The sequence below is a fragment of the Ochlerotatus camptorhynchus genome, unplaced genomic scaffold, assembly GCF_037179485.1.
Source record: "Ochlerotatus camptorhynchus isolate MF236.1 unplaced genomic scaffold, CSIRO-AGI_Acam_v1.1 ptg000490l, whole genome shotgun sequence".
In the NCBI taxonomy this organism is placed as follows: domain Eukaryota; kingdom Metazoa; phylum Arthropoda; class Insecta; order Diptera; family Culicidae; genus Ochlerotatus; species Ochlerotatus camptorhynchus.
The window spans coordinates 2,501-228,371 of NW_027040975.1; the positions used below are offsets into that span (position 1 = coordinate 2,501).

At 39.1% G+C, this 225,871-nt stretch overlaps 1 long non-coding RNA gene across 1 annotated transcript; it reads right to left on the minus strand.

The window, feature by feature from the left end:
• Positions 1-38,777: 38,777 nt before the first annotated feature.
• On the minus strand, positions 38,778-173,191 carry LOC135712513 (uncharacterized). Its single transcript, XR_010518647.1, has 4 exons — positions 173,174-173,191; positions 118,960-119,033; positions 89,942-90,070; positions 38,778-38,927 (listed from the first exon to the last, which is right to left on the minus strand). It is a non-coding gene; the product is annotated as an uncharacterized LOC135712513 (long non-coding RNA).
• Positions 173,192-225,871: the final 52,680 nt, after the last annotated feature.

Sequence of the window (225,871 nt, forward strand, 5' to 3'; positions counted from 1 at the left end):
AAACAAAGCCAAAACAGTGAACACGTTACTCATTTGATGGCTTCAACACAACCAACCACTCTTGCTGAATAACATAAACCTCAAAAGTGTTTTTTCAGCCACTAATTAACCTGTACTCAGCTAATAAACTGTGTTAGCGCTACTTTGGAAGCATTTTTACAGTCAACTAGGTTTATTTTTTGACGTGTGCAGTTTCACAGCTTTTACTCTGCTCCTTTACAAAGCTGAAGTAACTAGTCGAGAAAAGTGATTCATGTGCACTATTATAAAGCCTCTACCCAGCGATTTTGTTAAAGAATGGCATGTATATTTTTTTTACGTCTGTTCAAAGTGTTAGCGTAACGAAGTTGGAATATCAAGGTTCGTCAATGCGGTCGTCTTCAGTACGAGTGCAGGTTCCAGTACGGTGTAAAATAATTTGGTGGTGTTGCTTATAACTAATTTCGATTAATTTGATTTCACAGTAAAATAAATATGATATTACTCAAACAAAAAAAAAAAAAAAAAAAACGTGAACAATATTTAACCTGGCGTCAAGAGAAAGCTGTGTAGTGATTATTGGATAACCGGGAAAAGGTTGAATAAGCACCTTTCAAGTTCACCCACAACTAAACAGCAAGATAACAGCTGTATAGAAGCGTAAATAGAGATGCAATAAGAGCTTGTCCCAGCTGTCACAACAGCCATAAGTAGCTGACTAAGTTAGCCAGATTTGCTTGTAAAGTGGTTGAGTTAAGGTTTCCTCATATCGTATAACATTTGAATGCAGCTTGAGGCTGCATAAATGAAATGAGTAAAGCGTTTACGCTGCGAAATTTTTTAGTTGGGTGAATAGTTCTCCAATTTAAGTTCAGAACAGGAAAAGCATGACAGTTACCATTGCCGGCCACGCCCATCTTCTCCGTTGCGGGGAAATGAAAGATATTGTTGATGTAACATCTACTTAACGGCCATCGACTCACCGACGCCCCCGTAGATGTTACGGACTTGGATAGTTGGGTAGGATACGGGTCAGGATTCTCTTGAGCAGGTGATGCGACCATAGTAATTGTTTTGTTTTGGAGGAGCATGAGAATAAACCCACTCCGTAAGCAAAAGCGGAAGCCGCCAAGCTAGCCAAGCTCCTCACTGTAATTTCCTATCCTGTTTAAAATCAAATGAACACAAACAAAAAGGAAGTGTCTCACCCGAATGATCCAAGCCATGCGTGATAAAAAACATTTAAAAGAATATGCACTTTAAGGGGCACTTGGCCAGTTCTGAGGACTACTCCAACGACGTTTGATAGCCGTGAACATAATGCGCACTCGTGACGATTGGGAATATTGTAGGAAGTGATGCAATGTTTTGCTAATTAATTCTGTTCTGTGTAGTTCTGTTCATAGGTTTTGGGGGAGAAACACCATTTCATGAGACGTTTCTGATGAACTGATTTTTTTTAAATTCATTAATGAACTTTTACAGCTACACCTACCCACTGAAAGTATTAACAACAATATTATCAGTTATGTCAGACAAACTGGCTGCTATCACCGCATAAAATGAACTTTACCTAATGACTATAATTCTTTGTACGTTTCTAGTAATCATCACTGGTGTAAGTGTGTTATAAAGTGCTGCAGTATGTTTTTTTTTGTAAATTAATTTATTTGTACAGGCTCAAGCGAAGTCACAAAATGTTATTGCAGTTCAAAAGAGGGTGCTTGTCCAGTAGGTTCTGAAGGATAGAGTGATTAACCTTCTGTTAAAACATACTAATGCATTTGCCTCTCATCATTGCCACTCACTGGGTAACAGTAACAGTGATGTTTATTCCAAAAATGAATAATAATCGAAAGCAAAGATATTTTTTTTATAAAAATTAGACTTAATCAGTATCTTTTAGAAATATTATTTACCTTCATAAGGCACACGGCCGCCGAATTTGACTTATATTTGAGTTCCGTTCGTAAAAATGCAGGTCACTTAAAGACTGACTAAAATGTTCTTCGGTTTTCCAGGAAATACGCTTTGAATATGAGAAAAAATCGAGAGATGTTTCACTCAGTCAATTAGTATACTCGTGGACTGAGTAATATGGGGGGCCTCCCTTAGCTCAGTTGGTAAAGGCGCAGCTACAAAGCAAGACCATGCTGGAGGTGGCTGGGTTCAATTCCCGGTCCGGTCTAGGAATTTTTCGGGTTGGAAAATTTCTCGACTTCCCTGGGCATAGACGTATGATTGGACTTGCCACACAATTATACCAATGCAAAAATGTACAGGCATCGAAAGCTCTCAATTAATAACTGTGGAAGTGCATCTAGAACACTAAGTTGAGAGCACGCAATAAGCTAATATGCGATACGCAATAAGCTTGAAATGCGAAGAAGAAGAAGAAGGACTGAGTAATATTTTCGTCGATTTTCTTCATATTCGAGCAGATTTATAAGGAAACGTGAGGAACATATTACTCAGTCATGAGTGACCTACATTTTTGCGATTATGAGTGAAAATCCACTCAATTTTGATTTGATCTCATCGGTCGTGCATTAGAATCCCGATTAGGCTCTTCGGACTATTACTTCTAGAGCAACATTTTAAAAGATCCAGCAAACTTACTCTACCAGATGCTGATGTTGGTTTGCCTGAATGAGTCTTAACCCGCGAGAAATCGACGTTTAAATCCACTGTCTCTTTCTTCCTCATCAGCTCTTACGCGAGAAGTGAAAGTAACTTCAACAACGTGCAAACGTATCAATGATAAGGAGTAAAAAAGATGCGCGATTTCACATGCCCGACCTTTGTAGATCGAGGGTCATCTTCAACTGGCCGAAGTTGCTTCCATTTATAGGCCCAATTGGAGTACAGTACACCGACATTAGATCCTCGAATCTGGATAGTTTTCATGCTAAAATAGGGAGTTTTTCAGTTTTCGGTTGTGCTTAATTAAAATCCAATGCTCTGTTTAATTTTTTTATAATTCTAGTTGATTTCATCTTGATCGAGCTAACAGCTAACAGAACAAAAATTAGGACTAAAGTAAATGAAAAATTATCAAAATTTTAACTTATTTTGATATCAGTGAATTGCGATATTAATATTTTTTTTTTGATTACAACTTCAGCTATCACAATGTTATTCTCACATGCATGGTGAGAAAACAAAATTAACATGCATCAAATTTTGAATTCATCATTAAATAATATCATAATGATATCAAATTTTGTTATCACTTAAAATTAGTAATTTATCAAAATATGTCATGTACAACCCGATATCAAAATTTGAATTCAAATTGATGTTGAGAACAATATTTCATACCATTTCGTTATTATTTTTGTTTTCCTTGATTTGTTTTCCGTCGATCTTGTATTCCGTGCTGAGCACCAATGCTACTGACGCCAGGGAGGCAGCTCCCACACTTAGACCCTACCTTTCGACCCATGAACTCATGAACCGGGGACCAACGGCCTTACTTCCCTTCCGAAGGAAGGCGTGATCAGAGATGTTATGCCTCAGACTGGGATTGAACTCAGGCCTGCTGGGGTGAGAGGCAATCACGCCTACCACTACACCTCCGGCGCCGCTGTCGTTATTATTTTGATTTTAAACTTTGTCCGTGATGTCTTCAAGTTATAAGTCGCGGGAAAATTTAAAACAAAATCCAGGATTTGAAAAAAAAAACATCCGATATTACGGACATGGTTAACAAATTCACGGCTTAAGGACATTTAATTTTTTTTTTCGAATTGCTAAGATTCTCGATCCTGAAAAAACAGAAAATGAATAAAGTTTCCAAACAACATTAAGATTTCGAGTAAGCAATCAAAGCTTCAGGATTCTGGAAATCATTGAAAAAATAAACAAACAAAACTTAACACCTGGAGACTACAAACTGTTTCAAACCTTCAAAGAATGTAAATTAAAATTTCAGTTGAAGGAAATTCAAAATTTCGGAAAAGGAAATATTTTCAAGGTTGTGATAAATGTTCAAAATGCAAATGTTTTAAATTAATATTAGGCAATAAATGTTTGCAGCACTTAGGTCTTTAAATAATCTTGAAGATTTTCAAATTAAAGTAAGTTGTTTTTTTTTTCGAAAAAAAAGATTCTACGTTTGAAGCGTTTCCAGGATTCCAGATGAAAACAAAATTGATAATGAACCGATATCGATTTTCTTAAAAACCTAAAATTGAAAAAAAATAAAGTAAAGTTCAATTTTAGCACATCCTGAGATTGAAAAAAAAAAATATCAGAGGAATCAAGCTCTTCATGAGTCTGGAAAATCTTGACTATTTAACTTGAATAACTTACAACATTGTTTTTGAAACCTTAAATTTGGTTGAGATGTACAATTTTATTCGATTTTAGATATTCAATAATCATCACTCTAAATAAACTGGACATTTGCTTGAAAAATTATAGTTTTGAATTTTCTAAAAGAATTAAATATAAGATCTTCATTCCTTTATTAAACGTCGATCTCTGTTCCGAAATCTAGTGCTAATCACCGACGGACACCGATTGCCATCCATTGACGGCAATCAAATGTGCAGGAAGGCAGCTTCCATACCTGCGTAGGATATCGCACCCATTTTCAACACACATGGGCTTTACTTCCTTTCCGAAGGAAGACGTGACCATTGATTTTTTTTGCCTCAGAAAAATCCCTCTCATTGATAGGATTGAACCTAGACTCATTGGGGTGAGAAAACAGTCACGCATACCATTACACTGTGTTATATTTATTGTATTCGGATTTCAGAGACAGCATATTACAGAGAAACAGTAAGAACAAGCGGTGGTATCTATCGATTGTTTAGGTTGATATAATCTACTTGGGATCAAGGCGGTAAATGTCGCTTGTACGAACATGTTTATATCATCTAAAATCCAAATATGAGGTTGATGTATTGCAATAAATTCTAATTCTTGGTGGCTACCTTGGTAGTAACTGTAATAATGACCCATTAAATCGCAAAAATAATTATTTTCAGACATATAAGTTGACCTGAGATTTGAGTAACTTGTCTCTAAACTTTTAATGGCAATGAGCTTTGCAATCCGATTAATCGCATTTTAGTGAACAAGAAACAATTCTTGCCCAACCCCAAGTGGAAACAAAGCGTACTCTTTGCAATAGAAGCACCGATTTTCACATACAAACTTACACACACGCACTGCAAATTTATCGTTTTTCACTTCTGCTCGAACAAAACCATTTAGAGAGAAATGGTGTAAAACACACCAGCGGCCAATATGATCAATATCAAATTTTAATTGATCTTTCATCCAGAACCGCTAGATGAGCTGCCGATCCATCATTTTGGGAAATTTTCATAAAAAAATGCTCCTTTAAAAAGAACTTTAAAAGAGGTCAATAGTCATATTACCACCCTGGCGCGTATTACACCAAGTTCTCCATCCAACCAACCGTCTGCAAAACTGGGTGAAAATGTGCACATGAGACAAAATAATGAACAAGCACGAACGAGCAAGAAGAAAAAGCAGAAGAATGATCATAAAAGAACAAAAGCAGCGACGAAACGGAAAAATTAACCCGTGGGAACAATTATGAGACCGCTTGTGAGCACTAGTTTCTCGAACGCGGAAAACCGTACCGTACAGTTAAATCCAACTGCCACCCAAACGATGCGAGTCCCCCCCCCCCCTAGGCGGCAACAAACTGTTACGGGGTTTCATTTTGCAGCATAATTAAAACCAATTTTAAATAAATTACTCACCATGCGTGCCCTCGCCCACAATAAAAGGCCAAATCAACTGTATACGAGCACCGACTAGCGACATCCATGCCTGAGTGGCGATTAAATTTGGATCTGATCTCCAACTTTGCTACAAAAACAATGACACTATACAACGACAACAGTTGCAGCAAAGTACCATCCACAAACAGGAAAAACATTATGCGGACAATAGTTTTACGGCCAGTAACTCAAAATTGACACGAAGTCGACTTCAAATTGCAAAAAGATGGGGTAATTCAGTGTTTGAGTAAAATTTTGCTCGAGCTAGGAAAATCATATCAGGAAAATTAAATATGTATCAGGAAAATTAAAGAAATCAGGAATATCAAGAAAATTAAAGAAAATTTGACTCATGTTATACTCGTACAGGCTGCTGAATAACATTTTCTTCGAATTTAATGATATTCGAACCTATTTTTGAGGATAATTTTACTCATACACTGAGTAACCGCACTTTTTCCAATTTTGAATCCAATTCGTCTTAATTTTGAGTTGCTCTCATCGGTCGGTACTTTCATGATTTGCAAGCACAGATAAATGCCGTAGTTTGCAGATGAAGTTCTAGTCGGAATTCTTTTTACATGATTCCTTGATACCTGGTTTTTGAAGTAATGAAGATACCATTCGCTGTCAGTATTCTTACTACCAAGAATCAGGTAGATGCATCTCAGAATATAATGAAATTTCACCCATAGTTTATATGAACGAAAAAAAGAATCTAAATCTTGATTTTTTGAAGTATTTATATCCAAATGAAAAACAAATGTACCACCCTATCGAATCATTCAACAATGTATTCTAGTGATGAATGCACCTAACGTATCAGTGTTACTCTTATTTCATTTAATGGAGTATTTTCAGGTGCATCCAGTGGAATCTTATGATTTGTACGTCTATTTTGAAGTTTTAAGGCTGTGATGGAAAATTTTCAAATAAAACTGCTATTGGACCAAACTTAATCTGGCAGACAGGAATCCATTTTGACAAACACTTTCTGGGAAATCGGAAGATCAACAACAGAGGGATTTTTGCACAATACAAGTAATCTTCGATATAACATACATTTTAATTTTAAGAATGTATGTTATATCGAATTGTATCTTTTATCGAAGCATGATTTTTAAATTAAGAAACAAAGTTTCATTTTGATAATATTGTTAACCTAGAAGTGCAAAACAGCCTTTCTAAAGAGTTTTCCTATTTTTCTTGTACAAAAGGAAACTCCGTCCGAGATAAGCTGCAGTACAGTCTCCTGTAGAACCAATAGCTTCATTTTTTGCAATTCACAATACAATTATTACTAATCATTTGTTGCGTGAATTAATTAATGAATCCGTTACAAGCAACGCGAAATTGAGATATGAATGAAATGTTCTGTAAGTGGTGATTAGAGGTAATGTGAAAAAAAAAATCAATAGAGACTTCTTTAGCAATTGTTGGAGGAGCAAGGAGAAAAAATTTGAACATAACAATGAATCATACAAGATGTACACATTTTTCTTAGATGTAATTCACCAGGCGTTTGAAATAACAAATGCATTTTAGGACCATTCAAATTTATTAATTCTTTTCTTGCACAAAATTAAGGGGCACAGTATCACCAGCGTGTTAGGCCAGACATATACCTGTCTTGTTACCTGATAGAGAGCTGGTGTCCTTCTAGACCGTAGACCCGATGATGAAACCCAGAGCCTATGGATGTCTGGTTAGATCGTAGGTGTAGCAGATGATTCCAGAGTTATTTGATGTCTGTTCTGCTATGTCAGTGACGAAACAGTTTCTCGATGTGGGGTTTACAATGTATTTTGGTGAAATGGTCAAAGGACATAAACAGTTTGCAGGCAGTGGAATTGGCAGATTTGCACCCCCAGTGAGAATGGATCTCTTTGAAGGGGGTACGCTGAATTCATTGAACGTATATAGTTCTGAAGCTTGCTTCTTATTAAACGCGTCACAGTATCTTTGAACTTTTTAAAATTTCTTTCTGATTTTATCGTAGCTGGAAAAGTGTTGTCCTGAAGTAATGAAATTGGGTTGTTAACTGAATGCTTAAATAAAACAGCAACAAAAGGTTATCTTCCATTTAATTCCACTTATTAATTTTGGTATCCATGACAGACACGTATTTCGACTACAATGTGCAGTCTTCATCAGTGTCATTCCCACTAAAGAACTTATCAAAATCTAACCTCCTTAAGTACTCATCCCCTAGGTATAAAAGTCAAGGTCACAGGTATAAAAATGAAACTACAATGAGTTGAATCGGAACTTACCTAACTAATAAAAACCAAAGATTTAAGTAAACTAAAGAAGAAAAATCTATTCAACTCTCTAATAAGGAAAACCTCAAAATTCCGCTAACAACCCAATTTCATTACTTCATTATAATGGCTACCATGTCTTTCTTTAGAAAGCAAACTTTACATTGACGTAGCTAGGAAGCTTATCTAGTGGGGGCCTGTTGCATTTTTTATTTTGCCAAACTACGGTTAAATAAAAACTCGCGAAGATGCTATTCAATCAAATTTGTTTTTCGGTACATTTGTTTTACCAATAATATGACATTAAGGCTTGCTATTATTTTAATGGTAAAACAATAAATTTGATTATATTTATTTCCTAACAACGATTGGAACCTTGATTGGGGCAGCCTTAAAAGCTTACTGATTTTGAACAAGCAATAATCGATTGTTCATGCTTTTTGTAATGACATCACATCACATAAATTTATTCCATATCTTTCCCATCTCACTTAATTTTACGATTGCACTTCTGGAAAGACACCTAAGACATCAACAAATATTCTCGAACATCTAGAAAGTTCCTTGGAATTGAACGAAGTTCCCATAACCTCCAAGAAGTTCATTCCTTACCAATCAGGCTAAGGCCTTGTTGTCCTCTGTTGTCCGAAGATGTCGTCTACACTCTACTCGATCCATGGCCACAGTTCGCCAGCCTCGTAGTCTACCTAGCCCGCAGCGTGCCTCTTCTTCTTGTTCCTGTTGGGTCACTTTTAAGAACCACTTTCACTGGGTCGTCGTGCGGCATTCTTACGACGTGTCCAGCCCACCGTAGTCGCCCAATTTTTGCAATGTGGACGATGGATGGTTCTCCCAGCAGCTGGTACAATTCGTGGTTCATTCGCCTCCTCCGCGTTCTGTCATCCATCTGCACTCCACCGTAAATGGTACGCAACACCTTCTGTTCGAAAACACCAAGGACGCGTTGGTCCTCCACGAGCATAGTCCAGGTCTCGTGGTCGTAGAGGACGACCGGACTAATCAGTGTCTTGGAAATAGTCAACTTCGTGCAGCGGTGAATTTTATTCGACCGGAGCGTCCTCCGGAGTCCAAAGTAGGTACGATTCCCCGCCATAATGCGTCTTTGAATTTCTCTGCTAGTATCATTTTCGGCGGTCACCAGTGAGCCCAAATACACGAACTCATTGAACACCTCGATTTCGTCACCGTCAATCTGAACTCGGGGTGGGAGGCTAACATTGTCTTCTCTAGAACCTCTTCCTTTCATGTATTTTGTCTTTGATGCGTTGATGGCAAGTCTAATCCACCTACCTAAAGCCTTCAGTTCCGTGCCATAATGTCAATGTCATCGGCGAAGTCAAAAATCTGGATGGACTTCCTGAAGATCGTGCCAGTCGTGTCTATCCCAGCTCTTCTGATCACACTTCTAACGCCATGTTGAATAGCAGACACGAAAGTCCATCACCTTGCCGTAACGCCCTTCGAGATTCAAAGGGCCTTGAGAGTGTCCCCGATACTCGAATAACGCACATCACTCGATCCATCATCGCCTTGACCAATCGCGTCAGTTTATCCGGAAATCCATACTCGTGCATAATCTGCCATAGCTGATCTCGATCTATTGTGTCGTATGCGGATTTGAAATCGATGAACAAATGATGTGTGGGCAAGTTGTATTCACGGCATTCCTGCAGAACCTGCCGAATCACGAATATGAACCCATGAATCCCGCCTGGTATTTCCCCACGTACTCTCTTGCAAATGGTGACAGGCGGCGGCATATAAATTGGGAGAGTACCTTTTAGTGATCGCGCGGTAGTTGCAGCAATCCAACTTGTCGCCCTTTTTGTAGATTGAGCATACGACAAGAAATTCATGGAGCTTGTTGAAGTAAGATCTCGTTCTGAAGATCTATGATGTTCCCATAATTTATACTATGTTTTCTCGATGTCTACGATGCTACCTGAACTTTTTAGAAGTCCTCGAAGTTTTACGAAGTTAAAGAAAAATCCCTGGACTCATGGCCAATTTGTAGAGCCTGAAGACGTTTTATTTTACCATCGATCAAATATCGATATAATATAGTTTCACAAAATGGTTTCTTCTAGTCCAGAATGTAGGAAAACTAGTCAACATAAAGGGCTTTAAAAAAATCGTTGTTTGTGGTCCAATTTTATTAATCGCTGTTAAATAGTAATTTTTATGATTCTAAACTTAGAACAAACTCCTTTTGAACTATGAGTTTGCTCAATGGAGATTTACGTAAATCCGGAAATTTTACAGATTTTTGTCAGCCAGATACAAATTAAAAAGATTCTTTTTGCGATGAAAATATAGATTTAACTTTTTTCAAATTGTTCACTGCTACCGAGTAACCAGACGATCATGTGACACTGACTATCGACAGCCGAGTTAACATTGGGAATGTATTCAATCAAAGGTAGAAACACTTTCTATGTAAGGCTTGCTATGTAAGGGGCACCAGATGAATTCCTTCCGCAAATGGAAGAACGAAGAACGAAAGCTGAACGAAGCAAAGTGCGACCAAAACGAAGATCGGAGAATTCCTGTACCTGAAGCATCAGGAGTTTTTTAAAACATTACTTGAGTTCATGTAGTGCTCTCGGAGCCCCAGCAATTTAGAGAGTTTCTTGAATTTCGGAAGTTTCAAAGAGTTTTCAGATAATTTAGAAACCCAGGAGCTACTGGAATTCAGAGCGATTGTACAGTTTCGGAAACTCAACCACTTTCGAAGGTTCTAGGAGTGCAGAGAATCTCAGGAGTTCTTTCAAAAGTTTAAGGAATCCTTAGTTTTCTTCATAGTTTCAATAGTTCGTGGATTTCCATGAATCATTTCTGTTCTCGATGTTTAGAGTAGCGGCATTAGATTTAATGTTTTTTTTTCTATTAGAGACACAAGTAGCGGCATTGTTCAAAGTTCACATTTTTATTTATCTGAAAGTTCATACAGCTCAGAGAGCTTTTGGAGTATTTGATTTTAAATATTGACAAATCAGGAGGATTGAAAATTTAAATGACTTTACTTGAAATGTACGTTGAACTTATTATATCTTAATGTGAATTTATTGTGGCGAGGAATAAATAATGATCGAAATAATTGTATGTTCCCAACAGACCAAAAATCCTTCCGTTACAGACATTTTGATTGTAAAAGTTTAGAAATCTATGGCTCTAAATATAATTGAAACATTTCCTCATACTCCAGTTAAAGAAAAAAAAAGCAAAAGTTCCTTGACAACAGAACGCACATTCAAACGAAGAACCCCTCTTCGCTTTGCCATTGAGCAGCTCTTGCGTGCCGAACAAAAAAAAAAGTTCACCCTTGTCCTTGTCACCGATCCGTTTAAGAACCTACCCACGCCTAGTCACAAATGCTACTGAACTTCTTAAACTGCTGTGCTGAGTAGGTAGGTATCGATCAAACAAAATACCTCTCCAATCGACCTCTCTTCCCATCGGCGAGAAAAGTTCACCTTAACCTTAAACTTGTGCCACTTTTGACATTTCATTTCCAATGGAACGAAACTGAATCCATCTGCCATCATTAACATTGGCCGATTGTCGCCGGTGTCGACGGTTTCGGCCCGATGATGGCTCGAATTAATATTCCCAGAAGCCATCTTTCGGTCTCGTAATGACATTTTGGGCCATTTTTCGCATTTCTCGCGTTCATAAGCGCAATTTATCAGGCACACGACACAAGCCTTCCTCCTCGCTTCACACGTCCCGTGAGTGGAGGAATGCTTTCATTTATCACGCTATTAAAAGCATGTTTCGGGTGGGTGGCTTGTCAGGCATAGATAAAGGTGGAAACAGGTGGCTGCTGCTGTGGAGTAGGAGGAGGAGGAGGAGGGTGTGTCAGTCGGTTCGTCCCTTGTGCGATGATGAAAGTGTGAATTTGCTCCTGGTTTCATTCTGGTTGGGGGGAAATTGAAACCCCCTAGCATAAAAGCTATCACGGCCTGTTTAATGACTTGGCTATTTGTGGTGGAGAAAGGGGTGAGCGGGAGTGCTACATTGCTGATAATGAAGTAAATGTTGCTCGAATTAGGTCGAGGGCTCGTCTCAGATCTGGGAACGACGTGCAAATGGTCCGGTTTGGACCCGGCTGTTAATTAGTGAATTTGACCGAATGCAAAAACGGGTTCTAGTAATTTGGTTTAATTTATGCAGAGGCATGTATTTTGCGCAGTGTGTTGTTATGTGTAGTATTCTTGAGCAGAGCAGAATAAATCGAATTGATGTATTGACATAAACGTAAAGGAAAATGTGTGTCCATGCCGAAATGGATGAATCAGTAATCAATGCTGGCTGTGCAGTTTTGACAAATTTACACAATTTACACACCACCGGGCAGTGGTGGTAAACGTGACTGCTATCTCATCCCAGTCAGTGGGTCTGGGTTAAATCCCTGCCGAGGTCGTTGGGATTTAAATCAGCTGCGAAATCTTTGGATGGGAAGTTAAGCTGATAGTTCCGGCCCATGTCTTGAAGGGGTTTGATAGGATCTCTAGGGCCCAGCCCAACAATCATTGGGCGTTGAATAAATGCTTATTCAGGCAAAAACATGCTTCTTCAGTTAAAAATAGCGTATTCAGCTGTTGATCAACTCAAATTGTTTGTTGAGAGGATTTAAGCTGCCGGTGATTATCACTACGAGTGGAACAGATCGTGGGAAAATAAACAAAATTACACATTGTATTGCGCATTTTGCACCAACGTAGGCTAATACCCTCTAAATAATCCCTAAGATTTATTTCGCTCCGGCTAGCAAAATTAAAAATTGACCATTTTGAATGTAATATGGCACTAAATTTTTCTATAAAATATCATATTAAGTGCAGTGTTCACTCGGCTGTCGACAAAAGCAGGCCACTTTCGATGTGTGCTACGCGATCTTCTGTTTTCTCGGCAGCAACCATTGTGTGGTCCTCCTCATTGTTCTTCATCAGCAGTTCTTTCGGTCGATGCGTCGTCGACTTTGGAAAGCAACCGTTTCGTGATGATTGTGTGAGTGCTGACCACGTTTTGCGTCACAGAGTCACTCCTCACTAACATTGTGGTAGCTGTTGGCATATTCCGAGTCAAATCACAACCACCTTGTCAAAAAATGCCAAAGAACAGGCCCCATCTGCTGCTGTAGTCAAACAGAAGAGGAAAATGAGGAGAAATATTGAAACATGAAATCAAACCTTTTTGATTTTGTGTCAATATGCTCATCAATATATTCGTCGTCAATATTTGCATCAATATGATTGTCAATACTATTGAGTATTGACAATATTTATGCTCGTGTGGTGCTTGCTTTAGGGTGGATCAAAATTTCGGTTTTGCACCACCAAGCTCAATCTTTTCTATATCAGGTTTTGTTAATTCTCTCAACATTTGAGATCATTTGGGTGCGAACTTTGAAGCTAATATGAGAATTAAGATAGAAAAAGTAAACTTTTTGTTCTAAACGCGTCCAGCAGACAATGAAGTGGGCCGGACTTCATGTCTTCAAGGTAAAGAAGGTGCCTAACCGAATCGATAAGCAATACGGTGACCAAATCCCGCGCCAGTAAGCTGTACCACGAGTGGTTGGTGCAGTCGAAATGCATCGTAATGGACGACGAGACGTACATTAAAGTGGACGCCAAGCAGATTCCTGGCCTGAAGTTTTTCGTCAGCAAGTCCAGCCTGGATGTTCTGAAGAAGTTCCGGAAGAAAAAGGTTGCAAATTTGTCGCAAGAAGTACTTAGTGTGGCAGGCGATCAGTGGGTGCGGCAAATTCAGCAAGCCATACACAGCGACCGGCCTTAACAACGGCCAAATATATAAAGAGGAATGCCTCCAGGAGCGTCCCACAAAGGTCACACTCTGTTTTGGTCGGATCTGGCATCGTACCAGAAACGCGAAACCCGTGATATAGTGGAACGAAGCCAACGATGTTGTTTTTGTGCCGAAGGAGAAAAATCCGCCAAACTCGCCAGAACTTCAATCAATAGAAAAATTCTGGGCGATTATGAAGGGCAAGCTCCGGAAAATAGGGAAGATCTTCAAAAACGACAAGAATTTGAAGAAAGAGTGGATGAAAGTGTGTAAGAAAGATGGGGCAAGTGTTGCACATGATTTGATGGGTAGCGTTAAATCAACTTATTTTTGGGTGCATTTTTTTTGTGACCAATTATATGACATTGAGGCTGACTTTTAATTTACTGGTGAAACAATAAATTTTATTATATATATATATATATTTCAAAACAACGATTGGGACCTTGATTGGGACCTATTTTCCATCGATCTTGCTTTCCGTACTGAGAACCAATGCTACGGAGGCAGCTTCCACACCTGAGCCCTACCAATGACCCATCAACTTATGAACTGGGACCAATGGCTTTACTTCTCTTCCAAAGGAGGGCGTGATCAGAGATTTTATGCCTCAGAAAACACAGGCCCATTGGATTGAGTGACAGTCACGATTACCACTACACCAGCTTGAGCATTCGTCCGATTTTCTTTAAAAGATCTTTTGACTTCCTCTGGACGTTTCTGCAAACATTCTCCTTAGATGTTTCTTATGAATCTTCTGGAAAATATCTTATATTTTTCACCCAAAATGACTTATTCTTATTTGTTCCAAGATATTGGAACAAATAAGCGGGAGTTGGGAAAAGTGATTTTTGAAAACATTCCTGGGAAAAGTTTCCTGGAATGTCCCGGGTATTCATTTGCAAACACATAGTTAGTTTTCTACACAGACGAGAGCAAATTTTTGTACTATTATCCAGTGCTGAGATTTGTCATTGTCATTGACATAATTTTGCGCGATATTGACAAAATTGTTCACCACATAGTCACTGACAGACTTGATCCTCAAAAAAAAAAAAAAAAAACTTTAGTCAAAATCTCATTAATTTTTTTTTTGTCAATGACAAAGATTCACAATAAACAATAAAATGTAATTTCGTTTATTCTATGTCACATTATTATTATTATTCAAGCAGTTCAGGACGTAGATGCTTGTTCACATTAACAGCTCCATGTAATTGTGTTGCTCAAGTCATTTAATTTCGTTACAAATTTAGCTGCATTGTCGAGATTTTGCAGCACTGATATTATCTTCCAATTCTTCAAATTCATCGTACAATCCTCTTTGAACTCTTAATAATTCTGATTAGGGGCTGTTCATAAACTACGTAGACAGCTTAGGGACGGGGGGGGGGACTGGAAATCATCTACGGCCTATAAACATTTAATTTTTTTGTATGGACAATTGTCTACGCAGAGGGGGGGGGGGGGTTTCAAGAATAAAAAAAAACTGTCAACTTAGTTAATGACAGTCCCTTATATGTCGCTTAAATGTCGCTCCTTAATTATGAATAAAAACTACAAGGGACAGCCCTATAGGATTGTACGCAGTGGTGACGTAGGACTACGTGGTCTTATATAATAAATCTTGTTTTTTAATTGCAGCAGGAGCTTGTGTTTTGTATAGGAATAGGAATTTGAGCAGGGTTATCTTTGTTTCTTTAGTATAACGCGCCTGACATAGATGGCCCACAGCGACTCACGAAGAGCTACTGATTCCGATCAATAGCGGTGCGGCTTCTTCCTCCTTCTGTGGATGCTCATGTGGGCTGCAGCTCGCTACTTGTGGGGAGCCTTTTGTTGTGTACTGGAAATGGATGTGATTGAATAAACACCGGTTTGTGAGACCGGATGGAATTCAACTTTGAAATCTGTGTTAGGGAAATCGCTTTTCGCAGGCAATCGGTGATAATTTTAATTATCATAGCAACAGTTGCACATTCGTGCAATTTTCAATAGTGACATTTTGAAAAATTAATTTGAATAGATTCGTAAGAAAAAGTCAAATATATATTATATTAACAATATGATCCACTCTTTCGCTTAGCTGGCGAACCGAATTTTTAGCGATAAAAGCACCTCTGTGGCCAAAAAGGCTACCAATGTATTTTTTTATCGTCACGAGGGGAAAACCAAATGAAAATTTGTTTAATATTTCAAATGAATGTATTTCAGCATTTTATTTTATTTGATGACAACAGTGACATGTCAGACAAGTTTTAAAGTAATATACATAATGTAATTAATGAAAATAATTTGACTCTTACTTTTGTAATAAATGCTATATTTGCACCCCTCGATTGTAATTGAATGATTGTTGCTGACCTTTTACAACGCTAGATGGTGCGTGAAGCAATATTTTGCGGGTCGCCATTGCAACATTTGGAAAAGGCATGAATGGATCATATTGTTAATATGATATATTTGAAAAAATCCTATCGATTGGCGTATTGAGAATTGAAATCCAGCATCTCTGGATCAAAATCAGACCACTTCCTGCGGCAACCGACTTTGGTTTTTTGGAAATTGCACCCCAAAAATACTCTTACAAATTTATGGTGGTCCTGAACAAGACCGTTTTGTCGTGATGGTTGAGTAATGCTGAGCTATTAGGGTGTTAAACACAGATGAGCCTGGTGAGCTGTATGTTGTTTGAAATGAGGGTGACGCGCTTGGCATAGATGGCGACTCACGAAGAGCTACTGAATCCGATCAATAGCGTTGTGGCTACTTCCTCCTTCTATGGATGCCCATGTGGTCTGCAGATCGCTGCTTGCAGGCAACCTTTCGTTGTGTACTGGAGAACAATGTTCAACGCCACGCACCGAAAGCACTGCTGCTGCTGATGATGATGATGACGACGACCGCACCCGGTGATTGGAATCCGATCAGCGGTTGAGGCCAACCATGATAGCTAGCTGCTTGTGGGGAGCCTTTTGTTGTGTACTGGAAAACACCACCACTCACCACGCGAAGATTGAATAAACACCGTTTGGTGAAACTGGATGAAATTCAACTTTGAAATCTTTGTTAGTTTATTATTATTATTTTTTATTAACGACACTTTACCATCATCGTGGCATTCGTGTCGGGAATCTGTGTTAGGGAAATCGCTTTTCGCAGGCAATCGGTGATAATTTTAACTATCATAGCAACAGTTGCGCATTCGAGCCATTTTCAATAGTGACATTTTGAAAAAATGATAAAGCCTTAAATATAACAGATGCGTACGAATATTTCTGATATGGTGATAAAATTATTGAAATTGGTGCAGGGGCAGGTGAGTTATCAACGTTTAAAATCTTTCATAATTTTGTTACATGTTCCATTTTTGGTTTTTTACAAAATGTACCCCCATATAGAAATCACTGACGTAGTCCTACCATAGAGGTAACTCTAAGACTAGAAGGTCCCGAAATAACGTGCTCAACTTTTTGGCTCAGCTCTGGTACTATCTTCGGTCCCAAGCTAATCGATTCACCCCTCGAAACATAGGAAAAACCAATCACCCCTCATATTATCTGTCAAACTTTCATAGAGAATCAAAACAAACATTGCGGAGTACTAGAATTTCGACTAGAATGGGATACGTTAATCGTTTGCTTGGGACCAATAGGCTAGTCAAGTAGTGAGTCAATTTAAAATCGTTAGTTTCGTATTGATTGTTGGTCCTACGTCAATACACAATTAAAATCTGCAAATCCCTTAGAGTTGACTTGGCATTCCCTTGATATTTTACTCAAAGTCAAAATTCTCAATGAAATCTCTGGAAAGTTCACTGAAAGTTCTGCTCAACATGATTTCCAAAAATTTGACGATGGAATTCACGAAATTTTCGGTAGGATTTTCTTGGAATGCTCTTCCAAGTTGATTGATTGAATGATTTATCTTTATTAGGGAGGCTTTCAGCCTGGGGCTGGTTCGCCTCCAGCGCTCTTCCAAGTTGTCTTATAACTCTACTTGGAATTTCCTTGAAACTCTCCTGAGAACTGGTTAAGAATTTCCTTTGAACTACACTGGAGTCGCTTTTTACGCGGTTTTTTTTACACGGTTTTTTTTACGCGGTTTTTTTACGCGGATTTCGGAATTTACACGGTTTTTTTTACGCGGATTTCGGACATTACGCAGTTTTTTTTAGGCGGATTTTGTTTTTTTACGCGGTTTTCAGAATTAACGCGGTATATCGTTATACACTAGAGTCCCTTTTTACGCGGTTTTTTTTACATGGTCTTTTTTTACGCGGTTTTTTTACGCTGATTTCGGAATTTACGCAGTTTTTTTTACGCGGATTTCGGAATTTACGCGTTTTTTTTTTACGCGGGACATATCACCCGCGTAAAAAGCGACTCCAGTGTATTCTTTTAGAATGCTTCTTAGAAATGTGTTGGAAATCTACTGAAAATTTCGTTCTTCACCAGAATTTCCTTAGAGCTTTCGGTACAGTTTGATTATTTTAGATTTCTGCATTGTATCCATTTATCTGGACTATATATTTGCTAAAGAATTCTCCCGACAAGAGCTTAAAAGTAGCGGCGCTGGATGTGTAGAGGTAAGACTGATTGCCTCTCATCCCAAAGGGCCTGGGTTTAATACCAGCCGGTGCCTCAGGGATTTTCTGAGGCATAAAATCTCTGATCACGGAAGGGAAGTAAAGACAGTTCATGAGCTACTGGGTCGATATGTACACACTACTAAAAAGTCATGTAAATTTCAGTTCCCTGAAACCGACACATGTAAGCGGGCCTTTTGACATAAGAATCAGTTGAAAGAAACGTAAAAATCATAGGTTCTCTTCGTCAACTAGTTGATGTTTCGGTTTGAGAACACTTAATTTTACATGAAATATTTGTTTACGTTCTATGATTTACGTCCATTATGGATTACGTCTCGTGTAAAAGTAGGTATTTCTAAGTGTGTAGGGTCCATGTGTGAGAGCTGCTTCTCTGGCGTCGGAAGCATTGGAACTCAGCACGAAAAAAAATCAATGGAAAAAGGTTCTTAATGGGAAGTTCAACGCTCCGAAAAAAATAATTACGTTTTGATTTTTCCAAACATATTGGAAAAAGGAATCAAAAATCTAAAAAATCACATTTTTCCTAATTTTTGAAGGAAAATTACGTGCAAAAACGTTTTTATGAGTCACTAGCTGAGTGTGCCCGGTCTTGCTCGAGATTCAATATTAGCTTGAGTTTATGCGCCGATTTAAAAAAAAGCATGCTATATTGTACGTAGCCCCCCCCCCCCCTATTATCTAAGGAGCTAACCCCTATGATTATCTCCTTATACCTCCACACTCGCCCCCACATGCCTAATTTGGTTCCATTTGCTTGATTAGTTCTCGAGTTATGCAGAAATTTCTGTTTCATTTGTATGGGATCCCCCCCCCCCTTATAGAAGGGGGAGGGGTCTCGAACCATCATAAGAACCTTCCACGGCTCCAAAAACCCCTGTAAACAAATTTTCACGCCAATCGGTTCAGTAGTTTCCGAGTCTATAAGGGTCAGACAGACAGACAGACAGAGACAGACAGACAGACAGAAATTCATTTTTATATATATAGAATAGATTATGGCATACAGTTGGACTCAAAAAACCACATAACATCATTTTTTCGGTTTTGCTGAGAGTCCAATATTTTTGATGAGATTAAAAAAATATTTTTTCATGTAAATTTTCTAAAGAGTCTAAGGAAGAATCTGATTTGCTTGGATTTTTGATAATTTTTCCAATATTTTTTTTTAAATATAAAAACGCATCGAATTTTTTTTTGGCCGGTAAACTTCCTCTTAAAGTTCTTCTTAAAATTTGTCTGAAAATCTAATCACAATCAACATTTTCTTCAAAATATTGAAATGGCCAAGATTCAGTACCGATCCAAACCTCAGTATCTTGAACATTTACTTGCATCCTAAAATCTTAATGATTTCAATTAATTCAGTATTCCAGTTTCAAAACACAATAGAATACAAATTATTTCAGTATTCCAATTTTAAAATACAATCCCTCACTTTCCATATTTTCATCTTATGAACCCTTCAGTTCGAATGCTTTCGGTAGGTGATATTCGATTAATTTTTATTCTGTTACTTTGCAACTGCCCATAACCATTTTGATATGTTAAAGGAAGGTGGTGTGGTGTTCATGGTTATTTGAATAAAAAGTCTGTGATGTGTTCTTCGGAAGGTTTTTTTTTATTTTTAATTTAATTTTGTTATTTTTTCGATAGCTAAATTTTCGAACAAATTTTATTTCTCCTGCACAGCGGCTAGAAAAACATTTTGTTAAGGTTAATTCGAAAACATTCTTTATAGAAAAACTAGCCTGTACGATACAGTCAATTGTAAAGACTGCCATTACATTTATTGTAAGAAACGAATACAGAGGATGAATGACGTCCACTCTTACAATTGACGTTCATACTTCACAATATCAGCTTCAATTGACAAAATCGATGCGACGAAGAGACTGCTAGCTTTCTTTCTCTATTCAAGTCGAGCAGTTTCGCATCATTCTCTCGGTGTCTTCAAACCAATTTTCAATTGTAAGTCTTTCTTTCTCCCGCTCTTCACTCGTGTTTGTTTCAAGCTTCGTTAAACCAGAAAATTAATCATATCGTCCATTTTCCACAGAGATGGCGCTGTTCCGCTGGCAGGAAGTGATACAAATCCCCATATAGAATTTGAGACAAGTGGGAATAATTCATTTTCGGTGCATATTCAGGTAAAAAAAAGTGAACGACAACCTAAAGAAATTAATCAGGGACTTTGTAGTTCAGTTTTTTTCCCGGAAATTATTGTTAAACAAGCTACAATTAAAAAAAAAAAATGATTTTTCCCCATACAGTATTACCTGATTTACTACCAGCTCCCAGAGAGCCAAAAAATTCAAATTTGAGAGAGAAATTTTTTTCTCATGACCTCAACCTCTCAATATCCCATGTATTTTGATGACACTCGATTTGTGATTTCCCTTTCACAGATTACCAAATAGAGTACCTGACACTACAAAACATGTCTGGTACCTCTATATATGCATTTGCTTTAACATTTGAAGTCCCTCCTTTTTAACATATTCTGCGCAAAAGATACTTGATGCCCCGTCCCATGCATAAAATTCGGCGGGAAATTCTGTGAGGGGTGAGCTATTTTGTGTGCAGAATGTGTAAAAAATAAGAGACTTCAAATCTTAATCTAAATGCATATATAGAGGTACTAGAAATGTTTTGCACTGCACTGTCCTCTGTGAAAAACTAACGGAAAACAAATTATGTGTAGTTTCTGATTGATGTCATCGCACTAGTGACATCTGATGGACAATGAATGCAGAAGCTTGACAAAATGATTAATTGAAAGATCAATCGACTTTGATCTGCTCGTCTTTCATGAAGCACATCAACCGATGTTTCATAACGAGCATGACAAAAAATGATAAGCTTATCTTTCATCTACATATTTATCTATAAATAAGTTACGAAAACGGGACAAAACGCATATTAAACAAATTGAAAGAGCGGTTACAGAGCGTCGGTGATAGGAATTGAAAGCCAAATTGAGGCTTTGTTTCAACTCGAAAATTGACGTTACTTTCATTAAAAGGGTGAGCAAAGCAACGACGAGAAAATCTACAAACAGCCTTTCGTTCTAAGCGTACTTCTTTTTCATTTTCGTTTCGCGTTGGTGAGCTAGCTAGGCGTTACAGAAATTATGCGTTAAACACGTTTCATGAATGAAAACTGAATATTCGTGCAAGCGCATCTACCCTTAACATTAGGTAGCTACCGTACCTACCCATAGATGTCACCAATTGCCATTCTCGTTTCAATATTTACTTTAATCACACAACGTAAAAATCGGGTCAATCCGTGCGCGATCACTAAACTCGAGTTTTTTTAGAACTTCGAAAATGTAGAGACTTGCAGCTAAATTCTCGACATAAATTTCATCGAAGAGTAAGGAATTTCTACATATTAGGTATGTGTAGAAATTTCTTTCTCTTTGATTCAATTTATGTCCGATATTTAGAAAAAAAGATATGCTTAGGCAATTTCTTATATTTCTGATAGTCGTAGAGTTTAACACATTTTCAAATTGGTAAAGTTACCAACACATTTGAAAATTCGAAAATCTTGAATTGTTACTGAATTTTTTCCATTTTAATACCCTGGTTGAGAAACTTGCAAGTAGATCCCATTTAAAAAATAATGCAAAAGAGTTGAAATATACATTAACGTACAGGTTTAACTCCTTATTTTAAGTTTTATAATTTTTTGAAATATCTTTTTATTTATTTAATGTTGTGTGACAAAATTAAAAGAACTCATAAGTTCAAGCCTCATATTTCTCTGAATTTGGTTGTAGTTGGACACATCCTGTCAAATTTGTTGTATTGTTTCTGACAATAATATCACTACCAGACCAGTGTCAGACGACTTAAATTGAATCCACACTCAAAACCAATAAAAGAATTTCACTTTCTGTGCACGAATCATAATGCGTGCAGCATATTTACCATTTTTTCGCATGTGTACTTCATTATTCCTTTCATAGTGCCGCTTTATCATTGTAACAACAAGCGCCATCGAAGCTTGTAATTACTCTCCATTTCGTACACTTATCACTTCACTTGCGATTCCAGTCAGTTAGTCAGTCGGTCGGTGGCAGTGGTGTTCACGTGTGCAATTATTTAATTCAATTTAACTGCAGAGGGCCATCATGGATTGGCAACTCTGTTAAAGCGCTGGCCGCCTCATCAGCATTGTAAAGAAGTGCGCTCCTAGCCGAAAGGGAAACTCCATCCAACATCGCTGATCGCCGGAAAGCTACTCCACAATCCACCATGCCATGCAGTCCGTTCATTCATTATGGATGCAAACGCTCGGCTTGGCCTGGTAGAGCATGCTAATCGACGACAGCGCCGACCGAGAGCCCAGGCATTCAAGTGTGTAATCGTTTAATTTTCGATTCAACTTCAATTACAGTAATCGATTCCGAATGTGTGAATAAACGGAATAAACGGGGTGTTTCGGGCGGTGTGAATATATGGATTTCACTACGCCTATCTCTTTCGCTTCGGCACTCGTCAACAGAACAGAAGCTTGGGCTGTTGCTTATTCCTCGCATGTAATAATGGACTGCACATTCACTGGTGAGTGATGCACCGAAGTGCATTTTACTCGTCATCATGGAAGACAAGCACCACCCTGACAGCATTGCGAGTACGTTAGACGGACAGGTTTTAGATCGGTATATCCAACCTGCTGGCTTTTGGCTTTTGAATTCGCCTATCATCAAGCTCGTATCAGTTACAACTTGGTTCAATTAACAGCCATCGCTGCGTGCCGTTGATTCCGATTTCACAAACATTTCTGTGTACGACGGGGAGTTCATTGGAGTTCAACGTTGCCTTACAAAGTAGATTGTAACAAAGTCTACAATTTCTATGCTGATGGAAATGCAGTGCCGGAAAGCTACATGGCCAGTTTGAAAATCCTTTCAGTTCCGTATTGCAATTTCAGGAATGCTTGAGACCACATGCTTCTTGGTTTGTTCCGTTCACTGCTGCAACATATTTCACTTGCCAGCTTATGTCAGTTTTACGCTAGCTAATCGAGTAGTGATCTTTAGAAAACTCATCGATACTTTTGAGCTGATTTTTATATGTACGCCCTCTCCACTCCAAACCAATGCGCCCAAACATTTGTATGGCAGCAATTCTGAAAAAATCTCTTTTAGCTGTATCCAGGGTTGCTTCTACTCACTTGCCATAAAAATTGATTTTCTGAATTATGAAACCATTAGACATTTTAATGATAATTAGAACTATTAAGTTACTAGAAGAGGTTGTAAAGTATGTGTTTGACACATCAAACCTGTCAATATTGCATTCAGAGCGTCACAATCAGCGATTTTACGATTCGTGAGCGCTCACTCTGAGTGAACGGCCACGAATCATAAAATCGTTGATTGTGACGCTCTAAAAACGAAAATGACTGGTATTATGAGTCAAGCACATAATTTACAAACTCTGCTTGTATTTTAAAAGTACAACACAAAATTATAACATCTAATGATTACCTAATTCTGAAAAACTATTTTTAAAGCAAGTGAGTGAAGTATATCATAACAACGCTAACGCTAAAGAAGCTTTCTAAATTCCCCAAGAAGTATTTGGGTTGGCAGGCAACATGTTGTTGCGGCCGGAAATCCAAAAGTTTCATCTCTATCGACACTATCAACGAGAACGAATGTTTGCAAATGCGGTTGCTACCATTCATCAGAAGCCACGACACTCCAGCTCTGTTTTAGCCTGATTTGGCCGGAAATCCGTCCTGGAATGGTACAATGCACAAGAGGTCAAATACGTGCTAAAAACAGCCAATCTGCCAAACTGTCCAGAACTTCGGCCAATAGAAAGGTACTGGTCTCTGGTTAAGCAGAAGCTATTCAAAACAAAGAGGAAAGCATATGGCATCAATGACTTCAAGAGGTGATGGAGGCACACCGCCACTAAGGTATCTGAGGATACTGTACGGGGAACCTGATGGCGGGTATCCCACTGAAAGTTCGAGAATTTTACCGACAAAAGATTTTTATTCTTGCTATCGATATAAGTCTTCTTTACTGAAATAATTGTATTATGTATGTTACGTGCAAGCCCCTCGTATGCAAGTGAGCCACTGGGATAACCAACGTCTCGCAGATGACCGCGGTGACGTTTAGATGACAGCCATGTCATGTCATGAAGATGTAGCGATGACAGACTAAAACTTTACATTTCGTGCAGAGTGAATGATATTCCACGATTAGTTCTTCGTGAGATTTTTTCTATATTTATATTACATATTACAGTATTTATACCTAAGTCTACTTATAAAAATAATATTTGTTCGCTTAAAATTAAGCGGAGACTAAAATATAAGTGGATTTAAATTAAAACTATTGTTCTTAAAACTAACCTAAAAAAAAATTGCAGCTTGAGCAACAACTACTACAAACACAAAAAAAGAGTTTTGCTACAAGACTCCGAACTAAAGCGAACAAAAACTCAAGATTTTATCTTGAAATGACCCGGAGAACGCGTGCCCAAACGAAAACCAAACAAATGGCAGCTGCTGCGGCTAACCAGCAGAGCCATGGCGTCGTTCAGGGTAATTATACCATTCCGGCGTCTAACAATGCACGAGAGGCGACAATGACTGATATTGCTCGCGGAGAGAAGACAGTTGCGGAGACTAGACGTGTGACGTCAGCGGTCGATGTCGATAATGGAGAAGCAAAAGAGTGTCCTGGATGTGATCGCACAAACAACGCCGAACGTTATAGGGTGCAGTGCAAAAAGTGTACCAAATGGTATCACCTCACTTGTGCTGAAATGAGCAGCGAGACTATGCTCACAGATTTGTTTACGTGTGTTACATGCATCACACGTAATCCTGCACCACCACCGACCTCTGTCACTGGACGATCAAGTACTTCGAGTACACGGAGAGCTAGATTGGCCCGTGAATTGGAATTGCTGGAGGAAGAGAAAAGGATGCAGGAAGAAGCTCCACGGGAACAGCTAGAACGAGATAGGCTGATTAACGAAAGGGCTGCAAAAGAGAGGATCGAACGGGATAGGCACTATCTTGCCAAAAAGCGCGATTTGCTCATCCAGCAAGAGGAGGAAGACGATATAGCGAGTCTTAGGAGTCATTGTTCGAACCAATCATCGGCGAAACGAGTGGAAGATTGGGTCATCGAACAGGTGAAATCAACCAGCCATACTGGTACAGGCGTCGTTGTAGAGACGTCCAAGCCAGTCGAACCAAATGTCCATACGCCATTAAATTCAGTCGAAGCTCCAGACAAGCAACGAACTTCCACTCCTATCCAATGCGAAATGCTAGGATCTTTCCCTGTGGAGAACGAGCCTGTTAACTTCAACGATATTGACCTTACAACCAGCTGTTGGAGGAGATGTAATTTCGTTGGTTGACCTTCATTCGTTGCAGATCATCCTAAACGAGCCAAAGCCTGTCGTGTCACACACTGGGACAGTACCAAAACTGGCGAAAAGAGCAGTGGTACCATACGACCAGTGGCAAAGCGAAACGGGCAATCGTCGGAAAACGAACGAGGTAGAATTGCGGCATAAGCAGGACATCGAAATGCGAAGGAAGCGGGAGCTGGAACTCGTACAACAAATTAAGCGTTTGCAGCTACAGAAGGATGCGGATGTGGAACACCTCCGCAGGAAGGAAGCAGATACGAGAAAGCAGTTGCAGCAAATTACTGAAAGGCAGACCGCCATGGAAGTGAAACAACAGCAGGAATGGAAGCGACGTGATGCAGAGCTAGACCGTCTACGAGCTGCAGAACAACAGCTGAAGAACCAACTTGAATAGTTGAGCCAGCATCAGCCACCCCCAGTGCGACCCGACCCTCACGCATACCCACGTTCGCACCAGGAGCAACTGGATCATTCAGCGCCGGATGAGCTCCCAGGGATAAGGGATGGCAGGTTTGTTAACAGTCCCTATCCGGTAAGTGATGCACCACCTATTCCTAGTGTAATAAATATAGACCCTCAACCAAACTACCTCAATTATGGCTACCACCCCTCAATATCTCCAACTCCAATCGGGGGCCGCTCATCATACTCTGTACCAATCTATTCATCGATAATACCCCCACCTATTCCTCCACGCGTGTATCAAATGTATTTAATTATTATATTTAATTTATTTAATATTAAATACAATTTAATTGATTGTATTATGTGTAGATTTTTTTCCTGACTTAGTGTCCGAAATTTAACGTGGACAGGCTTTAAATGAACCGAGTGAACAATCAACAAAAGTTAGACAAATTGCACGAATTTTGACCGAACAACTTCGCTTCAATGCGAAAGTAAGTTCATTTGACTATAAAAGACGAAATTAATATGACTCGCAAAAACAAAGTATTTTAAGTATAATATTGTTGGTTGAATGAACGAAACGCAAAAACAAATGTACCTACTAATCGTGGTACTACGTCCAGCAGCGTTTCGTTCCCCCAAAGATTTTTTTTCCACCGCAAAAAGAAAGGCGTGACGAGAAAAAGACAATTTATAAAGCGGCACCGGTGGTGTAGAGGTAAGCGTGTTTACCTCTCACCCCAGCAAACCTGGGTTCAATCCCAGTCGGCACCGCCTGGATGTTCTGAGGCATAATATCTCTGATTACGCCTTCCTTCCTTCCCGGTTCATGAGTTTATGGGTCGATAGGTACGGTCCAGGTGTGGGAGCTGCCTCCCTGACGTCGCACAGTGGGGCAGCGAAGCCATTCGTGTGGTCAAAACCTCTAGCGCCGTTGGTTTGCTTTCTACAGCAATACAATGTTCTACAAAGTTGCTCAATACTAAAAGCGCCATCTTTTGAATGTTTCATATTAGTTCATTTTTACGCCACATAGGTCGCATAGGACATAGGTGTTTCTAATCGTTTGTAATCTATTCAGATCAATAACATCTTATCATGTTTTACACACAAAGCAAAATTTCAACAAATTTGAAAGAATTTACCATACACACTTGGTAATAACTAATTTTACACGAGACGGAATCAATCTTTGACATAAAGTATGAAAAGTAAACTCAAATTTCATGTAAAATTAAGGTCTCCGAGAATGAAAAGTTCGATACTCGACGAAAACTACGTTTGACTGACTTGAATTTCGCGTCTGTTATGATTCAATTTTATGTCAAATTTGACGCCCGTATATGTCAGTCTCAGAGCATCTAAAATTACATCATTTTTTCTAAGTGTGTATGCAATATTCAAATAATGTTATATGAAAATGCCTGCAGTTGCCTGTTGAACAGTGGTCGTTACTTTACCCAACAAGGTCTACACTAATCACTGTAAAAAAATTGGCTGCTACTTTTTGCTATATTTAGAGTAATTGACATTTTTATACATCACTTTTTTGAGACATTTATGTTAATAACTTTATAATAAGGCATGATATATAAAGTAATGGGTATTTATTGGATGAGTCAAACCTTTTTGTTAATTATCAGGGAATAAAACTTATACATTTGACGTATATAGGTGAAAAAAAGGAAAAACACGCAATTTTAGAGGTTAGTTTTTCTAATTGCCCAATATCTCGCTTAATGTGAGTCATAGAGTTTCGATGTCTTGGACAACATTTCTCAACACATCAAATTACACAACTTGCTGTAAAAACCATTCGGCTAGGATGCTCCGTTCAAAAGATAGACTCGAGCGCCACCTATGTGGCGTAAAAATGAACTAATATGAAACATTCAAAAGATGGCGCTTTTAGTATTGAGCAACTTTGTAGAACATTGTATTGCTGTAGAAAGCAAATCAACGGCGCTAGAGGTTTTGGCCACACTAATGGCTTCGCTGCCCCACTGTGCGTCGGTAGCATTGGTGCTCAGCATGGAAAACAAGATCGACGGAAAACAAATCAAGGAAAAAAAATTACAATTTGAAGGTGCAAAGTATTACCCAGTAGTACTGATTATTTCGCTCATCGGTATTGCTGATTTGTTGTAGTGATAATATTGATATTCGGAAATAAGTTCTGGCAACTCTGTTTAAAATTTTTAGCATAAATTATACGAGTTAGTTTGTCTAAAACTAACAAACATTATGACTCTCATTACCGATGTAACTTTACGGTGAAGTGACAACTTATCACTCACGTCGAAAGGAACCCCATTTGATTTACACGGCAATCCTTTCACCGTGAGTGACAACTGGTCACTTCATTTCGTTTTCACCGTGAAGTGACACTAGTAATAAGGGCCTATACTTATTTTCCGTCTAAAAAGCTTGCCCGCTACCGCCAAGCGTCGCTACTGTTCGTGGAAGTAGGAAGAACTACACGAGGTCGACTTCTTTTATTTGCTATAGGTCTTAATTTGATACCCATTTTGGATGACTAGTTGTCATTATGCATCTAAAAATATAGATTTTTGAGAATTGAATATAAAATTCTGGGAAAAAATTGAGCATCCAGCAGGCTATCACAATATAACAAACCCCAAGGAGTGTAAACAATATAAAATGGTAGAGTTCCACTCAATTTCAATTCATTAGGAATATTTGTTCAGCTATGATTTTTTTTTTCACAAATATCCTCGGGATACCTCTAAATCAGATTGTGCAAGTAGCAATCCTTGGCTATCATTTGGAGGTTGAGCCACCAGATTTTCAGACAAAGTGTTATTATGGACCACCCTTATGTAGACCAATATTGGACGCTTATTTATTTAAAAAAAAAAAAAACAATCAAATCGGTTTTTGGGGCTCGTTACTCATGGAGTGGCGATAAGTAACCACCATGACAGGCTTGATCTAAAAGAATGCAATTGTTATTCAGAAAAAGAAAGGTTATTGAGATACAAGTGAGATTTTGAAGTAGTATATATTATGGACTCTTATGTCAATTCCGTAACACCTGATATAATTTGTTGTTGTTGCTAAAAATAAAATTTTCGCAAGTACGGTCGGAAGTACACTACCAATCATACGTTTAAGGACACCCCCAAAAAACCATGCAAATATGTTTTGTTCAATGATCTCTCATTTTACGTTCAATTTTCGACCTCCAAAGGTTATTTGAGTGGTATGAATGGTATAGCATAAGTGTTCTACTACTACTTTTATTTCAAAATTTGGCCAATCCAATTCTGAGAAAATCAGTCACGATTCTTCAGAGTAAATTTTGATAATTATATTGAACAATTTGCCTACGAGGAAAGTTCCATTCAATACCTTTCAAATGATCTAAAGAGAACGAAAATTGGACGTAACATGACAGAGATATGAACATAACAAATTTGTCATGTTTTTGACGTAGGACTACGTCTGTGATTTCTATATGTGGGTACACTTTGTGAAAACCTAAAATGGAATAATTAACAAAATTATGAAAGATTTTGAACGTTAATAACTTAGCTGCCCCTGAACCAATTTCAAAAGTTTCATCACTAATCGATCAAAAATATTTCTACGCATCTGTTAAATTTAAGACTTTATCATATTTTCAAAATATCTCTACTGAAAATTGCACGGATGTGCAACTGTTGCTATAATAGTTAGAAAATATCACCGATTGCCTGCGAAAAGCGATTGACCTAACACAGATTTCAAAGTTGAATTTCATCCGATATCACCAACCGGTGTTTATTCAATCACCGCGTGGTGAGTGGTGGTGTTTTCCACTACACAACGAAAGGCTGCCTGCAAGCAGCGAGCTACAGCCCACGTGAGCATCCATAGAAGGAGGAAGAAGCTACACCGCTATTGATCGGAATCAGTAGCTCTTTGTGAGTCGCTGTGGGCCATCTATGTCAAGCACGTCATACTAAAGAGTATAAACATAGAGAACCCCGCTAAAATTCCTATTCCTACACAAATCACAAGCTGCAGTTATAAAATAATATTTATTATATAAGACCACGTAGCCCTACGTCACCATTGCGTACAACCCCATGGGGCTGTCCCTTGTAGTTTTTTGGGGGTGTCCTTAAACTTATGATCGGGAGTGTAAAATTCAGTGCAGGACCAATATCTTATATCAATGGACATGACTGACAGCACGCAGCACAATCAAACTCAACGCTTCCAGTTACCTAATTCTAAGATATTTCCTTTCGCAAGTTTTTCCCATACACCTTTTAGGCCTGTAAGCCAACATAATAATACAAGACCCATTAGTCAGGTATGCTACCCGACTAATTTCTCGCCCCTTTTGTTAGCCACGAATACCTCATTTCACTTTTTGTCACCTCAACTTTCCGTGACTTTCTGCAATGAGCGCGTCGTCGGTCGTCCAAATATGGTTTCTCTTGAGACCCCTCCGTTCATTCCCATAGAGTTCGACCAACGACGAAGCACGCACTTCGGCCAAGTTTTATCTTTATTAGCTATCTGTGTTAATGAGCCGACGGCTGTGAGCATTGAGCGCAGTCAGTCACTCTTCTTCGTACATCAAACCCCTATTTCCATCTTGACGAACTACCATCACCTTTCCTCACGGCACCTCCCCCACCGTCATCAAAAGAGAGTTTTATTTAATTTATTTATAATTAAACTTTTCCTCTTGATGTAGCGTTCTCGTTTTCTTCGTTGCGACTGGTTTGAATTCAACCTGACTTCTGATAGAGATGCATTCGTCGCATTTGACACGCACAGGCGACGGAACAATGCAACTCAGTCACACCAGCGCAGTCAGTGGTTTTATAGGCCTAGTTTTCACCACAGACTGACGAGGCGAGAGCGAAAACTGTGACATTGAACGTGGTTAGGGTTTCTTCTTTCTCGCCTGGAGAGGCATTGGGGTTTTCGGGTTCTGCACACAAACAGGTGGCACAGGTGGTTGACCGGAAAGTGTGCGAACATGATTGGATTATTGAGATCGCTTCGAGATGTTCCAGTAGAGTACGACAAATGTTTACGAATCGACGTTTCTCAATCTACTGGTTGCGATTAACAGGCTGTCTTCATATAAATCAAACCTCCCAACGGAATCCTTCCTGAAATGCTTTTGAAGTGGGATGTTGTTGCTTTAAAATCATTTAGGAGTTGAGGAAATTTCTGCTTTGAAGCTTGTGCTTGGCGTTTTTAAGGCAGCTTGATTATTTCGATTTGCGTATGAGGGCTATTTTTGGTTGTTTTAGGACTATTTTGATTTGCGTAGTATTGACAATATAGAAATTATTTCCTAGATTTGCAAGCTGTTTTGGCATTTGAAGATTTTTTTTATGTGTGGTACAACGGAACAAGTTGAAACGGTTATTTTTTAAGTTGATCTCTGAAAAATAATGGAATATCATAGACTTCTCTGACGTTTGTGAAATGCACAAGTATTAGTGCAGAACTTGGTGTAAATTATAAGTATCAGTGCAAGAAAACTTTAGAATTCACTCAAAGGTCTGATTCTGGTATAGGTTCTGATCCCGTGTTGCGTATCCGTATCGTAGGCATTATCCGGATCAACTGCTCTCGCGGTCCGTGCTTCGTGCTTTCCACGTCTGATTGTTCAGATCTCGTACTGCGTGCCATACTCCGTTTCATTCGTGTCCGTTTCAAGTGCTCTGTGTGCTCCGTCCTATTTAGAAGTTGTATGGTTTGGTTCCAGGGATAATTTGGATTTCTGGTTCAGATCCCGTGCTGTATACCGCACTCCGTGTCCGTTCTGAAATAAGATCCCGTGTCCCATGTCGTTCGTTAGGCCAATCAACTGCTCTCTGTTATCCGTGATTTCTTTGCAGTCAGGTATGTGCTTGAACGGAAAACTTTCTTAGTCCGGTAAAGGAAAGCATTTTTCCTCCATAATTGTGGGCAGGGCTGCAAAATCTCCATAATACACGGTGATATTGACAATTCTGCTTTGGTCACTCATTTGAGCTAGTCATCGTCAAGGCATATCATATCAATTGTCAGTGAAGAAATTGTTAGTGATGAACATGTGTAGATTTTTATATTAACTAAATTTTTAACGAAATTAAATGACTTGAGCCACACAATTACATGGAGCCATTCATGTAAACAATCATCTACGTTCTTAACTGATTGGATAACAATAATGTGACACAGAATGCACGAAATTAAACTATTTGTTACCAGATGAATCTTTGTCATTGAAAATAAAATTAATGAGATTTTGACAAAGGTTTTTGTGAGGATCAAGTCTGTGAATGATAATGAAAAATCTCAGCACTGAACGCTGCAATAACTGCTTACTACACTGACCGCGTGACTAATATCGGGTCTTGTGCATTTTGCAATGAACTGAAGGTCTCCTATCCCGAGCAGGAGAAAATATCTTATGGGTACCAAATTCCGGTATGAAAATAGCATAACTGACAACTTACATATGGTATTGCTACTTCAAGCAAATTCGAGGAATACAGCATAATAATAACAAAACAAAAATCACATCGTATCAAAAATGGATCAGCCAACATCTCCATGATGAAATGCGATTGATCAATAATAGACGTTCGTAAGTTTAGTCCGCAAATTATTTATATCGTCCGGCCATTTTCCACAGAGATGGCGCTGTTCTGCTGGTAGGAAGTGATAACAATCCCTATATATAAATTGAGAGAAGTGGAAATAATTCACTTTCGCTGCATATTCAAGTTAAAAACGTGAACGACAACCAAAATAAATTAGTCAGGGACTTTGCCGTACAGTTTTTTTTTCCGGAAGCTACAATTAAATAAATATGATTTTTCCCCAAACTGCTTTACTACCAGTTCCCAGAGAGCCAAAAAATTGAAATTTCAGAGAGAAAATTTGCTCTCACGACCTCAATCTCTCACCAAGCCATGTATTTGGATGACACTTGATTTGTAATTTCCCTTCCATAGATTACAAAATAGAGTACCTGACACTACAAAACATGTCTGGTACCTCTATATATGCATTTAAATTAACATTCGAAGTCCCTCCTTTTTTCCATTTTCTAACCCGCCGCATACATAAAAATCGGCGGGTAATTCTATGAGGGGTTAGCTATTTTGTGTGCAGAATGTGTAAAAAGGGAGGGACTTCGGATCTTAATCTAAATGCATATATATAGAGGTACCAGACATGTTTTGCACTGCACCGTCATCTGTGAACAATTAACGTAAAACAGATTATGAGAAGTTTTTGATAGATGTCACCGTAAACAACAGCAGTGACATCTGATGGAACATGAATGCAGAAGCTTCACAAAATGATTAATTGAATGAACATAGCGGCTTAATCATCTTGGTTGTTGTTTTGTTAATTTGCACGCACTTATTAGTGACTTTGAGGCTCGACTCTTCTTTTTCGCTGTTTCGAACGGTTAACCCGAGAAGGAAAAAATAACTTATTAATACCAAATTCAGGTATGAAAATAGCATAACTGGCAACCTAAATATGATATTAACGGGTGTTCAATAAAAAATGAGAATGATTTCAGTGCCGTCCAGCGCTCTTGTGAGAGCATCGCGACTAAGTTGCGTCGTACGGCTGACCAAAGCCTCTTCTCCAATATTCATTGACGTTTTTATTTTGAAGAAAAAACATTATATTAGTACATTTATTACATTTATTATATATTAATAAAAATACTGAATTCGTTGAAATTTTTTTCTACTAGCTATATAACTGAAAAAAACCTCATTTTTTATTGAACACCCGTTAGTGAGACTGACATAAGAGGTAAAATACAAAAAAATAATACCTCAAAAATATTCTACGAATAACGCACTAATAAATAACAACAACAACAAATGGATAATATACGCTTTTTTAGATGCCTGAATACCATAGTTTGTTATTTTGAAGGTCATCTTATACCAATTCAATAACTCTTTTAGGCGTTATTGTCTTAAAACTGAAAGATCAAATTTTGTTATTTTGGTATTCATTTGATCAATCCTTTAAATTGGTCGAACCTCTTAACGGAATCCCTTTATGAAGAGCTTTGAGTGGGTTGGTTATTTCCTATAAATTCCGATATAATTGCTTATCTTAAGACGCGTATCTGGCAAAAGATAAGCAACTATAACGTAATTTAAAGATAATAAACCAACCCTCTCAAAGCTCTTCATTCATTTGATATTTTACAAAATATTTCGATAGCTGAATAATATCAAAACAAGGTTTTATACCACAAGCATACCAAAGTCTGGTATAAGATATTTATTTGTTATCGTTTCGCTATCGGTTCCTGCTCGGGCATCGATTTGTTGCGTAATGGACGACAGGAGAATAAGCAATTGGTGGAAGCTAACGATTTTAAATTGGCTCACACTGGACTAGCTTATCGGTCCTAAGCACATCGATGAACGTACCCCATTCTAGTCGAAATTCTAGTACTACTAGTATATTTGTTTTGATTTGCTATGAAAGTTTGACAGATGAACATCCGAAAGGTCTTAGTACAAAAAGGTAGCTATAATTTGGTATTCAACGAATCAGTGTTGATGAAAAACGATATGCAGCTATGAAGTCCATGAAAACCTCACGGGGAATCGATTCCGAGCGGAATGCATCTCGCCTGAAAACTATAACGCCCGTTATAGCAGAAATGACAAATATATGATTTTTTTCGAAAATAAACAATTGATTCAAACTAATTCTGCTTTTTCTCCTTTCGTTTTTATAGAATTGAGCTTGGTTTTTCTCAGCCTGGAAATATGAATTGCATAAGGTAAAAAAGGTGCATGCATCAGATGGGACACCGTTACCTTTATTTTAAAATATTGGACAGAACGTGTTTGGTATTTTTTCTGTAATCATCAGAACAAACTGTGAATTTTTATGAAATCACTTGCATAAATATACGAAATCAACTAAAATATGCCAAACATTCATTTGTCTTCAGAAGAATCGTCCAAATCAATTCCACACTTTCAAAAATTCCAGAACGGCCATATCGAGACAATATGTAGTGTGCATTATGACAGGAACAGCAAGGAATGAGATTAAAATAACATGGCTATCAAAGCATGCTCGGGGAGACTGTTCTGCCTTTATTTTCATTGCCCAGCGGCAAAATATAGGCTACTAGCCCAAATTTTTTTTTAACGTTCTGAATACAATTTTAAGTTCTTACCCTTATGAAAATACATTATGCTACTCCTTTTATTGGTACAATTGAGTAACGCTTGTTTAAAGCTATAATAGTATTCAATACAATCACAAATATTTTGAGGTCTTCTTCTCGTTCTTCTTGAAATCGGGTAAGGAACAAGACTTGGAAAATGAATTCCGTGATTGATCTGTGGAGAAGTTCAGGTTGGTGGGAGCATGACATCCCAGAATAACTGGGCTAAGCTGCTGAATATTAAGCGAGGGAATGATAGTTTTATGTACCCTACTTTGAGAAGTTTCATCATCAGTTTCCTGATTATACCACCTTCTTCAGCTAGCGTTGAGCACATTTTTCCCGTTCTGAATGCAAATAATGCTGGATTTAGACTAGGCAAGGTCAAATTATCATCGCAGTGGAATTAAATTGGCTTGAGAAGTTGAGCCTGGTTCAACTTTTTTCAATTCAAGTTAGTTGATCAAGTCAGTTGAATGGCATGGTTTACACTTCCAATTCGCGTTCAAGTCAGTTGAATTCAACTGACTTGCCCTGTCTAAACCCAGCTTAAGACAAAACTGAGGAATAGGCTAAATACTTAAACGATGGATTCAATTTTGAAGGCTAAGGCATATGTTGCAGTACATGGCGGTTTTCAGGGCGTAAATCTGACAAATGAGCAGAAAAGTAAGTTTTCATCTTCGATGCACAAGCAACATTAAGCGAACACACTTAGATTATTTTTCGAAATCTGTGAAATTTTACCGAAATCTCAACAGCTGAACGTTCGGTGATTTTTCACAGATTTTCTGTAATTTTTCACCAAATATCTGTGAAAAATTACAGGACATCTGTGAAAAATTACAGGAAATCTGTGAAAAATCACCGAACTGTTTACCAAACGTTCAGCTGTTGAGATTTCGGTCAAATTTCACAGATTTCGGTAAAATAATCTAAGTGTGAAAGTTGATTGATTATTCGAAGGTTTGCCTTATTTTAAAATGAAAGTTTGTTAATAATTTTTACATTTGCTTTGATTCTATAATAAGGCTTTGGTTCAGTTTCTAAATATTTACTTAAATTTGACAGATGAGAAATTTTTAAATAATTCTGCTTTTGAGATTTTTACGACTGGTTGTATTGGTGCTGTATGTGAGAGCGTATTAGTGAAGATCCGAGTAAATACATAACAAATCGCAGTCAAACGCATTTTGACAGATCTGATTTCATAGATTTTTTAGGTTTGCTAGAGGAATATAATAAACAACTTTACAACTTTACGCTTGTGTGCGCGCTAAACGTCACTAATCTCCATGAAAGCATGTTCATTTCTGACAGACAAAAACTTAAATTTGACAAGCACTGAATTGAAAACCATTCGATCAACAACAGAGGACTTTTCGAACATCTTAACTTAGTTTTGAAACTAGTTTTGAAATGTCTTTTCTAAGTGAGATTAGTGACATTTAACGCACGCACACTAACGGGGGTCTATCACCGTGTAAAGTTGTTTATTATTTTCCTCGGGTTAACTTCAAAATGTATGTAATTCGATATGTCAAAATTAGTTTGACAGCTATTTGTTATGTATTTCCCTCGGATTTTCACTACAGTTCCGATTCAAATTTCGGACGATTCAAATTTCGGACACTTTCATTTTTAATTAAATATTACATCCAGTTAGAAACAAAGTAATAATGTTAAATGATCGTGGAGGGCACTAGTCAAAAAAATTTAAAATTTACAAGACATGTGGATCATATTCGACCGAGATAATCAACTTTTAAAAGTGTCCGAAATTCGAGTTTAAGTGTCCGAAATTTGAATCGGCACGGTACCACAGTTTCACACAGCGCACCAATACAACCAGTCGTGAAAATCTCTATTGGATCACAGTATGCAAAGCTTGGCTAAGTAATAATCGCACTGTCATTAAGAGCAAGTTCGTGTAAATTTAAACAAAAAAAAAATCAAATAGTTTGCTTTCAAGATATTTTGTTAACTGCAACCGAAACTACAATAGACTACTCTAAAAGTGCGAAAACTGTGATAAAAGTTCGCGATGAACTTGAACCGTCTTATGGCGGTAAGCACCAACTGATATTATCCCCGTTTTAAATCCCGATAACGAATGTTGGGTTGATTTGGTATCGACGATGCTATTAACCTATTCAATCTTAAACAAACATTTGGCAGATTTTCCAAACAGGGACGGTGTTAAAAATAAATCCGAGCTTAAGCTTACCGCCATTAATGTATTTGTTGCAAAACGCTCTAACACGATGTGATGCAAAAGCGCACTTTTATGACCCCTACCGCACTTACAACACCTCTTTGTTCATTTTGGAGCGAAATACGCAATATTAAAACTATACAGATATTGATGTTGATTATTCGAAGATGAAAACAAGATGAAAAGATTTTTGTAAGAAAAAATACCGATTTGATTTTGGAAATCCTGCTCATCGGTCGTGTATAGTCCATTTGATCAGCCTTGCGGATATCAATCGATGTTAGAAACGACGTCGATTTCTGTCTATTTTGTCAGCCAAAAATCTAGAACCAGAGGCTATAAATATCCGTCTGAAGCGTGTTTGAATACCATTGTACATATTTACATAAATTGATCATTTCTTCACCGCCATTCACATTGTTTACGGATTTGACTTTTGTTTAAAGGAACACAGGAAAAAAAAAGTCACAACATACTGTAAACATTACCTATACCAGTAGTCGCCTGAAGCCAAATGTGCGTCTCCCGACATTCAAGATTTGTTTGTACCTCGACCCAACTGTAAGGTAATCCATCCCGTCAAATGTCGATGGATCAATGCTCCCCTTCTGCTGGGCATTATTGTTTGCAAAATCAGCCATAACAAGTCGGAATGGTTTCCCGTCCCCGGTGCCATTCTCACCGTTGCTGCTGCTGCTGCTGTCAGTCGCAATGATGCTCGAAAAAACGAATGCAAGTGTGAAAAGCCATCATCGCGAGCGCAGTTCGATTTGAATAAACAATGCCGCTCCGGAGCGAGTTGCTGGCTGGCTACTGATACTGTCTGCAGTAGCTGTTTAGTATGGCGTTGTTGTGGCAGAGTGCAGTGTCAGCGGTCGATAATGAAATGCAAATAAGAGGGTTTTTTTTTCTTCAAGAAGACGTTCCGACGAACGGTCTTCGTCGGGGATGCTAATTTCTTGTGCTCGGTTTGTTGTTTTTCGCGCTGAATTGGCGTTGTTTAATGGTTTTGTTATTGTTGTGTGTGTGTATTGATCAAACGAGCTGAGGGGGGCATTGACGATTGGGATTGGAAATATAGGGGGTTCGTCGGGATTACTGCGCAAATATGTATTTGAATACCGTTGCGAATCTTAAGGCTTCTTAATAGTAACAATTATATTTAATCATGCAAATTTTTAAGTTACGAACAACAGCTTACCTTTCTATTGGATTGGTCACAACTTCACTGTGGGAAATTGGAGTGGCTGAAATGAGAAAATGGGAAAGAAAAACCAAATGTTACTGTCCGTTATGGTAAGTTTTTGTTGTTGCGGGATTTTCAGAAACTCCGTAAATACATCATAAAGCAAGAAACCCGAGAAACCTTAAGATACTCATGAGTTTCTTTATGGTGTGAAACGTTATTACTAGACTTGCCGAAGCTCCAATAATTTTAAGCATTACTATCTACAATAGCTTCCGAAACCCTTCACAGGGTTCCAGAAGTCAGATCATGATGTTTTGATAACATCGAAGATTCTGTATGCCCGCACGAATCTTGAGATTCTGAATTTCTCTAGGTTTAGGATACTTCGGATCTGTATAGACATTCTTAAGCTACAAAAGTTTGCAAAGCGAACTTCAGTTATCAGAGATTTCTAAACATTATCACACATTCTCTGTGCTACTGGAGTTTTCTGGATCTTGCAAATGTGACCCTTTGGTTCCGAGATTAGTTCGAAAACTCTAGTATTTGTGATATTAGAATTAAATTTGATTTTTGATCTGAAACTAGTCTTCGGGGCCCCGGTAAAGTCCTAAGGATAATACAGAGAAACCTTCACAGGAATATAAAATTAATGGTTCATGAATATCTCGTTTTAAAAATACGTAAAATCTAGGGTATAAAATGTTTTTCGTTAACCGGAAGTCGAATCCAAAAGGTTTCGAACTCAACACGTAGTCCCCATTCTGAGGATACGCATTCAGGGATAGATCGCTCTTTTGTGGCTTTTCCATTAGTTTTTATAATAGAATGCTAACGTAAAATCCAGTTGGGCTTTAAGTTCACACATCGTAAAATAAAGAGTTTAATGCTATTAAACACCCTATAAAAATTCAAAATTTCCGCACCGTAGAGCCACATTCTGTGTTTTCATTGAAGGTGCACTTGAAAACGCTCCTGTACCTGCAGTGCAAAAACAGAATGTGGCTCTGCGGTGCGAGACTATTTAGTGCTCATGTTTAATTTCAAGAAAAACTTGGCAAAATGCGTTTACTCAGTTGAAACTGTAAGACTAAGGAATCGTTGGAAAACATTTAGTGACGTGTTTGGGAACAAAATTCAGCGAAATTACCTATGAATTTTGGTTGCCAAAAACATGCAATGGGTTCCAAAGTTGACATTTACCCTATCTATTCTAAGATCAGTCTGCATCATGACCTTTGCCGTGCCGATCTGTTTGCTTTTTGCTGAAGGAAGTATTACTACTAACCCAAAGCTACAACAACTATAAACAGCACTCCTCAGCTCAATATTACCTACAAATTTTCTACCTTGTTCGAATCTTAACCCTTTTCGATACATGTTTAGACCCTACCCGAGAAGGAGGTGGATATCTATTAGAAAAAATCTTCATCGATCCTTCAGATTCCTATAGTAATCTGCAGGGAAGTCGATTTGGAGAAACGTTCTACTGGCACCTAAACGCAAAAGAAAATGGCAATCTCTAGACTCCCCTTCTGGAGACATTTATTGAGCAATGATCCATCATCCAGGCAAAATTTCACATACCTTTCACGGCTTGATGTCAAGAAAAAAGGTGATAACCACTTCCGATTTCCATGCTCTTCGCATGAAACTTTTGAACTTCGCTAGTTTCAGATTTCCACTTCAAATTGACCGTCGGGATGAATGTCGTGTATTAGATGGAACCTTAGACGAATTTAAACGTCTTCTCCAGTAACTTACTGAGTAGCAACACAAATTTTTCACTTACGGCACCAAAACTGAATGTCTGTTAAAGGTTGTCTTGAAACATCTTCCTAGTGGTGAATATCTGGATCAGATCAAAGATGAATTGACAAAATTATTTGGGGTTGAGCCAGTCCAAATAATCAAAATGAAAAGGTAATCTCGTACTGGCGATTTGCACAACGGAGTTTCTAGTTATTTTTATTTAGTTTAATTCAATTCTAATGAACTACACGAGCTTCCCTAGCAGCACACTTGTCACTGTCGATGGAAGTGTGCTGCTTGGGTTAAGGCTTTAGCCTAATGCCTTGGTGGTGATTCCTCTCACGGAAAGGACGACTTAGAAATTTAAATGTTCAAATTGTGGTGAAAACCACAAATCCAATTTTTGGAATTGTAAGACTTACAAAGCGATCCTACAATTTCGTTCTAAGCAACAGGTAGGAAACGCTCCACCCTTCCAATGAGATACTAATTTTTCTGCTCTTAACAACGGTCAGTGAAGAAACTTTCGATTATTTTGAGTTAGGTAGCATTATTGCTCCTTGAATGGAATTTGTACAGAAATCATTAATCGACATGATTACGGATATGCTAACTCTATGTTTTATTTTTTCCCTTGATTTGTTTTCCGTCGATCTTGTTTTCCGTGCTGTAGATGAGCACCAATGCTACCGACGCAAGGGAGGCAGCTCCCACACCTGGACCTTACCACCTATCGACCCATCAACTAATGAACCGGGAATCAACGGCTTTACATCCCGAAGGAAGGCGTGATCAGAGATGTTATGCCTTAGAACATCCCGGCGGCACCGATTCGGATTGTACCCAGGCCTGCTGGGATGAGAGGTAATCACGCTTACCACTACACCATCGGCGCCGCTAACTCTATGTTTGATGCTTTTCAAAGTGGAGTATAATTTGCTAATAACATAGTCATGACTTAGCGGTGCCGGTGGTGTAGCGGTAACCGTGATTACCTCTCACCCCAGCAGGCCTGGGTTCAATCCCAGTCGGCGCCGCCGGGATGTTCTGAGGTATAACATCTCTGATCACGCCTTCCTTCGGAAGGGAAGTAAAGCCGGTCCCCGGTTCATGAGTTGATGGGTCGATAGGTAGGGTCCAGGTGTGGGAGCTGCCTTCCTGGCGTCGGTAGCATTGGTGCTCAGCACGGAAAACAAGATCGACAGAAAACAAATCAAGGAAAAAAAAATAGTCATGACTTTTGAATTCAGTAAATGCATTTTAAATCACTAAATGCTTTGAATTGGAATTCTCAATCTCTTGAAGATTATAAAGATGAGCTATTAGTATTGTTGAGAGTTCATAACGTGCATATCGCTGTTATAACTTTAACGTTTCTTAAACCTGACCATAAGGTTACAAGGGACGCAAATGATTTCCTTTATCAAAATGATCGTCTTAATGGAGCCGGTGGTGGCATAAACACATGTAGGGGAAAGTTATGTCGGCCTAAGTGTCCCTGATTTGGGCCCATACAGAAATTCAGCAATCGACTAAATTTTCAATAGCGACCAAAAATATCCATAAGTACCGTCCCAATGACGCGTTCATCTAGATATAATTGATAAATAGCAGATTTTTAGCGATGGTTCCAATTTTAGATCCATAGGCCAACATTAGAGCCATTTCCCCTACGTATCAAACATCAAATTCTTTTTTTTTATTTGAAACCAAAGTTTCTGAAACTTTGGGACTTTCTGTCGAAACAATATTTGGACAACTTACGTTTATAGCTGCCTATTTTCCATTCCAATGCGTAGGCCAGTAAAAGAGTTTTCTCAAGAGTGACCTTCAGAAATTTACGTATCATAGACCTATTCAGTATTGATGATTTTAATGCAAAACACGTCAACTTTGTAGCCAATTGGTTACCCATACTGACTTCGGTTCTGATCACCTTCCCGTAACTTTTGAAATATTCCAATAAATAGTTTCATATCCCAACAGCTCACTTTCAATTACCATAGAGCTGATTCGAAGCAATATCGATCATTTATGGAATATAGCATTGATCCAAACATACCTTTGCAAACCAAAGATGAAATTAATTATGCTCTTGAATCTCTAGCTACTTCAATATTTGAAGCAAGAGCTGCCTCAGTACCAAAATGCGAGGTTAAATTCGATTCAATTATAATAGATGACTATCTTCAGCTCTTGATTCGTCTGAAAAATTTCCGTAGGAGGCAATATCAAGGAACACGTGATCCTGCCATGAAAATTATCTGGTGGGATTTGCAAAAACAAATTAAAGAGCAATTCTCTGCCCTGAGGAACATAACTTTTGAAAATAATGTTTCGAAATCCGACCCGTGTTCTAAACCCTTTTGGAAAGTCCCAGCTCTAGCGCTTAAAGAAGGTATTAAAATTGTGAACAATCAAAATACACTTGCTTCCTTGAAATGTGCCACATATATAGTACACCCAATACAGTCAATAGACGAACAGACGTAGACAATTTGAACATAGCTTACGCAGGGATCTTACACTCACTAAAAGCCAAATCCATCAACGTCTAACAGCAATGTAATGTCAATGATGCCCACCTGAATCCTGCTCAACTATAAAAAAGCTCAACTGTAATACCTGCTCCCACCATTTCACCAAAACCACCATAACCCTCGAACACACAACCGCTAACATTAACCCGCCACAAAGTACAAACAATCAACAACAAAATTCAATATAACTTTGAATAATCCAACTAAAAACCCCTATGTACAAAAACTTACCAACAAACAAACAGACGTTAGACTTCAAACAATATCTAGAAAAAACAACAAATCCAACAATTGTGAGCAGGGGTTGAAACTGTTGACGTTTTTTACGACACTCGCTTCGTTGTCGTGCCCGACAGTCTATTTTTATTCGTAGGTACTCTCATGCTCTACCGTCGTCTCTCTTACACAACACAAACGGTAGAACAACATTCGAGCAAAAAGAAAATTTTCAAATAACTATCATATGACATGTGTGATTACGTTATAATTCCTCAATTTGATGTAAATTAAACCATTTCTGATCAGAAATGTTATTACTAGGACATCGTTGCTTGCTATTTTCAGAATTCACACAAGCATAAGATCAGCAGCTCTTATTATGAGAAAACCCCACTCTAAACTATAGCTCTAGCATCAATTAAGTATTTCCAAGTATCTGATAAGTTTTCTTAAGTATTTTTAAGTATGTTTAAGTATTTTATGATTTGGATTTCTTAAATCGTAGTCACTAATGTAATTGTTTGATGTTGTATATTCCGTTACGTTTAATCACGTACTATAAATGCTAGTTTCAATTTGTTTTAAAATTAAGGAAGCAGTGTAATCATGTGTATGAGTAAGTATTTGAATTCTACTTATGAAACAGTACATCAAAAACCAGTTTTCTTTCAGCAAACCAGTCAATTATTTATGATTTCAAACTGGCTGTTCAGTAAGGTAGCAAACGTTTGAGTTCTATAACTTAGATGGAGGCTAATGGTGCCGGTGTCGTTCAGACTCGCAACCAGATTCCAAACTAGCCTTCCTAACCAACCAGTCTGAACCGCAATCTGCATGAGAATGAAATTCTTGACTTTATGCAGGTCAAGGATGCTAGGATATTCCCCAGAGAACAATAGCAATACAATTAAGTATAACTGCTAGCAAATCATTGGGTTGGTTGACTAGAAATTGAAGTGATTGCAATTGCCACTGGTGGTCGTATCGTGCTGCGTTTTTTACATCTGTAAAGATGAGTTACGACGGACTGGTGTCTAAGTTGAGTGAGTATCCTAATATTAACCGAAGGCTTTATGTGAAATCAACATGAATTTCTCATTTTTTGGCTTCGAAACCAATAAGGATAACAAGGAAAAAATTAATTTACTCTGAAATGTAAATTAATTTCAAATCATTGTTATACCAAATACAACGATTTAGTTCAAAACCGTAACTTATTTGTTTCCATTTCGTGTAAAAAAAATCCTAAGATAAAAAATATGAATTTATTTCAGACCATTCTTCAAACATATTCCAAAATATCCTCCAAAATATCCCTATATTTATGTTTTAATACGTAACAACCGATTCTGATGAATGATAAAATCAATTAGAGAGCGGTTCCGAGATTAACACCAAGCAAATATGTTGGTATGATCATGTTAAACCTTAATAATAATAAGCCTAAAGCATTGAAGGTTCCAAATCCGAGCAAATGTGATTAACTTCTACAATAAACTCATTCGGTGGCAATCTAGGAGATGTGGCTTTCCGGATGTTATACGTACTGATGGTGCGGAAAGCTTTCAAAACTTTTTATTCAGCTTCAATCAGCTATCAGCAGATCCTATTGGACGAAACATATTTTTTATGGAGAGATGGTTTTGGGATAAAAAAAGTAAGAGGTTGTATCCAAGACACAACCATAGATTTAGTGTAGAATTACGTGCTCCGTATCAATATTCGGCGACTGTGTTAGGGAAAACACTTTTTTCCCTTCACGGAAACGCCTCTATTTCTGATGACAAAACTACGCATTTTCGTGCACAAAACGCAAGGATTTTTTGGTTTATTCAATAGATAAAAAAAAAAGCGAAAATTGATTGGAAGAATTTCTTGCTAATATTTTCCAAATTTTCAAAGAGCTTTGGCTGGCAGCAAGGTGAGCAAACTGAACGTTGACAATTAACTCTTAAACAACAATAATTTATGGTGGTCCTGAAAAGAACCGTTTTGTCGTGATGGTTGAGTAATGTTGAGCTGTATTCAACACGAATAAGGCTGGCGAGCTGTATGTTGTTTGGAACGAGGGTGACGTGAGTTACCTTTTACGAGCGGTAGGTTCTTTTTTAAAAAATCTACCACTAGGTTTCGTCGTCAAACTAAGACTAATTTATTCATAATATATTTATACCGTACTGCTTACTAATGCGCCGATCGGTGGTGCCATATCAGCACCTGGTTTCCATCGTTGCTATCCGCATCCATATCGCTGAGCTAGCTGTTGCCGGGCTCGCCTAGTTCCACTGATGTAAGCTTTCCATACGTCGTGAACTTGGTGCATGTTGTCAAAAGATCCAAGTGGCTACGTCGCTAACTAGCACTTGGCATAGATGGCCCACAGCGGCTTCCTCCTTATTCGGTGAATGGACGCTCATGTGGGCAGCCTATCGTTGTGTACTGGAGAACAATGTTCAACGCTACGCGCCGAAAGCACTGATGATGCTGCTACTGATGACGACCGACCGAACACGATTAAAACCAGTGATTAAATAAGCACCGTTTGGTGAGATCGGATAGAATTCTATTTTGAAATATGTGTTAGGGACAGCGCTTTTTGCTGCAAATCGGTGATAATTTTGATCACCATTGCAACAGCTGAATATTAGTATAATTTTGAATAGTGGCCTATTGAAAATTTATAAAGTACTTATTTTAGTAGATTTGTAGAAAAATTTCGAATCGATTGGCTTTTTTAGAATTAAAATCCATCCAATATCGACAGAGCTATAAGTGGTCAAAACATAACCACTTTTTGTAACGTGGTAGATTTTGGTATTTTGGAATGGCACCCCCAATATGTTGCCAAAAGACGCAATCGTACGTCAAAATTTGTTTTGAGGATTTGCTTCCACACCTTGTTCCACACGCAGTTTCTTGCATAGTAACTTTCCAAATAGTTCTGGTCCCCTCCTCGATTTTAACATTTAAAAATAATAGTTGATTTTTCTAAATACGCATACACCAAATCCCAGATGACACCGGGTAAATAATCGGAAGAAATTTGTCTAGCAACGGTGGTAACAAACTAGCGCCAAATATTTCCTAAATATTTTTAAGTGTTTTCAGGTATCTCAGATATCAGTAAGAGCTTTCTGAGTAAAATGCGATTAATACAAAGTTTAGAGTGGGATGCCCCTAGAAAAACACTACAATATATGCATTCGTGACGGTCTTCGGCAACAGTGTCGTATGACAGAGACTGTCATATGACATTTAAGTTTGATACTGTAATTTGATAGCTTGTTTTGCAAGTGTCGGAAGCAAAGGCAGTCGATTATCACAGAAAATATTTCGACAACGGTGACCACTTACAAGACTGATTGTGAGTACAGAAATTTATAAAATGTGAAACAATTAATTCTTAAAATAAAATTCCCCCCCAGTTCCCCCTGAAGAAGGTTTAAAGCAGAGCTGGAAGGTATTGACAAATTATAAAAAAAAAATGTTTCTGATGAGTGATTGCCAGATTGTTAAGCCGAACCTGATTATTTTAAGATCTATAACTAAAAAGTTTTATAATATTAAAGCTCCAGGTGAATTTCTGTATCCTCATCAAGAAGCATGTACAATGTCTATCTTGGTAACACTGTTTAACAAATGTTTCCATTTGGCTTACCTTCCTGATAAATGGAAAAAAAATGCTAAATTTGGTGCTGATACTTCGAATATGTTTGCTTTCTTCAATAAGTCAACTTTTTGAAATGGTTATTTTGATTACAAGGATGCTTCACATCAATACTAACTTTATTTATGATGATGCAGATTGGAATCGATCCATAACAGCAATTTATAAAATAACGAACATTTTGGATGGCTCGAGTGACACTTGCCTTTGATAAAAAACACGTTTATGAGGATTCATATTTCTAAAAAAAAATCACCTATCAATGAAACAGTCATCGGTCGTCATTGAAAAGCAATTCAACTATGTTCTGTCAATCTCATTGAAACTTTTGTTGGCTCTGTTGTCTTATGAATTTTAGCTATAACGGCCTCTTTTATGATTTTTTTCTCTCAATATATGGAATCTACAAGATAGTTTGAACGAAGTTTCTATAAAAGTATAAGGGTCATTATGCCGTAGATTACACATTTTTAAATCATATGGGTGGAAAGTTTGTAGAACAAATACTTTAAAATTCTTCACTTTTTAAGATATCTTTGTGCATGAAACTAAGTCAAAATTCAATAAAATCACTTTGAATAGTCAACCTTTGGTCACAAAATTAGTAGATACACATTGAGCTTTGCTATGAAAGTTGTGACAGCAGTTTTCGTTGTTTCAGTCTCGAGATACAAATATTATAAGCCGTAAATTACCTTAACAACATAAAATTAACTTGAAGCACCTCTAAATCATCTCCGATTTTGCTGAAAATTTGCACAGAGGTTCAAATTAACATGACGAGCAGTAATCACGGTTGACTCGGTGCATCCCGAACATTTCTGTTAAAATTAACAGGTCTAATGCAGGTATAGAAAACTTGTTTAAAATACTGAATCGCTAAGGCAGAAACGATGTAAACACAAATCATAACAACTAAGACAGGTAAGTTACTGTAGCACAGAGATGCCAGATTCACAGAAATGTCTTGGGTCATTCGTGACTTGTCCGGAGGTGGGATTTGTACTCGTGACCTTGGAGTGAGAGGTATGGATGCTAACCACTACGCCAGGGTCACCCCCAATTTTAAAATTTATTTGATTACACTGTTTTACATGTTTAATCAAATTACACGTGCGATGCATTTTGCAACACGCATTAGAAATTAGCGTGTTTTCAAATCCACCACACGAACAAGCTGTCATTGTAATAGAAGGTCATAGTTATAGACCTGTCAATGTGCTGTCATGTTGTATCCAAAACGAAACATTTTCCATACGTTTTGACGGTTTGTTTGGTTACGTTGACTCACGTTGGCCAGTCTATAACTTGACTGTCTATAGTCTGTCACTGAAAAAGTGAATGAAACGGACAGTTTATTTCCATTCTATTCCATCTTTTTATTCGAGAAACACCCATCCCCCGTATGCAGTTTTAGTGCTGAATCGCTGTTTTGCACCTGAATAAGTTTCGTGGAAAAAATCGAGAAAAATCAAAAGGAACCCGAGAGGAAGCCCCATAACAAACTGTTTTAAAATGATCAGGTTAGCGATAAGTTATGTTTGTTTCATTTCTGAGTCTCAGTATAATATTTGTGTAGGCACTGCCAAATCGTTCCGATGCTTCATCCAAAACCGCTGGTCAGAATCAATCATCCAAGTCGACCCACCGCTCCTTCCTCGATTTCACCCGTTACGCACTTTGTCTCTTCCATAAATAAATTTCAATTTGGTTTAATGGAAAATCAATATAAATACTTGCACTAATCATTATGTTGAGTTCGATGTGATTTGAGGTACCGCACGATGCATTTCAGCGCATGTAAGAATCTATCCACTTCCCGGGGGTACCCGGTACATCTGAAAGAAGCCATTGTGGGTCTGAATATGTCCACCATAGTATCTTATCTTATAGTAAAATTCAAATGTGAGTTGAGGTGTCACATGATGAGTTTTTGATACATCAATCTTTTGCGAATTCCCCAGTGGAATCTGGAATTCACATTTTTGTTCATATCTTCGGATACATAATTCCGATTGGGGAAAAAATCAATAACAATCAATAGTGATTTAAAGCACATTTTCTGGAACTTGTTCCACTCAAATTTGTCCAGCCATCCACACACTAAAAAAATCTGAATTTTACTGGTGATGTAAACATCCATGCATGCAAACATTCATGCATGTAAACTTCCAGCTAGCAGCTTGCAAGAAATGTTGCAAACAAAGGTGGAAAGTTGCATACAATATATGGAATATTGCATGACATGTATCATAAATTTACACGATTTATAATGTAAATTTGTATGATTTATGACGCTCCATTTATGTGCATCATAGTAACGGAAATTTACATTACTTTTTTTTAGCTGTGCATGCTACACTCATACGAACTTACATACATACAGTATGCAAAAAAAGTTTATCCACCCCCTACCAATGTACATTTTTTCGTTTTTCTGGTGAAAATCAGTTTAATTTTATGATTCTTCCTCCATGATTTATCAATTTATGTTTATTTATCACATTGCCATTGAAAATGCGGCGTTTATATCTTTTCTTGAGATTTCATGTGATAAATTATGAAAATGGCAAAGAATTACGCAAAAAAAGTTTATCCACCCCCAAACGGATACTATGACTTAAGTGTGTTTTACAGAGTTTTAGTGTGTATTCTGCAACTTTATCGCATGAAAACATTGTGTCTATCTGTTATTTAGTGCTCTTGAAGTTTTCGTACTCAAAATTTCAGTTTTGTGTTCAAAATTGGAAGTTATTTGTTTCAAAATGCCCAAAAAAGACCAAATTTCGATCAGTATCCGAAATTTGATTATTGAACATCACAAAACTGGCAAAAGCTACCATGATATTGCCGATATTGTCCAGCTTCACAAAGATACGGTTGCTAGAATTGTGCAGATGTACAAAAAGCGTGGTTCTATCTCACCAGCTAAGCGATCGGGGCGTCCTTCAAAGACAACTGACCGAATTGACAGAGCTATCGTGAAGAAGGCGGAGCTGGACCAGGGACTATCAGCTCCGAAAATTGCGAAACAGATAGAAAGCGATTTTTCCATTCAACTGACATCACAATCCGTACAAAATCGTCTTCATAAGAAAAGTCTTAAGGGCAAAGTAGCTCTTAAGAAGCCATGGTTGTCCGCAAAAAAAAATTAAAAAAGATTGAAGTGGGCCCAGGACATACAGAAACATTTTCCAATCCCGACGAGATAGTCTTTTGGTACATGTCATTCGTATCTCCGGGTCTTGGAACGAAATTATGTTTTACAAGTGATATCATAGCTTTTCGGTACAGTGGTGTATGACCCAAGTCACAATTTGGTTTCATGAGGGTTCTGAAGACCATCATTTAGACTTGTAGAATGCTTTAAAACCTTGATAAAACTTGCGATGTTACTTGGGGAGAATGGCAAAAAGGTTGGTACCAGCATATTATATATTTAATGACTTTGAGAAATGTCCAGAAAAAAACTATTTACCAAATTTATGGTGGCCCTGAAAAGGAACGTTTTGTCGTAATGGTCTTGTAATGCTGAGCTACTATTAGGGTGTTCAATACAGATAAAGCTGGCAAGCTGTATGTTGTTTGGAACGAGGGCGATGCACTTGAAATAGATGGCCCACTGTGGCGCACGACGCGCAACTGAATCCGATCAGTTTCGGTGCGGCTTCGTCCTCTCTCTTCGTAGAATCGAAGGCTGAATCGAGAGCATGCAGCTAGCTGCATGCCGGCAGGCTTTCATTATGTACTGGAGAACGCCAAGCGCCGTAAGCACTGCTGCTGCTGCTGATGACAACCGAACACCACCACTCACCACACGCAGTGATTGAATAAACAACGTTTGGCAAGACCGGAGTGAAATCAATTTTTAAATCTGTGTTAGGAAAAGCGCTTTTCGCAGGCAATCGGTGATAATTTAAATAATGATAGCAACAGTTGCACATTCGTGTAATTTTCAATAGTGACCTTTTGACAATTGATAAAGTGTTCATTTTAACAGATTTGTAGATGACTTTCCAATCGATTGGCTTGTTTAGAATTAAAATCCATCCGATATGGACAGAGTTATAACTGTTTAAAATCTTTCATAATTTTGTTACATGTTCCATTTTGGGTTTTCACGATAGAGATCACAGACGTAGTCCTACGTCAAAATTGCTGGATGTTTTCTGCGTCGAATGCAATATTTCCCAGTATGTATTGGTTTATTTCGCCATTTATAAACTTTTCGTTGCATGCCTCCCATGCCTGAAATAACAAAAATCTGAAAGAGAGGAAACAGCTTTGCTATCGATCACGCAAACATCATCGAGATCCAGTCATGAAATGTCACTGCAAACTAGGCCGAACATTAGAAATGGGGCTATCATCCTTTTGAAAACAACTTTTTTCGTGCAGGCCCAGGCTTGCCCTCGCAAACCAACAACACGGTGTAGGGGAGAAAAAAAAGAAGACAAAGAAAACAAACCATTCGTCATTGAGCTGGCTTCTCTCTCTAGGATTAAAATGATGTTTATTCGAAAAGTCGGCTATGGCGTATTCGGCCCCAACTTAGATACCAGCAGAGGCCTTCCTAAGCCTACATCGATCTTCTCGGCTGAGGCAGTTTTTCCTAGAAGGCCATCATTACCGATTCGGCCAGTGTGCTGAAGGCCCTTGAGAGTCCGAAGAACCGACACCCGTTGATGTAAGCAATCAGAATGGCTTCGAACAGTAACACCGTATATGTGTGGGTTCCCAGCCACTGCAATATCAGTGGAAACAAGGCTGCGGACAAGCTGGCAGCGATCGGCAGATCGAAAACACCAGTGGAACCGGAAATCCCTGCAGCAGATTTAAAAATCTGGATCAAAACGATCATCGCTTCGGCATGGGACAAGGAATGGGCTAATACCCGAGACCCTTTCTTATGCAAAATAAAAGGAGATACGAAATGCTGGTCCGACACCAAAAACTGGAAGGACCAGAGAGTACTGTCCAGATCACGCTGCGGCTACACCAGATTCTCACACGATCTCGGATCCCGTGATGGATTCCACAAATAATGTATGGAGTGCTCAACCAAAATGTCAGTTGAGCATCTCAAAATAAATTGCCCTGCACATCAAAACCTCCGAGACCAATGCGGTATCGGTATCAGCATCAGAGACGCATAATCCAATGACCCAGACAGGGAAAGATCACTTCTCGACTTCCTTAAAGACACAGGCTTTTATCAATATACGTAGAACCCTGCAACGAACAATGACACGAAAACGGACGAACGACGGCACTTGGACAACACTAGCTCTCTAAATGACATGTCAAATGGAAGAACAACGATGACAACCCCACAGGCTACGGACATAGACTATCTCTCTCTCGGAAATTAACCACAACTTCGTTCACCTTCCTTACTGTTAAAACAATCGACACAGAACTCTAAGATACTTAAACTCTGTAACAAACACTATGTAATTTATTTATTTGCTCTCTCCGGGACCCCCTCAGGAGCCCCAGTCCTGCAAAGAGACGAACCAGCTACAGGCTGAAAGTCTCTATAATAAAGCAAAAAAAATGTTTATTCAACCCAGCGTTACATGAAAAATTTAACAATACTATGTATAAAATAATTTAAAATTGATTTAAAACGTTAATAATCGATTGTGAGTTGATATTTTTCAATTTTTAGACTTAAAAAAAAGTTACGTTATAACGAGGTGGAAGTTACGTTATATCGAGTTACGTTATATCGAGGTTGCCAATTCATATTTAAAAGCATGGAGAGTACATGTCTGATAATCATATCGTTCGCGGTTCCAGTGCAACCTTTTTTTTTTAAAAAATTCCACATTATTTATTTCACTCATTAATACACTCCACATTTTTCGGACTCCGTTTTTGCATCGGACCGCAGCTCATATTCAGTGCGTGCTTCTTCACCAACATCCTGCGATGATGAATCCCTAATTGTTGTAAGCAAATCTTACATCCCCCGGTTGGGTGCACTAAAATATGTGAAAACAAGTTGTATAGTTAAGAATCGAAGCAGTCTCTATAAGAAAGAAATGGTCTAGACACCTCCAATAGAACATTTAAATACTAGCATCATATGAAAGAAAAGGATCTAAGTTTTCATTTCGGGGATTTTTCAGCGACACAAACTTTTTTGAAAACAATCTATTCTACCCGACACAAGTCAAGCTATTTTTTTTATTACGAAACTGAAAACGAAAATTTTGAAAATCCAGCCATGAATGCAGCATGGAAATAACGATTATTCGATTCTCAGCCGCCATCACTTCAACTATGAGATTATAAATCCGTTGTTGTGGTTGCTTTTTAATATTCATTTCATCAAGATCGAAAAGAATGCCCGTTATACCGTTACAGCATAAAATTTGAGTAGAGTGATCAATCTGAAATCATCCGTAAACTCGATTCCCCAAGCCCACAACGCTCAAACCATAACAACTGAAACCACAATTCATTGCCACCGGTTGCCTGTGGTGCATCTGATCACGGGCGCAGCACATAAAAATTAGATTACAACCGTAGCAACAAGCACTTATAAATAAAACACAACCATTACAAACAGCTGCAGCAGTTGCAGCATGTTCTAGGTACCAAGTCCCACGATAATCGCATTCCGACGAGTCCGCTTTCTCCCGAAAATGCACCCATCGCATCGGAGTGGGGCAGAAAAGTGGGAGGGGAAAAAGATCAAGATACCTAATGAGATTTGATTCGTTTCCTCCCGGAGCTCGGTTTAGCGTTTTGTTTTTTTTTCTTCTCAGAAATCATTGTCCATCACACAAACCAACAACCAAGCCCTAGTCCAGAATCGGATTTAACGACCAACAACAGGTTGCTGTAAGGGTTGTAAGAGGTAATGCTGTTTTTACACGCGGTGCTGCTGTCCGGACCGTGTAAAAGCGAATGTTTTACGATTTCATTATTAATTCATTTATAGCCCCGATTTGTGTGTTGTGCTTTGAAGGCCCATGATGGCACTCGCTCCGGTGATGGGGAGCGTGCTCGTTGCTGTAAGTGGCCGTTTTTGGTTGGGAATATGACCTGCTCTAAAGGAGGCTCGGTTTGAACGAGGAGTATAAAGGTGTCATGATTTTTGTTATACATTGGAATACGATTCATTAACAATAATAGCGGAAATTATTTTTAATGAAAACGAGATGTTTTGATTCTTATAAATCAGGAAAATTAAATTCATAATCAGAAATACATTATGCATATTTGTAAACATTTCTCATTTCTGACACTCACAGCTCTGACACTTCCACGAATCATAAAACATGCAAAGCAAAGCCGGATGAAAGTACCAACATGAAGCGAACCAGAATAAAGCCAGCTGCAGCATGAAACTTGAAGATGAATGGCGAATGCAGCGAGGCATAAGCCAGAAATGTGGCACTGTATGCTTTTCATTACACGGAAGAACGCGAAAGGAGCCAACGATGAAGTGTTCCATGTGTCCGTCAACAAGTTTGCCGAGATGGAGCGAGGTCAATGATTTCACATGTCCTGGATGCTGAACAAAAAAAAAAAAGGATGCCTCTTTGCTTGGTATTTGCATCCTGTTCTTTGAAATCTTAAAATAGCTCCTTCACTTCACTTGGTTTTGAATATTTCTTTCTAAAACTATTCTTACCCATAATATTTGCCGGATACATTGGATGGGTACTATTTATATACTTTGACTATATGTTTAGTATTACTTCTGCGTGAAGTCAAAGATTTACATAGTTTGAAGATGCTAATTTCAAATAACAGACTTAAGTGGTAATTTTTATACGATAGATGAGGAGGAGATGAAAGTATAGAATTGATAGTTTCATTTAGAGTACGGCAGTGTGAAAATTGCATACCGTGGTAGGGGAAACAATAGCTGCAATTTCCAAACCTACGACTGATGCCTTCCTTTAAATAACAACTGAAGTGCGGTAAAAATCGGTAGAACTGTTTCAAACACATCGTTGGTACTTGAGCGGTCGGCGTTCATCTCTTTTTGCCAGTAGTGGCGCCAAAACGAAAAACTGCACCCAAGTCCTGCTAGCCGGTTTATTTTGAATTTCCCGTCACTACCGCAAAACTGGAGTGGTCAACACACGATACCGAACATCGTGACAATTGTGCCAATGCTGTAGCTTAAAACTAAAACGGAATTTAGTTAATTCTTTAAAAAAAGGCACAATACATGTGACCGAAACGTCAGATGAAAACTTAAAGCCCCGTTTTAGAGCATCAAAAGACTGAAAGCCACATAACCTCCAACATAGTTCGTAACAGTCGATCCCGCCAAGAAAATTTGATCAGAACTCAAAAATAAGATTAATGACAGCCAAAACGAGTACCCTGAACCACATTGGTCACATTCGGCCATGTTCCGGGTACCGCTGAGGAAAAGGCCAGTTTATGACTAGGATGAAAACCCTTTTTGCGATACATCATATTGAATCTTTGGCAAAAGGTCGTTGGACAAAAGGTAGAACGACAAGAGATCGAAGGGCAACAGGTCGAAGGACAAAAGGTCGCAGGACAATAAGGTCGAAAGGACAAAAGGTCAATGAGACAAATGGTCGAATCATGAAAAAACCAATAAATCAAAAGGTCTAAAGAACAAAAGGTCGAAGGGGCAACAAGTTGAATCATGAAAATAAAACCAATAGGAAAAAAGGTCGAAATGCCAAAAGTTCGAAGGGACAAAAGGTCAAATCATGAAAAAATAAATAGGAAAAAAGGTGAAAGGGACAAATGGTTGAATCATAACAAACCAATACGACAAAAGGTCAAAAGAACAAAAATTCGAAGGGACAAAGGTCGATACACGAAGAACCAATAATACAAAAGGTGTTGTAACATTAGAGCATGTCCCATTAAATTAAAATATACTTGTTATTGTAATTGTTTGTAAGATAGGAGCTAGATCTAGAAATTGTTAGAATATTTAAAATAAACTCGCCTATTTGAGCGCCGTCCGCTACCAAAACTGCTCGAGTAGACGACTACCACCCCTTCTCAACGGTTGGCAATCGTGTGTGGAAGGAAGTGCAGTCCTCCCATTGCGAGCGAGGGAGGGGATAAATAGGCTCTTGACCGCTTGATGAGGTCTCTCTTTTGTGGAAAACCTTGTGACCGTACGGACGCGCAAAATTATTCAGTCGAGTGTTAGAAAGTATAATAAGGACTTTTGCCTTTCGCGTGTGTGACGCCGAGTGTGGCGAGTGAAACGGCCTGTAACCTGGCCAGAAGATCCAAAAACCAGTCTCGGTAGTGCATAACTCTGGTGTTCGGACGAAGTGTGCCGAAACCTACACGTGGCGTGCGTAGTATTTGCCACCGAGCTGGTGCACAGTCCTAAGTTCGCGAGTGTCCGTCGGTTGTGTGGTAGCCGAAGGAGTGAATAATTGCCTCCTTCGAGCCCCTAGTGTGGGTCCGAGAAGCCGGAAAAGAACAGGCCGTTAGTACGGTCCACATTAGTGCGCGAGTGGTGAAATCAAATTTCGTACCTCTGTCCGAAAAGTGCGCCGCAACCAAAAGAAATACGCCTAACCACGTGTGCTCGCAGGATTCCTAGGAGAATCCCTGCCGCAATTGCCCCGACGCCTGCGACGACGCAGAGAGCAGCGAGCGACGGCGCGGGCCCAACGTAACCTCCCGATCGACAGAGTAGGCAGCCCCTGAGGGAAAAAGGTAAGTTGCATGCTACCTTCATAATGTTATAGTGTAAGGAATAAAACGTCGAATAATAATAAAAAAACAATAGGACAAAAGGTCGAAAGGACAAAAGGCCAAAGAGATAAAATGTCGAATCATGAAAAAAGCAATAGGACAAAAGTTCATTGCGACAAATAATTGAATCATGAAAAAAGCATTAGGTCAAAAGACCAAAAGAACATAAGGTTGAAGAGACAAAAGGTCTAAATAAATGTATAACAAAAGTTTGTAGGACAAAAGGTCGAAGAACAACAGGTCGCATGGGCAACATGTTGACTAATGAAAAAACCCATTAGGAAAAAAGGACGATAGGACAAAAAATCGATACATGAAGAAGGAAGGTCGAAGGGACAAAAAGTTGAATCATGAAAAAACCAATACGACAATAGGTCAAAAGGACACAAATTCGAAAGGACAAAAGATCCAAAGAACAAAAGGTCGAAAGGACAAAAGGTAAAAAAGACAAAAGCTCCTGTCCGTTGGAACAAAGAAATCTGTGATAAAAGGTCAGGGGCAGTGTTCGGAAAATCATTCTCAAATCTCATTCATTGAGCCTCCTTACGAGAGTAAACTGGCGTTCGAATACGGCAAACAAAATTCACGCTTGAGATTCTCATGCATATTCACGCACTCACACTCACAACGCCGAAAAATCATTCCAGCTTTAAACTCATGAAAACCACTCAAACGTCAATTGATGATAGCATGCTTATGCATGTTGTGTTAGTTTTCCAACCTCGTATGCACAAACAGAAGCTAGGTATAACAATTGATAGCGCCGACATATAAAGAAATTAATTTTTAACCTGAAAACTCATCGGTGATTTTGGCGACGTTGAATTTCTAAAGCCAAAACTCAAAGGTGCATAAACTCATGCATGAGATTTGAGTTTTTGAGTTTTTCCGAACACTGGTCAGAAGGACAAAAGGTCGAAGGTACACACTTAAAAGACAAAAGATCGAAAAGACAAAAGGTCGAAGGGCTAAAACGTAGAAGGGACGAAAGGTCGATTCATGAAAAATCCAACAGGACAAAAGGTCGAAGAGGAAAAAGGTCGAATCATGAAAATGTCAAAAATATTAATGGTCTAATGGACAAAAGGTCCAAAGTGTGGGGTGTGCACAGGGCTTAATTAATTACTATTCTTCGTCGTGTGCACTAATCGTCTTGCCCCTCGTTCGTCTGTCAATTGGATGAACAACCATCCCTTTCCTGCAAAACCGGCAGCGTCAGCAGCTCAGTCAGCAAGCACGGCATTCGGCCCTTTCGGTGACTGGCTGTAGGACGAAACGGTTGTGGTATTGCGTGGCACGTGATTCTTGGATGGAGACATTATCGGAATTTCACACAAAGCACAAAAGGTCTAAAGGACAAAAGAATCAAAGGACAAATGGTCCAAAGGACAAAAGGTCGAAGGGATAACGTCGAATCATGAAAAAAACGAATAGAATGAAAGGTCGAAAGGAAAAAAAGTCGAAAGGAACAAAAGTCGAAGGGATAAAAGGTCGAATCATGAAAAAACCAATACGACAAAAGGTCAAAAGGACATAAGGTCGAAAAGACAAAAGATCGAAAGAACTAAACGTCGAAAAGATAAAAGGTCAAAAGGACTACAGTTCCAAGGACTATAGCTCCAAGGACTAAAGATCCAATGCACAAAAAGTCTTAAAGAAAAATGGTCCAAAGGACAAAAATTTGAAGGAATAAGGTCAAATCATGAAAAAAAAACTAATAGGATTAAAAGGTCTAACCATGAAAAAACCAATACGACAAAAGGTCAAAAGAACAAAAAGTCGAAAGGACAAAAGGTCACATTTACATAAGTTCAAAAGGACAAAAGTTCGAAAAGACAAAAGGTTGAAAGGAAAAAAGGGTCGAAAAGACAATAGGTCGAAAGGACTACAGGTCCAAGGTACAAAAAGTTGAACGGAATCCATGACAAAAAGTCAGAGGACAATAGCTCCAAGGACAAAACATCGAAGGACAAAAGGTCGAAGGAACAAAAGGTTGAAGGGACAAAAGGTCGAATTATAAAAAAGCAATAGGATGAAAATTCGAAAGTACAAAAGATCTAAGGAACAAAAGGTCGAAGGTATAAAAGGCTGAATGGACAAATCGTCGAAGTGCCAAATGGCCGAATCATGAAAAAAACAATTGGACATATGGTTGAAAGAACTAAAAGTTAAAAGGACAAGAGGTCGTAAGATCAAAACGTCCGAAGGACAAAAGGTCAAGAGGAAAAAATGTTGAAGGGACGATAATAGCTTAGATATTCCATTTTCATGCTGGTTTAAAACGCGTATTTAGTATGGTGCTGACTAGGGGGTAAGACAGTTTTTGATTTTTGAGTAAATTTTGAGTAACTCAGAGTAACTCGTGCTGCTCAATGTTCAATACACGCAGCAACTCAGCAACCTGATTGTTGTGGTCTTGTTCAAAGAGTCTTGCAAACGAATAACAAATTGTTAGAATGAATCATTAATCGGAATTCATTTGCTCTTGAATTAAATATAGCAAAACTTAACCATTTCAAAGAATCAAAAATCTGTGTATTATAGACGATCTTGATGCAAAGAAACAGTTTATGAGTGCTTTTAAATGCAATGAAATAATGTACAGCAAAACCCAGAATACACAATGAAAGTCACTCAATAGGATAGACTGACAATGCTTTTTGATTGACTATCGACTGCTTTATCCATTAGTTCCAAAGTAAAACCGGACACTTAAGCTTGCTTATTTATTTATTTAACGTCATCCAGTTCAGAACTTTAATCTAATAAATCTTTAATATTAATATTGAAATAAAGGCATTAGTGGATTGGTTTGTGGGGTTTATTGAATACATCAAACATTTATTAGGTGCTAACAGTACGTCTTATAAATACTGAAGACTCCAATTAAGCGAGGATACCTATTTTTAATTTAGTAAACACATGTGATTCATTCCATCATCAAAATTCCCACATTTGATCGAAACCGAATAATAACGGCGTATATTAAAATAAGATCCTATTAAGTAAGTCGAGTCGAGCTTCACTTCTGGTTACTGGTCTATTTTGGTATCTCATAAGTAAAAAAAAGAAGCTCATCTCTGCTTCGAAAAGTGAAAAAAAAAATCGATGTATTTCAGAGTGCCACCTAGCGGTGGAAAGTACGCTTTTTACACGGAAAATATTGATAGCATTATACCAGTTTTAATGACAAGTTCAAGTACAGCTTGACTGCTTTAAAGCGGTTTTATAACAAAATAAATATTTTTCTACCAATACAATTCATTTGTATAGTAACGTATACGGTTAAGTAGAAAACCGATTTGTATGTAAAACATAACGTCGGACAAAATGCGCTGTAATCGCATAACGTTGTGTTTGCACAATCTATCGAATTGAAACATGCTTATGGCGGTAACCCTCAACCGGTATTGTCGATCCACTTGGAAGCTGGGAAATATGACTCGTGTAGTAAAAAAAAATATGACTTGTTTTAAACGTTAAACCTAAGGTATAGTGCACTATATAGCGCATCATTGGGTGATTACAAACAAGAAAAAAAATATGATTTCGCTAGTATTATTTTCCAGCTTTCAAGTGAAACGACAATATTATACTCGGATTAAATCCGGATCACAAATGTCCGATTGATAGCGACGTTGTTGTTAATTAATTTAATCAGCAAGCATTTAGCAGATTTACAAACAGGGACCGAGTTGGAGTTTACCGCCATTAGATTTGTGGATAAAGGAGCACAGCTAAAATTAATGCCATGCTGAAAGTGGCTGTGTTCTCAATCCGGTCCAGTCAAAAAAAAAAAATCAGGATGGAAAACTTCTCAACTTGCTTGGGAATAGAGTATGATTGTGCTTGCAACACAGTATACGAAATGGAGCAGGCTAAGAAAGCTCTCCATTAACAGCAGTGGAAGTGCTCGAAGAATACTAAGTTTAGGAGGTTGGAGGCAAAGGGGTAACAGTGATTTTGATCGATTCTCTTCAAAGAATTTCTCTTTTGATAATCACGGCTTTACCAACGGATCTCACACTATTTCTGCTACATTGTTTGATAAAGGAGGTTATCATCTGTCATGCAGGATAGTAACCGCATCAAGGAATATGTTTGCCGCTGGCTTATTAATGAAAGGCAAAGTCTACGAAGAGAATCAATCAACCACTTACACCCCTTTGCCTCTAATCCCCTCTGTTAAGAACAAGCATAAAGTTCTAGTTGGGGCATAATAGCCATAGAAGAAAAAGAAGAAGATTAATTTTTGTCTTTAAACCATTGCTCAATTTTATCCAGAGATGAACTAACCATAGGATAAAAATCTCCTTAATTAAAAATTAAAAAAAAATACTCGATTAGAATATCGAATGAATCCTTTAAAATAATAGATAAATGCAGATAGGACCAGACATCCAGTGCACGCGCTACCGTATGCGAGACGCAATACGAATAGTCTCATAGTCATAGCAGTTTCATGCGCAAGAGATTTGTAGCACTCTGTTTCTCTCTCTTCAGTTTTGTCGCATCTCACATTCTCATAATGTCAGTGTGTCGCAATGTTTTATAAGCACAGCACATTTCCGGATGTATGCGTTTCATGAGAACGAGTATCATGCGACGTCGCGTGAGCCGAAGCTCATGCGCTTTTCGCAATGAGACGTCGCTAAGCGACGTTTCAATGCGACATCGAAATAATAAACTCAACTGGAAGACCAACTCGTGTTCTTGATGTGGGAAAAGTGTTATTTTGTTTTGAAAACGATGGAAAGCGACCTAGCTACTACACTCTTATCGAACATGGAGAAGAGGTGTCGGATGGTTATGACCAACAAAGTTTTCCTAGCGACAATTTTCGTTGATTAAAGAATTAACTTGAAAAATAGCCCATTCATAACGAATGAAGGAAGAGATGTGGCTTTGGTAAGCGAAATGTACAATCAAGTTGTGGTTTATTTGCTCGTTAATACAAATACTTTTTTAATTTCACCGAGGGTCCACGGTACTAACACTAGGACTACTAAGAAATCTGTCGTCGCAAATTGATTGTTTCAATTCAGCATCATGGTGGCTGATATGTACTATCCTGTGAACACTAACACATCTGAAGAATTCAGTTGCTGCCGTAGTAAGTTTGTTGATTGACAGATATTCAATACAATTCCTGAAGCAAGAAGCTTAGCAACAATCCTTAATACAGATATGACACAACTTTTTCCTAAATTTATTACATTAACCTTAATCCAGCATTTTGTACCTACGTACACTGAGGTGCTAAGTTGATCGGACAAAGGTCGTTTTCATACAAACTAGCCAAGTTTAACATGTTGTAAATGTGTTCTGTTATGATCAATTGAGCTGAAATTTTGACGCAAAACTACAAATATTTTGAGCTTCATGTGTAAGAAATACCAAATTTTTTGAAGCACCTGCTGGAAGGTGACAATAAAATTAAAATTTGTGCATGTAGCTGATCGGACAAAGGACAATGGAAAAGCATGTTTTGAGACAAAAAATCAACTAAATTGATCATAACAGAACAAATTTACAACATGTTAAACTTGGTTAATTTTTAAGTGTAGACTTGTGTGTGTAATAAGAAGTCACCACCAACGTTTTTGCAGCAAAGTACACTTCTGCGTTGAAAATAATCCCTTAAAATAGTGTTCACTCAAGCAAGACAAAATACAAATATTAATCTTCAGAGTTCTATCATTACTAGCGTGTTGATATGATCGATCAAGTCAGACCGAATTGTGAATTTTTTTTTGATTTCGAGAAAAACGAATTAAAAGTTGGCTGTTCAATATTGTGTCATATGTAATGGGACAAATCATTTGACCGTTTTCTCTTGCTACTCTAATTTTTCAAATTTGGCTGAAAAAGTGAAACATAGCTGAGAGAATTCTTGATCTTATGATATCATTAACTCATGTTTTGTTTTTATTTTGCTACTTAGTCGCTTCTGACTTAACGCCAACTATATGATCTTGTATAGTAAAGTGTAGTGCTATTTTACATTCAAAATCGTCCATTTATATTTTTACTGGTCTGAGTAAAAGTATTCTGAGGGATTCTGAGTCTAATTTGGTGCAAATGCGCAATAACTTGTTTATTTTTCCACCAAATGGCCTGAACGCTTCAGAGGCTTCCAAAAAATGTATTTTAGAAGATTTCCGCATAAGGACTTGTTGAAGGACACATAGTTCCACAGATATTCCGGTATTATTTGGGGTGCTAACATGCTAACGGTATCACAACCAGGGATGGAAAATCATTTTCATTCATTTACATTCATTTGCCTCTAACTTTTTTCATTAAAAGAATTCCGTAAAATAGTGTTTGAAGCTTTTGAAGGTTTTGATATTAACTAGATCTTTTGTGAATGACTCAAATCGGTATCTCTTATGCATGATGAATCAGAACGATAAGAACCCACCATTGTTTTTCAGTGAATGTAAATAGCATTCACTGAAAAACAATAACATGTTCTGCCAGCTCTAGTTCGTCATGCATAAGAGATTCAGATTTTAATTATGTACAAAAGAAGTAGTTAATATCAAAAACCACAAAAGCTTCATACATCATTATACGGTATTCTGCTGATGGAAAAAGTTACAGACAAATGAATGTAAATGAATGCACGAAATGAATGTAAATGATTTTCCATCCCTGATCCCAACTACCGTAAGGTTGCCATCCACCGCTCACGTAGTCTTCATTTACCTTCCTTTAGCATCCTTTCGACAAGCAATTGCGTCTTCCTAGGATCATGAGTGGTGATCTTACGGTGATTCCAGTATAACTCTGGAACCATGTGTTGAGTCTGCTTGAATCTATACTAGAAGATATTTCTGGAACCATTTAAAAACTTCACCCCATTTGAAAAGGGCACACAAGTCTTCTGTGAACAAACCCTTCCAGTCCCTTCTCTCGTCACCCGACAACATCACATATGATGGGACCGCGAGAGTCAAGGCATGCGAAACAGCGCACGGCGATGGCGCCCTGAGAGAGCGCATTGAGATGTTTCAATGAAACAGTCGCATGTGATTGAATACATGCGTCGCATTGAGAGAGCAATGCGATGAGACAAAAAAAAATAAAACGCTTGAATTTGTTGAGAGCGTGTAGTTTGTCGCGCGCATCGTTCTGGTCTCTCTTTTGTACAATTAATGTAGCACACCATGGATTTGAGAGTCATGCGACGTTCTGTCTCACAGCTCGCTGTCGCATTTGTGTACGCGTGAGATTTCCGGAAGCCTGAATAGGACCTATTGAACTGTTAATCTAGATATGTCCAGTATATGCATAAACACAAAAAACTTGTTTGTGCACTTTAAAACAACAGTTCGTATGAAAAATGAACTGTTAAGCTAACGGTCATTTCAAAACGTAGTTAGAAATTATACCATTTTATACCAAATTCTGGCATAAACGAACTAGTTATTAGAGATAAAATATATATATTTGCTTATTAGAACCTTGAAATTTCAGTGTTTCATCCACTTGATATTGTGAGCTGAGGAAAAATATAGCTGCATCTTATTATATGTAAAATAGTTTTTATTTTCATTGCAGAATATCATATATTAATTTATATTAATTATTTCATATTTAATGTTTTAACCTATTTCATTTCTCCATTACATATATTTTCATTATATAAATAAATACTGGGTTGGAAGTGAGCATCAGGGTATCATTCGACCTGGGACTGGACGATGGAGTGGTATGACAACCAGAGTCTAGGAGGGAATAAACACTAACATTTTCTTTATCCTACCGATTCGATTGTGGTGGTGTTAATTCTACTTCAACAGTTTCAGTGAGATTGACGCGCCCTTCTTTACAAACCATCCTGTATAAAGCTTAATAAGTATTGCGAATTGCGTTATCCGATTTGTTGGATCGTATCGTTGGAAGGAGATTCTTAAATTCCCGTGAATTTCGTGTAAGTGTCTCTGCTTACGGGTCCGCACCTCCGTTTTTGGCCCTTCATACAGCGATACAAGACAAGATCTTTGAAGGGATGGTGACTACCTTACATACACATACAATTGAACTGGCATAAACGAGCACGCTAAATATAAAATGATTAGAGGAAGAAAAAATCGATGTTGATTTTTCAATCGTCAGAGTAAACACTTTCTGGATCAGCGTTTGCATGAAGCTGCTGTTCCTTTCTTTGGTATTGATCGCCACGAATCAGCTTATATAATAGGACCCATAATTGAAATTGTCCATTAAGGTTAGAAGGTTAGAACATTTGCTTAAGGGGTTACGCCTACCTGCAAGACCGAAAAAAGCGAAAGTTTGGATTTTTTTTCTCGAAAACGACGCAACATATTGAAAATCGGTTTTCTGCCGTTTATTGAACACACATTAAATGGTACATTTATCACTCGATGCTGTAAAACGAGGTCCTGGTGCCCCGCATCTGAAATAAAAAAAAAAAACCATGCCAAATCGTTAAGCATGTGTTGAACTAGTCCTTGATCGTTCGGTTTTTTTTTTATTTGACAAAATGGTGGCTTTGCAAAGTTGAAGTGCCGATTTTTGATCCTTAAAATTTGTCTTTGATCGGCTGTAAAAAATCGAAATTAAATGATAGACGAAATCCGAACGATCGTGGACTGCACAAAATAGTACTGAACAGAAATCAAAACGAATCGAACGAATCGAATGTATACATTTCGAGAAATTTTTGGCACCGGTTTTGAAAATATGATTCCGAGATTATCGCGTTTAAAGTTTCAAGTTGAGTTTAGTCCACTATAAGTGAATATTTTTGTACGTCGCATAACTTTCACAATTTTCATCGGATCAACTTGATCTTTTGAGGAAATATTCTTGACTTTATATACTTTCGATTAGGACAATAAAAAAAAATCGATTTTTTGAAAGTTTGCAGGTAGGCGTAACCCCTTAACCTCATTTATCTGGTTTGGAATATCGTATCGTCTACTATCAATAATTACACAGCGGAAGATTATAACGAGCAGGGGTTACAATTTGAACTGCATATCGTGTAGGTATTAAGTAATTGTTTACCCAATTAATAATTTGGTTACAGAATGGCTTGAACGTTGAAAATTGATATAACTGTTCTGTAGTTAAAATTGATCGTTGGATAGTAATAAAATTTATAATTCGTTTAATAATCAAGAGCACGATATTTTATCGGTGACAGATCACTACTTTCCACTTAAATCTTTAAAGATCCTGGCGATTATTTTTAGACTACTTAGATTAACTTTGAGTAATATTGAGTAACTCTATTTTACTCCTTGTAAATATATTAACTCTGAGCACAGTTGGCTTGTCCCTAGGGTGTTGACCAGTTCCAAGCCAAATAGGATAGAAAACAAAAGAAAATTGACTTCACCTTCTACAATTTGCATGAAACTATGCATAATTGTGTATTATGGGCAATCATTCACATTTTTGCAAAAGTTCGGCCATTGTGGATGGCGTCATTGATGTTTTTCAGTAAATTTTAGCACGAAATCGTAATTCCTAATCGAAATGACGTCAAAGATAATGTTGTGAAAAAAAAGAAATAAACAGTATTTTTTTTTTAATTAATTTAGAGTAAACATTTCAAATAACTCAAATCTTTCAAAAAGCACATCTTCATTATTTAAAATAAATCAGTTAAATAATGCTCATACAAAATGCACTTTTTGTGTTTTTAAAAATATGGACACTTGAAAGTTAACAACAAACTTAAAATATCAATATTAGGTCATATTTTTAAACTTAATTCACTAACATGAAGTTTTATGAAACTTTTGCATAGATATCTATTAAAAATGTCTATAGCATTGTTTCTTGTGTATATATTACATAAAACAGTATACTAACCAAAACTTCAAAAATTTTACCATAAGGTCTTGTTCATCTTTTTTAAATTAAAGTTTGAGGTCCATAGTTTTAGATATCCCAAAAATTGCATTTTTTACTAGCCTATTTTTACTAAAAATTACTAAAAAAAATACCATGTATATTTTGCGCAAGAAGACTTTCTCTACAACTTTGCGTCAGACTTCATTTCGATCGGAAATAACGTTTTCATGCAGCAATTTATTGAAAAATTTCCGTGACACCGTAAAAAAAAATTACAGCATCCGAAATGGCCGAATTCTTGTAAGAATGTGAAATAAATACTACCCATAACACACAATTATGCAAAGTTCTATGCAAATCAGAGAAAGTCGAGCTTTACCGATCCGTCATTTGGCGTGGAATTGCTCGTGTTTATTATTAATTGTTTAATAATGATAGGACTGATAGTTTGATCACAGACAAATAGATATCACACTCGCAAGTTGTCAGCCGGCGCCGATCACGTCTTCCTTCGGAAGGGAAGTAAAGTCGTTGGTGCCCAACCCATGTGTGTTGAATGGGTGCGATATCCTACGCAGGTGTGGAAGTTGCCTTCCAGTACATTCGATTGCTGTCAATGGATGGCAATCGATGTCCGTCAGTTGTTGGCACTAGATTGCGGAACAGAGACCGACGTTAAATAAAGGAAAGGAGACTCGCAAGTTATTCATCGAACTAGCATTTTACGGTCAATTCAAAAGTATCGTAGTTGTAAGTACCACCACCTATGGCGCGGTAGTCAATTTCCCTGCGTTTGACGTTTACACACTTCTGCCATCTGTTCAACTTACTGCCCATCACATTATACTCAAAAGATGGCGGTGGTGTTTTAGCAACGATGTTTTATAGTGGAAAATATTCAATGTGTTATGTATGTTTGTCTAGCTGCACCGGCGGTGTAGTGGTAAGCGTGATTACCGCTCTCCCCAGGCAGGCCTGGGTTCAATCCCAGTCGGCGCCGCCGGGATGTTCTGAGTCATAACATCTCTGATCACGCCTTCCTTCGAAAGGGAAGTAAAGCCGTTGGTCCCCGGTTCATGAGTTGATGGGTCGATAGATAGGGTCCAGGTGTGGGAGCTGCCTTCCTGGCGTCGGTAGCATTGGTGCTCAGCACAGAAAACAAGATCGACGGAAAACAAAAAAACAAAGGGAAAAAAATGTATGTTTGTCTGTGGTTTGATTCAATACAATAAAATATGAGTCTATGTCAAAATGGAAAAGATTGACGAAGGTTTAGAGGTCACGCCAACGGATTGAAGTTTGTATGTAGATATCGGTGAACTGATATGGAAAGTTATTGAGTTTCACTTGCATTGCTTTAACTTTAGTTGTAGCTGCCAAAATGCTGACAAAATTGATATGTGGTTGTCATGCCAATGATTTATAAGGCTGTTAATATTAAATTCATATTTAATTTCACAAGCACAACTTGGTTTCCAACCATACCATTCTCTCAGACAAAACGACAGAAGTGTGTCTCTGAATTAACATAAATCCATGTACTGTTAACACTAAACGTCAAGTGGTTTCACCATTGCAACAGACTTCATCGCCGATTTGCTGTCTAATGGTGCTATTGTCTGTGCCTGAATCCCAGTAAGCTGCCTAGCCGAGCGATCATAAAACAATATAATACATTTTCTCCAACCTCCCATCCGCTCACGGTTCTCGGATTCATCAAGGTTGGCCCTCTCATCCAATCAAACAAAGGTCAATGTAAATCTGCCAACCGCAAGAAAAATTTCCCTCCACTGCTTGTTAACAGTACGTGGAGTGTTGAGGAGGGGGTGGAAATGGAATCCACCGCAAACAAAGTCATTACAATGGGGCCAAAATCTCACACCGAAACGATGGATCTGCGCCACCAACCGCAGCAGTGCTCAAAACACATTGGAATGTTTAATTTATCGTCAAATGCGAAAAAGAAGGAAACAATTTCCAAGCGCACTTTGGCCTCCTCTTCAGGAATATAAATGGAGAAAATAATTCCTTCTAAGCGTTACTAAGCAGCAGCCAAGAAAAAAAGGGAGAAACGTAAATGTGCCATTAAAAAGTAAAGTAGTAGCATCAACTTTGTCCACAATGATCGTACAACCAGGGTAAGTCATTTGTGGCAGCTCATAAATCAATTTTTGTTCGATCAAAACAAAATCTTAGTACTTTCTATGCAAAACTCTTCCCCGACAAAAAAATCCTTGATCGTGAACTTACCACCAGAATCGACGACTCAGCTTGAGTGTGGGTCTGAACGGACGCAACAATTTTCACCCCAAAAAGCTGTTTCGACTATCTTCTTACACTTGGACTTGGTTCGTTGCTCGAAGCAAGCGAAAACGACCAGCCCAGAGGGGACGAGAAGAGCTGCTGGCCGAACCATAAATTTTAGCATATTTTATTCATTATGAACACTGCCATTTGGCTTGCGGTTCTCGATCTCCATAAGCTGGAGTTCTTCCCATTATGCGTCTGTTTCGCGCAAATTTCCTGGAATACAACAGGGCGGGGCGGCGGAATGCAAAACCGGTATGTAGGTATATGATGCCGAGTTCACATTATTGTCGTGTCCAGAGGGCAAGAAGTCTTTGTTCGACGGCGGAAGATTTTTATTTTTTCGGGGCAAGAAGAGATGACTCCCACGAGATGGGTCACGAGTCGTGGGGTATTATTTTTAGGATCTTCATTTTTCTTACTTTTATTGAGCCAGCAGATGACCTCAACAGCGATAACATAAAAATGAAATATTACTGGGTGTTAAAATGTGAACAAATGTGAGTTTTACGAGGACATGAATAATTCTTTGGAAGCAGAATGGCTTGCTGGTTGCTTTAATGGTGGTTTACATTTTGTGTGATTTGATGGGAAAAATTGAAATTCCGTGGTGTAAAAATTTGATTTCGAAAGAGGTCATTCCAATCTGATTAATTTCGTTGACATTTTGGCAAAGAAAATAATGTAAGAGCTATCCAGGTCGGAGTCCAACTTTGAAAAACAAAGCACATCATACTTCATTAATGAGTCCTATTAAAAAAAAATCCCCGTATCGGTGGAAGTCCAAATGAAATTAAAAGCACGAATGCGATTGAACTATCGCACCATTCCAAGTTCCATGGCTGTTCGGTTGTTGCTGCTCCTGCTGCTGCTGCTGTTACTGATGGAACATTTGCCCATTTTCGTAGGGATGAGGTGCAAAAAGTTGTTAATGAGTACCGGAGAGCCCTTCAAAGCTCCTTGAGCCATCGATGATGAAATTATACACCATCGAACGAACAACCAGAGTCGAATCCCTTCCGAAAGCTACCAATGTTACACTCTGGAATTAGCTCGAACCATCGTCCATCGGCTGACTTACTTCCACCGAAGCGAGTGCCAAGGAGCATTTTACTTAATTAAACAGTGAGAGACGAACGCATTCTGGAAGGGCGTCTTATCTTGTCGTAAGTCTTCAAGGTTTCGCCAGCTATAATTGAATAAATTTAGCCCGCTTATCATGGCCGGAGCAGCGGCAGCAGATTTGGAAGCTAATTTGGAAGATGAAAACCGGTTTGTTGGGAGTTGGAGAAATTAAGCATAAATTAGGTACACTGAAATAACTAATCACGTCGACATTTGGCAGAGCTAATGAGGTAAGCGGACAACATGGGACGGAGATAGTCCAGTCATTAAAGGCACGGTATTACCAAACAGGAGGTGGTGGGTTTGATTCCCTTTCTTTTGGGTATGGACATTTTCTCAACTTCCCTCAACTTCTATAGTGCGTTTGCCACACAATATACAAATTCATGCATTGGTTGGCATAGAAAGCTCTCAATCGATAACTGTGAAAGTGCATCTGGAAAATTAAGTTGAGAGCCAGCCAAATGCTCGCTACATAAGCGTAAAAGCCTATAAGAAGGAATAGTGGACGAATGATGGCAAATTCACAGCTTCGGCAAATGGGCTTTAAAATTAGCTCGAATTAAGCATTTCTTCAACAGAGCACGATGAGAACAGAAATGTGAGAAAGACAATTATTTAGTTGGATAAAGAAATACATCGGCATAAGTGCCCATTTCCGTCATATCGAGCAGAAACATCAAACAAAAGCTAAAACACAAAGTCTATAAGAACACATAATATGAATATTTTCATCCATTTTAACTCAAGAACAAAATATGACGTATGATTACGTCTTTCGGCAACAAATTTTGGCTGCGATTTAAAAAAACCAAAATCGACCGCGTTACGAAAAGTGGTCAGGTTTTGACCACTTATAACTCTGTCAATAGCAGATGAATTTTAATTCTAAACAAGCCAACCGATTGGAATTTTTTCTACAAATCTGCTAAAATGAAAACAATATAAATTTTCAATAGGTCACTATTGAAAATTACATGATGATCCAACTGTTGCAATGGTGATGAAATTATCACCGATTGCCTGTAAAAAGCGCTTTCCCTAACACATGTTGTATGCGCAGTGGTCTAGGAATTAAAATTAGAAGAAAATTAATATGTTGACTCAGAAATTGCATCTCTATCAGCATAGTGTATTTTGTGATGTTGTTGCTTTATAATAAACCCTATACAGTCAGGAATTCTTATTGCTGGGGTAACGGGGGCGTGAATAAGGAACCGCGAATAAGGATACCCACAGCTTATGGGATTTTCATTAATAGGGGCTGTGGTGGATTATCTCATTTGTTTCAATATATAGAGCTATACTGTCTTCGACAAAGTTGTTGTGCTTATGTTACTTATGATGGGCGCTATAATATATGGATCTTAGGTTCAACGTAGAATATTTCGTGATCCTGGCCATATATAAAGTTACTGTCTTCAGCAAAGTTATTCAAGTGACCAAGTCCTTTTGGATGGTGGTCATATTATTTAAGAACTCTCTCACTACGCAGCGCTAGTGTGCATGTAAACTTCCTATATTAACTGTATCTCGAGAACCTGGCCATATAGAAGGTTCCTGTCTTGAGCAAAGTTGTTCAGGTGACCAAGTCCTTTTGGATGGTGGTTATATTATTTAGGAACTCTCTCACTACGCGGAACTAGTGTGCACATTAACTTTCTTAATGTGTTATGTCTGATAAGCTTGTCCATATAAGATGTTGCTGTGCAATGTGAGGACACAAAACGAAATAGAGATGACGTGTAGAAAGGCTGTAAATCATGATATTTAAATTGAGTACTTGGCACAAAGAAGGTCTACAGTAGTTTTTAACAAAATATAAATATCTTTTAAAAAATCGAAAATTTAAACCAGGGTGACCAGTGAACCGCAAACTTAAGAACACCATACAGGAAAACTATTGGGAAATGCCTTCAATTTCGATGAAAAATCAGGAAAAATATACATCCTTTCCCATAAAATAAATTGTTAACCATAGAAACTTTCCAAAGATATTTTTCTGTGATAGATTTTCAAAAGTCTTTCAAGGATGATTAAAAGCTTTAAAAAATCCAAAGTAAATTTAAGAGAATTTTAATGGATTCTAGGGATGACACTAATATATATCAGAGAAGAATACCAAAGTACAGACTACGAAAGTCTCATTACAAATTTAGTGCTCTGAGGACCGATTTCTTCATCTCCCTTCTTAAATTTTAAACTACTATATAGTTAAACTTGGCTTAACACATACGAGCGTCACTTTTCATTATTGTTTAAATTATTAGAGACGCAAAATTCAGCTCCGAAACAATTTTGGAAATATTTCCAATATAATTCAGAGTGCATTTTAACGAGAGTTCTGAGAAGAATGATTGGATGAGGATTCTAGGTCCAATTCTAGTAAGAATTCAAAATTTGTTCTGAAATTTTGCTTAAGAGAGCTCTGATGAAAATTCCGTGAAAATCCCCTGAACTCCAAACATGTTCTCTGCGGATAGTTCTAAAAGAAAGAATTCTAAAGAGTTCGAAATAAAATCCGAGAAGAATTCTAATAGAATCGAATTTGAAGGGTTCACTCTCAAATGAATTCTTTAAAGTTATTCTGTGGTGGATTTTTGTTTTGAGAATTCTTAGAAAATACGAATTGAATTTCCAATATTATTCTAAGAAGAAATTTCATGGAGCATTTTAAGGAGAATTCAAATATATCTAAAATGGATTTATGGAAGAAGCCTTCAGGAAGTTCCTACACCCAACCGGTGGATGTAAGATTCGCTTACGATTACAATTCATCATCAGAAGATGTAAGTGGAGACCGCATGAACCGAGGATGCGATATACCTAGCTGCGGTCCAATGCAAGAAAATTGAAGACCGAAAAACGTAGAGCGTATTAGTGAGGTAAATTTATTATGTCGAAAAAAAATAGGAAAAAGGTTGCCGACTGGACTCGAACCACGAACGTTGCGATTATCAGACCTGTGCTTTCTCCACTGCTCTCTCCATGCTTCTGAATATGGATAGCCTAAAAGCAAACAAGAAGCGCTCATTTCCTCTCACACTCGACTTCGTATGCTTTTTCTGCTGGAGAGATTCGAGGCAAGTGTGTGCGTCGTTCCACCATGTTATACATAAAAATCAAGGCAAATACTTGCTTGTGTGGGGGCGACCCCGGCGTAGTGGTTAACATCCATACCTCTCACGTCAAAGTCACGAGTTCAAATCTCACCCCCGGACAAGTCACGAATGACCCAAGAGTGTTAAAGAGTGACTATAATTAAAAAAAAAAAAAAAAAAACTAGCTTGTGTAGGTGAAAGCACAGACATAACACGAAATAAAAAAAAAAGGCAAAAAACCATTATTACATCGCAGGTCAACTTCTAACATTCGCTGCGATGTTCATGAACAGAGGATGATAGGAAATGGAACTAACATTGATTGTAATAGATTTTTGGTTTGCGTGTAGAAGAATCAACAAAAATCGAAGATAATCTACTTTAACTAATCATAATCTACTTTAACTAAAAATGTTCATGCGTGAATTTAACGACTTACATAGCCGGAGATGCTAAGCGTCAAATATCAGACTTAAAGTGGAGATTTTATACGATAGATGAAGAGATTAAATTATAGAGTTGATAGTTCCGTTATAGTACGGCAGTGTGAAAATTGTATATACAAAGTAGAAAGTAACAAGTTTGAGGAAGGTACGAATCGGGTAGCTGTTTACGTCAGTTGGCGACTTGAGTGTGAAACAATCGATAGAACTGTTTCCGCACATCGAAGGTACATGAGCAAATCGGCGATCACTCCTTTTCTCTGTGGCAGGGGGAAACACCCCTCACCATCCCTCATTAACGGATGAGCTTGGTAAAGGAGATGTTCTACACAATTCGTACCTACCTCAAATTGTCCTTTGTTCGCTTTCTATTTTCTATATAAAAATTTCACACGTCCGTACTATAACATAAATAACAACTCTTTACGTTCATCTCCTCATCTATCGTATAAATGTCCTCTTTAATTCTGATATTTGGTGTTAAGCATTTCCAACTACGAAAATAGTCTATTTCCAAGAATGTTGTTGATTGCTCTTCAAACAATTTCAAGAATGTGATATTTTTTTTCTAAAAGCTTATTTGCCTCAAAATTTAAGAGAAGGGGAATTATTCTGAAAAAGTTTTTGAGATCGTTCTGAAGAAATTCTGTGAAAAGTTCTTAGCGAATTACCAAAGTTATCTACCTAGAAATATTAAAATTTTAAAGATTTCGAACGCAGAATCAAATTTAAGATCATAAAAAATTGGAATTACTTTTTGCTAGTCATCGTGTATAATGTAAGCAAAAGTAAATTATTCAAATCACTTCAAATGCTCTTCACAGGAGCTTCCGTTGTGAGATTCGATGAAATTAGAGGAATTTATGAAATTTTAAGTGCCGTGATACAAAAAGTTTATTTAATATCAAACCGTACTTGAATTTCTAAGTGACCATATAAATGGTTACATATTTAGCATTTACAAGTCACCATTTGGTCACTATTTCCGTAATTTTAGTCACTAAAGTCACAACTATTTTATCGCATCAGCACTATCAGCCCTGTAAACGTAAAAGAAATGGCAATCTCTTGATCCCCCTTCTGATGATATTTATTTGAGCAATCAATTTGATATGCGAATTCTAGCGAAATCAAAATAGGTACTTGCGACAATCCTTTTTCGTGTAAGTTTCTTTTAATTTAACCTTTATTTAATCTGAAAAATAAACTAAATCTATTTACGACTTCTCATACTTCAGAATTTGTTAACAGGAGTGTTGATATAAATTTTCATCAATATTTCGTACTCAATATTCATGATCAGTTATTCCTTAAGTCTGATTTATGGCATCTCTCAATTTGTGTTTCACTCATTTTCGAGGGGAGTGACTCTATCTAAGATGCAGGGGAAAATTTACTCTGCTGTTGTGAGATGCGCGCAGACTTATTAGATAGGAGGAAGATTGATGAAGAGCGATGCAAGTAGATGGTTTCAGATGCAAGAGATGAATGAAGATATTTCGTAGATTGATTCGCTATCGTGAGATTTTTTGACTATTTTAAATTGAGATTTAGATGTGTCGCCCCCCACGCTCAATTTAATATTTCTTAGGCAGCTGATCCTATATATCCTGAGGTGGTCATAAATGAAATAGATATCCTGAGGATTATTTCCACAAAACTAATTTTGAATTGATCACAGCCTTGTTGTCCATAATTTGAAGTTATAAAAGGCTTAAAACTTTGATATAACTTGCAATACTGTTTGAGATCAGTCCATTTGTAATTTGTAGTTTGTACAACTCATCTTCTACTGGTTGCCAGCCTTTCTAAAAACAAAAAAACACAATTAAAACAGTTCAATGCAGACCACAATCTTCATTGTTCGTGGTTCAAAAGCTGCAAGAAACGGATTAACAATATATTATGTATGTGATGGGAGCATACCATCAATTATTGTCATTGGTCGAAAGGTACAGTAGCAGCACCTACCCCACCCGTGTCTCTTCGAGATCGTCAAGTCGACGATGACAGGAGCACATACCTTGGTAGGGGTAAATAATAGCTGCAATTTCCAAACCTACGACTGGATGCCTTCCTTCGAATAACAACTGGCGTGCGGTAAAAATCGGTAGAACTGTTTCAAACACATCGTTGGTACTTGAGCGGTCGGCGATCATCTCTTAATGCCAGTGGTGGTGGGGGGGGGGACACCCCTCACCATCCCCCTCCAAAGGGGGAGTTTGGTAAAGAGAGATGATAAAACCGATTTGTACCTTCCTTAAAAATTGCCCTAGCTCGCTATCTACTCTTCTATATGCAATTTTCACACTGCCGTAATCTAAACGGAACTATCAATTCTATACTTTCATCTCCTCCTCATCTATCATATAAAAATTACCACTTCAGTCAGTTATTCGAAATTATCATCTTCAACTAAATATATTATGGACGGATGAATGCCAAGATGGAAAAGGTCCCCTCTAATATGATAACCGCTTCCGATTTCCATACTCTTCGCATGTATCTTTTGAACTTCGCTAAATACAAGCTTTCACTCCAAATTGGCCTTCACCCTGAATGCCGTGTATTGGCTGAAACCTTGGAAGGATTCAAACGTCTTATCTAGTATCTTACTGTAGAAGCAACACATTTTTTCACTTACGACACCAACACTGAATGTCTGTTCAAGGTTGAAAGGTCTGCTCCGTGGTGAATCCTTGGATCAGATCGAAGACGAATCGACAAAATTACTTGGAGTTGAACCAATCCAAGCAATCAGAACGACAATGAAATCCCGTCCTGGCGATTCGCGCAACGGGATTTCTAATCGAATTCAATTCTAGTGAACTACACAACCTTAAGACATCAGAAAAAGTTAGCCTTATGATCCATGTTCGAGTGAAGTGGGAACACTTCAGGAAGAATGGAAGGAATTTTCAAAACCTGCACGCAAAGCGCGAGGGATGGGGCCAAAACATTGCTACTTGCCAGCTAAATGCAGGATTTGTGGTGATTTCTCTCACGCAAAGGACGACAGTCCTGTGAGGGAAAATCCTAAGAAATTTAAATGTTCAAATTGTGGTGAATCCCACAAATCTAATTTTTGGGAATGTAAGCAAAGCGATCCTACTATCTCGTTCTAAGCGACCGGTCCTAAACACTCCACGTTCCCGACCAGGTACCAAAATGAGGGGTTAAATTCGATTCAACAATAATAGATAACGGTCTTCAGCTCTTGATCCGTCTGAAAAATGTTCGTAGTAGGCCATATCAAAGAACACGCGATTTGAAAATAATGTTTCGAGATTAGACCCAAGTTCCAAACCCATTGGAAGCTTACAAATATTTAAAAAAAAATTAAAAAACCTGTTCCAGCGCTTAAAAATGGTGATAACATTTTTATCACAAATTCGGAAAAAAGCTCAGAAACTTACTGAGCAATTCAATAATTCCCATAATTTCAGATTGGGTCTTACTAGTCCAATTGAGAATCAGGTTGCTCGGGATTATATGAATATTTTCTCACGGGAAAATAGTTTGGATGTTTCCTGGGAGACTGATTTGGACGAATTATTACATATCTGTAACTAAACAATTTCATAATATGAAAGCTCCAGATGATGATGGAATTTTCTATATCCTCATCAAACAAACTCTCAGATAGTACCTTGTGTTTCTTATTTCTTTTTATTCTTATTAAAATTATTTTACAGATGTTTCCATTTGGCATCATTTGGCACCAAGTTCATCATCGCAAGCGAGATGTTTTCACTAGGGAAATAATCGATGGGAATTTCGCAAAGTGTTATTTCCCGAGCGAAATTTCTTGTTTGAGATTGAGAGGAACTACTATCACTCCCGCTTTGACTCACCTGCTAGAGAGAGCGTAGGGGAAATGGCTCTAATGTTGGCCAATACATCTAAGAATGGGCCCATCGCTAAAAATCTGCTATTTATCCATTTTATCTAGATGAACGCGTCATTGGGACGGTACTAATGAATATTTTTGGTCGCTATTGAAAACTTAGTCGATTGCTAAAATTTATGTATGGGCCCAAATAAGGGGCATTTAGGCCGATATTACACTAGACATTACATCCATTTCCCTTATGTTAAAATATATATTTTTGCTCTAGCTTCCTTGCGCATCTTTTCGTTCCCGAAATGTGATGCAATAGATCGCGAACTATGACTCGCGAACTTTTTTTTTTTATAAGTAACTCGTGAGTAGCCATTGAAGTTTGAATTGCTGTTATGAGTAACGTAAAACAAGAGTTACAGAAAGTCAAAACCTTATAAATGTATACTTCCACGAATTCTAACGCACGGGCAGCTCATACATGTATCCCAGGTAACATTGCAAGTTTTATTGTGGTTTTAGAGCATTCTTCAAGTCTAAATCATGGTCTACAGAACTCTCATAAAACCAAAATTGTTACTTGGGATGCAACCTAAATATCATCATGCATAAAGCATTACACCTAATCTAGAAAAAGAAAACATCAGTAGAGTGGCAGTAAAAGTGTTCCAACCAGCAAATTATTTGCTCTAAAACTAGGAAATACTTGCTTCAAATTTTCGGATGACTAGTGTGTGAATGTATGTGTAGACTAATAATGATTATTGAAGAGTATTTCAAAAGTAAGAATAATACAATCTGAGTGACGGTGTCTTGAACCTTAAGCGAGATAATTTCATTCTACTTCGCGACGAAACTTGACATAGGATACAAGAACGTCAGCTAGTTTGTTTGTCGATTTTTCATAATAAGTTGAGAGAGCGAAATCGTAATTCTCTTTGGGAATCGTTTGCTGAACTGTTTCGCACATTTCGTTCGGGAACTTTTATTCTCATTTCGTCCGCGATTTTCAAAAAGCTATTTTTTCAGCGAAATGAATGTCTGAAGAACTGCGAAAGAATGTTTTTTTTTTAATATGAACTTTCCATCACTGGCGATGAGTGACTGATCTGTTGTCATACCACACAGGAATATCCGTATTTATTTTACGAACGTCTGAAGTACCGTCGATAACATCTGGAATCTCCATAAGGCGACTGTTCCCAAATGCGTGTCCATTGCGACCCAATTTGAAAAATTCCATAAGCTCGAGACCCATCAATAATGAAGGCATGCAAATGTTGAAACGATTTTATAACGCTAAAATATGCCGTACTGTTTGTTGGGAGGGTACTACCAAAATGACAAAGTAGTAATTCAACTAATTAGAAAACTACCTCAAAGCGACGAAATGGTAAGAAACCTCAACTCTGATCAACCTTCCAAGGAAAAAATTACTATCGCCAAAAAAGCATTTCATAAAGATTAAAAAATCCCTTTAAAAATATTTTGAAAACGCTGAATTATCCTGTAATACGTCAAAACACCAGAAAAGGCCACAAATCGAAGGGACTTTTAAAACAATCGAGTTAGGGAAAATAACAAGATACAAGAAAGAGTTGAACATTTTGATACACAAGCATTCTGGTTGGCTGGATGAGGACCTTTTCTTCAGATAGCAACCTAACAGTTCGAATTTCAAGCAATCTTCTTTTGATTAAAATTTGCGCAATTTTAATTTGGTTCAACTCCTACCCGTTTGAGGCCTTCTAATTCAATTAAAAAGGATCATTTACGAGACCTGGTGCCGGAACTCCTTTATCCCGGCTTGCGAAGAGCCAAAGCGTTGAACTCACTTTCAAACTTTTGCTTTTCCTTCTAAATCGCGTGATAAAACGTGTTTCCGACCTCACGCACGTGCACACTTTTCTCGAACGCGGGTGTCAATAGCAGCTATCCGTGTGAAGCCTTTGCATTTTAGCCAAAACAAAATTGCGAAATGAACACCGGTAGGTTTGGCACGATTTGCTAAAATGATGTTTCGCGTTCACTCACCATTAAATCGATGCCAACAATAGCTGATTAAGAAGAGTTGCACTGAGCTAATACTACTAAAACGGAGCTGACGACGTGAGGCTAAGAAACTACACATGTTGAAGATTCACTTTCGCTTTCGTTTGGCTGCTGACGGTGTGGTGGCATACCTTTGTGCAGTAGGGTATGCAGAGCATGTAGAGTAGCGACCTATTGCAACATCACGGGGGTGCATTCACACACGAAAAGGTTGAAACAAGGAGGTGATTACGATTCAGGTGGCCGACTGACTGCGGTTGAATTCGGTAGGTATCGCTCGAATCTGGCTGCTCATCTTTTTCCTTTTTCTGTCGCTTGGCTGCTGCTACTTGGGTCTGTGCGGCAGAAGTGAAAGGTCTTCGATTGGAGCTGAAGTAATTGGTTGAACCGTTATGGAACGGGGAAATATTGCAAAACCTACCGATGGTGTAACCAGGTGATTATTTAATTTGGGTAGCATGTTGTACGGCGAAGAAGAGTTTTGAGTTAATAGGATGATGTTCGAGTTTTGCCAAATTATGAACCTTGATTGCTTATATAGGTATAAACAACATCCAAAATTATATAGAATTATTAAAAACTTTAAAACAGCAAAAAAGGTTATCTTCCATTTAATTCCACTTAATTAATTTTGGTATCCATGACAGATACGTATTTCGACTACAATGTGCAGTCTTCATTCCCACTAAAGAACTTATCAAAATCTAACCCCCTTAAGTACGATTCAACACATTGTAGTTTCATTTTTATACCTATGATCTCGACTTTTTTTTACCTAGGGGATGAGTACTTAAGGGGGTTAGATTTTGATAAGTTCTTTAGTGGGAATGACACTGATGAAGACATTGTAGTCGAAATACGTATCTGTCATGGATACCAAAATTAATTAAGTGGAATTAAATGGAAGATAACCTTTTTTGCTGTTTTATTTAAAGCATTCCGCTAACAACCCAATTTCATTACTTCATTAAAAACTTTATTTTCAAAGGTCTTCTCAAGGTAGTAGTATCTCTAAAATGCTACATTATCCAGTCGTTAAAGGACAAAAGAGCAAATGGCTAAATGTTGAATCATCTTTTTCTTGAAAATAATCCATCTTGTTTAGTTTGACATTAAGTTTTATTTGACCTTTCGACCTTATCCATTGAGATTGTTTGTCCATTTTGACCATTTTTACAATCAATATTTTACCCATTTACCCAACTTTCCGTTGTTTCGGCCTCTTGCTAAAGGTTTGACAATGGATACTACATACCACAAAGCAAAACTTCATTGCATCAGCTTCATTGAGTACTTTTCAAAGGATTTTTAGAACCTCTGCCTTCACCAAAGAAAGGAGCAGTAACTTCATGCAAACACTGATCCAGCAAGTGTTTACTCTGACGCAGCGTTGTTAGGTTGTTTTCAAGCTGATCGGTATTAAATGCTTTTAAAATCGGTATTTCCCTTTTTAATTAATTTAATATTTTGTCGTTTTTCAACGCTTAAATTCAAACTTTTGTACTAAGAATGGAAAATTTACTTTCCAAAAGAAGCCGGAATAAATTTCCAAGGAATGTTTGAATCAGCTTCTAAAGGAAGCCAAAAAACTTCCAGAGAAACAATAAAGAAGCTTTTTTGGAGGAAGTTTGAATAAAGTTCTAGAAAATATTAGAAAATCATCCGAAGAACTCCCAAGACAAATATTGAGCAACTTTTGACGAAAATTTAAAGAAGCTTTTGAAAAAAAAACGGATGACAAATCTAGGAGAAGCCAAAAACCATTCGGAAATCGAAAACAAATTCTAGGAGTAGTCATTTTCATGGGAAGCCAGAACAATCTTAGAAAAACTTTCTCGACAAAAAAACTCATGGAACTTATCGTTTATAGAGTAACTCCGAGAATTCCATAGATATCTTCGGTAGTAGTTCAATTGAACCTGAGAAGACGGTTGAAACTTCCTGGAGATGCTGGAAGAAACTTCGTAAGGTAAATTGGAGGAAGTTTTTGGAGAAAGTTGGAAGATAGAGGGCTTACGGACCAGTCAAAAGAAACTTCAAGGAGAATTTGAAAAAAAAAATGCATGAAGAAAGAGATTTCTTGGGGATGTTTGAACAACATTCCCTGAAGTTCCTTACATGTTCTAATGATTCAGAAAGTTCCCTGATAGTCATAAAACATAGCTGACGACCCCGAAATGTCCTTGAAGTTTTCGGAATATTCCTGAAATGCACTTCGGAATATCCCATAATCCTCCTTGAAAGTTTCTGCAATTTTCCAGAAGTTTTTTGTGCTGTTTTGTAGTCCTCTTTGGATCATCTTAGAAATAGTTAGTGCTTCTCTGATTATGACGAAATTATCGACAAATCTTCAATCTTTTAAGAAGGCCTCTGGAATTTCTTGAACATTTCGGAACTTCTGAAAAGTATTGAAGTTCTCTCATCACCCGACTGTTTTTTTTTTTTTTATATATATAAAAGTTGTCGAAACTGTCATTAAAGTACACGGACCTTCCTTTGAAATGTTCTCAACATTTTCAAATGTTCATTTTACTTCCCTAACATTCCCAAAATGTTTATCTATCTCTCGAAATAAGGCTGCAGAAGTTTTCAGATATCCCCTGAATTTCTTGGTACTCCATTTCAGTAATCTATCTATATATATAAAAATGAATCTCTGTCTGTCTGTCTGTCTGTCTGTCTGTCTGTCTGTCTGTCTGTCTGACCCTTATAGACTCGGAAACTACTGAACCGATTGGCGTGAAAATATGTATACAGGGGTTTTGGGGCCGTGGAAGGTTCTTATGATGGTTCGAGACCCCTCCCCCTTCTGTAAGAGGGGGCTTCCATGCAAATGAAACAGAAATTTCTACATAACTCGAGAACTAATCAAGCAAATGGAACCAAATTAGGCATGTGGGGGCGAGTGTGGGGGTATAAGGAGATAATCATAAAGGGTAGCCCCTTAGATAATAGGGGGGGGGGGGCTACGTACAATATAGTATGCTTTTTTTAAATCGGCGCATAAACTCAAGCTAATATTGAATCCCGAGCAAGACCGGGCACACTCAGCTAGTTTAATATAAATTAATTGATATGTTCGATAATTCTGAAATAAATGATATTGTGCTGAAAATTATAAAATATCCCTAAAGTTTTTTGGACTTAGGAAAATTTCAAAATGTTTCTGTTGTTTTCTTAAGTGCAATGGAGCTCTCTGAACTTTCCTGAACTTCCCAGGTTCTCGAGTTTTAACAGAATTTAAAGAAACTGTCTTTAATTTATCGGATCGTTCCCTTACAGATCTTTGAATTTACCCAAAAGTCTAGACTAAGATTCAGAACTTCTTAAAAGTTTCTGCAGTTTTCCTGAAGCTAACGAAAAAGCAATAAATCTCTGAAAGCAGCCTTGAGGTTACAGGATAGCTGAAAAAAAAACCGGCACAATAAGACGGGAGAACCTTTCGAGCGAAGCCAAAGGAAGTCGAAATAACTTTCCGATAGGAGTCGAGAAATTACCTACGGGTTATGAAAAATATTGAGGAAATTTAGAAGAACTCCAAAAAGAAGACTAAATCAACTTCGGGAAGTTATTAAATAAACATCTTGATGGACTTACTTGTTCACTGAATAATAGTATTTCTCGATTCTCAGGAAATACCGTCATGAGCCATCAGCTGTTTATCGATTGCTGGGTAGCCAAACACAACGAAAAATGGAAGCATTAGTCGAAAGAGTATCACGCATTTATAGATGCAACATTTTTTAGATATTCAAAGAGATAAAAAACTCTCACAATAGTTTCATCTGACAGTTCAGCGGGGCAGACAATAATCATTGTGATTATTTAGAAAAATCGGTTAAATCGGTATAAAATTTCAAAAATCTGAATTTTGAGAAACCTTATCTGTATATCGGTATCAAGTTTTAAAATAGATATAAATACGGACTAATCGGTATATCTGGCAACGCTGATCTAATGGTTGAAAAATAAACATCGGTGTTCTCCTCCACTAATCATCGAGGGGTGTTAATTGCCGGTCAGTGCCAGTCAGATTACCGGAAATTACTCTGATTTTTTTTTTAATTAATTAAAATTACTTTATTAGTTTGAAATTACTTTAATTACCCTTGATTACCGAAATTACTACGATTACTTGAATAATTTTAGGAATTACTTCGGAATTACTCATTTATGCAATGATTAACAACTAGGGGCATCTCACTCTAAACTTTGTATTTCTTGCGTTGTACATAAAAAGTTTTTGCTGATATGTAAGATACCTAGAAATACTTAAAAATACATAAGAAATATTTAGCGTTAGATTGTTACCATCGTTGCTAGACAAATTCAATTTGTTTGTTTATCTCTTGTCGTCGTCTTGTATTTTGTGTGAAAATTTGAAACAAATGTAAAGTGATGTTGACTCCTATTTCGGAAACTAATTGAATGATATGTGACTTATTTCAGTCATAAACAACTTGCTGTAACTTATTGTGATGAAAGTTTGCTACTCGGGACGCCTTAGTTGCATCACTAACTGTGATCCCTTTATCATGTTACAGGAATCAGTTTTCGATCCTTGTTTGGACCCTGCCCGAGGTAATCCTTCTTGGATATCGATTTGGAAAATTCCTCTTCAATCCTTCAGATTCTTCTAGTAATCTGCTTGGAAGTCGATTTGGATAAAAATTTACTGCCGCCATGGCGCCTAAACGCAAAAGAAAGGGGCAAACTCTTGATCCCCCTTCTGATGAAATTAATTTGAGTAATCAATTTGATTTGCTCACGGATGATGAGAATGATCCATCATCCAAGAAAAAATCTAGTAAACTTTCCCGGCTTAATGCCAAGAAGAAAAAGATTCCCCCTATTGTGATAACCACTTCCAATTTCCATGCTCTTCGCATGGAACTTTTGAACTTCGTGAAAGTTAAGTTTTCACTACAAATTGGACGTCGGGGTGAATGCCGTGTATTGGCTGAAACCTTGGACGGATTTAAATGTCTTCTCAAGTATCTTACTGAGAAGAAGCACAAATTTTTTACTTACGACACCAAAACTGAACGTGTGTTCAAGGTTGTCATGAAACGACTGCCCAGTGGTGAATCCCAGGATCAGATCAAAGATGAACTGGCAAAATTACTTGGAGTTGTGCCACTCCAAGTAATCAAAATGAAAATGAAATCCCGTCCTGGCAATTCTCGCAACGGGGTTTCTAATGTTTTTTTAGTTCACTTCATGTCTAGTGAACTAAACAACATTAAGGGCTTGGAAAAAGTTAGCCATGTTCTCCATGTCCGAGTGAAGTGGGAACACTTCAGGAAGACTGGAGGAAATTTTAAAAACCTCACCCAGTGCCGTAAGTGCCAGGGATGGGGTCACGGAACTAAAAATTGATACATGCCAGCTAAATGCATGAATTTTGGTGATTCCTCTCACGCAAAGGACGGCTGTTCTGTGAAGGAAGATCCTAAGAAATTTAAATGTTCAAATAGTGGTGAAAACCACAAATCCAATTTTTGGGAATGTAAGACTCGCAAAGCGATCCTACAATCTCGTTCTAAGCGACTTGTAGGAAACGCTGCACGTTTCCGACCAGGTACAAATTCCTCTGCTGTTAACAACGGTTAGCGAGGAACGTATTCTACATTCGTACCCGTAGGTACAAATATCACCCCTGCTTCAAATTGTTCAACTATACCTACTCCACTAACAATGTTCAGCGAGTTAATGGAGCTACGCATGCTGCTATTGCAGTGGGTAGAAATCAAAATACTATACTACTAATAAACGTTCTAACGGAAATTTTGACAATTTTGACTTAGGAAGCATTAATGCCCCTAAAGTAGAATTTTTACAGAATTCATTAATTGACATGATTTCTGATATGCTTAAATCTAACGCCATGTTTGATGCTATTCAAACTGGAGTAAAATTTGCTAATAATATTTTCATGACTTTAAAATTCAGTAATGGATTTTAAAGCATTAAACATTTTAAATTGGAATGCTCGATCTCTTAAAGATAATGAAGACGAGCTATTTAACTTTTTGAGAGTTCATAACGTGCATATTGCCGTTATAACTGAAACGTTCCTTAAACCTGACCATAAGGTTAAAAAGGACGCAAATTATTGCATTTATAGAAATGATCGTCTTGATGGACCCTGTGGTGGTGTTGCCATCATTATTCATAGACGAATCAAACATTAAATTCTTTCTTCATTTGAAACCAAAGTTTTTGAAACTTTAGGAGTTTCTGTTGAAACAAAATTTGGACAACTTACGTTTATAGCTGCCTATTTGCCATTCCAATGCGTAGGCCAGAAAAAGAATTTTCTCAAGGGTGACCTCCAGAAACTTACCCGTCATAGGTCTAAATTCTTCATTATTGGTGATTTTAATGCAAAACACCGCTCATGGAATAATGCTCAAAGCAATTCCAACGGTAATATTCTGTTTGATGATTGTTCTGCAGGTTATTACACTATTCAATATCCAAACAGCCCAACATGCTTTTCTTCAGCAAGAAATCCCTCAACTATTGATTTGGTCTTAACTGATTCATGTCAACTTTGTAGCCAATTGGTTACCCATGTTGACTTCGGTTCTGATCACCTTCCAGTAACTTTTGAAATATCCCAAGAAATAATTTGTAATCCCAACAGCTCTACTTTCAATTACCATAGAGCTGATTGGGAGCAGTATCGAACATTTATGGAATATAACTTCGATCCAAACATTCCTTTGCAAACCAAAGATGAAATTAATTATGTTCTTGAATCTCTGACTACTTCTATAGTTGCAGCAAGAGCTGCCTCAGTACCAAAATGCGAGGTTAAATTCGATTCAATTATAATAGACGACGATCTTCAGCTCTTGATCCGTCTTAAAAATGTCCGTAGGAGGCAATTTCAAAGAACACGCGATCCTGCCATGAAGTTATCTGGCGGGATTTGCAAAAACAAATTAAAAAGCGATTCTCTGCCCTGAGGAACAAAACTTTTGAAAATAATATTTCTAAATTAGACCCGAGTTACAAACCCTTTTGGAAACTCACAAAAATTTTGAAAAAACCTCAAAAACCAATTCCAGCGCTTAAAGAAGGTGGTAAAATTTTGATCACAAATTTGGAAAAAGCTCAGAAACTTGCTAAGCAATTCGAGAGTTCCCATAATTTCAGTTTGGGTCTTACTAGTCCTATTGAGAATCAGGTTGCTCGGGATTTTCGGAATATTTTCTCTCGGGAAAATATTTTTGATGATTCCTGGGGGACTGATTTGGACGAAGTAAGGTCTATAACTAAAAATTTTCAAAATATGAAAGCTCCAGGTGATGATGGAATTTTCTATATCCTCATCAAAAAACTCGCAGAGAGTACCTTGTCTTTCTTGGTAAAATTATTTAACAGATGTTTCCATCTGGCATACTTTCCTGATAAATGGAAAAATGCAAAAGTTGTTTCAATTTTGAAGCCGGATAAAAATCCAGCTGAAGCTTCTAGCTACCGTCCAATATGTTTGCTTTCTTCAATAAGCAAACTTTTTGTAAAGATAATTTTAAATAGAATGATGCTTCACATCAATACGAACTTAATTTTTGCAGATGAGCAATTTGGATTTCGCCATGGGCATTCAACTACTCATCAACTCTTAAGAGTCACCAATTTAATTCGTTCAAACAAATCTGAAGGTCACTCAACTGGAGCTGCTCTTCTATACATAGAAAAGCATTCGACAGTGTTTGGCATGAAGGTTTGATTGCTAAATTGAAAAGGTTTAATTTTCCACTTTACATTATGAAATTAGTTCAAAATTATTTAACTCACAGAACTCTGCAGGTAAATTATCATAATTCCAAATCTAGTCGACAACCTGTTAGAGCAGGAGTTCCTCAGGGTAGCATTCTTGGGCCTAAATTGTATAACATTTTCACTTCGGACCTCCATGATTCGCCTCAGGGCTGCCACAAATCTTTGTTCGCTGATGACACAGGCATTTCCGCTAAAGGAAGAGGTCTTCGTGTTATTTGTAGCAGACTGCAGAAAAAATTGGATATTTTCTCTTCTTATATAAAAAAAATGGAAGATTTTTCCCAACGCTTCCAAAACTCAACTTATAATATTTCCACATAAGCCTAGAGCTTCCTTTTTGAAACCTAGTAGTAGTCACATAGTCACTATGAACGGAGTTCCAATTTCCTGGTCAAACCAAGTGAAATATCTTAGATTAATACTTGACAAAAATTAACTTTTAAAGATCACATTGAGGGCATTCAAGCCAAATGTAACAAATATATAAAATGTTTGTATCCTCTTATAAACAGGAAATCCAAACTTTGCCTGACGAATAAACTTCTAATATTTAAACAAGTTTTTAGACCGGCCATGCTTTACGCTGTGCCAATATGTTCTAGTTGTTGCACTACCAGGAAAAAAGCACTTCAAAGGATTCAGAATAAAGTTCTGCAGATGATTTTGAAGTTGCCTCCCTGGTACAGTACTACCGAAGTACATAGAATTTCGAATGTTGAGACTTTAGAACAAATGTCCGACAAAATAATTAATAATTTCAGGCCAAAGTCGTTGCAATCTTCAATTGCAACGATTAATTCTCTTTATACTGAGATAAGATTTAGTTCTAGTTTTTAGTTTTAAGATATCAATTGTTATACTGACATGCAGGTTTAAAAAAAAATCTGTTTGAAATACTGAATAGCCAAGACAGGAACCATGTAAAAACACTTAGATATATATCTGGTAAGTTACTGTAGTAACTGGAGCACCTAGGTTTAAATGAAATGTAATTTATTTTAAATTAGGTACAAATAAAGTGTTAAAAAAAAATTCCTTAACACAGATTTCAATAAATTATTGAATGATTTAGCCAGCAACTAAACGCGTAGCAGTATTGTAAATTTAATTTTTATTCCATAGCATAAACAACTTGATTTTAAATGGATTCTATTGTGGAATATTCTGATTGGCTTAATACTATGTTAGTGAAAATGGTTGCAGATTAGTATTTGACAAGCACAACCGATTAAACCATCTCAAATTAGAGTTTGGATCATTTAAATTTGCGAAAACATAGGTTACTCATAGAATGAGTAAAAGTTTCCTTGATTTTTCAGGAAAAACTTTTCGAGTATCAGGAAAACCGAGAAGATTTTCCCTCAGTCTATAAGTATATTCCTAGAGTGAGTAAAAGTGTTGGCGATTTTTCTTATATTCGAGCAGATTTTTGAGAAAAAGTGAGGAAAATTATACTCAGTCTATGAGTGACCTACGGTTTTGTAGTTATGAGTGCCGTGTGGTAAGTGATGTGATCGTTTGCTTGCACTGCGACACATACAACTTTATTATAAAAAGTAGCCTGGGATTGCATCCGTACTCTTCTTCATACTGTAAAAACGGTCGCCGCTATACCACTCAGCCTCATATTGAATATATTTCACAATTAAAATCGAGTTTCCGATCGAGTTGTTGTAATTTATCGGTCAATCTCTCACTTGAAACATTAGCAGGAAAACAGCAAACAAGCCATTTTGATGCAATGACCTCGATGGAAGGATTCAATCATGACTTACAACCAACACAATTTCTATAACAATGCGAATAACACTTGATTTACGTGCTAGTTCAAGGCCATCAATGCCATCATATCACAACACACCACTTATGGTTAAGATTTAAATCTTAGCTCATGCTTCTGGAAAAGAAAAGTGGTTAAACAAATCATATTTAACAAAGTTCAACAAGGATATCATCTTACTTCTTAAATTCCAGCTATGCCAAGTACAGCTCCATAAGAAATCGAAGGTGCAAAATTTAACCGGTTACACCGAAATATCTCCACCTTGGAATGACTAAAGCCAATCGAAGCTCCTCGCTAACTATCAAAAATTATGCATTCATGTGCCCATTAAATCGGTCAGCCCTGTACTAATCAATAACCTTTTGTTCCACTCGTTCAATGCATCCTGCAGCCATGTCCGACCCAAAGATGAGTTAATACTAAAATGCACAACGTTCGATTCTTTCCATATTTCCTTTGTGGTCCATTCGCTTGCACCACCTGAAGCAAAGCATTGCACCATGACTGCACGAACGAGGTAATGCCTGTCCAACCACCATCTTCCCCAATCTGTCAGGACAAACACATGCAATCATTTGTACTGTGCAGCATCTCACATGAGCAGTTGGGACATCTTTTCACAACAAAAAAAAAAAGTTTCTCCCTTTTCTTGTGCCATCATCATCCGACGCACCGACTGCTTCGAGGTGCTGCTATTCACAAAATGTTCAGGACAGGACCCAGATAAAATACGACCCGGAGACGATGAGATAATTGACTTTCTGTCCAAAAGTGGAAAAAGGGACACAAATTACCAGTTGCACCCGGGCAGCATCGAGTTCGATGACCCTTTTTCAGCTTGATGTTCCTCCAACCGAAAAAAAACGTGTCGTTAAATTATCTTACCTTAAGGAATGTCTCCGGTGTGACCTCCGTGCGTCCCTTGCCTTCCTCGGGCTTTCGATGAACGCGGAATCACAAAACAAGTGAATTCAAGCAATTCCTTGCTGCGATGCCATCCGATCGGGTGGATATCTGTTCAGAGGGAGAAAAAGAGAGGCAAGACATTGAATTTCCGTTGTTGCATTTACGGGCGCGTTGCGCTCGACGTGGTATGATAATTATTCGGCGTTCAAAAATCCATTAAGGAAGGGAATCTCACATTACCAACACCACCAACATAGTCCCACTAATCTGGTTGAAAGCAAATCACGGGGAGGCCCGTTCCACTGTTATCCTGAACATATAATGTATGCGAGACGTGCCGTTTTTCCTGAAATTGCTTGCTCTCTAGCAGTGTATCGCGAGTGCGATTCGAGGACTACCAGTACCGACCTATGCAGATATAGGAGATTATTTAGCCCTGTGGCTAAAAGATGCTTGCTATATGGAAGACACGTTTTCTCGACAAATTGAAGGACAAATTGAATTTGTGTTTAAAGTTTTTTCCAAGGAAGGAAGGAAGTCAGTTCGAGTCGTCGTCAGCCGTACCTGTAGCAAATTTCAGATTCTAAAGCTTCCCCTTACTCTGTAGTGGGTAAGCAAGAGAAGGAAGAACGGGAACAGCTTTCTTTACAAAAGTTGCTGCAGATTCCGGAACAAACCTGTGTGGTGTCTGCCGAAGTGAAAATTGGAAACACTTTCATTACGATAAAAGCATCAGGAGGACAATCGACAGTCATTCGTGTTTGGGCTTAACAAAGAGATGGAAGCCTATGCATAGTGCTGTGAAATATGATCCAGTTTTAGCATACCAGCAGGGTGCTTCATTCTGTAGAATGTGTTTGAAATCATGAGTGCCACCCTCCAGTTAGATACATAACCCTTGAGTCTGTGCAATGAATGCACACTTAGAAATACCTAATCTTACACGTGACGGAATCCATCTATGACATGAAGGATGAGACGTACACAAACATGTCATGTGAAATTAAGTGTTCCAAGACTGAAAAGACCGATAATTATATGTCAAAATTGACGCTCGTATATGTCAGTCTCAGAGCACCTAAATTTAAATCATTTTTGTCTAAGTGTGTGGTAAAGGTTGATGAAGTTTGATAAGTTTCGAAAATAGTTTGTAACTTTGGACTTAACACAAAAAACACACTTAGAAAAAATCATGTAATTTCAGGTGCTCTGAGACTGACATATACGAGCGTAAATTTTGACATAGAATTGAGTCATAACAGACGCGAAATTCAACTCAATCAAATGTACTTTTCGTCGAGTAACGAACTTTTCATTCTCGGAGCACTTAATGTTACATGAAATATTTGTTTACGTCTGATCCTTTATGTCAAAGATGGATTCCGTCACGTCTAAAATTAGTTATTTTTAAGTGTGTTAGAATTGATAATAGGGTAGTTGAATATGTGCCTGTCAACAACAACCAACATCACCACAACAACGACAGGCTTCAAACCACATTCAAAAATTTAACAGCATTCTGACAACTTTAACCAAAGATAGCGCGATAATAGTGAAATTAAAAAATCTACCATAGTAATTCGTCATAATAATATGTCATTTTTTGCACAAGCTCATGTATTGAGCTAATACATCAAACTGAAGAGTAGCCTTAATGATTGAAAACACTTTTTTTTTTCAAAATGAAGCACCCTAATGTACCTGTCATGGCCCACATGATTTAAATGGGTAAAACCAAAAACTTGTACCATTGCGTACATGGGACTATCCCATACTGACCCAAATGGAAAAGGGCTCGATTAAAAGCAGGCCTATCATGGTGGTTCTTTCTTCGGTATTTGCAACTTTATGTTTTGACGTAGAATTACGTCTTTTGACAACACATATTGGCTGCAATTTCCAAAGAAAAAAACAAAATCGACTGCGTCACGAAAAGTGGTAAGGTTTTGATCACTAATAACTCTGTCAATAGCGGATGGATTTTAATTCTTAACAAGTCAATCGATCGGAAATGTTTCTACAAATGCACACTTTATCAATTTTTAAAAAGTCACTATTGAAAATAACACACAAATATCCAACTGCCGCAATGGTGATCAAAATATCACTGATTACCTGCAAAAAGCGCTTTCCCTAACACACATTTCAAAATCGAATTCCATTCTGTCCCGCCGAACGGTGTTTATTCAATCATTGCGTGTGGTGGTGTGTGGTCAGTCGTCATCATCATCAGCAGCAGAAGCAGCTTTGCTTTCGGCGCGTGGCGTTGAACATTGTTCTTCAGTACACAATGAAAGGCTACCCGCAAGCAGCTAGCTATCAAGGCTGCCCTCAAGAGCCCTCGTTCACCGAAGAAGGAGGAAGAAGCCGCACCGCTACTGATCAGATTCAGAAGCTCTTCGTGAGTCGCTGTGGGCCATATATGCCAAGTGCGTCACCCTGGTTTAAAATATCACCTGCGAAAAGTGCTTTCCCTAACACAGCAGCAGCAGCAGCAGGCTTTCAGCTTCAAATTGATTATATTGTTACCACTGAGAAAAAGCAATCTAGCAGGGTTTTCTTGAAATGAAACACACGCACTGCTGCTGATTTCGAGTTGCCGATGAAAACACAGCAGTTTAACACGCAGCTCAAATAGAAAGGTTGCCGAATAAAAAGATGTTGCCCACAACAGTCGCTCTCACTAGACAAGATTGGAGCTTTGTAAAAGTGTTTCGAAATGGTTTTTGACAATTCTTTCGACTGGAATTGTTAGAGCAGCTGGCAATCTCCAACAATGAACGATACGAAATCATGAGCGGTTCGTTGGCTCCGTGCCGCACGGTGGCGAGCCGAAGCCCGTAGCACCACGTTCGGGTTTCTCTTTTGGTTCGATGGCGTGCCAACATGTTGCACCGACACCGGGTGCTTTATCGAAGAAACCCAGTGCTGTGCATACATGAGTAGGTTGCCACCGAGCCGCACCGAGCGGTGTTTTTACCAAGTCTGGTAAATAACAAAGCCTATAAAAATTCAATACATTATTTTGCGGAGTTCTGTTGATGAAAAAAGTTACGGACAAATGAATGTAAATGAATGCACGAAATGAATGCAAATGCCTGTTCATGGCAGTGGCTACCTGATGATTTTTGGTACCTACTGATTAGTATGTAACTCGTAGATAAAAGATGGATTCTTCAGTGGTGTTGAGTACTTGGCACTGATGAATTTTGCTAGTAGTAGACAAAATACGCATATCTGTCAAAATATATATCAATTATAACGGAATTTAAAGGAAATAAACCAACACGCTCAAAGCTCTTTCTTAAGTATTTCTTTAAAATTTACCTCAAAACCTCCTAGAAGCATTCTTTTCAGAATAATCATTGAATCATTTTTAGAATTTCGCTTGTCCTTCTTCTCTTGGAATTCCACTCTCAATAACCTTGGAGTTCTCCTTACACATCCCTTAGAATTATGCTCAAAACTACTTTGCAATTTAAGTCAGAAATTTCTTGGAATTGCCCGTGAAATTATCTTGGAATACTCCTCAGAATTCTGTTGGAAATTTACTCTAAATTAGTGTTTTCATTTCCCATTTTTTTTTTGACCTCCCGAGTAACGGTAACTAGCTTATTGATGACTCTCCGTGGAAATTTACGAGAATAGGGAATTATTTATATGCAGATAGCAGAAAAGTATTAAGCTGCCTGTAGCTGCCTTCGAATTTTCTTCCGACTTCTTCGGGAATTTCATTTGAGCCAGTAGGCTATTTATGGCTTAAGCACCTTGGTTGAAGGTGGTCTATAGAATTTTAAGCAGCCTCATTTTTAAGTCGTAATAAGAACTTGAAAGTTCCGGCACCATAATTGAAGTGCATTCTAAGCAGCCTCTGGCGGAACTTGAACGGAACTTTTAGAAAATATATTATATAAATATATATTTCTATATTTAGTTCGCACTTTTATGAAAGTTATTTCTAAAGGCAGGTATTAATGTGTATTGATTTATCAGCATTAGTAGTAGTAATGGAGCTGTTTGAAGAATTAAACCCAGACCTTCTGCGTGAGAGTCTCAGCCCGAACCACTACGTCATCTGAAATATATTAAAGTGAGCTGTTGTCCCGCCTATTGTTGGAGTTTTCTGAGCCAGCTGACTGACTTGAATACGAAATGCAACACCTTGATGAATTTAAATTGGTGTTTGCCCGCATGGTATTCCATCACACTTGTGGCGCAGTGGTTAGCAATCGTAGGTCACATGCCGAATACACGGGTTCGAATCCAGGAAATTACTTCTTTTTTTTTTTGAAAGAATGTTACATAAATAGAAGAATTATGATATATTCGGGCCACTGATTATTTCATATTTACGTACATTAAATTTTGTTACAAAAAAAGATTTGTGCGGATTGCTTCATGTGGCTTGAAAGTTCTGTCGGAACTTTATTTGAACTTTATGTAACTTTAAAGTTCTGTCGGAACATTATTTGAACTTTATGGAACTTGGAAGTGTTGAATGTGGAACTTTTGGTAACTTGGGTGCTCCAGCTGCTACAGTAACTTACGAGCCTTGCTTGTTACGATATATATCTAAGTGTTTTTACATTGTTCCTGCCTTGGCAATTCAGTATTTTAAACAGGGTTTCTTTACCTGAATGTCAGTATAACAATTATTTTCTTAAAAGTAAAAACTTAAACTAAATTTTATCTAAATATAAAGGGTCTTAATTGTTGCAAATAAGAATTGGAACGATTTTTCCTGAAATTAGTAATTGTTTTGTTACTCATTTGTTCTAAAGCCTCAACATTAGAAATTCTATGTCTGTTTTTAGTACTGTACAAGGGAGGCAACTTCAAAATCATCATCAGAACTTTGTTCTGAATCCTTTGAAGTGCTTTTTTCCTGGTAGTGCAACAACTAGACCTTATTGGCACAGCATAAGGCATGGTCGGTCCAAAAATTTGATTAAATATCAGAGTTAATGTACACGCCCAAGTAACATTGCAGGTTTTATTGCGGTTTTATAGCATTCTACAAGTCTAAGCCGCGGTCTACAGAACCCTTATAAAACCAAAATTGTTGCTTGGGCGTGCATCCATCCCGCGTGATAGAGGCACGCTTTCAATAAGATCGTAGGTGCCTGGTACATTTCGAGACGTATTATTTCGCGTTTCTTTTTTGTTCCTACGTGCCTCATTCGTGTCACATGTGCTGTGTCTCATGAGCTAAGCTCGGCGAGCTTCAGGGAGATCGGCAGCGTACCTAAGCCTTGCGTGCATGCTAAAAGTGGCTGGTTGGTGATAAAAAAAACAGCAGGGAACTGTTGTAGTCCTGTCACATTCTCATGTTGCTGGTACAACTGATTGATTTCAATCAGTTGGTATTCAGTTTTTGAGGGTTGAGAGATTGTGGTTTTATAGAAGTATTTCAAGCGGAAGATGAGATAAACGATTATGAACCAATTACCGGCGGGGTTATTTGTTACCGATCCATGCGCATGGAATTTTCATGGTTCAAAATATTGATTTAGCTCCACCAAGTTCAAACGATTTCAAATCAGCTCCTGATCATTCTGACAAAATTTGTTCTCATTAGGATGCGAACTCATACTGCACTTGGCCCTTTGAAGTTTATGTGGGAATTGAAAAATTGAACGTTAGGATAATTTTAATTGATTAGGAAGATGATGTTCTTCTGACATGGTTCATTTACTACTCAGCAGACAAAAAATCGAGGCTATTATGTCATAAGGGCAAGATGCAGTGTTGCCCTGAAAACAGCCGATTAATCCTACCAGCAAGTTATCAACTTGGTAAATTCTTGACATTCAATTGAAAAGTGGTTTTGAACAAAGTTGTAGCTGGGAAATTTTCACGTAAGAGGGTGGGAGGGGGGCCTCTGATGGACAACTTTTCCGTAAATCATTTTGGTGCAGGGCTAGAACAATGAGGACAAAAAATACACCTTTATTAAAGTAATTCCCATATAAACTTCAAAGAGCCAGTGCAGAATCTGTTCGCCACCAAATTAGCTCAAATTTTGGGATATTGATCAGCCTGATTTGGATCCGATTGATCTTGGTGGATCAAATTGATAGGTATTTTGCAGCTGGCAGAGAACCAATAGTTCGGAGGGCTCTTTAAAAAAAACTTCGTAGTTGAAATTGATTCGTGTGACTTCATCCATCAGTATTTTCAGCCTTTCAAGCTGTATCCGACATCACTAGTTAATTCAAACATGTACTTAAATTTGAGAACTGTTCAAATATATTTAGACATAAAGCATGGTGTGTTCGTCCCAAGTAGTAGTATATGATGAGAAATAAGAAAACTGGATTGTAAATTTTGGGATGAATCCAACACACTCAACGGTCAGTATCTGAATCGAAAACCATGTTTTCCAAAATGTTTATTTAGTAGGCAATATCTTTGAAAGCTCTGCGGAGCCGAAGGACTAAACAAATATTACAATGGAGATCTAAATCGATTTCCTATATTTTTTGTGCTTGCAACGCATCGAATCTCGACAGATCCGCAAACCCTTTCTGCCGAGGATGCTGATGTTCATTTTTGCATGCTTTATCGGCCTCCTGAGGGCACGACCATTATCACCACCTCTTCATGCAGCACCTCTACCACTTCATCTGTTGATTTGCTGGTGCTGTCTGACAATGCATCTACATCCACTACACCAGGGTACGAACTGCTATCCGAGTTGCAAGGAATTGTGTAGTTTTTCAAGAAACGTCGTGGTACTTCAGGGAACTTTTTAAAAGTTCAAGAAACTTTCTTGAAGTGCAGATTTTTCTTTAAAGTTCAGCTAACTTTGTAGAAGCTCACCGAACTTCAGTGAACTTCGTAAAGTTTCGTTGAACTGCTTCGGTAACTCTTCTTCTACGTACCTGAAAAAGTTATAAGACAACGACACTTCATACACCTCGCAGCTCGTAATTGACAGTATGGGCTGAATGAGGCTATTCATACTGTCGCTAATGTGATTAGTAACACTTATGCTTCGTTTGACTCTAATGTTCCGTTAGCTGTTTTCACTAGAACACTATCCTGATTTTGAATGTTGCTTTGGCATTATTATTATATTTTGTTTTATGCATTAAGACCAACATATGTCATATGAATCATGAGCTAAATTTAGTGAAATTATTTGAAGTTCTGAGATCATGGAAAAGTGCAGAAAACTTCGTAGAAGTGGGAGCTTTATACAAGTTTAGGTATCTTCGTAGAAGTTTATTGTTTATTGTAAAGGGAACCTCTTTATTATTCAGGGACCTTTTTATAACTTCAGAGCTTTGATGAAACCTCATGGACTTAAAATAGTTCAGAGAATTCCGTTAAAATTCAGGAAATTTCGTGCGTCGAACTTTGCGGAAAATCAACGAGAAACGTAGACGTGAAGCAAGATTTGATGATGTTTTGTGGACTGCGTAATAATTCGAAGAACTGCGTATAACTTCATAGAAATACAGGGCATTTTGAAAAAGTTCAGGGAATTTCGTAAAGATAGAAGACTTCAGGGATCTTCGTTTCAGCTTAGGGAACTTCATAGCAGTTTGTCAGAGATCTTAAAAATCTCAATGAACTTCCTGAAGATGAAGATTTTGGACCATTGTTTAATTTCAAGGTGCTTTGAGTAAATTTTCTAAAACTTAAGGAAATTTTGTAGCTGTTCAGGAAACGTTGCATAAGTAACAGGATATTCTTTCAGATATGCTCCCTAGACAGCCAAGAAGTTTTAAAAGATCAGCATTTGCTGATGTTCTTCTTATCTGAATTAGCGAGTTGCTAAAAAAAAGGATGACTTAAGAATGTGCTTAAGTTTTTGAATATCATAATTTTTCAAATGGATAGATCAACTTTCAACACAGTATTTTCCAAATTTAAACCATACACTCTGGCAACATGGTGATTTGATTGGTTGATCTGTTGCAGGTTGTAGCAATGGCTGTACCACTTTCTGGTTTGTTGTAGCGAGATGGTGGTGCTTGGTGGTCACTTTGTGGAATTGGTGCCGATACTCAGGCGCTTCCTTCTGACACTGTTGGTATACAAAGGCAAGGTCGCCCATTATCTAACCGAAAAGGTTATTTCTTCTTAGCGATTACGGACATCGACGCGAAAACGATGCCATCGAAATCCGCAGAGCAATGGTCAGCAGAAGACACCTAGATCGTACCGTGCCAACCAGAAAGCGATTTGAAGGAACGGAACAGAAGGTCGGTAGACTTGGTGATATTAATAATTGGAATGGTAAATATATCACTGCACTGATCTACACGCTCATCTGAGTTAAAGCCAACGATGCCCGCTCATGTCACTATTTTGCTGCAGCTATTTAGCATAGACCGCGCCATCACCCAGTGGGTCACCGCTTCTGTTATAGAATTTATCTGAATGCTCGATCACACGAGACAGATTAAAAAAAAAAATTAAAGGGTTGTGTCCTAGACACGACCGCAGTATGACGTAGAACCTATCTATCTATCTCTATCTATGATACATGATATATGCATTTAGGTTATAACCAAGCAACACGGGATGTTATGCAAAAGTTGAAAATACATCTTCAATACAAACTATAGGTATTATTTCCAAAAGGAATAACTTAAATACTTACATCTACACAACCAAAAAAGCGCAAGGGATTGAGTCATATAAAACAAGTTTTGGTAATATAAGATGCTATTTCAAAACATCTATAGCACCACTGGATAAGTTCTGTAAACATTATTAGCTACATCGTTAAGACTAATGAGCTTCAACTATCTCCATTTATTACTTATTAAAGGTTTAAAAACCTGTCAGAAACACATTTATAAAACTGAATGCATGTTGGCTATAGCTGAAAAATCATACCCTCAATATTTTTAACAGCAAAACAAAAAATCTGTTTTCTTGTTTTTTTTCAACTGATCATAAATTAGTGCTGATAAGTTCTTAAATTTCTGGATCGTTAAGAACTGTCTTCTACGTGATAATTACATTTTAAATAATTAAATGTGTTTTTATCTTGTCATTTATGCCCGAATCTTAGGTGCACTTTGAAATTCATCGTGAAATGTGTTGTTTTGCTTCCAAAACTAAAGTGGGCCTGCTGAATTTTACAATATTTGAGAAATTATCTATGTGATTCATCTGGAAATAACGCTCAATATGAAAAATGACACATGGCGTCATGAAATTAAAAAAAATAAACTGCCGATTGAAAATATTGATCATACCCCAAACACGACAGTCTTTCACATTAAAAAGTTTTAATTTAAATGACAAACTTGTCGAAGACAATATATTATTGTTTTACCGTTCATTATTGAGCTATTCACATGATTTACTGAGGAATTTATACACACAATTTGATAATTTGAAGCTGATGAAGTTTGTTTTCAATAGAATAGGATCAAATTTCTTAGTATGCATTCAAAGACTATGAATAGCTAATTGAGTTATTTCCCTTTAATTCCGATATAATTAATTATATTTGACAGATAGGCGTATTTCGTCTACTACTTGCAGACTTCCTCAGTTCCAAGTATTCAAATAGTACAATGAGCAATGCTTGAGTACTTGACACTGAGGAAGTGGACGAAATACGCGTATCTGACAAAAAATAAACAATTATAACGGAATTAAAAGAAAACAATTTAACCCACTCAAAAGCTCCTCATCGTTTCATTAATCATGTTACGCATCATACGAAAGATTGATTAAGACTCTTTGACATCTTTTTGGGGCACCCAAATACTGAGACAAAGCGTCTACTATTTTTTTGACCGAAGCAGAAAGAAACAATGACTAATCCAATAAATTGTTCACCTTCCCTTGGAATTGTTTAGTGCGATACAATTTTACATTAATCAGAACGGTACATTGTAGAGCGTGAAAACACTTAAATAAATCCCGCTCTCTACTGTATAATCATACGGCATGATAGCGTATACATCGCTCCATTTTATGTTAAAAAAATTATGAATACGTTGGATTTCTTAAAAGTATTAAAAATTGTTTAGCCAGCAATGTGAATGGCTGTTCTGACATCCTTCAAGCGAAACTTTTCAATCCGACGTAACTGCTTGTAAACAATGGCTTCGCATATCGATTTTTAGTAACTCGTAACACACCCATGCAAACTAACATCACGATCTTTTAGGGGAAATTTTTATAGAACTGTTGGTGGTGTTAGTTGGGCGTTTGCGTGAGAAGTAACGACAAATAGACGTTCGAAACCAATGTTAGCAAAAGCAGTTGCGTCTATTTGAAATGTTGCACTTGAAATACTGTATGAGTAGGAAGTTCTGATTTGGTACTATGCCATTGAAAAAACATTTGGATTGGACAACACCGAATGGAAAAACAAAATCCACTAATAGGAACAGTTCTGTCAGCACACGGAAACAAATCAGATTCCATTTTCATGAATAAAACACCATGAAATGAAAAAACTTGCCATCCCATGAAATCGTAACAATAAATCATGATTTCGTCTTGGAAATTCATGATTTCATAATGCAGTGGAATCAAGACCGCTACAAGCGTTACACGTTTTTGGCAAACCATGTTCATAAACCGCACTACATAGGTGTCTGTTATACGCCTTTTGTCTTCCAACTTATACAAGTACTGATAGTTTAGTGGTCAAAGTATGGGTTTAATGATCTCAAGGTTCTTGGTTCGAATCCAGTCTGATGCTTTATTTTATTCTTTTTACATTTTTTGGTTAAAAGTTAAACCCATGAATTTAGCTCATGATTTCAACTAGGATAATTCATGATTTTGGGAATGGTTGCTGCGTTACGCAAAAGTTGCTCATGATATCATGAATATTATTCATGGTGTATTTTCATAACATGAAAATACGCTGTGCTCATGAAATCATGAGTCATTTTTCTCATTTCGGAGATCGAATTTTTTCCCGTGCATGAAGTATTAAGGGTGTGAAATAAACATGTATAATACTTCCATACAACTTACAATGGAAGACATCTATGAGTAGTTATGGTATGGTATTTACTACATCATTATAACCTTTTAAGAACGTTCGAATCAGACAGTACTAAATCATAAATGAACAATTTGTCCAAACAAGGAAAACAAAAAAAATCGTATCCTATTCTCACAATTGCCCCGTCAAGATGGGTAAAAGATGGCCATGTTCTGTGGCCACCAAACAATTTTATTTCCCTTTCAACGGATGCGAATAGTGCTCGAAATGTGGTTACGTGGAAAAATCAGAACTGTAAAGTTGTCGGTCGAGCCGGAAGCTATCGTAGAGCAGAAGACGTGGTATCCAGACTCGAAACAATAACGGATTCCAAAGATGCTGTTCAGCTACAACTAGGAACTCGCGGACGGCCTTAAAAAAGAAAGCGTACAGTTTAAAATCTCCTCAAAAACAGTTAATCGTGGTAAGTTGAGTAAACAAAAACTTCAATCGCCTATTTCTTGCGAATAAAGGCCCTAGCAAACAAACTATACCAACAGGTAGATGCAAGTCAATAAGGAATGAAATCAAACATTTATACTACATTTATAGAACATGATCTGTCCAGTAATTTCAGAAAATTAGATGCAGAAATATTGTTTTGAAAAAACATCCTTATAGCTTTTAAAATACCAAAGAAGTTTTTTGTTACTTCTATATAACTTTTATGCAACAATAGTTTTTTTTTTCGAAAACATTTACTTGGGTAACAACCGACGTCCCTCCTTTTTTACATATTTTGCAAAAAAATACATCCTTTTTTACATATTCTGCAAAACACATACTTTCTAAGCCCCGCAACTGAAGCAGAATGATGTGCAACCAAGTGGTATTCGTTTATGATGACTGGATTTGGGAAAATGGCTTATTTCATGAAAACAGTGATACAATTCTAGATAGAGCTGGAATTGGGGCGTAACAGCTTTTGTAAACAATGACTTCTCTCGTTGATTTATGAGAATTCAAGGCACACCTACACAAACCAACATATCCATCGTGTAGGGGAAGTCTTCCTCTACTCGATGGTGATATCGATTTGCCACGGCGAGTCATGACTTTCGAGAAATTATCGAGAGAAGTCATTGTTTACAAATGCTGTTACGCCCTAATTCCAGCTCTATCTAGAATTATCATTTGTACATTTTCAAAAGTTCAATTACAGAAAAATTGGAAAAGTATTTATTTCAGCAGGTTCGTAATGTAATATCCTATCGATTGGCGTATTTGGATTTAAATTTCATCTATAAATGACAAAGTTACAAGCGTTCAAAACCTAACACTCTTTCACCACACATATTTTTTGATTTGCACCCCAGTATAGTCGACAAAGACGTAGTTCTACGTCAAAAAACAAAGAATATTCTAATTGACCGGCAAATTAATAACTTTTGCTATTAGAGGAATTCAAGAATTGAAGCACAGCAAATATATGCTACCTTTTCTCTAAAATATGAATGGTTTGTGCAAACGCAAATGAAATGTCGGTCAAAGCAACCAAGTTTCAACAGCCTGTATTTCGCTTACCTACACCTTCCAGAACTTCGAGCTCTGCAGTTCTAGCATTAATCGTAGCACATGAGATGAGGCACATGAGATCAGCGCGAGCCTCGCGCACGCCAGGATTTTTGGATGTCGCATTTGTATCTCGCTCGTATCTTATTCTCGCGTGTCTCTTTCTCGCTCGTCACATGTTGTTTTCGTTGCGACGGGAGACGGTTTGTTGAGAGTCTCGGCAGCACATTTTTGCACACACGAGGAAAATGTAACTCTGTTAAATATTAAGAGTTTATACTTCAGGCAAAGTGTGGATTTTCTGTTTATAATAACCAACATTAATTAAGTCGAATTAAATGGAAGATATAACGGCGCCGGTGGTGTAGTGGTAAGCGTGATTACCTCTCACCCCAGCAGGCCTGGGTTCAATCCCAGTCGGCGCCGCCGGGATGTTCTGAGGCATAACATCTCTGATCACGCCTTCCTTCGGATGGGAAGTAAAGCCGTTGGTCCCCGGTTCATGAGTTGATGAGTCGAAAGATAGGGTCCAGGTGTGGGAGCTGCCTTCCTGGCACGTCGGTAGCATTGGTGCTCAGCACGGAAAACAAGATCGACGGAAAAAACAAACCAAAGGAAAAAATAAATAAATGGAAGATAACTGTTTTTGCTATTTTATAAACCTTATCAATTTAGAAATAAAACCTTCATACCAAACACTGTTGAATGCTTTTTCTATGTCTAGAAGAGCAACTTCAGTTGAGCAGCCTTCACATTTGTTTGAGCGAATTAAATTGGTATCTCTAAAGAGTTGATGAGTTGTTGAATTCCCATTGCAAAATCCAAACTGCTCATCTGCAAAAATTGAGTTCGTATTGATGTGAAGCATTATTCTATTTAAAATTATCATTTCAAAAAGTTTACTGTTTATTGAAAAAAGCAAACTTATTGGACGGTAGGTAGAAGCTTCAGCTGGATTTTTAACCGGCTTCAAAATTGGATTTTAGCACCAGTGATGGTATGATCATTAGCAAATTGATATTTTTGCGCTCTCATACGCTCTCAATACCATCCCAAGCAACACAGAAAACATCTCAATTCTTTTATTTTTTTTATTTAAGTTGCCCAGAAATCCCTTAAATGCTACAGGAAATACATCTTGATACGACAAAGTTTCAGCTTTGTTGCTTAATTGACTTTAGGTCACAATAATGAAACTCAACTGTTTCAGTGTACTGCTTGGATGACCTGTCAAATCATGCATCAAATGGGAGGAGCAGACATGTTACACTCAAATTGGTATGAAGTTATATGCTACGTGATATTGTATGAAACACTTGAGCAACAAATCTAACTTGTGTTGTGTTTGTTGAATGAGAGTTCCATAAGACATTATGTTTCTTAAAACTTTGGTGCAACAGAGTGTGAACTATATGTTTTTTGTACCTATTGAGGAACTGTTTCAAAATGTTACTAAAAAGTTGACGAGCCAAGATGTCTTGAAGAACCTATTTGCAATCTTGTTCCAATTAAGCGTATGAATCTATAAGTTTTCAAACTTTGTTTTGCAACCAACTGAATCAAGTTGTCACTGTAAAGGTTTGTTGTAACCATCTAGTATGTACCATGGCTCAAATATGTCTTGTCACTTTGATGTTGTGAAATATTTTTGGACAACATTAGCAAAAGCGGAGAAATCGGATTACGATAGGATTACGGATGGCGGGGGACGATGGTGACTAAAGACGATGCCAACAGCGGCTGGCGTGACCGTAGTCTATCAACCAGCCGGGTGTTCCAAAGGGCTAAATATAACGGTGAGAAGCCTGAGGTGACGATGGATTAGTTGTTGCATGAGCTGGAGGCAGCAAATATGTTGATACCGCCGAACGGAGATGTGGCCGTTGAGGATTCGTTTGAGACGGAGCTCGTATTTGCCGGAACTGCTGGCGAACTGGAAACGGCACCAAATAGCGGGTGGATTGCCAGAACTAGTGGCTTATAATGCCAAATCCTGATGCCTGCTGGCGGACTAGGAAACAAACCAGAAGCTAATTAAAACCCTCGCATTAAAAGGTTAGGTCGATACGGTGTAGTGAAGCTCCGAGGAGCAACATAGTGAGTTGGTGATAAGATTACCCTAAGGAGTAATCAGGTTATTAAACCAATAGCCCGAACACAGAAAAGTTCGCGATTGTGAGGTCCGTTTTGTACCACGCTACACGGTACAAAATCGAGTAAATTACCGTTTGACTCACTTCACCATTCTGTTGCACGCTACGCTGTTTCCCAGCGTGCCAGCAGGTGAATTTCATCCCGAGCACCTCAGCTTGCGATCTACCGCTAACGATCCGCGAGGCTGATTCGACCGACTCCACTGTACGTGGAACCCACGTGGCAGAGACCACTAGGATAAGGCACACATCTCCACTGACGTTGCCGTCGTTCGTTCACCCCTCGAGAGCGGCAGCACCATTCGGTAATTTCGACGAAACCACCACGAAGCAGAAAGGTACGTGTCATCCCTCCTTCCAATTCCCACCGTCAACGGGGCCCCAGCGCTACAGTGCAGCAAGAAATAGGCTTTAATATATGTAATTCAAACTAAAAAAAAAACACTTTCCAATTACTTATCTTTTTGATCGAAAGAGCCAGCATGTTCGGCAGATGAGGGTTTATTGTCCGCTCGTTATTTCGTTTCGGCACAGCAAGGTAAGTGATCGGTTGTTCTGAGTCCTCCCGAGGTCGGTGGCCGACCCTGAGAAATTTGAATTATAAGGTGAGCTAGTAACAAAAGAGGCGTGTGTTGCCCACCCCAGACGACCTCCGTGGCTTGACCAGAGGTTAGGGGATCTTGGACGTAGCCCTTCAGGCTCGTTACTTTCAATTGGCTGCACCGATGTCACTAGCACTCGATGTCACATTGCTACTGACAAGTGACGTTTAAAGCACGCACATACTCAACCAATTCTATGATTGTTCAAACTACGCATTTGCTACTTATTTTCAACATAACTGGAACATGAATACCATCGATAATACGTAATGGTGCAGTTATGTTGACAAATCGTTGCGGTGTTGTTGCAGTTCAATATGAATCATTAATTTTAATATCCACCCATCTGCAACGTAAAAAATACTTGTTGTAAACTTCTCATGATGTCTTGAAAAATAACTACATTATTGTAACGTACTATTTAGCATGTTTGCAACATCTCAGTGAGCTGGATTATATCTGGATGAACCGTACACTACCGCCCGAAATTATGTTGCTATAATGGAGAATGTTTACAAATATTCCAAACATTAAAAAATTAATTCAATTCAGAATTTTACACTTGTTAATGGTTATGAGAGGACGTTTTGATGTGTTATAGGTGCAGGACATTAAAGAACTATATTAAGTTCTCCATTTTGGTTGACTCTATTTTCTTATGGTGTAATTTTGTTCAGGTAAAGGCTTTGATTTGTATTTTGTCAAAATTTCGATAGAAATCTTTGCTATATAATTATAAGCTATTTTTTAAAAGATCAGTGAATGATGACTAGATGATTATGAAAAGAAGTCTAACGGTTTGCGTAATCGACGTAGTGAAATCGCTTTAATTCTCGCCCAATAAACTGGGAGTTTGAATCCTTAGGGTTTGAAGTATGAACTCTAAGCGTTGAAATATCGATCCCATTCACTTATTATTGGATAGTAATATTATGAAAGACCAAAGTGTCAAAAAGCAAGAAAAAAATGGATAATACGCAGCAAATAGCTGGTATATTTATTTGGAGTTAAATTTTTGTTTCTTGTTTCCGGGAGTCATACGAATCCCACCACTGATCTCAAACGACCGTCTTCGGAAACCGTAACCGCTCAAGTTTTCTCAATGTTTTTAGATAATATTGATGGGTAAATACATTTTTTTCAGACATCATCGTACAAAGATGAACTCAAAAGCCGCAGAAAATCAACCTTTTGGTTTGGTTGGGAATCCAACTTTCTTCGATAAGATTGAAAGTGTATTGCTAATGCATGCTAATTTTCTATGAAATCTTTGGAAAAATGATTTTCTTGGATTATTTATATCTTTTCCAACATTTGGTATCATCCACAAATTTAGTAACGGAATGGGGAGGTTGACATTTTTATTCATAAAATTTAGTACGTGAAAACATAATTTTATCTTAAGCGATTTAATGCGAAACACGTCCAAATACAATAAATGCGCAAATGAATGTAAAAATTTACCCAAATCGATATCTAACGATCTTCTGAAAATTTTAAAATCTTAGAAAGAATTTCGGGGGAAGGTTGCGAACTGCAAATTTTACAGAGTCTTACAAGGACGGGAGGAGGATTTAATGATCATTAAAAAACCCTTACATAATTTGTGGATGGCTTCCTATTAGAAAAAAACAAAACGCATCAAAAAAAAAAAATCGAACCGGTAAACTTTCGTTTGATTTTCAAACACCCAATGTCAAAAATTTACACTATTTCAGTTCATAATATTTTCAGGATCAGAATCAGAAACACTGAAATTCTCATTAAAACTTGAGAAGTTTGCGGTTCTTTTGAAATGGATAGATAAAAATATTCTGTTAAAAAATGACGAAATTATGAAAGTTTTAGCATTCTTCAGTAATAGACAGTGGGGGTTTGCGAGTTAAAGTCATTAGTTCCAATTGGTTTACAGGCTATTTCAATTTGTTTTTATTTCATTTATTTATTTACTTATTGATTGATTGATTTTTGAAATGGATAAAAATATACCATTTACTTTATTTATTTGAAAAAATATGTTTATGTTTAAATATATGCATAAAATACTTCTTCAAATTAGTTTTTAAGCATTTTTGCGTTCAATAAACTTTCTGTCAGCTAAATAATAAAATTAATAGGATCTTATTTTTTATAATCAACATTGTGAAATGATTGACCTAAATATGCCCTCAACAGAATTAACAATATATTTCAGAACCCTGCGAAGTCATAGAACATAAGTCCTAATGTTAATATGTATTCTACGATTTGATTGATTGACGAATAAATAAATAAATAAATATATATCAGTACTTCATAAAAAAACGCTTATTTGGTTTAAAAAAGCTTATCACTTCTTAGCCCTAGATTGTTTGTTACTTGTAAAGTATTTATTTTAAATTAACTATGCTGATTAGAATTTACGGGTCGGACACTTCATGAAATAGGGGTCTGGTAGGAGTGTTTTAGTTGCCCGGGGTTTGGCATCTACCAGCTTGTCAGAATATCTTGTCGGTGATTGGCTCACAACAGAGCGCTGCCTTGCCTTAGAGAGCCGAAAAAGTGGCTGGGTACATTATGTAGAGTGACCACTGACCATCCCATTGATTATTACTTTTTTTTAAACATAATTTTGAGCTTTAAGAACTCATCATCATGCTAATTTAATACGGTTAGAATGAAATCAAAAATTAATCACATTCGCAAACACAACCGCACATACAAATAAATATGGTTGTACTGAACATGTTGACCCGCAATGTACACAATTAGAATGCTGTTGGTAAGACTGGCAGCCATATGTAATCCACCAGAAATAAACATAATAAACTTATTTTTCGTTTTATTCATGTTTCACACCCTATTAACATAAAAACATGAAATACTTATTACAGCTGTAATGTTTTCCAATAGTTTGAATATAAATATTCAATTTTAGAGATCAATTTTTTATTTCGACATATTTTTAGCTGCCAATTTGTGGCATAAATTTGTAAGTTTTTGAAGGCGTATATATTTAATCGAAGCAAAATGTGTAATTTCACCATAAAACTTTATGCGTTTGAAAAAAACGGACTAGTTATCAATATTTTAAAGTAACCAATTTCATACTTTTATTCAAATGACTTTTTCTACGATTGTCATCTCTGATTTTGCAGTCTAAATAAAAACATCATTATGTTTTTTCCGCATCACCTCACAAAAATATCCAATACATTCATGTGCTTGTCATGTCATGTCATTTCCATGTATTCGAAAACATCACAGGACTGTTTTAAATATTTCAGTGAAACATTGCAGTTAAGTTAGTTAAAACCTCATTTACAACTTATGTCATTCATATATCATGTTACATGCACCTTATTTGCAACACCTTATGCCACAAACATAAGTTGCAAGGAGACTCCACCTTTTGCGCTTTTTAAGGTACAATGAAGTTTTATATACGGTGCGTTGTCCATAATTTAGACCGTCTATTAGTCACACTAAGGTTGTTGATACTCGCTGAGAAACAAATGGTGTTGCTTGGGATGCGTGGTATTGGAGCAAAGTATAATGCTTGATAATGATTTTACAAGCTTCTTTGATATTGCGAGACTACTCACAACTAGTAAAGTTGAAGGTGAGAGTGGAATCGACGCAAAAATGATTCCATTGCTCCTCGTTTTCTTAGAAAGAGAAGGTATAATAATGCTATCTCTTTTTTATCTTCAACGATGGCTGACACGAGCGACTACTGCTAACCGTTATGGAAGTTTCGGTTGCGTTCGGGTGTGAAGCAAAAATCATTAAACTCAATCTCACCACATATTGGTGAGCAGTGTTGGAAAAGTTCGCGATATTTCACGAAGTTCACCAAGGGAAAAGTTCGCGAGTCATAGTGTGTTTTCGTGAACTTTTCTATCACTGTTGGTGAGATATGCAGCTGATGAGTTTTGTTAGCTTGATATTCCAAGCTACGACATCACAGCTTGCAATATCAACCGCAGTTGTGTGCTCGTTGAATTTTGTGCGCGTGATCGTGGGCTTTGGTGTGATTTTATATTTTTGGGTTTTTTTTCAACACTGTTTAGCACAAATGCTCGATTTACGTCGTGAAGTAGTGAAAGAAATGATCTCCATCACATCACTAAACATAACCACAAACAATGACGAAGACATACATCCCAAACCCATGATAAACAAGGAGCGGATGCATCCAACGAAACTTTTAAGTGCAAAAGAATCATTACCAACCTAATGAAAAAAATCGGTAAGATCCTTCCATTTCATTATTTTATGATTCTTCAATATTGTACAAATATTTACACATTACACACAACTACACATAGTAACTCAGAGCGTTTGGTACGGTATGTCCACGCATCCTTCCACCCCTGTAGATTAAAGAAATGTTCCCATTCATTTCCTAGAATCATCTTTGCGGCAAATACAACGCAGTAGGCCTGGCCGTATTGATGTTTATATCATATCTCAGACATGCTGTAAACATCAATTAGGCAAGGAAAATGATTAGACCTCATCTAACCTAATCATTTTCCAGGATGCTTTCTCGTACTGGCTGCGTTTGTATTAGATTAGATTAGATTAGATTAGATTAGAATGCTCGATTTACGTCGTGAAGTATGCAGTAGTTGATTTATGATATGTACATGCTGGATGGTATGATACTGGATGGCTTCCTGTACTATAAATTAGTACATGCTGGATGGTACTTCATTGACATGCCAAAATGTTGGAAAATGCCAAAAAAATTGTCCTTGATTTGTTTTCCGTCGATCTTGTTTTCCGTGCTACCGACGCCAGGGAGGCAGCTCCCATATCTCGACTCTACCTATCGATCCATCTTATCATGAACCGGGGACCAACGGCTTTACTTCCCGTGATCAGAGATGTTATGCCTCAGAACATCCCGGCGGCGCCGACTGAGATTGAATCCAGGCCTGCTGGTGAGAGATAATTACGCATACCACTAAACCACCGGCGCCGCTAAATATGCCAAAGGAAAGCCGTAACCAGAGCTGGTAAATATCACGGCCGTCATGTGACAATGAGAAACAGGTCCTCTCACTATCATGAGACGAAACTACCTATCATTAGCTTTCTTGTCATTTTCCATTGATCAAGCATTCATGAGAAAAATTCTTATGCGGTTTTGACATCAACATTTCTAACTTATTTAGATTAATTTAAGCAAGTAACCATATGTTATCGGTAAAGTGAATATAATATTGAGATTTCCTCGGGACAAGTACCAATAATAGCAATAAATGAGCTAGTAACAAAAAAAAAAAAACTATGAGATTTTGAAGAAAATCTCTTTCATCGTTTTCTCATCCGATGATAGAGACAGAAGTATCTCTGTAAATATCGCGTGGGATCTTTCATTGAAAATGACATTTGCCAACCCTGGCTCTAACTGTCCCCTTTACAACGGTATGCAACCATTAAGGATTTTCTATATAATTTTTAAAGACATATCATGAATGAATCACGATTTCGAAAAAGGGGTCCCTCAAATTTGACCTGTACCGACCGTTTCTTCTAGTTTCATAACTAGAACTACTGAAAGAGTACATTAAACTTGTTTATTGAGAACCTCATGCAAAAAGTATTCTAGTTTCAGCGAGAATTGCTCATAGAATTCGTGCAACCTCTGAATGAAACCGGTACAAATAGTTTATCAACAGATATGATTGAAGTTGAACAGCACAGCTTGATGTTGAAATGACCAGAATAGTTTGGTAAACATTGATGGAGCCATCCCTTAGGCTTTCACAGGTTATACGCATAGTCAACCATTTGACTCTAAAGCCCTCTAGTAAAAGTATGGACATCTGCCAAAAGCTGTTCCAATCGAACTGTCAAAATGCACCGCTTCGCTCGATTGGAACAACTTTTTCAGTTTTCTGGATTTAGTCGTCCATACTTTTACCAAAGGGCTTTATTTGACTCGTGACATCGAAAGACAACCACGCACCCTCTTCCTTAAAGCAGGATTTCTGACTACGAGGTATTAAGATTTGCTTTTACCCAGGGGGTAGACTAAATTTTATAGCCAGGCAATATGTTGTGTCTTTTCTTCCCAGAAGCGAGCGGTCTGCGACGGGCAGCCAAAACAGGTAGGCACTGTCACTGTCAACCAATGAATCGTAAAATATGCCAAATTCTAACTCGGCTGCAGACGGAACTGATGCTTGCGGCACACGTCTCTAACTCGGATGTCAATTTTCCCTTGTGACACTTTTCCCGAGATGGGTTGCTTTATGGATGCTTGATTGAAGGGAGGTTCCGATTGCGACGGATTCCGTCAGTCGATTTTACGGCCATTGCAGAGGGACAGAATGTGATCAAGTGGATTACGGGCTACCAAATTGGAACAAGTTGACATACTTTATATGTTGCAGTGACTGTTAAATACAATACAATTCTACCTAATCAATACCGTTAAACAAGACACTTTTATATTGGACATTCTTCGTAGTTTTAATCACGTCTCAGAAGGAAATAACAATTCCAATTTCAAGGAAAACTTTTCCGTGGCAGCTCTCCTTATCCATTATGTCCCAATTTACACGTAATGTCTACCAATCTAAGACAATTTACCTCCACCATTTCCGATTATCTTCCTAATCAACCTAAAAGCTTCTCGGAAAAAAGCTTCAACCTGCCACCGGAAATCGACCGTTTTCGTCGCAACGTCAAGAACATTCCTCTCAGTTCGTTTGTTCTCCGAAGCCGAGAGACCCCACGATCCGCAGATAATCGTTTCAACCTTCCTCCAACATTTGTTTCCTCACTATCCTACTCGGTGGGCCGAAATCTGTTCTGTTAATTCGCACGCAGAAGGAAAATCCACGTCACTGCCGTTTCCAATGGTCTATCAATTTGCCATGGTTATAATCCGATAAAAACGAGCAGATTACCTGGTGACCTACACCGACCGACACCGACACACGGCGGCGGCACGTAACCCAGAATTCATAACCCACCCACCTACCCGCCATCCGAAAGCGAAAGGAGCAACAATTTGCTGATGCTGGGATGCGAGGAGGAATTTCATAATACCCTACCTAGAGATTGGTGAAACATGAAATTGCCATTTCCAAAGCTCTTGTCTTCACGGGAAATTCGGCGGCAGGGAGACGGAACAGGAGTTTCTTTTTCGAGGAAGGTAAGCTATGTTTATTCCAATAAACAACTTTCCAGCGAGGGCTGGTTGGTGGAAGAAGGGGGATATTCTTACTTCTCAGGATTTGCACGTGCTGCGATTTGTGCTTGGTTTTCAGGAAATATTGGACGGTTCGACAGTTGAAAAGTTGCGAAAGCTCTCCGTTTTTGCTTTGTATTACGCATCACTTGAACAGAATTGGGGTTCTCGGTTTGGATAACTTCAGGGCACAGTTTTTCAGAAGGAGATGATTTGAAGGTTAAGCTATTAAGATTAATGCAATTCAGTTAGTATCAATCAATGTATGTGGGGAATATGCAAATAACTGAGAGTACATTATTCAGTTATTTAATTAATAGATACGGGTCCCTGTAAAGTTAAAGGGGCAGAGCAAAATCATATCATAATAATATCGAATTTAATAAGTTGTTAATTACTATCAGGGAATACTTTGTGTTTATTGGCATTTTTGTAACATTAATTCAAGAGCTAATTTTGATCAAAATATGCTACTAATTTATCACTTAGATGATTTATTTAAGGGGATAGATATACACACTTAGTTTTTTTTCTACCGAGCTCTGCTGTGCAAATCTCGGCAAAAAGAGTTTTACTGAGATCCCTGCAAACATTTCATATTATTGCTGAGATTTAGCTAAGCAATATCCGAGACTCAGCTGAGATCTCAGTGAAACTTCTTTTGCCGAGATTTGCACAGCCGAGCTCGGTAGAAAAAACTAAATGTGTAAGTAAGTCGGTAAAAAATCATGAGTTGGTATAAACACACGCAAAATTACTTATTTTTTTTTTATAGTTTATATTATTCTTTAAAAGAAAGTAATTGAATTGAAATTGAGGAATTGGAAGAAATTAATTGTTCCTAAAACTTTGTTTCAGACGTCATTTCGATTTGAAGTTATGTTTTCAAGAAATATCGAAGACACCATTTAAAAAAAAATTATGGGATTCAAAATGGCCGACTTCTTAGCTCACGATTGACCATAACAAATAATAATGCGAAGTTTCATGCAAAAAGGAGAATGTCAAGTCTATTTGGCCTGTAAATGCTTTTGCATCAATTCAAGAAAGATAGAAACGTGAAGAAATTACAAAATTGTTTAAATTGATAGTAGTGATTGATTCCATCCATCTAACACTTGGACTACTAGAATCAAAGTTAGAGTGATGTAACTGAAATTCACTAATTTCGCATATTCATTTGCCAAAATCTCCATATAAACTTCAAACCATTCGAGGGACCTTGTAGCAAGTACGTTTTATGATTAGCACATTATCAATGAACATTTACAAACTACAATCATAGTTATTTTTTCTATAAATTATTTATTCTGTTATATGTTATTTATTAATTCAAATATGAAATATTGTTTTTCCAAATAAATCTTAAATGTGTTCACCGCAAAGGAACACCCATTATTAGAATGGGTAAAAGAGTTATACTAGCCATAAAACTGATCAAATGAGTTCCCGTATACGTTAGCTACAAGCGCAAAGCACATATCCCAATAGCCTGTTGAGCGTGGCTTCTTGTTCACATTACCGCGTCGATTCGCGTGCATCGACCTGCGCCTAAAACAATTAGGAATGCATTGACCTTTCCTGTTCGGCTTTGCACTTTCCCGAACTCGGGAGAGGAATTTGGCTGGACGATTAAAATTCGTTCGGTGTAATGAGATGTCACTGCTCAATTTTGAGAATCGGTTTCGTGATTTTGGCCTTCGTCTGAATCAATATTGATCAATAAAATATTTTTTAAACCAATTTGATCTTCAAATACAAAAAGTTGTTTCACAAGAATTTGAGTATACTTTGTAAAAATTTCAGCCTTTTTGATGACGGTATTCTGATATATCGTGGTATTTTTAAAGATAATTAGATAATTTCATGAACTTCGGTAGAACTTCCCTGAACTTCGGCAGAACTTCCTTGAACTTCGGCAGAACTTCTCTGAACTTCGGCAGGACTTCGCTGAATGAGTACCCTGAATTTCATCAGGACTTCTCTGATTTCCAAGAATTGAAATGAAAGGACTTCCCTGAGCTTCGGCAGCCCTTCCCTGAACTTCGGCAGAACTTCCCTGAACTTCGGCCGAACTTCTCTGAACTTCGGCAGGACTTCGCTGAACTTCAGCAGGAGTTCCCTGAACTTTGGCATGACTTTCCTGAACTTCGGTAGAACTTCTCTGAATTTCGGCAGGAGTTCTGTGAAAATCGGCAGGAGATTTTTTTAAAATGGCTTTCTCAATCTAGGGTAATCCAAACAGACAATTTTGCATTTCCCTGTTTGGATTATCCTAGCCTGAGAAAGCCATATAAAAGAAATCTCCATACGTAGGTCAAAAAACCTAATAAATTACTTCGGCAGGAGTTCCCTGAACCTCGGCAGGATTTCCCTGAACTTAGGTAGGACTTCCTGAAGCTCGGTAAAACTTCCCTGAACTTCAACAGAACTTCTCTGAATTTCCGCAGAACTTCCCTGAACTTCAGCAGGACTTCCCTGAACTTCGGGAAGACTTCCCTGAACTTCGGGAAGACTTCCCTGAACTTCGGAAATACTTCCCTGAACTTCGGCAAGACTTCCCTGAGCTTTCGGCAAGGCTTCCCTGAAATTCATCAGGACCTCGCTGAAGTTCGGCAGGCCTTCCCTGACCTACGGCAAGACTTCCCTGAGCATTAGTAGGACTTCCCTAAACATTACCTTACCTTACCAATCAGGCTAAGGCCTTGTTGTCCTCTGCTGTCCGAAGAAGTCGTCTCCATTCTACTCGATCCATGGCCACAGTTCGCCAGCCTCGTAGTCTGCGAAGGGTCCGCAGGTCACCTTCTACTTGGTCGATCCACCTTGCCCGCTGCGCGCCTCTTCTTCTTGTTCCTGTTGGGTCGCTTTCTAGAACCATTTTCACTGGGTCGTCGTGCGGCATTCTTACGACATGCCCAGCCCACCGTAGTCGCCCAATTTTTGCAATGTGGACGATGGATGGTTCTCCCAGCAGCTGGTACAATTCGTGGTTCATTCGACTCCTCCACGTTCCGTCATCCATCTGCACTCCACCGTAGATGGTACGCAACACCTTCCGTTCGAAAACACCAAGGGCGCGTTGGTCCTCCACGAGCATAGTCCAGGTCTCGTGGCCGTAAAGGACCACCGGTCTAATCAGCGTCTTGTAGACAGTCAACTTCGTGCGGCGGCGAATTTTATTCGACCGGAGCGTCCTCCGGAGTCCAAAGTAGGCACGATTCCCTGCCATAATGCGTCTTTGAATTTCTCTGCTGGTATCATTTTCGGCGGTCACCAGTGAGCCCAAATACACGAACTCATCGACCACCTCGATTTCGTCACCGTCAATCTGAACTCGGGGTGGGAGGCTAACATTGTCTTCCCTAGAACCTCTTCCTTTCATGTATTTTGTCTTCGATGCGTTGATGGCAAGTCCAATCCGCCTAGCTTCAGCCTTCAGTCTGATGTACGTTTTCGCCATCATCTCAAAGTTCCGTGCCATAATGTCAATGTCATCGGCGATGCCAAGGAGCTGGATGGACTTCCTGAATATCGTGCCACTCGTGTCTATCCCAGCTCTTCTGATCACACCTTCTAACGTGATGTTCAACAGCAGACACGAAAGTTCATCACCTTGCCGTAGCCCCCTTCGAGATTCAAAGGGACTCGAGAGTGCCCCCGATACTCGAACAACGCACATCACTCGATCCATCGTCGCCTTGACCAACCGCGTCAGTTTATCCGGAAATCCGTACTCGTGCATAATCTTCCATAGCTGATCTCGATCGATTGTGTCGTATGCGGATTTGAAATCGATGAACAAATGATGTGTGAGCACGTTGTATTCGCGGCATTTCTGCAGAACCTGCCGAATTGCAAAAATTTGGTCCGTGGTAGCGCGGGCACCCATGAATCCCGCCTGGTATTGCCCCACGAACTCTCTTGCAAATGCTGACAGGCGGCGGCATATAAATTGAGAGAATACCTTGTAGGCGCACTCAGCAGTGTGATCGCGCGGTAGTTGCAGCAATCCAACTTGTCGCCCTTTTTATCACCTTCCATCCACTCCTCCGGTAATATCTCCTCCTCCCAAATATTGGCAATTACCCAGTGCAGCGCTCTAGCCAGTGCTTCACCACCGTATTGTATTAGCTCACTTGGACGTTGATCTACACCAGTCGCTTTGTTGTTCTTTAGCCGACCGATCTCCTCTTCAACTTCTTGAAGATCAGGGGCCGGTAGCCTGTCGTCTTCTGTGCCTGCTACAAGGTCTGTTGCCGTGCCACCTTCGTTTTCTGCTGCTTCACCGTTGAGGTGCTCTTCATAGTACTGCGTCCACGTCTCAATCACCTCACACTCGTTCGTGAGAAGGTTATTGTCGAAGTCCTTGCACATATCGGCTTGCGGCACGTAGCCTTTGGGCGAACTATTTAGCTTCTCGTAGAACTTCCGTGTGTCGTTTACGCGGTACAGAGTTTCCATCGCCTCGCGATCTCGGTCTTCCTGCTGACGCTTCTTCCTTCGGAAAACCGAGTTTTGTCTGTTCCGCGCTTGTCTGTATCGCTCCACATTCAATCTCGTGCGGTGTTGCAGCATTCTCGCCCGTGCTGCATTCTTCTCCTCTACTAACAGTTTGCATTCGCCGTCAAACCAGTCATTTCTTCGGTCCGAGATTGCAGTACCTAGTGCCGCTGCAGCACTACTACCTATGGCAGAACGGATATCTCTCCAGCCATCTTCAAGAGAAGCTGCGCCAAGCTGCTCTTCCGTGGGAAGTGCAACTTCCAGCTGCTGCGCGTAGTCCTGGGCAACTCCGGCGTCCCGTAGTTGCTCAATGATGGGTCGCGGCGTTCGGCTTCGACGTGTGTTATGCACCGTCGAGAGTTTTGAGCGCATGCATACTGCAACTAGGTAGTGGTCCGAATCTATGTTCGCACTGCGGTACGTGCGGACGTTGATAATGTTGGAGAAGAATTTCCCGTCGATGAGAACGTGATCGCTTTGGTTTTCTGTATGTAGGTCAGGTGATCTACAGGTGGCTTTGTGGATATCTTTGCGGGGGAAAAAGGTACTTCGAACTACCATACCCCGAGAGGCTGCAAAGTTCACGCATCGTTGGTCGTTGTCGTTCGATACGGCATGCAGGCTGTTTGGCCAGATTGCCGGTCTATACATTGCCTCCCGTCCTACATGAGCGTTCATGTCGCCGATGACGATTTTGACGTCCCGTTGTGAACAGCCGTCGTACACCTGCTCCAGCTGCGCATAGAGCGCTTCTTTCTCGTCGTCGGGTTTCCCTTTGTGTGGGCAGTGCACGTTGATGATGTTGTAGTTGAAGAAACGGCCCTTAATCCTCAACTTGCACATCCTTGCGTTGATCGGCTGCCAACCAATCACGCATTAGCGCATCTTACCCAGCACTACAAAGCCGTTTCCCAGCTCGTTGGTGGTGCCACAGCTCTGGTAGAAAGTAGCCGCTCGATGCCCGCTTTTCCATACCTTTTGTCCCATCCAGCAAAGTTCCTGCAGTGCTACGACTTCGAAGTTGCGTGGTTGAAGTTCGTCATAGATTAACCTATCGCAGCCTGGGAAGCCGAGCGACTTGCAGTTCCATGTTCCGAGTTTCCAATTGTAGTCCTTATTTCGTCGCGTAGGTGCGTAGGTCTGTGCCGATTATTTCGATCCGTATTTCTTTCTTCAGTATTTGCAACTTTATGTTTTTTTTCCAGGACGGCTTGTTGGTCGTGAAAAAAGTTAGCATTATTATACCTTCTCTTTCTAAGAAAACGAAATGCAACGGAATCATTTTTGCGTCGATTCAACTCTCACCTTCAACTTTACACGTTGTGTCTCGCAATATCAATGGAGTTTGTAAAATCAATATCACGCGTGATATTGAGAGCGTATAAGAGCGGAAAAATATAAATTTTCTAATGATTATGCCATAGCTGTCGTTGAGTTCCAGTTTCATGGGTGATGTCACAACAGTGTCCGAGATTTGTGCTCTACAAATCATGAAAGCAAAGGACATATAGTGCCATTTTAGGACTCTTCAAGGAATCACCTTAAAATGCTAGAGTATCCATCCAATCACTCTTACTTAAATTTCTCAAAAATGTCCCAATGTGTTACTCGAGCGTAAATGCCATCTATCTATATCTTCTGTTTATCCGTGAATTCCAGGAAAGCAAGGTATTTATTTAAAGTTTGGCATTTCTTTAGAAAATTGAACAAACAGCGTTACCTTTTCGCAGAATGGTATATGTATGAGCTAAGATCAGTTTCAGGCGCGGGTTGGCTCGTTTTATTGCTAAATGCCTACCAACCGATGGTGTTGTGGGTTGAATTCTATTTGCAGCTCATCTTATTTAGCAAAACCACGTAGTTTGTTGAAATTTATTGGTGAGATTCCAAATGCTTACATTATACACTTTTGAAAGAAGAAAGACGAAATCATGTTGGTAGATGCTAGGTGAGCTTGAGCATCTTCATTTCATGCCTTATCAAATAAATTGTGCTTTCTCGGAAAAGGTAAGTATGGATTCTTAACACATAAACATAATAAAGTTTACAAAAAGCCAGTTTACCTTTTTGCAGCTTCCGACTTAATCGAATGAGAATAAAGTCCCCGTTCAAATTTTACGATATCGATGCTGCTGATCTGAAATGAAGAAAAAGATAAAAAAAAGGGAAAAAGGGTTAGTTTGGGTGAGAAACTTTTACATGAATAGCAAATTGATCTGGAACAAGCTATCAATTGACATTTAGTTTTGTCGAAATTTTATCATAACGGTCCCGTACACAGAACTGAAAATTTTTGAACATTTGAATCATAAAGAAATTGGATTCAGTTTAGGCACTTCAACCTTTTTAGGGGCCTCTGGCACGGTATTACCGGCGGGTTCGATTCCCGATCCGGTCAAGAAATAATTTGGGTTGGAAATTTTCTCGACTTTCGTAGGCATAGCGTATATCGTTGAGCTTGCCACACAATATACAAAATTATGCATTGGTGTTGGCATAGAGAGCTCTCAATTACTAACCGTGGAAGTGCATCTAGAACACTACGTTGAGAGCAGGCAAAACGCTCGCTATAGAAGCATAAAACGCCTAGAAGAAGAAGAAGACTTAACCTTTTTTGTTTCCAACAACAACAGAATCCCTCGGAGGCTTTACCATAATTTAAAAGTAATTATAAATATTAAACGAGGTAATCACTTCGAAAGCTATCATCCCATCCCCCCGTGGGTGGCAATTTCCATGCTTCAGTCAGGTTGGGTCGTCATTTAGCTTTCCTTTGGTCTTAGCAGGACTTGTTCATAAACTGCGACAGATTTTGAGCGGTTTTAGACCCCCTCCCCCCACGTAGACAATCGTCCATATATTTGTTTTTTTAATTTGTATGAACCGTAGACACTCGCCACATCCCCTCCCTCTAAGGTGTCTACGTGGTTTATGAACAGCCCCTTACCCGCCTTACCCACGATGGCGGCCCTTGCCGACTGGAAAACTAATAGACACGCGCGTTCCCCGAAGTTATCAACTCAATCCTGATAGTAAAAACAACAACCATTCTCCCCTTTGTACTCTGCTAGTCCTTTCCATTACAGATAGACTTGCGTACACAGCACCTACAAGTAGAGTAGCTTGATAGTTCCGGAAGACATCAAGAATGGAGAATCTTTGTGCTCGCTCGCATCGCGTTCGTTGTCGTGGTGCGGTGCAACTTCCGCCCGAGGCTGGTAAGCTTGAATGGTGCAACTTTGTGGAAAACGACGTCAATGGATGCAACAAGCACCCACCGTAGGTACTGACATTTTCTCGCGCGGCGAAGAACGGCGGTGTTGGCAATGATGGAAAAACTAACAGGATTTCCTCGAATGTTTCAAAACGAACACAGAACGAAGTGCAGCGACGACGACGACGACGACGACGATGATGATACTATTCTCCCTACGACCCCACCCTACTGAAGTGAATCCTTCCGGATGGCATGTGATGCGGGAAAAGTTAACTTCCGGGTTTGTTTTCTCGGAACGATTGCATTGTTTCACGAGCATTTTTTTTTTCTTCTCTCGGTGCGGCTTCCATGAAATCGGGCAAACGAATGCAGCGCGGGGTACGTTGATTGTTAAAGAAGATAAATGTTGTTTTGAGAATGATGCACAACAAAGCATTTCTGGTGAGCATTTATTCAATTGAATGAGCTTTGCGTGGAGCAAAGCGGTAGAATGACTTGATAATTTCCAGTGACTGAAGAATGGGGAATTTTCTATTGAATGCAGACAATTTCTTCTGCATATCCGATCTAGACTTGGGCCCTCCCTTAGCTCAGTCAGTAAAGGTTCAGCTATAACGCAGGACCATACTGGAGCCATCTGGGTTCAATTCCCGGTCCTGTCTAGGGATTTTTCGAGCTGAAAAATTTCTTGACTTCCCTGGGCATAGAGTGTGATTGTACTTGCCAGTGTCAAGTTGCCACACAATAATACTAAATGCCCTCAATTAACAACTGTGCACCCAACCGGGGGATGTAAGATTTGCTTACAATAATTATCATAGCAGGATGTTAGTGGAGTTCGTCTGAACGGATGATGAGATATATCGAGCAGTGGTCCAATGCAAGAAAAGAATGGGGACCGAAAAATGTAGAATATTAGTGAAATGAATTATGTCCAAAATGAAAATAGAAAATGGGTTGCCGACTGGACTCGAACCACGCACATTCCAATTATAAGATCTGTGCTTTCTCCATTGCTCTCTCTAGGCTAAAAGCAAATAAGAAGCGCTCATAGTATGTTGTTTATTGTTGTTTATTTACCTATCAATCATCTGACTCGTTTGTGGTCTTAATGAACAGTTAAATTTATGAACAAGACTAGAATATTACAAAAAAAAATCTTTCTAAACTAGAGTATTACAAAAACCTATCGCCTTAAAGAGAGTCGTTGTTGAAAGGTTCTTATGGTCAAGTTGAAGTCAAACAATTAATCATTTTGTTCGAACATATTCCACAAAGATGGCGCAGTTTCGCTGGTAGGAAATGATAAAAATCCCCATATAGAAATTGAGAGAAGTGGGAATAATTCGCTTTCGGTGCATATTCAGGTGAAAATAAGTGAACGACAACCTAAAGAAATTTGTCGTTCAGTTTTTTTCCCGGAAATTATTGTTAAACAAGCTACAATTAAATAAAAATGATCCCCCTCCCCTACATTTTTACCTGGTTTACTACCAGTTCCCAGAGAGCCAAACAATTTAAATTTGAGAGAGAAAATTTGCTCTCACGACCTCAATCTCTCAACATGCCATGTATTTTGTTGACACTCGATTTGTGATTTCCCTTTCACAGATTATACAATAGAGTACCTGTCACTACAAAACATGTCTGGTACCTTTATATATGCATTTAGTTTAACATTTTAAATCCCTCCTTTTTTACATATTCTGCGCAAAAGGTAATTTTTGCCCCGCCTCATACATAAAAATTGGCGGGAAATTCTGTGAGGGGGAGCTATTTTGTGTGCAGAATGTGTAAAAAATGAGGGACTTCAAATAATAATCTAAATGCATATAAAGAGATACCTGTCATGTTTTGCACTGCAGTGTCCTCTGTGAACAAGAGATGAACTAGCCTAAGGCTAAAAATCTCTTTAATAAAGTTAAAAAAAAAATCCTCTGTGAACAATTATAAGAAAACAGATTGTGTGTAGTTTCCGATAGATGTCTCCGCAAACAACAGCAGTGACATATGATGGAACATGAATGCAGAAGCTTGACAAAATGATTAATTCAAAAACGTCGTCTAAAGCACTACACATAAATCTAATGAGGTTATGTCGCTTGCGTGAATATGCGCTTTAAAACAGGGTAACTGTAGAATCTTACCTCTATAACATGGGTTCTGATATTTTAATAAGAAACACGTTCTTTTTATGTTTGGTTTATTTCCGCAACAATTATATTTCACAACCAATCACTTGTACCGTCCAATCCTCAATCCCCTAGCTAGATGAAACTGCTACCTACAACTCCGCATTCTATTTCTCTCTCTACATCTTGATTGCTCTCTCAAATCCTATCCAAGCTTCTGAACACTCTAATCCTAAACTCTACATCCTTCCTTTTCTCTAAACAAAAATGATCAATCACTTCCGGTTAAACACTGAACGTATCGACGTGGCAACTTCTTATTCCTTTTGGGGTGCTTCCTCCTACTGATAGGGATGGCGGAGATTGTGCTCCTTGTGATGACTCACGACGATGAAGTAATGTTGATGATGACGATGATTCAGGAGATGTTGGTGATGACGGCGGTGGTAATGATGACGAAGGCCACTTCTTCAGATGAGTAACACAGTGACGTAGTCGAACTCCATTCCCATTTACGACTATTGTATCATTACCGGACTTCTGCATCACTTTAAATTTCTCTAGGCGAAATTTGGGCTCCAGTTTTCCACTATTATAATTCTTGATCATCACGTCATCACCTACTTTTATTTCTGAAATTTTTGCATGACAACGGTGATCGGCGTATATCTTCCTTTTGATCTTCTTAATGGCATCACTGTCAAGCACAGTCTCATCACGATGCCAGCAAGGATCGGTTCTCAAGGAAGGTAGCAAATCCTTAACCGGTCGACCAGTTAAAAGCTCCATTGGCGCATTCTCCGTAGCTGAGTGTGGAGTCGTGTTATATATGTACACGTACTCTTTGACAACCTTTTGCCAGTCTGAGTTCATTACCTTAGCAATCCTAAGCGTTCTAAGTCTGCCCTGTTTCTGCCACTCGACGAGGCCGTTCATTTACGGCCAATACGGAATTGTATGTACAAGTTTGATATTTTTACTCAAACAATAACTAGGGAACTCTTCACTCGAAAACGGAGGCCCATTGTCGATGTGGATCTTTTCTGGGTACGTATGTTCCACAAATAATCCTTCCAGTTCCTCGATCGTTTTTGCTGCTGTGGTACACTTCATTTCAACGATTTGTATAAATCTACTGTAGTAATCGACGACCACTAAAAACGTTGCGCATTCCTTCACTGAAAAGAAATCAACAGCGATCTCTTGCCAGGTATGTTCTGGCATGGCTTTCCTGTGCATATGTTCTGGTGGTGTTCCATTTCTAACAGCAGCCCAACCAGCACACTCCTGAATTCTATCAACCACGTCCCGATTCATACACGGCCACCATACATTCTCTCGAAGTTTTCTTCGCATGGTTACTACTCCCGGGTGGCCCCTGTGAGCGATCTCCAATGCCCTCGAACGTAATTTATTTGGAAGAACGATTCTTTCATCCCGAACGACTTCGACTTTCATCCATTTGTAACTCCTAGCTCTCTTGAAAATGCTTGGTAGCGAAAAAGAACTGCTGGCCAACTTCCCGACGCCAACGCTTCCACTACGCCCTGAAGAATTTCATCACAGCTTGTAATTGCCATAGGACCTTCCCCAACTGCACATAAATAGTGATCAGCATTATCATCAAATGGAAAATCGTTTGGAGAACAAAGTCGCGAGAGAGTATCCGAAATGTTGGATGGTCCTGCAAAATGGTTGATCTCAAAATCGAAAGGTTGTAGCCGAAGAGCCCAAACTTCAGCCCGCGAAAGCGCACGTTTCCCTTCCTGGTGTTTGCCTCCGAAGATGTATTCGAGAGTTTTGTGGTCGGTGAAAATAGTGAAGTGCAAATACAAATTGTCGACCGCCCAAACCACCACCAACGCCTCACGTTGAGTCTGATGATACACTCGCTCGGTAGCGGTTAATCCTTTTGACGCAAAACTGATAATTCTCGGAGTGTCTTGATCTCTCTGGACGACGACTGCCCCAAGGCCAACAGGAGACGCATCAACATATAGCTCTGTAGCATGTTTTGGATCAAAATACCCTAATGTCCGCACGTTGTTTGATAATTCCTTCCGGAGATCATCGTAAGCGTCGTTTTGTTCCTGACCGATAACCAAAACATCTCCCCGTAAGAACTGCCGAAGTGGTTCAGTTCTAGTCGATTGATGCGGTATAAAGTGGCCAACAAAATTAACGAGACCCAAGAAACTCCTAACTTCCTCTGTTGATTCAGGCTTTCTGAAATTCCTTATGGCTTTTACCTTTTCATCCAATGGACTTATCCCCTTCGAGCTAACCTTGAAATCTAGAATCTCTAGTTCCGTGACATCAAATATACATTGTTCGTTGTTGAGCTGAGCTTTGTTCTCATTAAGAACTGCTAGAACCTGCTGCAAACTCTCGTCGTGCTCCTCTTGAGTTTTACTAGACACGACTATGTTATCAATGTATAGATCTCAAGAGCACAGTTGATCCCAAACATCAACCTTTTGAATCGCATAAGGCCCCGATCCGTCATAAACGTTGTAATACTACGAGAATCCGGGTGAAGCTCTACGTGATGGTATGCCGACGTTATATGGAGTTTTGAAAAATGCCTTGTACCTCTAAGCTTGTTCAAAAACGTTTCAATGACCGGTAGCGGGAAATGTTCTCCTTGAATTGCTTTGTTGGGTACAACAACCATCGGCGAGATCCAATCTGCTGGACCATGCGCTGGCTCGATCACATCAGTGCGTAACATCGCCAAAATTTTCTGATCGACTTTATCTTTCATTGGTTTAGGTACCCTCAAATAAGCAAGCTTTCATGGTACAACACACTGGTCAATTGACAGTTTGACTTAAACATTAAGAAACTTGGGAAATTGTTCGATTCCGGAGAATTCTTAGGTATTCCGCGGTGGTTTTGCTCAATATGGATTTGTAGGCCCCTTCTATAACAAAAAAAAATCAGCATAGCATCTTGGTTTTGAATAGTTCACCGAAATCCATGCCTCGAAAACCGTTAGTACTTGGAGGAGGGTTTGGCTTGCATAAACTGTGAATATTCGATCACATTGGAATTTTCTCTTGAAATAGTTGCATTACTTTTACCGAGACGGTGCCAGACTTCTTCAGTTATTGTGTTAATTGATGCACCCGAATCAATCAAGAAAGCCACAGGTAGTTTATCAATCATACATACTATCGTTCCATTATCTTGAGTATCAGCATCAACCTAAAACAAAAGAAATAATATATGCTTTACAGGCACCGAACAAGTAGATTTACAGACCATATGGGACATTTATTTTCTTTATCGAAAAACGTCACAAATGTATATATTATAAAAAAAAAACAAGAAATTCCTTGTGGTATTATCGATACGCTACCTTCTCAACTGTTCGGTATCCGGCTCTTCCTTCCATCTTTCATTTCCTCGTAGAACATTAGTTTCTCCACTTGCACACTTACGATTGTATCGAGCATCATTTCGCTGTATGTTACTGATATTCCTGCACCTCCTGGCGTAGTGACCAAGTTTTCCACATCCATTGCACCGTGCGTTCCGTGCGTAGCAGTTTTGTGAATCTCCACTATGGTTCGACGACCCACACCGAAAGCAATCACGACTGTTGCGTCTGTCTCCATCTCGTTGATTCACACGACCAGTGCTAGTGTTGGAACGGCCATGGTCGATATCATTGAATTTCGGCTTCTTGATCCAGTTCTGATTCACCGCTGCTACTGTGGTTGATGGGAATTCCTCACCGGACTTCTGTTTTTGCTAAAGCAAAATCTCCCGATTGATGCTGTAATTGATTAGTTCATCGAGACCCATGATGTCCTCCAAACTTTTGTCTCGAACTCTTACGTCCCGAGCGCCCATTGTGATCTGCTGCAGTATCTCTTTTTCTTCACGGTCGTAGAAATCGCATCGCACCGCTTGTGCCCGAAGCTTCAGGAGGAACTGGTTGGTCCAGTCATCGGAAAAGTTCCAACTCTATGTGTTCGTTTCGTTTTCCGAACTTGTTCATCCTCTTGATTGCGTTTTTATACTCAAGAACTTCGATCGATTTAAATGGAATCTTCACTGGTGCGGGATAAACTTCGTCGGATGTCGGTCTCAAGTTATAAAAAATGCACTGTAGTCCCCTACCACCACAAGATAACAGCAGAACCAGCTTTTCATGCTGCGTCTCAACATTCCGCAACTCAAATGCCAATTCGAAGGCTCTTTGTCACTCTTCCCACTCCTGTCTCAAATTTTGCGTGTCGACTGCATCAATGAAGGGTTCTAAAGAAAATCTTTTACCTTCGAAACTCATCTGAAACAATAATTAAATTTGATTAGATAATTAGATCCACAGTGGTACCAAATACATTATATTAAAAATATGATCCACTCTCTTGCTTAGCTGGCTAACTGAATTTTTAGCGATGAAAGCACCTCTGTGGCCAAAAAGGCTACCAATGTATTTGTTTATCGTTACGAGGGGTAAACCAAATGAAAATTTGTTTAACATTTCAAATGAATGTATTTCAGCATTTTATTTTATTTGATGACAACAGTGACATGTCAGACACATTTTAAAATAATATACACAATGTAATTAATGAAAATAATTTGACTCTTACTTGTGTAATAAGTGCTGTATTTGCACCCCTCGATTGTAATTGAATGATTGTTGCTGACCTTTTTCAGCACTAGATGGTGCGTAAAGTAATATTTTGCGGGTCGCCATTACAACATTTGGAAAAAGCATGAATGGATCATATTGTTTATATGATATATTTGGTGGTACTCTAGGATTGTTCATACAACATAAAAAATGTCCCGAAAATTCCTTGAATGTACTTTGCATCAGCTCAAATAAGTTTGTTTTCACTTCACTTTAGAGCAAACAATAACTTTTTTACTAAGAAGGCAATCGTATTGAGTTCCTGCGCAAGATCGTTCGTTACACGATGGTGTATTTCAACTCTTCACAAACTATCAAAGCACCGCAAAGCTCTCAAAAATTTGGAGCAGGTCCTTGTGTACAATCCGTCGATCTCACAAACACACTACCTCATTTAAAAAAAAATGAAAAACCCTCGCAAAAAAAAAACTTGTTCCCGTTTATTTTTTCTGGGCAGATAAAAAATAAATCTCTTTTTCATAAAGAATTTGCTAGGAGCGCTTCTTTTGTTTTGAGAACAATGAGCAAAAATATTCATACAATGCGCTCTAACAGGATTTATGTTGTAGCTAATGAACTGACGCATCGAAACAAACCTATTATTGATTTGTGCACGGTGAAATCATTGATATTATTGATCTTTTCTGATCTATAGAATGGAAATAGGCGATTACGACAAAGTAGCGGTCTACCCTATGAGCAAAAAAAAATAAGAACGATCTCACCAACTTTCGCTGTTTGCGAACTCGTTGTCCTTCTCTGCATCACTGCTCGTCGCTACTATGTCTCATGTTATTTCTGATGTGTTCTACGGCATTTAGACGTCTATTATGATGATCTTGAGTTCCTAGCTGCGTCTTAAAAAACCGTAATGAAAGCACCTCTGTGGCCAAAAAGGCTACCAATGTATTTGTTTATCGTTACGAGGGGTAAACCAAATGAAAATTTGTTTAACATTTCAAATGAATGTATTTCAGCATTTTATTTTATTTGATGACAACAGTGACATGTCAGACACATTTTAAAATAATATACACAATGTAATTAATGAAAATAATTTGACTCTTACTTGTGTAAATCTGAAATTGACAGTGTCTCCAGGTACGAGCATCACTCCATTGTTTGCATCGCATGTGCTCCATTTTACAGCTCTTCTTGCACTTTTACTTTGTTGTCTCCATGGTACCGGAAAAGATATAAATTATTGTTAACAATAAGGTGATATAACCACAACGGATGGAGGTTCAGAATGGTTCAACGGATCTGAAATGAGGGACCATCTAAATTTAACACGATTTAAAGTATTTCAATGCAAAAATTCAATTGTTGACTAACAGTTAACACATTTTTCAATATGTTACCGGAACTAATTTCTTTGTGTTTTATACAATTAAACTGGCGAATGACTACCACCGGTACTTCGCGTACTTGAATGTTATAAAATAAACCCGTCACGCAAGTGAAAGTGGCCCTTAGCCTCTTGCCCAGTAACTCCTATCCCTTCCTCCCCGCGGCGCCGGCTGGGGTAGGAGTAACCTTAGGGAAGACCGGGTAACCAACCCCGGTGGGAACTTTGGTCGTATGCTGACAGGGAAGGTGGAGCTGCATCCTTTTCATCGTTTCGAGCGTCTGGCTGGTAAACTGGCACAACTCGCCAGTGAGGCCCGTCGTATGAAGCTAGAAATCCTGGGACTTAGTGAAGTCCGCTGGCCGAACTTTGGAGAACACAAGCTGCCTTCGGGATAGGTACTTTTATATTCTGGTATGCGAGGTGAAAACGCTCCGCGACATCGAGGAGTTGGCTTTCTGCTTAGCGCCCAAGCACAGGCTGCGCTCATCAAGTGGGAACCTATCAATGAGAAAATAATCGTTGCCAGATTCAGAACACGGGTCTGAAACCTTACCATAATCCAATGTTATGCGCCAACCGATGCTGCCGAATTGCAGGACAAAGTGAACTTTTACAGTCAACTGAATGCTGTCGTGGATAAGACTCCAAGAGGTGATATCAAGATCTACACAGGCGACTTCAATGCGAAGATCGGCTCCGACAACTCGGACTATGAGCGCCATGGTTGAAGAACTCGAAGCTCGCGCAGCTAATATTCCGGAAGGTGGCAGCGTAGAAGAACAGTGGACGAGCATCAAGAATGCCTTTATTGAAATAGGCGAGAACAACCTGGGTGAGCTGCGCACTCAGAGGAAGGAGTGGATCACCGATGAAACCGGGAGGAAGATCGAGGAGCTTAGAGATGCTAAAGCCACGATAGAGCGAGCAAGGACCCGAGGAGCCAAGAACGAGGAGCCAAGAACGAGAATCCAAGAACGAGGCCCGTCAGCGGTATTCGGCTCTAGTGAGGGAAGTTAAGCGTTCCTGTATACGGGACAAGCGAGCGTGGGTGGACTCCCTGGCTGATGAAGGGGAGAAAGCCGCAACAACTGGCGATATCCGCCTCCTCTATGATGTTTCACGACACCTGAGCGCGGCAAAGATGAACCCAAGGATGCCTGTGAAAGACGCGACTGGACAGTTGCTCATCGACCCCACTGACCAGTTGAAACGTTGGTTTGAGCACTTTGAACAACTTCTCGAAGTTTCAACGGTCAACCAACCATCAACATCTCGCCATGATCCGCCAAGAGTGAGGCGCGTTACTCACGTCAACACTTAAGCTCCATCATTGCAGGAGATAGAAGCAGCCATCCGAAGTATGAAGTCCAACAAAGCCCCGGGGGTCGATCGCATATCAGCAGAGATGCTCAAAGCTGATCCCATGCTATCCTCACAAATGTAGCATCAACTATTCGTCAATATCTGGGGCACCGCGACTTTTCCGGCCGTCTTGGTAAAGTCCCCAAAAAGGGGGATCCAACTGTATGCGACAACTGGCGAGGCGTCATGTTACAGTGTATTGTTCTAAAAGTTCTGTGTAAAGTTATCCTCAATCGGATACAGGAGAAGATCTACGTGACTCTCCCACGACAGCAAGCAGGATTCCCTGCTGGAAGATCCTTTCTGGCCCATATTGTCACGCTCCGCATCATCTTGGAGCAGGTCAATGAGTTCCAAGAGTCCCTGTACTTGGTATTCATTGACTACGAAAAAGCTTTCGACCGACTAAACCACGAAAACTTGTGGGGCGCTCTGAGACGCAAGGAAGTCCCTGATAAGATCGTCAACCTCATCGAAGCGCAGTACGAGGCTTTCTCATGCAGAGTGTTGCACAATGGAGCTTTGTCTGACCCGATTCGGGTAATCACGGGTGTGAGGCAAGGATGTATATTATCACCGCTACTGTTCCTCATCGTAATCGACGAGATCATGGTTGGAGCCGTTGACCATGTACCGAACCGTGGGTTACTGTGGCAGTCTATTACCATGGAGCATCTCAACGACTTCGATTTGGCTGATGATGTTGCGTTGCACAGTAAACTCAACGACCTTGTGGAACGCTTCTCTGAAGCAGGTCTAACCATCAACGTCAACAAGACCAAATCGTTGGATGTCTGGGCAGGCAGTGGAGAAAGTCGAAAGCTTCCAATATGTTGGCAGCCAGATAGCGTCGGACGGCGGCACCAAGAGCGACATAGATACACGGATTAAGAAGGCGAGGGCTGCTTTTGCCAGTTTGCGAAATGTATGGAGTGCGAATCAGATCAGTCGACGCACCAAAATCCGAATTTGTAACTCGAACGTGAAGTCTGTGCTGTTATACACTCAGAAGATGCAGGTGTTTATCAACCGATACCTGTGGTACATAATTCGTGCCTGGTGGCCCCACAATTGGATCTTAAATTCCGAGCTTCATCGTTTGTGCCATCAGAAGCCGATAGAGACAGAAATTCGTGAACGGAAGTGGAGGTGGGTCTGCCACACACTACGACGGAGCGGAAACGAAATCTGCAAGCAAGCACTGGACTGGAATCCAGCAGGACATCGCAGCAGAGCTGGGTTCAATCCCAGCCAAGGTCGGTGGGATTTTTCTGAGGCATAAAAATCTCTGGTCACGTCTTCCTTCGGAAGGGAAGTAAAGCCGGAAGGGAAGTAAAGCGGCCCATGTGTGTTGAATGGGTGCGATATCCTACGCAGGTGTGGAAGCTGCCTTCATGCACATTCGATTGCCGTCAATGGATGGCAATCGATGTCCGTCGGTGATTGGCACTAGATTGCGGAACAGAGACCTACGTTAAATAAAGGAATGAAGATCGCAGCAGAGGCAGACCCAGAGGCTACTGGCGGCGGAGCCTAAACAGTGAAATTAAGAACGTTGACCGAAATTTGACTTGGGCACAGGTCAAGGCCAAAGCTAGTAATCGCCCAGGATGGAAATCTTTCACAAAGGCCCTTTGCACCCCTGGAGGTGCGCAGGATCGTTAAGTAAGTATACAATTAGTATCAATAATCCGTTATATCGTATCTTCAAGTGATCTTCGCAAGCGCCACATTTTGTTCAGGCTCTTTAGAACTACAATATGAAACGCACCTTTTAAAGTGAATTGCACATAACAATGTTCATCACTTAGTCACACATGAAATCTGCCTCGACCAACCTGAAATAATGCACCCTAACCCTCATCAAACCAAAGGGCGTGGGGAATCATTCCTATATCCTTTGCAATATGTTTATGGGTAATTCGTACAATTTCAATGCTCATCCAGAAATTTTACATAAAATATGGACCATGGTGAAAGTTTTTAGGGATAATTCTCACTTTTTTATGGATGATTTTCACCGGGGTTCTAAAGGATCATTTGGTTGTTGTTCAAGGTATATTTTTCAATTTTTTGCTTGGATCATTTCATCAATTCCAATGAAGGCTGCCAATCTGTTCATGCGGGGATTCCTTACATAATCAGTTCCTTTTTTATTTACAAAATTGAATTCATTCCTTGGTTAAAATATTTCTCCGATCATCGCGCAACCTTCATCTGCAGTACGACTTGAAAATTGAACGCCAATACAAACGAGTCCTCAGCAAGCATTTCGCTTCAAAAAAGCCAACATAATTTCCGCTGGAAAAACCTCCGACGCACCTTTCGTTCCACCAGTTCCACCATTTCCTGATACGATTCGGCAGAGTCGTGTTCAACATTGTCGCTATGTTTGAAGAATAAAATAAAAAAAAGTTCGACAACCAGCTCGAGCAAAGGGGTGGGTACCATTTTGATTGAGCATATCATGGCATGTCATTTCGCGTTACATTATGGCACTTTCTCCCCGAACTGAATCATCAACTGCTGGGGGGAAGAGGCGAAGGTATGGCTTTAGCTTGTAGTATGACTAGCGAGCGCGGATTCTTTCTTGCAAATCGAACGCCCTTTAGCTAGGGGTAGGAGCGATGGAGGAAGCCATGTGACGACGACGACGACGATTGGGAAAAATTCAATTTAATTTTCATCTCGCATTTTCGGAGCTGATCAATTTTATTCGAAAGGATGGAGGACACAAGAAGGGACTGTATGCTACAAGTATTGGGAAGCAATCTTGTCATATGTTCGTATGTGACTGGTAAGGAAAATTGTTCATACATTTTTTGCTTGATTTTATGCGACCAGTCTAGTAGTGCAGTTGTAGAGGGACGCAGCTGGGAGGAAACTAATTTTCTCCAAACCAAAATTGGACCATTCAATTTTCTTCCAACTTGCAAGCAGCCACCGGTACCGACATCGTAAATGCGGTTGACTATATGCAACATGTAAAACCTACAAACATCCATTGGATTCGATTGGGAAGTATCGATTGGCCCTGTTCGAACGAAAGTACATTGGATAATTAAGACATAAACCAGCCCCTTGCGAATTTCTGCCACGCCTTCCTGCTCGACGGATCACTAATTAAAGTGGCATTCACCCATTTTACGAAAGCAATCATTTCCAGCAAAATGTTTTTCTTTCATTCTCTCCGTCTTTTTTTTTCACTGCAAACAGCCCTCGGCTTAATTGCGTGATTAGATCCCAATCTGGTGTCACGTCGCCTGCCGAAAGCACAATGGGTATTTTAATTGAGGGCCTCATTTTCCGATGAAAGGTGATACTTGTTCGCACCAACACCGTAAAGAGTCAATTTTAATTTCAAACACTCGTTCATTGCCGATGGATGCGGTTACGAAACGTTCAATATATAGCTACAGATGGTGCGGCAGAGGCACCAAAAGTAAATCGGCATGCGATTGTATAACACTTTCGACGCTCCCTAAACGGTTTGACATCGCGCCGAATGGTTTGGAGCGGAATGAGTAGATTGGTACCTTCTTGGTTGGTGGTTGAAGGAAAGTGGAAAATGAAGGAAGCGATTTACGAGGTGCTGAGCGATTATGAGAGGTTGGGAGTAATTGGATCATTGTAGTGATTGATGTGCTTCAGAAAGAAACCTATAACAAAGTTGTAGGGGTACCTGGGGTAACATGCACCGTTAAGGCAAGAGGCCCTTCCTTCGTTTTAGGCCGAACATACATTTTAAACAACAAAATAGTTGCCCTACAGTTAAATGTATGTTTGCCTTGGACACCGTATCAATTTAGCAGCTCTGTGCTAATACTGGCAAGTTTTTATATGTATGTCTATTAGAGTGATGCAAATTTTGAAATTTTCGCTCCACAATACTTAAACGATTCCAACTCGGATCCTGACTAACCTCTCAAAATTTGAACCCATTTGGTGAAAAACTGAGATGGCACAAACCATTTGAAGTTTGTATGGGAATTACTATGGTAAAACCAAGATTTTTGTTTATGTCTACCTAATAATTCACCATATGAGTCTGCTTCAAAAAATTTCAACTGTGCTTGTAGGAAATTTTCCCAGCTACAACTTTGCTGAAGACCACATTTTGATTAAATTCAAGGATCGAAAGTTATCAATGGTTCAATGCTCTGATGTCTTTTGATCATGCTCAATCAACTGCTCAGCAGGCAACATTGGTGTTTCTGGGGCGTTGAATAGGACACAAAATCATGGCTACTATGTCACACTGCAAAATACAGTCTTGCCTACAGAGCAGCTGCTTGATCATGTCATAAGATTACCAATCTCTTAAATAATTAATAAATTTTTCCTGTCACGTTTTACATAGAAACAATTTTCAGCAAAGTTGTAGCTGAGAAAATTTTCTATAAGAATGGCTAGCGAACTGTTTCGCAGCTAAATATGGAAAAAGACTAGAAGGCAATGAACAGAAAGTTGAGATTTCCCATAGTAATTAACATTTAAACTTCAAATGGCTTGTGCGAAGTCTGTTTCTAACCAAATGAGTTGTAACTTTGGAAGGCTAATCAGGACCCGATTTGAAACCATTTAAGCACTGTGGAGCGAAAAAGTCAAATTTTGCATCAGTCTAATGTCTATTGTATGAACAAAAAATTTTCTTTATATATTCTGGACAAAATGCACTCCTAATTTTGGAGGAATATGATCCTTTGATTACGTTATTTTTTTTCTTCAGAAATGGTCTGCAACGTTTCGAAGTTTATTAAGTGGTCATGATCCTTTGAACAACTATGATCCGAACTGGAGGCTATCAAAAACGATGACGTGCTTCTGGCTCAATTGGTCATCATCATTTATAAGGCGGCAAGGAGAGTCATATTGTCTGATTATTGTAGTGCATTTTGCCCCGATTAGTGGCATTTCCAGATTATTTTTATCAATTTCTAAGCCCACTTTTTAAGGTGTGTTTTCAATGTTTTCATGTATGTTGTGAATATAAACAACAATTTTTTTTATTTTATTAATTTGTCGTCAATCAGTGTAGACCGTTTTTCAATTTTTGTCTTAAGTGCTATTTTTACAATTTTGTCTTTGTTTATATTTTTTTACAATATGTCTTGAGAATATGTTAAAACATTACTTCTAGCTGACGTTATACGAGGAATAACATGTTCGAATTCTATAAATTTAGTAGCCATAATGATTTCCGAACTCAATTGGGTCGATTAATTGGGTTGCATTAATAATGCATAAGAGAATTTAGGCAATACATTATATTCACTGTTGCTTTTTATTTTACCGAGAAAACACCTTGATTTCAATAACTGGTGCACAGTGGTTCCAAAGTCTTCAATATGAGCAAACAATTATTTGCTTCTAAACCATAAGCTTTTGGTAAATCGTGATTTCTGGAAAGTATTTTCATTTGTTTCAGTAAATCTTTCGATCTCAGTGCAATTAAAGCGGTCCCTATGATTTTGAACTTCAAAATAACAACTTTTTTTTATTATATTAACTCTTTATTTGTTCCAAATACAAAATAAATCACATTTCATTTTAACCAAGGTGCTCCAGCTACTAAGGTTACTTACCAGCTTTTATTGTTATGAATCATGATATGATATATATGATGATATATATGATGATATATATGATGATATATATGATGATATGATGATATATATATGTTCGAGCCGTGGGCTCTGTATTTGCCGGGATTCGGAGGTTTTTCTTCCCGTTCGTACCGCGAACGGCGCACAGAAACCAGAGGAGCACTTTAGCACCCGAAAAGTACTGCTGCTACTCCACCTTCCCAGTAGAAGATGTGAGTTAGCCAGTCAGTCACTTTCCACTAACGTTGGAGTCCGCGATTTTCACGTTAATTACGCACGGACACACGATTGATCAAAACCTGATCACACTGACGCGATAACATCGATTTCGGATCACAAGCAAAATTTCGATTTCCACTTCACTTTCCTTTAATTTATTGCAACCGACGGAATAGAGGAATAGAAATTAAAGAACACCGACAATAGATGTGGTTGCGCACGCTTGGGGTATCTATTTGCTACTGATTTACAATGTGTGTACAATTCGTTTTGTTTGGTCAAGTGCAATAATTGACCATTGGAATGAGATCATTCTCTCTCGTGCGAATTGGCGATCATCTTCATTAGACTGGTTCACATTTATGGAGTTGTTAGTTTTGCATTGATTTAGATTTAATTTCAATGGTTTAAGGATTTAGCTTTAGTTTTATACTTATGATTAGGATTAGGTATTTACAATATTTACAAACATAGTTTTTATAATAATCAGTAGGTACTGATCATTCTGGCCACCTTGAAACAATCGCAATGTTTCAACATCCAGAACTCTCTGCTCTCGTCGCTGTGCTCTCCACTCTCTCCGTACGATCGGGCATCTTCGGCAGTACGATCCCGAAATCATGAATGAGCCATTCACCGTTGCGATGGTGATTGACGGACATTGATTCAGGTGTTGGCGAATCGTTGAGGACGGCTGAATGGAGGATGGCACGAGGTTTCACGAAGTTGAGGTCTGTGAACAACAAAAGACCCGGTAGATCGAACGGTTTGGTTGAAATTAATGGAACGCTAATCACCTGATTGCGCTCGATATGCGCATCGAGCTAGTTTCGGACTTCTCTACCGGTCTTTGTAGTTTCAGGAACTGATGCTACTTCGGCTGGTGGTCTTCCGTGGGGATTGGCAGGATTGCAATCTTCGCAACTGGTCTCACGACGCTGTTGGCATTTGCTGTCTTCATCGTGACGACGCGAACGGTCCCATCTTTGCCAGGGTGTAGCTGGGTGATTCTTCCGAGCGGCCATTGTGCAGGAGGAAGAATTCCAATGCGCGCCACTGTATGCGCAAGTGCAATTGATAAAACTGGAAATCAATTTGCCAATCAGCCACCAACGATAATCAATTTGCAAAAAAAACGTTAATTATGCCGCCTCTGCCTAGCAATTCCACCGTACTAATTATGCTCGCCTTATGCGCTTCGATCAATCGGATCGGTCATGCGATGTTGTCATGCAATATTCGATCATGCCGCCATTCCATTATGCCGCCTCTGCGTTTTTACATTGCTCCTGCTCTGGAAATTCAGCGGGTCAGGATAACAATTGTCATATTAAAGCTAAAATCTAAAACTAAATCTTACCTAAATATACAGGGAATCAATCGTTGCCATTAAGGATTGCATGACTTTGCACGGTTTTAGCATGAAATTATTAATTATTTTGTTGAACAGTTGTTCTAAAGTCCAAAGTCTCAATGGCTTTGATAAATTTTAAAATTGGTATCGGTAACAAATCTCATAAAACTTTTCAGCTGGCGATGTGCGGCTCAACTGGTCTTATATTTAGTATATTAAATTAAACTATGTTTATTAAATTTTAATTAAAAAAAACAAAGAAGTCATTGGTTGTAAATGCCGTTGATAAAGTTAAAAATAATAATTTCTGCTCATTATAACAAATAATGTTTAATCACTTCAACAGCGTACTCCAACATAATCCTTTTTTTTTTGGATTTTAAAGGGCTAGTGGAATATCATTGGCAATATAACAATATTATTATCTTTGAATTTTTTTTTCAGCTCTTTGTTGATGATTTATAGACCGGTGTATATTAAAAAAAATTACCATTTTTGTAATGTTACAGTATTTGATGAGTTCACAGTACGAACAAAAATTCATCGGATTCTCTGTCGGGATCCAGCATCGGATTCTCTGTCGGGATCCGGCATAGGATTCCCCATCGGGATCCATTTTGGATTCCCCATCGGGTTCCGTATTCGGATTCCACATCGGGCTCCGTATTCAAATTCCCCATCGGGATCCGGCCTCGGATTTTTTTTTTTCGTATTCCCCATAGTGATCCGTATTTGAATTTCCTATTGGGATCCGTATTCGAATTCCCCATCGGTATCCGTATTCGGATTCCCCACCGGGATCCGTATTCGAATTCCCTATAGCGATCTGTATTCAGATTCCCCATCGGGATCCGTTTTGGATTCCCTATCGGGATCCCTATTTGGATTTCCCAGCGGGATCCGTATTCGAATTCCCCATCGGGATCCATATTCGGATTCCACATCGGGATTCGTTATCGAATTCCCCATCGGGATGCGTATTCGGATTCCCCATCGGGATCCGTATTCAGATTCCCCATAGTGATCCGTATTCGAATTCCACATCGGGATCCGTATTCGAATTCCCCATAGCGATCTGTATTCGGATTCCCCATCGGGATCTGTTTTGGATTCCCCATCGGGATCCGTATTTGGATTCCCCATCGGGATCCGTATTCGGATTCCCCATCGGGATCCGTATTCGGATTCCCCAACGGGAGCCGTATTCGGGGATTCCCCATCGGGATCCGTATTCGCATTCCCCATCGGCATTCGTATTCGGATTCCCCATCAGGATCCGTATTCGGATTCCCCATCGGGATCCGTATCCGGATTCCCCATCGGGATCCGTATTCGGATTCCCCATCGGGATCCGTATTCGGATTTCCCATCGGGATCCGTATTCGAATTCCCCATCGGGCTCCGTATTCAAATTCCCCATCGGAATCCGGCATTGGATTTCCTATCGGGATTCATATTCGGATTCCCCATAGTGGTGCGTATTCGTATTCCCCATCGGGATCCGTATTTAGATTCCTCATCGGGATCCGTATTCGGATTTCCAATCGGTATCCGTTTTCGGATTCCCCATCGGGATCCGTATTCGAATTCCCTATCTTGATCCGTATTTGGATTCCCCATCGGGATCCGTATTTGGATTTCCCATCGGAATCCGTATTCGGATTCCCCATCGGTATCCGTTTTCAGATTCCTCGTCGGGATCCGTATTCGAATTCCCTATCTGGATCCGTATTCGGATTCCTCATCGGGATCCGTATTCGCATTCCCCATCGGGATCCGTATTCGGATTCCCCATCGGGATCCGTATTTGGATTCCCCATCGGAATCCGTATTCGGATTCCCCATCGGGATCTATATTCGGATTCCCCATCGGAATTCGTATTCGGATTCCTCATCGGGATCCGTATTCGGATTCCCAATCGGGATCCGTATTCGGATTCCCCATCGAGATCCGTATTCGTATTCCCCTTTGGGATCCGTATTCAGATTCCCCATCGGTATCCGTTTTCGGATTCCCCATCGGGATCTGTATTCGAATTCCCCATCGGGATTCGTATTCGAATTCCCCATTGGGATCCGTATTCCAATTCCCCATCGGGATCCGTATTCGGCATCGGGATCCGTATTCGGATTCTCAATCGGGATCCATATTCGAATTCCCAATCGGGATCCGTATTCAGATTCCCCATCGGGATCCGTTTTCGGATTTCCCATCGGTAACCGTCTCGGTTTCCCCATCGAAATCTGTCTTCAGATCGTCTATCAGAATCCGTCTTTAGAATCCTTATCGAGCACCGTGTTCTGGTCCTCTGTAATTACAATCACTTTTTGTTTCCCTGCCAGAATCTATCTTCGATTTTCTCCTTTGAGCATCTATTTGGCGCTATTCTTCTTCTGCTGGCTGAGGATTTACGGTGTCCGGCAGATCCTTTCGATCAATCCGTTGTATTGGTCGAGATGTTTTTCCACAGCTGACGAGTTCCGCTCATAGGAATTCGCTGTAATAAATAAATAATAGAGAAAAGGTCAAGGCAGAGCTGTATTTTGATGACCGAGCTGTTTCCGGGACCCAATTTCGGATTCCCTGTCGCAATTCAGTTTCCGCACTGAAAATGTAGTTTCATTATTTCTCTGAAAACCGTTTCGTAAAAATGAATATCGTACATGCAACACATCTTTCATAAATGGTACGAAACGTTCGTTTTTCCTGTCATCTGGCGCAATGTCAATATTACACCTTATTCGTATAATATACAAATACATCTTCGTACAATCAAACCCAATCAAACTCCTAAAGTGCTGATTGTGTGTTGGTGATGGGACATTTTTTTTAGAAATATTGTCGGTTTGACCAATACATGCGAGCTACAACAATAAATCAAATTACTCGTCGTTTTATGTTAGAGAAAAAAAAATACTTGCAAGCAGCAGAAAAAGCAAGCGAAATCGAATTACCGTTCCATGAGTGCTTCTTATTTGCCTTTAGCTTTACGATTTCTCATAGCACAGATAGAGCGATGGATAAGGCACGAAGCTGACGATCGCAAGGTTCATGAGTCGAGTCCGGTCTGAAACTTATTTTTATTTTTTTGTCATATTTATTCCTTCCAATGATGAAGTTATTTTTACCCATCCTCACTCACACACTCCACATTTTTCGGTTTCCACAACCAACACTTGTGGCCCACTGGTTGGGTGTAGCGATAGCGAGTGTGGCAGTTCTAACGAAACTAGCTTCATACAATGTACAAATCTATTTCGTTGCAGAAAACAACGAATAAATTCGTAGAACAAACGAGCGATTTCGTTGTATAAACGAAATTTTATTTTCAGTGCGAAACGTGCACATATACTTACCAAAAAAAATAGAACTTCCCTCCATGGGAACTGACTTTGGAAATCGCTGGGGAATGTTCCTGCCTTCGATAATTTTCTTCTTCTTTGCGATCAGTACACAAAAAAAACAAACAATCCTGTGCGCTTTTCTCGTTCTGCTGGCAAAACCGAATAGCAACCCATCTCGGGTTGCAACTCGGTCTTCAAATTTGAAGACCCGCCACTACCCGGGAGTTTTCATTTTGCACACCCATTTAGCACCCCGCGGTGGGAGTCGTTACATGCCATGGGTTGCTAAAAGGGATATTTAACCCCGTTTAGCGCTCCGCGGTGGAGATGCTCTTAGGTAGCAGTAATCTATAATTTCGATGTATGCTCCGGTTGCTTGATAAATAGGATCCATGATTTCATTGCTACCGATTATCTTCGTCTATTATATTCATGGTTCTGTTTTCTCCTACTATTGTTTCTTGATATCTTTCATGGTGTATCAGATTGATTATAATTATCTCCATGATCTGGATTCGTAGGAAAATCTTCAATTTTGAAAAAGCTAAATTTTAACCTACTTTTAAATTGGATTGGGAAGACCACAAATCGATTCGACAAACATAGAAAATGATCAATTCAATTAAGAGTATAGTGAGATTGCATTTATTATTGATTTTTACGAAAATTGGCTACTGTCCTAGTAGCTCGATAATATATGGCTTAGAGAATTGATTTTCTGGGGTTTTCTCCGTTCAATAGACTTCTACCGATGGACGAACACGATTTAAAAATAAGTGAAAGTCCATTTTCGATTAATGGCCACCTGAATCCTGAGTTCCTAACAATCCATAAAATAATAATAACTCAAACTCTATGACTCATCATATATGTCGAACATCAACAAAATGGCAATAATCGTTCCAGCTAAACGAACCCAAGCGTGTATAATGTCGCTGTATTGAACATTTCATTCCTAAAAGCATTCACCTGTAAAAACTCTTGAGAAAAGAACTTCTTACAAAACTACTCACTCAAGTTCACTCCACGTGTTTTTTTTTTTTATTTTGTTGTTCTTCAACCTAAACCGGAAAACGCGAACCGCTATCAGTGGAACTTGCTGACTGCATCCATCTTGTTCAAAACAGCGCAGTAAGTTTTCCATTTGACGATGAGAGCCCACCCTTCAAGCCGTTCGTTCCCAGTGCAGCATCATCCGGCCATCGTCAGTTTTCACGCTCTATGGGGCACCAATGATCTTTGAAATCGATACACTCCAATGGGTCCCGACTAGACAAGCGAGCGGCGTGTGGCAGCAATCCTTCTTCCGGACGTGGCCCGGTGGGTCTACTATGGTCCTGAATTGCGAACAAGACATGTTTATTACCGCTTCTGCTGATGCTGCAGGAAGTGCGCTCTCATCTATATGGGTGAAACCACTTTTCTTTCAGCTGAAAGGACCATTTTTCATACCATTCGAGGGCTGAGCTCTGCTACTATGTTAGGGATGTGGGAGCGGAGCATACCGTCTCGCAGAAAAAGATCGCTTTCTGTTCAAGGATTTTCACGTCCTTCCATCGACGTTATTGCAATATGGTTGGAGTATAGGGAAATGTTCACTGCACACGGTCTTGCTGCGAAAGCTTGTTTGTGATTCTATTTCATCATGTCAGCAAGTGCCGGGATGGTGCTGGGAAATGAACTTTTTATCAGCGGTCAGGACGTGTGTAACGAGATTTCCATCAGCACCGCGAAAGCCATTTAGCGGGAAATTATTGGGTTGTTGAGGAAGGAACTCGATACGGTTTAAAAAAGAAACATTAGATTTGCTGCTGTCAGTGTTTCCTACCCGGGAAAACCCGGGAATTTTACCTAAAATCCCGTTTCCCAATTCTCGGAAATTTGTTAAAAGCTTCCGGAAAACAAGACATGCTAAGCATTGATTTGCTCTTAAAATAAATTTATTTTATGATTTGGAATATTTTTCGATGGACGCTTAAATATTGAAATTAAGTGTTTACATTCTGATGAATAATTGCAAAAAAATAAACTGAATATTTTTTCGGTGAGTGGATAAAAATAGCCGGGATATGGAAACACCGGTCAATTGCAAATGATGCGAAATTTTGCGATCTCACAAAAAAAAGCGAACTTTTACCGAATCCACAATCCACTTTACCTTGACAGAGTTTCTCTCTCAAGTGGTAACAGTCTCTAATCTCCAACGAAGTTTTCTTTTGCGGATTTGATTCTTGGTCGACCGCAAAGCGAACCATTTGAAAACTCGACTCGAACCGCATGATCCGCACTTCGATAACAACAAGAAAAGAAGAACGACCAACATTCGATTGAGGGGAGCGTCGCCACAAAAACACACGGTTGCGTAATGGGGCCACGGCAACCGAACCTTAAGAAGTAGGTAGATAAGTATGGCTATAGAACGAATGGTGATAAAGAAAAAAAGACTCGTCAAAATCGCTAGTAACGGTTCGTCCGTCTGTCATTTCACATCTCATCTCGCATCGTGACGCTGCGAACACAAAAGTTTTGATTTCTTGCCTCTTCCAACATTGGCTGGGATTCGTCTTTGGAGTGCATGCATTGGAAGTGATGACGAGACGACGCGACGCTGACAGTGACGAGGGTGCGATGGGGGGATTTGTGCCGATTGTTGCTTGATTGACACCCGTTGAGCTTTTTTTTTTGGCTAGTTTGTGGAATTTATGGGTCATTAGTGGGAAGCGTCGATGCCCATTATCGAGAACCGAGAGGAGTTGTTGTGCTGCAGTTGGCCAAATCATTTTTATGGGGTTGATGAATTGGCAGAATTTTAATTTATCGTTATGGACGGGGAACATATTATTTTGGATTCCGCGCAGAGGTTAAGCACATGGGTAGTTTTCGTTTTTGATGATTTTTTAATCGTGGAAGTTATTATTTACTGAGATTCAAATTAACGAGATACTTATACGTGGAATGCTTAGTTGGTTAAGTCATTTCTGTTATAATATAGGAAATTCCCAATAAAAAACAATCAATTTAAATGAAGGATTACATTTAAGGATAATCAGAACCTGAGAGTGTCATAAAAGACCGTGAACACCTATTGTTTAGACTAGAACGATCAAAGAAAACTTCTCTGCAGCACTCTACTGTATTATGTTCCCATAGCTAAAAAGCACACTGAAGAAGTCTGCACATTGATAACGGAATACGCGTATCTGCCAAGGGTAAGTAAGTAACGTAGTGGAATTACATGGAAATTACTAGTCCTTCTCTCTTTCTTTATAGACTTCTCTGACGTTTGCGAAATGCACAAGTATTAGGGCAGAACTCGGGGTAAATTATAAGGATTAGTGCAAGAAAACCTTTGAATTTACCCAAAGTTCTGCACTAATACGCAATTCACAAACGTCAGAGAAGTCTATATAGGTATTCCACTCAGACGCCCACATTCGCCAGGACTAATCAGTTGTTTCACTTGAATAGGGCTGTAAAGTTAAGTGCCATGAATAGCAGCAAAAACACGTTTTTTTAAACCAAAATAAAAGTAACATATTTCTTTGACTCTAAGGTAGAGGAAGATCCTGACGATTATGGAAAACCGTCCGAACCCACCTCACCTTTCATTATCACATCAGGAGAGTACATCTCTTCTCTTTGGGACTATCAACTCAGCATCTCAATGAAAGATTAAGTAAATCAATTGAGATTTTTCTTGTTTTTTAAATATTCTTCAATCATCATCATTAGTATACACATACATTCACACACAAGCCATCCAAAAATTTAGAGTAAGTATTTCATGATTTTACATCGTAGAATGGGGTAAAACACCATTACTGCATTTACTTACTTCCCAAGTAACATTTAACGATTTATGAAGTACTACAAGGCTTCTATAAAACAACTTTCATAAAACCCTTGTCATGATAGCTTTGCCTTTATTACATCTACTTAAACCTCATAAAGACTAGAATCTGTCTAGTTGGCCCACCCTGAAAAAAGGTTCTCAGGAGTGCATTATCGAGACATTTCAAGAATGACTTGAAGTCATATGACGAATGCATTGAGAACCATTTGAAATCCTTATTAAAACTACACACTTAGAAAAATTCATGTAAATTTAGGTGCTCTGAGACTGACATATACGAGCGTCAATTTTGACATAAAATTGCGTCATAAGAGACGCGAGTTCAGCTCAATCAAATGTACTTTTCGTCGAGTAACGATTTTTTCAGTCTCGGAGCACTTAATTTTACATGACATGTTTGTTTACGTCTCATCCTTTGTGTCAAAGATGGATTCCGTCACGTGTAAAATTAGGTATTTCTAAGTGTGTACAATAAAAACCATTCAGCACCAATACTTGTGCCATTTGCCTTTGACGCTTGTTAAGCGCACTAAAAATAAAGAATCAATCAAGATAAAAATGAATACATAAATATCTTCCGATCTTGCCAAATTCATTGTTCAAAAATGAATCCGTCAAAAATCCTCATAAATTTCCTCATCATTAAAGTTAAAGAATTACTAAAATTATCGAAACTCATATTGTGGTCTATATATAGGTGACAGATTAAATCTAATGTGAAATGTGCTTCGGAAAACGTTGATTTGACTAATTATTATTAATTTAGGAAACAAAATATAATTATATTTTATGTTAATCATTGCTCACAGCCGAGACAATGTGATGATTTTTGTAATTTTGGCTTATTGTTGAATTGATGAGAATAAAGTTAGGCCGGAAAAAATCACAAGATTTTCTTTTGTCTCTCGATGCTCGCACCAGTCGAGGGGGGGGGGATAAAAAATAAACAAAAATAAATAAAAAAATTAAAATTCGTTTGACATTACATCTAAACCGTATATTTCAAACACTAACATTTTTCCTTAGTTTTCGCTTTAGTCTTATACTTCTTTGAAACCGTGATTTTTGACACTAATGCCACAAATGTTGACTTTATTATGTGTAACACTCGGGTTATCAACAAGACATTTCGCGCATAAGGGTTTGTATCCTTTCAAGGAAGAACATTGGTAATAATGTAAATGAATAGAATCAAAGCAATTGATTTTTGGGTATTGATAAATTCCGAATAAACCATCAAGCGAAATACCACAAACGTAACCGTTCTTAAAAAACCCGTCCTGTTTTCGATAGTTCCTCCCTATCCAAATAAAACTCAGTTTTTTCAACAATTGTGCGTGCTTCAAAAAATCTAACTAGACGTAAGGATTCAAGATTGGCTATTCAACAAAATCCATGCCTAATATTCAAAGGAAGGAGCCAGAATCCATCTTGGCTGAACATAAAAACCAAATTTTAACAAAAATACGTAGTTTTGTCAATTTAAACCTGCCTTTGTGTGTGCTTAAAAAAATAATCATCACATATGAATTCATCAAGGTCAATTCAATAAATTCTAAGCATAACTTTCAAAGGACAAAATCAAAATCCAAATTAGCAGAAAAGGTAAATCAAATTTCGAAAAAAAAAGTTAAAGGGTTGTATCCTAGGCACGACCGCAGTATGACGTAGAACCACACCAAATTGATGTTTTTCATGCATTTTTGACTATTATACTTTATCTTGAAAATTTCAAGTATTTCAATGTTTCGGTTATGGTACACCCAAAACAATTTACACATTTTTCTTGACAAATATCCATGTGAAATTGCACATAATTTTCATTTGACCACACATAAACAGAATCCACTCAGAAGTACACATGAAATTTATACGCAAATGAATAGTATGTGTGGTCACGCATGGTTTTTATATGTACATATATTAAGTATGTGGCCGACACATAGAAATTGATTTGTTGATCACGTTGCAACAATTACTGTGTGGAACACCTTAAAACTCCAGAACAAGATCCTTAGGATGATCCTAAACAGTCCAGGACCCGGAATTCTGAGGTTCACCGCCTGGCTGGCCTTCAGCCTCTCGAAGAGCGACGAACGGTCTCCTTGGAAAGGTTCAGAGACACCTGTCTGAGATCAGATCTTCAGATCGTACGTGATCTGGAACGTTAGTTAAGTTAAACTCGTAGTTAGGTAGGTTATCTAATTTTTCAATTAAAACAAAACACATCCCCCAAGAGGTATTCTGTTAACTAGATGAAATACGCAAATACTAAATTACAATATCCAATGAACAAAGATGAAGAGCAATTGAAATCGAATATGTCTTTCAAGCAATTTTTCTTTCTCAATTTTGAAAGTTTTGGTGCAGGAAGAAATAAAAGGAGAAACTTCTGTTTTTACTAATAATTGTGGTTTGCTTAAAATTTATTTCCCGGAAAAAAGTGATCGTCAAAGTCCTTGTCTTTTTCGGATTATTGTTGAGGGGAGGGAGAGCATTCCTCATTTCACGCCGTGATCCACTATTAGCCACTGACTTGGTCCTGCTTGCTGCAGGACCAAGTGCCTCGCCGTCCGAGGCGACAATGAGCAAAAGCACGACAGCAGCGCTGATTTGTATCTTTTCAGGTTCAAGCAGAACGATGTGCAACCGAACCTGAAGGATTTCCCGCCGTTTTTTTATGAATGGGGTGGAGCAGAAAGTTTCTTTTGTCCAGAATATGTAAAATAGGCTGGACTTTTGATGTTAATATAATTGCATATATAGAGGTACCAGATATGTTTTACAGTCAGTTGTTGGTAATCCATCGAGTGTATGTCTCCTGTTAAGCAATTATTTTTTGAAAATGTTGGCTCTGCATGTAAAAAAATAATTGTTTATAGGGGAAATGTTGACTTCGGCAATACCTTAACCTATTATCGTCATGGGGGCAAACAAAGTCCTAGAGCACTCAAATTTGGCCAATAGATGCTCTGAAACACAATGTATCAACATGCCCAAATTGAGCTCTCAAGGACGTTGTTTACCCCCTGACGATAATAGGTTAAGGTATTGCCGAAGCCAACATTTCCCCTACATAATTGTGGTTTGCTTAAAATTTATTTCCCGGAAAAAAAATGATCGTCAAAGTCCATGTCTCTTTCGGGTTATTGTTAAGGGGGGAGGGGGAGATGTTGTTAAGAGGGAGAGGGATTTATATGCACGTTTTTTCAAGTCTCATTCCTCATTGTGGTGGACACGCCGTGATCCACCTTTAGCCGCTGACTTAGTCCTGCTTTCTGCAGGACCTAGTGCCACGCCGTCCGAAGCGGGAATGAGCAGAGGCAGGAGAGCAGCGCTGATTTATATCTTTTCACGTTCAAGCAGAATGATGTGCAACCAAGTGGTTTTCGTTTATGATGACTGGGTTTGGGAAAAAGCCTTATTTCATGGAAACAGTGATAAAATTATCATTTGTACATTTTAAATCGTTTTATTACAGACAAATTGGAAAATATTTATTTCAGCAGGTTTGTAATGTAATATCCTATCGATTGGCGTATTTGGATTTTAATTTCATCTATAAATGACAAAGTTACAAGCGTTCAAAACCTAACACTCTTTCACCACACATATGTTTTGATTTGCACCCCAGTATAGTCGACAAAGACATAGTTCTACGTCAAAAAAAAAACTTTTCGAATTACAAACCCGGCTCAACCTTCACGTGTGGATTCAGAAAGGTCCATTCAATAAAATACAAGCCTATTTTCAAAGATATGAGCCGAAATGTAATTTGGCAGAACGGAAAAATCAAATTTCTATAAAAATACGTATGGATTCAGAAATTTTGTAAAATTCCCGCCTATTTTTCAAAGGAAGGAGCCAAAATTCAACTTGGCTGAACAAGAAACCTCTATAAAAGAAATTTCTATAAAAAAATACGTACTTTTGAGAATTCAAACCCAGTTTCCTAAAAAACTGTGCATACTTCAAAAAATATACCATCACATATGGATTCAGCAAGGTCCATTTTATAAAATCCAAGTCTTTTTTTAAAGATCAGAGCCGAAATTCAACTTGGCAGAACAGAAAATCTAACTTTAATTAAAATACGTACTGTTGTGAACTTAAACTCGGTATTCTAAAAAATTTAAGAAATGTAACCCTCACGTATGGATTCAGCAACTTCTATTCAATAAAATACAAGCCTATTCTTCAAAGATAGAAGCCAAAATTCAGTTCGGCAAAACAAAACAAAAATCAAATTTCTATGAAAATACATTCTTTTGTGAATATTAACCAGGTTCATCCTTCCGATATTCAGCAAGTTCCATTCTATAAAATCCAGGCACAAATTTCTTACGATTAAACCGAAATCTAACCTAATTTAAAAAATCCAACCAACCAAAAAAATCTACTATCACGAATGAACTCACAAAGGTCTATTCTATAACATTCAACCTGTTTTTCAAAGGACGGAGCCAAAATCCAAGTTGGCTGATCAAGAAACCCAAATTTCTATAAAAATAGGTACTTTTGTGGATGTAAACCCAGTTTTCTAAACAACTGTGCTTGTTTAAAAAAAATCTACCATTAAGTATGCACACGAAGGTCCATTTTTTAAAATCTTAGCCAACATTTCAAAGGATGTGAATCTCACAAGAACGAGAAAAGGGTTTAGGGGAGCGGAATTAACGTTCAAAGTTAGTTACATCACTTCCGGAAAGCTCAGACTAACATATAATTCAATAACTCAACAGAAAAGTTTGGACTCCCTTAGGAAGGTGTTGAGAGGAATAAAACGGCCGACTGAGATTCGAGAGCGTGTATTTTCAAGCGCTTCAAAAAATTCAGTTTGCCTTTCAATATTCCAACAATTCCTGAATGCCAGCTTCCGGCCCTAATCCAACAACGAGTCCAACAGATACCTGTTTCCCCTTCGATGTAATCCTCCTTCCAACTAATCACTACTAAATTACTTCTGCAACGTGCTTTTCTATTCAACGGACACTAGCGGTTTACTTTAATAATTATTTAACTAGTATAATGCAACTTAACAAAGACAGAATTCAATTCTCTACAGTATAATAGAAAGTATGTTGGCTGCCGAAACCCAAGCGGTGTTTTGTCCGTTTGACGTTGTCTGATGTCCCGGAGCAATGGGCGCTCCTGTCACGACTCCGTAACGGTTGGCAGTGCGGCCAACTCTACAGCGGCTGCGACAGAAGGTATTGAACCACTTTAGAAAAGGCTGAATTCCATTTGGAAAATTTAAGCTAAAAAGGAACCGTTTCACTTCGGAAAACTTTCTACACTTTTAGGAAAGCTAAATGACCTAAGCAAGATTGAGTGCCGCTCTGACAAGTTTGGTTTCAGTTCGGAAAAAGTTGAATCAATGTAGGAAACCTTGGATTCATTTACGAAAGGGATTAAATCAGCTAATGTTGCCTCACTTCAGAAAATGCGAAACCAATTCTTTAAAGCTTGGATTCGGGATATGCTGAATCACTTCAGGAAAGCTTTGACAACTTTAAAAAGGATTGAATAACATAACAGAAAAGTTTAGACTCAGTTAGAAAAATGTTGATGACTTATTCGAAAGTTTGAATCAATTCAAACAAGTTCAGACTCAGTTTTCAATCTGCTTTGAAAAGTGTCACGTCAGTTAGGAATTTCCTGAATCGTTTCTGATTTGGTCTCACTTCTAAAAAAATTAAACCAATTTTGAAAAGATTGGATTTTGCTCAGGAATAGTTGAATCACTGTAGAAAAGAATTGAATCATTAAGTATCATTGCAGCAGGTTTTTAAGTTAAGAAATTTAGATCGAATGCAAAAATCTAGCGACTACGGTGAGCTGGGCACATCGTAACAATGTCGGATAACGACCCAATGAAAACGGTTGTTGGTAGTGATCTGACTGGAACAAGACGAAGATGTGCGCAACGAACAAGAGGGATCGATCAGATAGAAGGCAGCTTACCTAGTGAGTTACCAAACAAGATTAGGAATGATTTTCTATGAAATCCGTTTTCAACAACTGAATCCGGCTGATCCGATTTCAAGGACCTGGCATGTCGTACTGGTCTAGTTTGTGAAAAAGCTGTTTTGCTTTCATGAAATCGCTAACAAATGCAAAACATTTTACTGCGGTATTTATATGAAGATAATGTGCAAGCCGAATTGTTTTTTATGTAAAGCCAAATTGCCTGGAAAAAGTCAAACGTCAAATTTGTTTTTATCTTTCTTTTATTTTTGCACTGTTAAATGCTGTATTTAAAATTAAAATATTGCTTATTGCCGTTATAAAACCACAATAAATCAGAGTGAAAGGCAAAAGGCTGTTAAATTGTTACTTGTTTTGTGTTCTTCGTAGCATTCCACGATTCCATGGAAGTAAAATCTCTTGGTGAACAAAACAAAACACCAAGAAAATCACTTTGATTCCACTTCTTTGTTAGCGAACGTAAATGAATCATTGAACAAGCGTTGACAGATTACCTCTAGCAGTGGATTTAAGTTTTTTTTTAAACATGAAAATACGAAGTTTAACCCAATAGCTTAGATGAGTGGATGTTTTGACGTAGGACTACGTCTGTGATTTCTATATGGGGGTACACTTTGTGAAAACCAAAAATGGAACATGTAACAAAATTATGAAAGATTTTGAACATTAATAAGTCAGATGCCCCTGGACCAATTTCAATAACTTTATAACCAATCGTTCAAACATATTTCTAGGCATCAAAAGCAATGCTTCTGTTTACTGATTTTCATCACAAAACTATTGAAAAAGTTATAATGTCAAGCAGGCATGGGAAATTATTTACATTCATTTCATGCATTCATTTACATTCATTTGCCTCTAACTTTTTTCATCAACAGCATTCCGCAAAATGATGTATAAAGCTTTAGTAGGTTTTGTTATTAGCTATAAATTTTGCTCATAACTCAAATCTGTATCTGTTATGTATCACGAATTAGAGCGAACAGAACTTGTTACTGTTTTTCAGTGAATGTAAACAGTAGTGAATTCTGTTCGCTCTGGTTCGTTATGCATAAGAGATACGGATTTGAGCTGTGAACAAAAATTGTAGCTAATAACAAAATCTACAAAAGTTCAATTCATTATGTTGCGGAATTTTGTTGATAAAAAAAAGTTAGGGGCAAATGAATGTAAATGAATGCAAATAATTTTCGATGCCTGAAATGTCCAATGTTTAAATAAAAAGTGATAATATTATCACTGTTTTCATGAAATAAACGTTCTTCCCAAACCCAGTCGTCATAACCGAGAGCCACTTGGTTGCGCATCATTCTGCTTTAACCTGAATAAAAAAGCGCTGCTGTCTAGTCTCAACTCATTTTCGCTTTGGACGGCGTGGTGAGCAGACAGCAGAAGCAGCAATAGCAGCAGTAGGAAGGTTGTGGCAGGTTAGGTAGTCCACTCTTCTACCCAACAATCAACAGGTCGTGGCAAAGGAGGAAAAGGTCGAATCTCCGGTCTGATCTACGAGGTGTGCTGAAGGTGTTCCTGGAAAATGTGATCCTTGATGCTGTCACCTACTCTGAACACGCCAAGCGTAAGCGGTCATGGATGTCGTCTGCGCTTTGAAGCGACAGACGCACTTTGTACGGTTTCGGAGGTTAAATCATCACCAACTTTGGCAACAAAACGGCCCTTTTCAGGGTCAACAAGCTAATTACAGTCAAGAGTTGGAATAGAATTTATCTGTGCCAGTTTTTCCATATTCAGAACCACACGCCCGGAAAAACCACACAAAATGCTCTCCAGATTTGAAATCTTGTAACCAAACTTGGAAGCAGGGGTGCAAGTGATTTTGATCGGTTCTCTTAATTTTTCGTAAATAACTCGTTAATTGCCCTTTGATTTTAAGTTTGACATTGGCAAACTACTCAAAAGGAGAGGGTCGCTACTTCTTTTTTTGTTCTCCTTTGGTTTGTTTTTTTCCGTCGATCTTGTTTTCCGTGCTGAGCACCAATGCTACCGACGTGCCAGGAAAGCAGCTCCCACACCTGGACCCTACCTATCGACCCATCAACTCATGAACCGGGGACCAACGGCTTTACTTCCCATCCGAAGGAAGGCGTGATCAGAGATGTTATGCCTCAGAACATCCCGGCGGCGCCGACTGGGATTGAACCCAGGCCTGCTGGGGTGAGTGTGTCGCTACTTAATACACATTACGAAAAAGTCATGTAAATTTAGGTTCCCTGAGACCGACACTTGTAAGCGGCCATTTTGACGTAAGAATCAGTTAAAAGAAACGAGAAAATAAATTCAATCATACGTTCTCTTCGTCGAGTTGCTTATGTTTCGTTTTTTTTAGAGCACTTTATTTTACATGAAATGTTTGTTGTGGATTACATCTCGTGTAAAAGTAGTTATTTCTAAATGTGTAGCAAACTACTCATAATGGGATAAGTGTAGCTTACTGGCGTATGCAAAAAGAAAGGAAATCAAAATTTCATTTTGTGATTGTTTCCCAAACACAGACATCATATTGAAACACCATCGTGATTATGCAGTGTAGCATTCTCTGTAAATTACAATTGGTACAGTAAGTACTTCAGTGTTTACACTCCGCGGTTGGATAGAGTCAATATTCGAAGTGAAACAAGTGTTTATTGAGAAATTCTGTAAAAATCTTCAAAATTTCTCAACACATGACTGCTAAATATCTCCGCGATTATCGGAAGCGCATGAGAGACCAGGAGGCAGGAAAACCTGCGAAATAGACGTGGACCGCTGCTGAACGCGTTCGATTGTGTCGAGCCAACAAGAAAGCGGCCAAAGGTAATCCTAATTTTATGATTTATTCAATAACCACCCAATTTTAAATATTTGAATAATGAATTGTTCATTTTGGAGTTTAGTTTCTAAACCATTTATTTTGTTATTAATATATTGGTGAATGAAGCATTAAAAACAATCTCGTAGTTCTACGTCAAGAATGCGGTCGTGCTTTGGACACAACCCTTAACTTTTTAATAATGAATAAATATCAAAAACTGAATGAATAAAAATAAAATGTCCTTTTAAACGTTCCAATAACAAAGGTGAAATATATTGAATTAAACATAAACAGGGGAGATGGCAGCATTGCATGTAACCTCAGGGTGTAAAAAAAAAGTCATACAGCGTAGTCTGGCAGTGTGAATGTTTTGTCTAAAACATTCTTATACACGTGCATGTGTGACGTCACATTTGTTGTTGTTTTGAAAAGTAAAATTATAAAAGAGATGGCAGATTTTACTCACCATACCAGTTGATATTTATGATTCATTGACTGTTTTGGCATGGCTACGCACGGTACCAACGAATTTTACCAATACTATTAGAAAGTGATGATTGAGGAATACAAGAAGAAAAAGCAAAAGCAAATCGAGTGATGGTTAGTTGCCTCTTAAGGTGATACGGCACGTCATGGAATAATGGCTGTTCTCCCAATCATTATATAAATGTGTTTTGGTATGCGTATGAAAGACATCTTCCTACAAAAAAGTAAATTACTAATCACATACCTTAAAGATTGGGCCTGAATTGTTTGAGTAAGATCTTGATAAAATTTTTATCACTTTTCCACCAAAATATTGTCAAATCATTCACGCATACGTAATATTTGCATTTAAAAGTACGATCAGTCGATTTTGTTCTGCTCAGGGCATGTAATTTCAATGCTTGTTTTCACTGGTTTCCATTCTTAGAACCACACTATAAACAATTACGACGCGTGCTTCTACAAGTACTTTCAAGTTAATTCACTTTTAAAGACGATTCATCGTTAAAAACGCGAGCCGCAATACTATTTTGTTGACCTATTTTCTACACACCGCAATAAGAAGGTACGAATCTTCTATCATTGTATCCAGTGTTGTCGATTAAATTAAAACAAATTGGGTAAAAATAATGCTTTTATTGCATTTAAAGGTGCTTAAACTGTGTTCAATTCAGAAACCATCACTAATAAATGTTAAAAAAAACTTCTTATTTTCTTTTTCAAGAAAAAATAGAAGTAACTGAAATTCAGTTACTTCTATTTTCGGGTCCTACTCAACGCTGTTGCGAGACTACACTTTCATTTCCAAAGAGACGTGAAAGTGCATTTTAAATCTTGCAGCACATTTCATTCTTCTTGTGTTGGAGAGCTGCCAACGGTGTTAAGTCTCTTTCTCTCTCTCTCTTTGTTTCTCCGACAGTGTACTTTCTCTATAACTGTAGCGTTGTAGGATAGCTAGCATCAGTGCTGTTAATTTTCGTATCATTCGTTTGAAGATGAACCAATACAACTATTCAATCGATTCTGTGCTCATGCCCATCATTTGAAGAGCCCCTTTCTAATTCGAGCCTTATCGTCACTGTCAATTTAGTCACTCGCTTTCATTTGATATTCGACAGTTGCGTATGGAAGAAACCCAGCAAAATGGTCCCGAACAGACATGTCGACCCGATGTCGGATCAATGTAAGGCAAATTTAAGGTAGATATCGACCCAATGTCGGGATGATGTCGGGTCAATTTTTAGTGTATGTCGGGTCAATGTCGGGTCAGCATCGGGTTGGGGTTTGATAGAAATCAGGTTGGTGTCGGGTTGGCTTAGATGCACAACACACGCTTACTTTAAAATACCCACTGATGAATTTAACCAATTTTAAAGAATAAATGCTTAAATCATTAACTCATTGAGGGTTGTTTATTAACTACGTATAGTTTTTTTATTCTTAACCCCCCCCCCCTCAACTTTATAGACAATTGTCCACACACAATTTTTAAAATTTGTATGGGCCGCGGATAAATACCAACCCTTCCCCCCCCCCCCCCGTATCGTCTACGTAGTTTATGAACAGCCCTTTACCTCGCTCATTAATAATAATCGTTACTTTTTTGTGGGTCACAACTACTCATTGATGTTTTTTATTTATATTGTGTTGGAGTGTTCGACTGTGAGGTTTTACAATAATCAGTTTCGGCTTGGCAGTCTGGCAATCACTCAATCAGAACAAATTATTTTTTTTTAATTTGTCCCAACACAAAATTAATTTGTTCTGTGCCAGACTGCCAAGCCGAAACTGATTATTGTTTTTTATTTATTTAATAAATGATTGAGGGCACTTTTCTTAAAAATGGGTGAAATTCTACTCATTAATGCATTGATTTGTGATTCAAGCTTGGATTAAAATACAAAATAATAAATTTACGCGTTTTGTTCGAATTTAGCATTTCCATTGTACATATTTTCGAATTTTTCGGGCAAATGATACATTATCGTGTATTTTTATTATTCGTCGATTATTTGTGTATTTTCCGAATTTTGTATTTTTTTGTTAAGTAATGACGAGTAATGATGAATTTTTGTGTATTTTTTCATTCACGTATTTTTGATTCATTCTCGAGAGCAGTGAATTGCCCCTCGCTTTTGGCTTCCCTGATGTGTGAAAATAACTTACTTTAGAGTACCTTTTTCTTACCGTCTACATGATGTACAATGATTATCAATTCACTGACACATAGAAAGGAGAGAAAAAGAGCAAAAAGTATGGCGTATCGTATCACCTTAAGTTCGCGGAAAGCCACGACAGAGTCCAGGAGGGCTGGCGTATTTTATCAGTCTCATGTTAATTTATTCATTGTCATTGTAGGGTTACGGGATATAATGTAAGCCTAGCCCCTCACTTCGGCATATCAAACAATAAACTCATTCACAGGAACAAATCCAATCTCCAAAATGAAAAAAATGACTCATGATTTCATGAACATAAGGTATTTACTTGTTATGAAAATACACCATGAATAATATTCATGATATCATGAGCTATGTTTGCGTAACGCACCCAAGATTCCCGAAGTAATGAATCATCCGAGTTGAAATCATGAACTTAATTCATGAATCTAACTTTTAGCTTTTAAACCAGAATATGCAAAAAAAAATCAATAAAGCGTTAGGCTGAATTCGAACCAAGAACCTTACGATCATTAAACCCAGACTGTGACCACTAGGCTATCAGTATTTGTATAATATGGAAGGCAAAAGGCGTATAAGAGATACCTATGTAGTGTGGTGAACAGGTAACGCTTGTAGCGGTCATGATTCATGAATTGAATTTCCATCACTAAATCATGAATCATTGCTATGACTTCATGGGATGGCAAGTTTTTTCATTTCATGATTTTTTATTCATGAAAATGAAATCGAATTTTTGTTCTCGTGTACAAGATAGCAATGAAAAACTAAAGCCACATCTGCTGTGAAATTGTAATCCGTAAAAGAAATTGCCTAGTTTTTGATCAAATTTAGAACGTTTGTAGTTATTTTTCAAAAAATAAGTTTAGTGAAATTCTCAAATTTTTCGATTTCTAGGCGCCATGATCTTGCCATATTATTGCAGTAACAAAAATCTGCACTGCGGTCGTCATCAAAAAACCGGATTATTTCATTTATTGAAAGAACTTATTTGTTGTAACATGCTAGCCTAATAAATCAATATCACACTTTTCACTCTTATTGTCCTCTAAGAATATTTAGCGCTTTTTGCGCTGTATAATTATAGGCCAATGGATATAATATAATATCCGAACGATGTTGATTATTTGTCATCTTGTCAGGTCCAACTTTGTTTGCTCAATTAAGGAAAGCCCTACTTTTGACGGATATGAGTAGATCCTACTCAAATATGAGTTGTTTCTAATCTAATCTAATCTAATCTAACACCAACACAGCCAGTTCTTGAAAGCATCCTGGAAAATGATTGATATACCTCCATCATTTTTCTTGTCTATTTGCTATATGTTTTACATCGAAGATGCGTCACACGGCCAGGCCTACTGTGAAGCATTTAAGGGGCAAGATAATTCAGAAACCATCGGGCCTGTTTAAATCGAAGAATTCAAAAAAAATGGATGAAACGTGGACATCTCGTACCGCACGTTCCTATTTTGGTAATTATATGATGGTTGGTTGTTGGAAGCATCAAAGCTAGAAAGGTTAAGTGATGCTCCATTTTCTCCTGACGGTTGGGACATGAGCACTAAATCTTGTCCTAGCCTTTTATGTCCTAGCACCATTACTCGATTTCTGAAAAGAGGAGAGGGAAAGGAAAAGGAGAAAGACAAAGGGAAAAGGATTATGTAAACTCTATGAGCATAAACAATATTTTTGATTTGAAATGTACAATATAGAAATGCATAACGGCGGTGGTCACTACCCGAGTCTTGTCACTATTGTCAAGTCATAAAAAGTAACAATGACTAAAATGTGATCCTTTGATTACTGGAAAATCCTGATTCCCTAGTTTGAAGTTGTCACGACAAGGGTTCGGTGATAGATCTTATTCCAGTAACGCACCACAAAAATGTGATCTCCCAACGTTACAGGTTTGAAAAGATAAAAAATTACAAAATGGAACGAACTCACCAAGTTTAGCCAATTGAACCTGAACGCTGCTTGACATGTGTTGATGTAGAAGTCCAAATTGTAGACGAAGCTTGACGAAGATCAACATGAACTAGTCCGGTTTATGGTAGTTGCGCGGAATGTCTTCCGTCGATTTAAGATAAACAAATATTCGGATGTATGTAGTCGATTTTTGATGTGCATTGGCAAGCCTTTTCGTGGCTAATAGTCAGGTTCAACGCTGTGACTCAACGAATGATGGAACTAATGATGGGATGAATGATAGAACGCCTTATGGAGGTTCTATTTGTCTTCGGAACAGCTTCTCAGCGGGAACTAACAGGAACGTAGAACTAGATACAATGAGATGCAGCTCTCACAGGGCTTCTTCTGTCTTAGTGAACTCACTGAGGCTAGAAATTGTATAGCCGCGCAAGCTCACTCCTGACCAAAAACACGAACGTGAGAGCCTCCTACTCAAATTTGGGTAGTTTATAAAAAAAACTACAAGAGGATGCACTTCAATCATGTTGAAAATCTCAAGTAATTTGTATAGCCCTTGATTTGTTTTTCGTCGATCTTGTTTTCCGTGCTGAGTACCAATTCTACTGACACCAGGGAGGAAGCTCTCACACCTGGACCCCACTTATCGACCCATCAACTCATGAACCGGGGACCAACGGCTTTACTTCCCTTCCGAAGGAAGAGAAGTTTTCAGAGGCGTTATGCCTCAGACCATACCGGCAGCGCCGACTGGGATTGAACCCAGGCCTGCTGGGGTGAGAGATAATCACGCTTACGACTATATCACAGGCACCACTGGCTCTAATGTTGGCCTATGGATCTTAGATTGGGTCCATCGCTAAAAATCTGCTATTTATCAATTTTATCTAGATTAACGCGTCTTGGGACGGCACTTATGGATATTTTTGGTTGCTATTGAAAATTTAGTCGATTGCTAAATTTATGTATGGGCCCAAATAAGGGGCATTTACGCCGACATTTACCCTATCAAAATAAATATTTTGCTGTGAACTAGAAAACACTTTTTTTCATCCGAGTGCAAATTAAAAACATTTTTACATCAGACTACACACTTAGAAATTAATAATTTTACACGTGACGGAATCGATCTTTGACATAAAAGATGAGACGTAAACAAACATGTCATGTAATATTAAGTGCTCCGAGACTGAAAAGTTCGTTGTTCGACGAAAAGTACGTTTGATTGAGCTATATTTCGCGTCTGTTATGACTCAAATTTATGTCAAAATTGACGCTCGTATATGTCCCTCTCAGAGCACCTAAATTTACATGATTTTTTCTAAGTGTGTAGGAAACCTGGTAAGGAACGACACCAACGGAGCACGTATTCGTAACTAGGTAGGCATTACGATACAGTTTTGTACCGAAAATCCAATCCACATGCTCAAATATTTGCAAACGAATTCAAGGTAAATTACTGTGCTCAAACGCTTCGGAGCCATAGAAGTTCTACCAACTGCCACCCGTCTCGACGATAATTTACAGCGATGATCAAACAACGACTCACCTTTCAAAGTATCAATTTGAAGACACATGACCTCATCATTGTTTGCTTTTCGTTGACGTTGTTCCACCACCTGCGCCACTTAGTACCAAGGTGTTTTGCGCACGGCATTTTTTTTTTTATTTGGACAGCAAGTACATTTACCTTACCAAGCATTCAAAGTGGGAATCAATTTGAAGCGAGCATTCCGGCCTACAGGAAATCCCTAAATCGTGCAACCTTAACGTGGTGTCAAACAAAGCCGAAGGCATTTTGGACAACCCGGCCACATGGGAAGGGAAACGCGGTGTTCAAAAAGGTTTGCAACAGTGAAGCAATAATTTGGTTGTGTTTTCTTCTTGTTATTCTGCATTTTCCAGTAGTCAGTCAAATTCTTCATTTGGATATGAGCTAAGTGCTGCAATGGGCGATGATTGCTGCATGATGTTTGTTTTTGTTTTCAAGACGTGACTCCATACAATAAAGCGATGACAAACGATTTGATTGGTGACGATTGGTCGTGTGTTTGAAACAACAAAGCCATGCAAGAAAAATGATGATTCATCATTTGAAAACTACTAGAAGCACTTAACTCCTCATTTAATCACGAAACCTTTAATAACTGAAAGGGACTAGAAAAAAAAACACCAAGTTTTCATTCGAATTTAGCCCCTGGGGATTGTTAAAGAGTTGTTTAGATTTTCTTTATTTACTTGAATTTTGGAACTAGTTAAAAAGATTCTGGAATTTATTTTTTTACCTGACCTTGACATGTTTACCTATACGGCGATGAGTAAATTTTCATCATGTGGAAAACCTCAAAAATCTGCCGGAAAATGAGGAAAATTGACGAAAATTTTACTCAGTCTAAGAGTAGTACCAATTTGACTGAGCGAATCCAATCTTTACTTTTCTCATATTAGGGAATTTTTTCCTGTTCAATCCTGGAAAAGCCTGAAAAAACATGCGGCTAATTTACTCATCGCTGAGTTCCTGCTTTTATGTGATTTATGATTAAACTAAACTCATATTTGGGTTGTTCTACCTACATTTGACTACATAAGTGGGTTAGATTTCAATGGATCTTAAGTAGTAATGGCACTGATGTAGACTGCACATTTTAGTCGAAACACAAAATGCTAAGTGGAATTAAACGGAAAATAATCAAATTTTTTGATTTTGTGATGTTGTCAATTATCAATTATTTAATGAAATTATAATTTTTTTATTTTCTTATATTACTGAATTGCAGAACTGTTTGACTTGTGTAATACGATTGACTTGTGGTTTGTTTTTTTTTGTGAGGGATAATTTATTAAAACAAGAAATTTTGCTTGGGTTGACTTGGTAAAGATTTTGTACATTCCCTGAGCAAACCACCTATTTGAATAGCACAGCTCAAACATATAAAAATATTAACTGAATAATGACGCAAACTCTAAATTAGTAAACAAATGCAGATGAGTTGGAAATGCAGTTACCGGCAGTGAATTATGGAAGACAATGTTGCTGTTCTGGTCGGTAAATGCTGGGTAATGCGCAATACAGATTCCATTGAGATCACTAGCCTCTTCCCAGCAACTCCTATCCCCCTATCCCTACCTCCCCGTGGTATCGGCCGGGAACTGTGAGCAACCTTAGGGAAGATCGGGTAACCAACCCCGGTGGGAACTTTGGTCATAGGCTGACAGGGAATGGGGTGGGAGGGTTTGCTTCAGCAAGCCTGAGCGTCTGTTCTCCAGGAGGAGCGGCTCACAACAGCGTCTGTTCCACCAGCTGACGAACTGGAATGGCCTACGACTCATCGATTTCGCCGCTTCCAAGAACATGGCCATACGTAGCACCTTTTTCCAACACAGCCTCCCTTATCGTTACACCTGGAGGTCACCATAGCAGACGGAATCGCAAATCGACCACGTTCTGATTGATGGACGGCACTTCTCCGACATTATCGACGTCAGGACCTATCATGGCGCTAACATCCACCCTGACCACTACCTGGTGATGGTCAAACTGCGCCCAAAACATTCCGTCATCAACAATGTACGGTACCGACGCCCGCCACGGTACAACCTAGAGCGACTGAAGCAACCGGATGTGACCTTAGCATACGCGCAGTATCTCGAGGCAGCGTTGCTAGAGGAGGGCGAGCTCGATGTGCTCCCTCTAGAGGACTGCTGGAGTACAGTAAAATCAGCCATCACCTACGCAGCCGATAGCACCATCGGGTACGTGGAAAGAAGTCGACGGAATAAATAGTTCGACGAGGAGTGCAGAGCGATTTTGGAGGAGAAGAACGCAGCGCGGGCGGTAATGCTGCAGCATGGAATCCGACAGAACGTGGAACGGTATAAACAGAAGTGGAAACAGCAGACCCGCATCTTTCGGGAGACAAAAACGCCGCTGTGCCATTCCCAAGAAACACGGAAATTCTACCAGAAGCTCAACGCATCCCGCAACGACTTCGTGCCGCGAGCCGAAATGTGCAAGGATAAGGATGGGAGCCTCTTGACGAACGGACGTGAGGTGATTGAAAGGTGGAAGCAGCACTTCGATGCGCATCTGAATGGCGAGGAGAAAGTAGGCACGGGAGACCAGCGCAATGGAGGAAACGGCTACGTCAGTGCAGCAGAGGTCGGAACTGACCAAACCCCCACGCTGAGGGAAGTTAAGGATGCCATTCAGCAGCTCAAAAACAACAAAGCAGCTGGTAAGGATGGTACCGCAGCCGAACTCATCAAGATGGGCCCGGAAAAGTTGGCCACCTGCCTGCACCGGATGACAGTCAGGATCTGGGAAACAGAACAGCTACCGGAGGAGTGGAAGGAGGGGGTAATCTACCTCATTCACAAGACAGGCGACCATTTGGAATGTGAGAACTTAAGAGCGATCACCATTTTGAATGCCGGCTACAAAGTGCTATCCCAGATCATCTTTCGTCGTCTAATCACCTAAAATGCCGGGTTCGTGGGAAGTTATCAAGCCGGTTTCATCGACGGTCGATCGACAATCGACCAGATCTTCACCGTACGGTAAATCTTCCAGAAATGCCGTGAATACCAGGTCCCAACGCATCATTTGTTCATCAACTTTAAGGCGGCATACGACAGTATCGACCGCACAGAGCTATGTAAAATCATGGACGAGACCGGATTTCCTGGGAAGCTGATCAGACTGATCAAACCAACGATGGATGGTGTGCAAAACTGCGTGAGGGTTTCGGGTGAACTATCCAGTTCATTCGAATCTCGCCGGGGACTGCAACAAGGTGACGGACTCTCATGCCTACTCTTCAACATCGCTCTAGCCGGGATACGATTTTCACAAAATCCGGTCAATTTGTGTGCTTGCGTAAGAACATTTGGAACGGTGGCAGAACTATACACCCGAGCAAAGTCGGTTAACAAAATGAAAGCAAATCGATATTAAAGTGTGCAGTTCCTATCATAATGAAAACTCATTTTGATTTCAAATGTTGCGACATAAGTCTGATATAATATTGTGCTTTCATTATGCAGTCAAGACGTTTTAAATGAAAGCAACTTAACTTGAAGTTCTGCTGTTTACGTCTTGCTTAAAATTTAATTGAAATTCATCTGTTGTTGAACTAATGATTATCGTTTATCTGATTTGTTTAACACATTTTAGGTCATTCGTGACTTGCCCGCGGTGAGATTGGAGCCTAAGTCTTTCAGCTTGAGAAACATGAATGGTAACCATTTACTCTAGGCCCGTATTCAGTTAAACGTTATGAATGCAAAATCAGTAATCAAATTGATTTCATTGAAAGCAGGATTAGTTTTCCGTTTGCTTCAACAGTGTAAAATTTTGCTCTCATTTTTGCTGTGTTAACCGTTAAGTCAACCAAAATGAGATCAACTGGAGTATTCAAAATAAGTTACATCATAACAGCAAATTTTGATTTCAATTTGATCTTCAGCTTTGCTCGGGCACCCGCCTGAAAGTCGGACTGGTGGTGAGTGCGTCAAAAACAAAGTACATGCTAGTAGGCGGAACCGAACATGACAGGATTCGTCTAGGAAGTAATGTCACGATAGACGGGGATACTTTCGAGGTTGTGGAGGAATTCGTTTACCTTGGATCCTTACTGACGGCTGACAACAATGTGAGCCGTGAAATACGAAGGCGCATCATCAGTGGAAGTCGTGCCTACTACGGGCTCCGGAAGAAACTACGGTCAAAAAAGATTCACCCCGCACCAAATGTACCATGTACAGAACGCTAATAAGACCCGTGGTCCTCTATGGACACTAGACATGGACTATGCTCGAGGAGGACCTGCAAGCACTCGGAGTTTTCGAGCGACGTGTGCTAAGGACGATCTTCCAGCATCCAGAAGGTGGCCAAAGCTGGAAGGATGCGGTGGGCAGGGAATGTTGCAAGAATGCCGGGCAACAACCCTGCAAAATTGGTGTTCGCTACTGATCCGGTTGGCACAAGAAGGCGTGGAGCGCAGAGAGCACGATGGGCGGAACAGGTAGAGCGTGATCTAGCGATCATTGGGCATGAACGAGGATGGAGAGCGGCAGCCGCAAACCGAATATTGTGGCGTACTATTGCTGATTATGTCTTATCTTAAATGTGATGTTGTACAAATAAATGTATGTATGTAATGTTGCTGTTCTGGAAAATTGAAAGTTGATGAATTACTGAATTTTCATATATGCATCCCGACCACCTTAAATTCATGCGCCCCTTTCACGAAAGTCCTAACTGTAATGGAGGAACGAATATATACATCTTAGCACAATTGATAAAAGACACTCAGGCACGGTTATATTTTGTTTTGTAATACTTGCCAAAAATTATTTAAAATACAGGGATGAGAGTGATTCATAATACAATCCAATCAATTCCATTTGTGAACAATCGATTTTAGAGACGTAATTTTTTTTTTTCGTAAACTCAATGCGAATCCAGATCCTAGCCTTGATAACCCACTGTTCTATCCCAAGTTTTATTTGGTCAGATTCCTCCTAAACCAAAACCCAGCGACACATCAAATCACATGCCAATTGGTTAGAATTTTCCTTAGGTTGTTGAAACTTCTCTAGAGTTTCCAACATGTGCCAGATGGTCATTGGTTGGACATAAAAATCCCATATTTGTCCTGAAATTCTCGGAACTTGCACAAATTTCACGTAGCTTCTGTAACGCTTTTTAAGCTTTTGTCAATTCTTTTAACTTCCCAGAAATTCTTTGGACTTTCAGCAATTCCCAGGACTTTCAAAAATTCCACAGAGCTTCCTAAAATTTTCCTCAATTTTCCTGAGGGTAATGGAAATGTCTTGAAGTTCTTTAATCTTCCCCAAAATATCTCTTAAAATCCCCAAACTTGTTTGACCTTTGTTTGGATTTTCCTGAAGCTCTAAATTTAAGTTGCCACGATTTTCTTCATTTTCAAGAATCTTTTCTGACGTCCCCGTTATTTTCAATAAACTGCAGCCGCCATCTTGAAATCTAAAATGGTGGCAATAATTGATTTTAGGCCTTAAGTCATTTCCATTCAAATAATACTCATATTACAGGGTATTAGCAAGTTTTTCAAACCCCGGAAGCCACCATGGATTCCAAAATGGCGGCAATCGCCTATTTCTACACGTCGTTTCCCTTCCAAAAATAGCCATAGTGTGGGGGTTTTTTTACAGTTTTTAAAACCAGAAGCTGACAGCTTGGATTTCAAAATGGCGTCAATATTCGAGCTACGGTCTCTAAACGTCGTTTCCATGCAAAACAAAAAATCCTTATTGTTAGGTATTTGATAGTTTTTTCAGAATTTAAATGCCATGATCTTGGTTTTCAAGCCACTACACGTTGTTTGCATTCCAAAAATACCCATATTGTAGGGCATTTGATTTATTTTTCAGGGACCGGCAGTCATCATATTCGATGTTGGAAAGCAGGAAGCCACTATCATGGATAATTAAATAGTGTCAGTTATCGATTTCCAGTTTCTACACGTCATTTCTAATCCGAAAATACCCATACGGTGGGTGAGCCAGTAGTGGAGGTACTAAGCCAATTTATCATTTAAAAAAATAAATATACGATGTACACACAATTGCTTTACGTCAATCTATAGCTTTCAACCTCTATTTTGATAGAAAAATATTACATTGTAATAAAATAGCATAAAATTTTAGAAAGATCGTCCTCCATTAATAGGAACACTGTTGCAGTAGTTGTGGTAGTTGCTTACTTTGGTTCCTATAATAGTGGAATGAGTTGGTTTCTTGTGGGTTCCACTATTATAGGAACACAACTGCAACTGTCGGTGCAAAGGAGTGAAAACCTCAAGGAAAATTAATTATTTTCCGTCACTTTTGGGCACATTTTAAGTTTGAAATATGCAAATATGCTTTATTTTAGGAGAGCTACCGATGAAAAATAATCTTATCCGGATCCTGGGATTGAACCCAGGCCTGCTGGGGTGAGAGGTAATCAGGCTTACCACTACACCACCGGCGCCGTTATGTAGCATCATCAACGTCGCATCATCGATGCGACATCATTAATCGACGGGGCAACATCTCGCACCCGATCGGTAGCAATAAATTTAAATTTCTAAAGGAAATTGTTTTCTATACTAGCCAAAAGGCATTGACCGGACTCCCAACCTCTGTTTATAAAACCCTGTAGATATATTTGGAGAATATAATTTTTTATCCACTAGAGAAGTGAACACTGTTTTTTTCTGGCCCGTGTGCCAAAGTGGTGACCCCGACGTGATGTAACTCGGTACGCCAAAGCGAGAAATCCACCGGGTGATAAGTGCTTGAGTGATCGTCGGTGCAGTCATGTCAGGAACAGGAAATGCCTCTGGCCACCGAGAGTACCGGTCAATGACGGTTAGGCAGTAATGATGACCATTGCTCGGAGCAAAAGGGCCAACAATGTCGATGTTGATTTGGGAAAACTTGAACTGCGACGATGCGAGAAAATAAATCGGCTACGATGTTTTCCTTTCCAACGGATGTCCGCCGTGATTTGCTTGATGTAGTCCAACTGGTGAGCTTGACGATTGGTGGCTTTGTAGAGCTTTTGACGGAAGGCAAAGATAATCGGTTTGTGGTCAGTATAGATGTGGCAGATTCGTCCTTTTAGCATGAACTTGAAGTGCCGCATTGCGAGGTAAATCGCGGTTAGTTCGCGATCGTATGTGCTGTACCGGATCTGAGCTTTGTCGAATTTTTTGGAGAAGAATCCCAGTGGCTGAACGTTTCCGTCCACGACTTGATGTAGGACTGCTCCTGCTGCTATGTCGGATGCGTCAACCCAGAGAGACAGCTGGGCTGATTTGGCAGGATGTGCCAGTAATGCTGCCTGGGCGAGTTGCTATTTGCACCGATCAAACGCTGCAGTGGTTTCGTCGGTCCAGACCAACGGTGATCGATCGTTGCGTTTATTACCGGGGGTCATCGACAGCAATGGTATTTGTGCTTCGATCGCGTTTGGAACAAACCTCCGATAGAAGTTGATCATGACCAGGAAACTTTTCAACTCCTTCACTGTCGATGGTTTCTTGAAGTTTTGGACTGCTTCCACGCGTTCTGGCAAAGGACGAGTTCCTTCGGCGGATACAGAACTGGGACATTTATTTCCGCAAAACCAAACTCGCATTTGGTAACCTTTTTTGCCAAATTGTGATGCTTCAGTCTCTCGAAGAGTTGGCGCAAATGATCACGATGTTCTTCAGGCGACGAAGAGGCGATGAACAAGTCGTCAATGTACGGAAATACGAAGTCCAATCCCCAAACGACCTCTTGGATTAGCCGTTGGAATGTCTGGGCCGCATTTCGTAATCCAAACGTCATGTAAGAAAACTCAAAGAGTCCAAACGGTGTCGTGATGGCTGTCTTGGGGATGTCCTCGGGATGGATTGGTACTTGGTGGAACGCCTTCTGCAAGTCAACTTTAGAAAAAAAAAAAGTTTTACCTTGTAAAATGGTCGTAAAGCCCTGTAGGTACGGAAGCGGGTATCTGTCGGGAACAGTCTGGGCGTTCAGGGCACGATAATCGCCACTCGGGCGCCAAGATCCATCAGCTTTCTTCACCATATGTAGCGGGCTGGCCCAGTTACTGCTGGACGGCCTGTAGATTCCTAGCTTCATCAGGTATTCGAACTCGGTACGGGCTGCTTCGAGCTTGTCTGGTGGAAGACGCCTCGGCCTGGAGTAGACAGGTTGGCCGGTTGTCTCGATACGGTGGACAATTGATGATTTGCTTACCGTACCTGGTGGAGCTAGTCGTGTGATGCTTGGAAATTCAGCTAATATTTCAGCGTATGACGATACTGCACTGAACGTCTTGATGGAATACTCACTAGTTCATGCAAGAATTCCTACCGATTCGAGTCTTGTGGTGTTGTCGATGACAAATCGAAATTGCAAATAAAATCTGCACCGATGATTCCCGATGTGACGTCAGCGATCAAGAACGTCCACAAAAACTGTCGACGAAGACCAAGATTCACTTTAAGTAGTGTTTCTCCGTAGATCTTGATTGGTGTTCCGTAGGTGGCAAATAATTTCATCGTGGTGGGCTTCATCCTGCTTGAACTGGAACCTCTCGGAATAACGGATACGTCGGCTCCAGTATCGATCAAAAACTGCATACTTGTAGTTTAAGTTTTTTTTTAGTTTAAATGATCTTTATTTCAGTTCGACTTGAATGATTACCATATACATTTGTCTAAGTGATTTAATTGCTTTCTTCATCTTTAAGTATGGGCAAAACTCAAAATTTGTTTTACAGAATTAGTCCTAGACTTAGTACACGGTCGACCACCTTCGTGGGATTGGTTCGTTTTGTTTTTAGAATTTGAAGAGAATCTACTTAAAACTTACAGCTTAAAACTAACCTAATCTACTATATACACTTAACCTGCTATGTGCAAATTGCTTATTATAGCATGTTCAGAAAGATTGCATTTTTGGATAAATTTGGTTGTCATATCCTCAATTTTGGAATCTACTTTGGGAATTTCTGCCTCTTGATGGAGGTCTGCTATTCTTGTGTCGAATGGACGATCTAGGATCATCCTCAACACTCTATTCTGTGCAACCTGGATTTTGTTCCTGTGGGTCTGAGCGCACGATTCCCACACCGGGCGGCATAGAAGATCGCGGGGGATATGATCTGTTTGTAGACAGCCAGTTTGTTTTGCCTTGAGAGGCGGGATCTGTGGCAAATGAGCGGATACAAACACCTAACCAAGGCGGAGCACTTAACTAGGGTTTTCTCTATGTGCGAGCGGAACAGGAGCTTCTCATCGAACAACATCCCGAGATAAGTAACATCAGCGGACCACTCGACCCTTGTACCATCCATTATTACGGTACAGGAGGGAGACGGTTTAAGTTTTGGCGATTGTCTGTGAAGGAACATGATCGCTTGGGTTTTCGAGGCGTTGATTTTGATTTTCCACGTGGTGGCATAATCAGTAAAGGTGTCAAGGCATCGTTGGAGCTTGTTTGTAATTTCACGAGGCATCCTACCCTTGACGCACAGAACAGAAGGAGAAGTGCAAACAAATCGGTGAAACAAAAGTGGTTCGTTTTTCTGCTCAACAAGCGATGTGTTGTGGTAGCGTTCCACACGGGCTTTCTATGTGCACTCACACTATCATAGCATGCTGCCTATCTTAACTGCAGGCAGAAGATGCCTTCTACCGCTAGGTGCGCTAGTGTTCGCAAATGACTAGTGGAGCCACTTTCTGATCCAAAGTTCCACTCCTGTGCTTGACGGCTATCGCGGTGTCATCTGCGAACAGGAAGAACACGCAACCGTCTCCTAGAGGAGGGATGTCCGACGTGTAGATGCTGTAAAGCAGTGGTCCCAGCAAACTCCCTTGCGGAACACCTGCTGGGATCGGAAATTGTCCCGAAAGGGAACTATTCAACGACACCCTGAACGACCTTTGCTGGAGATAGTTACGGGTGATTTTCACAAGGTATGGTGGAAAGTTAGAGTTACAAAGCTTGTATATAAGTCCGTCGTGCCAGACATTGTCAAACGCCTTTTCGACATCTAACAAAGCCATGACTGTGGACTTGGATACAGCTTTGTTACTTCGGATGTTATTCATCACCCGCACTAGCTGATGATTGGTGGAATGCCCCTTGCGGAACCCGAGCTATTCCGGAAGAAGAATGTAATGTTCCTCCACAAACTTGTTTAGTCGGCTGAGGATCAATTTTTCGAACAGCTTGCTCAGCGCTGAGAGCAGGCTAATCGATCTGTAGCTTGACGGTAGTGAAGGGTCTTTCCCAGGTTTGCGGATCGGGATGATTTTTGCCACCTTCCAGATGCTTGGAAAGTAGTGCAGCTCCAGGCACCTGTTGAGGATGGCAGCCAGCAGCGAGTGCACCCTCGCGCTGAGATTTTTCAACTCTAGGTTGAATATTCCATCAAACCCGGGAGCCTTCATGTTCATCCTGTGTTTCAGCGCTGAGCAAATTTGTTCCTCTGTAATCCGTTCCTCTAGAGGGACGGCACAAAAGGGGGCATCTAATGTCTGGACGCACTGTGCAACCTGGTTCTCGAGTGGACTTGGGATATTGGAGCCAAGCAAATGCGACTGGGCAATGTGCTCCCCAATCGCATTGGCTTTCTCTTCGTTGGTAATAAGCCGTTCGTCATTGACTCTAAGTGGTGGAATGGGCTTGGGGTGAGACTTCAGCACCTTGGCAACCATCCAGAATGGTCTGGAACGGTCGTCCAGGTTCTGAACGAGCCGCCCGAAACTCTCGTTCCGGATTGAGATCATTCTGGAAGCGATCTGCCGATTCAGATCGACCATTTCGCATTTACACTGCAGATCCCCAGTCCGCTGAAACTGGCGTCTACGAACATTTCTGAGCCGAATCAAGAGTTTGGTGTGGGAATCAATTGCTTGAAACTTACCCCTCACAGGAACTCGTCGAACGCACTCTTCGTCAGCCATGGATATGGCTTGATGGAGACCCTCCAGGGCCCGGTCGATGTCCTCCACTGTGTCGAGCGGTGGGTTGTCGTCGATGTGGCGGTCGACCACGCGTCGAAACTGGACCCAGTTGACTCGATGGTAGTCCTTCCGCTGGCACGGTGCAGGGGCCACGTTGTAGCCCAGCTCGGTCAGCACCGGTTGGTGGTCCGAACTCAGGTCGTTGACGGCAACCGGCTTGGCTAATCCAGTGTTTGCCAAGAACAGGTCCAGCGTCGATGGGTTGCCCACCGGTGATGTGAAGGTTGGTTCGTCCGGAAACCAGACGGAATAGAGACCATGCTGGGAATGGTCGAATAATAGGCGGCCGTTCTGGTTCTGCTGGTAGTTCCACCAGACCTCGTGCCGGGCGTTCAGGTCCCCTCCGATTACGAAGCGGGCATTGGTGCGGGTTATGATGGTAAGGTCGTTCTTGAACTGATGTGCTGAACCATTGCTAACGGTACATTGCCGGGGCAGTAGGCGGCGATGAACCGGACGTTTCCGGTCGATGTCTCCACTTCCACGCCGACGGCCTCGATGATGGAAGTGCGGTAGTGGGGGTAGGGTGCAGTACTTGATGCCTTTCTTGATGATGACCGCGACACCACCCCCCCCCCCCCCCCTGGAGCTGGTGCGATCAAACCGGACAATGCTGTGGTCGGGCAGCCAGAGGCTGTCACCGGTCTTGAGGTGGGTCTCGGTGAGAAGGCCCACGTCGATGTCGTGCTTGTGGAGGAAGTCTGCAAGCTCAATGTTTTTCGCCCCTACGGAGCGAGCGTTCCAGTTGGCGATCTTTATGGCTTCACGGTCCATAATTAGCGACGAAGGAGATGATAGCTTGGAGCTGTTGTGTTCTTGTAGCGCAGGTGCGCTTGATGATGGTGGCCTGGGCCAGCAGTGTGACGATCTCATCCGTTGACAGCGGAGAATCGTCGGATGCTTCGCCGGTTGTACCAGCCAATCCCGGAGCAGGGGGATCCGTCGATGGGCCGGAGGCTTGACCGGGTACTGCAGCGGAAGTCGACTGGGCAGCAGCCAACTGTTGGTTGAGCGGGAGCGGCGCCAACACTGGAATTGGCCGTGGTTGGACCGGTGATAACGGAGGAAAGTTCTGCGCGTTGTTTTCCGGAACCTTCTTGCGACCGGGCTGGTTGTTGGACGAGGCCTTCTTCCGGATCTCGGCATATTCGGCTCGCTTCGGACAGGCCTTACTCGTGGCCTTGTGGGCGACACCGCAGTTGGCGCATGTGGGAGCGGCTTCCTCGATGCTGTCGCAGTCGTCGATCTTGTGGTTTTTGCCGCATTTGATGCAGCGGCTGGCCATGCGGCAGTTCCTGGTGCCGTGCCCGAACAATAGGCAGTTTGAGCACTGAGTGACGCCACGGTGGGTCGGCTTATACCGCTCCCACTTCACTACGATGTCGAACAGAGTGCGTGTCGTCCGGAGATCCTTCACGGTTGTGGAGTTCTTCTGCAGATGGACCAGGTAGAGCTGGTCACGATACTTGATGGCCTTGCTGCGGGTCATCTTGAGGCCGTTCGCCTTAATCTCGTCCATTAAGGTGGTGGTGTCCATGTCGTGGAGCCCGCGCAGCACCACTTTCAGCGGCTTGGTGGCCTCAACGTTGTGGGAGAAGTACTCCAGCTTCATCCTGTCCAAGAGGGCCTGGACTGCGTTGTAGTGATTTTCGGCCGAGACCATCAGTTTGTAGCCTTCCGTGCACCGTTGAATGGTGCAACGAAGGCCCTCCTTAATGTAGTAATCCAGCTTTTCCCATAGCCCGGGAGGGAAGCCCTTCACATAGAAGAGTGGCAACTTCACTTTTTTCGGCACCGTCTCAGGGTCCGACTGCGGCTGGGCTCCGTTCTGCAGGGCGGAGAACGGATTGTTGCTCAGCAGCTTTTTTGCTGCCGATGCGATGGCACTGCTGTCTTCAGTTCTGGGTCGTTTAGTTCCGGTGGTCGCGCCGTCTCCTGGGAGAGGCTGTTTTCCCGGTAAACCGGCACTCGCATTACCGCGCGATTTCTTACCCATGGCTGGGTCAGCGAGAGCGTCACTACACAACGCGGAGCTAATTCGATTTGCGAACGAACGAACGAACGAGAGAGAATGAAAATCGACTGAACTGCTCAACAGTCTGGCAGCGAATGAAGATGTCGTTGCATACTTGTAGTTGTGTCCGAGATTTTTAGGCGAAAAATAACGCCTGCGCTGGAAAATCCGCCGACTTCCAACGCAGATTCCAGAATGTGGAGATTATCGTCATTCCACTTCGTTATCACTAGATGGACGCCTAGTCTAGCAGGGAAGTACTGTAGCATCATCAACGTCGCATCATCGATGCGACATCATTAATCGACGGTGCAACATCTCGCACCAGATAGGTAGCAATAAATTTAAACAATAACCCTTTATTTTGCCTTCTGCACCAGTTTTCTAAAGGAAATTGTTTTCTATATTAGCTAAAAGGCATTGACTGGACTCCCAGCTTCTGTATATAAACCCTGTAGATATATTTGGAGAATATAATTTTTTTATCCACTAGAGAAATGAACACAGTTTTTTTCTGGCCCGTGTGCCAAATCCGGAGAACTTTGAGATTGGGCGTAATTGCTTTTGTAAACAAACATGTCAATCGCTGATTTCTCGCGAATAAAAGAACTATCTCGTGAACAAACCATACCAAATGATAGAGGAACCATTCATCTACCTGTTTGTGTTGTTAGTATTCAAGATTGAGCTTTAATTCGCGAGAAATCGTCAAGTGAAGTGTTTGTTTACAAAAGCGATTACGCCCTAATCTCGAAGTTCTCCGGAAATACAGTATTTGACAGTTTATTTTAAACCGGAGGCCACCGATTTGGATTTTTTTTTAAATCGGATGCCACCATTTTGAATTCCAAAATGGCGTCGAGCCTGAAACCCCATTTTTCTAATGCAAATTACAGTACTTTAATATACCGTTTAACTGATGTGCTAAAACCTAACTCCATGTTTGGTGCTATTCAAACTGAAGTTAAATTTGCGAACAATATCGTCATGACTTTGAAATCCAGTAATGGACTTTAAATCATTTAATATTTAAATTCTAATGCTCGATCTCTTATAAATAATGAAGACGAGCTATTCATCGTGCATATTGCCGTTATAACTGAAACCATATGTGGAAAAAATCTGCCCAACATCAAGGTTATCATTTCAAACATTGTTTTGCTATACCTCTTCTGTCTGAGTTACGAAAGACGCCGAGTTACATAATCAATTAAAATGAATACTTACACCACGACCAAAGTGACCTGAAAAGAGAAAATGGAGACAAGTTAAATTGTGTACTCTCAGAATTGAACAAACTCAGATAGCTCAATCGACCATTAAGCACCAAATATGTAGTTTCCCAAAACCAAACAGAAAGTTAATTGAAACATAACTCAATCGCCATCCCCAGCAAAGATAACAGTCTGACACTTCCACTCGACCAGCTAGACTGCATCACCCGAATCACTCCCATCGAAAGACGATATCACATAATAGACCTATCAAATTCAGTCACTCCTTCTCGGATCGCTATACCTATTTGTTGTTGACTCAACATATCACACAGCAGCACAGTACCGTCAGTAATGTGTGATAATGTAAATAATAGCGGGTGGCCCAGTTTACCCGAAAAGCGACGCGCCGTGCAACACACTAGACAAATGATAACCCACCACCGCAATGTGATCGAATTCTCAAGATATAGAAGTTTCCACACCGCAAGCAAAGCAAACATTGGCCACCGTCGTTGTTGGTTGGACGGAAGCCATCATAATAAAAGAACTCTTCCACAAATGGTTTGGACGATACCCTGAACATGTCGTTAAACAAAATAACCACACACATTTTATTCGGGTAGAGAAGGGGGCTCAAATAAATCAAGTCGTGTGTGTAGGTACTTATGAAGCAAACAAGCGAGAAGGGCGCGTCTAATCTAGAAACCAGAATCACCGCGAATGCCATGCTGAAGAATTTCTGTGCTCTGCTTTCTGATTATGTTCAATTTGATACGCATGCTTAACAATGAAAAGTTGAACCGCTAGAGAACCTTGGTCGGAAGTTGGAGCCCACGTGAGCAGCGCGGTATGTTCTTGTGAAATGGAGCATTTGCCGAGTTTCGCATTGTGTGCAACGAAGGTGTGAAGCTAATGTTTTGTGGCGAAACTTTTCAGACGGTGGGCTGTCGTAGGCCAACCGGACGGAATAAGTTCTGGGAACATATCTCGATTGCAGCCGAAACAATGGTAAGTTTGTTTTGAAGGTGATACATGAAAATGGGTATTCTGATTCCAGTGAATAAGATCACTTCGAGCAAAGCGTTGATTTCCAATCTTATTTATCTTACAAACTTGATCTACTTACAAAGAAAACGAAACTTCATTCCTTCCCTCCCGGGCGCAAAGTGAGGTTGTGTTCCGATTGTCATTGTGGTAGAATTTCCGGGAGAGCGATAACAATGAAGGAAAAACTGACAAGAAACCCAAATACTGCACTACACATTGCCCTTTCCCGTTCCCCCTCAACCGCACACACAGTCAGAGGAGAGAAATTGTGGCACCACCAGAATGGAGCTTACTTGTCACCAACCAACATCTCGTACTTGTCTTGTGCTGTAGGTGTAGGGTACTCGTGCAACGGAAGAACTAAATCTAGGTTGATGATATTGCAAGATTTCTTCCGTCCGTCGTCGTTGGCGTCCCTGTGTCCATCAATCTTGAACGGATTGCTAGCGTCTTGTGCTATATTACTACTGATGATTTTGGTTTGAGAGATGACGTTGCTAGAGAAAAGCAGTTCCAGGCCAAATAGAAAAAAAAAAGGAATTCTTGGCTGGACCTTTTCCGATTTGCATGAAATTTTACGGAGACGAACCAGCCCAGGGCTGAAAGTCTCCTTAATAAAGGTATAAAATAAATGGTAGGGGAAATGGATGTAATGTCGGCCAAAATGTCCCTAATTTGGGCCTATACATAATTACAGTAATCGACTAAATGTTCAATAGCGACTAAAAATATTCACATTCAACAATGGCGCGTTCATTTAGATAAAATTGATTAATAGCAGATTTTTAGCGATGGACCCAATTTCAGATCCATAGGCCAACATTAGAGTCATTTTCTCTATTTGACATTTTTCAATAAATGGTTGCACAAAATCGTCACTTCTGATCAGAATGACATCTGAGATAAAGCTGTTGAAAAAACTAAAGTTTTTCTTAGAAAAATTTTACATGGTTAAATATTGACGTAGTACTATCTTTGTGGAATGTCAATCTATCCAGCAGGCCACTTTTCACAAAATTTGATAAAATTATGTTTTTCGTAGTGTACCAACTGCCCACCATAGCGTACCTTCAAGGATTTGGAACGTACCTAGCAAATTCCTTGTTTTAGAGTGTCCTGCTGAATAGACGGGTGATTTTTCGAAAACCTTCATTAAACCTTCCAAAACTTTCACCAATGTAGTGTACCAATAGCGTACCTTCCAAATCTGAGGTTCATTTTTAACGTACCTCAAAATTTACTATACTTACTTATATAAAACTCTTTAAAATACATTATATGTTAAATCTTACCTCGGATTTGAACTTCTCGGAAAATTTTAGCCCGATTTGACCCAAAAGAAATATTACTGAAGTCTATTATACGCTACAAAATGACCAAAAACGTGAATTTAAAACAAGTATGTCGAAATACCCTTGAATACCTACATCCAGCTAAACATTCTGTTTACCCCTGAAAGTAGATGTCGTAAAAACATGGGAGAAGAAACTTTTATTATATTTAAAAAAACATTATCAATCTGTATGGGTACAGGTTGAACGTACCTCAAGGCAACTCATGTTAATATGGATGGGATGGATGAGTTTCTAAGAAAAATTGAATTTATTTGATTATTTTATAAAATTCGTAATTTTGTGATTATTTCTAGAAATATCTTAAATAATCCAAAAAAAATCAATTTTTTTTTAGAAAATCATCCATCCCATCCATATTAACATGATTTGACTTGAGGTACGTTCAACCTGTACCCATGAACATTGTTTCACGAACTTGTGAGAATATTTTGAGAAGATTTAATTCGCAGCATTCCCCGAAATATTCACAAAATTACGAATTTTCTAAAATAATCATAAAAATTCAATTTTTCTAAGAAAATCATCCATCCCATCCATATTAACATGATTTGCCTTTGCATAATGTCTTCCTCAGATTTGACCTCTTTGGGATGCTTCCGTAGTGCCTTCATAATAGCCCAGTATTTTTCGATGGGCCTTAGTTCCTGTGCGTTGGGGGGGGAAGGGGGGGGGTCATGTCCTTGGGTACGAAAGTGACCCCGTTGGCTTCATATTACTCCAGGACAACATTGGAATAGTGGCACGAAGCTAGATCCGGCCAGAAGATCGTAAAGCCCTCGTGTTGCTTCAACAGAGGAAGTAGACACTTCGGTAGACACTCCTTGAGGTAGATCTCCCCATTTACAGTCCCGGTAGTCACGAACGGCGCCCTCGGTTTGCCAAATGAGCAGATCGCTTTCCAAATCATATATTTTTTGGCAAACTTTGAAACATTCTGCTTCCTTACTTCCTCCGGAACATCAAACTTGTGCTGGAAGTACGCCTTGATGTACATGATGAGACAATGAGGCTTCGTCAGCATCAGGGTGTACAGTTTCCGAGCCCGTGACTTTCCCACCGTATTTTACCGTTCGTCACGATTTGGAGCCTTCAGCACTTTGTTCGTATGCAGTCCCTCCCGGTCCTTGGCTCTCTGAGCGAAAGACTTGGACAGATTCAACTTTTTGGCCACATCCCTGACCGAAGCATTGGCAGGGTGTCTACTCAATCTAAGGAATCAAAATTCCCTGAGTTTTCCAGGTTTTTCCAGGTCGTATGAAAAAAAATTCCAGGTGCATACAAATTATACACATTAAATATTATTTTATCTATTTATCCATCTGGAATCCCTTTTATGTACTTATTGATTTATGTTATTTTTGATTGTTCATGTAAGTCGGCACAGCAAAAAATTTATTGAATATTACAGCAGAACAGATGCACATAGGTTGTTTAATATTAATTTGTACAATTTATGTTTAGTAAATGCACCAATAGTGGAGGTACGTTAGTACAATGTACTTCTACAGCGGCTTAGAAACACTAAAAAAAAAAAAATTAAAAAAAGCCACCATAGGAACACATTGCACTAAAGTACCTCCACTATTGATGCATTTATCCTACGCATAATTTGCGAAAAGAAATTATATCCATGTTTGTAAACATTGTATTTGGTTTTTGCAGTCACATTAGTTATTCATACAGTAGCATGCATTACGTCAATCAATATAACATTCTTTTTTGGTATTTGTGTAGTATTTTTTTAATTCAAGAATATTAATACAAGTAAGAAACCTGTCTATACTATTTCAATAAAACGATATATCAAAATCTGATAACAATATGCTTTCAAAAACAAAATATCATTTTGATAATATGTTTGAGTCCAACTCTGTTTGGAAGATCAAGACAGAATAAATCATGGTTTCACATGTCTAAAATCTCTTAAGGTCCATTTAGACTATCTGATTTTGGTCTGATGGTCTTGTTTTTGACCGCCGCCATAATGAAAAATCTGCTCGAATTTACTTTCGACACACTTTGTCGAACCCCCCTGTTTGCTTATGTTCACACTGCTTGCACATGTCGAAAGAACTGTCAATTTAGATTTCAAAACAAAACTGTATCAGTAATCAAAAGTAAATACTTCCATCATGAATTACCGGAAAATTGCTCTAGTTTCGGCAGACGTATTTGCTTTTATTATTTTAAATAAAATGAGAAAGAGAAGGTGAACTTTGTGGAGTAGGAAATGGTTGCTCGGGAGGAACACCGGCAGGGATCTGGCTCATCTTGTCCATCAAGAGCTGCGACATGAAGATGAAAATGGATTTCAAAACTTCGCCAGGATGTCGTAACCAACTTTAGACAAGCTAGTGGGAAAAGTACTCACTAGATATACATGATTCCTTGAGTTCTGAAAATTTCTGTTAACAACTCAATTCTGCAAGGTTTTCAAACCTTCTGACGTCCCTGAAGTTTTGTTTCTGTTCTTCGGTAAAATTTCTTTAAAGATCAACAATCTTTCCTGACAATCTGCAAATGTCTCGGTAGTTCAGCAGATTTCTTTGAAGTTCTGTGTGTTCTTCAGAAGTTCTGCAAATTTTCCTAAAAATCTTCAATCCCAGTCGCCGCCGCCGAGATGTTCTGAGGCATAACATCTCTGATCACGCCTTCCTTCGGAAGGGAAGTAAAGCCGTTGGTCCCCGGTTCATGAGTTTGATGGGTCGATAGGTAGGGTCCAGGTGTGGGAGCTGCCTTCCTGGCACGTCGGTAGCATTGGTGCTCAGCACGGAAAACAAGATCGACGGAAAAAACAAACCAAAGGAAAAAAAAAATACAAAGTTCCTGAATCCCTGAAGATTTAAGATCCTTGAAGATCAACAATTATCTCTGATGTTCACAAAATTTCTAATAATCTACAAACTTATCGAAAGTTCTTTAATTTTCTCTGCAGATTTTCATGATTCAATGCATATCTGCAAATATCTCTGAACAACTATACAATTTTCTAAAGAATTAAAATATTATCTAGAAATTTTTGAGTTTTCTGGAAGTCTTAGGAAGTATTCTGAAGTTTTTCTAATTTTTCTGAAGCTGTGCAAATATCTTTAAAGATCAGCGAACTAACCTGAAGTTCTGTAAATGTCTTTAAAAATCCAAGAACCGCAGTAAAATTTTGAAATTTTTTGAGTAGATTTACGATCTACCCTCTGAACTTTTCTGAAGTTCCTAAAATTTATTTCAAATTCTGTACATTTTTCTGAAGTACTGTGTTTCTGCTCTAAAGATATACGAACTGCCCTGAAGTGCAATAAATGTCACAGTAGATCTCCGAACTTTTCTAAAGTTCTTTAAATTTCTTTGTGGATTCTTGATCTAAAGATCGGCGAACTTTCCCGAAGATCTGTGAGTTTTACTGAAGGTTTGCAATTTTTTCTAAAAACGTACGAACTTTCTGACGTTCTACAGACTTCCATGGAGTTCTGCAAAATATTGTACTTTTGTACTTCGTTGCGATTTGTTTTTGGAATTGAGGTGCTTTTCTGACATTTAACGAATTTTTCTGAAGATCTCACATTTGTGTGAAACTGTGAAACTTTCTGTCAAATTCCTGCAAATATCTTCAAAGTTCTGTAAAGTTGTCTTAAGCTTCGTAGCTCTATTCCCAAGATCTACAAAAAAAAACTTGGGGCTCAATAAATTTCTCTGTAGATCTTCAAACTTCTCTGATGTTTTGTAAATTCCTCTCGGGTTACCCTGAATATTTGAAAATTTCCTTGACGATTACCTAAAGTTGTCAAAATTTATCTGTAAATATTTGAGCTTCTTTGAAGTTTTAAATGTCTCTCTCAAGATCTATATATTTTCCTGAAATCGTGTGAATATTTTGTTTTAATCGCCGAACTTCCCTGAAGTTCTGCAATTTTGACTGAAGATCCATTAACATTTCTGAGATTCTTGTGATTTTTTCAGAAGTCCTGTATTTTTTTTTTTTTTTTCAAAGTTGTGTAGCTTTGTTCTGAAGATCTACGAACTTTTCTGACGTTGAATAATGTTTCGAGGATCTCCAAACTTCTCTGACATACTTTATATTTCACTGTAGATTCTTGGACTTGTCTGAAGTTATGCGAATTTCTCTGAAAATTTACAAAATTTCGCTTATAGTTTTACAAATTGATTTGAAATTATTTTTGCTTGCTTGAAGTTTTGATAATTTATTTGAACATTTATCTGAAGATCTACGACCTCTCTTGTGATTTTGTTTTTATGAATTTCTGTTAATAACTTTTAATTTGTTTGTAGTTCTGTTCTCAAGATCTACGAACTACCCTGAAAAAAAATTCTATGTAGGCTCTCAGACCTGCTGTCTCGCATGCTTATTCTTATACAATACATGCTTCGTATGCTTCCCTTTGACGGTTGCCAGTCTCTTTTTTTTCGGTTGTTTCCTTTTTACGACGATTTTGATCCTCCACATACAAATCAGCGAAGAGCGAGCGTGACAAGACTCTCTGAATGAACTTGTCTCGTTCGCACACGTTGTCTTAGCTGTCAGATGCTAGTCAAGTTCAGTGTCCTTAAGAAACGTTTCGAGAAACTGAACGAAAAACTTCTTATGAATTACGAATGAAGTGATAATTGGAAAATTCCCTGAGTGGAACCAAAATTCCCTAAATATTCCAGGTTTTTCCAGAAAAAATAAAATTCCCTGCATATTTCCGGTTTTCCAGGTTTTTTTTTCAGGTAGTAGACACCCTGATTGGGATTCCACTTAAACGCTATCACGACACGCCTGTGATCCTGATCACTAATAGAACATCCATTTTGACCGCATTTCTCCTTCCGTTCGATGCTCGGAGTTTCGTAGTAACGTTTACTCACACGATTCACCGTTGACTGCACGATTCCGAGTTGTTTTCCGATGTCCCGATGAGAGAGTTGAGGATTTTCCAGGCGCTTGTGCAAAATCAATTCGCGACGTTGCTTTTCGGGTGACGCCATTTTTACAACTTTCGGAAAACTGAAAAATACAGTGTAAACAATGCACTCTTAACTACTTCTAACCAAATTTTCAATAAATGGTATTTACCTAATGGGTTATTTTCTACAGCGTTTTTTCCGTGATGCAATTTTATGTGGGACACCCTTTATCACACCATTTGATTCAGATTTGATATACAATTTGTTTAATAACAAGTTTAAAGTCGATTGTCATTAGAAAACTATTGAAAATTGATCAAACTTTTAGGCCAAAATCATCCTTGCTTGCTTGTTTTGAGTATCGAGGGAGCAAAGAGAGACGAGCTGATAGCAAGGTTTTGAAAGAGCGAACCTGCACGATTTGTTTCAGGACTAGAAACTTTTAATAATAATTAAAAATTTCAAACGAACTAAAGTTGAAAAGGCGCATCTGTGCCACTTGATGTGAAAAACTACACGAATAATAGAAATAAAGATCATTACTTTACAAAAGTGTTTCAGTTCATCTAAATATGAATGCGGCGGTTGTCGGCATTCGACTCAGTAGACTCGTTCCAATATCGACATTCCAATCAAATACTAGGTGGAGTAAAAAGTAACCTCCTTGGGAATGATTTTTTTTTCTTCAATATAGTTCCCTCTTAGCTCGATACATTTATTCCAGCGATTTTCCAACTGCATGATCTCGTCCGAAAAGTAATTTTCCGGAAGGTCTGCCAAATACTCCTCCGCGGCGTCGATGATTTCCTCACGTGAGCTGATTTTTTTTATTGATGAGCCATATTTGAGTTTTGGGAAGAGATAATAGTCTGAGGGAGCCAAATCGGGCGAATACGGTGGATGCGGATTTTTTTTTGGAGCCGTGAATCATTGATTTTAGCCGTGGTTGCGATGCTTTTGTGCGCCGGTGCATTGTCTTGCAAAACCAAATTTTTTTTTCGCTTCATGTGAGCTCGTTTTGCAGCGATTTCGGCCTACAATCGCTCCAATAATGCACAGTAATACTCGCTTTTGATGGTTTTTCATTTTTCGAGGCATGAGTATGCCATGACAATCCCAGAAAACCGACGCCATAACCTTTCCGACTCATCGAGCCTTCCTCAGCCGCATCGGATCACTTGTGCCGGCTTCAGTCCATGGTAAGGGTAAACAATAGTTGCAATATTCAAACCTACGACTGGATGCCTTCCTTCAAATAACAACTGAAGTGCGGTAAAAAATCGGTAGAACTGTTTCAGCGGTCGGCTTTCATCTCTTTTTGCCAGTGGTGGCGGGGGGGGGGGGGACACCCCTCACCATCCCTCTCCAAAGGGGGAGTTTGGTAAAGAGAGATGAAAAAACCGATTTGTACCTTCCTTAAAAGTTGTCCTAGCTCGCTATCTACTATGTATATGCAATTTTCACACTGCCGTACTCTTACGGAACTATCAACTTTATGCTTTCATCTACTCAATCTATCGTATAAAAATACCACTACAGTCTGTTATTTGAAATTAGCATCTTCAACTATTCAGTCCATTGCCGGGCACTCATTCTGTTCTCTGGGGCGTAATAGTGGATCCAGGTTTCATCAACAGCTACCAATCGACGCCAAAAGTCCGCCCGATTCCGCATCAGCAAGACCAAAAACACTCTTTCGAAGCGCTTCTCGCGGCAGGATAACTTTTTCATATGCAGAATCTCGACCAAAACATGGCATGTGCGCTCAGTACTAATCCGGTAATTCCGGTCAGCCAACACCATTTCATGTATTTTTTTGACAATGTCCTCTGTAACCGCATCGAAGGGCCTGCTGCTGCGGACTTGATCGGTAGTAGAGTTGCTTTCTTCTTCTTCTTCTTCTTGTTCGCATTTCAAGCTTATTGCTTAGCGCATATTAGCTTATTGCGTGCTCTCAACTTAGTGTTCTAAATGCACTTCCACAGTCATTAATTGAGAGCTTTCGATGCCAATACCAATGCATGAATTTGTATATTGTGCCCAGGGAAGTCGAGAAAATTTCAAACCCGAAAGATTCCCTCGACCGGACCGGGAATAGAGCCCGCCGCCTCCGGCTTGGTAATACCGTGCCTTTACTGACAAGGCTATGAGGCCCCTGGTAGTAGAGTTGCGGCCACCACAAAACTATCGAAACCAATATTTGACGGTGTAATCGGACGGAGCATTAGCCCCATAATATTTATCCAACCTTTCTTTTGTTTCCTTCGCCGTTTTGCTTCTAAACAGATAATGTTTTATGAGAGAACGAAAATCGTTTATATCCATACTCAACATGATGCCCAACATGTCAACAACAATCAGCTGTCAAAACAAAACTAAAGACACACGGCGAATGAGAACGACTCAAATTTGAGTTTAGTTCACTCATAATCGCCAAAAGTGCAGGAACTCAGCGATGAGTAAAATTTGTCCCATGGTTTCCTGTGGAAAACCTAAAAATCTGCCGGAAAATGAGGAAATTGACGAAAGTTTTATCCAGTTTCGGAGTAGTACCAATAGACTGAGTGAATTCAATCTTTTACTTTTCTCAAATTCGGGAATTTTTCTCTGGAAAGTCCTGGAGAAACCGGGGAAAACATGAGGCAAATTAACTCATCACTGAGTTCCTGCACTTTTGGTGATTATGAGTGAACTAAACTCAAATTTGAGTCGTTCTCATTCGCCGTGCAGCATCGCACTGAAATTTGGCATGTCTGCCTAAATATAAACAGACTACAAGGCACCATAACCTTTTTTGCCGTAGCAGCGCATTCTGGCGGTCAAGAAGGATACTTTTCATCCCACCAAGTACATACAAGATTGCTGTTTTTGACAAAGCTGCTCATTCTCTGCTAGACCGTCCAGCAGTTCAAATCGGTCTTAGCTCACTCTCTCGAGTTGTTCGGAAAGCTCGTTGCGATGTTCTGTCTTTCGCGGTGTTTGGTGAAGCATCGCACGACCTCAGCATTGGTTTCCCGTGGTGACGTGACGTGACGTGGTGACGTGACTTCAACTCAGACCGGGAAACGAACCCGATCAGATGCTGCCGACGCTCAGTTGGCATCGAAGAAACTGCTGGCGAACAACCGTTACGCCGTATTGGAAAATGGCAATGAACCGAAGGTGGAAAGCAAGCAGAAACTTCCGCTGCGCCAAATGCCATCACCTCAAACTCCAAAGGATCCAAAACAAGATCCTGAGGATGATCCTTAACAGTCCCCCGCGGACTAGAAATTCTGAGGTCCACCGCCTGGCTGGTCTTCAGACACTGGAGTTACGGAGAGCTGACTCCATCGCAAGGTTCAGAGATTGATGTACACAGCAAAAAAATAATTTTGATATCACGTCAAAGTGGATGCACTACAATCATGTCGAAAATATGGTGTAATATTACTTGCTAAAAAGGACAAAATTATCATTAAAACAATGCATGAACTGACATTACGCTGCTTTTACTGCATTTGTTTATTTTTGTGGTCATAAAAATTACATGAAATTTTCGACATGATTGTAGTGCATCCACTTTGATGTTATATCAAAATTAGTTTTTTTTGCTGTGTAGACGATCCGATCGTCAGGGATCTGACACGTTAGGTTAAGTTAGGTTAAGTAGGTAGAATAACAAATTAATACATTCAAACAACGTACTTCACAAGAAGAAAATTGAAAAACATTACACAGTAAAAAACAACATGTACAACACAATATCAAAAAGTTCACCAAAGATGAAGAGCAATTCTGGCTAACCTCTTGCCCTGTATTAGCAATTGTAAACCACATAACAAATCAAAATAAAGAAGAATTTTACTACTACTACAGAACAGAAGTGGAACTTCGGATCAGAAAGTGACTCCACTTTTCATTGGCGAACACTAGCGCACCTAGCGGTAGAAGGCATCTTCTGCATGCAGCTAAGATAGACAGCATGCTATGATAGAGTGAGTGCGCATAGAAAGCCCGTGTGGAACGTTTCCACTACGCATCGCTTGTTGAGCAGGAAAACGTACCACTTTTTGATTCACCGATTTGTTTAAAGTTCCCCTATATCCTCTTATCAAGTTTCACTATATCCTCTTATCAACAAGAAGTCCACCTTATCCCTGCAAAACAAGCTTGTTGTCTATAGACAACTAATCCTACCTGTTATTGAGTATGGTATGCAAATATGGGAGAGTTGTTTCAAATGCAAACATCTTAAACTGCGAAGGATCCAGAACAAGATCCTTAAGATGATCCTTAACAGTCCCCCGCGGACTAGAAATTGACTGGAATTAGAAGAACGGAGAGTATTCATCCTGGAAAGGTTCAGAGACATCTGTCTGAGATCAGATCAACATATCATACGTAATTAAGGTGATAAGTTAAGTTCTACTCGTAGATAGGGAGGTTATCACATTTTTCAATTAAAACAAAACACACCCCCAAGGGGTATTCTGTAAACCTGTTGAAAAACGCAAATATTAAATTAGAATATCCAATGAAGAAAAGATGAAGACCCAGATAGGCTAATCAATTGAAATTATAAATCAATGTACAATCATAATCAACAGAAATACGTAATTTTGCTACTACGATAAGGAACAAAACTACCAATTCTTACGAAATTCTGAGAATCACTATATCGCTTTGCTATGGAATGGCTGATATGTTTATCATAATCATAATCTTGAATCTTTGAGTCTTCTTGGATTTTACTGAGGTTGAGTGCACTTTCGGATAGTTTACATTGCTGTAAATGATTATCGACACTGAACTGCGCACATACAGAGCAGAATTTGTTGTATTTCAATATACCAATATACCAATATAAGGTAGACCAAGTTCTTCGAAAATTACGACACAACGAAATCCAGAGCGATTCTTCGAGGATGACACAAACGTGATTTGTCTGTGTATCATCTGGTAAGACGAATGAAAATCTGGAAAATCCTTATGAATCTGGATTACTAGCAACGCTGCCCAAAAGGTACATCAATCGACCTTATGCAAATTTTATTACTCGGCCAAGAGAATATTCTCATCAGAAATATTACGCCATCAACTCGAAGAGCCTTCCAAGTTCATCATGATTCAGCCAAGTTCAGTAGCATCATCATCACACACACGACACCATCACCGTTCGATGCCCACCAACTGACCACGATAGTCCCGGAGCTTGCAACTGTGATGGGTGAGCACCAAGACACACAACCAGCACAATCTTCCCCAGAAATAACATTCCTATTATTATTCATCAGCATGTTTTCAGATTCAGTTTAACCGGCAAGAGCGAGACAGGAGATCCTCCGTAAGATGCTAATCTTGCATAAGCAAAAAACCTGTTTGCCAAGTCTGTTGGGCTTCCCTAGCAAGCACACGAGCCTATTACCAGCACGTGACGGCCTGAAGCCCCTCTTCATACCGATTTGGCTTTATAAGTCCATCGTTCATCGTTTACTCTGGGAGGCTTTCAGCGCACCGAGGTCAATGGGACCTTCCCCGGCCCAGCATGAGACTGTTGAACCTACCTACTGCTTTGAACTATAAACATTCTATCAACTCCTGTCCAAAAACTGTATCTCTCGTTGTGGTGGTTCGCGTCGTGTTTTGACCTGCTTTACACACCACGCAGTCTTTCAGTCAGTCGTTTGGTGGTTGGCCGTCAGTGGTGCAGGTTACGAAATTTCAATCAACTGTACAGCGCATCGCTCTGGGCCAAAGTATGCCTCCGGGTTAAAAGCATACGTACAATTGTCATATCATAGGTTGATAGGCAGCACCGAGTTGTTGTTGCTATAGCTCTACTTAATTACATGTCATGTTCATGGTGAACCAGATTTTCGATTTTTGGTAAAAGATTGATTGCAGTTTATTGGATACTTTCAGTTGGTAGAAATTTCACCTTACCACACCGGTCGCAGTTGTCAGGACCTGTATAAAATTCCCCACCCTGCAGACAACAATAATCCAGTTCCTTTTCCTCGCCCCGATTAACTGCAAACAATCCCTCTGCTCTGGGATAAAGCTTCTTTCTTTTATTGTGTGCCTTTATTGGATCAAGCGCTATGTGTTAAAAGCTTCTCTCCCCTTTGGCATCGTATTGTTATTTTGTGCTGCTCCCAAGCTCAACCCAAAGTGCGCCAAATGCCCTCCCGAGGGAGACAGCAAGCAGAGTGGAATGTTACCAAAGCAATATAGTTAGCAGCTTCCTCATATGTATGTATGTGTAGGACCCACCTCCAGCGCCTTGTCGAGACGAACGGGAGATTTATAAACGACCTTCTAGGCATTCGCTTCCGTCTGGGCACAGGAAACTACAGGCGAAAGGATTTTTTTCCCCAGTAAGCAAGGGAACGTCGAGTAATCCTTCAAGACCTGGTTTGATGCTGGGCTGCTGCTAAGAGTGGAAGAAAAAGCGCAGACACAGCATACAATACGCTTAATGGAAGGAAACCCCATTAGGGTGTTGCAGTTCAGAGGAAAAGAAAATATGGCAAGATATGTATCCACCCGGCGATCGTTATGTTTTCCTTTAATTGTGATAAATCGAGCACCAAGCTGTTGTTTTCATATTGTTGTTGGTGCTGTTACTCTCGCGTGGCCAAATGTGAGTTGTTTGGCGTTTTTCATCATTAGTAAGACGAAAAACGGAAATGGACCACCGACCAGATTTATGATGCCATCCGATGCGATGATAACGATGGCTAAGACAGCAAACGATGCTAATGTTTGATCCCAGCAGATACTTGGAAATGTGAATTATGTAATAAACAGCTAAATCAAGTGTCAGGTGTTTTTTTCTTTTTTGGAAAAGTGATCGATGATGTATCCTGCGGTTTTTTTAGGCATTTTCTTGCGAATAAGGCAGAGATCATTTCTCATGAACTTCAACGCGATTTAAACAATATTAATGGAGGAAACATACATTATTTCTACAGTATTTAATACATTGTGGGCCTTGCGTTAAAAGTATTTTTAATTTTCAAAATCTTAATGTATCTACCTATGGTGCTACCTACCTAACGAACATGTCATTGAGTCCATCGAAATCTTATGATCGAATTATAACACTCAGAATCCCACAGTAGAATCAAAAACAGAATTTTATGTTTGCACACTTGGATATCAGCAGTCTGGTTTATTTTTTTGATTAGGACTTCGTATGTGATTTCTATTTGGGGATACACTTCGTGAAAACCAAAAATGGAACAAGTAACGAAAATTGGAACGATTTTGAACGTTAATAACTCAGCTGCCTGAAACTAATGTTCTGCCCGACAACAACTCAGCAGCACGAGACTCCTTGAACTGTGTCTCAGAGTCGGCGCACTACTGGGCAAACTGGAGGGGCTACGCGGATAAAAAGGCACTCAAGCTTTCAATTAAACTAAAACGCAACGCGGATCAATTTAAACACTGTATTTCTGCAACTACCGATAGTGTGGATTGTGTGGTGTTGTGTTCGATTTTCTTGGCACATACCCTTGATGACGATGGTGACTACGACGACTGCAGACCAGCGAGCGCTCGCTGTGGTTCCGGAAAGATCCTTAAAGGCAAGATGGCGGTACCACCGCTCGGGGTAATTGCGGTACAATTCCGGCAATGGCGGACGAAGCGAGGCTGACCGAACGTCGGCCGTAGTGCGATGGAGGGTTGGTTTTACCGGGCTGGTATAGCGGTTTGTGGAGATGGTTCCGATGCACAGGCGCTTCCTTCTGACGAAGCCGGTCGACGACGGCAAGGCCGCCCTCTGTCGAACCGGGAAGGGAAATTCTCCTTGGCGTTTAGGGCCTTCAGCCCGAGAACAATGTCCTTTACGGTTGGGTCAAGGTAACTCAATGTCACCTAGACCGTAGCGTGCAATGGCGGTCCTTGACTCGCCAACCAGAAAACCATTTGATTGGTTGAAAAGAAAGGTCCTGAATCAGCTGAATTGGTGATTTCCACTGCACCTTGATTCACTACTCGCACTGTTTTCTGTTAATATGTATTCCACAGACACTTCTGGTCTACACGCTCGCCTGAGATAAAGTGAACGATGGCCGTTCTCTAAGCATCGCAGAACCCTTCAGCTCATCACCCGTGACTCCGTGTCACCATTTTGCCGCGGCCATGCGCGCCTTATTCAGCAGTTGGCCGTTAAGCATGGCCGTGTCGTCTGCCCAGTGGGTTTCACCGCAAGTGTTACACAAGTTTATTTGAATGCTCGATCACATGGTGCATATTTAAAATATTGTATTGAACCTTTGTAACAGAACGGTTACACTATCCCTCCGCCCAGGTTAAATAAGTGATCTGGTTTAGGAAGTAAACCAGAGCAATTATTTAATCCCACACAGAGGTACAAATATCCTTTTCAAAGCTGACAGGTAGTTACCAAACAGTTAAAATAAACATATACTAATCGCTACGCGAAGCAGTTAAAATTCAATAAAAAACATTCAAACTCTATAAACACTTTAAAATCATCGGCAAACTAAAAGTTAAAATTTCTTTAAGAAAATTACTATAATTGAGCACGTGTGATCAAATTGTTATGAGTATTTGTTTCAGTTAACACCAGGGGTGAATTCGTTCTACTACTTCATTTTCGCTAAATTCATCTCGCCTTCATCCTACTCGTGGTAGGAGATGGAGATGACCAATCAGTCTCTTCTCACACGCGATCGCGATTGTACATGCAGTTGACCGGACATCTACAACAGTGTTTTGTTACAAGGAACAATGGACTAAAAATTAAAATTGTGCTACTATAACAGTGAACAAAAAGAATATGGCAAGTTAACAAATGGTGATACTAGCTCGGATTTTACAAGATAAGTATTACTTTATGTATCTACTATGCTTTAAGCTGGACGAAACTATCTATTTTCAGGTTTGTTCGACCAGGTGGCCTCCTGGTCTTATCAGGCGTGATCTACTATGGAGTTCCTATTCGTATGGTTGAGCTTTCTGTGCACCTTGAAAGCGATCATTATGATTTTTTTTTCGCCTGTGGAACAACCCTGAGAACGATCCCATTTTATCAATAATTAATTACTCTATAAGGTTCAAAATAGTAAGTACATACACACAATTTTAAATTACTATACCCTATTCTTATATTCTATTATCCTACTTAAACCTATCTTTATTCTACTGCTATTATTCCCCTTATCAACCCCTCTGTTATAACCTCATTCGTATACAATTTTACTTACAAAAGGGTTCAATCTCCTATCTATTCACATACATTTACTTTTGCTGCGCAGCTTTTCAATTGATGACGTCATTACTTTTTATTTACAGATTCAGCACACAACTTCATCTTTTCTCGAGCAAGAGAGCTTTCTCTCTGCTCTATGACTCGGACAATGATTGTACCAACCAACCATCACTATCTGACCACTATCCAAAGGACAGTTCATTCGATCGAGGTACTTTGATGACCGGAGACAGAGAAGCTGATCTGTGTTGCAACAAATTCGTGCTCTAATAATGCACTTGTTTACAAGGTACTTCTAGTTCTGAAACTCTAGTACGATGTTCATAATTCTAATACTCGAATTCTCTTTTAGGTATCGTTTACCCTCATTGGCGAGAATCCGAATCATCTGGACGAAGGTCTGCAGCTGAGAATACGCCAAGATGCTTGCCATTCTCGTCTGCCAACTCATAGGAGCTCGTTCCTCGCCTCGCTACGACGACACACGGAATGTAGACTGGCCCATACTTGGCGTTGTACTTCTCGACGGCGGAAGACAATCGGAAATTGCGCTTGTACACCCGCTGTCCTACTTGGTAAGTCGGTGCAAACTTTTTGTGACGAAGGTTGTAATTTTTTAAATTTTTCTGGTGGCTCTTTAATAGATTTTCTTTAACTACCTTAAACATCTTTTCATTAATCTGCTTCCGAAATACCTCCCTCTGATCTACTGAAACCTCCTTTTCGTCCCTTTCAAGACGATGTTGTTCTCCTTTGGTGACTTTCTCGTGCCCGTACAGGATCCTATAGGGCGAAAATCCAGTCGAGGTATGAACAGTCGTATTCAGCATTTCCTCAACCTCAAAGATGTTTGAATCCCAGTTCCGTTGATCTTCTTTCATGTAGGTTCTCAGGCATGCATTTATTGTCCGGTTCAGCCTTTCTACCGGATTCGCCTGACTATGGTGTCTGGCATTCGGCCAATGTTGAACTCCTCGACGTTTCAGCAATGCTTGGAACTCTTTTCCCATAAAAGTTGTGGCGTTATCGGATATTATTACCTCCGGTGTTCCAAACCTTCTCATCCAACTGTCTTCAACAATCCTGCACACTTCCTTCGCTTCAATTTTCCTCAGTGGGGCAAGAAGGGTCCATTTAGAAAACAGGTCCATCATGACCAACAAATGGCATTTACCCAACTTGCTTCTAGGTAAACTCTGAATGAAGTCCAGTGCCAGTATCTGAAATGGCTTATTGGTGAGCTTTGGTCTTCCCATCACTGGTACTGTGGCTACCGTCGACGGTTTACACGTTTTACACGTAGTGCAGTTCTTGATATGCTTCTTGCAGTCTATAGCCATCCGAGGCCAGTAGTACTTGTACTTCAAACGTTGAATATTTTTCTCGTATCCTGGATGCATCGCAGCTTCGTGCTCTTCATCTAAAACCGTCTTCCTTAGATCCTCTGGAACGCATAGCTTCCAGTCGAATCTGTAATCCAGTGTATCTGTAGGGCTAGACACGAACTTGTATAGTTTGGATGTCTCGATCTTGAAGTCCGCATACTCCTCTGGAGATTCGGTTACCTTGTTGAACAGGTCTGAATACCAATCCGATCTGTTGGTGATCTCCAAGGCTTCTATTGACCTCGACAAAGCATCCGGAACTATGTTTTTCTTGCCTTTGCGGTGACGGACGACCATGTCGTACTGTTGCAACTGCATACTCCATCTACTTAATTTGGAGGACGACTTCCACTTCGTGTTCAATATAAACGACAGGGCGGACGAGTCGGTGATCAGAGTGAATTTTGTTCCTTCTATATACGGTCTATATTTCTCGATTGCCTCCATCGCAGCCAAGCCTTCTTTTTCTGCTGCTTTCCACGACCTCTGTGGGGTGGTTAATTTCCTCGAAAAGTATGAAATTACATGCTCAACCCCGTCGTGATCCTGGGTTAACACCCCCGCAATCGCACTGTCGCTAGCATCGGTCTGTACCGTGAACGGGAGCTCGAAGTTTGGGTTCGCTAATATGGGTGCCGAGATCAACCGTTCTTTAAGATCGATGAAAGCTGCTTCGCATTGTTCATTCCATTTAACGACCTTTGGTTTGCCCTTCAACAGGTCCGTTAGTGGGGCTGTGATTTCACTATATCCCTCTATGAACCGCCTATAATAGTTAATCATGCCCAAGAATCGTCTAAGAGACCGAACTGAAGTCGGCCGTTCAAAGTTTACTATCGCCTCAACTTTATCTGGGTTCGGTCTCACACCATTCTGGGAGAGAATAAACCCCAAATACGGCAGTTCAGGGACACAGAATTTAGACTTTTCCAAGTTAATGGATAGATTGGCTTCTTTCAGCCTGCGGGCTACATCTTTTATACATCGGAGGTGATCCTCGAAGGTGTCGTTTGCGATAACTATAGCATCTAGATACACGAACACCTTCGGTTCCAACTCACCATATCCCAGTACCTGGTCCATCAGCCGCGACAGGGTGGCTGGACTATTAACCAAGCCGAATGGGAGTCTAGTGAATTGGAACAACCCTCTGCCAAAGACCCGAAACGCCGTATATTTACGCGAATCTTGGTCTAACGGAATCTGCCAAAACGCCTTGGACAGATCTATTGTTGTGAGATAACGCGCAGATCCCAATCTTCCAAGGATCCGGTCTTGGTGTGGCAGAGGGTAGGCATCCCTCCGAGTCCTATCGTTGAGTTTTCTCGCGTCCAAACACATTCGGACTTTTAACCTGGTATCTCCATCGTTGGTATCGCCTCTCTTAATCACCGGTACTATCAATAGGGCCCAATCACTTGTGGATCGTTCGACTACTCCTGCTTGAATCCATTTGTCCAGCTCCAAGTTGACCTGTTTCTGAACCTCTGGAGACCACGGGTAAGGATTTAGCCGAACTGGACCTGCTGTGTTGAATTCCTCGGTGATTTCTATTTTGTGGGTTATGAGCGAAGTTGTATCAAGTATCTGACCTTCTTCAAACGCTTTAAACTCACATTTTACTGCTTCCAGCTGTTGCTGTTGCTCTGGAGTCAACTGCATCTCCTCTTCTTGCTCAACCTCTACTTCATCTACTAGCGCTTCAGCCGAATCTCTTATTGTGGGTTCTATTCCAAAGAGTTGCCAAAAGTTCATCCCCAGGATAAACCTTCTTTTTAAGAAGGGAGCAATCAGAGTGGTAACTAGTCTCGTTCTACCGTTGAATGTGATTGGAAGATGTACTGCTCCTCTAACTTCTAAAATTTCTCCTCCAGCGGTGAAAAGCTTCGTTTTGGTTTGGGTTCGTTTGATGTTCAGTTTCTTCAGCAAGTTTTCACCTCCAATGCCCAGAATCGAAACCTGGGCCCCACTGTCTAACAAGCCTACCATTGCCATCCCCATCACATCGAACCTCACGAATGGACGATTATCTCCTTCGACTGTTACGGTCAACTCTTCAACTTCTGGGTTAGACGGTACAAATACGGTCGGAGGTTTTTGCGAACGCACTCGACGACCTCCTACGTCGATTTGCGTTCGTTTTTTTGACAAAACGGACAATTTTCTTTCGTGAAGTCATGAAACCCACAAGTTGTACAGAACGTATCTCTTTCTCTAAGACACGCCTGGTAGTGATGAAATTTTCCTCTACAGTTGAAGCAAACGTTGTTTTCCGGTATTCGGTATTCCACGACTCGTTTTTCTAAGGTTCCTTTACTGCTTCCTTCCTGAACTGCTGGTCTCGGATTCGTAAACTTCTGTTTCTGATCTGGTTTCTTCTGGAAAGGCGCTTCTTGGCTCTTACCTCCACTGGTACTGTTTCCAAAGGATTTTGATTTCCATTCCTTTACATTGTTGTAAATTGGTTTCAGGGGCTTCCTCTTAGAAACCTGATGCACCTGTACAGGTTTATGGCCTACCTCGTTCTCCTTATTTCGGTACAGGTACCAGTTTGCAGAGTCCAGCTTCCTTCCCCAAACTTTTAAAGCTTTTAGGGTTCTAATATTTGTAACCATTAAAGCATTTTTGTAATCCGACCGTAGATTTCGGAACACGATATCAAACTTCCGTTCTTCCGAAGCTGGCACTGACATGTATCCGAAAATCTCCTTCATCGCATTGTAGTAGTCCGTGAACTTCTCCGATCTCCTTTGCCTTCTCTGAGCAGCCTGCTGCTCGTAATGGAAGTCTAGATCCGGTGACTGGTACTCCAGCTTCAGCTCGGTGACTAACTCCCTCCAATTCTTGAAATCATCATTCCTTTTTCCTTCCATGTACCACGTTCGTACACCCCCTGCAAACAAATGAATTGCCTCGTTGAACAACGCCTTCCTGCTCATATTTTCTGCTTCGGCCATAAACTCAACCTCAGCGATAAACTTGTTCAGCAGTTTTCCGTCATCTTTCCCATCATATCTTAGCTTCCATTCTGAAACTGAACGTGGTCTTCGCACCGCACCTCTTCTCCTGTTATGCCTAGCTTCACCTGAACTGTAACTGGTACTCTCCTCGCTATAGCTTCCCAAACTCTCGGTAACATCATCACTAGATTCATCGGTACTCTCCGCTTTCCGTTGCTTTATTTTCTTCATTGCTGCTTTTTTGTCTTCTTCTAGTTTCTTTCCTTGCTTTTGTGCCTTCCCTTTTACTACTTTTTCTGTATTTTCTTTCTGTTTCGGTTGTCTAACATCCTTTTCTGTTTCTTTTTCCTTTGCTCTTTCTACTTTTTCTTTCCCGCGACCGGCGATCGATTCCGTTCTTCCACTCAAACTCAGTGTACTTAATTTCTGTTCCAGATATTTGTCCACTCGACCTATAACCATTTTCATCATCCTATCTGCTTTCTTTGTCTTACTCTTCTTTATCTTTGACGCTTTCTTCGGAGTACTGGTTTTCCGTTTTCTCTTTTCTTTTTCTCTCTCTTCAATCCCTTCTTCTGACGAAATCGACTCCAACTCATCCTCATCTGTTTCCTCCTGACCCTGAACACTCAACCTACTCAACTCATTCTGTAAATTTTCCTGCATTTCTAACACTGCATCTGGGTCAGTCGAAAGAAACGAGAAATAGTTGTTAAGCAACTGAACTGTTACATTTTCCACGCCTTGGGTGTTATATTTCATCCCTTCTTTCAATCTTGTTAACCTGAAAAGTAAATGCACTAGTCGTGTCTTCAATGGAGGCAAATCTGCCTTCTTAACCCTTCTATTCTCTAACTCCTCACGGATCATGGCTATCTTCTCATCCAGTAGATGAAATTCAGCCTCTTGCTGTTCGTCAGGCAAAGCAAATGTATCAAAATTGTTCTCTTCTCTTTGTAGCTTCATCAATCTACGTAGTTTGCGCCTCTTAGTGTCCCTAGAATCACCACTTGAAAACTTTCCATGCCGAATTACCAGTTCATGCTCAATTTCATCATCCAACAAGTGCGCGACGTTCATCGACTGATAAACCATAAGAAATTCCGGAATCATTTTTATTTTTTTTTAATTCACGTAACTAGTTCAAAATTTAATCATAAACTAATCTTAGACAAAAATTCAAATAAAAAGTAGCACAATATATACAAAATAAAAAATTCAATTCACTTAGCCTAAGAAATACTAATACTAAAATTCAAAATAAGGAAATACGAATTCAAATAAATAGTGTTAATTGTTTTGTGTATGGTGTTTTTAATGTTATGGTGTATATGCTCATTCAGGACCTTTTTAAATACTTTATCAACTTTTTGTTGCTGTTTGATTTTAGTGATTATGAATTTGCGATTTTATCAAACTTTAACCAACTTTTCAGCTTGATCTTTAATTTTAGCACACCGAAACCAAATCAACTGGTCACTACCTTCCACCTTCTCAAAATCAAATTGTTGTTCTATGTTGGCGAAGAAATACTGTGCGGATCCAACAAAATCAGTGTAAAACTGAATGTGTTCTCTCCTCCCGCTCGTGTCAAAAAATTCAAGCAATTTTTTATACTACACGATCCTCCGTTTGCCTTTCGCGATTTTGGCTGGGAACCAATTGAAACTAATGTTCTGCCCGACAACAACTCAGCAGCACGAGACTCCTTGAACTGTGTCTCAGAGTCGGCGCACTACTGGGCAAACTGGAGGGGCTACGCGGATAAAAAGGCACTCAAGCTTTCAATTAAACTAAAACGCAACGCGGATCAATTTAAACACTGTATTTCTGCAACTACCGATAGTGTGGATTGTGTGGTGTTGTGTTCGATTTTCTTGGCACATACCCTTGATGACGATGGTGACTACGACGACTGCAGACCAGCGAGCGCTCGCTGTGGTTCCGGAAAGATCCTTAAAGGCAAGATGGCGGTACCACCGCTCGGGGTAATTGCGGTACAATTCCGGCAATGGCGGACGAAGCGAGGCTGACCGAACGTCGGCCGTAGTGCGATGGAGGGTTGGTTTTACCGGGCTGGTATAGCGGTTTGTGGAGATGGTTCCGATGCACAGGCGCTTCCTTCTGACGAAGCCGGTCGACGACGGCAAGGCCGCCCTCTGTCGAACCGGGAAGGGAAATTCTCCTTGGCGTTTAGGGCCTTCAGCCCGAGAACAATGTCCTTTACGGTTGGGTCAAGGTAACTCAATGTCACCTAGACCGTAGCGTGCAATGGCGGTCCTTGACTCGCCAACCAGAAAACCATTTGATTGGTTGAAAAGAAAGGTCCTGAATCAGCTGAATTGGTGATTTCCACTGCACCTTGATTCACTACTCGCACTGTTTTCTGTTAATATGTATTCCACAGACACTTCTGGTCTACACGCTCGCCTGAGATAAAGTGAACGATGGCCGTTCTCTAAGCATCGCAGAACCCTTCAGCTCATCACCCGTGACTCCGTGTCACCATTTTGCCGCGGCCATGCGCGCCTTATTCAGCAGTTGGCCGTTAAGCATGGCCGTGTCGTCTGCCCAGTGGGTTTCACCGCAAGTGTTACACAAGTTTATTTGAATGCTCGATCACATGGTGCATATTTAAAATATTGTATTGAACCTTTGTAACAGAACGGTTACATGCCCCTGGACCAATTTCAAAAAATTTATCACTAATCGATCTGAAAAAAATTTACGCATCGATGTTACAATCAATGTCAATGTTTACAACTGTTGATTTTCAACAAGAAACTATTGAAAAAGTGGTAAATGTCAAGCATTGTCCAAAATCGTTGAAGTAACTAACAAATCCACCAATAACGTACATGCATATGCTACTTCCCCAATACAGTCATCAGAGAATCGTTCTCTTCATCGACTTTCTGTTTCGTTAATAACTCGAAGGCAAACACATTCATTGATACGTTTGTTGTTCTGGATGATAGAAGAGCATAGCAGAAATAGTATGAAATAGGTTTGTGAAGCCATGGTCATCAAAAGAGGAAATCGATGAAGAGAATTGACTTTGACTTCTATGCTTCTAAGCCCCTTAAATCAGTCGTCGTCATAGCAATAAAAACTAGCATCACACCGCTTTTGGTTCTTGGGTTGCACTTGCTGGTTGCAATTCTGCTGTTCGTAGCTCGACAAAAAGTACGTTTGATTGTGTTGAATTTCACGCCTGTTGTGACTCTATTTTATGTCAAAATTGCCGCTCGTATATGTTAGTCTCAGAGCACCTAAATCTACATGATTTTTTCTAAGTGTGTTGGTGTACTGAATGTCATTAATATCATTTGAAAAACACATTTTCAATCAAAGCTCGAATGAAATAATGTATGTGTGCAGACATGGGAATTGTCGCGTTTGTCACTGACGCACGACAAGATACATTAAAAAACGGACATTCTGGAAAATTCTCGTCAAACAACAATTTCTTGTCGCACGAAAAGATCACCACGACAAAATCAAGAATCCATCCAGTCACGATTATCTATTATAGTCGTATGTTACTGTTCCCTGTGACAAAGTACTATAGATCATTTTAAAAAGAACATCACGACAGAAACCATCTATTCTAAAACGGAGGTCACTGCTAAATACCCTTCAATATGGAGATGGCGTCTAGAGACTGAAATTCGATGTCCAGTGCCATTTTGAAATCCAATATGGCGGCATCCGGTATCAGAAATAGTGGGAAATACTGCCAATATGGGTATTTCCGGAATCTTATTGACGTATAAGACCCGTAAATCGATGTCCGACGCTATTTAGAAATCCAACATGGCGGCTTCCAATTTCAGAAAAAGTGGGAAATACTACCAGATTGAAGAGTATTTGGTAGTATTTCCCACTTTTCTGATACCGGATGCCACTATCTTGGATTTCAAGATGGTGCTTGATATCGATTTTTAGTCTCTAGACGTCATCCCGATTCCAAAAATATCCATATTGAACGGTATTTAGCAGTATTTCTCACTTTTCTGAAATCGGCAGCTGCCATCTTGGATTTCAAAATGGAGCTGGATATCTGTTTTCAGTCGTTAAACGCCATTCAGATTCCGAAAACACCTATATTGAAGGCTATTTGGCATTACAAATTGGCGTCAGACATCATTTCAAGCTAAACATTGCATTAGGTCCTAAGAAACATTGACAGATTCTTTTTGTCGACTTTCTTTTTGTATCTCCATTCTCATGTAAAGGCATTCCCAGGTATTTTCATCAAACAGATCGATAAAAGAAGCTTTTATCTAGCATCTAATATTAAAAACACAACAAGAAACGGTTATGTGCTCAAGTTATTAACGAAAGAGAAAGTCGACGAAGATAATCGATCAATGTTACTTAGGACCTAATGCAATGTTCAGCTTGATTTGTAGTACTTGCTCCGAAAATACCCATATTGTAGGGTATTTGGCAGTTTTTTCCGAATCTGAGAGCCGCCATCTTGGATCCAAAAATGGTATCGGACATCGATATTCGGCATGTACACGCGTCCTGTACCGAAAATATCCATATCGTAGGATTTGACAGCTTTTCAGAAAACAACGGCTGCCATCTTGGATTCCAAAATGGCGTCAAACATCAATTTTCAGGATGTACACGTCGATCCAGTTCCGAAAATATCCATATTAGAGGATATTTGACAGTTTTTGTCTGAAGTCAATGGCTGCCATATTGGATTCAAAATGGCGTCAGACTTCGATTTTCGCGATTTACGCGTAGTAGGGTAGAGAACTACTTCGGCCTGATCGCCCATTTCGGGCCTATCGAGCAGAAAACTTCAAATAAATCCATGATTTCAGAGTTAACAAGTCAATTATGCGTTTGGTACGATACTTTAGTTAATAAGCTACAGAACGAAGTCAATGAGAACGCGTGATATGAAGGTTTGCACACATTATTCCCAAAAACAAAAGAAGCGCTCCGACCGAATCAATTTTTATCTTCATCCGATAGGCCAAAGTGAATTCATTGGCGTTTCAATGGCGTTAGGCCGAGTTAAGAATCCGTAGGCCGAGTTTGGCGTCAAGAAGCAGTGTTAGTCTTTTGACAATATCTCAACGATTGGTTTCTCTTTTTCAAATCTTACGGTACGTACGGAAAGGTAAATTAATTTGGAAGCCATCAGTAATAATAACATTCCGTTTCGCGCTAAACCGCGCTAGATTTAGAAAGATTAAGTGCGGGTTGTGCTTAATAGGCCGGAAATGGGGTAGTTAACCCTACTTGTTCCGAAAACACCAAAATTTGATAGTTTTTCTGAATCTGAGAGCCACCATCTTGGATCACAAAAAGGTGACAGACATATTTTTTCGGGATGTACACGTCGAACCCGTTCCGGAAATATCCATACTGTAGGGTATTTGACAGTTTATCTGAGATCAATGGTCTACATATTTCCAGAAAAGCAACTCCAGTTGAGCAGCCTTTGGATTTGTTTTTACGAAATAAATTGCTAACTCTTAGGAGTTGATTCCCATGGAGCAATTCCCTGCGAATTCGCAAATCGGGTTATTTTCGTATTTTTTGATTTGGTTGAAAATTGGCGGAAACGTTCCTTATGACCGACAATGTCATTTTGCATCTTCATATTGCCATTTTGAACCATCAGCCTTATTTTTGAAAAGGGCATATAGAAAAATATCAAGCTGTTTGTCCGATCGGTTTGGTGTATTGGGCAATATTGCAGGTAAAAAATGAGACTATTTGCAAAAAGATGCAATCTAAAAAAAAATCCAAACTTTTTGTTTTAATTTCAACAGTTTTCATGCAAAACAATTTTTTTCGTATTTTTTTATTTGTTGATAGGTTTTAGGGGACAAAAAATACGGAGAAATGATGGACACAAAATTCTAATTCTCTTTTTAAACTCAAGTTTTTGGAAAAATATCCATAACTGGTATACTAACTATTTTGACTTTATTTAATAAAGGTACACAAAATTTACAATTAAAAGCACCCAAGTAAGTTTTTTCAAAGTCGAACCGGTTTCGCGATATAGTGGTTTAAAAGTACATATTTTAGAAATTTTTTATAGTTTTTGGCCATTTTGAAATGTATTTCACGGCTCTCCAGTTCCGACAATATTTTTTCAGAAAGATCACAAAAATTATATAAAGTCGAAACAGTAATTGGACCAAATTTAGGATATTTTCCAAAAACTAGATTATTTTTAATTATAACTTTTTTGTCCATCATTTCTCCATCTTTAACTAAAGTGCAAAAGATGGAATTTTTTGTCCCCTAAAACATTTCATTAGAATATTAAGCGTTGGAATAGGATTTTGAGGTTTCTTTAAACTTTTTGTGAGCTCAGCCAGATATCTTTCATGGCAGGATCGCGTGTTCTTTGCTATTACCGCTTATGGACATTTGTCAGATAGGCCAAGAAGCTGTCTGTTATGATTTAATCGAATTTAACCTCACATTTTGGTACTGAGGCAGCTCTTACTCTTCAACTATAGAAGTTGTCTGAGATTCAAGTTATCATCTTTGTTTTGCAAAATAATATTTGGATTAACATTATATGCCATAAACAGTGCGCAAAACATTCAGTTTCACAACCTTTCCATATGAATATGAACAGTCATCCGCTTCATCATTCACTGCCTCGTGAGAATCTGAATGATTGGAAAGTAAACGAGTCACTGATTGCAGAGCACTCAGTCAGTAGCTCAGTCAAATTCTTGTTTTGAATGACTGAGCAACATTGAGCGACAGTGAGCGTACATTTTCTATGGAAAAATGCCTCAATTACATGCTGTGTGAGCGAAGGCAAGCGGTGTGAGTCACCTGATCGTGAGTGACTGAATGTTTTTGTTGACTCTTTCATTGCCTCGTCCTTTACCGTTTGGTACTGTTACCGGTCAATCATTGGATTGTACAGCTTTTGCAATACACAAAATTTAATTTATAGGAAGCTAGATTTCTACTTAATTGTTTGCCATAGGAAGGCTCAACATTACTTAAATACCCATATTTGCATTATATACATGCATAGATACCTATATTCAAACCACCTTTATCATTTGTGTTTAACATAAAATCTATCACCTATTTAATTCGTTACCCACACGCTATTTCAAAACTACCCAAATTTGGGTAGAATCCACCCAGATCCGTCAAAACTGAACCTACCCAAAAATGGGTAAACTGTGTTGGGAGTGACAAGTTGACAAATGAACAACATTGACATCAATCCGATCGACGTTGTCCATTTGTCAACTTGTCACTCCCAACACAGTTTACCCATTTTTGGGTAGGTTCAGTTTTGACGGATCTGGGTGGATTCTACCCAAATTTGGGTAGTTTTGAAATAGCGTGCAGCCCCATATTAAGTTGATGTAAAGCTTTGCATGTAGCTAAAGGCTATCGAAAACCGACAAACGGGAAAAAAACATCATTGGACCAATCTAAACCGCGCTTGCGTAATTTGTCCAATGATCATTGATGTAAATAAATAAAAAAGACGGCAAAGTTCCGCACTAAAATTATTACAACAATACGTATATACTAATAAACCCACCGTGTGCAAATTACGTGCACCTTTCACATCTCCGATGGAGCGAAATGGGATACGTTTTCCCATTTCCGGAAGCCAACCGGTGAAAGAGAGAGAGAAAGAGAGTTGAGAGGGAGAGTTCGAAAAGGAGAGGATGGGATGAAAGAAATGTTGAGAATCAGCGAAGAGCATAGAGTGTACGGAATAGGATTGGGCGATCTTCACAGAAAGATCGATCTTGACGGATCGATCTAATATTTGGCTCTAGAATCGATCCACTAAATCGGTACAAAAGAATCGATCTTTGGTAGATCAATCTTATGGTTTTAATTTTAATCGACCTTTCTGACGTTTATAACTTGCACACTTGCGAAATCGCCTTTTCAAGTGCTTAGTTTGCTTTCCTCACTTTCGCTCTAGCCAAAAATATTGGTTTGTTTTTGTTATCCTCACTTTCGGACCATCAATACTCTTGCATATAGAATGGACTATACTCTTGTTTATGTTGGTACCCCAAGAAATTCTTTTCTTTATAATATTCAATTAAATGTTGTCGTGACCAAGGTGACTACATATAGGTGTTCTAATGTGTCAAATTCATGATTCAGCCATGTTGGATTTTTGTATGGGACAGCGACCGAGTTTGTTTACAATTTGCTCTAAAACCGCACTTTTCCCCCCGCGACCTCCTCGCCTTTATAGTGACAAAGCTGTATCACCATTTATATACCCACCATGGTCGTGACGGTAAGGAGCAATGAGCACAGGAGGGAGGTAGAGAAATCCTTCAAATGTTGCTGTATTCGCAAATATCGGAAACGCCAATAGTGACGTCGTTATAGGGAGCGAAGCTGATGTTGACGTTATGTGGGGTATTTATGGTTAAATTTACCACGCAGTCCGGGGTGAGAGTAAATCGTTTTTTCGATGTCAATACAATTACAAAATTTAACACCTTTTTTTTTTGAAGATCGAAAGAACAGATCGATCTTTTCGATTTTTTCGTGGACAAAGAATCGATCCAAAAAATCGGAAATCGGGATGAAAAAGATCGATATTCATAAGATCTATCCAAGATCGCCCAATCCTAGTACGGAACTATCACCGAAGACGGACGTACGCGGAGATCGTCGCAAAAAGTGATTTTGATACCCTTCTCGAAGCCATCTTGGAAGGAAATTTTACCGTTCGTACACGCGGTGAATCTTAATAATCCCACTAAGGACCGATACGTTTCGTGGAGTGTGTGGTGATTTGCACGGTGCGCGAGTGAGACTCTGGTTAAACCAGCGAAGACAAGTGTCACGGTTTGGCACGTTTCTCGGTGTCATCTACACGCCATATCACGGCCTCCTCGGTCGGGAGACGGGTATCTTCAGAGCCTTGGTGACCCCAGATTGCCCGTTCTAACCCGGTAACGCCGTCGCTCGAGATTCTGCCCGCTCGTTGAGGAAAGTCGGCTATTGAAGAGCTAGAAGTCGGAAGTCAACGTGGGACAATCAGAAGATTATCTGTGAACCGCCCTTGTCGGTCAGTCATCGGAGCCACGTGGGAAGAGTGAAGATCGTCGTTTGCCGAAGTGAACCCTAGTGTGCTAGGAGGTCCCGACTGTACCACGTGAGTCACGAAAGCCCGAACTAAGCCCCATTCAGCCCCGAAAAAGCGCCAAAGGGCCCTTAACACACGGACGTAATCCCCATCCTGGGTGCAAGTAGTTGCCGAGACCCCCACGCCATTTCGGTCGGCTACACACGGTTGTGGAGCGGAGAAGCGGACGCTAGGGAGGTATCAGCTTGGTGAGGTCCGGCGGGTCCACCCCCGCTTGCCAGTGCATGATGCCGATGTGCTTCTCCCCCTTCCGTGAGCATCCCACCATCGAATAACCAGTAATAGGTATGTCGCTAGAAGAACTCTCTCTCTCTTTCTCTACATTTGCATGACGTCAACAGGAGCTGAACGGCCGCATCGTTCCCTTTACCCTATGTCCCCTCCTTTCCCTTCCTTCATGTATATTTAAATAAAACAAAAAAAGATAAAATGAATGTGAACGTCTCCTTATTTCTAAATTTCTGAGCCCTAGGTGCATGAAAGTCGGTTTCCAGTTATTGTTCGTTTGGTGATTGATCAACCTTGTCCCCCGACGAGTCTACCGAGAGTACGTGGGTAGCCGGCCCGAGGTTAAGAGAGCTTTGAGCTAGCCGTTTCTTTCAGTACATACGGTCTGGATAGAGCAATGGATTGCATACACGCTATTCTGAATCTACCAAGTGATTGGGTAGATGGCACCCATTCTTGTATCCAGTAAGGAGTTGTCAAAATCTGGCTAGTGTTCTGATGAGTAGAATCTATCCAGATTCTGGATAAATAGTTCTATTTGAAATTTTCCCAAAGTTAAAAATGGTGCAGGTATGAAAAGGAGATTGTTGCGCTGCTAGGTTGGCTGACAGTGAAGGTTATAAAAATGGTGCAGGTATGAAAAGGAGATTGTTGCGCTGCTAGGTTGGCTGACAGTGAAGGTTATAATGCTCAAAATATATAAATCTAAATGCTAAACAATGTACAGATATGGAACTGTTTTCATGGCAAATGCTATCAGCAGCTAAAGTTAGAAAGTATATTGTTAGTTTCTTGACTTTGAACATTCTCCTAATTCTAGGTTATCGAGATATTCCGTGACTCTTTTCTCGATGCCACATGTTTGTTCGCTAATTTATAGATCTCATTTTAAATTAAATCTCAATAAATGGTTAGCATTTGTAACGGTATCGTTTTTTGGGTATTTCAATGTCGTATTCCGTAGTTTATATTTTCCGACAATACGACGTCAACAATCAATAACAGGCTAAATGGAGCTAGTCGGGTGAGGTTATGTTTGACAGAGCTACTGCAGCGGTCATATCATCTAATTTCTCACACACTCAGCCTAAGCAGTCAATAATTTTACGCTATGTTCCATAAATGATCGATAATGCCCCCTATGGTAATTGAAAGTAGAGCTGATGGGATTAGAAATAATTCCTTGGGATATTTAAAAAGGCTATCTGAACCGAAGTCAGCATGGGTAACCAATTGGCTACAATGTTGACATTGATCAGTTAAGATCAAATCAATAGTTGAGAAATTTCTTGCTGAAGAAAAGCATGTTGGGCTGTTTGGATATTGAATAGTGTAATAACCTGCAGAACAATCATCAAACAGAATATAACCATTGGAATTGCTTTGAGCATTATTCCATGAGTGGTTTTTTGCATTAAAATCACCAATAATGAAGAATTTAGATCTATGACGGGTAAGTTTCTGGAGGTCACCCTTGAGAAAATTCTTTTGCTGGCCTACGCATTGGAATGGCAAATAGGCAGCTATAAACGTAAGTTGTCCAAATTTTGTTTCAACAGAAACTCCCAAAGTTTCGAAAACTTTGGTTTCAAATGAAAAAAAAAATTATGCTTGATTCGTGTTTGCACAATTGCACTCTCAAAAAGTTAAATAACCCGTCTTCATTATCTTTAAGAGATCGAGCATTTCAATTCAAAATATTTAATTATTAAAAATCCATTACTGAATTTAAAAGTCATGACGTTACAATTACGTCGGCTAGTATTTTGATTTTCACCCGCTGCAAAAGCAGCACAGGTAGCTCATTTTACTCGCTGAACATTATTATCAGTGACAGGAGTAGGTATAGATGAAAAATTTGAAGCAGGGGTGATATTTGTACATACGGGTTCATTTTGGTTACTTGGACTGGCACAACTCCAAGTAATTTTTCCAGTTCATCTTTGATCTGATCCAGGGATTCACCACTGGACAGACCTTTCATGACAACCTTGAACACACGTTCAGTTTCACAGCAAAAAAATAATTTTGATATCACGTCAAAGTGGATGCACTACAATCATGTCGAAAATATGGTGTAATATTACTTGCTAAAAAGGACAAAATTATCATTAATACAATGCATGAACTGACATTACGCTGCTTTTACTGCATTTGTTTATTTATGTGGTCATAAAAATTACATGAAATTTTCGACATGATTGTAGTGCATCCACTTTGATGTGTTATCAAAATTATTTTTTTGCTGTGTTTGGTGTCGTAAGTAAAAAATTTGTGGTGCTTCTCACTAAGATACTTGAGAAGACATTTAAATTCGTCCAAGGTTCCGTCCAAGGTCAGTACACGGCATTCACCCCGGCGGCCAATTTGCAGTGAAAACATAAATCAGTTCAAAAGTTCCGTGCGAAAAGAATGCAAATCAGTGGTTATCACAATAGGGGGAATCTTTTCCTTTTTGGCACTAAGCCGGGAAATTTTACTAGAGTTTTTCCTGAATGATGGATCATTCTCATCATCCATGAGTAAATTAAATTGATTGCTCAAATTAATTGCATCAGAAGGGTGATCAAGAGATCGCCCTTTTCTTTTGTGATGGCGGAGTGCCATGGCGGTAGTAAATTTTTTGATCCAAATCGACTTCCAAGTAGAATACTATAGGAATCTGAAGGATCGAAGTGGAATTTTCTAAATCGATATTTAAGAAGGATTACCTCGGGTAGGGTCCAAACAAGGATCGAAGAGGAATAAGATTCAAACAAGGTAAAATATTTACAGATATATTGAGCACTGAAAAGTGCTATTAAAATTTGTTGTAGCTTTAGGTAGTAGTAACACTTCCTTAAGCAAAAAGAAAATAGATCCACTCGGCAAGAGAGCACGATGCAGGCTGCCCCCAAAAACTGTTAAAAAATACTGTTTTTATCCTTTTTAGTCGTTACCCTTAGACGTTATTTTGTAACTTGGTGTGTTAGAAATGGGATATAACTCTAACAACAGTTGTTATATTCTTGATTGTACAATGAAATGTTATTTTAACTACTAACATGTACGTGTTTTAAAATAGACCATGTTACGAAGAATTATATATCTCAGTAATAATTAGGATATTTTTTAAGTTAATGTAAAAATAGTGATCTTCATTTAAGCACACAAAATTGATGTAAAGAGCGATGAACTATTAACTTCCCTGTATTTCTGAGAACTTTAATGAAGATGTTGTAATTTTCCTAAAATTAATCGATAAGATAAGAATGTCCGAAATTAGTCCAGTTTGGAATGTGACTTTCATTGGTACACCGGGAGTGTTTGCAGGAAAATTGATTTACATTTCATTGGAAACATCGATCTTTGAATAGATATTACTGTTTTTCCCATACCAATGTCAAACGCAATTCGCAAAGCCAGGTTTCTACCAATCGTTTCCAAATTTTGCACAGTTGTTTGAGACCACAAATGAAACCAAAAAAATGTTGTTCTTGCTTGATGAGGTCAATTTGACGTTTTTTTTTTGTATTTCATATAACGGTGACCCCGTACGGAACGGTAAAAAATTTTCAATAAAAAAAAAGATTGTTTTTATAACTACACCGTTACAAAAAGTTCATGAAAATTTCTGCAATATGTAACGCACACACTTTTAACGCTTGATTAAGCGTAAATTTACACGATATATCATGAAAATTTGAGTGAAATTTCGCATAAACCAGCAGTGTTGCATACAAGCTTGTAAATAACTTCGATGTTTTTTTAAACTGTATTCAAAAGAGGTTTTTGATGTCTTCGACTACATTTCTTAGAACTATTAAACGCACAACTTTGCCCGAGAAACCATCTTTCTAGCAGCCTTCGTTCAAAATATAGATTCGAGCCACCTAGGTGGCAAGAATACGAACTAATCAGAAAATACTAACTGTTCCTACTACATGACTTGATTAAGATTTGATTTCTTATCATACTCATCATACTCCTGTATGAAGAAACGCTTACCCGCGGGAGTGATAGATAGTCTCCTTCCAGAAGTAAATTCATACGACCAGAAACCAAATCAATCCATCGTGTGGAAGATCGTCTCAATAGATGGGGAGAAGAGCGCGTCCTCTATCAATGAAATTTTTAGCTACAGGGAGTTGGCAATCCTACTCTCCCTATCAAAATCGTTTCAATCAATCTCTTCTGGTACCCGATATATTTTGTTTAAATAATTGATTGAGCAAGAAACACCCAGCTGCAGTTGCTGCAATATTTGTAACGAGTAAAAATTACCTAAAATTCTAAAACTTTTCATGAATGCACTTTAAAATAATTAGAAACCATTTTACATGATTAAAAAAAAAACAAAGCAAAAGAACTATATTTAAACTACGCCTACAACTGAAGGCCTTGTATCTTAAATCCATTTTATTATCAACATTTGCAAAACCCGAAAGTATTACCATTCTGTAGAAATGATAAAATTGGCAGAAACATAATCATCAATATATTAAATTTAAAACAACATTTTCAATACATTTTGATCGATTGATCATGGCTAAATTTAAAATTATTTACTATCAAATTCATGAGGACTGCATCTTCGTAACGTAACACCAAAACACATTTTTTTCATATGGCTTTTTTTTTTAATATTCCGTAAAATTGTAGTTTTCCCAAATTTCACTGTTCTGTAAGGAAAATATGCCCAGCATAAACCAGGGTAAACAAAACAGTTACCAGAGATGATACATGCACTCATACCAAGCGCTTGAAAATCTACACAGCAAAAAATAAATTTTAATATTACATCCAAGAGGATGCACTTCAATCATGTAGAAAAAATCATGTAACTTTTATGGCCACACAAATAAACAAATGCAGTAAAAGCAGCGTAATGTCAGTTCATGCACAGTATTAATGATAAATTTGTCCTTTTTGGCAAATAATACTTCACCATATTTTGACACGATTTAAGTGCATCCACTTTGATGTGATATCAAAATTAATTTTTTGCTGTGTATAAACATTAGATAAAATTTTCACATTTTAAAGTACATTTTGTAGTGATGGTTTAAAACCCATTTCGTTCGTTAATCACAAAAGAAAGTTTCCGATGGCGGGTATAAAATTTCAATAATAGTCGCTTCGTTGGAATATGTTCAAGCAAGCGCACAATTGATTTCCTGGACAACATGGTATGATACGACAAAATGAACATAAAGTTGATTGTCGCATTCCTTTTATTAATGACTAAGAAACTTTGAGTGCCGAAGATGCGTCATTCAAAAGATTAAATCGAGCACCATCTCTGCAGCTGGTATACGATCTAATTTGATGGATTCAAAAACAAACAGCTTTTATTAACATACTAATCAATTCTATCACAAAAATCACGCATTGACCTGAGTATTGGACCCAAGTAGCGCATTATGCTAATTTAAATCATGTTTTTGCATACCAAACCGGAAGCAAGATCGTAATGTCAACCACAAAAAGTTTTCCGCTTTACCTGATCGGAAACCCTGCATGTTCAAATGACACACTTCTGGACAATACAAATTGACCCGAGCTCCGTAGGAAGTAAACGTGTTTATAGTTGACCTGACCTCAGTTGTAGCTATATGACGCCGCGTGGGAACGTTGGAAATTGTATTCCGCATCTCGCAGGCAGTGCCGACTTTGTGCAGTCATTGTCCTCTCAAAGCATGATCTCATGGAGTAGTTAACGTTCAATCTACGAGAAGGGGAGAACAGTCCATAATGCACTGCTGGGGTAAAATAGCTATATGCACGGTTTTTGTTGCTGCCGAAATGCTAGTAGAAGTGGAACTAGTGGAACGTGCTCATTCACGAATTGGTAAAAAAAATCTATGGGCCATTTTACTCCAGGACGCAAGGGGGGGGGGGTGTTCCATACAAAAGTCGGTCAAAATATTTTTTTAATATTTTGGAGTTGAAATGTGATTGAACCATTAATGGCATAATCATGAGCAAATTGATATTTTTCCGCTTACAAGCTCATTTGATATTGTGAAACCATTCATAACATGTAAGCTGAGCGTTGAATCGACGCAAAAATTATTCCGTTGTATCTCGTTTTCTTAGAAAGAGAAGGTATACTAATGCTATCTCTTTTTTCTCTTCACCGATGACAGACACGAAGCGACTGCTGCCAGCCGTTTGGAAGTTTTGGTTGCGTTCGGGTGAAAAGCAAAAATCATGAACCTCAATCTCACCACAGATTGGTGAGATTTGCTGCTGGTGAGCTTCCGCAGTTGTTTGCTTGCTGATTTTTGTCTACGAAAATCAAGCATGATCTTGTTCTTTGGTAAGATTTGATTTTTAACATTTTTCCAACACTGGTTTGGACTATAATATATTGTTTATTTATTGAAGATTTGATGATAGTTGTCGAAAAATAAAATATTGCATTAGACTGGTCTTCATATTTGAAATAGATAAATTTAGATTAATGACGAAATCAAATAATTTGCTGTTAAAAGAAAAATAAAATCTAGCATCATCAAACTTATTTTACAGAAATATAATATTATTAAAATTAAAGAGGCAATTATGCATTTATATCTTAATAATATATTGTTTATATGAGTGTAAGTATGAAAAATCCTCAAATTTTCCAAGAATAATGAGATATCAACAGAAATCTGCGCACATTTACACAAAATTATATTGGAATATTCTGAAAAAAAACATAGCCCCTATCAAATGATTGATACGCAATGATACGCATTCAAGATGCAGGACAATAAACCTTAAAAATGTTTTTCGTAATAATGAGCAAAATAGGCAGTTCAAGGAAACATATAATTATTTAGAGTTCAGCTAAACATGTGATGCACCGAGTATTCGGCTGAATATCAAGCTTTGGTCTATCAAAATTTCGTCCAAACTACTTGTCGGCCACTTGCTAAGTGGAAAATGGCCGAATACGTGCCGGAATAGCACTATTTGGTGCATTACTAATAGTCAATGTAATGTAAATTGAAACACTTATTGTGCTGAGTCAAATTCAATGTCAATATACAACAAAAGATTCAAATTTTAAGAGCACTTATGTTTCAAATTTACCTTCAAATTACCAGTGCACATATTCTATCGAAGAACGATTCCGTTGGGAATCTACTTTCCTAATTTGGAGCAAAACATGAACACAATTCACGTTTAAAAAAAATCGAATTACGACCGTGCACGGGGTGCGTTTTGGCCCGTCCTTCCCTACTCTCCGCGCCTCATTCGCCGCCATAAGGCTCCACCAGATTTCCGATAAGCAATTGCGCTCGCCGTGGTTAAGCGCCATGCACGTTCATTTTGCCGACAACCAACCTCAATGCGAAGGTGGCCATATGCGTAAAACGCAAATCCCCAATCCCGCTAGTAGAATTACCCTTTCTGTTCCAAAAAATTAACATCAAATACACGTCCGACCCTTACTTTGTTCCAGTCATATGGGAACGTTGTTTTTGACAAATTATTACTCTCCTGTGTTCAGTTATTCTGCTGGTTCGGACGCACCGAGCAGCATAAAAATCCCATCACCATCCACTCAGACCGAGCGATGATGCATCTGACAACTCGCCTAACCCGGGATCGCTAGTTCCCATCGAAACTGTCCCACGAGGACCCCGACAGAGACTCACGTGATTGTTTTAATTTGTTATTCCTCTCTCGAGTGTTTCTAATTGAATGAGCGTGTGCATCTGAACGACGACTGTCTGGACCTGACTATAGAGCCGGATGCTGCATCGCAACACACACCACCACTCTCATAAATGGGCCTCACGAATCACACGAATGTGGCAGTCACTTTTTCAGCGAACATGAAAAGAGGCACATGGCTGCTGATGACTGTTTTATGATTCATTCGCCATCGAGCCGGGCTGGGTAAGCTCCGAAAAGTTCAGAAAATGAACACTTGGAACATGTCCTCTACGCTGATGCTGATGCCGAAGCCGGGATCCGATGGATGTGCGAAAGGATGAAAATCGGCTGGTGGTGCTTTGTGTGTGTGTGTGTGTGTTTTGCATGTCGTTTTTGATGTTGTTGTGTTTGGGGAGGTGCGGGTGGAGGGCAGATAACTGTTATTCAAGGTCCAAGCCAGTGTGTACAGCTATGACAATGCCCTGTTGAAGGGCAGGTTATCGGAAGGGAAGGGTTGCGCAAAGCTGTTATTGCGGATAAAAGGGGCTGAGAGTGCATTTATGAAGGGAAGTTATGCAGGCTAGCAATTTTTCAGTCGGTTTTTATATATGTAGTCACGGATAATGGCAAGGTGGTTCCGGATTTTCATTATTGCAGTGGAATGAAAAGAGTCTTTGTAGGTTATTTCAGCTGTGCTTTGGTTTATTGGAAGCGGATTTCAAGGTCCCTTGGATCTGTATGCATGTGTGCTTTTCTATGGTGAGCCTATGAAATGTCTTGAAACGACACTGCTCATAGTCTTCCTCAAAGGGCTGTCCATGGATCAAGGGATTTTTGAGAACTGATATCACATAACATCCCAAGTAACGATTTTAATTTTTGGGTGGTTCTGTAGGCAATGATTTAGACGTATACAATGCGATAAAACCTCTATAAAGCTTGCAATGTTACATGGGATCAGGGTTGCTACCACTCACCTGCAATAATTAAAAATGTTTTTCGGAATTATGAAACCATTAGATGTAATAATGATAATTAGCTCTTTTAAGTTACAAGAAGAGGTGGAAAAGTATACATTTGACACATAAAACCTGTCAATATTGCTTTAAGAGTGTCAAATTAGCGACTTTACGATTCGTGAACGCTCACTCTGAGTGAACGCTGATGAATCATAAAATCGCTAATTGTGACGCTCTGAAAGTGAAATTGACAGGTTTCATAAGTCAAACACATACTTTACAACCTCTTCTGTAACATAAGAGTTCAAAATAGCATTACATGGTGAGTGGTAATTCCTGTCAGTGTTTTTAAACGTTTGTAGTTTCGGGTGAGTTACTCACATACATGTCTGCATTTGAGTGTATTCAAATGTCAACACGGCTTACAAGTTCGTTTTGAATTTTCATTCGTTTGAGACTCTTGGTAATCATGGACGCGAAAAGGGAACTCGTGATAAGCTGCTCAAGGTGATTGTGAAATCGATCGGGTGTATGCAGCATATCTTTCTGATATTCCTCGTGACAAACTGGCTGTTCAAAGGTTCCAGAATGTTTCCAAGGTGATGGTTTGGATGTTTAGCGAAAACTTTGAAGGTTCTATTGCTGTTTACTGAAGCTGAACCTAAAAAAACCATTAGTGACTACAAAGTAAGCATTTTCGAGGAAAACTGGGACCACCCATTAAATGGGTAAAATTTTACTTATTTATGAGTAATTACAACTACAAAAATGAGTAGTAAATATTGATTTATGTGTAACACATACTCATAAATGGACAAAAAAATTATTCATTTAATGGGTAGTTCAAGATTCCCTCGAAATTGATTATTTTGTAGTCAATATTGAGTATTTTATAATCATTATTGGGTGTTTTACGGTTACCGTGTGTTTTTAAAATCAACAGTAAATATTACATCGATAATGTTTTGCAGAACCATTTGCTTTCCTTCGTCAAGGAACACTACAAAATGCACCAGACTTCTTCCAACAAGACTCTGCACCGTCGTCCCACCAGGCAAAAGTTACACAGGCTTGGTGAGAGGTAAATTTTCTGGATTTTATTTCGATGAAAGAGTTGGCTGCCTTTTCACCCGATTTGAGTCCTCTTGACTTCTATGCATGGGGCTATATACTAGGAAATACCAAGAGACTAACCGTGGAAACTTTTAAGCAACTTTGGTGAAAACATGGGATATCGTGCATGCCAACTGTAACGCTTTTCAAAGACGCATGCGGCTAATAATTAAGGCAAAGGGAGAAATATTGGAACTGGACTAAGTCAAGACAAATGTTATAGATATACCAAACAAAATACGCTGAACATTTGAAAATCAGACCAGCTTCTCATTTTTATCACCATATACTATACTGACAAGAATTACCACGCACCTTGCAATCTAATGATTTCATAATTCCGAAAAACCGTTTTTAAAAGCAAGTGAATAAAAGCAACCATGATTGGAATATGTGTAACTTCGAACACATTTCACTCTTTAACTATTTTGTTTGTATTACTTCTGTGTGAAGTTAACGATTTACATAGTTGAAGATGCTAATTTCAAATAACAGACTAAAGTGGTCATTTTTTACGATGGATGAGGAGATTAAAGCATAGAGTTGATAGTTCCGTTAGAGTACGGTAGTGTGGAAATTGTATATAGAGAGTAGAAGGCGAGCAAGGTCAAATTTGAGGAAGGTACGAATGATGATGATGATGATCGTCCCACCTCTTACCCCTACAAAGGTTTGAGCTGGACGAGTTATCTTTAAGATAATTAAATATAAACATTATAACCAGGTTTGCAAACAAAATCGAGCTGGTTACAATTACAGATATAAATGTCCTGTTAAATATGCTATAGGCATCAACCAAAAACATTCAAAGGTGTAACTAGTTATCAAAAGTCCAAGTATAGTCCTCGACAATACTTCCATTTATACGTGACCTGGGATTTACACGTTTCAGCTTCCGCAGTGCCAGGACTATATCCAAGGAAACGACTTCCAGCCAATCCTTTACTAATTCAAGGCTTTTGCTTTTGCCACAATTTTCACGTATTAGTCATTTATACCTGTATTCCGCGCGCGAGGCTCAAACCATTGTAGACTACTCAAAGCTATTTTTACTATTACTACTACAAAATCAAAAAACTAAAAATCCATCATCACCATCGAGGCAAACAATGTAGTTTCTTGTATATGCTACACAAATTACTAAAATGTCTTTATGACAGTCTCCATACAAAATAATCCGTTATTGATAACTTTGTCAAGATACATGATTTATCCATTCATAAAAATTTAACTGCTCAATAAACAGCTTTTACATGTGAAATGCAGCGTCTCTTGAATTCTGTAAGTGTAGTTGCACGCTTGATGTGTCTAGGCATCGAATTGAAAACATTTATACCTTTGAAAAATAATGAATTTTGTGAAGCATTATTCAAAAGATGTGGTGTTCTTACTTCATCCGCGTTTCTAGTGTTATATCTATGAAAATCACTTCCTCTTTCAATCCGATCACACAAATATCGAGGCAGCAAACCGTTAACTACTTTAAAAATGAACACCATAGTCAAAAACACAATTCTTTGCTTCACTGACAGCCATTGCAAAGCGTCCAGCATAAAAGTTGAGGAAGTGAATCTATTACATCTTAAAATCAAACGCATTACTTTATTCTGCAAACGCTGTAATCTCGATATTTGTGTTTCATTGGCCAAAAACTAAAATGGAAGGCAAAAGTCTAGATGAGGGGAGATGATTGATTTGTATAACTGTATTTTACTACCAATAGTTAAATCGTTTTTCAAGCGACATAGAATTCCATACTTCTTGGCAATTTTCTTGATGACATTGTCAATATGAGAATTGAACTTGAGTTTGTCATCAATAATCACGCCAAGATATTTAGTTTCCTGAACGCGATCAATTGTCTCATCATCAATAACAACAAAGACATCCTCATCTACACGATTCCGCGAAATTACCATGAATTTAGTTTTACTTATATTCAATTTCAATTGTTTATACTTCAACCATCTACTTAGAGAACGCAAATCTTCATTCAAGCGTGAAACGGCTTCTTCTAAATCTTTAGCTGCAATGAATAACACAGTATCGTCAGCAAAAAGATTAATATCACAAAACCGTAAAACTCGTCGCATGTCATTAATATACATAATAAATAAAAGGGGCCCTAATACACTTCCCTGAGGCACTCCAAGGTCATTGTCAACGGGACAAGATACAAAATCATTAAAAACAGTTCTTTGTGTTCTGTCAGACAAATAGCTTTCAAACCATTTGTATGCAGAACCCGAAGTTCCAAAGCGCTTGATTGTTCTTAACAATAAGGGCCTAGAAATTGTCTCAAAAGCGCGTTTTAGATCCAAAAACACAGCAACAATCGTATCTTTATGCTCCAAATTTTCTTTCCATTTAGCTAACACTAAGTTTAACGCGGTTTCACAAGAATGGCCTTCCCGGTATCCGGATTGTTCCGGTATCAACAAACAGTTACTATTTAAATATTCTAACAGCTGGCCTTTTACAACAAGTTCTAAAATTTTCTCTAAAGTGTGCAACATGTTGATGGGACGAAACTCTTCGGCTTTAATCGTCCCAGCAACTTTTTGTATAGGAACAACTAAAAATTCTTTCCAAATATGCGGCACGTGCCCAGATTGCAATGATTGATTTATAAGGTCCCGCAGAGTGTGTCGAATGACATGAAAGAAATCTTGAATAACTATAGCATTAACATTATCTACTCCAGCCGTTTTTCCTAATGAAAAGCAAATATTTTTAAGTTCATCTAATGTAATTGGGTGAAAACCATTAAATCTACAATTACTATTAATCGGCTGTTTTATTTCGTCCGGTTCATTGATCAGTTCAATAGATTGATTGATCAGTGAAACGCTCTCGACGAAATAGTCATTAAACTTAGAAGCAATTACTGGTTCTGACTGTTCTAATATGCCATCAAAAGTTATGGTCCGCGATTTACAATTACTAGGCTTCATCAAAGATTTCAAAATTTTCCATAACTCTTTGCTGTTGTTTTGATGCTGATCAATTTTCCTCTGAATATATTCACATCGAGTTTTCTTAATCGATTGTGAATATTTATTACGCACGACCGTGTACCTATTCCAATGATTATCACTATTAGATCTACAAAACTTTTTGTACCATTTGTCCCTCTTACGTTTAAGACGCAAAAGATCCAAATTGTACCAGCTGTTCGAGTTTTTCAAAGAAACAAACTTTTGTTCAACTAATTTATTGGTACAAGTTTTCAAAACGTTAGTAAGAACAGCTGCATCTTCATCTAAAGTTCCGGTAACTAATGGAAAATCCACGCTTCTCTCAACAAGATTCGAAACAGCTTGCTTCGAATATTTCCTCCAGCACTTCAATTTTACAAAATTATCGTTATCGTTAACACTGTCTAAGACATTAATTACTAAAGTTTCATGATCGGTTATTTTCAAATCAGCTTGAGTAACTGAACTGACAGAATCAAAATTAGAATAAACATGGTCAATCAAAGTTCTACTGTGCCGGGAAATACGCGTACATTCACTTACTAATTGTTTTAAATTAAAGAAATCAGCTAATTGCTTCAGATGGTTCGAATTGCTAGTATCATGCCAATTAATGTTAAAATCACCCGCAAGTATATTTAATTTACTAGAATCTAAAAATGTCTCGAACCAGTTCTCTAAAATTTCAATAAAAAGCTGATTACTTGAACTGGGAGAATGATACAAAACACCATAATTACCCATCTTCATGCCACGTTCAACTGTAATGCCTAAGAACCAATTGCCATCAATAACTTCGTTTTGGCGAATATTGAACTGATTCTTTGACATAAATAGCAACACCGCCAGTGTGCCTCGAATGTGACAAACAAGCAGCAGCTTTATATCCCGGAATGCTATACTGATCAAAAGATTCAATTTCTACAATATGTGTTTCTGCTAGCAAAACTAAAAGTGGACGATTTTCTTCTACAATCTGACGTAATGTTACGTAGTTTGTAGATAACCCCGCAGTATTCAAATATAAAATCTCTAATTTACTCACATTACTACTGGAACTTGGTTGCTATTTATTGAAATGTAAGCTGCTTTTTTTCTGATCATATAGTTTTTTATACACAAAACAATTAGAACTAAATGCTGCGTGGTTGACGTCCAGATTTAATTTACGCTCCTTATTTGTTTTTAAACAATTAACGCATTTCAATACAGTTGACGTACACTTAGAGGTGCTATGTTGTTTGCTGCATCTTGAGCATCGTTCGCAATTTTTGCAATCCGTGCTTTTGTGCCCAAATTCTCCACATCTGAAGCATCGCAAAACATTAATCGCGGGAACTATCGAGCACCGATCAAACCCTACATTTACTTTTTTTGCACATAACAAACATTTATACGTCTCGATATCAACTTCAATCACAACACTAAACTTGTTGTAAGTGAAGCGTGGATTTTCAAACATGTTAACCACTTTTACATCATTAATTGCGATGTCTTCATTTTGACTTTTTAAGAAGTCAATGAAGACATCGGAGGAATACTGATCGCTCATGCCCACCACTTTTAACATTGGCACCGATGTGGGAACAACAGCGTTGTAGTTTTCACCCAAATTGCTTTCAATGCCCTTTTTCACCTCATTTACATTGTATCCTGTTGCACACTCAACAATAATGGAGCCATCTTTCCCGTTTCTAAAGTTACTTATTTTGTGTGTTTTTGGATCCAGGTTTGTTTTCAAAAACTTGCGAGTTTCCTCGCAGTCTTGTTTGGACTCTTTAGGTTTAATCACAATGACTGAGCGAGCCTTACGATTGACCAGTTTTTTACTTTCAAACTTACTTTTATCATTTTCAACTTTATTTTTACTGATTTCCTTACTATTACTGTCCCCTTGTCCGTTTTTCAAAGCATCAGCGAAACTACATTTAACTTTATCATTAGTAGAATTCTCTTCGTCATGACTATTACTATTACCATCGGGGATTTGACCCGCTTCAGAGGGAATCGGCCCAGATCTACTGCTATTATTCATTGCAACTAAACTTTTGTCCGCAATAATTCTCGAAAATGAACTAGTCATATTTTCCAATTTTTCATTTAATAATATTTCAAGTCCGCCAACGGCTTCCTTCAGGGTACCATTTACATTTAAACGGATAGCTTCCATACCGGTCTTCAACGCGTTATCAATTTGAGCAGCAATCTGATCTCGCATGTTTGTGATCGAGGCCGAAATAGAAGAATCGGGTTGATAATCTCTCTTTATCAAACTCCCCCGTTGGAGAGGGATAGTGAGAGATATCCCCCTACCACCACTGGCAAAAAGAGCTGCTCATGTACTGACGATGTTTTTGAAACAGTTCTATCGATTGTACCGCACTCAAGTTGTTCTCTGAAGGGAGGCATATAGTCGTAGGTTTGAAAATTGCAGCTATTGTTATGTTATAACGGGCAAAACTACACATCAAAGTGACAAAATTGATTTTAAAAAAAGCTAAACTAAAAATATCTTCAATGGTATGAAGTTTGATAACTGTTTGGTTGCCTACAAAAAAAGCAGTCAGGTTATAACAGTAATATTCCTTCAGAACTATTTAAAAAACATGACTCATCAGTCAGTAGTAGTAGAAATGCATCATATTAGTTATCTCCGTGAATCTTGGACTACTTCTATAGTTGAAGCAAGCTGCCTCAGTACCAAAATGCGAGGTTTGATTTGACTCAATTATAATAGACGAAGATCTTCACCTCATGATCCGTCTGAAAAATGTCCGTAGGAGGCAATATCAAAGAACACGCGATCTGCCATGCATTTATGTAGCGGGATTTGCAAAAAAGAAATTAAAACCCGTTTCTCTGCCCTGAGGAACAACATTTTTCAAAATAACGTCTCGAAATTAGACATGAGTTCCGAACCCTTTTGGAAGCTCGGGATTATCTGAATATTTTCTCTCGGGGAAATATTTTTGATGATTCCTGGAAGACTGATTTGGACAAAGTAAGATCTATAGCTAAACAGTTTCAAAATATGAGGCTCCAGGTGATGATGGTATTTTCTATATCCTCGTCAAAAAAATCCCCACCCATCTTATCTTTCATGGTAAAATTATTTATAAGATGTGTCCATTTGCCATACTCTACTGATAAATGGAAAAATACAAAAGTTCTTCCAGTTTTGAAGCCGGATAAAAATCCAGCTGAAGCTTCTAGCTACTTTTGAATAAATTTACTTTCTTCGGCAAGTAAATTTTTTGAAAAGATTATTCAAAATAGAATGATGCTTCACATCAATAGGATCTCGATTTTCGCAGATGAGCAGTTTTCTCATCGAATTTCTGGGTTTTTCCCAGTTTTCCCGGATACTTTTAAAAGTCCCGGAAATTTCCCGGTATTCCCGGTTTCCTTGGTTCGTTGGCCGCCCTGTTGTATGGCTGCTTGGCATACACAGTTTTGGTCACGAACTGCTCATTTGCTGGTAACTTTGTACACAGTTGACGAACCATAGTTATTTTTTAAGCAGTAGATAGAATAGAGTTTAAGCTTGCTATACAGGGTGATTCGGAATAACTGTCCCTTTTTAAAATGGTCATAACGATTGAACGCTTGCATGAATTTTTGATATCATTATATTCCAGATATTCTACATATATAATCTTCAACTAAGCATAGTTTATTTCAAATCTCTCTCCCTTTACCTCAATTATCAGCCACATTTGTCATGAAAATTAACCACAGCTGGCACGCATGCTTTAGTTCCAGCACTTTTTGAGTCCTGGTGATGCGTTTAAGCTCTGATATTGAACGGATTTTCCAAGCATGGTTCCTTTGTACCTCTATAATGATGCAAAAATAAATGTTACATTCTTTCGAAGAGATTTCAGTTTCTAAAAGATAACACACGGTTTTTTTTTAAAGATTTATGCCATTCTCCATTTTGATGTTAATGGCTGCTTGAAATCACAAACGAATGAAATTTCAAATCCTACTATCAATACAAGCTGATATTTGTACACACTTAAAACAAAAATACTTGAACATATACCCATTTTACCCATTGAGAATTGCATATTTGTGAAATCGGTGACAGTTATTCTGAATCACCCTGTATATACGTAAAAAAGTGGATTTTAATTCTAGTACTAAACTGTACTTATTTGTTTTTGCGTTGTAAAAACAAAGTGAGAAATGCTCGCTGCACATCTCGGACTTTAAGTTTAAAAATTCATTGGTGTTGATTAAAATATTAAGATTTACCCATTCTTTGCATATCTATTGTAATCTATGATCCAAATCTATCAATTACTTTAAAGAATAACAAATTTCAATAACTTAGTGAGGAGTTATTGACAAATGAGCGGTTGGTGTGTACAATTGTGCATGCCAAGCATGGTTGTATGTAACTACAAATCAATAAAATGTGGAAATTTATTCTACATATTTAAGACCATGTTGCCTTCCTATGCATCTTATTCTTCCCTCGAGATCAGTTTAAAAGTAATTTTTCTCTCAATTTCCTTATTAAATATGCTACCTTTCTACATTGATCCGCACAATCTATCTTGTCTTTGACAGTCTTAAGTAACACTTTTCTGTGATAAAATGATTCATTCTAAATTAGTTTTCTATCTAAAGGATATTTTGTTTAGGGTTAGTACTTCCATGACTGCCACGTGACTCTATCCCAACGTACCGTGTCATGGTAAGTGGTATTCCCAAATGCCACAACCGAACACATAACAGGACACACAGCCATCACGGAAGTATTCACCCTTTTCAAAAATGAAGCAATAGGGGAAATGGCTCTAATGTTAGCCTATGGATCTAAGATTGGGCCCATCGCTAAAAATCTGCTATTTATCAATTTTATCTAGATTATCGCGTCATTGATACGGTACTAATGGATATTTCTGGTCGCTATTGAAAATTTAATCGATTGCTGAATTTGTTATGGGTCCAAATTAGGGGCATTAAGGCCGACATTACATACATTTCCCCTACATAAATTATTTATGATGCCAGCTGCAATATAGGTATTCTTGGTTATTCATTTCGATTTCTCTAAAATGTTTCGAATAGAGATATAATGTGAATTATTTATTCTAACTAGTATCGTCAAGCTTAAGAGTGGATTGCGACAAAACCCGCTGGTATTACACCTGATATCAGTGCCTTTATATAAACGTACTACGGCGTGAATGAATGAACGAAAAGAATGTGTGATACCATCACTTTGGGCCACTATCTTGGTCTCCCATGCAGGTCTACAGCATGAGATTAAGCTCTCTCACTTTCAGCCTGATGCTTAAGAATTGCCTACGGGAGGGTACAAAGTTGACTTGAATCAGTTAAGACCAAGTCTATAGTTGAGAGATTTATTTTGCCAAAGAAAAGCATGTTAGTGGCGCCGGTGGTGTAGTGGTAAGCGTGATTACCTCTCACCTCAGCAGGCCTGGGTTCAATACACGTCGGCGCCGTCGAGATATTCTGGGGAAGTAAAGCCGTTGGTCCCCGGTTCATGAGTTGATGGGTCGATGGACCCTTCCAGGTATGGAAGATGCTTCCCTGGCGTCGGTAGCATTGCTACTCAGTAAGGAAAACAAGATCGACGGAAAACAATGCAAGGAAAAACATAGTTTTAATATTATTATGTAGTTTTTTGATTGACGAATAAATAAATAATACAATTCATTTGCTTTAATATATCGAGCTTTCCAATTCAAAATATTTAATGATTTAAAATCCATTAGTGGACGTCAAATTCATGACTTTGTTATTAGCAGACTTTACTTCAATTTGAATAGCGTCAAACATGGAGTTAGTTTTCAGCATATCAGTAATCATGTTGATTAATGATTTCTGTAAAAATCCAATTTAGGAGCAGTAATGCTACCTTAGCAAAATCAACAGAATTTCCGTTAGAATTACGATGGCTAGAATTTTCATATCGATTTTTAGTAGCTGCAAGAACAGCATAGGTATATGTATTTACTTGCTGAACATTGTATGAAGAATTTGAAGCTTGTGAGTCATTTATACCTACGGTACGAATGTTGAATTTGTTCCTCACTGACCATTGTTAACAGTAGAGGAATTTGTACCTGGTTGGGAATGTAGAGCGCTTAGAACAAGAGTGATCGATCGCTCTGCGAGTATTAGATTTCCAAAAATAGAATTTGTGGTTTTCACTACAATTTAAACATTTACCTTTTTAAGGATCTTCCTTCACAGAACAGTCGTGTTTTACAGGAGAGGAATCACCACAATTCATGCATGTAGCAATTTTTTGCTCCGTGACCCCATCCCTTGCACTTACTGCACTGGATGAGGTGTTCCCACTTCACTCGAACATGGAGCATAAGGCTAGCTTTTTCTTATGTCTTAAGGATAATGAGAGAGAGAAGGATTAGTTATTTCCATTTAATTCCACTACCTTATTTGCTTATCCTTGACAGATACGCGTATTTCGTCTACAATGTGCAGACTCGAATAGTCGAGTATTAGTACAAGACACTGAAGAAGTCTGCACATTGTAGACGAAATACACGTATCTGTCAAGGATAAGCAAATAAGGTAGTGGAATTAAATGGAAATTACTAATCCTTTTCTCTCTCATTATACAGGTATTCCACTAAGACGCCCACATTCATCAGTCTTAAAGATTTAGTTCACTAGACTTGAAGTATACTAAATAAAAATTGATAGAAATTACATTGCGCGAATCGCCAGTACGAGATTTCATTTTCATTTAGTGTACTTGGACTGGCCCAATTTCATGTAATTTTGTCAACTCATCTTTGATCTGATCCAAGGATTCACCATTGGACAGATATTCAGTTTTTGTGTCGTAAGTGAATACTCGGATTTAACGAAGCTCAAAAGTGCCGTGCGAAGAGCATGGAAGTTGGAGGTGGTTTCCACAATAGGTGGGACCTTACATTATAAAACAAAACCAAAGACGAACGGTAGCCCAAATTATAGAACTTTTCCATAAATGGTTTGGATGATACCCCGACCACGTCGATAAGCAAAATAATCATACAAAATTTATAAGGGCTTTCCTTCTTTGCATTAAGCCTGGAAAGTTTATTAGAATTTTGCCTGGATGATGGATCGTTCTCATCATTCGTGAGCATATCAAATTGATTGCTCAAATGAATTTCATCGAATCTTGGATTGCCCTTTCCTTTCGCGTTTAAGGTGCGCCATGGTGGCAGAACAAACCTTCTCCAAAGCGACTTCCAAGCTGATTACTTTAATAATCCGAAGGATCGAAGAGGAATGTTTAAAACTGTCTATGAAATATACTACTAGTCTGTCTCAAAATGTAACGTTAAATTCAATCAAGAGATTCATAATGTACTCGACATGTCGTGATGTATAATTCGCCCCGAGTACTTCCTCAACATCTGCACTCCCTCGTCCCTTGCATAAATTGCCAGTGATGAATGAAGGCTCCCAAGAGTGCGTTTATGCTGATGAGTTTTAATTAAGAACGTGTGGAATGTAATGTCCAGCATTGCGGCGTCCGTCGCCGCCATCATCGCATCGGTCGGTTTCATTGTGTTTGCGGTTTCTTCTTTTTATAGCACATATGCTAATGTTCCATCATCATCATCATCACCGTCCCATCCATGTAACGGCTCTCGCTTGGCGTCAACTTCACATAATATAGTACGGGACAGCAGCGGTGATGGCGGTGGCAGCGGACAGGCAATATGAATTCACATGACCGCATCACTTGGCCCTGAAGTCGTAGCGACCCTCTTCTTACTATATCTATCTAAAGCCGCTGCTGCCCCAAAGAATCCAATATAGTCCCTCCGAGAGAACTTTGCCTGTTACGAATAGCCCCGTGGTCGCGGTTGTGGTTCGTGATGCTGCATCAACGACCGGTCTATGGGCATTCATAGCGAACTTGGTGCGATTGAACTTCACTTATTCAGGGTTCTTTATGCACCGCACCGGGTCTGTATCGTTACGGTGCAGTGCATGGCAGGTAGCTGGACGGGTATGGAATAATGCTTATTTCCCTTCGTGGGCTACTTTGCGTTGCCACGGTTCGGTCGTGGTGAAAAATTGTTACCCAGCTAAATTGACTATCAATTATTATTGCCTGCTGCAAAGTTATGGAAATTAGTACTGTTCCGTAGGTATAGGACTAAATACAACCTTTTTGAGTCATAAGTGCCAATTTCCTAATGAGTCACACGACAACTTGAACGGTGCTTATGAACCAAGCAACAATTGTTGATACCAAATATCGTGTTTAGCATTACTTGATTAGTTGTACATTCAGTTGCAAAATCATGCAATTATTCAATTTCATATCCCGTTACTTGACACCGCCAGCAGCGCGTAGATGTAACTTCATTAACTGGAGTTAATTGTTAAAAGCGATACCATCCATCAATTGTCCGCAATTGCACTGTTCCACTTGCCCCTCGGCAGAGTTCATCGCCAAAATGTCAATGTCTTGAGAACAAGTTAAAATTAATAAGCGCCCCCAAAGGTTAAATCAATCACGGTGTTCATCTGCGTCCGTGCCCACGTCGGCTGTTGGACCGGCAGACTCACTTACAGTGCGACCCATTAAGATCAGAACGCTTCCCGAGCAGCAACCGATAGCTAATCAATAACATATGAATAGCTTAAAGTGGTATGATACTTTATGTTGGTATGCTTGTGGTGTAACACCATGTGTTGGTGTTATCCAGTTATGGAATTTTTGTAAAATATCTAATCTACTGAGTGGTTGCGGTACAAGCACATATCGTCGGTAATAGACGATTGATGTGTATTAGAGAACACTTGCCCAAAAACTATAAGGGACAGTTTTACGCAATGGTGACGTAGGACTACGTGGTCTTATATAATAAATCTTATTTTTTAACTGCAGCAAGAGCTTGTGTTTTGTGTAGGAGTAGGAATTTTAGCAGGGTTCTCTCTGTTTAAACTCTTTAGTATGACGTGCTTGGCATAGATGGAACACAGTAACTCACGAAGAGCTACTGATTCCGATCATTAGCGGAGCGGCTTCTTCCTCCTTCTATGGATGCTCATGTGGGCTGCCGCTCGCTGCTTGCAGGCAGCCTTTCGTTGTGTACTGGAGAACACCACGACTCACCAAGCGGTGATTGAATAAACACTGTTTGGTGAGACTGGATGGAATATAACTTTTAAATCTGTGTTAGAGAATTTGCTTTTCGCAGGCAATCGGTCAAAATTTTAATTATCATAGCAACAGTTGAACATTCGTGCAATTTTCAATAGTGACATTTTGAAAAAAAAATGATGAAGTCTTAAATTAATTAGATGCATAGGAATATTTCTGATCGATTGGTGATAACATTATTGAAATTGGTCCAGCAGCAGCTGAGTTATTAACATTCAAAATCTTTCATAATTTTGTTACATGTTCCATTTTCGGTTTTCACAAAGTGTAATATAGAAATCTCAAACGTAGTCCTACGTCAAAAGACTAGGGAGGGAAATGGATTCGAAACTCAAATGTCATTAGCCAAATACATCCGTGATGAGAAAACGTGACGTTTCAGTTTTTAGACAATAACACCTACAAGACATGCGGCGTTATTCAACGACGATGACAAGGAAAAGCAGCTGCTGAAGTTTCTATAGGAAGTCAATATATATAGGAAATTGTAACAAGAGAGAGACGAATGAGAAGATTCGAATGAGAAAAACAAAAAGCGAGAAGATGATAAAGAGGTAACAGAAGAAAACTGATGAAGATGAAGAGGAAAACGGAACGGAA